Below are 229,651 nucleotides of genomic sequence, written 5' to 3' on the forward strand. Positions count from 1 at the left end.
AAGAATTCAGACCCTTTGCTATGGGACTCACAATTCAGCTCAAGTGCATCTTGTTTCCATTGATCATCCTTGAAATGTTTCTACAACTTGATTGAGTCCACCTGTGGTAAATTAAATTGATTGGACAGCTGTCTATATAAGGTCCCACAGTTGACAATGCATGTCAGAGCAAAAACAAAGCTATGAGGTCAAAGGAATTGTCAGTAGAGCTACAAGACAGGATTGTGTCGAGGCACAGATCTGGGGAAGGGTACAAAAAACATTTCTGAAGCATTAAAGGTCTCCAAGAACACAGTGGCCTGCATCATTCTTACATGGAAGAAGTTTGGAACCACCAAGACTTCCTAGAGGTGGCAGCCTGGCCAAACTGAACAGTCGGGGGAGAAGGGCCTTTGTCAGGGAGGTGACCAAGAACCCGATGGTCACTCTGACGGAGCTCCAGAGTTCCTCTGTGGAGATGGGAGAACCTTCCAGAAGGACAACCATCTCTGCAGCACTCCACCAATCAGGTCTTTATGGTAGAGTGGCCAGACGGAAGCCACTCCTCAATAAAAGGCACATGACAGTTCTCTTAGAGTTTGCCAAAAGGCACTTAAAGACTCTCAGAACATGAGAAACAAGATTCTCTGGTCTGATGAAACCGAGATTGAACTCTTTGGCATGAATGCCAAGCGTCATGTCTGGAGGAAACCTGGCACCATCCCTACAGTGAAGCATGGTGGTGGCAGCATCATGCTTTGGGGATGTTTTTCAGCAGCAGGGACTGGGAGACGAGTCAGGATCGAGGCAAAGATGAACGGAGCAAAGTACAGAACGATCCGTGATGAAAACCTGCTCCAGAGTGCTCAGGACCTCAGACTGGGGCAAAAGTTTACCTTCCAACAGGACAACAACCCTAAGCACACAGCCAAGACAACATAGGAATAGCTTGAACCCGATCGAACATCTCTGAAGATAACTTAAAACAGCTGTGCAGCAATGCTCCTCATCCAACCTGACAGAGCTTGAGAGAATCTGCAGAGAAGAATGGGAGAAATTCCCCAAATACAGGTGTGCCAAGCTTGTAGCGTCATACCCAAGAAGACTCGAGGCTGTTATCGCTGCCAAATGTGCTTCAACAAAATACTGAGTAAAAGGTCTGAATACTTAAGTAAATGTGATATTTCAGTTTTACATTTTTAATAAATTAGCAAAATATTCTACAAACCTGTTTTTGCTTTGGGGTATTGTGTATAGATTGATGATGAAGAAAAAAAAACAATTTTATCAATTTTAGCGTAAGGCTGTAACCTAACAAAATGTGGAAAAAGTCAAGGGGTCTGAAAACTTCCCGAAGCTGTTTCTGGAGGACAAGGAGGGACACAGAAGGGAGTACTTAGGAATATGCTTTCCCACCCCACCCCTGACAGAGAGGTACCCAGGATGCATGGCTGAGAGTGACATTGGAACCAGTGGAGAGACAGAGAGAGAGAGAGGGGGGAGAGAGATCATCACCGCCTCATGGCCTCACATCTAAAACAAAAAGAAATAAGAGAGTTCAGATCACATTGATCAAATGCCTAATGTTTGGTTGTGGTTCAGCCATGTTGAATGTGGTTGTGATGCATGGTCACGGTTGGTACTGTGTATGTGGTTGTGGTCAGACCTCTCCTATTGCTCTGGTTCTGACGGCGGTTTGCTGTCACTGGACACTGACCTGCAGAGGTGCTGGTTGAGTCTCCTCCCTTTCTGACTGCAGCTCTCTGTGGTCACGTTGCAGCGACACAGACAAGACTGTAAATCCAGCGTCCACTTCCTCCCAGGACAGGGGGTACATTGAGAGCCTGGCAAGGAAGACAGGGTGGTAGGGAGAGGAAATGGGGTAGTGGGGGGATTGGGGGGTCTGGGGTGGTAAAGAGAATAGTCTATTTATGAATAGAATAAATACAGAACCTTTAAACAGACACCGTTGGCTTTCAAATCTGAGTGATGGATGAGCCTGAGAGAGAGACACTGAGTGAACTCTGACCCCTATAACAGCAAATAACTGACAACAGCATGATGAGTGGAGAATTGATGAAAAGGGATGAAAAAGGAGAAGGACTGAATTCTCTCTTTCTGCTCTCTGGGTAGAGTGATTTTCTAGGAATTATGTTTGTGGGCAGAAACACACATACCCGCAGAGAAACAGACACTAGCTTAGACTTGTGATAAAGCTTTTAAATTATAGTGTTATAAATGGAGAAAGAAGCTACAACTTAGTGGTTATTATTTTGAGGCACCTGTATGAGTTGCATGTTTAGTTGAACTTACGTGGTTTTGATAGTTCCAATTTTCTTTCTTTTGGATTTTCCTCTGTCCCTTTCCCTGCCTTTCCTCAGAGGCTTTTCAGGTCTGTTACTCAAAGACATAAATCAGTGTCAAACAACAATTTATCACCATAGCAGATCAAAATCTAAATAGATATGTTATAGATTGTTTGAGTTATTGCCTCAAATTACATTTTTGGGGGATTCCCTTAGAGTCCAACAGCCTTATTAGAAAATAAAATGTCTGCCTCTGTCTCCGTTTCTAGCTTTCACTCTTTCCCTCTGTCCCTCTGTCCCCACCATTTCCCTAACTTCCCTCTCTGTGGGCGTTGACCTCTGTCCCCCTGTTCCCACCATTTCCCTAACTTTTCTCTCTGTGGACGTTGACCTCTGTCCCCACCATTTCCCTAACTTTCCTCTCTGTGGGTGTTGACCTCTGTCCCCCTGTTCCCACCCCATCCCTAACTTTCCTCTCTGTGAGCGTTGACCTCTGTCCCTCTGTTCTCACCCCATCCCTAACTTTCCTCTCTGTGGGCGTTGACCTCTGTCCCCCTGTTCCCACCATTTCCCTAACTTTTTTCCCTGTGGGCGTTGACCTCTGTCCCCCTGTTCCCACCATTTCCCTAACTTTTCTCTCTGTGGGCGTTGACCTCTGTCCCTCTGTTCTCACCCCATCCCTAACTTTCCTTTCTGTGAGCACCCCATCCCTAACTTTCCTCTCTGTGAGCGTTGACCTCTGTCCCCCTGTTCCCACCATTTCCCTAACTTTCCTCTCTGTGGGTGTTGACCTCTGTCCCCCTGTTCTCACCCTTTCCCTAACTTTCCTCTCTGTGGACGTTGACCTCTGTCCAGCTCTGTTGGTCTAAGGCCAGCTAGTCAGTCTGCCACTGGGTCAGGGGTGGGCTGTGACAGAGCAAAAGTAGCTCTCCCTCTGTATGGTCAAAAGCCTTGCCTTAGACTCACTTTAGTTTTGCACAAATCATAACTTTCTACAGCTCAGCACCCTTCAAAAACTGTATTTTGTATTTTTTACTTTAGTTAATTTAGTAAATATTTTCTTCACTCTATTTTCTTAAAACTGCTTTGTTGGTTAAGAACTTTTAAGTAAGCATTTCACGGTAAGGTGAAAAACCTGTTGTATTCGGCGCATACAATTTGATGTGATAAACAATTTAGGACACATAAAATTAACATTTACACGAGTATCTATAAATGTACACTGCCGTTCAAAAGTTTGGGGTCACTTAGAAATGTCCTTGTTTTTGAAAGAAAAGCACATTTTTTGTCCATTAAAATAACATCAAATTGATCAGAAATACAGTGTAGACATTGTTAATGTTGTAAATGACTACTGTAGCTGGAAACGGCAGATTTTTTATGGGAATATCTATATATACTATTTAATGAAGCTGCCAGTTGAGGACTTGTGAGACGTCTGTTTCTCAAACTAGACACTCTAATGTATTTGTCCTCTTGCTCAGTTGTGCACCGGGGCCTCTCACTCCTCTTTCTATTCTGGTTAGAGCCAGTTTTAGCTGTTCTGTGAAGGGAATAGTACACAGCGTTGCACGAGATCTTCAGTTTATTGGCAATTTCTCACAATGAATAGCCTTCATTTCTCAGAACAAGAATAGACTGACGAGTTTCAGAAGAAGGTTCTTTATTTCTGGCCATTTTGAGCCTCTAATCGAACCCACAAATGCTGATGCTCCAGATACTCAACTAGCCTAAAGAAGGCCAGTTGTATTGCTTCTTTAAAATCAGCACAACAGTTTTCAGCTGTGCTAACATAATTGCAAAAGGGTTTTCTAATGATCAATTAGCCTTTTAAAATTATATGGATTAGCTAACACAACGTGCCATTGGAACACAGGAGTGATGGTTGCTGATAATGGGCCTCTGTATGCCTATGGGGCGGCAGCGTAGCCTAGTGGTTAGAGCGTTGGACTAGTAACCGGAAGGTTGCGAGTTCAAACCCCCGAGCTGACAAGGTCTGTCGTTCTGCCCCTGAACAGGCAGTTAATCCACTGTTCCCAGGCCGTCATTGAAAATAAGAATTTGTTCTTAACTGACTTGCCTGGCTAAATAAAGGTTAAAAAAAAAAAAATGTAGATATTCCATAAAAAAATCTGCAGTTTCCAGCTACAACAGTCATTTACAACATTAACAATGTCTACACTGTATTTCTGATCAATTTGATGTTCTTTTAATGGACATAAAATGTGCTTTTATTTAAAAAACAAGGACATTTCTAGGTGACCCCAAACTTTTGAATGGTAGTATATACAGATAGCCACATATATACAGTACTGTACCTGGTTGGGGCTGACTGAAGATCCTGTTTTAGTCTAAAGAGAGAGAGGTTATGTGAGGACACACTGAGAATACATTTATGCATATACCGTGTGTGTGGTTTGTGTGTGTGTGTGGTGTGTGTGTGGTGTGTGTGTGTGTGTGCTCACCTGCACTCACACTGGCTGTGCTCAACGAAGTCCAGCTCGATGAGCTCATGCTTCATAAAGGAGGTCTTCATTAGCTGCAGAGTACAAAGACACAAACTATAGCTACAAATAATTATGTGTGTGTGTGTGTGTGTGTGTGTGTGTGTGTGTGTGTGTGTATGTGTGTGTGTGTACCTCCATGGTGATAGTTTGTGTGAGTGAGGGCACACACTCCAGTGCCTCGTCAGAGCAGCACCCGCCACAGCGGCGGACAGACACACAGGAGGGCACGAAGAGGTGATGCGTCTCCCCTGGCAACTCCTGCCACACCTCCACCAGGGTATCCCTGGGCTCACAAACACTACGAGAGTACACCTCCAACCACCGACGCACTGGATGGATGGATGGATGGATGGATGGATGGATGGATGGATGGATGGAGAGAGAGAGAGAGAGAGAGAGAGAGAGAGAGAGAGAGAGAGAGAGAGAGATTTACATTTCAGATGCATAAGTTTTACACATCACAAATATAGTATTAATTCTCACATCTGTTATTTATACACACATAGTTACTCATCATCAGCCTGTTCACATGTGCTGGTATTATCACATTGGGGAAGAGGAAGTACCTTCTCTGGATTTGGGGGTGGTGTCTGCAGGTCTCCAGTGGGCTAGCTGGAAGAGGAGAGTGGCAGAAGAAGAGGCGTGTCAGGCAGTGGTGTTGTGCAACTTTTTTAGGTGAGGGAGCGCACATCTTTTTTTAAATGATGTTATAATTTCTCAATCAAAGTTTGCACCGACGGAGGCAGCCTATTGAATATCATTATATAATTATATACATAAAATGCATCCTCCAATTGCTACGTCTGCCTAGGCCCACACATATTGTCTCAGTGAACTTCCGATTTTGAATACCCTCAAACACCAAGTTAGGCATACTTAGTTTCAAAATAGGCCATCATCACTGTTAATAGTAAATGATAATTCTTCACGTTTTACCGGTGAAATGTCCAAACTGCATCTCCATGCCAATCATTTGATCTCAATCAGTTTCATGGGAATATGCATTTAGGTCTTCTTTAATTCCTGTCTCGTGATAGAACTTGAGCAGATGGTGTGAACAAACAATTTGCCTTTCTTGTATTTTGTTTCAATCAAAGCAAACAGTTGAAGTCGGAAGTTTACATACAATTAGGTTGGAGTCATTAAAACTCGTTTTTCAACCACTCACAAATTTCTTGTTAACAAACTATAGTTTTGGCAAGTCGGTTAGGACATCTACTTCGTGCATGACACTTTTCCAACAATTGTTTACAGACAGATAATTTCACTTATTATTCACTGTATCACAATTCCAGTGGGTCAGAAGTTTACACTAAGTTGACAGCTTGATAAAATCCAGAAAATGATGTCATGGCTTTAGAAGCTTCTGATAGGCTAATTGACATCTTTTGAGTCAATTGGAGGTGTATCTGTGGATGTATTTGAAGGCCTACCTTCAAACTCAGTGCCTCTTTGCTTGACATCATGGGAGAATCAAAAGAAATCAGCCAAGACCTCAGAAAAAAAATTATAGACCTCCACAAGTCTGGTTCATCCTTGGGAGCAATTTCCAAACGCCTGAATGTACCATGTTCATCTGTACAAACAATAGTACACAAGTATAAACACCATGGGACCATGTAGCCGTCATACCGCTCAGGAAGGAGACTCGTTCTGTCTCCTAGAAATTAACGTACCTTGATAGGAAAAGTGCAAATCAATCCCAGAACAACAGCAAAGGACATTGTGAAGATGTTGGAGGAAACCGGTACAAAAGTATCTATATCCACAGTAAACAAGTTACATACCAACATAACCTGAAAGGCCGCTCAGCAAGGAAGAAGCCACTGCTCCAAAACCGCCATAAAAAAGCCAGACTACGGTTTGCAACTGCACATGGGGACAAAGATCGTACTTTTAGGAAAATGTCCTCTGGTCTGATGAAACAAAAATAGAACTGTTTGGCCATAATGACCATTGTTATGTTTGGAGGAAAAAGGGGGACGCTTGCAAGCCGAAGAACACCATCCCAACCGTGAAGCACGGGGGTGGCAGCATCATGTTGTGGGGGTGCTTTGCTGCAGGAGGGACTGGTGCACTTCACAAAATAGATGGCATCATGAGAAAGTAAAATGATGTGGATATATTGAAGCAACATCTCAAGACATCAGTCAGGAAGTTAAAACTTGGTCGCAAATAGGTCTTCCAAATGGACAATGACCCCAAGCATACTTCCAAAGTTGTGGCAAAATGGCTTAAGGACAACAAAGTCAAGGTATTGGAGTGGCCATCACAAAGCCCTGACCTCAATCCTATATAACATTTGGGGGCAGAACTGAAAAAGTGTGTGTGAGCAGGGTGGCCTACAAACCTGACTCAGTTACACCAGCTCTGTCAGGAGGAATGGGACAAAATTCACCCAACTTACTGTGGGAAGCTTGTGGAAGGCTACCCGAAAAGTTTGACCTAAGTTAAGCAATTTAAAGGCAATGCTACCAAATACTAATTGAGTGTATGTAAACTTCTGACCCACTGGGAATGTGATGAAAGAAATAAAAGCTGAAATAAATTATTCTCTCAACTATTATTCTGACATTTCACATTCTTAAAATTAAAGTGGTGATCCTAACTGACCTAAAAGAGGCCATTTTAACTAGGATTAAATGTCAGTAATTGAATTTAAATGTATTTGGCTAAGGTGTATGTAAACTTCCGACTTCACCTGTATATCCTGCCTAATGGTGCTCTGTTGAGTTTTGAACGCCTTCGGATAAGAAATGACTGAAGAGGTGTTTTTGGTGTAACCGTGATACAGTATATGCGATGATATTTGGTTCTGTTATGTAAAATACTAATGAATCATTGTGATCTTGCGAGACATTGATTCAGCTTTGATCTAGCTTTACTAAACAAGCACCATTGTGAGAAGTGATCCTCTAATAGTAAGTGATGAGTTGGACTATTAGGTGTCGGCAACAGCTCTTGGTTATGAGGGTTATTTTAAGTGGTTCGAGCACCCTTCGAATAGTAGTGCTGAAAGGACAGCATCCTAAACAAGTGGCCACATGTCGTTCTGGGTTCCACTGCACAAGATGGGCTCTGTGGAGTTTTATGAACATCAAGGCAGACACACAGTGAATTTGGATCCTAGATCTCATTGGTGTGATGAGAAGGTTCACGTGGGGATTCAGTTTGTCTGCATACGCAATAGAGGTGGTACGTTTCTGTAAGCTAGGCATCTGGACAGTAAGGCAAGTTGAAGTGCGTCGTACATGAGCCCAAATGCATAACAAACTGTTTTGACGACAGTCGTTTTAGCAATCCCTGAAGTTTTCTCTCTGTGGCAGTTCTTGTTACATCGGATTTGGCTTTATTCCACTCAAAGTGGTCCAGCTTCCAACCAAAGGCCCGCCACCTTCTGCACATGCTACAGTTATTCATCATTTGCACCACAGCTAAGACTGGGAAGAACATTTTCCTACCTATAGGCTGCTATAGCCTATATACAGTATTTATATAGTTTGTCTTTCTATTGTTTTCATGGAACTTCAGTGGTAATTTAATATAATTTATCCAAATTAATTTTCCAGAAATATTTCTACCAGCTCTGTGTATTTTCAAATTGAAAAACATGAGGGAACACCACTGAACCGCGCTACGACAGCACTACATCCCTGGTGTCAATGTGTTTATAACCCTATATACAGTGAGGACCCCTAGTACCTCACAGCCCCTACTACACTGTCACGCTCTACACTGACATCAAATACCTTAGCCAGGTGAATAACACACAAAATACATACTATGTAGTTTACACACACACTCTCACAAGCATGGAAGAACGCACACACACAATGTCGTTATTAGGTCTGAGTAGACCAAGGCCACTGCTGAGGGAATGTAGACTTTGCCCAATTGCCCCCATTTCAATCGCCACACCCCCATACCCCACCACCCACGTGCTTTCTCCACAGTTTCTGGTTTGGCACAGTTTGATTCTGAGTTTACCGATGTGTGTGTGGCCATTTTACTGTCGTAAGTGTCTGAGCAACAAGAAACATGTCAGATCACACTGGTGTTTCATTCATATCACAAATCAATCAGTACACAACATCTCCAGGAGTAGGGCAGGCTATAGCTCCACAGACTGGCCCCTAGAATGAGTAGGGTGGTCTATAGCTCCACAGACTGGCCCCTAGAATGAGTAGGGTGGTCTATAGCTCCACAGACTGGCCCCTAGAATGAGTAGGGTGGGTTATAGCTCCACAGACTGGCCCCTAGAAGGAGTAGAATGGGCTAAAACTTCACAGACTGACCCCTAGAATGAGTAGGGTTGGCTATAGCTCCACAGACTAGCCCCTGGAAGGAGTAGGGTGGGCTATAGCTCCACAGACTGGCCCCTAGAAGGAGTAGTGTGGGTTATAGCTCCACAGACTGGCCCCTAGAATGAGTAGGGTTGGCTATAGCTCCACAGACTAGCCCCTAGAAGGGGTAGGGTGGGCTATAGCTCCACAGACTGGCCCCTAGAAGGAGTAGGGTGGGCTATAGCTTCACAGACTGGCCCCTAGAAGGAGTATGGTGGGCTATAACTCCACAGATTGGCCCCTAGAAGGAGTAGGGTGGGTTATAGCTCCACAGACTGGCCCCTAGAAGGAGTAGAATGGGCTAAAACTTCACAGACTGACCCCTAGAATGAGTAGGGTAGGCTATAGCTCCACAGACTAGCCCCTGGAAGGAGTAGGGTGGGCTATAGCTCCACAGACTGGCCCCTAGAAGGAGTAGGGTGGGTTATAGCTCCACAGACTGGCCCCTAGAATGAGTAGGGTTGGCTATAGCTCCACAGACTAGCCCCTAGAAGGGGTAGGGTGGGCTATAGCTCCACAGACTGGCCCCTAGAAGGAGTAGGGTGGGCTATAACTCCACAGACTGGCCCCTAGAAGGAGTAGGGTGGGCTATAACTCCACAGACTGGCCCCTAGAAGGAGTAGGGTGGGCTATAGCTCCACAGACTGGCCCCTAGATGGAGTAGAACGGGCTATAACTCCACAGACTAGCCCCTAGAAGGAGTAGAACGGGCTATAACTCCACAGACTAGCCCCTAGAAGGAGTAGAATGGGCTATAACTCCACATACTGGCCCCTAGAAGGAGTAGAACAGGCTATAACTCCACAGACTGGCTCCTAGAAGGAGTAGAACAGGCTACAACTCCACATACTGGCCCCTAGAAGGAGTAGAATGGGCTATAACTCCACAGACTGGCCCCTAGAAGAAATTGATACTGTCACCCTAAGTGTGTGTTCCTTGTAATTGTTCCTTGTAATTCCCCTCCCAGTCTGGTTATATCTGATCCTGTCCGACACAGGCATTGGCACACTCTCACTCTGTCTCTCTCTCTGACACACACACTTGCGCTTTCTCAAAACACACACAAGTAATCTAAACAGTGCCAGCCAAGCTCTTGCAAAAGACCACACAATGCTAGCTGCAGCATCAGAGGCTTCTACCCTCTAACTGCCACCATTAACCCAGCCTTTCCCAGGGGGACGAGTAGAAAAAGCCTTTGTGACCACTAACACTGTGTGTGTGTGTGTGTGTGTGTGTGTGTGTGTGTGTGTGTGTGTGTGTGTGTGTGTGTGTGTGTGTGTGTGTGTGTGTGTGTGTGTGAGTGAGTGATATGGGGGCCCCAGTGCAACATGGTTTCCAGGATGATTCCCAGGACCTCCAACCTGATATATCCCACGTCCACACAGCTCAATCAGTGCGGGCAGCTTCAGGGCACTACATGTTCTTGATATGAAGACTCCAGACATAAATAAAACCAATCTGCCATGTGAAGAATTGTGTGTCTGAAAGTTTATGGAGACTACTGTGTTGGCAAATTAGTATCTGTCCCCATTTGTAACTCATGTACAGTAGCCTACATCTGCCTTGTGTTACAAAGTACAGCCCGTCAGTATGGCAGAGTTGAGCGAGTGGTGCTACACACAATTCTATCAACCTTTGTAAACTCAGACAGTCAATGACCATGGGGGTAATCTCCATACAAGACCATCAATGACCATGGGGGTAATCTCCATACAAGACCATCAATGACCATGGGGGTAATCTCCAAAAGTGGGAAATGTATACACAAGAATCAGTTCAAAATAGACTTTTATTAGATTTTTTTTTTACTGCTACTAAATTCATTGTATTCCTATCTCTACTTTCCCTTCAACTAAACCAAATGCTTTGTAGCATAACACAGTGCAGAGGAATACAACAATCTAAATTCTGTAGATTCCCATGCAGACAATAGTCTACCAGCGTGTAGTTAGTTATTTGACATACCTTGGCATGGGACGTGCGTATTCTTGAGAGCAAGAGGAACATTCCTAGAATAACTTGAAGCAAAACCCCCATTGTGCAGTACACCAAAAGTCACGCCAAATGTTGGTCAATTAATTGGTGTTTTGCTTTTCTCTCCACTCAATCAATATTCCATCTGTTGTCCTTAGGTTCCATCCTATAAAATGACAGCGCTGGTGGCATTCCCATACCGTTACGCATGAACGTGAAAAATCATGAGCAAATGAGTAGGCAAACACTCCAATGATTGACTTGAAACTGCAACTTGATTAATTAATGAACAATTACACAATGTAATTAGCTACAATGTAACAACGTATAATCTATTGCCATCGATAATCATTCTTGGCAATCAAGCGCACAGATAAGATGCCTCTTACAAATAACCTAATTTGATAAATCTCAGTCGATCACTTTCAATGCAATACAATTTGGTTGCCTCTATTTTACTAAGAGTTGTGTGAACTTTGAATGATGTCCCCCAATATTCTAAAGCCGGAGGTCTGGGCATGTAAGCCGGTTAGGTTCGCCCATTGTTGGTCGGGAACCCATGAAACGGTTTGTGGGTGAGCGTCAGGGGTGGCGTGACTGCAGGTCCATTTATAGTCTTGAGTAGAAAATGTTCAATATTGTATCCTTGTCTTAAGGAACGTTAAAATAGGACAAATATCCCTTATTTAAGTTCCAACACGACTGTCTTGAATCACATAAGGTACGGTGCCACAAGCACATTTCATGACACTGCGTAGCCTATACAGAGCGGTGTCTCTGAGAAAGAGCCTATAGATGACGTTTCGCTTAAGCAATATGTCCTCTTTTGAGAATAAGATATTGAAGTTCGTCGTGCCAAAGCAGTCCATAAAGAGAAAATGTCCTTGACAGCGTTTCTTGGTTTGTCATGATCGGTTCCTCATATCCTTTGCCCTTCAGATCACAATTAGAAGGCGCACTCCACTCGACGCACTCCGAATTCCGCGTAACCGTTGCACTGCCAACTTTTTCAAAATGACACTGACGCACCCGCGCAATGGATACAGATGAACGTCGCCCTTCAATTAATCATTCAGCCGGTCAATCATTTACCACTTCACTTTCTCAGCCACACGATACATTTTTTTCTAAGAACACAATTAAAGGGGTATTGTATTGCATTAAAATCCCTTTATCATTCATTCAAATCCTCCTCCAAGATCTCTCTGACTGACAGGACACACAAAACACCCCAAGCAATAACTGATCACCCCCAGTGAATTTATTTGAAAATAACAACACATTTGCCCCAACTACTTTAAGTCCCAGTTACAAAACCTCTGTCAGCAGCACAGACTACAGTGAACCCTGTCTTCCATCACTTTGTCTTTACATTGAAAGAAGAGTCTGTCAGTGTGGTGTGTTTGGGTTATGAGGGGGCACTCATACACCAGATGGGGGATGTGGGTATGCCAGGACCTGTTATCTCCTCTGTAGTTTCAGCTAAGGGCTTGCGAAACAACATGAGGCCAGAGAGTCATTAACACACTCTGCACCCCATGTTTTTCAGCACCCCTCACTCACTCTCAAACTTGACACGACACGCAATAGTGGAATCAGTGAAAAACAAACTCAAAAATAAACATTGGATGATTTGGGTTGAGACCAGAGGAACAGTGTTTATTTATCATTGAATGAATCTATAATGACACTGGGAAGAGTTAAATGCGGTCATAAAAAAATCACTCTGAAACACAATCTGTGACTAATAAGACACTGAAACAAGGCATTATGGTAAGTGTCAGTTGGCAGTCAACATAACAATAAATTAAATACAATATCCTCATCTCAGAGATTGAGGTTGCCCACACTGGCAATAAATCAAATATTTCCCTTTTATAATTAACATTCCTAAAATGTATTTGTCAACATCAGACAAGGGTACAATTGAATAACATTTTAGAAAGTCATAATATGACTTCATTTTCAAGTTTTTCTTGATTCCATGTCCTTTCAATAAAAAAATAGATTATACAGTGCATTCAGAAAGTATTCAGACCCCTTCCCCTTTTCAACATTTTGTTACATTACAGCCTTAATCTAAAATGTATTAAATAAAAAAAAAATCAATCTACAAATAACATGCCATAATGACAAAGTGAAAACAGGTGTTTAGAAATGTTTGCAAATGTATAAATTTAAAAAAGAAAGACCTTATTTACACAAGTATTCAGACCCTTTGCTATGAGACTCAAAATTGAACTCAGATGCATCCTGTTTCCATTGATCATCCTTGAGATGTTTTGACATGGATTCCACTTGTGGTAAATTCAATTGATTAGATATGATTTGGAAAGGCACACACACCTGCCTATATAAGGTCCCACAGTTGACAGTGCATGTCAGACAAAAACAAAGCCATGAGGTCGAAGGAATATTCCGTAGAGCTCAGAGACGGAATTATGTCGAGGCACAGATCATGTTGAAGGGTACCAAAACATTTCTGCAGCATTGAAGGTCCCAGAGAAGACTGCATCATTCTAAATTGGAAGAAGTTTGGGACCACCAAGACGGTTCCTAGACCTGGCCACCCGGCCAAACCGAGCAATCGGGGGAGAAGAGACTTGGTCAGGGAGGTGACCAACAACACAATGGTCAATCTGACAGAGCTCCAGAGTTCCTCTGTAGAGATGGGAGAAACTTCCAGAATGACAACTATCTCTGCAGCACTCCACCATTCAGGCCTTTATGGTAGAGTGACCAAAAGGTACTTAAAGGACTCTCAGACCATGAGAAACAAGATTCTCTGGTCTGATGAAACCAAGACTGAACTCTTTGGCCTGAATGCTAAGTGTCACGTCTGGAGAAATCCTGGCACCATCCCTACGGTGAAGCATGGTGGTGGCAGTATCATGCTGTGGGATGTTTTAAAGCGACTGGGAGACTGTTCGGGATTGAGGGAAAGATGAACAGAGCAAAGTACAGAGAGATCCTTGATGAAAACCTGCTCCAGAGAACTCAGGACCTCAGACTGGGGTGAAGGTTCACCTTCCAACAGGACAACGACCCTAAGCACACAGCCAAGACAACGCAGGAGTGGCTTCGGGACAAGTCTCTGAATGTCCTAGTGTGGCCCATACTTATATGTAAATGTGATATTTCAGTTTTTTGTTTTTTATAAATTTGCAAACATTTCTAAAAACTTGTTTATACTTTGTCATTATGGGGTATTGTGTGTAGATTGATGAGGGGGGAAAAATATTTAATCAATTTTAGAATAAGGCTGTAATGTAACAAAATGTGGAAAAAGTCAAGGGGTCTGAATACTTTCCGAATGCATTGTATCTGGGAAGTTTTCCCTCATCATATGACCAGGAAATGCTCTAGGCCCGAAATATTGCCTATAGGTATCATTGTCAGGAAAAACTCTTTATGACTGTATTTGGGTCCACCATGGGCCCAGTAGCGATGTCAAGAGTTCCATGATATCATTGACTCACAGAGGCACAATGACTGAATCCCATTGGTTCAAGGGAAGCTGTACACAGCACCCCCTATCCGTCATGAAGGGATTTTTACCTTTGATTTGTCTTCAGTACGCAACACTGTACTGGATCTCCAGTGTGCAAATTCCCACTGTCATATGAACCCCAATCAGACTTCCTCTGAACGGGCATGGGGGAAAACGGCATGTCACTGTGAACCAATTAGCAACTGGCTAACAGGAGTCTTGGTTCCATCCAACAGAGGAAGAGATGTGTTGCTAACGACCAGGTCCTACTGCTGTTAGTCTTCTGATTACGGACCAAACCTCCACAAACATTCTCCTTCTGAAGAAACCTAGAACGTCTGGGGTCGACTTTCTACTGTGACAAAGACATGTACCCCATATGTTGTTCCAGTTCCAGTTTCAACCAGGCATTACATACTGTTGTTAATACACATCTTCTTTTTTTTACTCCTCAGCTTAGTATCCGAGGTCCAAGCAAACATCAGCTGTGCACATCATCAACGTTTGCCCCAATGTTATTTTCTTTGAAAGCTAACTACTCCTAACACACTCAACCGTTCACTCCCCTCCATTCCTCTTCATTGGCCTTCCGCCAACTCAATCCACCTTGTTTTAAGGTGTACTCTTATTCTACGAAACTCCTACTTGTCCTCTCCACTGTTGCGAGTGATTTTGTATTTCTCCAGGAAGTCTGCATGTTTCTGTCTGAGAATCTCTGTCTGCTTCTTAAACCCGTTCACTCTGCAAATCAAAATGAAGAAATCAGGTCCAGTCTCAGGTATATCCTACAAACAAATCATATTAATACATACTCGATGCAAGGTTGATAATTACCACTACCGTAACTAGAACAGTGTAGTAACACATGTAATAAAGACTTATAACACGTTTGAATTCTCACACACCTTGCCCTTTCTTTGGACTCGTTGTAGATCTGTGTGATGACCCTGTCCTTTTCGTCCATGAAGTTGTTATGGACTGACTCCAACTTTCTGTGTGACCGGAAGACAGAGAGACCTGTCAGACAACAGACTTGCACACAGTGGAATATCGTTGCCAGTACAATTGGTATTTTGATTATTATTCATGTTTTATTATTCCGTACTAGTACAAATAGTCATACCAGGAAAAGTTGAATCTCTACAAACAATAAAAGTGCTTTCAAGTCATCGTGCCAAAACACAGATTACTAGATATATGACAGCACAACCTGGGCCTGAGCCAGGGGCACCTGTGCCTACAAAACAGACAGCTATCAGAGTCTACAGACCATTTAGTCTAGACTATGAATGAGTAAAAACATAGTAATAGCAGTAATAGTCAAATGACACATTTTGGCACATTACTCAGAAATGCATTTGAGTGACAGAAGTGTGATTCCTTTCCTTGAACATGACAGAAGTCCTTGCATTTCGTATTTAATTATGTGCTGAGTGTACATACAGTGGGGCAAAAAAGTATTTAGTCAGCCACCAATTGTGCAAGTTCTCCCACTTAAAAAGATGAGGCCTGTAATTTTCATCATAGGTACACTTCAACTATGACAGACAAAATGAGAGAAAAGAAATCCTGAAAATCACATTGTAGGATTTTTAATGAATTTATTTGCAAATTATGGTGGAAAATAAATATTTGGTCAATAACAAAAGTTTATCTCAATACTTTGTTATATACCATTTGTTGGCAATGACAGAGGTCAAACATTTTCTGTAAGTCTTCACAAGGTTTTCACACACTGTTGCTGGTATTTTGGCCCATTCCTCCATGCAGATCTCCTCTAGAGTAATGATGTTTTGGGGCTGTTGCTGGGCAATACGGACTTTCAGCTTCCTCCAAAGATTTTCTATGGGGTTGAGATCTGGAGACTGGCTAGGCCAGTCCAGGACCTTGAAATGCTTCTTACGAAGCCACTCCTTCGTTGCCCGGGCGGTGTGTTTGGGATCATTGTCATGCTGAAAGACCCAGCCATGTTTCATCTTCAATGCCCTTGCTGATGGAAGGAGGTTTTCACTCAAAATCTCACGATACATGGCCCCATTCATTCTTTCCTTTACACGGATCAGTCGTCCTGGTCCCTTTGCAGAAAAACAGCCCCAAAGCATGATGTTTCCACCCCCATGCTTCACAGTAGGTATGGTGTTCTTTGGATGCAACCAAGCATTCTTTGTCCTCCAAACACGACGAGTTGAGTTTTTACCAAAAAGTTATATTTTGGTTTCATCTGACCATATGACATTCTCCCAATCTTCTTCTGGATCATCCAAATGCTCTCTAGCAAACTTCAGACGGGCTTGGACATGTACTGGCTTAAGCAGGGGTACACGTCTGGCACTGCAGGATTTGAGTCTCTGGCGGCGTAGTGTGTTACTGATGGTAGGCTTTGTTACTTTGGTCCCAGCTAGCTGCAGGTCATTCACTAGTGTGGTTCTGGGATTTTTGCTCACCGTTCTTGTGATCATTTTGACTCCACGGGGTGAGATCTTGTGTGGAGCCCCAGATCGAGGGAGATTATCAGTGGTCTTGTATGTCTTCAATTTCCTAATAATTGCTCCCACAGTTGATTTCTTCAAACCAAGCTGCTTAACTATTGCAGATTCAGTCTTCCCAGCCTGGTGCAGGTCTACGATTTTGTTTCTGGTGTCCTTTAACAGCTCTTTGGTCTTGGCCATAGTGGAGTTTGGAGTGTGACTGTTTGAGGTTGTGGACAGGTGTCTTTTATACTGATAACAAGTTCAAACAGGTGCCATTAATACAGGTAACGAGTGTAGGACAGAGGAGCCTCTTAAAGAAGAAGTTACAGGTCTGTGAGAGCCAGAAATCTTGCTTGTTTGTAGGTGACCAAATACTTATTTTTCACCATAATTTGCAAATAAATTCATTAAAAATCCTACAATGTGATTTTCTGGATTTTTTTTCTCATTTTGTCTGTCATAGTTGAAGTGTACCTATGATGAAAATTACAGGCCTCGCTCATCTTTTTAAGTGGGAGAACTTGCACAATTGGTTGCTGACTAAATACTTTTTTGCCTCACTGTACATACATACAGTTTTAATGTCCAAGTATCAGTTTCACTCTGGTCTTTTCCCATATTACCTGAAGAGAACGTGAGCGCTGATGCTCAGTCCCATGATGTTACCTAAAGAGAACGTGAGCGCTGATGCTCAGGCCCATGATGTTACCTAAAGAGAACGTGAGCGCTGATGCTCAGTCCCATGATGTTACCTAAAGAGAACGTGAGAGCTGATGCTCAGTCCCATGATGAGAGAGAACGTGAGCGCTGATGCTCAGTCCCACGATGTTACCTAAAGAAGAGAACGTGAGCGCTGATGCTCAGTCCCATGATGTTACCTAAAGAAGAGAACGTGAGCGCTGATGCTCAGTCCCATGATGTTACCTAAAGAAGAGAACGTGAGCGCTGATGCTCAGTCCCATGATGTTACCTAAAGAAGAGAACGTGACCGCTGATGCTCAGTCCCATGATGTTACCTAAAGAGAACGTGAGCTCTGATGCTCAGTCCCATGATGTTACCTAAAGAAGAGAACGTGAGCGCTGATGCTCAGGCCCATGATGTTACCTAAAGAAGAGAACGTGAGCGCTGATGCTCAGTCCCATGATGTTACCTAAAGAAGAGAACGTGAGTGCTGATGCTCAGTCCCATGATGTTACCTAAAGAAGAGAACGTGAGCGCTGATGCTCAGGCCCATGATGAGCATGCAGTAGCTAACTATTCTAAAGTTCCTCTTCCTCTTCCTCTCCCACTCCTCAGCTGTGGTCTCCTGAGGCTGAGAGTGTTTGAACTGATCCCAGTAGCGCATACTCTCCTGAGCTTCCGCCCTGAGAGAGGTAGACAGAGAGAGAGAAAAGGGGAAAAACTCTTGAGATTTGTGTATGAACTCACACAGGGCTGTTTGTGCGTGTGCTATTGGTGTAGCGAAATGCATGTGTTCCTAGCTCCAACACTGCACTAATATCTAACAATACACACAAATCTAAAAAGTAAAAGAATGGAACTAAGAAATATTAGGTTGAGCAATTTCACAGTCCAGAGTATATATACAGTAAATCAAATCAAGTCAAAAGTTTGGACACACAATCTCATTCAACGTTTTTTCATTGTTTGTACTATTTTCTACATTGTAGAATAATAGTGAAGATGTAAAAACTATGAAATAACACATATGGAATCCTGTAGTAACCAGAAAAGTGTTAAACAAATCAAAATATATTTTATATATGAAATACTTCAAAGTAGCCACCCTTTGCCTTGATGACAGCTTTGCACACTCTTGGCATTCTCTCAACCATCTTCATGAGGTCTGAAATGCATTTCAATTAATAGGTGTACCTTGTTAAAAGTTAATTTCTGGAATTTCTTTCCTCCTTAATGCATTTGAGCCAATCAGTTGTGCTGTGACAAGGTAAGGGTGGTATACAGAAGATAGCATCTGTGAATGTATTGTAATGTTTTTAAAATTGTATAAACTGCCTTAATTTTGCTGGACCTCAGGAAGAGCAGCTGCTGCCTTGGCAGGACCTAATGGGGATCCATAATAAATACAAATACAGTATATACAGTGCCGTGAAAAGGTATTTGCACCCTTTCTAATTTTCTCTACTTTTGCATATTTTTGATACCGAATGTTATCAGATTTTCAACCAAAACCTAATTTAGATAAAGGGAACCTGAGTTTACAAATAAACAAAAGTGATACTTGTTTTATTTATTTACTTAACAAAGTTGTGCAACACCTGATTCCCCTGTGTGAAAAAGTAATTTCCCCCCCACCTTCAGCTGCAATGACTCCAACCAAATACTTCCCATAGTTGTTGATCAGTCTCTAACATCGCTGTGGAGGAATATTAGCCCACTCTTGCATGCAGAACTGCTTTAACTCAATGACATATGTGGGTTTTCAAGCATGAACTGCTCGTTTCAAGTCCTGCCACAAATTCTCAATTGGGATTAGGTCTGGACTTTGAATAGGCAATTCCAAAACTTCAAATGTGTTTATTTTTAGCAATTTTTATGTAGAATCATTGTATTGCTGCATGACCCAGCTGTCCTTCAGCTTCAGCTCACAGACAGATGGCCTGACATTCTGGCCTGACATTCTCCTGTAGAATTCTGATACAGAGCAGAATGTATGGTTCCTTCTATTAAGGCAAGTCGTCCAGGTCCTGAGGCAGGAAAGCATCTCCAAACCATCACACTACCACCAACACCATGCTTGACCATTTGTATGAGCTTCTTACTGTGGCATGCAGTGTTTGGTTTTCACCAGCCATAATGGGACACGTGTGTGTGTGTGTGTGTGTGTGTGTGTGTGTGTGTGTGTGTGTGTGTGTGTATATGCATGGGTTAGTTCCTGCTTGCTTGAGTGTGTGCACATTTGTTTATGTACCTGGGGTTGTATGTGGAGGTGGGTCTGAAGGCCTGTCCCCCGGTGTAAGGGTGCCGTTGCCGCAGGTCGTACTCTCTCCTGGACACCTCCTTACTCAGCACCCTGTAGGCCTCGTTCAGCTCCACAAACTGGCCATGCAGCCCCGGGTTAGACGGGTCACTGTCTGGGTGCATCTGGTAGAGAGACAGGGGGCAGTGAGGATTAGTGATGAAAAAGCAGTAGATACCATCACACTGTTGAATGGTCCCGCTGTTTCAATCGGTGCTAAATGGATTTGTGTACACTACATTTGAGCAGTCAGGATGAGGATTTGGACAAACCAGGGTTACTACTGTACATGCATACATACAGATAGATATAAACTTACTGTGTAGCTACAAACTGCAGAAAACTCATGTACTGACATAATACAACACACACACACAATACAAATATGTACTGGTAAATATACTGTACATCCTTGTTAACATAGAGATCCTCACAACACCAAAACAAACAGTACAACAGTGAGCTCCAAAAGTATTGGGACAGTGACACATTTGTTGTTTTGGCTCTGTACTCCAGCACTTTGGATTTGAAATGATACGTGAGTATGAGACCGTCAGCTGTAATTTGAGGGTATTTTCATCCATATCGGGTGAACCGTTTAGAAATTACAGCACTTTTTATACATAGTCCCTCCCCATATTAGGGGGCCAAAAGTATTGGGAAAAGTATATGTTTATTAAAGTAATCAAAAGTTTAGTATTTGGTCCCATATTCCTAGCGCGCAATGATTACATCTCGCTTGTGACTATCATTTTGTAAGAACAGAATGTCTCTTCTACATTAATGTGGATGTTACCATGATTACAGGCAGTCTTGAATGAATCGTGAATAATGATTAGTGAGAAAGTTAGACGCACAAATATCATAACACCCCCAAAAAATGCTAACATCCCCTGTTATTGTAATGGTGAGAGGTTAGCATGTCTTGGGGGTATGATATTTGTGTGTCTAACTTTCTCACTCATCATTATTCATGATTCATTCAGGATTATCCATAATCATGGTAGCAGCCACATTAAAATAGTGTTTAGAAACATATTCTATTCCTATTTACATAAAAGTGACTCCAAAATGACAATACATTATTTACCATTAATTTCGATTGGGCACAAAATGATCTGAAACACAACCAAAACAAACAGCAATAGCATCCAACAAGTTTGTAGAGTCACAAACTTGATGTAATCATGTGCTTGGAATATGGGACCAAATACTAAATTTGACAACTTTAAAAGACATAAGTGAATTTGTCCCAATATTTTTGGGCCCCTAAAATGGGGTTACTATGTACAATACATGCTGTAATTTCTAAAAGGTTCAACCAATATGGATGAAAATGCACATTAACCTCATAGTCACAATTCAAAGTGTTGGAGTACAGTGCCAAAACAAAACGTGTCACTGTCCCAATACTTTTGGAGCTCACTGTATATTTATTCATGAACACAGTGGGAATGTGATGTTGGAAGATAGAAAAATACTGTGGAAGAGTGCACTCGTGTGGTCGGAGAGAGAAGCTGCAATTCCTTTTAAACCATAATTGCATGCAACAATAAACCCTAAATATGTGCTGCTTAAACCATGTGCCTTTTATGAATTTATTAAGTATTTAAAGCTTTTAGTTGATAGGTTAGGAGATTGTCGTACCTTTTTTGATTTATCGAAAAATGCATTCTTGATTTGCTCCAGTGTGGCATCAGGTTTTACACCAAGAAGGTCGTAGTGGTTAAATGCCGCTCTGCAAGGAGACACAATGAATGCTAATTATACAGGATAACAACACACAGTACTGGGACCACATACAGTACAGTATTGGGACCTTGGACTCAACAATGCCTAACAGACCACAATCATCAGCCTACCAGTGTAAGTACAGTGTAACTAGACAAGTGTCAAATGCACACAAACACACTACCATGCACATTGTATAGCTGTGCACAAAGGTAAATACTGTAGAGGGAGAGAGCATACCTGTGCACAGAGCTCTGAAAGAGCAGGCGCAGTCCGCTCTTGCAGCACCATAGACAGCTCTGACAAAGACGCAGCTGGGCCTCCAACTGCATGGTGGGAAGTATTGTTGCCTATAGAGTTTACAAAACAAATGACCTACGGAGGAGAAAAGACGTAGGACAATATCAGTAGTGGCAAGTATAAAAACTATATCTAGGGATGAGTTATCAATCACATGCCTATTACATCAAAGACAGTTACAAATACTTTCCCCATATAATGTGATAATAGGGTGCCGTTGTCACATATACCGTTCAGTCAGTAGGATGTCATTGAAAAGATAGTGGTCAGCAACAGGACAAAGAGGAAAGTCCACTCAGTCACTGCAACACAACAAGAGCAAAGAGGGCGTCATATATTTTGCAGGCTTTGAGCATAGTCAACATAGCTAGTCTTTTTTTTACTTGATAAATATAGTCAACAGAGCTAGTCTTTTTTTTACTTGATAAATATAGTCAACATAGCTAGTCTTTTTTTAACTTGATAAATATAGTCAACATAGCTAGTCCCTTGAATCTTGGCCAATTTAAAATTAGAAGAGTTTGAAGACACTGTAGTCACAGCATGAATACAACAACAGTTCAGTCATTATCTACAGTAATTCACAGCAAGTTACACGTTGTCCTCCTGTCCCTTGCAAATCAACTAACTAGTTATTCAATTGATTATGTTTTGAACATTTGTTAGCTGTCCTGGCTAGTTAACGTTAGCTAGTGTGGAGAAGCATTAAACAAACTTGATAGTATCTGTAGTTATACACTTGTGGACATAACTGGCTACCCAGTTAACTTACTTTATGCATATATATTTAGTTATTATCGGTCGAAATTGTACAGTCAACACACAGTGTACTCTATTTAGCATTGCTAGCTAGCTAACTAGATATAATTTAGCCAGTAGTAGCTAACGTTAGCTAGCTAAATCAACTAAAGAGACTGTTGACCTATGATTTCATGTGGCAAAAACACACTAGTATTTTAACAAAAGACAGAATCAAGGGTAAAGAAGCACAGACGTACCAAAAAACGGCATTTTCTTCGTTTCATAACAAAAAAAATAATGGGAACGGGTTGTTACATAAGTGTCTTTTACAGAGTGCAGTGCTGCTGTCTGCAACATTGTTGTCTGGGTAGGGTAGTTTTCAATAAGGGACGCTGTAGCAAAAATGTTTTACAACGGAAAACACATGTGTTCCTATTTGACAAATTCAGGACGATAGTACCCAGTTTCATTCCCTTTCTAAACGTTTTTTCCATACTGAGCACGACCATACGCCACTAAACGTTTTTTATTTTGAAGGTTAACCCTTTCATGCCTTTCCATTCTCTTCAAGAGATGCATCAAGTGGATTGTTTTTCTTGCTAACAGCAATTATCTACATTAAATCAAAAGTCTTTTCAATAAGGTATTGGGGAAACGTGTTGTTCAGTACAAACTGTTCCGCAACGTAGTAAATGTTCAAGCGAACTGAACACAACTCTGCTGTGAGAGTGGGCGAGGCGGACCTGATTGTTATGACCCTCTATCCCCAAAACCACTTCCTGGATTTACTTTTGTTTAAACTTGAGACCACACACTTGTGTCTCTCACCGACTGTTTTTGAACATGTTTATGACTTTACCAAACGCTCAAGGCTTTAGTTCAGTCAGCGCCGACTCCAGAAATTGTAACGAAACATGTTCGTTATTCAGGCTTGACTTTACTTGTTTATGCTAGAGCGGTGGAGGGAACCGTATGTGGTAAGCATCTTTATAACTAGATCTATTTTTGTGTACGTTACCTTGTCAGGACAAGGTGTTGTTTATTTCAAACAGTTACACGAATATTGGCGAGAAACTGATTTAACATCTCCATAGAGGAACTCTGGAGCTCTGTCAGAGTGACCATCGGGTTCTTGGTCACTTCCCTGAACAAGACCCTTCTCCCCCGATCGATCAGTTTGGCTGAGAGGCCAGCTCTAGGAAGAGTCTTGGTGTTTCCAAAATTCTTACATTTAAGAATGATCGAGGCCACTTTGTTCTTCGGGACCTTCAAAGCTGCAGTTGTTTTTTTGGTACCCTTCCCCAGATCTTTGCCTCACACAATCCTGTCCCAGAGCTCCACGGACAATTCCTTCGACCTCATGGCTTGGTTTTTGATCTGACATGCACTGTCAACTGTGGGACCTTACAGTGTCTTGCGAAAGTATTCGGCCCCCTTGAACTTTGCGACCTTTTGCCACATTTCAGGCTTCAAACATAAAAGATATAAAACTGTATTTTTTTTGTGAAGAATCAACAACAAGTGGGACACAATCATGAAGTGGAACGACATTTGTTGGATATTTCAAACTTTTTTAACAAATCAAAAACTGAAAAATTGGGCGTGCAAAATTATCCAGCCCCTTTACTTTCAGTGCAGCAATCTCTCTCCAGAAGTTCAGTGAGGATCTCTGAATGATCCAATGTTGACCTAAATTACTAATGATGATAAATACAATCCACCTGTGTGTAATCAAGTCTCCGTATAAATGCACCTGCACTGTGATAGTCTCAGAGGTCCGTTAAAAGCGCAGAGAGCATCATGAAGAACAAGGAACACACCAGGCAGGTCCGAGATACTGTTGTGAAGAAGTTTAAAGCCGGATTTGGATACAAAAAGATTTCACAAGCTTTAAACATCCCAAGGAGCACTGTGCAAGCGATAATATTGAAATGGAAGGAGTATCAGACCACTGCAAATCTACCAAGACCTGGCCGTCCCTCTAAACTTTCAGCTCATACAAGGAGAAGACTGATCAGAGATGCAGCCAAGAGGCCCATGATCACTCTGGATGAACTGCAGAGATCTACAGCTGAGGTGGGAGACTCTGTCCATAGGACAACAATCAGTCGTATATTGCACAAATCTGGCCTTTATGGAAGAGTGGCAAGAAGAAAGCCATTTCTTAAAGATATCCATAAAAAGTGTCGTTTAAAGTTTTCCACAAGCCACCTGGGAGACACACCAAACATGTGGAAGAAGGTGCTCTGGTCAGATGAAACCAAAATTGAACTTTTTGGCAACAATGCAAAACGTTATGTTTGGCGTAAAAGCAACACAGCTCATCACCCTGAACACACCATCCCCACTGTCAAACATGGTGGTTTCAGCATCATGGTTTGGGCCTGCTTTTCTTCAGCAGGGACAGGGAAGATGGTTAAAATTGATGGGAAGATGGATGGAGCCAAATACAGGACCATTCTGGAAGAAAACCTGATGGAGTCTGCAAAAGACCTGAGACTGGGACGGAGATTTGTCTTCCAACAAGACAATGATCCAAAACATAAAGCAAAATCTACAATGGAATGGTTCAAAAATAAACATATTCAGGTGTTAGAATGGCCAAGTCAAAGTCCAGACCTGAATCCAATCAAGAAACTGTGGAAAGAACTGAAAACTGCTGTTCACAAATGCTCTCCATCCAACCTCACTGAGCTCGAGCTGTTTTGCAAGGAGGAATGGGAAAAAATGTCAGTCTCTCGATGTGCAAAACTGATAGAGACATACCCCAAGCGACTTACAGCTGTAATCGCAGCAAAAGGTGGCGCTACAAAGTATTAACTTAAGGGGGCTGAATAATTTTGCACGCCCAATTTTTCAGTTTTTGATTTGTTAAAAAAGTTTGAAATATCCAATAAATGTCGTTCCACTTCATGATTGTGTCCCACTTGTTGTTGATTCTACACAAAAAAATACAGTTTTATATCTTTATGTTTGAAGCCTGAAATGTGGCAAAAGGTCGCAAAGTTCAAGGGGGCCGAATACTTTCGCAAGGCACTGTATATAGACAGGTGTGTGCCTTTCCAAATGTCATGTCCAAGCAATTTAATTTACCACAGGTGGACTCCAATCAAGTTGTAGAAACATCTCAAGGATGATCAATGGAAACAGGATGTACCTGAGCTCAATTTCAAGTCTCATGGCAAAGGGTCTGAATACTCACATTGTAGATTGATGAAGAACATTTTTAATGTAATCCATTTTAGAATGAGCCTGTAACTTATCAACATGTGGAAAAAGTCAAGGGGTCTGAATACTTTCTGAATGCACTGTATGTGAAATCTAATGGAACTGAGAGTCATGACTGCCTGTGAAGGGCTACTACCAAGCCAGTTTACTAGCTATTCAGTTTAAAGCAGCTCCTTAGCCACAGTTTTCTCCCAATATTGGACTCTTGTAATTTCGGGAAAATTTTATAAACCGATTCAGCCCGAAAATTAATTAAAATACTTTTCCTGCATGGGACACACTGTTTCCACAACACTTTGAAAAGTGATTTTTGTAGCAGGTTGGGAGAGCATTTTCGCTAACCATTTTCCTAACATTAGCCTCCTAACCTGCTATGAAAAAGTCACTTCGGAATCGGAGTGCCATGAAAAGCATCACATTTCAGTCAGTCAACGTCGGTACTCCCGCAACTTTGGTTGAAGGATCTACAATCATGCCTGACGAGCCCGATGAAATCAGTGCCTCGCTGGAAGAACCAAACTCTCCCAGTCCAGAAGATGGCGTCCCACCCCTTCAGATGGTACTTCACCGGAATCCCGTTGTTTGCTACAACCAATAGTGTGCATGCGCAGTATCACCCTGGATCATGCAAACAGTAATGTCAGGGTACAGGCTACAATTTGTTGTGAGTCCCCCACACTTTTGCGGCTTCATCACATCTACAGTTCCCGAGGCCTCAGTGCTCGTTTTGAGGGAGGAAATATCCTCCTGTTTCCAGAAGCAAGCAAGTGGTTGCTATGTCAAAGATCCAGGACTGCTGGTACAGCTGATATTCCTGGTTACAAAAAGGGACGGGACTTTGCGTCCCATTCTAGGCCTACAAGCACCTCGGAGTCTACAATTTCAGAATGCTATTACAGCGATTGGCGGGTGGAGGGGGAGTCGAGGGGAAAGCAGTGTTGCACACAACCATGCTACTGTCCCGTATTTAGTCTCTAGGCTTCATAAGAAACCAGAAAAAAAGCTGCCTGACTCCATCTCAGCGCATTCCGTTTCTGAGTCTTTAGCTAGACTCACTCGCTTATCACACTTTTCTATCCCCACGGAGGGTGGGGTTTGCTGTACAATGGTAACTCGATTCAGGGGGTAGGGACACTGATGTCAATTACCCCGAGTATCTGGCACTCAGGCACTTCCCCCTGTTTTTGTCAGGCTGGCTTGTGCTGGTCAGAACCGAAAATATGTCAGTGGTGGCGTGCATCAACCTCCTTTTTTTGTACAATTTTATTTGAGTTTTCTTAAAAAACATACTTAAACAAAGACAATAGACAACTTAACATTTACGTAAATTAATTTCTACAAACATTGATGACATCACACTTGCTCAGATCAAATCAAATCAAATGTTGTGCTGAATACAACAGGTGTAGTAGACCTTACAGTGAAATGCTTACTTATGAGCCCCTAACCAAATGTGCAGTTTATTTTTAAAAATACGGATAAGAATAAGAGATAAAAGTAACAAGTAATCAAAGAGCAGCAGTAAAAAATAACAATATATACAGTATATACAGTACAGAGTCAATGTTACTGTTGTTTTATTTCTTTACTTAATAACACACACAGCTTTTTTTCCACACCATTGGTAAGTTGCTGTAAGTAAGCATTTCAGCATTTGTATTAGGCGCACATGACAAATTAACTTTGATTGGATTTGATTTGATTTGTTTAGAAGCCTCTTGGACCTAGACTTGGCGCTCCGGTACCGCTTGCCGTGCGGTAGCAGAGAGAACAGTCTATGACTAGGGTGGCTGGAGTCTTTGACAATTTTTAGGGCCTTCCTCTGACACAGCCTGGTATAGAGGTCCTGGATGGCAGGAAGCTTGGCCCCAGTCATGTACTGGACCGTTCGCACTACCCTCTGCAGTGCCTTGCCGTCGGAGGCCGAGCAGTTGCCATAACAGGCAGTGATGCAACCAGTCAGGATGCTCTCCATGGTGCAGCTGTAGAACCTTTTGAGGATCTGAGGACCCAAATCTTTTCAATCTCCTGAGGGAGAATAGGTTTTGTTGTGCCCACTTCACGACTGTCTTGGTGTGCTTGAACCATGTTAGTTTGTTGGTGATGTGGACACCAAGGAACTAGAAGCTCTCAACCTGCTCCACTGCAGCCCTGTCGATGAGAATGGGGATGCACTCGGTCCTCTTTTTCCTGTAGTTCACAATCATCTCCTTTGTCTTGATCACGTTGAGGGAGAGGTTGTTGTCTTGGCACCACACGGCCAGGTCTCTGACCTCTTCCCTATAGGCCGTCTCGTTGTTGTCGGTGATCAGGCTTACTGCTGTTGTATCATCGGCAAACTTAATGATGGTGTTGGAGTCGTGCCTGGCCGTGCAGTCATGAGTGAACAGGGAGTACAGGAGAGGGCTGAGCACGCACCACTGAAGGGCCCCTGTGTTGAGGATCAGTGTGGCGGATGTGTTGTTACCTACCCTCACCACCTGGGTCCAGGATCCAGTTGTAGATGGAGGTGTTTAGTCCCAGGGTCCTTAGCTTACTGATGAGTTTTAAGGGCACTATGGTGTTGAACGCTGAGCTGTAGTCAACGAATAGCATTCTCACATAGGTGTTCCTTTTCTCCAGGTGGGAAACGGCAGTGTGGAGTGCAATAGAGATTGCATCATCTGTGGATCTGTTGGGGCGGTATGCAAATTGGAGTAGGTCTAGGGTTTCTGAGATGATGGTGTTGATGTGAGCCATGACCAACCTTTCAAAGCACTTCATGGCTACAGTCATGAGTGCTACGGGTCGGTTGTCATTTAGGCAGGTTACCTTAGGGTTCTTGGGCACAGGTACTATGGTGGTCTGCTTAAAGCACATATGTCAGAGTCAAGGCCCGCGTGCCACATCCGGCCCGCAAGAAGGTTTTTTACGGCCCCTGGGATGATCTTGATTTATTATTAGAACCGGCCCGCAGCAAGCCGGCAGCCCGCAGATCTTTTACACGCACCAATACTACATTTCCCACAATGCAAAGGTGACGCACCGAGCAGTAGGCTGCTTCATTTCAATATTTATTGGCACAGCAGTCGTCAGCATCACAGTAAAATTAACTTTCAGATACCCATCAAAAATGGCAAAACGGAAGGTGGATACTGAGAACCGGGGGTTTCAAACAAGGTGGGAGTCGGAGTATATGTTCACGAAGGTAGCTGGAAAACCTGTGTGTCTTCTGTGTGGAGAAAGTGTGGCGGTACTGAAAGAGTATAATCTGAGACGACATTATGAAACGAAACACGCGGACAAAAACAAGAATATGGACATGGAACAAAGGCTACAAAAGGCAGAGGAATTAAAACGAGGCCTCAAATCTCGACAGGCTCTGTTCAAAAAAGCCAAATCACAAGGCCAGGCTGCTGTCAAGGCCAGTTTTATTTTGGCAGAAGAGATCGCTAAATCAGCCCGGCCATTTACGGAGGGGGATTTCATCAAAAACTGCATGATTAAAGTTTGTGACGAAGTTTGCCCAGAAAAAAGGCAACTCTTTTTAAATGTGAGTCTGAGCAGAAACACCATTGCCGAGAGAGTAGACCAGTTGTCCATCAATCTAAAAGAGCAGCTTGTGAAAAAGGGAAAAGATTTTATTGCATATTCCTTGGCTGTGGATGAGAGCACCGACATTTCTGACATTGCCCAGTTGTCAATTTTCATCCGCGGAGTGGACTCCAACCTAAGCGTGACAGAGGAGTTTTTGGCTTTACGTCCTATGCATGGCACAACTACGGGGCATGATTTGTATGAAGAGGTGTCAAGATGTGTAAATGAGATGGAGCTGCCTTGGGAAAAACTCGTGGGTTTGACAACCGACGGAGCACCTGCGATGTGTGGACACAGGAGCGGACTGGTGGCGAAGATACGGGAAAAGATGCAAGAGGAAAACGCGACAGGTGAGCTGACAGCTTATCATTGTATCATACACCAGGAAGCGTTGTGCGGTAAAGCCTTGAAAATGGAGCATGTAATGAGCATCATCACGCGCACAGTTAACTTTATCAGAGCCAAAGGTTTGAATCACCGCCAGTTCAAGGCATTTCTGACGGAGTTAGAAACGGAGCATGGTGATTTGCCTTATCACACAGAGGTGCGATGGCTAAGCCAGGGAAAGGTGCTTCAAAGATGTTTCGAGCTTCGTGAGGAGATTTGTCTGTTCTTGGACAGCAAAGGGAAAGACACAACACAACTCCGAGACGAAATGTTTCTGTGTGAAATGGCTTTTCTGTGTGACATTACGAGTCATCTGAATGCAATAAACTTGCAGCTGCAGGGTCGGGATCGTGTCATCTCTGATATGTACAGTACAGTGAAGGCATTTAAAACCAAACTGACTCTGTGGGAGACGCAGATGCGGAAAGAAAATTTGAGCCACTTTCCCAGCTGCCAGACCATGAAAGAGAAGCTCTCTACCAGTGCGTTCCCGAGCACACAGTTGGCTGATAAAATAGGTATGCTTGCCGCTGACTTTCGACGCCGATTTGCTGACTTTGAAGCACAAAAAAGCAGGTTGGAACTGCTCGGTAACCCATTTGCTGTTGACGTGGAAAGCTCACCACCAAACCTCCAAATGGAGTTGATTGACCTCCAATGCAATGATGCACTGAGGGCAAAATATGCGGCAGTGGGTGCTGCGGAGTTCGCCCGTTTCCTCCCCGGCACAATGCCCCAGCTGCGCATCCAGGCTGCTCAAACGTTGTCTATGTTTGGCAGCACATACCTGTGTGAACAACTGTTTTCTTTGATGAACCTGAACAAAACATCACACAGAAGTCGACTTACTGCTGAACACCTCCACTCAATTCTGAGGATTTCTTCAGCTCAGAGCCTTACCCCGAACATTGATGAACTTGTGGAAAAGATGGGACACCACCAAGTATCACCCTCAACCTCAAACAAGTGAACATTACTGTGCAATCACATATTTAGAGTTTTTACTCAGTTCAAGTTTAAAAGTTAAAATTTAATATTTGTTTTCACTGCATGTTACTTCTCCTTAAACAAAGTGTTGTTTTTGATTAATAGATTTTTGCACTTTATTTTTTTGTATTTCAATCCAATTATATTTTAAAAATATTTCAGTTGAGTGGATGATAGAAAATTGCTATTATTGTTTTTTCTTTGAAGTAAATTTAGCCCACTTTTGCTAAAATAGAAAATATAGTCTACTGATGGTGCCTTGAATACCGGTTTCTTTCATTTAATGTTCATGTTATGGGGATATTTATATAAAGGAAATTTGTCTTTTGTGTCTGTTGAAAATTAAAGATTACTGACAGAGCCATAAGAAAATATTGCTTTATTTATCTGATCATATTGTAATATATTTGTTAGGTTTTCAGTAGGTTCAATTAGGTTCACTAGACTATATGCGTCATTTAAAAATTTTTCAATGAACATTCGAACAGTCCGGCCCTCGTCTTGTAGCTGATTTTTTTATTTGGCCCTCCGTCCATTTGACTTTGACACCCCTGGCTTAAAGCATGTTGGTAGTACAGACTCGGACAGGGAGATGTTGAAAATGTCAGTGAAGACACTTGCTAGTTTGCCTGTTTGGTGGTTTGTCGGAGGGCATAGCGGGATTTCTTATAAGCTTCCTTGAAAGCAGCAGCCCTAGCCTTTAGCTCAGTGCGGATTCTGCCTGTAATCCATGGCTTCTGGTTAGGGTATGCACGGTCACTGTGAGGACGACGTCATCAATGAACTTATTGATGAAGCCAATGATAGATGTGGTGTACTCCTCAATGCCATTGGAGGAATCCCGGAACATATTCCAGGCTGTGCTAGCAAAACAATCCTGTAGCTTAGCATCTGCTTTATCTGACCATTTTTCTATTGATCTAGTCACTAGTGCTTCCTGCTTTAATTTTTGCTTGTAAGCAGGAATGGTCAGATTTGCCAAATGGAGTGCGAGGGAGAGCTTTGTATGCGTCTCTGTGTGTGGAGTTATTTTCCCTCTGGTTGCACATTTAACATGCTGATAGAAATTTGATAAAACTGATTTAAGTTTCCCTGCGCCGCCTCTGGATGAGCATTTTCTTGTTTGCTTATGGCGGAATACAGCTCTTTCAGTGCTATCTTAGTGCCAACCTCTGACTGAGGTGGTATGTAAACAGCTACGAAGAATACAGATGAGAACTCTCTCTGTAGGTAGTGTGGTCTACAGCTTATCATGATATACTTAACCTCAGGCGAGCAATAGCTCGAGACTTCCTTAGATATAGTGCACCTGCTGTTATTTACAAAAATACATAGTCCGCCACCCCTTGTCTTACCAGACGCCACTGTTCTGTCCTGCCGGTACATCGTATAACCAGCCACCTCTATGATGATATTGTCGTCCTTCAGCCACGACTCTGTGAAGCATAAGATGTTACAGTTTTTAATGTCCCGTTGGTAGTTTAATCTTCCCCGTAACTCGTCGATTTTATTGTCCAAAGACTGCATGTTTGCAAGCAGAATTGATGGTAGTGGGGGTTTATTCGATCGCCTCCGACTTCTCAGAAGGCAGCCTGCTCTCCGGGCATCTCTTTCTCCGCCTCCTCTTCACGCAGATCACGGGGGTCGGGGCCTGTTCCCGAGGGAGCCATATATCCTCTGCCTTGGGCTCGTCAGAGTCGTTAAAAAAAATAGATTCCGCTAGTCCGTGGTGAGTAAGAGACGGTAGCAGCAACATTATGTACAAAATTAGTAAAACATTTGTTACAAACAGCGCAGATAACCAAACAAAAAAACACAATCGGTTGTGGGCACGTAAAACGTCTGACTTCTGCTCCGCCGCCATACACATATTCCCATTGTATCCACAACCATCCTGCCCGTCTCAAAATAAATACAAATTATCCTTCCTCATCCTTTGAATATCTCCAGTGCTTGTAATATTTTATGCCATATGGCTTCAAATTGTACTATTTTGTTTCTCTCTGTAGCCCAATAATGCATTTGAGTCATCCACTGTCTTAAATGAAAGAGGGTCGTTTGATTTCCAGTTTTTACAATTTTTTTCAAAATAATGGACAAGGAAAGTACGGTCCAGCGACCCCATTGGGTATCTCACAGCACCCTCATATTCCATGTCTGAAATATGCAGGTATATGGATTAAAAGTACATTTATATTGTAACATTTCTGACAGACAACTTTCTAACTCTACCCATACCTTTTGGACTTTATAGCACTCCCAGAAGGCATGAATCATTACACTTAAGACATGACTCTGCCGCTATGCAGTAGAATTTGTGAATTTTGTCTCTTGTATAATACATTCTGTACATTACTTTATACTGGATTAAGAGTACATTTTTGTCAACTATAATTTTGTCAGTTATGTTCCAACACTCCCTCCATCTTGTGCCAATATCACTTATTTTTAGATCTTGGATCCAATCGTTTTTTCGAAGACATTGTCAGTATTTGAGTCAGCTTTCTGCAAGGTTATAAATATCTTACCTATCATATGAGTATCCTTTTCTGACTCAAATATAATTCTCAACTTTGTTCTGATGTACAAAAGATTTCAGAGAAAAAAAAGTCATGATATAAAACTTTTAAGTTGCTTGTATTTGAAAATGTTTACATCGGTCAGTCCAAAATGGCTTTTTATTTCAGTCATGGAATCATTTTATTTCCTATTAGCAAGTCATTTACGGTTTCTATTCCTTTAGTTTTCCATGTGGGACAATTTATCTGTGAATTCTGGAAAGCTATCCTTGGATTGTTTCATAGGGGAGTGTTTTTTGGGAGTGATATTGGTTCTTGTAGAATCTGTTTCACGTTTTTCCATATTGTTATAGTGTTCTTAACTATGAAATTGCTAATGTTCTCAGCTTTATCCTTTGAAAACAGACACATGAAAAGATTATGGGGATGAGAATGCACATCTTCACCCATTGTTCCTCTCTGGTGAATTTAACAATATTTCAAAAATAAAAGCCCTGAGTGGCAAGTTGATACAATTACAAGTCTGGAAGGTTAAAACCAACCTAAGACTTAGGGATATGTAGAGGTTTATTCTACCTGTAAGATTTATGGATAGATTGTCCCATTTAATTAGATCTGCTCTTATGTTGAGTAATGGGATGATGTTATCTTTATATATTTGTTGTTCGTTGTCAGTTGTTAAGCATCCTAAGTATTTCATATTTTTTGTGGTCCACTTAAAGGATTGCTGTAGATCATGAGTTATTATTTTTCCTATTACCAAATGCCATTATTTCATTTTTTTCCATGTTCATTTTATATCCTGAGATTTTAGAGTATTCCAACAATATTTTTGAACGAGGGGTCATTGAGTTTAATATTAGTAGGGTTTAATATCAGATATAATAATAATAATATCAGTCTGCAAATAAATGTTGTTTATATTCTTGTTTACCAATACTAATTTCCTCAACTTTGTTGACCTGTTATGTTTGGGTCCTGTTCATTCTTTCTGCAAGTGGTTCAATTGCCAGTGCAAACAGAATGGGGGAGAGAAGACATCCCTGTCTTGTGCCTCCTTTCTAAAGCAATTTCATCAGATAATGTATAATTAGTGTATATTTTTGTTTTAAGATATTTATATAAAATATTTCAGATGGAAAGTTGATTGCTTCCAAATTTTGAATAGAAAAGGCCATTCAAGAGGTTCGAAAGCCCTTTTGGCATCAACAGCCATTATTGATAAATCTACATCTTGTTTTTTAGCATATTGTATTATACTTTTCTCATATTTGTTTGTGTGTCACGTTCGTTGAATGGAGGAGACCAAGGCGCAGCGTGATGTGAATACATTCTTATATTTATTAACGAAGAAACACTAAACATACTGTACAAAACGAACGTGACGCTATATATAAACAATTGCAGACACAGGCAACCAGTGGCGTGCCATTGACCTGGGGCCTGGGCCTTCAGTGAGGTCATACACAGTCCCACCCGAATTAATCCACCTCTTATTACCATCATTATGATGCCATGGCTCTGGACACTATACATTTAGACAGAAACGCAGTATAACCAGGCGTTGCGTCGCACCCAAAGCAGTTTTACCGTGATGATAAAGACATAACTATTCACTGAAAATAAAAGAAAGAAAACAAATAATTTGCAACATAGGCTATATGCCATTTTATTTTGTTAATATATAGGCTATTTAATATTAATGAAATAAAATGCGAAAAATACAAACACATTTAATAAAAAATAAAATGCATTGTATGCCTACTCACCAAAGACTGATTATTTGAACACAAAATCCATCCTCCTTTCTTTCCTCAAGAAGACTTCAATGACTCTGTTGTACAGTCTATCTGTGCGTTTTAGTTCCACCAATAAGTCATTTTCTATCGACATGGAGGCTAATGCTGAAAGCCGAGTCTGTCCAGTAGCATTTCTGGAATATGTTTTGATCCGCTTTAAGGCCGAGAATGACCGCTCGACAGAAGCCGTGGACACAGGGATAGTCACTGTCACACATGCCAATGTGTAAAGTTGCCCCATGTCCTCATTCAGATTTTTCTGCTTAAGGAAATCAAGGAGATCAGAGGGACTTTTCCCTTCAAAATCAGTCATAGCATACATTACAGTCAGTTCTGTTTTTAGCTTGGATAGGTTGAACAGTGTTCCGTGACTCTCTGTTAAACTGGAGAAGGCTGTTTGTGGGAATTTTTTCCGGTAGGTCTGAAAGTGCTGGGGGTCCAGGAGGGAGAGAAACATTAATTTTTCGTGGTCTTGAAACCTGTTTCTTATCTGGCAAAGAATGTTGTCCAGAATATTGCTGTGGAGTTGTTGGTAGTATGTGCGAGGGTCTCCTTGTGCTGGGCCTCTGCGTGCGCTGGGTGAATTTGAGATGCGCGCTGTGTCATCGTAGATTTGACTGAACCTGCGCCTCTCGCTCAATTGTAATAATAAGCATTCCCAGCAGTACAGTTTGCAGTGCTTCTCGGAGCCTGTGAGCCATTGATAGCGCTCGTAGTTGGAACTTTGAAAGTGGCGAACGAACCCCTTTCCCGCCTGTGACAGGCTTTGTAGCGTTGGCGTCGGGCGACCTCTCCTTACAATGTCTAACTTTTCTAGAAAAGTTTGTCTTGAGAATGGCGTTATAATTATATCCTCGACCAAATCGATATCTTCTCCTCCTTCCGCCATTGTGGGTTGAAAAAACAGCTTAGTAGTACGCGAATTAATTCATTTATCAAATTCAGTTTCCTAGTTCTGAGGTTCTGCATAGACCTGCCTCTCAATATTGGTAATACAATTTAAAAGACGTGCACGCACTACGCCTGCTAGCTGGCTCCTGTGTAACACTGGAGCCAGCCAGCAGGCGTACAAAAGCCAACACTAAAGCTGATTGGTTGACACTAAATTTTCATTTCCATTCACTTTAAGCTACAAGCGCCCACACTGTTGATTCTGAAGGCCCGAGGGCAGATTTTAGACCCCTGGCAACACATGATGGCTTGGATAAAAGATCTAACATAAAGATCAGCCCTCCAAATCTCAACCTGGGGCTGGAAGCAGTGCAACCAAGAGGAACGCTATGAAATGAAGAGTATAACTCTTACTCTGGGGAATAATTTAATACATGTTTGTGGGAAAATATATTTTAAAATATATATAGAAGCACTGATTTGTGTGTGTTGTCATTTGAGTAAATAGGGGCACTACTTTGTCCCAGAATGTCAAATAAAATGATATGGAAAGCCGTCCATACCTGGTGCTTTTCTTCTTGCAAATGTTTTAACAGTATTTCATTTTGGGTGATTTATATTTTTATTGATTCATTTTTTTGTCTGCTGATATTTCCTTCAGGATTATTGAGTCTACGAAGGCTGTAGGATCAGTCCAACTGTTGTGAAATTATGATTTCTATAGATTTTCATAGAAGCTTTAAAAATAGTTATTAATAGCGTTGTTGTTTATAATGAAAGCATTTTAAAATGATAACTGTTTTGGCGTGTATTCGTTTTGTGAGGGCTGCGAGGCGTTTCCAAGGTTTATTTGCCATGAAATAGTATGCTTTATTTGAGTTTATCCTGTCATTGTTGGCTCTCTTCAAAAGTAAAATATCATGTTCCTGCTTAAGTTGAGACATTGTATTTTCATCTTTACCTTTTAAATACTTTTATGGCCTTTTTCTAAGATGTTGATTTATCTTTCTTTAATTTCAATTTCTAACTCAGATTTTACTTTTGCCTGAGTATGAGATATTCATTTTCTGAATGTACGCCTACATTTTGTTGGGGGTCATTTTTCTCCGTCCTCTATGTCAACATTTGTAATGGTAAAGGTCTTACATTTTTTCATTCATGTAATACATTTTGGGTCTGAAAATGCACTTTGTTCATTCTCCATATTATGTCTTAAAATGTATTTTCAGTTGGTGTTATTCAGCATGATACAGGAGAATGATCCGATATCACTATGTGATGGATTTTTTTAACCCAGTATATTGTTGAGTGTTTTTGGGGAAATTCAAATTCAGGCCTAGTCAATTCTTGAATAACTTTTCTTACATTGAGAAAAAAAGGAGTAGTCTTTTGTAGTTGGGAATAGTAATCTCCAGATGTCCTGCAAATTATTTGTAGAGATTACATTGTTCAGCCTCTTTGGAGGTTCCTTGAATTAGCCTTTTTTATTGCTATGTCTGTCCAACTTGCCGAATGTGTGATTTAGGTAGCCTGCTAAAATAATAGTTCCTGTCTGGGTTTTATCTATTTAGGCTTTTATTCTATCTAAAAAACACTGGATTTGCCCCTGGGGGATATACAATTAAATCATTGTGTATTTTTTACCATGTAAAGTACAATTCAAAATTGACAGAACCTATTCGTGGGCTGATCCCCTGGTGGTGTGGTTCCTGAATGGTGTACATCGTCTCAGACCGGTCTCTAAACCCATTGCGCCCACATGGGATTTGGCGCTGGTTTTGGAGGCACTGTGTGCGGCACCCTTTGAGCCTCTGGAGTCGGGGGTCAGAAGATCCTCTCCTACAAAACCTCCCTGCTCATAGCTTTGGCCTTAGCTAAATGTGTTGGGGACCTCCCAGGCGTTATCCGTACACCCTTCCTGTACTCAGTTCGGTGACTCTAAGATGATGTTGCATTCAAATACGGCCTTCGCCACAAAAGCCATGGCTATGTCCTACTGGTCCTTAGCTTTTGAGCTATTTCCCTTTTCACCTCCTCTTTTTGCTTCTGAAGAGCAAGAGGGTACTGTGTCGGCTGCGAGGTTTACGCACTTACATTGAACGGACCCGGGATATCCGGTTATGTGACCAACTTTTTGCCTGTTTTGCTAATCCAGCTCGCGGCAGGGCGCTCTCTAAGCAGCGTCTCTTCTCCTCTTGGTTACCTAGTGGTGTATGTGCCCACTCTACCAGGGATCTGGCAGCGTCTTGGGCGTTGCTTAATGGCTTGACTATAAGAGACATTTGTGTTGTGGCGAGTTTGAGCATCAACACACACTTGTGAGGTTTTATCTCTTGGATGTCACTGCTCCCAGTATAACACACAGTGTGCTTACAGCTGGGATGGGGTTAGTCACTAGGCAGCGCGGCGTGTGTCTGGGTGGTCTGCAATGGGCCGTTTCATTTAGTATCCATTGGGATCGGTTTGGGCCGTGATTATACACTGAACAAAAATATAAATGCAACAATTTCGAAGACTTTACTGAGTTACAGTTCATAAGGAAATCAGTCAATTGAAATCAATTCATTAGGACCTGATCTATGGATTTTAAATGACTGGGAATACAGATATGCATCTGTTGGTCACAGATACAGTACCTAAAAATAAAGGTCGGGGCGTGGATCAGAAAACCAGTCATTATCTGGTGTGACCTCATGCAGTGCGACACATTTTTGTGCATATGGAACATTTCTGGGATCTTTTTTTCTGCTCATGAAACATGGGACCAACACTTTACATGTTGTGTTTATATTTTTTTGTTTTGTAAATTTCCCCATAGTATGTTGTACCGAAGTTGACTGACTGAAAAGGAACATAAAGTTATGACTATAACTACTGTTCCCGGAAGGAGGGAAATTAGGTACATCACCTGTTTGGCCCTGCACTGCCCGTTTCTGGGCTCAGTGAAGAGCGGTATTAAATTGAATGTAGATTCTTCAACCCATGTCGCAAGAGTGTAACTCCCCATAGTACACTATATATACAAAAGTACAGTGGTGGATAAAGTACCCGATTGTCATACTTGAGTAAAAGTAAAGATACATTCATAGAAAATGACTCAAGTAAAAGTGAAAGTCACCCAGTAAAATCCTACTTGAGTAAAAGTCTAAAGCATTTGGTTTTAAGTATACTTAAGTATCAAAAGTAAATGTAATTGATAAAATATACTTAAGTATCAAAAGTAAAAGTATAAATCATTTCAAATTCCTTATATTAAGCAAACCAGACTGCACAAAAAAAGGGGGGGATTGGGTAGCCAGGGGCACGCTCCAACACAGACATAACTTTAAAACAAAGCATGTGTTTAGTGAGTCCGCCAGATCAGAGGCAGTAGGGATGACCAGGGATGTTCTCTTGATAAGTGTGCGAATTAGAACATTTTCCTCTCATGCTAGTACTTTTGGGTGTCAGGGAAAATGTATGGAGTGAAACATAATTTTCTTTAGGAATGTGGTGAAGTAAAAATATAAATAGGAAAGTAAAGTACAGATACTGCAAAAAAAATGTAATTAGTACAGTACTTTCAAGTATTTGTACTTAAGAACTTTACGCCACTACAAAAGTAAGTTGACAACCCTTCAAACTAGGATATTCGGATATTTCAGCCACACCCATTTCTGACAGGTGTATAAAATCGAGCAAACAGCCATGCAATCTCCATAGACAAACACTGGCAGTAGAACTGCCTTACCGAAGAGCTCAATGGCTTTCAACGTGGCACCGTCATAGGATGCCACCTTTCCAACAAATCATATTGTCAAATTTCTGCCCTGCTAGAGCTGCCCCGGTCAACTGTAAGTGCTGTTATTGTGAAGTGGAAATGTCTAGGAGCAACAAAGGCTCAGCTGTGAAGTGGTAGGCCACACAAGCTCACAGAACGGGACCGCTGAGTGCTGAAGCGTGTAGTGTGTAAAAATAGTCTGTCCCCGGTTGCAACACTCACTACTGAGTTCTAATCAGCCTCTGGAAGCAACATCAGCCCAATAACTGTTCGTCGGGAGCTTCATGAAATGGATTTCCATGGCCGAGCAGCCGCACACAAGTCTAAGATCACCATGCGCAATGCCAAGCGTCCTCTGGTGCAGTGGAAACGCGTTCTCTGGAGTCATTAATCACGCTTCACCATCTGGCAGTCTGACGGACACATCTGGGTTTGGTGGATGCCAGGAGAATGTTACCTGCCCCAATGCAAAGTCCCAACTGTAAAGTTTGGTAGAGGAGGAATAATGGTCTGTGGCTGTTTTTCATGGTTCGGGCTAGGCCCCTTAGTTCCAGTGAAGGGAAATCTTAATGCTACAGCATACAATAACATTCTAGATCATATACCACTGCAGAATGGTTTCCAATCGGCCCTGCTATCAGCAAGTGTCTACTCTATCATTCCAGTCTATTTCTGTCCTATCCAATAAACAGATCATTTAAACCAACAAAAAAAATCACAAATGTATGAATGAATCAGGAGGAATAGAAGGAAAATATGTAAAGGTGAAATATATTTATCAGAGGTTGACTGGATAGACGATGACTCACATATCTGGGCTGCTGTCATCTATCAGAGGTTGACTGGATAGACGATGACCCACATATCTGGGCTGCTGTCATCTATCAGAGGTTGACTGGATAGACGATGACTCACATCTGGGCTGCTGTCATCTATCAGAGGTTGACTGGATAGACGATGACCCACATATCTGGGCTGCTGTCGTCTATCAGAGGTTGACTGGATAGACGATGACCCACATATCTGGGCTGATGTCGTCTATCAGAGGTTGACTGGATAGACAATGACTCACATATCTGGGCTGCTGTCATCTATCAGAGGTTGACTGGATAGACGATGACTCACATCTGGGCTGCTGTCATCTATCAGAGGTTGACTGGATAGACAATGACTCACATATCTGGGCTACAGTGGTCCCCAGTACTGCTGATGACCATACAGTATGGCTGCTCCTGCTTGAACCAGGTGCAGTCCCAACCTACAGACAAACGAACCAAAATCAGTAACGCTATTGCTGTAACCATAGGAACCCCAAGGCCTGACATATTACCAGACCAAACATACTAAGGAATAATTACACAGTCATAGCGGCACTCAAGTCCCCCCCCCCAATATATATATATACATATTTTTCACCAATTAGAGTGCAGCTCACTGGAGAGGAAAGGAGAGGAGAGGACATCAACACAGCATCAAAAACAACCATACAGCTGCTACTCTATAGATATTTTTGAATTGTGTGAATGCTCACAAAATTATCCTATAAAAGGTAATTGCTTATTGGTTATCTTCTGTATTGCATTTCTCTGACCTTTGACCTTGTGGAAATCTGTTTCAGGGATCTCATCCCCCTCCTCCTCCTGTTGCTCCTGCAGACACCTCTTCCACTCCTCTGTGGAGTGGAACACCACTACCGCCCTGCGCCTGAAACCACGAAGCACAGCAGCCTCTGGCACTGAGCTGAGGGGTTGGACGTTGGGCTGGAGAACAAGAAGAAAGATACTTTGTCTTTACAGAGATCTCAAATTCATACTTTTTGCTTGAGGGGGGTAGGCAGGAGGATGAGAGGTGGAGAGGCAGAGGAAGGTTGTCTAAACTATTTTTTATTTTATATGGTCACTGAGACAGATCCCAGACTGAGGCTGGGTTCAGTGCTGCTCTCTCTCTGGTTCACCATGGAGAGACTGTCCTCCACAGCTGATCCTGCATGGTCTTTAGAGTGTCCAACAACCAAAGTACTTGTGTCTTGATACGAGATGTCCATCGGTGATATACACCACCGTTCAAAGGTTTGGGGTCACTTAGAAATGTCCTTGTTTTTGAAAGAAAAGCTCATTTTTTGTCCATTAGAATAACATCAAATTGATCAGAAGTACAGTGTCAACATTGTTAATGTTGTAAATGACTATTGTAGCTGGAAACGGCTGATTTTTTATGGAATATCTACATAGGCGTACAGAGGCCCATTATCAGCAACTCCTGTGTTCCAACGGCACGTTGTGTTAGCTAATCCAAGTTTATCATTTTAAAAGGCTAATTGATCATTAGAAAACCCTTTTTAAATTATGCTAGCACAGCTGAAAACTGTTGTGCTGATTAAAAAAGCTATAAAACTGGCCTTCTTTAGTTGAGTATCTGGAGCATTGTAACAAGTGCGCTGAGAGCTGGGAAGCAAGTTCAGGGACTGAGTATTTTAATAAATAAACGCAACTAAATACAAAACCAGAAACACAAACAACGCACAGACATGACACTGGAACAGAAACAATAACACCTGGGGAAGGAACCAAAGGGAGTGACATATATAGGGAAGGTAATCAGGGAGGTGATGGAGTCCAGGTGAGTCTGATGTGCATAACGATGGTGACAGGTGTGCACCATAAAGAGTAGCCTGGTGACCTAGAGGCCGGAGAGGGAGAACACGTGACAAGCATCAGCATTTGTGGATTCGATTACAGGCTCAAAATGGCCAGAAACAAAGAACTTTCTTCTAAAACTATTCTTGTTCTGAGAAATGAAGGCTATTCCATGCGAGAAATTTCCAAGAAACTGAAAATCTCGTACAACGCTGTGTACTATTCCCTTCACAGAACAGCACAAACTGTCTCTAACCAGAATAGAAAGAGGAGTGGGAGGCCCCGGTGCACAACTGAGCAAGAGGACAAGTACATTAAAGTGTCTACTTTGAAAAACAGATGTCTCACAAGTCCTCAACTGACAGCTTCATTAAATAGTACCCGCAAAACACCAGTCTCAACGTCAACAGTGAGGAGGTGACTCCAGGATGCTGTCCTTCTAGGCAGAGTTCCTCTGTCCAATGTCTGTGTTCTTTTGCCCATCTTAATCGTTTCTTTTTATTGGGCAGTCTGAGATATGGCTTTTTCTTTGCAACTCTGCCAAGAAGGCCAGCATCCCGGAGTCGCGCCTCTTCACTGTTGACGTTGAGACTGGTGTTTTGCGGGTATTATTTAATGAAGCTGCTAGTTGAGGAATTGTGAGGCATCTGTTTCTCAAATATCTGAAATCAGCACCACAGAGAAAACAGTAGTTCCATACCCAAAGAGATGTCAACTACTTATAAACATTCAGAAACTACTCGATACCCAAAATTATAAGCTATTTTTCCACCCAAAAAATTACTAAGAATCATTTTTATAGGGAGATGTTTATTAATTTTCACAATGATGATGATAAATAAAAATATGAATATAAAGAACCAGTATAAAACAAAAACAAATCAATATTGACAGTAATACTACAAAATGCAATAGATTATAGACATCCTTTCTCTCTTCCGTTTTTTTTGCTCCGCATTCTTTGCATCACCACAACTACTAAGGTCAGGGTACAGAGTTTGAAGGTCAAGACTTGTTTTTCCAACAAGTATTGGGCATTCCTCTATTCTCTTTATTTTTGCAAACCTTCTTGGCTCAGCCCAGTTCACACTAAAGACTACACTTGATGACACTATCATCAAAATTCTATATTTCTGAGAAATCTGGATGCTTCAAATGCCTTGAAAGCAGCTGCGTCTACACATATAGCATCATACAACAACCTTCACTTGAGGAAGAGAGTGATTCTGTGACACAATAGAACATTCATGTGTCTTGCTCACATAGTGAGCCTGACTGAATATAGTGGCTCTCTTTCACAAATACCACATGCTTCTTGCTTCTCAATGAAAGCGGCTCAGTACAAATGTGCATTAACACACTCAAAACAATTAATTACTTTTTCCTTGAGCACTAACATACAAATGGTACATTTGCCAATTTTGTAACTGTTGGATATAACAGACATACAGTACCAGTACAAAGTTTGGGCCCACCTACTCATTCAAGGGTTTTCTTAATTTTACATTGTTTTCTACATTGTCAAATAATAGTGAAGACATCAAAACTATGAAATAACACTTATGGAATCATGTATTAACCAAAAAAGTGTCAAATCAAACAGCTCAAATAAGCAAAGAGAAACGACAGTCCATCATTACTTTAAGACATGAAGGTCAGTCAATCCGGAAAATTGCAGCCCAAATAAATGCTTCACAGAGTTCAAGTAACAGACACATCTCAACATCAACTGTTGAGAGTAGACTGCGTGAATCAGGCCTTCGTGGTTGAATTGCTGCAAAGAGACCACGAATAAAGGACACCAATAAGAACATGAGATGCCAAGAGTGTGCAAAGCTGCCATGAAGGCTAAGGGTGGCTACTTTGAAGAATCTCAAATATAAAATATATCTGTTTAACACTTTTTTGGTTGCTACATGATTCCTTATGTGTTACTTCATAGTTTTGATGTCTTCACTATTATTCTATAATGTAGAAAATAGTAAAAATAAAGAAAAATCCTGGAATGAGTAGGTGTGTCCAAACTTTTGACTGGTACTGTACATATTGAACAAACACTTTTAGGTCATGTTTTGTTGAAACAGACAACACTGTAAAATAATAACTTAATATTTATATGTAACTAATTTGGCATGGTCCAGTCATTCAGTAAGCTACCTTGTTATGAAATGAGTTATCACATGAAACCATATATACAACTCTAGGATGAGATGGTAGTTGGTACTAGTTAAACATTTGATTTAAAAAATGCCATAACACTGCTTAATTTATTCTTCCTTGTTTGGTTACAGTCAGTTAATCCCTTTTGATTGAAAAAACAATTTTTCAAGTAGCATAATGTGAGGTTGGAGGTTGAACCTTGTTAAATAAGAGACAAATGTGTTACATATGTGGTGAATGGTGGTGGTGATTAAATCAAATCAAATTTATTTATATAGCCCTTCGTACATCAGCTGTGCTGTACAGAAAGTGCTGTACAGAAACCCAGCCTAAAACCCCAAACAGCAAGCAAGGTCTTGAAGCACGTTGGCTAGGAAAAACTCCCTAGAAAGGCCAAAACCTAGGAAGAAACCTAGAGAGGAACCAGGCTATGAGGGGTGGCCAGTCCTCTTCTGGCTGTGACGGGTGGAGATTATAACAGAACATGGTCAAGATGTTCAAATGTTCATAAATGACCAGCATGGTCAAATAACAGGTCTGGGACAGGTAGCACTTCCGGTGAACAGGTCAGGATTCCATAGCCGCAGGCAGAACAGTTGAAACTGGAGCAGCAGCAAGGCCAGGTGGACTGGGGACAGCAAGGAGTCATCATGCCAGGTAGTCCTGAGGCATGGTCCTGGGGCTCAGGTCCTCCGAGAGAGAGAAAGAAAGAGAGAATTAGAGAGAGCATACTTAAATTCACACAGGACACCGGATAAGACAGGAGAAGTACTCCAGATATAACACTCCTGGGCCAGACTACACTCAATCATATGACCCACTGAAGAGATGAGTCTTCAGTAAAGACTTAAAGGGTTGAGACCGAGTTTGCGTCTCTCACATGGGTAGGCAGACCATTCCATAAAAATGGAGCTCTATAGGAGAAAGCCCTGCCTCCAGCTGTTTGCTTAGAAATTCTAGGGACAATAATGAGGCCTGCGTCTTGTGACCATAGCGTACGTGTAGGTATGTACGGCAGGACCAAATCAGAGAGATAGGTAGGAGCAAGCCCATGTAATGCTTTGTAGGTTAGCAGTAAAACCTTGAAATCAGCCCTTGCCTTGACAGGAAGCCAGTGTAGGGAGGCTAGCACTGGAATAATATGATAACATTTTTGGGTTCTAGTCAGGATTCTAGCAGCCGTATTTAGCACTAACTGAAGTTTATTTAGTGCTTCATCCAGGTAGCCGGAAAGTAGAGCATTCTAGTAGACTAACCTAGAAGTAACAAAAGCATTGATACATTTTTCTGCATCATTTTTGGAGAGAAAGTTTCTGATTTTTGCAATGTTACGTAGATGGAAAAAAGCTGTCCTTGAAACAGTCTTGATATGTTCGTCAAAAGAGAGATCAGGGTCCAGAGTAACGCCGAGGTCCTTCACAGTTTTATTTGAGACGACTGTACAACCATTAAGATTAATTGTCAGATTCGACAGAAGATCTCTTTGTTTCTTGGGATGTAGAACAAGCATCTCTGTCTTGTCCGGGTTTAAAAGTAGAACGTTTGCAGCCATCCACTTCCTTATGTCTGAAACACAGGCTTCTAGCGAGGGCAATTTTGGGGCTTCACCATGTTTCATTGAAATGTACAGTTGTGTGTCATCCGCATAGCAGTGAAAGTTTACAAATGACATCCCCAAGAGGTAAAATATATAGTGAAAACAATAGTGGTCCTAAAACGGCACCTTGAGGAACACCGACATTTACAGTTGATTTGTCAGAGGACAAACCATTCACAGAGACAAACTGATATCTTTCCGACATATAAGATCTAAACCAGGCCAGAACTTGTCCGTGTAGACCAATTTGGGTTTCCAATCTCTCCAAAAGAATGTGGTGATCGATGGTATCAAAAGCAGCACTAAACTTGATGAGGTTTAGCAGAAGAAAGGTGATTAGGGTTAGGGTAAAATAAAACCACTGGGTGTTGGTGGGATAGCTGCATGGGGTTTCATTGGGGTTAAGGCCAGCGTTAGATAAAGATGCTAATAGCTCTGGTTGATGGTGGGTGTGGGGGTTAGGGGCTCCTTCTCCCTGGGCAGGCAGGGCCCATTGATGTGGTGGCTGTGGGAGTGGTAGAGATGTATGAAGAACAGGATGGAGTGAGTCAACCACAGTTCTGTCACATTCCACAGAGCGACCTGGAGAGAAAGATAAACATTATTATAACTATATATGATTAATATTATTAGAGAGAGAGAGAGAGAGAGAGAGAGAGAGAGAGAGAGAGAGAGAGAGAGAGAGAGAGAGAGAGAGAGAGAGAGAGAGAGAGAGAGAGAGAGAGAGGAAGGGGTAGGGGGAAATAGAGAGAGGAGAGAGAGTACAGAGGGAGAGAGAGAATACTTGACATTAAGGGAATTGAAACAACTTCTGTCAACGTGTACAGGTCTGGGACAGTAATGGTGCAGGGCATCCTCATGCAGTTCCAGCAGGACTTTTATGGGATCAAAGAGAGAGCAGAGCAGGAAAATCTGTCTCTCTATGTGACGACTCCCCCATTCTGAGTGAGTCTGTTCACACATCTTCAAATTGTCAGACGATAGTCCCCATCCCCCCCAGCACTGAACACACCCAGGTCCCACAACTGCACTGCTCCTCCATCTTTTATAGGGATAAATTCACAGAGCTGGAGAGAGACATGGTGGAGCTCAGAGAGCTAGTCCACACAGTCCAGACAGAACAGACCCACAAAACAGACCAGCACAACAACACCCAGCACAACAACACAACGACAAGACCAGGAGGGCTGAAGGTGGAGACATGGCACAGCTAACAGCACTGAAAGAGGAGGTGAGAAAGCTGAAGTGTGACAGAGAGCAGGACACTCCCCCAGAGAAGCCAGCAGAACAGCCCACCTCAGACCCGGACCACAACCTCAACACTAAACAGGGACAGACAACACAGGACGCACCAACCCAACAGACCCCACCCCCTCCTAACAGCCCCCCTGTCAGCTCCCCTGATAGCTCTCCTGACAAACCCCACACATCCACTGAGGACAAACAAAAGCCAGAAATTAGTGCTCCTCATTGACTCAAACGGCAAATATATTCAAGAGAATAAACTTTTTCCCAAACTCAAAGTGGCTAAACTCATGTGCCCAAACACTAGGCACGCCCTGGAGCTGTTGTCAGAGGACAGACTAGAGTCCCCCAGCCACATTATTATTCACACGGGCACAAACGACCTGAGGGCCCAGCAGGAAAGTGTGAAAAAAAACATTCTACATTCCCCAACACACAAGTCGTTTTATCCACCCTGCTACCACCCCCAGGTGGTAAGGGTAGGCAACAAATCGTCTGTCACACCTGATCCTCAACACTGGGGCCCCTCAGGGGTGTGTACTTAGTCCCCTCCTGTACTCCCTGTTAATGCACGACTGCGTAGTCAAACGTCACTACAACAACATCACTAAGTTTGCTGACAACACAACAGTGGTAGGCCTGATCACCGACAACGAGAACTGGCAGTGTGGTGCCAGGACAACAACCTCTCCCTCTATGTGAGCAAGACAAAGGAGCTGATCGTGGACTATAGGAAAAGGTGGGCCGAACATTAAGGCCCCCATTAACATCAACGGGGCTGTAGTGAAGTGGGTCGAGAGTTTCAAGTTCCTTGGTGTCCAAATCACCAACGATCTATCATGGTCCAAACACACCAAGACAGTCGTGAAGAAGGCACTACAAAACCTTTTCCCCCTCAGGAGACTGAACAGATTTGGCATGGGTCCCCAGATCCTCAAAAGGTTATACAGATGCACCATCGGGAGCATCCTGACTGGTTGCATCACCGCCTGGTATGACAACTGCTCGGCATCTGACGTAAGGCGCTACAGAGGGTAGTGCGTACGGCCCAGTACATCACTGGGGCCAGGCTTCCTGCCATCCAGGACCTATATAATAGGCGTGTCAGAGGAAAGCCCATAAAATTGTCAGAGACTCCAGTCCCCCAAGTCATAGACTGTTTCTCTGCTACCGCAGCGCCAGGTCTATAACCAAAAGGCTCCTTAACAGCTTCTACCGCCAAGCCATAAGACTGCTGAACAATTAATCAAATGGCCACCGGACTATTACATTGACCCCCCCTCCATTTGTTTTGTACACTGCTGCTACTCGCTGTTTATTATCTATGCATGGTCACTTCACCTACATGAACAAACTACCTCTAACCTGTACCCCCGCACACTGACTCGGTATCGGTACCCCCTGTATATAGCCTCGTTATTGTCATGTTATTAGGTTACTTTTTATTATTTTTTACTTTAGTTTATTTGGCAAATATTTTCTTAACTCTTCTTGAACTGCACTGTTGGTTAAGGGCTTGTAAGTAAGCATTTCACGGTAAGGTCTACACTTGTTGCGCAGGTGACAAATAAAGTTTGATTTGATTTGAAAATACATTCACCTTGCCACTATACAGCGGGTGAGTGCAAGCACTGTGCCTCAAAACTTAATGTCTACCTGGCCCACCACTCCACCCTGGAATTGAACAGCCTCCCAACTTTTGTCAGGACCCTAAAGGACGTCACCCTCAACCACAGCCCCAGCACCTCACACAGGAGCAACAGACACCCCGCCCAGACCAGCGAGACACCCTCCCAGACCTGCAAGACCCCCTCCCGAAGGACCTACACCGAGAGACACCTCACCAAGAAGACCTGCACCCAGACCATAGCTTCACCAACCACACCCCGACCAGCTGAGACCAACCCAAACAAACCCCGGTCACACCCTATATAGGCCCTCCCAGATCAGACCCATGCCCCTTCTGCCCCCCATGTCCCTCGTCCCTGCAGCAAGGACCTCAGCATGACAGCTACACATATGCCCAGGCTGTGAGCATAGCAACAGGCCCAATCCCCACTAATGCACCCCCCCAAGCTCCATCCTGTGACCTAAGAGTTATGTATCAGATGCTCAACATGCTCTGCTCACACCTACTGTGATGGTCCCGGCCTAAACCACACAAAAAAACACTAGACACTATGGAACACAAAGCTCTTACCATCTCATCCTGGAATATACAAGGTCTTAGGTCATCTGCCTTTGGCCTAAAGAGCAGGAACATAGACTTCATCAAAGAAATTGGAAATACAGACATTGTCATCCTACAAGAAACATGGTTTAAAGGAGACGGACCCACTGGTTGCCCTCTAGGTTACAGAGAGCTGGTAGTCCCATCCACCAAACTACCTGGTGTGAAACAGGGAAGAGACTCAGGGGGTGTGCTAATTTGGTATAGAGCAGACCTAGCCCACTCTATTAAATTTGTCAAAACAGGAACATTTTACATCTGGCTAGAAATTAATAAGGAAATGATCTCAACAGAGAAAAATGTCCTCATGTGTGCTACCTACAGTATATCCCCTCAATAGAATCCCCATACTTTAACAATGACAGCTTCTCCATCCTAGAGGGAGAGATCAACAATTTCCAGGCCAAGTTACATGTATTATTCTGTGGCGATCTAAATGTCAGAACTGGACAAGAACCTGACACCCTCAGCACACAGGGGAACAAACACCTACCTGGAGGTGACAACATTCCCTCCCCCATATGCTCCCCTAGACACAACTATGACAAAACAACCAACAAAAATGGGTTACAACTCCTGCCGCTCTGTCACACGCTGGGTCTGTACATAGTCAATGGCTTCAAGTTGACTCCTATGGTAGGTACACCCATAGTTCATCCATTGACAGTAGTACTGTAGATTACATTATCACCTCAACCCAGAGTCTCTCAGAGCGTTCACAGTCAGCCCACTAACACCCCTATCAGATCACAGCAAAATCACAGTCTTCCTGAACAGAGCAATACTCAATCATGAGACATCAATGCTAAAGGAACTACATAATATTAAGAAATGCTATAGATGCAAGGAAAGTAGTGTAGAAATCACCCGAAAAAGAATTAGGCAACAACAAATTCATCCTTTTTAGACAACTTTTTATATATTTTTTATTTTTAAGGCCTGAGGCCTTTTGAGTTTTGGTAGGCCGTCATTGTAAATAAGAATTTGTTCTTAACGGACTTTCCCAGTTAAATAAAGGTTAAATAAATACTTTGTTTATCCATTTCACTTGCTTTGGCAATGTAAACATGTGTTTCCCATGCCAATAAAGCCCCTTGAATTGAATTGAATTGAGAGAGGGAGGGAGGGAGGGAGGGGGTAGAGAGAAATAGAGAGAGAAGAGAGAGAGCACCGAGTGGGAGAGAGAGAGTGAAACTGAATCACAAGAACACTGTGACTCACTCATGTTTAGCAGTGGTGTAAAGTATTTCAGTAAAAATGATTTAAAGTACTATTTAAGTAGTTTTTTGGGGTATCTGTACTTAACTATTTATATTGTTGACTACTTTTATTTTTACTTCACTACATTCATAAAGAAAACAATGTACTTTTTACTCCATACATTTTCCCTGACACACAAAGTACTCGTTACATTTTCAATGCTTAGCAGGACAGGGAAATGGCCAAATTCACACATTTATCAAGAGAACATCCCTGATCATCCCTACTGCCTCTGATCTGGCGGACTCACTAAACACAAATGCTTTGTTTGTAAATGAGTGTGCCCCTGGCTATCAGTCAATTAAAAATACAAGAAAATGGTGATGTCTGGATTGCTTAATAAAGGAATTACTTTTACTTTCAATTACATTTACTTTTGATACTTTAGTATATTTAAAACCAAATAGTTTTAGACTTTTACTGACTTTCACATTCACTTTTACTTGAGTCATTTTCTATTAAGGTATCTTTACTTTTACTCAAATATGACAATTGGATAGTTTTTCCACCGCTGATGTTAAGGCAATGCAGAAGATTTATATTTTGAGTGGGGAAAGTCCACTGGCATGAGATGGGCCAGCTATGGCGGACTACATACCTCTGCCAGGGGGAGCTCAGTGTAAAAAGGACGACGTCTCTACATCCAGGTACATGGGGACGGACTGGGATTCTGCACAGCTGCACAAAAACAGAGAGACATGAAACTGTCAATACTAAACAACGCTACAGCCACACCCCTGCAGATTGACTCTCACACTCACTACAATGTATGCAACACACCGGTCAATACACAGTACTAGGGCCCAGAGTTTTCCCTGGTGGTCCATTCATGCTACTAGGGCCCAGATTTTTCCCTTGATGGTCCATGCACAGTACTAGGGCCCAGAGTTTTTCATTTATGGTCCTTGCACAGTAGTAGGGCCAGAGTTTTTCCTGATGACCGATGCACAGTAGTAGGGCCAGAGTTTTTCCTGATGACCGATGCACAGTACTAGGGACCAGAGTTTTTCCTGATGGTCCATGCACAGTACTAGGGACCAGAGTTTTTCCTGACCAAATGACATGGAATACCCTAAAGTATTTCCTGTTGATATGTAGGCCTCAGTGTATAAACATGACCTGTAGGTTCTAGTGTTGTCATCAGTGACAGTGTTGCACCAGGAGGCCAGCCTAAGGGAGAGGATGACCCCTCCAGATACAGGCTCAGGGTCAGGAAGGCAGAGAACAAGGTGCTGGAAACGGAATACAATAATAGCATAGGTGACAGTGAACAAGTGGAAACATTGTCATTTGACATAAACTGTTATAACTATGTAATAGTAGTTAGCCCATAACACATAGAATGCATTGCACCATTCTATATTTCATAATGGTCATGATTATTATTATCAGGTTGTTTATGTAATTTATGTTTAATTTGTATAATTGTTTTTTGAAATAATAATAAATATAATACGCCTACTTTATGTGCTATTGATTAACTATTTCAAAGCCCATGTAAAGTGCATTCACTTGTCATGCCGTCCCTGGAGATAGATGATGCTTCGCCAGCCCTGAACTGCGCCGTACATCACCGTGAAAACCCGACAAAAGTAGCGAACTGGCTAGCAGCCGGTGGGCCCCATTGTTGTACCACCAAGTGTGAAATCTCACCCGGTTCCCAAGTAACTTCGGTTCAATTCTCCGTCCTCCATGAACCCGTGGTGAAACGCGCACAAACGGAGCCGTTGAGCGCAAGCGGGACAATCACCATCAACCCGAACAGGACTGACAGGGTGTGTGGGTTGCGCAGTGAGCCACCAACAGTCGCGGATCAAGTTACATAGTCCAAAAGATCGATCAGAACTAACTAAATACAGGATATCTTCAGGCAGTGCCTACCCGTTTATTCGGTGTTATCTGGAATTATTAAACCACCATCTGTCAAACTTCCAAAAGAAATCAGCGGATATTTAAAGCACAGCCTGCATGATGGCTGGCAATCCGTTATACAATTCTCCCCTAACAAATGTGCCAGTGACGCACTAGCAATCAACACATACCGGAGCACTGGCCAACTGGCCTAGATATTGGTGCTTTCGAGACAACTGGGAACTTGAAAAAAACGAGGTCAAATCATCTTCAGGTCGGAAAGTCGGAGCTCTAGAAAGATGCCCGAGTTTCTAACTTGGTATTCCGAGTTGGATGATCGGTCCAAACGATTTTTTTTTAGTCGGAGATGCCCGAGTTCCCGATTCACAGTTCCCAGTTGTTTTGAAGGGGGCATAAAATATGCTGTGAAATGCTGTCAAAATTGTCATTGAGTGATACTTTTTATTCAGTCATTATCCAGGTAGCCTTGCTTGCTTGGGGGGCAGGTAACCTAGCGGTTGGGCCAGTCACTTGCTCCATGCATTGACCTTTTGAGAAATACGTTTTTTTTGTTTATTATGCAGTATAAGATGCATGGGATAGAATGTAGGGCAAGGTCGGATCCCCTAACAATGTAAAAGGCATTGCAAATTGCAAAAGGCTCATTTGCACTTTTTCCTTGGAACTATTGAAGGCTGTCCTATGAATAAGAAATACTGCAGCCTATGATATCCACAATGTATGAACTATTGCATTTGTTCCAAACACACCTCTACAACCTTCGAACGCTCTTCATCAATTCACCAAAGTGATAAACATAGACAACACTATTTTATTTTTCAGTATTGATTAATTTTGTTTCATTGATGAATGCGTCACAGAGTTATGTCCATGTTGCTAAGGCATGTAGCGCTAAACTAAAAATAAGTTCCGTTGCAGTGAAATGGGTTGGGTTCCTCTCACCACAGAAGAAGAGAAAGCAGGAAGTGCCTGCCTCTACCAATGCTGTGGTTGTTTGCATGTTAATTGTTTACTAGCTACAGTAAGTAGGTGGGCAAGTTCAAGTATTTGTATTTTGTGCAAAGATCAATAGACTGTAAGGTAAGCTGCCATTACACTTTTATTTATAACGGTTAACATATGGCCATGTCAATTGCAGTTACTTTGCATTTTGTTCACGCAAGAGCTAGCACCAGTAAAACCCATTTTCTTGCTTGCTTATACATGACCTAGTAGGACACCCAGGTAACAGTTAGTGAATGAGTTGAAATGACTAGCAAGTTTTTCTTTTAAAAGCAATCGTGATTTCGGGTTTAGAGCATCTTCATTTCTTTAATCATATCTAGTTTTGTCTTAACATTTAGTGTTGGTGTGGACCACCCATGTAATATAATGTGTTCAGTCATCTAATATCATGTCTTCTCATGTACTTATTATCCCATCACTACCGGCCATCAAGTTCCATGGCGAGTCCAGAGACACCAGGAGATGAGAGTAGGGAGCTGAGGTCTGGGGCTGCAGGGGTAAGCTGTTCAGGAACGCCTACCAAGCTTGGCCCCTCAGGTGCCAACGTAGACTCCCAGCTACAAGATGCCGTCCACTTAAAAACGGAGGGGAACAAATTCTACAAAGAGAAACACCTTCGGTCTGCAATTGGACGTTACCACCGTTCGTTGCTCATTCTGCGTAGTTTAGACTCTGATGTCACTGCGGCAGTGAAGGGATTTGGTCCTGAGGCTCCTGTACTCACCGCAGGACAGGAAGAACTACTTAGGAACACACAGATTGACTGCTACAACAATTTAGCAGGTATTATAGGCCTTGGCATGTTTCATGCAGTAGATTAGTTGTTTCAAATTATCCACTTAAAGGAGGATAATACGAAGCACAATGCACAATCTGCCTCTTTCTGGACTTACCTTTATCTTCTCTTTTCTGTCACTTGGTCTCCCCCTCTCAGCCTGTCTGCTGCAGAGGGAGTGTGTCGACTACACGCGTGTCCAGGAGTACAGCTTGCGGGTGTTGCAGTTGCGGCCAGATGACATCAAGGCCCTGTACAGAGCAGGACTGGCCACTCTGGAGCTTGGAGACGCACAGAGCGCCAAGCAATACCTCACTCAGGCCAGTAAAGGACAACCCAATGGTAGCTCAGCTTTTTGGTTACTATCTTCCTGTTTAGGGGCTGCTGTCCCTACCACAGCCTTTCAGTAAAACAAAACAGATTATTGATGATTTGTGAGGGCGTGTTATAAGCCTAGGCATGCGGTACAATTCCCCAACAGAATGAAGTAGAACACAATATATTGTATTATTGTCTCTATGCTATTCCCATTCCCCTAATGTTGATTGAAATTTAAATCACTGTATTTGTGACTGTCTCTCTTTGACAGACACTAATGTGAGGAGGCACCTGCAGCGAGCAGAGGAGAGGCTGAACACGGAGTACCAGAAGGAGAAGGCTCTGTACCGGGGCATGTTCTCCTCCAGTTAGAGAGCCGGGGAGGGGGCCAGCGGAGGAGTCACCCATAATGAAGTTCCCATCAGGAGGGATGTTCTGTTGTTCTGACCCTGAGGATTGAGAAGAAAAGAGGAACCAAGCCTGGACTGGACACCTGAGAAGAGTTACAGCATGTTTCAGGGAATCGGCCTGAGTAAGGTGCTGCGCAGGTTTGCTAATATGGATCACATAATGACTAGTTATTTACGAGGCAAGATTATTCATTTTTTATAGATCATTGATTCTGTGCAGAGCCTTGATCAGGCTGATCCTATTGAAGATCCTGTTATGCTATAGAGAATATTTGTGCCTGATGACCAACAAGGAGATGGAGCTAAATTGTTGGAGGTTCAGCATAAGGGTTGAAGGTCAAAGCGAGGGTGCTAAAGAGAGACTTTGTGCACTGTTCAAACTCAGTCCTGTTATGACTTCTGGAAGTGGTTGTTTCTGGTCACATAATCAGTCATGTTCCTTTTTGTGTACAAAATGTTTTGATTAAACTTAAAAAATATATTTTTTAATTACAGCCTTTACTACAGCAATATACCAAACATTAGGAACACCTTCCTAATATTGAGTTTTTCCCTCAGAACAGCCTCAATTCATTGCGGCATGGAGTCTACAAGGTGTCAAGCATTCCACAGGGTTGCTGGCCCATGTTGACTCCAATGCTTCCCACAGTTGTTAAGTTGGCTGGATGTCCTTTGTGTGGTGGACCATTCTTGATACACACGGGAAACTTGAGTGTGAAAAACCCAGCAGCGTTGCAGCTCTTGACACAAACCGGTGAGTTTGGCACCTATTACCATACCCTGTTCATAGGCACTTGTCTTGCCCATTCACCTTCTGAATGGAACTCAAACAATCCATGTCTCATTTGTCTCAAGGCTTAAAAATCCTTATTTAACATGTCTCCTCCCCTCCATCTACACTGATTTGAAGTGGATTTAACAAGTGACATCCATAAGGGATCATAGCTTTCACCTGGTCAGTCTGTCATGGAAATAGCAGCTGTTCATAATGTTTTATACCTCAGTGTAGAAGTGTTGGAGATGGATGTATTCACAGAGTCAAAAGTTTAATTAGAAGTTTCCTTTATTAATAATAATCCAAGATACACACATTTGTTTCAAATAACATTTTATTCTTAGTATTACTTTATTGAGATCCATTTCAAAATCCTGAGCACAATATCAATTTATAGCACAATTTGTTTGTTGATTTTGGTCTTTATGGCCAATATGATTGTACTTCAAAGGCAACATACAGTATATAAGGTTTGATTTGATATACACTCAGAGAGGAGAACAAGCTTACGATAGCCATGATAGCGCACAGAGATAAGTCACAGAGTTGCATGCAGAGGGGACCACTCACAGTCACACACTACTGAGAGTCAAGTTCAACAGATTCATAACATTGGCACCGCCTTATCAACCAAAATACAACCGACTGAAATATTGACTGTAACTTAGTGGTTTGGGGTTTTAGGCTGGGTTTCTGTACAGCACTTTGAGATATCAGCTGATGTAAGAAGGGCTATATAAATACATTTGATTTAGTGGCAAAAACACTTTCATTTATTGTGATCATCTCACTTTCTAGACGTCTTGTGTTTCAAACTCAGAGACCTCACTGAGCTAAACACCCTTCTACTCAGGTCCCTCAGTGAGCGCGAGCGTGTGAGGGTTGCCCGAGAAGGAGGGGGGGATGGCGAGAATGATGGGGAGGAGAGAGGAGGAGAGAGGGAGGGACAGCTTCCCTCCAGACTTTGAGAGCGAGAGAGGTGAAAGAGGCTGGCAGTAGAGGACAGGCGCTTGTCTTCTTCCCCTCTTCTTCCCAACGCCAACGGACGAACCCGCTCCATGCTGAGCTCCAGGGAGGAGGTCCACTGTGCCCCCCTCAGACGCTCCTCTTTCTGGGCTCGAGGCTCCAGCACGTCCCCCTGGGACTCACTGCGGAACAGAGCCCGTCTGGACAGCCTCAGGCTGGAGCTACGCTTGTCCCAGCCACCACCACCCTTCCCTTTGCGTTTTGAGGCACTGCTCTCTTTCTCTCGCCTCTCTGCCTTGGCATGCTTCTCCTTTTGGTCATCTTTCTCCTTTCTCCTGATCCCCTCTCTCTTCCACCTCTCCTTGTTCTCCTCTTCTTCAGCCTCTTTCCCCCATGAACGTCCTTCGAAGCCCCTCCAGAGTTTGGCTGCCCCCTTCTTTGGCGTCTGGGCCGTGTCGTGACTGCGTTCCTCTCCCCAGTTGCTGCTGTAGCACCTCTGTTTCCTGTGGAAGCTGCTCACTGTCGATGCCCTCACCAACTCCTTGGACGCATGCTTCCCCTGGTAGAGCCCCTCCCCATCCACCCTCTTCCATCCTTCTCCCTCCCCATCTACCCTCCATCTACCCCCTGCACCCCCTGCACCCTGCCGTAGTGACCCCCCTCTGGGCTGGATGCTGCCCCTTTGTGGTGAGCTGCTGTCCCTGACGCGAGGCAGGGAGCACTGGAATGGGTCATCCCGGCGGAACACAGAGAATGGAGTATTGGCAAGGGGGGAGGGCTGGAGAGGGCGGGGTGGGGAGCGTACCCTGGGGCGGTCACGGGACGAGGGGGAAGAGGCGGGGTCAGATGTGGAAGAGGTTTGTTGGCAGTGGAAGGTGTGTGTGTGGTGGTGGGTGACATGATGATGGGTAGGTGGGTGAGTTGAGGTGGACTGGTAAGGGTGATTGGGGCTACTGGAATGTGGACTGGAGGAGTTGGGAGGTGTGAGGCCGGAGTGGGACTGTGGGGAGTGAGTGACACTGAGGGACAGCTGGATCGGCCTCTGGGGGTCAAGGTCAGTCTTGTTACTGGCGTGGAGGTGATGGACGCTGGAATAATCATGATGATGAGACTGGTGGTCATTCTGGGCTGTCTGGTGGGAGGAAGGGGAGGAGCTTTGGGCTTTAAACTCTGACCCCTGACCTCTTCTCTCGGCGTCGCTCTGGAAGCAGTCGACATCCAGCTCTACGCCCTGCTCCATGAGGCCCACCACCACAGCCCGGGGCAGGCCAGAGAGACGGGAGATCTCCCCCACCATCGCCGAGTCCTCGCTGAGCTTACTAGGGCTGGCGTCCGGGGCATTGACGCTGGGTTGACTCCTTGTCACTTTCCCTGGTGAAGAATCCAGTCCACTCCAGTCCAGCGAGCGGGAGAACCCTAGCCCTAACCCAGCCCCTGACCCGGTGACCTCCAGAGAGCTCCGGTGATTGAGGTTGGAGGGACATGTTGAGATGCGTGGCCGAGACCTCAGGGCAGGGGTGGGAGTGGCGGCGGTGGAGATGGAGGTGGAAGGAGAGGGGGAGGCAGTGGGGATAGCATGGTCACTCCTTAATACACCACTAGTGCTAATACCTTCCTTGGAGTTTGAGTCTAAACCCAGGTTTTTGTTCAGATTGGGGCTGAGGTTGAGACTGAGGTTGAGGTGGAGGTTGATTTTGAGGTCCTCTCCTGTCACGGAGGGCAGGTGGCCCAGGTTGATGGAGTTCCTACTGGCCTTCTTACCGATATTGCTGAGGCTGACCCGCGCAGAGTTACCCAGAAAAGACTTGCAGGGTGTCACACTGCCCCCTGTCAGGTTGGAGGGGGTACTGCGGCTCTCGAAGGCCAACAGCGACTGAGTGGAGCCGTGGCCAGGGGTTCTGGGCCCCCTGTGGCAACCTGGCCCAGGGGTGGCAGTAGGGGGGGTGTCAGAGGGGGAAACCCGGCTGCGGTACTGACGAGCCAGCCTGGTGATGTACTGCTCCAGCTGGGTGAAGGTGGAGGGGTGAGGAGGCTGGGGGGGCCGGAAGAGGGGGGTGGACTGAGATTCCTCAGCCTGGGCAGAGGAGTCCAGACTCGGGGAGAGGCGAGAGGAGGGTGAGGGGTCCTGACTGGAGGTGAAGAGGGGGCTCTGGAGGGCCACGGCATGGAGGGGGCTGGGGTAATGGTACACCTCCTTGGTCCTCCGGGACACCAGATCGGAACAGAACCTGGGGTCGAGTTGGGGTCGGGGGTCAGCGAGTGGGAGGAGGGAGCCGGGATGGGGGTCACCCAGGCTGGAGCACAGGTCAGACAGGAAGAAGAGACTGTTCATTTCCAGGTCACCTGGGTTCAAAGGACGAGAGTGAAAGTTTATGAATGTCAGTCAGCTTATAAAGAAGCAAAAGCATTTATCTAGGATTATGGTCCCAGGACTCTCTGGAAAACTACTGGTTAAATACAGATGAACTGTACTGAAGTGTAAGTGTGTTTATGTGAGTGCATTTGAATGTCCATATGCGTGTTATATCTGACCCGTAGATACTGGTCTCCTATCACTGATCTCTGTGTTCTCCTCAATGCGCTGAGTTCTTGGCTGCTGCGCGGCCTCCGGCCACTGTATGTCACTGTGGTCTGCAGAGAGGGGCCGTTGTTCCCACAGCCTGAAGGCTCCCCCTGAGGGTGCTCCTGGTCCGGCCCGGACTTGCCCACCTGGTACTGGACCCCCCTGGGCCAGGACTGCCTCACTGGACACAGAGTAGCAGGAGTCTGATAGGGAGCTGCCACTGACCGAATAAAAGCCTACGAGGGTGGGAGAAATAAAGTGAGGGGAAGAGAGATGGGAGAGAGAAAGATAAATAGAAAGAAAGAAAGAAAGAAAGGAGGGAGTGTAGGTCCAGAGAAAGAGTGATTTGCAAGAAAGGAGTGAGTAAGTGGTGTTGAAAAGATAACATGAGAGGGTAAATAAAGGAACAGGGACAGAAAAGTTGAAGGTTAATATTTAATACGGCTTTGCAACACGGTATCTCACAAAGTAAACAAAACTTGAGGTGAGAAGTGTTGTTGGGCAAAGCCAGGGCCAGATTACCGAACGAGCACGCAGGGCCCCCCCAGATAGCCTATTACGAACATGGCGGTCGGGGCCCCCCCCAGATAGCATATGAACACGTCACAAGCCATGTTTATGTGGAGGGGGGGGGGGGGGGGCTGGAGGTAGGTATCCCAGGGCTCCAGATGTGATAGTCCAGCCCTGGCCAAAGCCGTATGAGTGTCACAGACCTCCCCCAAAAGACCCCCCATGGTAGGATCACACAGTCCAGTACCTGAGCTGGGCCTGGAGTCATAGTCCACCTGGACTGCACCATCAAGATCCGGGGGGGAGAGCAGGTCAGACGGGGCATCCCAAGAGAGGGTGGACCAGCGTGAGTCATCCCCACCAACCCCATCACCTCTGGAATGAACCAGCCCATCTCCACCAGAGTTCCCCACACGGTCCTTGTCCAACGTGCTGGTGTGGCATGGCAACACTGTTTCTGAAGGGGGAGAGGGATCCTGAAAAACAGAACAACGGGTGTTCGAGTCACAACATGTCTTTAAAGAGATGATAATTAGAGAGTGGTGTAGAATGGATCTCTAATGTTCTTATTTACCAAACACTGATGTCATCAGCCTTACTGGAAGTTCTGGAACACTCGTGTTTCAAGACTCAGACACAAAAACAGAATATGACGTATTCTTTCTCCTCAATAGCCAATTCATGACTTTCTTCTTACTTAGATGAATGTGATTACTCATGACCTCTGCGGTGATGCCCTAATATTAGCCTGATTGGGTGATAGGTGTGGGGGGGACAACAGGGGGCTTTGTTCACTGCCAGGCCTGATCAATCCTCCGTTACTACGGAGATAAACAGGAGACAATACAGGTGACTCATACTGCCTAACTGAGAAGGGAAGGTGTCCCAAATGGCACCCTATTCCCTATGTAGTGCACTATTTTTGACCAGAACCCACAGGGCGATGGAGGGTGATGGTCAAAAGTAGTGCACTACATAGGGAATAGGGTGCCATTTAGGACGCATTCTCACTCAGAGGGGGACTTAAAGGAAGAATAGGGGAAGACAGATGATGTAACAAAGAGCAGAAGGAGAGAGGGATAAGGGGGGGATGACAGGGGGGGTGGGTGCAGGGAAAAAAGTTAGACCTTGATCCTGCTTACCAGCCATGTTTAGTTTTCTCTATCTCTCGCTACTTTTTCCACATTTGATGAAGTTAGAAAAGGTATTTTCTAAGGGGAAGTGAGTGGGTGCTTGAGAGTGGGAGAGCTAATGGTGAGTGAAAAGTGGAGTGAAAGAGCAAGTATATGAAAGAGGTAGTGGGGGAGGGGGTTGCCTGTGAGAGGCAGAGAGTGGCATCTTAACCCCCCCAACCCCCAACCCCACTCCATAATAAGTTAAAGCCACCCCCTCCTCACCATAGCTACAGCTGCTCTCTGGTTCCTGCTCACTCCACCCACACAACAGACGTAGCAGAAGTATATCTAACTCATCCAGAGCCTGCCTGCCACACACTAAAACACAAATAGCAAATAATACTAAGACTAACACTAGCTTGTGCAAGCACACAAACACACTGATAACCGTCAGGGCCATGTTCACCCCCCACACTCTTCCATGGACATAATGTGAACCATGTTACCCCAGTGTAATGTTACAGTGAGATGGTTATGATCAAATCAGGAGGAGAGAGAGAGAGGTGGAGGCCCTCAGCGCTAAGAGCTCTGTAATATGATATCCCTCTATGTGAGACAGAGAGACACAGACATTTACCCTAAAGAAACAATATATCTACACAATGCACAGACAAATCACAGCAAATACTCCAATTAGAATGAAGGACTACATAATATGAATGTACATAACATACTTTTGTGACGTACTTTCATTAGGTATCTACAGTATGTAGGGCTTACGAACACTTTACGAATGCTCTATAAAGCCTTTAAGTTGTTATTTTCAGAATGGGGCGCATCATTGTGATAACGCTAAATACTTTGAGATGTCATGTTGGGAAAGGTAAGCTACATTATCAACAGCACCAGCAGGCAAACATTGGTTATTGATAAACATATGCTTATGCATTGCGCACTATTCATTATTGATTAATTCCGTTTACTTTAACTGAAGAAGCAGAGGAGACGTTTCAATCCAAGATAATGCCCTCTGACGTCATGTTTTTCTGTATGGGCTGGAGGTTGATATAGGGCCAGCAATACATGTCATGGTCCAAATGTACATAGAAGAATGCTGGTGAGGGTGATCACAGTGTGGGCTTTGGCAGCAAATCAAGTGTTGATGGGGTGCAACAGTACTGTACTACTGTTACCCCACTGTGATAGTTAAAATAGCCAGAGAGAGAGAGAGAGAGAGACTCACTGCAGTCTTATCTCCAGTCATCTTTCCCCTCTTCCCTCTCTACCATCTTCCATCTCACCGTTCCCCTCTTCCCTCTCTACCATCTTCCATCTCACCTTTTCCCTCTTCCCTCTCTACCATCTTCCATCTCACCTTTTCCCTCTTCCATCTCACCTTTTCCCTCTTCCCTCTTCCCTCTACCATCTTCCATCTCACCTTTTCCCTCTTCCCTCTCTACCATCTTCCATCTCACCTTTTCCCTCTTCCCTCTCTACCATCTTCCATCTCACCTTTTCCCTCTTCCCTCTACCATCTTCCATCTCACCTTTTCCCTCTTCTCTCTCTACCACCTTCCATATCACTTTTTCCCTCTCCCCTCTCTCCTCTCCCTCTCCCCTCTCCCCTCTCTCCTCTCCCCTCTCTCCTCTCCCCTCTCCCCTCTCTCCTCTTCCCAGTGGGCAGAATTGGGTCGGTGATAACGTTGGTCACGTTGGAAACAACAACAGCAGAAGCAACTTGTCTCTCAATCTGTTGTTTAATATGCTAATAGGGTCTGCGTTGGCGGATGGAAGGGCAAGTAGAGCTACTCTCTGGTGTTTGTGATGACTAATACCATTTAACATAGCATAGCTGCTGAACGTCACAGGGAATCTATAGAGAATAAATTGGTGCAGTGTTTCTGAGAAGGAAAAAGCAGTAAGTAGAATGTTGTGCTGGTTCCTTACCTCGGGATCATTTGACCATTCTCTAATTGATTAATAAAAAGGGAATGACTTGAGTTGTCCCTATTACTGGAGCTAAGTGACTGTTCACCAAACACTGTAACAACAAGCCAGTATGGTAACCTACCCAACATGAGGACAGTGTTCACAGACTCAGGTTAAGCTTCAGACTTCCAACTCCATTATGAGGCAATGTAGGGCTCTGTGGCCTTCTGAATTCTATTCTTAGTATTGTACCAACTAGGCCTAACAGTTGTCCAAATGGTAACAATGAAAGCTGAAGGCCGCATCCATGGTGAGAGTTAAAATGAATAGGGTCTTTATTCAATAGGTCTACTTCAATGTGTGTACCAAGTTGTCTTACTATGGGACTTTCCCAATCAAATGATCTTATCTCACACAAAAAGATCAATGTATTCACATACTACAGTAGCCTATTTACACAGAAGATTTTTGGCCGATACAGAATATAGAACTCTGTAGGCATCTGTCACCTACAGTATGACCTGACCTAGGTGTATGCTTGTATCTACAGGGTGTGTACCAAGTGTACATTCTTTACACAGATACATTCTATGTCACGTCCTTGGGGAAAACTGGACTGTGAAAAGATGTGGACGTTGACAATCTCATCATATGAGATCCATACAGGGGACAGAACCATAACACCCTTTGTATTCTACATAACCTTGACTGATACAAAACGTAATAAGAAGCTGTGGAGGCGGATGGATTACTGTCAATTCTATTAGACAGGTCAAACGCCATTGTGTAATCAGTAGCTATAGCTCCGTGCTTATGACTCCATCGCTCAATCAAGGCTATTGAAGCGCAGCAGTCTGTTTGATGCAACGGGATACAAATGCCCTACTGGCAGATCTGAATGCATTCATATTTAATAGCAACCAATCTTGTCAAGAGATCTGGGGCTACGCACTGACCTGTTGCCTGCGGGATGTCGCAGAGCCATCCGAGACTGCGCTCTCGAGGTTTTCCTCCTGTTGATCCGTGATGACAGTCACCGTGGTACCGGTGCTACTGGTGTCTTTGAGGTCCAGCGCCGCATCGATCATGTCCAGATGTTGGCCCCGGAGCAAATCCAGCTCAAGGATTCCAGCCAGGGTCGCTTTCAGCCGCTCGCCAATCCGAACCCGCTCCGTGCCAGACCAGAGCGAATTCACACAACTGCGGCGACCAGGCATTGTAGAGGCTGAATCCGGGGCGCTTTAGACTAGAAGCTCAGTCTCAATGACAATGGGCTACGGTCCAGCTAAAGTCAGTGCAACATATGTTCTCACGATTGACAATATAGCAACATTGTATCCTCCCGCTCAGTTAAACCAATGATTCGTTGGCAAAATAGCCTAGCCTACTTAATTAAATCTAAGCCATATTACATTGAAGCACGTTGACTAAAGAGTCAAATGTATGACACTAAAGAGATGATCAAACCATATTCCATCTTATTCCTCAATTTTGGTTTCGTATTATGATCACCCAATTGTGTCCGACCATTCAGTACTTCATGCAAATGATGTTCACGATAGACCCGACGTAACAATGCTGTAAATAACGTTACATTGGATCAAGAAAAATGTGTCCAGGGGGAGGAGCCGAGGAGGTAACGTACCAAAGCTTGAACGGGATTGGCCAGGGAAGTTTTCGAATAAACGCCTTGAAAATCCCTTGGCCGCCAAACTATTCCAAAACACACAGGAAAATGTTCAAATACACGATGAGTGATGGGCTATAATAACGGTGATAACGTTCACCACGTGCATACCTTAGTCTATAAAAGCATAATAACACAAAGACGCAAAGACTTTCAAAAAGTGTTACAAAGACTCCTCGAATGAAATATGTAGATTGACAAGTTTACTATTATTGTGAGTCTGTAAACGAAATGTTCAAGTCACAGTTGCATCAATCACCTATTTGGGTTGTATGGGACAAGTTCTGCCCCTTTGGATTCGGACAGGTGCACCTCCCCCATCTCCACCCCCTGCTCTGTTATGTCAACCTTCAACCAGCAGAGAGCAGCCTTGTGACAACACCAGGTTCATGCCAAGAACAGTTTGGGTTTTGGCCTAGAGTAGTTTATTTGATCTCTAGATCTATTCTATAATTCATATTTTCTCACTGTAAAACAAACCTGTATTTCAAAGGGGTATTGAGTATTTGAGTATTTCAAAGGGGATTGTTCAAACTCTAATTATGTAAGTGGGGCAACATTCTCCCACCTAGAGAGCAAGATACACAAATCCATAAAGCCCCGTTTTTCAAAGTGCATATAATGCAAAAGGAGAGGGATAAAGCATAGCATAAAGATAACTAGAGCCCGCCCGATGCATCGATTGACTGATACCTGCCTTTCACATAAATATTTGTATTGGTCTTTATTCCACAGATAAAGCGCCTATATTATATACATATAATAAACAAATACCTCTGCTCTTTTGCGATAATTTTTTGACATTTTCAATGGTTGCCTGAAGAACTTTGAACATCATCCAGCCCTAGGTCACAACGTGATTGGTTTGACAGGTGAGTAACTTGCCGTAGTGAGCGTATTTGAATAAGTAAATAATCAAAAGTCGACTTAACCAAGCAAGCAGCCCTGTCCTCATTACATTCTCACTTAGTTAACGTTAGCTGGCCAGCTAGCCAGCAAGATAGTTTAGCTATCTAGCCAGGAAGGTAGTTTTTACCTTAGCTCGCTAGCTAGCAGTCTGCGCTACTTATGTGCGAACACTGCCAAAGTGAACGCTCCTCGATACAAAAGTAACGCTGTTATTGTCTCGGCCTATTATGTTTGCTAGTGGGCTTATTTGTTTAGTTTTCCGAAATATGCAATCGGCAAAAAGCAAGACATTTGGAGCAGATGTATCATTTCAAGCCATGTGCTTGCATTCATGATGTGAGATAAGTAACGTTAGCAAGCTAAATTAGGTGTGCCTAAAACCAGTGCCAAGCATTTCCCTGCATAAAGTTTTCAGCCATCAGCACATGCCATTTGGAGTTAGTGTATAGCCAATACATTTAGTATTGATGGTTACTGTCAGAAAACATTGTTGTAATGAACAGCTAGCTTATGCCCTTCATAGGTTGCCATTAGTAATGGCATTAAGTGTTTTTTTACATGACCTTTTGTAAACACTAGTAAATCTACTCAAGACAAATGCTGATGAGGGCACCTAGTGGTGACATTACGAACGGCATTTGTGAACTTGTCAACGCTTATTTGTGAATTTGTGAACAGTGCAGTTTCAGATTGACTTTGAGACTAATTTCATATAATTCAACCAGCTACCCCTTGTGGTGGTTTAGCACAAACACCTTCCTTTGCATACTTCTTATCCACTGCCATAGATACGTACAATTTAAAGACGTGTCTAAGTAAGGGGTAAGAATTTGTTCTTAACTGACTTGCCTAGTTAAATAAAGGTACAATAAAAAATAATGGTCAACTAAACAAGTTTTGTATTTACTGTCGTATTTATAGAGGATATATAGATGCTTTTCGGTGAAAATCCTGTAAACAACAAATATATATATTTTAAAATAATGTTCATTTTAATATTTTGATAAGAAATCATCATTAAGAATATTTGTTAATTCTTGTAATTCTTGTGTAAAAAAAAATAGGTATGATTTTCATTCAACCTCTATAAAAACAACATATTGTCAGATATATCGCTAATCGGTGACTTTTGCCTCCCTAAAATCAGCATTGGACCCATCGGGCTCTAATGAAAATACACAAGATACTGCGCAGACAATCCATGCCGGAATGAAGCATGCAACCTGACAACCAGCATTATGGGAATATTCTATTCAGGCCTTTGTGCCCTAATGATCACGTGTGTGGTCACCTGGAGCTGGCTATCAGTCCAGCCAAGGGTCAAAGAAGTGTGTGTGTGTGTGTAAGAGAGATAAGGTGAAAGAGTGAGATCTAGAAGTTTTCACCACAACCCTTTGTAACAGAACTCTTGCAGACAACCCCTGGGGATTTGACAATATGGTGTAGGTATCCCATTCTCTAACTCTAATTATTCACACACACACACAGACATCCATCATTCCAGATTGAGGCCCCCATATATCTTAGTTTTCAAATGTAAAGTGACTAATACAAACATGAATATATCACATGTTGATTGTTTATGAGTAAGTAGATAGTATAACATTTAATTATTCCTTTCAAAACCACAAAATAATCAAATATCAAAACTATTAGCTACAGTTTGAGGTTTACATCCTCTTGAGTTGTTTGTTATTGTTCAATAGTGAGTGTGTGAGCCCTCGTGACACCAACGTCTGAGATATGCTGTAAGTGGTCTGAGATAACCAGTCTGTGTGAAGTGGATCTGAACCAATCATGAGGCCAGGACGAATACACAACATATCATTAGTACTAGGAGTGGGTCCAAGCTTTGTTCATGTAAGCATTCCCATAGCTTAGCCACGTATCGACCCCTCCCAGGGCAGCCCGCCTACCTATAAAAGCCAGCGGTGAACAGTGAAGTGTTGGGGTTTGTGCAAACTTCCACCTGAGGGGACTATTACCGTCAGCCTGGGTCAAGGACCACCGCCGGCACAAGTAGCCAGCACCACAGCAAGAAGCAACACCACCCCAAGAAGAAAAATGCCTCCCTTCGAGAAATCTATGGAGCTGATGTCTTTCAAGCAAAGAAAATGCCTTGGTTGGTGCTTCTATTCTAGTCGATTGTTTTATTCTGTAGTCATTCTTTATGATAGCTCTAGTCTTCTTGATCAATTATAATTATGGTGATTAAGAGGATCATAGCCTATCATTGAAGAGTGCATGATACATTTTGGTCGACTCACCTGGTGTTTTAGTTCATTCTACACCCTATATTATAACTTCTGGTGGTCTGTAATAAAGTGGTAATGTTCTTCTGTTATGCTTTTTCTAGCAACAAGAAAAGATGAAGTGTGCAGTATTCGTACCAAATTCCCAAACAAGTTACCCGTGAGTAATTTAGCATTTTGGTAAATTATTGCCTCCAATCAAATGCAAGGAATGCTAACAGTTGTCCATCTGTGTTCTCTAACTGTGAAGGTGATCGTAGAGCGTTACCTCCGTGAGAAAACCCTTCCCCTATTGGACAAGACCAAATTCCTAGTTCCATTCGAGCTGACCTTGGGTCAGTTCCTCTGTCTACTCAGGTGAGCACTGGTTGAGGGTGTGTGAAAAAAGATTTGTATTATGATCAAATCTAAGTAGATTTGCTGACAGTCTGTGTGTGTTTAGTGTGCGTGTGTTTGCATATGGTATTGACCATGTCTTCACGGGACCCATGTGATAACCCCTCTTCCTATCCTCTACCTCTCCTCAGGAGTAAGATTGACCTGGAGTCCACCCAGGCTCTGTACCTGTTGGTGTCAGAAAGGAGCATGTCCTGCATGTCGTCCAGTATGGGAGACGTCTACTCCCAGTACAGCGACCCGGATGGCTTTCTTTACATCACCTATGCCTCACAGGACATGTTTGGAGGGGACGTGGACGCTACCCCTCCCTGCTGAGCCCAAACAATGGGCTCCTTCTCAATTTTCTGAAAGATCTGTCTTCTCCTCACTTCCTCTCTTTCACTGCACTGATCTGGCAGAACTGGCCAAGTGAAAGCCAGTCCAAGTAATGATGACCTTCCACCATGTTGTTTTCTCCTGTCAAGTCTTTGACGATGAAGTGATAGTGAACGGGAGGAAACAGGGATTTTCAAGCACTTGAGATTGAGCTATTCTCCCGCCCTTCTACCTCACAAATGGACTCACAGTACTGCACCTTCGTCCTTCTCTTGGTTCGTTTCTGACCCCTTCCAGCTCTGCCAGAGCTGGACTGAGATGATTGAATACATTGATTAATGAAAGAGTCCAATGAGATTTAAGAGATAGAAAGAAACCTCTCTAATAACTCTTTAATAATTTAGTAAAATATCTGTAGAGATCATTGTCGTAACACCAGAGAGAAATAGGTTGGCGAAGGAAGCCCTACATTGTGGGTACTCACCCTGACAAGTGAAATTCCCTCCTGTTGGGATATTGTATCACCTCCAGGAACCACCCAGGTCTGTTGGGTGCTCTGGGGTCTCCCCCAAGGGCCTATATCTCCTCTGTTACCCCCTCCACCCCTCAAAATAAATATGTTGAAACGGAGGAAAATAAGGTCAATGGGAAGATCTCAATTGCATACTCCTCACGTTCTCTCTCCTCGTCTCCTTCTCAAAACCCATTGGAGGAGGCCAGAGGGGAGGGACCTCGAGCTTTCAAATCTAATGGGTTTTGAGATGGAGATGAGGAGAGAGAGGACGTGAGGAGTCTCCTGGTCTTACCTCTTAGCACTTTAAGCTCTCCTTTCCCTTTTCCTCATGAAACATCATTTCCACAAAATGTGAATTTGTGACCTTCAGGCACAGTGTTATTAAACACAATGTTACAAGTCAGACAAAGTGTTACGCGTGTTATTTGGACTGTTTACACTCAATGAAGACTTAGATATGTTCATGTTGTATGTCTAACAATGCCGTGCTCTGTAAAATCAAATGTAATCGAAATTCCCAAATAAACTCCCTGTCCTTTTAATGTATAATCTGGTTTGATTTTTGGCTATTCAAACATTCTTGTACTTTACTATTCCCCATAGCATCATATAATCATCATAACAGCATGTATTTTCTGTTCAAGGACAAAGTCATGAATGCATGACTTCACATGCATCACCTAAGTTCCAGTAACTTCAGAGCGTCATGAGTTATACTAGTCATGTATGATTATTGGAGCCAGACCTGTGCCCCATACAGACATACAGGAATGCCATGACACACACACACTGTACTTTCACACAAAGCTGCCATGCTACTTCCCACCTCTGTCTTAGATGTGACACCCTTCTACACATAGTTGTGTTACATAACCTCCTGGCTGCATTTAACAGTACGGGTCAGTGTGTCACGGGGGGGGGGGGGGGGGGAGTCCGAGCGTAGCGATAGAGGACTCTAGTGCCCCAAACAAATGGATTCAACATAAAAGTCCTGTAACTTTGACATGGAAGACCATATTTATGTGATCTATACCTTGGCTTTTTACCTGTTCAAACTAAAACACACTAGGTGGCAGTGTGTACCCCTTCAGTTTATTTGCCAACTCATGGAAGTAGTAGTTGAAAACTACTTCAAAATGGAGATGGCCTCAATGGCACTGCCCATGCTCTCACAAACACCATAATGGGACAGATACAATGATGTGATGTCTTAGTCTATGGGGCCAAGGTATTTTCAGAGAAGGACAGAATGACAGTGACCCAGAAATGGACTGATGGAGGTAAGAGAGAAAGAGATGGAGACAGCTTCTCAACAGGTTTAGAGACATGAAAACAAAACAGACAAGGGGAGAGAGAGTATAAGTGAGAGTATAAGGGTGGAGTTAAGAGGATACACATACCCACTCACTTCACACCATCGTGGCCATTCTAGCACCCTTTGCACATGTTCTAGAACCGGTACTGCTGTTGAAGAGGGGTGTAAACCGGACAACTGGGTGGGTCTCTCTCGGTGGAGTCAATGTTACGAGTGGCAAGGTGCTCTATTTAATCACATGTGAAGAACAGAGATGCTAAGGAAGACTTGTGAAATGGCTCATTAGTGTCATGTCATGCATAATGTGTTGTTGGTTTACCTTTAGGGTACTGATAACATGATGTTTTCCCATCTGCCCTATACTACTACTGATATTATGAACACGTTGAAGCATGTAAGCAAGATCATTTGAGCTGTAAACAGATTGTACAGTACACCAGAACAGATACTTTCAACACAGACATGGTCGTGGCCAAAAGTTTTGAGAATGACACAAATATGAATTTCCACAAAGTTTGCTGCTACAGTGTCTTTAGATATTTTTGTCAGATGTTACTATGGAATACTGAAGTATAATTACAGGCATTTCATAAGTGTCAAAGGCTTTTATTGACAATTACATGAAGTTGATGCAAAGAGTCAATATTTGCAGTGTTGACCCTTCTTTTTCAAGATCCGCCCTGGCATGCTGTCAATTAACTTCTGGGCCACATCCTGACTGATGGCAGCCCATTCTTGCATAATCAATGCTTGGAGTTTGTCAGAATTTGTGGGTTTTTGTTTGTGCTCTTGAGGATTGACCACACATTCTCAATGGGATTAAGGTCTGGGGAGTTTCCTGGCCATGGACCCAAAATATTGTTTTTTGTTCCCCAAGCCACTTAGTTATCACTGACCCTTATGGCAAGGTACTCCATCATGCTGGAAAAGGCACTGTTCGTCACCAAACTGTTCCTGGATGGTTGGGAGAAGTTGCTCTCGGAGGATGTGTTGGTACCATTCTTTATTCATGGCTGTGTTCTTAAGCAAAATTGAGAGTGAGCCCACTCCCTTGGCTGAGAAGCAACCCCACACATGAATGGTCTCAGGATGCTTTACTGTTGGCATGACACAGGACTGATGGTAGCGCTCACCTTGTCTTCTCCAGACACAATTTTTTCCGGATGCCCCAAACAATCGGAAAGGGGATTCATCAGAGAAAATGACTTTACCCCAGTCCTCAGCAGTCCAATCCCTGTACCTTTACAGAATATCAGTCTGTCCCTGATGTTTTTCCTGGAGAGAAGTGGTTTCTTTGCTGCCCTTCTTGACACCAGGCCATCCTCCAAAAGTCTTCGCCTCACTGTGCGTGCAGATGCACTCACACCTGCCTGCTGCCATTCCTGAGAAAGCTCGGTCCTGGTGTTTGCTGGACTTTCTTCGGTGCCCTGAAGCCTTCTTCACAACAATTTAACTGTTCTCCTTGAAGTTCTAGATGATCCGATAAATGGTTGTTTTAGGTGCAATTTAACTGGCAGCAATATCCTTGCATGTGAAGCCCTTTTTGTGCAAAGCAATGACGGCACGTGTTTCCTTGCAGGTTACCATGGTTGACAGAGGAAGAACAATGATTCCAAGCACTACCCTCCTTTTGAAGCTTCTAGTCTGTTATTCAAACTCAATCAGCATGACAGCGTGATCTCCAGCCTCGTCCTTGTCAACACTCACACCTGTGTTAACGAGAGAATCACTGACATGATGTCAGCTGGTCCTTTTGTGGCAGGGCTGAAATGTAGTGGAAATGTTTTTGGGGGACTCAGTTCATTTGCATGGCAAATAGGGACTTCGCAATTAATTGCAATTCAGCTGATCACTCTTCATAACATTCTGGAGTATTTGCCAATTGCCATCATACAAACTGAGGCAGCAGACTTTGTGAAAATTTATATTTGTGTCATTCTCAAAACTTTTGGACACGACTGTACAGTACCCTAGCACAAAGATGCCAAACAAGCACTGTATTGATGGAACAGTATCTCATCCATATCCATTACTCACAACAGGAACTATATCATTTCCAGGGCAGTGAATACTCTGTCAGTAGAACAGTAACAGATGTATTGTATATAGTAATAACTAAAGACACAAGAGATGGCTATGGTCCCAATCAAAATGAAAACGGGGTAAACTGGTCTTAAACCTAAACCAGTCACACAATGACATGTTGCGGGGATCATGTGGAACAGGGTCAGAACATGACAGAGTATGGGGATCATGTGGAACAGGGTCAGAGCATGACAGAGTATGGGGATCATGTGGAACAGGGTCAGAACATGACAGAGTATGGGGATCATGTGGAACAGGGTCAGAACATGACAGAGTATGGGGATCATGTGGAACAGGGTCAGAGCATGACAGAGTATGGGGATCATGTGGAACAGTGTCAGAGCGTGACAGAGTATCACACAGTCTGAGTTTCATGCTGGGCCCATAGGTGATAGTTTGACATGAGGCAAAACGTGTGTCTGTGTCACAGGAGGTTGGTTGCACATTAATTGGGGAGGATGGGCCCATGGTAATGGCTGGAGAGGAATGGATGGAATGGTTTCCATGTGTTTGATGCTAAAGGAGAGAAAGATGCAGAATGTTGTTTGCTGTCACAGAGACACAAAGGAAACATAAAGAATAAAACAGCTACAGTAGGTATAACCTTCATTGTATGTAGTGGGCATCAAGTTCAAATAGTAAAAGGTGCAACACAAAGCACAAAAACAAGCTTCAAGGTGTGAACAGACAACTGCTTCTACAGATGTAAAACAACCCACATGCTGCATTCAAACAGCAGCTGAGCCTGTTATACAGTGAGCATGCCAACACACAGAAGACCAGGGTGCCTCTGCATAACTCACATTCCTGTCCCTGGACCATTCTCTACGAGGTAGATGTCGTTTGAGTGAAAAATATATATGATTACCATAGAGACAAGGCATTGTGTGCAAAACAACTAGGCAGGGTTGGGTGGGGGGCATGTCATAGTGATGGTATGTGAGTTGTGGAAAAAGTCAACATTGTCAATTGCAATCAATCAAGTAAATCGGTTGAGTGTAAACATATGGTTACTCTTGTACTCTGTTTGAATCAAATATGGAAATAAGAGCATTTGAAATGGTGCAAAACAGGTTGTGGTGAAACCAGTCTAGTTGTTTAAAACTTGTTTTTGAAAGCTTCAATGGTTTCAACTAAAAATGTATGTCTCTGTCCGTTTATGATTTGTGTTAACGTTCTGGAACTTTTTCCAACTGTCCTTCCAGCATTGTAAATGATCTCCACATGTTCACTGTGAAAGTGCTCCAGAATCTCATAATCACTTCCTTCTCTCTCACACTGTCAGTATCTTCACTTGATCAATAGGCCGACAGCTGTATCTCTCCACCCTTGTTCAAAACATATTTTACAAGCAGATGCATAAGCCAAGTCCTGTCATCAGGTGTTTGCTTCCAGCCCAGCAGACTGTGACCAGTTCTCACCTACAGGGGGCACTTACGTATTCAATTCAATACAGTTTGACATTTCTAAATAACACAATGACCAAACCGGCTGCACATGTATAACCGTGCGTACGTTGAGTTGGTCTAATCCCCACCAGATGCGACCAGGACACGCCGGTTGAAATATCAAAACTCTGATAAAAAATTGTGTGTTCTCAACTCCGACAATTAATCCACAGATAAAAGGGGAAACCTAGTTAGTTTCTAGTAATCTCTCCTCCTTCAGTCTTCTGTGGCAACCAACTTTAAGGTGCATTACTGCAACCAACAGGACTGGAGTGTGGACTTCATCTTTCAATCACCCATGTGGGTATATGCTCCTAAAAACCAATGAGTAGATGGGAGAAGCGGGACTTTCAGCGTGTCAAGTGTCTAACATAGAACCATGCTACATTTTAGCGCCTGGCTACGCAGATGCTCGCGAGCAGTTTGGATGAAATGATTGAATGTGTAAATTGCAACACGGCCAGTATGTAAAAGTTTTCCAACATATTAAATACTAGACTACCTTCTTGGGATAAATATTTCCTTTTAATTCATCTGAGAAAATAATAAAATGGAAGCATTTGAATGCATCTCATAGTAAACAGACAGGAAATACAAAAATATAGATAAAATATTCTAATTTAGAATTGTTTTTTCTTCAAAAAGGATGTTAATTATGTCTCTTTGGATCAACATATGGACAGTATATTTTTTGGATCTGATATATTTGCAAAACATTTATTTAGCAAGTTTCCCCATCCAGCAATCAACCCATTTTGTTCCGTTAATGTCCATTCATAAGTACCAACTCTCCACCCGCCCAACCATCCCTCAGCTAATCTTCAGAAACATTTTCCCCCACGCCTCAAAACAACCCCTCCTTAACCCAGCCCTCCCCAGTCTGTCCCTGGCTCATTAGATTGTGGTTTTCCCCCTTCCTCCCAGTCCCATATCACTCTCCCATATCAATCTCCTGGTGGCGTTTAGAAGGTGGCACTAGGTGTTCCGGAAGCTTCCCCGGCAGCTCATGCCCCTCCAGCTTCACCTTGATCAGGTGATTGGCCAACGCAAACTCCTCGTCGTCCAGGTAACCATCCTTATCCACGTCGGCCAGCTTCCAGATCTTGCCCAGGACCGTGTTGGGCAGCTTGGACTTCACCATCTCCTTCTTGGCTGCCGCGCCCGACACTTTACCATTGATCGGCGACAGCGTGTAGAAAATCTCATCGTATGAGGGTTTGTCCTTGCCCACCACCCACTCCAGCTCGTCGATGCCTTCCCCGGCTCCCTCTCCGTAGCCGTGGCCGAAGGGGCCGGACATGGTGCCCTCGAAGGCGCCTCCGTGGACAGCCTGGCTGGGCATGGCGGCTTCCTCCTGGCGGACCAGGGTCATGAGGCGGGCGATGTCGTTGGCCAACATGTCCTCCACAGCCTCTAGCAGCTTGGGCTTCATGGTAGAGAACTTAGAGAAGTCGTGGCCAGCCAGGAGCTCCTACAGAGATGAAGGAGAGGGGAGATGTATACTATGTTATGTTAAAGGTCTGATGTCATTAATAAAGAATGTGTTCATCATTGGATGGTCTTCATTTCTTTAACAACATAATATGGAGGACAGGATAACACTTCAGTTTGTAGAGTCACATTCATTAACCTCTGGTGTGGATGTGTGTACGGAAACTATACCATCAACTTTTCTCTGAGGAAACAAAGGCTAAACTAGATATGGATTCAGAGGCTCCATCTCACCTGCATCTTCTTGAGTTTAGGGAAGTCTCCAGGGGAGATCTGATGTTCCCTCTCTATCTTCAGGTACGTCTCTCCCAGGTTGGCGATCAGCTCCTTCTTCTTGTTCTCCTTCCCAAACACACTGGGCATCTCCTTCTTCAGAGAGCTGATGATGTAGGCATGGACCTGGACAAGGGTTCAAAGGTCACACAACCTTTAGAAACAAGCTATCGACCCAGACTGATATTCTGCCATAATAAACCTAAAGATGTAGGCATGGACAAGGGTTCAAACATCCTTTAGAAACTACCGGTTGACCCACAACAAAATACTACTAACTTTAACTCTGCTAAAGTGCCCTCTTGGATATTCCATCACACCTTCCCTACACCCATCTGGGAACCCTCCCCCATCCCGTCTCACCTTAGCCAGCCGTGCCCTCTTGATGAGGTCATTGAGTTTCCGTATCGCTGCATTCCGGGGAAGCCCCTGGATGTCCTGGAACAAGTCCTGTTCCTCAGCCTCAAACAGCTTCCTGTTGTCAGGGATCAGGAGAGGCTGGGCCCAGAACGACCCGATGTACACCCTCACCACCTGAGGACCACAATACAAACGGCCTCTCACTGTCAACTGTGTTTCTTTTCAGCAAACTTGACATTACAAGATTCAACAACAGACATAAACTGAACAAGTTCCACAGACATGTGACTAACAGAAATTGAATAATGTGTCCCTGAACAAAAGGGGGGGGGACTAAATCAAAAGTAACAGTCATTATCTGGTGTGGCCACCAGCTGCATTAAGTACTGCAGTGCATCTCCTCCTCATGGACTGCACCATATTTGCCAGTTCCTGCTGCACCTGCAAGTTCCCGGACATTTCTGTGGGGGGAATGGGATCCGGGCTCTTCACTGGCCATGGCAGAACACTGACATTTCTATCTTGCAGGAAATCATGCACAGAATGAGCAGTATGGCTGGTGGCATTGTCATGCTGGAGGGTCATGTCAGGCTTAGCCTGCAGGAAGGGTACCACATGAGGGAGGAGAATGTCTTCCCTGTAACGCACAGCATTGAGATTGCCTGCAATGACAACAAGCTCAGTCTAATGATGCTGTGACACACCGCCCCAGACCATGACGGACCCTACACCTCCAAATCGATCCCGCTCCAGAGTACAAGCCTCGGTGTAACGCTCATTCCTTGGACGATAAACGTGAATCTGACTCATCCCTGTTGAGACAAAACCGTGACTCGTCAGTGAAGAGCACTTTTTGTCAGTCCTGTCTGGAACAGCGATGGTGGGTTTGTGCCCATAGGCGACGTTGTTGCCGGTGATGTCTGGTGAGGACCTGCCTTACAACAGGCCTACAAGCCCTCAGTCCAGCCTCTCTCAGCCTATTGCGGACAGTCAGAGCACTGATGGAGGGATTGTGCATTCCTGGTTCTGGTAGGTGTGATGTTCGGATGTACCGATCCTGTGCAGGTGTCGTTACACGTGGTCTGCCACTGCGAGGACGATCAGCTGTCCGTCCTGTCTCCCTGTAGGGCTGTCTTAGGCGTCTCACAGTACGGACATTGCAATTTATTGCCCTGGCCACATCAGCAGTCCTCATGCCTCCTTGCAGCATGCCTAAGGCACATTCACACAGATGAGCAGAGACCCTGGGCATCTTTCTTTTTGTGTTTTTCCAGAGTCAGTAGAAAGGCCTCTTTAGTGTCCTAAGTTCTCATAACTGTGACCTTAATTGTCTACCATCTGTAAGCTGTTAGTGTCTTAACGACCGTTCCACAGGTGCATGTTCATTAATTGTTTATGGTTCATTGAACAAGCATGGGAAACAGTGTTTAAAACCTTTACAATGAAGATCTGTGAAGTTATTTGGATTTTTATGAATTATCTTTGGAAGACAGGGTCCTGAAAAAGAGACGTTTCTTTTTTTGCTGAGTTTATGTACACACACACACACACACACACACACACACACACACACACACACACACACACACACACACACACACACACACACACACACACACAAAAGTTGGGATCACTTAGAAATGTCCTTGTTTTTGAAAGAAAAGCACATTTGTCCAGTAAAATAACATCAAATTGATCAGAAATACAGTGTAGACATTGTTGTAAATGACTATTGTAGCTGGAAATGGGTGATTTTTTATGGTATATCTACATAGGCGTACAGAGACCCATTATCAGCAACCATCACTCCTGTGTTCCAGTGGCACATTGTGTTAGTTAATCCAAGTTTATCATTTTAAAAATGGCTAATTGATATTTAGAAAACCCTTTTGCAATTATCTTAGCACAGCTGAAAACTGTTGTGCTAATTGAAGAAGCAATAAAACTGGCCTTCTTTAGACTAGTTGAGTATCTGGACGATCAGCATTTGTGGGTTCGATTACTGGCTGAAAATGGCCAGAAATAAAGACTTTCTTCTGAAACTCATCAGTCTATTCTTGTTCTGAGAAATTAAGGCTATTCCATGCAAGAAATTTTGAAGAAATTGAAGAGCTCATACAACGCTGTGTACTACTCCCTTCACAGAACGAACTGGCTCTAAACAGAATAGAAAGAGGAGTGGGAGGCCCCGGTGCACAACTGAGCAAGAGGACAAGTACATTAATATCTAGTTTAAGAAACAGACGCCTCACAAATCCTCAACTGCCAGCTTCCTTAAATAGTACCCGCAAAACACCAATCTCAACGTCAACAGTGAAGAGGCGACTCCGGGATGCTGGCCTTCTAGGCAGAGTTGCAAAGAAAAAGCCATTTCTCAGAATAAAAAGAAAATATTGTCCATTGTGGCCCCAAACTTTTGAACAGTAGTGTATATGCCATTTAGCACACCTTTGTCCAAAGCGACTTAGTAGTGTGGGTGACCCCAGAGAGAACACAATGGAACTAAGTTGTTAGACTTTACTGTTTCTTTTATCCTTAAATGTTGTTTTGTTTTGTTGTCATCCGACAGCTAAGGCAACTCTATATGTATTTAAAAATGTCTGCATCTGATATGGCACCCTACTCCCAATATAGAGTTCCTTTTGATTGTGGGAAAGTAGTGTATTATATAGGGAAAGTAGTGTATTATATAGGGAAAGTAGTGTATTATATAGGGAAAGTAGTGTACTATATAAGGAAAGTAGTGAACTATATAAGGAAAGTAGTGTACTATATAAGGAAAGTAGTGAACTATATAAGGAAAGTAGTGAACTATATAAGGAAAGTAGTGAACTATATAAGGAAAGTAGTGTACTATATAAGGAAAGTAGTGAACTATATAAGGAAAGTAGTGAACTATATAAGGAAAGTAGTGAACTATATAAGGAAAGTAGTGAACTATATAAGGAAAGTAGTGAACTATATAAGGAAAGTAGTGAACTATATAAGGAAAGTAGTGAACTATATAAGGAAAGTAGTGAACTATATAAGGAAAGTAGTGTACTATATAAGGAAAGTAGTGAACTATATAGGGAATAGGGTGCGATTTCAGGCACATCTTTGTCGAAATAAAACAAATAATAAGTCACCTCGGGGGTGTTGATGATCTTCCCCAGCGACCACATGAGGGCACCGTAAACCCTCATCAGCTGCTGCGTGTTGATCTGGTCAGCCTTGTTCAGCACCACGCGCATCTTGTCCTCGTGGTTCTTCAGGGCGCGGATCACCTCAGAGAACTCGTCTGAGATGTCCAGCTTGTGGGCGTCAAACAGGAGGATGATGCGGTCCACACGCTCCGCAAACCACTCCAGTACTGCTGCAAAGTCATAACCTGTGGAGCGGCAAGGCGGGTTACGCTGGATTCACACAGTCTGGACTGTCTATCAGCAAGACTTATGTTAAGGAGGAACCCCAAATGAGATTGTGGGGAGAAAGATGACAAAATGAATAGGAAAAGTGGATATTGGGTTTTGATGGTGTGGGTTGTGGTGTATTGTGGCTAACATGACCCTATAATGGACAACACTACTGATGGACATACTGAAAGTATAGAACCTATGCAGCATGTTTCAAAACGTCTCTGATTCTGTCCAAATATTCAAACGTGTTCAGTGCCATCCTCTTTAGCCTATTTAAAAAACAACAGGAAACAGAGGAGTCTGAAAAGCAATAGGAACAGAGAGGCTTTTTCCTTTTCTGAACAGAAGCCTGGGGAGTTCTGGCGCAGCGAGCCGAGGCTCTTTAAAAATACAAAGGAAGAGAAATAGAGGGGGGAATTATGGTTTTGATTAGTGCCGTCATCTGATCGGAGAAGAATGCAGGCAGTCAGTCTAAAAAGCTAATCTACGCAGCTGGCCACACAATCAGCACCAGATCTGCTGCACACGCATTCCAGGAGTAGGCTTTGTGCATGTGTGTGTCAGGGGGGTGGGAGGGGCAGTGGAAAGAGTGAGTGGGAGAGAACAAATGCGAGCAAGAGAAAGTGAGTGAAAGAGACAGAATCACAGACAGAGAGGAGAAAGGGAAATCATAACACTAGCATATCAAAACAGGAGAGAGAGAGAGAGATGGGGGAGACGGAGAGAGATGGGGGAATCTGGGAATCTGAAAGTCAGAGGCCTGTGGGATTTAGAGGACATTCTTTCCATCAAATGGAGTTTGAAACAACTGTCTCCACACAATGACTACTGCACCACTCTCTCCAGTCTACCAACAACTGTTGCTTCTAACACGCACAATACCAGCTCCCGGCCCTGTCATACACCCGATGAACAATAGTCAGCTCTGTGTGTGTGTGTGTGTAATGATAGTGGTCTGAGGTATGTATGTGGTATTGAAGTAAAGCATTTCACCCCCCAAGGCTAAATAGAGTCATCTTGACACACATAGATGTATGCATTTACACACTTTCCCTCTGCTCCTCCTCTCATTGCTCTTAGCTATGTTTATCTCTCATACGTTCCCTCTGCTCCTCCTCTCATAGCTCTTAGCTATGTTAATCTCTCTCATACTTTCCCTCTGCTCCTCATCTCATAGCTTTTAGCTATGTTTATCTCATAGCTCTTAGCTATGTTTCTCTCATACTTTCCCCTTATCTCATAGCTCTTAACCATGTTTATCTCTCATACTTTCCCCTCATCTCATAACTCTTAGCTGTGTCTCTCATACTTTCCCCTCCTCATCTCATAGCTCTTAGCTATGTTTAGCTCTCATACTTTCCCCTCATCTCATAGCTTAGCTATGTTTATCTCTCTCATACTTACCCTCATCTCATAGCTCTTAGCTATGTTTATCTCTCATACTTTCCCCTCATCTCTTAGCTATGTTTATCTCTCATACTTTCCCCTCATCTCTTAGCTATGTTTATCTCTCATACTTTCCCCTCATCTCATAGTTGTGTTTCTCTCATACTTTCCCCTCCTCATCTCATAGCTCTTAGCTATGTTTATCTCTCATACTTTCCCCTCATCTCATAGCTCTTAGCTATGTTTATCTCTCGTACTTTTCCCTCATCTCATAGCTCTTAGCTATGTTTATCTCTCATACTTTCCCCTCATCTCATAGCTCTTAGCTATGTTTATCTCTCATACTTTCCCCTCCTCTCATAGCTCTTAGCTATGTTTATCTCTCATACTTTCCCTTCATCTCATAGCTCTTAGCTATGTTTATCTCTCATACTTTCCCCTCATCTCATAGCTCTTAGCTATGTTTATCTCTCATACTTTCCCCTCATCATCTCATAGCTCTTAGCTATGTTTCTCTCTATCATACTTCTCCATGTTGTCCCTTCTTTCCTTGTCTCTACTCTTTTGGGATCTCTGCCCAGCTCTCTAGCAGTCTTGTTTAGCAGTCTTTTTGCTTGGGGGTAGATTCTGTTCATGTCTGGAACCAACAGAAACATGAACAGCTTCTACACCCAAGCCATAAGACTGCTAAATAGCTAATCGGAGTACCTTTACTTCTTTTTTTTAACCCACACATTCTTATGACACATAACACGGGCACACATGCATACTGACGCCACACAGACACCAAATACACTGCTGCTGTCTATCATCGATCCTGTTGCCTAATCACTTTAACACTACCCATATGTACATAGCTACCTGGTACTCCTTGTATATAGCCATGTTATTTTTGACTTGTTATTCACTGTGTATTTACTTCTGGTGTCACTATTTCAACAACAACAAAAAATCATTATATATATATATATATACTAAGCATTCAACTCTGCAACTCACTGTTAGGCTACACTTGTTGCTTATGAAGCATGATGTGACAAATACAATTTGATCTCTCAACCTTTCACTTGAAGTGGGGGAAAAAAAATGACCCAATAAGAAATTATATGACCAAATAGTATTAGCAGAATGAGCCAATAAGATATTGGCTGAACATTACCAGAAAATGTGCAACATAGGGATTGTGGGGAAACTCACAGTCATCTCAGTTCTAGTCAGCTTCCCTTCCTAGGGACCCCAAATGTCATAAGAGTCAGTTGCATTAGTTGTACTTCTCTTAACAGAAAAGAGAAGTCTAGCATACTATTCTCTCATCTTAGGTGAGGTTTAAATTGCCTGTGTTACCTCTGACCCACTTAGTGGTTGACACCTTTATAGAGAACTGTGGGAAAAAACATACAAGCAAGTATTTTTGCGTGGGTGTGAGGCTGACCTCTGCTTATCCTCTGTTTCTCTCCCGACAGGATTCCAGGGGTATCGATGATACTGATGCTCTCCAGGACCGGGTTGGACATCTGAGCACACGTAAATCTGTAAGGAGATGGAGTGGAGGGTGGAAGTGAAAGAGGTAGAAATAAAGAGAAAGGGATGTTGAAACAAAGACAGGCATTAATCTACGTCTAAACTGCTTACAGTCAACCTGTCACGGCTAGAAATGGGAATTGAATGGTTTGTCTAGAAGTAGAACAAAACAAAATACAAAAACAAGCGTGAGAGTTAAATGCTGCATCATTTATTAAACTGTCCATAGAATAACTAACTTATGAATAACCTTGACTCACTGGCAAGCCTAAACAATACATCATATTATAGTCATGCATTAGTCAGCCCAAACATAATGTCCCTCAGCCTAAAACTTCAAGTGGGTAAGTGTATAATTGGGAGCAAATCATGACACACACAGAGAAAACAACATGTTTTGTATCTGGAGAGAGAGGGCTAGGTCGGTCAAACAGACGACTGCAGTTTCCTCAGGCAGGAACAACGATTGTTACGTTTAACCACTTATTTTCCATCTCATCCCAGAACTCCGCTGCCCCACCGCTCCCTCAGAACTCCGCTGCCCCACCGCTCCCTCAGAACTCCGCTGCCCCACCGCTCCCTCAGAACTCCGCTGCCCCACCGCTCCCTCAGAACTCCGCTGCCCCACCGCTCCCCCAGAACTCCGCTGCCCCACCGCTCCCCCAGAACTCCGCTGCCCCACCGCTCCCCCAGAACTCCGCTGCCCCAGAACTCCGCTCCCCCAGAACTCCGCTGCCCCACCGCTCCCCCAGAACTCCGCTCCCCCAGAACTCCACTGCCCCACCGCTCCCCCAGAACTCCGCTCCCCCAGAACTCCGCTCCCCCAGATCTCCGCTGCCCCACAACTCCGCTCCCCCAGAACTCCGCTGCCCCACCGCTCCCCCAGAACTCCGCTGCCCCACCGCTCCCCCAGAACTCCGCTGCCCCACCGCTCCCCCAGAACTCCGCTGCCCCACCGCTCCCCCAGATCTCCGCTGCCCCAGAACTCCGCTGCCCCACCGCTCCCCCAGAACTCCGCTCCCCCAGAACTCCGCTCCCCCAGAACTCCGCTGCCCCACCGCTCCCTCAGAACTCCGCTACCCCACCGCTCCCCCAGATCTCCGCTGCCCCAGAACTCCGCTCCCCCAGAACTCCGCTGCCCCACCGCTCCCCCAGATCTCCGCTCCCCCAGAACTCCGCTCCCCCACCGCTCCCCCAGAACTCCGCTCCCCCAGATCTCCGCTCCCCCAGATCTCCGCTCCCTCAGAACTCCGCTCCCCCAGAACTCCCCCAGAACTCCGCTCCCCCAGAACTCCGCTGCCCCACCGCTCCCCCAGAACTCCGCTGCCCCACCGCTCCCCCAGATCTCCGCTGCCCCAGAACTCTGCTCCCCCAGAACTCCGCTCCCCCAGAACTCCGCTCCCCCAGAACTCCGCTGCCCCACCGCTCCCTCAGAACTCCGCTGCCCCACCGCTCCCCCAGAACTCCGCTGCCCCAGAACTCCGCTCCCCCAGAACTCCGCTGCCCCACCGCTCCCCCAGAACTCCGCTGCCCCAGAACTCCGCTCCCCCAGAACTCCGCTGCCCCACCGCTCCCCCAGAACTCCGCTCCCCCAGAACTCCGCTGCCCCACCGCTCCCCCAGAACTCCGCTCCCCAGAACTCCGCTCCCCCAGATCTCCGCTGCCCCACCGCTCCCCCAGAACTCCGCTCCCCCAGAACTCCGCTGCCCCACCGCTCCCCCAGAACTACGCTGCCCCACCGCTCCCCCAGAACTCCGCTGCCCCACCGCTCCCCCAGAACTCCGCTGCCCCACCGCTCCCCCAGAACTCCGCTGCCCCACCGCTCCCCCAGAACTCCGCTGCCCCAGAACTCCGCTCCCCCAGAACTCCGCTGCCCCACCGCTCCCCCAGAACTCCGCTCCCCCAGAACTCCGCTGCCCCACCGCTCCCCCAGAACTCCGCTGCCCCACCGCTCCCCCAGATCTCCGCTGCCCCACCGCTCCCCCAGATCTCCGCTGCCCCACCGCTCCCCCAGAACTCCGCTGCCCCAGAACTCCGCTCCCCCACCGCTCCCTCAGAACTCCGCTCCCCCAGAACTCCGCTGCCCCACCGCTCCCCCAGATCTCCGCTGCCCCACCGCTCCCCCAGATCTCCGCTGCCCCAGAACTCCGCTGCCCCACCGCTCCCCCAGAACTCCGCTCCCCCAGAACTCCGCTGCCCCACCGCTCCCCCAGATCTCCGCTGCCCCACCGCTCCCCCAGATCTCCGCTGCCCCACCGCTCCCCCAGAACTCCGCTCCCCCAGAACTCCGCTGCCCCACCGCTCCCTCAGATCTCCGCTGCCCCAGAACTTCGCTCCCCCAGAACTCCGCTCCCCCAGAACTCCGCTGCCCCACCGCTCCCTCAGATCTCCGCTCCCCCAGAACTCCGCTCCCCCAGAACTCCCCCAGAACTCCCCAAGAACTCCGCTCCCCCAGAACTCCCCCAGAACTCCGCTCCCTCAGAACTCCCCCAGAACTCCGCTGCCCCACCGCTCCCCCAGAACTCCCCCAGAACTCCGCTGCCCCACCGCTCCCCCAGAACTCCGCTGCCACAGAACTCCGCTCCCCCACCGCTCCCTCAGAACTCCGCTGCCCCACCGCTCCCCCACCGCTCCCCCAGATCTCCGCTGCCCCACCGCTCCCTCAGAACTCCGCTCCCCCAGAACTCCGCTGCCCCACCGCTCCCCCACCGCTCCCCCAGATCTCCGCTGCCCCACCGCTCCCCCAGAACTCCGCTGCCCCACCGCTCCCCCAGAACTCCGCTGCCCCACCGCTCCCCCAGAACTCCGCTGCCCCACCGCTCCCCCAGAACTCCGCTGCCCCACCGCTCCCCCAGAACTCTGCTCCCCCAGAACTCCGCTGCCCCACCGCTCCCGCAGAACTCCGCTCCCCCAGAACTCCGCTCCCCCAGAACTCCCCCAGATCTCCGCTGCCCCACCGCTCCCCCAGATCTCCGCTGCCCCACCGCTCCCCCAGAACTCCGCTCCCCCAGAACTCCGCTGCCCCAGAACTCCGCTGCCCCACCGCTCCCTCAGATCTCCGCTGCCCCAGAACTCCGCTCCCCCAGAACTCCGCTGCCCCACCGCTCCCCCAGATCTCCGCTGCCCCACCGCTCCCCCAGATCTCCGCTGCCCCACCGCTCCCCCAGAACTCCGCTCCCCCAGAACTCCGCTGCCCCACCGCTCCCTCAGATCTCCGCTCCCCCAGAACGCCGCTCCCCCAGAACTCCGCTCCCCCAGAACTCCGCTGCCCCACCGCTCCCTCAGATCTCCGCTGCCCCAGAACTCCGCTCCCCCAGAACTCCGCTCCCCCAGAACTCCCCCAGAACTCCGCTCCCCCAGAACTCCCCCAGAACTCCGCTGCCCCACCGCTCCCCCAGAACTCCCCCAGAACTCCGCTGCCCCACCGCTCCCCCAGAACTTATATTCTGGACATTATACTACAGGCATTGTCACAATACTAGTAGAACTAAGCTCTTAGCTTAAATTATCACACAAACACTCATAGGAGAGGAAATTTAAGGCCAAACAAGAAGTAAAATAAATAGGGGTGTGAAAAGTCCTGTGGTAGAGGAGTATCATATCACAAAAGGAATATTACATATCCCAACCAGCTAAAGGCTGGAGCTGCCGCTTTCAAGGTGCGGAACACTAATCCTGGCGCTTATAAGAAATCCTGCTACGACCTAAGACGAGGAATCAAACAGGCAAAGCGTCAATACAGGACTAAGATGGAATCCTACTACGCTGGCTCTGACGCTAGTCGGATGTGTCAGGTCTTGAAAACTATCACAGATTACAGAGGGAAAACCAGCCGCGGGAGGTCAGTGAACTGGCAGTGTGGTGCCAGGACAACAATCTGTCCCTCAATGTCAGCAAGACAAAGGAGCTGATCGTGGACTACAGGGTCCACATCACTAAGGAATTAACATGGTCCACACACACACCAACACAGTCATTGAGAAGGCACAACACCTCATCCCCCTCAGGAGCCTGAAAAGATTTGTCATGGGCCCTCAGATCCTCAAAAAGTTCTACATCAAGTCCAAGTCTGGAACCAGCATGACTCCCAACAGGACCCTGAACAGCCATAAGATTTCTAAATAGTTAACCAAATAGCCACCCGGACTATCTGCAATACCCCCCCACCCCTAACACACTAAATTGTTTAACTCATCACATACGCTGCTGCTACTGTTTATCTATCCTGTGGCCTAGTCACTTTACCCCCCATCTACATGTACATATCGTCACTCACTGTGTATTTGTTCCTTGTGTTATTATCTTTCTATTATTTTTCAATGTTTCTCTCTGCATTGTTGGGAAGGGCCTGCAAGTAAGCATTTCACCGTCAGTCTACACCCGTCAGTCTACACCCGTTGTTGAGTCTACACCCGTCAGTCTACACCCGTTGTTGAGTCTACACCCGTCAGTCTACACCAGTCAGTCTACACCCGTCAGTCTACACCAGTCAGTCTACACCAGTCAGTCTACACCAGTCAGTCTACACCAGTCAGTCTACACCAGTCAGTCTACACCAGTCAGTCTACACCCGTTGTTGACAAATGGGATTTGAAAGTCCAAGCCATCCAGTTGATCTAATATTTTTCACACAAAGCTCAGCACAACTGTGCTAACCTCAGAATCTCTCCCGCTCCACCAGACACTACTCAAACAGTAACCCCCATCCTCTCTGAACCCTTCATCAGGCAGCCCCACAACTCCCCAAAGTGAAGAAATACTATGAGGCTTGAGGACATTGTGTGCAAGTAGGACCAAGTACTTAACATTTCCCTTTGAGATGTTACTGGAAGACCCCATGCAGTAATGTGCAGAGTCAGTGTCCTGAAATAACAGGCTGAGTTCAGTAAAACGGAACCCCATCCCGCTGACTCTTACTACAACCATTGTGGACACACACACACACACACACAGAGAGGCCGATGGCTGGTTGTGGTAATTAAAGGCCAACACTCTTGTTATAGATCTATAATCATCTCACCATCTGTGTCTGTGCTGCTCCCTCGGTTACAATAGTCATCAGTCTTGTTGTGAAACAGCCCTGTCTAATGGGCCTTGTGACGCCTTGTTCATCTCGTCAATTAGCCTCTAAGCGAGGCTAATTATCAATTGACCCTCATTGACTTTCTCTGTTATGAGCCAACAGAAATCTATTGTACAGATGCATCCTGGGCAATGTAGTACCCCTGAACAGGAGTGAGCAGCAGTGTAGTCCAGTATCAGTGGTGACCCATGTGTCTTGAACCAGCATATGGCAGTGTGCGAAGCACCACAGCTAATCTGGGGTTGAGGAAATGACCTATTGCCAGGTTGAGCACATGACTTCCTCTAAAACCTGTCCAGTCAGTCTGTAGCACAGAGAGAGACAAGGCCAGGTTTATCTAACCATCTGTTTAGGTGCTGTGTCTTGTGGTGACAGCCAAGCTCTCACAGAGAGGAGATATCCATTGGAAAGAAGGACTACTTCAGTAAAGGACACTGAAATAAACCAACCTTGAGGGATTCTGTGTTTAAAGTAGTGATGGGGGAAGAAAATAAAAAGTTGCATATCGGGATAATATTTGACAATATTTCATATAGTATTGTTTTTGACAATATAATTTTGGCACTTGTTGGCTGTACTGTACCTCCACCAAAATGCCAGGATTTTTCCTTCATAGTTTGTTCTCCATCTTCTTTTTAAATAGGGAGCCAATTTGTTTTCAGCACTTTTATTTCCATTACTGATCAAAACCAGTTCTCTCATGGCTCTTGTCCCACTGCAGCAGACGCATGGTGAGCAATACGTTTGGAACATTAAATCGCAATAAAATCACAGCATCGAATCTTAATAATACATGTAGAAAATGGGGAGAATCAGAATAGCCTACACATCCTATTGCACCTCAGTATTGTGATAATTTGGTTTATTTAAAGATTGGATATGATTGGGATCCCCATTAGCCGATGCCTATTGTGAGGTCCCTGGCAATTCCCAGCCCTAGTTTGAAGTCTGAAAGAAAACAGAGAGCACACATAAAGCCCCAGGACAGACAAACTCCCATTGATTGTTGTCATAATGTCATATAGAACAGACTAGAACAACTGACTGTGGTGTCAGAATGTGCCATAGAGCAGTCTGGACCACTGAATCACTTTGATTTGTCATGGTAATGAGTCATTGAACACACAAGGAGACCAGATGAGTATTGACTAGTCGGCTGCGTTTAGACAGGGAGCCCAATTAAGTGTTAAAATATCAGAATTAGGCTGCCTGCAACCATTATAGCCTAGATTCTGACTTACTGTGCTGTCACACTACCATAAAGAACATACCAGCACTGCACTTTGACTTCATCTCATAGCAGGCAGAAGCCACAGTGGGAATTGGACAGCTGTTACTACTGGTGTGGCAGCTGTAACCTGCCCTGGGATGTCCATTCAACTAAGAGGAAGACATAACTCACTGTGTTGCCTGGCTACTGTAAACAGTCATTCATATTTTCTTAATTTACCTTACAGTGACATGAGCCCAAATCAATCTGCTGCAGTGTAGCCAGACTAGGATGTGACTCATCTAGTTTAGGCTAGGTGCTGTTACACACTGTTCAAATAGCCAAGGGGAAAAGGTTGTCTACTTGGCAAGGTGACTTTTCCAGGTGGGTTTAACAAACAGGTGTTTGTAGTGGATGCAACAGAGGCTACAATCTGTTGTGGTGATGAATTGAAGGTATAAACACCTTGGGCTAAATGACTGGAGGAATATGATGCAACAGTAGAGATTTTGTTTCAAAGAGTCCCTACATGGAGAGGCTTGTGCCGGAGGTATTATATGGAATGCTGGGAGTGGTGTCACTGTCAATGACATTATGACTGTCACCTGACACTTCATCAGATCAGGTGATCAACAATCAAGTAACAATGTTATGAAATGAGCTGCTGGCTATTAGTCCTACGTATGAGGTATAGCCTTTTTGTATACTGTACTTTACAAAAGGCATACCCTCCCCTACTAGTGCGTGGGAACTTGGAATGAGTATTACCTGTTGAGGAACGCGTTACCAAATGCGTTGAGTTTGCGGAAGGGTTTTTTGGGGTCGACAACCAAGGCGTTGCCAGGTATCATCCCGTCCTGGTCACCGTGCATCACAGCTATGAAAGAGTCTGTCGTCGGCTCGGGACCGATCCTCATACCGGGGAAGTCTTGCTCCATCAGGTGCCGAATAAAGGTAGTTTTCCCGGTCGAGTACTGACCGACCAAAAGAACCATGGGTTTGTTGTCGAAGTCCGCATCCTCGAGCGCCGGTGAATGGAAGTCGTGGAATTGGTAGCTGTCCTCCAGGGGAAAGAGTTTAGTCCGGTAAAGTTTCTTCAAACCTTGCGAAACATCCTGGAACGGTTCTGGCGTTTTTTTATCCCTAGTGCGGAACATGGTGGGCTGTTGAGCTGGTTTGACACAGCAGTGTCGCTTTGGATCTGAAAACAGCAGAGAGAGATGGCGATGTGGCTAAGTTGTTAGTGCAACTCTTATCATAGATCACAGTAGTAGAGTAACGTTGGCTAAAGTAGGCGAGTCTTAAAGTGTTGATTGTCCCTCCCTCCCGACTAGCCAAACACGCCCCAACTAGTTTGTCCTACTAGTCAATCACGCACCAAGCACAATCCCTCTCCAGTAACTTGAGAATGAATGTATCTAGCCAGCTATTGGCAATCTTTCATAGAAGTCGAGAGCGTAATTTCTCTTAAAAATTGTAATAATAAAAACCCACTATCCTTTAAAAGGAGGAAAACATAACTTTTACCTGTCCTTTAGAGTTATGTGACCGCGTTCACCTGCTGGCTGACACTTGTGTGTGTGACACGCAGAAAGCGGAAGTGGAATGTGAACTTCAAAATAAAAGTCCCACCGAATGAATGAAGTACGTAGGCCTATCGTCGCTCAAAATTATGAAAGTGAGGAATGAGGATGAAGAAACAGGCAATTGGCTCATCGTCATTTTACCCAGTCTAATGACAGCTGCAGCACATTGCTAGTTTGGCCTCACTATCCGGCAATTCCTTAAAAGTTGGACTCAGCTCTATAATACCCTGTCTGATAGCCAAATAAAAATGTGTGTGTGTGTGTTCATTGCTGGCCCAAATATGTGGTAGGCTGTGGTAAAGACCAGACACACTAAACAAGAGAGACAATTACAGTAAATGCCAGTATCTTTATTGTGAAAAGAAACACTGAAAAGAAACACAATATAAATACATTCGTATTAAAAGGCCTACTCAAGTACAGTACGTACAACGTTACATACAGTAGATTTAGGTCTACACAGTGCACCCAGGGTGATGACCAGCGGTGTCTCTCCGCCCATAACAGCAGCTCCACTGGAACCCTGAGCTATTCCATATGGAGATGCTGTTACAGCCAGCGGACACCAGACACTGGAGTTATAGCGCACTTTATCACACAGCTGTAAAGCCACATGATTCGATGGTAAACCATTTACGTACTCTTATCACAAGTCTCAAATTGTCTTGTCATATAGCGTGAGATTAGACTGCCCCCTGTTGATCAAAGAGAATTACAACACTGTGCCATAAATCTGAACATGTGATGACACTGCATAAAAAGCATGTGATAATGGAGCTAAGACACCATTAAGAATGACACCTACTTTATTTTATTATTACCTTTGATCTACCTTATTGCTAATTTACAATACAGATTGCGTATCACTCAACTGTAGCAATAAAATCATGGTGATTGTGCCCACCAGCGCAATGTTCTCAAAGGGTTGGTCCCGTTCAGCACATACAGGAGGATGTCTGGTTCTTCTGTAAAGGGGGGTCAGTTATTCAACTTCAATCAATGAAATACTTTTATATGGATTCATGAATTCAATTACATTTGTTGAATTCAGAGGATTTCAAACAGTATTGAACTTATAAAACAGTTATTATTTGTTAACCCTTTAGTTCCAGAATCCTAGGCCTTCTCTTTCTCGCTGTCCTTCCCAGAATCTCTATAGACTTTGACTCACTGATCTTTACCTTCCACCCTTCCAGCTTTGCAAAACAAATCAATAAAACAATTCAGGAGAGTGTGACTTTGGCCCCTTATTTCCTACTTCAACTTTGTTCACCATTCAGTCTTACATGTTGCTCTCTTTCTATGTTTTTAAATTCATTTGAGTTTCTTTCTCTGATCAGGGAATTCACACATCACAAAAGATAATCATTGAATCACTTATCAGCTGACTTTCTTTGTGCCTGCCAGTTACAAGAAGAGGAAACCGCAAGATGAAAGGCTACCAGCGTCCTAAATAAAACTGACTATGGATGGAATGATCTATTACAATTGATTAAATGTCTTCATCTCATCCAATGGGATCTCATAATCTAGACAGGTTGAGATTTAAACATAACAATTTAAAAACAAACTGAACCTACTCACCCTCAGGAACTGAAGTTCAGTAAAGTACTAGTTAAGGAAGTGAGCGAGGGCTGCTTAAGACCGTGAGAGGGAGAGAGAAATTAATCATTATACATACAGTAAATATGTAACAGACCCTGCCCATAAACTTTGCATCCTGTTTGAACATCTATAGCCATGCAGTAAGACATTCGCAAGCACACAAAGCCGACACACACGTACACCACAGCAGGTTGGTGGCACCTTCATTTGGGAGGACGGGATTGTGATAATGGCGGAAGTGGAATGGTATCAAAACACATCAAATACATGGTTTCCATGTATTTGATGCCATTTAATTTGCTCCGTTCCAGCCATTATTATGAGCCATCTTCCCCTCAGCAGACTCCGCTGACGTACACACAATACACACGTACACACATACCAGCACACACACACAAACACACAGTTTTGTACTGCTATCCTTGTGGGGACCAAAGAATTTGTTCCCATCCAAATCCCTATTTTTCCTCACCCCAACCCTAAATCAAACCCTAGCCCTAACCTTAACCCTTAACCCTTAACTTAACCATAACCCTAACCTTAACCCTAAGTCTAACCTTAACCCCAAACCCCTAACCCTGAAAGTATACCTAACCCTAACTCCTAACCCTAAACTTAACCCTAAACCTTACCATAATTATAATCCTAAACCTTATTGTAACCCTAACGCTAAACCTAACCCCTAAGCCTAAAATAGCATTTTTCCTCATGGGGACCGACAAGGATAGTTAAACAAAAATATACACACTCAGACACACACTAAACCCAAATTGTAAAAGTAAACAAATGCTTGGGAATCAGATAGACCTATAGATACAAAACAAACTGCAAACAGAAGTGGAGCTTACCCATAATAAAACAAGGCAACAGTAAACATGTTGTCCCCCACAAAGGATGCAGCGCCCCCATTGGGCCAATCAATGTCATTTTGTAAATTACCGATGGATCTCTATGGCAAGAACCTTCATTCACCCAAGTTTCGTCAAAATCGTCCCAGTGGTGTCTGAGATATTGAGTGGGTTAGCTAGACTCATCTCCCTGAGCATGTGTGCCAAATTTCATCAAGATCAAGATATATAAACATGTGCCCGTTATAGCGCCACCGTGAGGTCGATATGAATGTTTTTGCATGTGTTGAGTGTTGACAGTGTTTGCAAAATGTGTGCCAAATGTTGTTATAATATGAATATGCATTTATGTGACTCATATGCATTTATGTGCCAGACCACGCCGGCATGAACGTTTATTGGTCAATACCAGCCATGTTGTTTTAGGTTCTAGTCTGAAAAATATTGCTTTGAGAGACCTTTGACCATAGATATCACATATCAAGTTTGGTGCAGATCGGTCATTAGGTGCCAGAAGAGTAGCATCAAAGATATTTATAGGTTTCCACTTCTGTCTGTGGTAGCGTTTTAATCGTTTTTTCACAAAATTCAAAATGCCAGAAAATCCATAATGAAAGACGTGTCCCAGAGGCAAATTTGTTTCATGTGGGGGGAGGGACCGTTCTTTATATACCTGAGGGACCTACAGTATATACGAATTTCAGGACTTTAGGTCAAACGGACTGAGGGGCGTATCTTTTTATTGCGCCACCATCTGCCCAATTAGTAACAATTTTGTAAATGCATCATTCACTTAAGTTGAGTCCAAATCGGGCCAGTGCTGTCTGATATATCAAGTGTGAATAACGTAGGAAAGAACATCCTAACGGACGGAGACAGACCCACAGTCCCCTCACAGATTTTATCTTCGGGGACGAGCAATAATGTATACAAACCCTGGACTGCTGTTGCAATGTATTGGCCATTGAGAGTCTTTGAAGCCACCGGTTGGTCATATTGGAACTCCAGTTGGAGCAGTCCTCCATAGGAATGAATGGAATTCTACAGTACTTCAATTAAATGTTTCTAGAACAAAATTACATGTATTTAAGTATGTTTTGCTGTAGTGGGGAAAGTAACATTAGTACTAAAATAAAATACTTAAAGGAAAATGTTTTAATATATTTTTTATTTGTATGTTTGGCTCACATAATGTAATTTAAAAGTATGCATTAAGGTTTTCTGTAATATAATAAACATGTCAAAAACGAATCTAGACATGAATAAATGCATTTATGTAGCGGTGGCATCATTACAGCACCCCCTGTCAGTCATCCAGGGTTTATACACACGACTGGGGACAACTATAATGCAAACTGTTGTACGGATACTGCTAGTGTAAGGTCCACTAGATGGCAGCAATTTTCTGTGAATGAGAATGTTTGGAAAATGCGGTCATTTTGTATCCTATTGGGCCTCCATACATGCTCGCATGTGACAAGATTGGAAGCGGTGTTTGTTGACTGATTCCGAATGTGAGTTGCTAATGTTTCTCAAACAAAATAATGCTATTTAGTAAAATAACGTTTATGAAAATTGTTGATCTCTATCATTTTCGCAAGTATAATGCAATAGTCACCCTAGCTCTATTGTACAGAGCATCATCAATTTACTTTGCAAACAGTTTTTCTTGTTACAGCTAGCAGGAGAGGCTAACTGAAATGAGCCATCTCACTCGTCCATCAAGCTAACGTTAGTTAGCTGGCTAACAATAGCTAGCTATATGTAGATATAGATAATACGGCAAAGTTACTGGGCAATTCTTCTTTGGTTTATGAATGATATTCATGTGGTGGTCTGTGTAGATACTAAAATGTTTCCTGCGGGACGTTACCTAAGGGATACTGCTTTGTTATCTTCATAGCCAGTTAAATAACTACACAGCTAGCACATTATGGAACTATGTAATAACAACCCATGTAACTAGCTCACGAGTTATTCGGGTAACATGTAATTGGTTCAACCTGATTCTAAATGATTTACACTAGTATAGTTAATACCTGTTTAGGGCTACTTTACATGCTCACCTCCTTGCCTACAGTATCTGACTCCAAAGTGAAACTTGTCTTCTTAACTTCCATGTTCTCTCAGCAAGATGGCAGAACAAACGACGTTGGACAGCCTGCTGGAAATGGGCTTTGACAGAAACAGAGCGTAAGTAGCTAACTGAATTAATGTGGCTATTTTTCGACACACTAAATATCAACTCTGGTCCTGTCTGTCTACTGCTTTCAGGGAAAAGGCTGTGGCACACACAGGAAACCAGGGCATAGAGCGGGCCATGGACTGGTAAGTCAGCTGGCAGAGGCTTTGGTGAGCTGGCCTCAGAGGCTTCTAAATCCACAGCTGAATTTTACAGATGGTCAGTTGAGTAATTTACATGGAATAACTGATTTGTCATTTCTTTCTTCCATTATGGCTTCCTTCCACAGGCTAATGGAACATGAGGGTGACCCAGACATTGACGAGCCCTATGTACCTCCTGTGGGGAACGTGCTTGGTGGAAGTGGAACTGGAGGAAGTGACCCACAACAGCCCAGTCCAGCAGCCCAAACCGCAGCAGAAGGAACAGACCCTGGTAAGTGGTCAATGGTCATGGCAGCATATTGTATTGTTATAACCTCATAACTATGGCTTGTACTTCCCATTACTGGTTAACATGGTTGTTGGTTTACATTGTTTTCTTGTCCCCTACCTCTTCTATGTCAACTCTACCTTTTAGCTACAGACGGTAGTGACCAGATGATCCATGACGGGGATACCAAACGACCAATGACAGAGGAGGAGAAACGTGAGCAGATAAAGAGGTCAGATAATTCACCTCTACTGAGGTTCTGTTTACACACTTGTTTTATTCTGTCAGTGGGGAAATGTCAGGTTTGGTCAATAATGTTACTCAAAGAGATTTTCAAGTGTCAGCAAAAGCTTTCAGTAGAAAATGCAATGAGACAGCATACAATGAAGCCTGTGCCTGTGTTTGTGTCTGTTTATTTGTGTGTGTGTCTATTTCTTTGTCTACTTCCATGTGTGTGTTTCTGTGTGTACCAGGCTAGAGGAGCTGATGCGGGTGAAGCAGGAGGAGCGGAGAGAGAGGGAACGAGCAGAGGAAGTAGACAGAGAGAAGCAGAGGAGGAGGCAGGGCCAGGAGCTGCTGCAGGTCAAACAGAAACTGCAGGAAGATGAGATGAAAAAAATGGTCGACCTGCGCCAGAGAGAGAAGAACGATGACAAAATGGCCAAGTAAGCCATGAAGTCAATAGGCTTGTTTGACATTGCAGGCGACTGCCGATTAACTGATTTACAAAATACCTTACATATAAGTATTATTATTTGTAGATCAGCTAGGCAGTCACAATTTACCCACAATGCATCACGGATGGATTTGATACTCTCGAAATTGGCCAATGGCTGTTGTCTCAAAGAACATTGGAGGAGAGGATCCTTGAACAACCTCCTTCAATGAGCTTTGAGAGGAATTGAGGAAACAAGAATAGCTAGTAAGGTTTTCATACACAGCCAATAGTTAGTTCTTAGTGCAAATAAAGTCTATTCCCATTCTACAACTGTTCTCTTTGTCCAATGAATACCCTCTCTTTCTCAGGCAGCGGGTGCGAGACAAGATAGCACGGGACAGAGAGGAGAGAGCACTTAAGGTACTGACTACACCTACAGCATCTGACTCGTATGCTGAACTGTTGCTAAATAATGTCTCCATGTCTTTCATAGAGTTGAACTCACTAACCCCTTCTACTCCTCTCCAGTTTGGAGGCGGTTCTTCCAGTACAGCTCTAACCTCCCCTTCAGCAGAGGGCCCTCCCTCCTCTCCGCCCAGTCAGGGCCCGCCTCCCGCCAAGAAGGACTATAACGAGTGCAGAATCCAGGTTAGGGGCCATGGATGTCTACAGCCTAGTTCACATTCTGTTCATACTCACAACTGATGTACAACGCATTTTGACACAACAGATATTTTTGATGAGTTTGTCTCAACAGTCAATGTAGTTTATTTATTTATCCTCCTGTCCTCAGGTGCGTATGCTGGACGGCTCGGCGCTGACCTCCGTGTTCAAGGCACAGGAGCCGCTAGCTGCTGTGCGCGTCTACATCCAGATGAACGGCAACGCCCCCGAAGGCCAGGACTTCACGCTGCTGTCCCCGTACCCCCGCCGCGTCTACACAGAACTGGACATGGAGAAACCCCTGCAGGAGCTGGGTGAGCAGACAGGATGCCCCTCTTACTGGGCTTGAACAGGGAGAATCGCAATAGTCTAAAGGGGCTTCCTCTCCTTCATCTGCACTAATCTGAAAGGACGAGACGTCAAAACCAGCCAAAGACGTACTACTTTCATCTATCCTGTGTTGTCAGATCAGTTTTAGAGGAATCTAATCTGATATTTAGGTGTGTTGTAGTTTGTGTCGTACTGTCTTAACTGTTTTGTGTCATTGTTCAGGTTTGGTGCCTTCAGCTGTGCTGGTCGTTGCCAAGAAATAAGGACCCTGAAGTAAAAACATGCTTTATGAGCCAACCTCAATTCCACACATCATTTATCACAACAGGACAATGACCAGGATGTCAACTATGGATTGATTCTCCTTCAACAAACATTGAGCTTTAGTCTTAAATAGCAACACAAGATGGATGACTGATTCTCATGGGGCCTAAAGTGTAAGACATGGCTGGTGTTGAGACACTGCAACTTTCCACTGTATTGAAGTTGTAGTTTTTATAAGTTAAACAATTTGACAGTGGTGTTATTGCATAATCACTTGGAGTTACATGGTGGACTGAACATACTTTAAAACTTCACATAATGTACTTTTACGAGAAAGCTGCAAAACTTGATGACCTAAGTCAGCTTTGTATCTCACTGACTGGTGAGAGTTGCTTATATGTGCATGACAGTTAAGAAAGATACACTCTTAAGAAATCACGTGTCATATCAAGAGTCCCAAAAATGCACATTGTGCTTCACTCAAATGTTTTATTGAACAATGTAAAAGTGAAGATTAAAAGTTACATTGTCATACATTTGCAGTGTATTTGTGCATGCCTTTTTTGAGTACAATGGATTGGATGCACTAAAACACAACAGAAATGGAATGGTATTTCAAAAACTCAGTGATTAAAAAAGGCTAAAGTTGTGTGCTGGATTTTGCCAAACATTTAACAGTTTTCTACTCTGAAGTTTGACCAAACATGACTGATGCTGTTGGTTTTAGACATGTCCACTAGGTACAGCACAGCGTACCTATTCAGTTATTATTCTTTACTTAACCTGTGAGTCCAGAGGCACTGGTACACCTGCATACAACATGGCTTCCCTATCTTCTGTCTGGAGGACAACGACACTGGAGGACTCGAATGGGCAGAAACTTGAATGAAGGACACAATAGATTGATCTTAACCTGCTCGTTAATGAAAAGAGCTTTGACTTCACAACTATAAAACACCATTATGTACATTAGAAAAAAATACTAGCCTATACTTCTGGAATGACAATAATACAGGAGGTATGGAGAGATGGTTTTGCTTAAAATGAAAGGGGCTGCATGTAGAAGAGAATACAAAAATAGTTTATCATTAAAACAATGTACAAGAGCACATTTTCAAAGACCAAACGAGTAGTAGACGTCACAGGTCCCACCCCTGTTCCTGATAAAAGATATGAGTTTGCACCCTATTCCCTACAAAGTTCACTACTTTTGACCAGAGCTCTATGGGCCCTTGTCAAAGGTAGTGCATTATATAGGGCATAATGTGCCATTTGGGGTGCATCCATGGAGTTTAAACACGTGAACACTGGGTCGTCAATGCTGAATCATCTCTGGTAACCCCTGCTGTCAGTTGGTGTGTCACAGGAGTTCTCTTCCCCCTTAGCTGGGAGGGTAGTAACCCTGATTGTAGTTCCAGGCTTGCTGGTAGCCTCCGTATCCCCCATACTGTGGTTGCTGAAAGAGGAGAAGAACACTTTGAAAAAGGGCAAGTGAAGGAACACCCGCTCTCTAAACATTTTAGTGCAGGGGTATTCAGATCTTACCCTACGAGGTTCGGACTACTTCTGGTTTTCTGTTCTACCTGATAATTGCACCCACCTGGTGTCCCAGGTCTAAATCAGTCCCTGATTAGAGAGGAATAATAAAAAAAGCAGTGGAACTGGCTTTGAGAGCTTCAGTGTCTCTCCTCTATCTGGCTCAATTTCAAAAGAAGCACTGATCGTTTAAGACCGTATGTAGACGATATTTGGCTCGTACCAGTTTGTACAGCGTAACCATCCCTGTCATACCTGATGCCAGCTTCCATATCCTCCATAGCCTGCATGAACCGCACTCATGTCCCCACCCATCATGGGTGGAGGTGGTGTCGTCATGGGGACATGGGGCATTGTGGGAGGGGCCTGTGGTGGAGCGGGCACAGCAGAGCCATCTTCTCCTTTACTCATCTTCTCTGGGTCCTCACTGTCTCTGCAGATCAATCAATATAACAACTGCGTCAATAACCAATCCATGAACAGTTTACCCATTTGCTTCTCCATGAACAGCTTCAGATCAACAAAAAAATGTGTCACAACATCACCCAATTTTACAGGTATAAACCCTTGCATGATATTGATAGATACGTTATAATCTCACCCGTTCTCAGCCACTCTCTTCTTGTTGCCGAGCTCTTTCAGTAGCTTCTGATGCTCCTCATAGACTGTTAGCACACTGCAGGCCAGAGAACAGCAACAGTACAGTCATTTAAAACATGGTAAAGTGATGCTCCTCAGACTGTTGGAACACTGCAGGCCATAGGACAGCAACAGTACAGTCATTTCTCCTGGTTGGTTGATTTCATACCATTAAATCAAATATGGGCAGAATAAAATGCTTGTTTTATTTTCTCCGGGTTCCTGATTGTATCTAAAAACAACAAACAATCCTATGACCCCTGACCTTTGCACAGAGGTCCCATAGTCCTCAGCGTACTGCAGGCCCCTCTGGGAGAAGAGGATCTTGGTCTGTGGGGAGAGGGGTGCGGCCAGCGCCCGCGCCACGCACTGCTGCACCCCCTCGGCCGACCCTCTGGGGTCACCGGACACCTCCAGCTCCAGCAGGTTCAGGTGCAGCTTACCGTCATCCTGGAAAACAGAGGGGACATTAAAGAGGGAACAACAAACAATGATAAATGATGCTCTGACAGGTTACATTTTCTATGAGGTTTAGATCTGGACTATTTTCCATGTTCCATCCCTGATATTCAATCCCAAATGCATCTTAAATGTGATCCTTCCTCTTTAGTCGATGCTTAGAGCGCTGGGCCAGTAACCGGAAGGTTGCTGGATTGAATCCCAGAGCTGACATGTTAAAAATCTGCCGTTCTACCCCTGAGCAAGGATGTTAACCCACTGTTCCCCGGGCACCGAAGACGTGAATGTTGATTATGGCAGCCCCCAGCACCTCTCTGATTCAGAGGGGTTGGGTTAAAAAGAAGACACATTTCAGTTGAATACATTCAGTTGGACAACTGACTAGGTATCCCCCTTTCCCTAAATCTTTTCATTTTTGCCTCTCTTAGATCTATCTCCCCTCCTCTCACCGGGCTAATCTCCAGCGCCTCCTGCAGGACTCCCCGGGCCTTGCTGGGGTTCTTGCAGAGCTTCAGCAGCAGCCGGGCCAGTTTGATGGAGTAGAACGCATGGAGGTGAGGTGTCTCTTTGGCCTGGGCCACCGCGTCCCTGAGCAGAGCTTCAGATTCATCTAGCCGGCCCGCCCGTCTCTCTAGCCCCGCCCTGCGCAGCCGGACCATGGCCAACCCCGGCACTGAGGTTTCCAGAGCCTCCAACACTCGCCGTGCCTCTGTTAGGTCACCTGGGAGGAGATGGAGGGGAGGAGGGCGTGAGTGGGCTACAACACTGGGTAATGGTGTCCTGTGTATCACATTTGAGGTGAAAGTGAAAAGGTGAACAATGTGACGTGTTTCTTCCTCTCTCACCATGCCTCTCCTCGAAGGTGGCCCACTGCAGGTGCATGGTGTGTTTGTGGGCCAGGTGGATCTCACAGGCTCGCCGAAACACTCCCCGCGCCTCATCCAGACTCTGAGGTTCCAGGTACTGAACATACTGAAAAACATGCATACATTAGTCACACTGACATACAAACATGTTACTGACACACACACCCCTGCAGCCCCTCCTTACCTTGGTCCAGAACTCCTCGTAGAGAGCGCAGGCAATCAGACAGCGCTCAAACAGGATCCGTACCCTCCGGTCTCCCCCGGCAACGATCTCACTGCTCTTTGACCCTTTCTTTTCCTCCTCTTCCTGGCCCTCCATGGCTTCTGGTTCGGTCTCGGTCTTCACCTCCTTTTCACCGCCCCCCCCCAGCTCGGTGAGCTCCCAGTCCAGGTAGGAGTGCCAGGCCCTCAGCTGGGTCCGGTCCAGAGGCTTCACGTGGAAATATGGACGCTTGATCTGGAAAGAAGGGAGGAATGGGAACAGAAGAGAAGATAAGTAAATGTTTCCAACCAATGAAAGTACACTACTTGACCAAAAGAGTGTGGACACCTGTGTGGATTTCCCTTCAATGGAACTAAGGGGCCTAGCCCGAACCCTAAAAAACAGCCCCAGACCATTATTCCTCCTCCACCAAACTTTACAGTTGGCACAATGCATTGTGGCAGGTAGCGTTCTACTGGAATCCGCCAAACCCAGATTCTTCCGTCGGACTGCCAGATGGTGAAGCGTGATTCATCACTCCAGAGAACACGTTTCCACTTCTCCTGATTCCAATAGCGGCAAGCTTTACACCACTCTAGCCGATGCTTGGCATTGTGCATGGTGATCTTAGGCTTGTGTGCAGCTGCTCAGCCATGGAAGCCCATTTGACGAAGCTCCCGACAAACATTTATTGTGCAGGGGCAGCTTGGAACTTGGTAGTGAGTGTTGCAACCAAGGACAGACCATTGTCACGCGCTACGTGCTTCAGCACTCGTGGTCCCGTTCTGTGAGCTTGTGTGGTCTACCGCGCTGAGCCGTTGTTGATCCGAGACGTTTCCAATTCACAATAACAGCACATACAGTTGACCGGGGCAGCTCTAGCAGGGCAGACATTTTACAAACGGACTTGTTGGAAAGGTGGCATCCTATGACGGTACCATGTTGAAAGTTACTGAGCTCTTCAGTAAGGCCATTCTACTGCCAATGTTAGTCTATGAAGATTACATGGCTGTGTGCTCAATTTTATACACCTGTCAGCAACAGGTGTGACTGAAATAGCCGAATCCACTAATTTGAATGGGTGTCCACATACTTTTGTATATATAGCGTATCATGCTTCAATCATTGCTTCTGAGTTGCACATGGAAGGGATGTGTGTGTGTGCCAGGGGTAACTCACAGCTTCCTCAAAGTTCCACCTCTTCCTGACCTCTCCCTCCAGGTCTTGGTACACCTTCTCTCTGCGAGCCAATAGGAGCTCTCGCATTTTCGGAATCAGTTCTTCCTGATTGGGTGAAACATAACATAACAGTTATGATGGCAGACTTTTAAATCAGTGTAAAATCAAAGTTAAGATCCTATACCATAGCCTTACTCCATAGCTTGAAATGTCTCCACTTTATGCTATTTTGGCAGCATCTGACACTCATGTAAATGCCATGTTAAATCTTAATCCAACACTACTAGGGATTTGTCATTTGTAATCCACCTCTGTAGGTTCCTTCTCTTCCCCAGGTGGTAACTCCTCTTCCCCCTCAGCTAACTCAGACTTCTCAGTCTTGTGGCTCTGTTTAGATTCCTCAAGCAACCCCTCATACTCCACTGCTGAGAGGACGTCCTTGGGCGCATGGGCATTAAGATGAGTCTTGAATCTGTAAGAGAGAGATAGGAGGGACGGAGAAAGTGGATCAGTTTCACCAGGTCAGCAAATATGAGGTCCATAATGGGAAGTGAGTTTGATAATTATTAAAATCTATCATTTAATAAAAGGTTACGATTTTATACTTTAGATATATTTTTTACCCCCTTTTTCGATCTTGTCTCATCGCTGCAACTCCCCAATGGGCTCGGGAGGCGAAGGCTGAGTCATGCGTCCTTCCCGAAACATGACCCACCAAACCATGCTTCTTAACACCCGCCCGCTTAACCCGGAAGCCAGCCGCATCAATGTGTCGGAGGAAACACTGTTCACCTGACGACCGAGGTCAGCCTGCAGGTGCCAGGCCCGCCACAACGAGTTTCTAGAGCGAGATGAGCCAAGTAAAGCCCCCTCGGCCAACCCCTCCCGATGCTGGGCCAATTGTGCACCGCCCTATGATAATCCCGGTTACAGCCGGTTGTGATACAGTCCGGAAACGAACCAGGGTCCGTAGTGACACCTCTAGCACCTTTGACCGCTGCGCCACTTGGGAGGCCCTATAGTTTAGAGTTTTGACTGATTTGAAGCTCTACTGTTTTTCTTAGTACAGAGAGTGTACTGTTTGTGAATGTGTATAGTCTCACTTCTCATAGTGGCTGCTGTACAGCTGAGTGGGGACTCTGAGGACTCTGTCGTAGACTCCAGTGGCAGCCTTCATGTCTCCCTGCTCCTTCTCCCACTCGATGTACAGCTCCCACAGACGGTCAGAGTGGAAGTCCAGTCCTGCTGCCGTCACCGCCTCCTCAAATGCACTGGGGAGAAGTGACAAGAGACAGGGATCAGGCTATCTGACATCTATCTATCTGACATCTATCTATCTGACATCTATTTAAAAAAGAGTTAGGGCTCCATATCTTTATTTGAACATTCATTCTGTGAATGAGAATAAATATTGAATTAAAAGATTTGGAGTGTTCATGCTAATATTGAAAGTAAAGGCTGGCTAGTGTTGAATGTATATAAGTGTGGTACTGTGTGTTAAAGAGTATAGGAGTGTGTACCTGCGAATGCGCTGAGAGGACTCTGGCAGGTTCATGTTGAGCGTGCCCAGTAGCAGGTTAATGTAGTGGATCCACAGATCTACACTCAGGGGAATGGCCTTCAGACCCTGAACACACACCTGGAACAACAAAACAACATTACACATGAATGTTATGGAACTAAAGCCATTACATACTGTGAGAGAGAAGAATGTGCCTTTTTGTCAATAAAAAATGTCAGTCAGCAGACCACATAACAAGACACACATCCATGTGCCAAACACACTCCACCTCATCCTCATACCTCCTGAGCTTTGTTGGTGTAGCCAGCACGTCGCTCCAGGTCGGCAAACTTCTTCCAGTATCCGTAGCACAGTGGGTACCGTGCCAGAAAGGCTACCAGCGCCCGACGTGACGCTGTCATGTGACTCTGGGGACAATTAGAAATCTGGTTAGCTGCAAATTCGACTTCAACAGTGCACATCTGAACAGTGGTATAGTTAGCTATGCATTATTAATGCAGAAGAGCTTTAGGCGTATGACAAAATGGCAATAGGAGTCTTGTCTGTCTCCTCAGCTCTTTTCACCTCTTGCTCACAGTACTGCAGTAGGTCAGTCCAGCTAGAGAAGTCCTGTGGATTGTCATGGGCCAGCTTCCAGAGTCGGTCAAAGTCCGCAGGGAACTCTCCGTCTTCTTCCTCCTCATTCTCTGCCAGAGGCATGTTGTATGATGTCGCAGCTGCTGCTTCTGGAGCCTCAGAGGCTCCTCCTCCACCATTCTCCTCTGATGCCTCTTCATTCTCTGTTGGAAGTTGGACAGCCTCCATGGCTTCCAGAGCTATTAAATGAGAAATTTAGAAAGTTACACATGGAAGAATTTGTTTTATCTATAACACAAAGAAATGGCTGGCCTGCTCAATGACGCATAGTCCTAATCAAATGTAATTTACAGATTAAATGTAGATTACTGCCATTATAAGGGGAATTCCAATCACTGATGGTGTTTTTAGCCAATCATTCATTCGTATTTCTAGGTTCTACACACAAATCACTACACTCATAACAATGGCCGGGGACGGAGCAGCAGGGGGCATGATGCGACTAATGTCTGCATCTACAGTAGTTAGATCAGCTTACTATACCATAATAAAAGACCCGGCCTGGCAAGTACTAGCTAGTGCAGGGAGGGGTAACTGGCGACCTGACTGGAACTCAGTCGGGGTCTCAACCTACTGTTGAGAGTTAAAATCGTAGAATACACAAGGCAATTTCAAAATGTGGTTGTGCATCAGCAGTTTTTCTTGTTATGTCAGTCACTCAATTAGCCCATTTCAGCTAACATTTTTTAGATTGGTAAATTAGTCTAGTGGCAAGCTATCTAAATTTGTAGTAAACGTGCCTGAAGACAGTTGAATTGCATAGAATTCTATGTCGGGCAAAAATTTGCATTTGAATCAGAAAAGTTCTCTCTCACAACCTCTACAAGTCAGAATGCTGAATACAATGATACTTCCGGTTGTCCGTGTGGTTGGTCCTTTTGCAAGTAGGAATGTTAGACAAAATATCCACTGAGTAGTATTATCAACCCCACCTTGGGTGGTCTGTATATCATTTGTATTTCTGGTTCATATTTTCAATACTGATGCAATTCACATGTGACCAACACTTGCATAATATGGCCAAGACTAACCGAACAGCAAACACTTCAAGCTTATTGCGAGGAAACGTGCTTTTGTTTACATATTGTGCATCACATGCAATGCGTCAACAGATTGAAAATACAAGTAATAACCTACTGGCACCGCAAAGTTTTCCTGTGGACAGCCTATCTCCACCTCCTACCGCCAAAAGGATCAACAGCATATACAACCAGTAAAGTAAGTGGAAATATAATTTTATTCAACATTCTGTCTTGTAGAGACCATTGTGTCTTTTTTTACAGCGACTTATTTCAGACTGATATTCATGGGATAACCATGGTAACGGGCTGATGTTTAGGCAAGTAGTAATCATGGTCGAATTATCGACCCGGGGCCCCAATTGAATTTGGTTAGTCACTTGCACTCAGATATCATATTAAAAACTGCAAACATTTTCTCACCACCCCATGGCAAAATGTGTAGATTTGCAGCAAAGTTGCTTTAAAACTGCCACACTTTCTAAATGTATAGAATTTAGGGCTGACCCCAAATAGTCGACTGGTCGATAGGCTGTTGGTCGACCAAAATATTTTTAGTAGAGCAGTAGCAAATATACAGTATACATGTCCTACATTGTAGAATAATAATGAAGACATCAAAACTATGAAATAACACATATGGAATCATGTAGTAAACAAAAATGTGTTAAACAAATCAAAATATATTTTAGATTCTTCAAAGTAGCCACCCTTTGCGTTGCTGACAGCTTTATACACTCTTGGCATCCTCTCAACCAGCTTCATGGGGTAGTCACCTGGAATGCATTTCAATTAACAGGTGTGCCTTGTTAAAAGTTAATTTGTGGAATTTCTTTCCTTCTTAATGCATTTGAGCTAATCAGTTGTGTTGTGACAAGGTAGAGGTGGTATACAGAAGAGAGCCCTATTTGGTAAAAGACTGAGTCCATGTTATGGCAAGAACAGCTTGAATACGGAAAGAGAAATGACAGTCCATCATTACTTTATAACATGAAGGTCAGTCAATGCGGAACATTTCAATAACTTTGAAAGTTTCTTCAAGTGCAGTCTCAAAAACCATCAAGCGCTATGATGAAACTGTCTCTCATGAGGACCGCCACAGGAAAGGAAGACCCAGAGTTACCTCTGCTGCAGAGGATAAGTTCATTAGAGTTACCACCCTCAGAAATCGACAATTAACTGCACCTCAGATAACAGCCCAAAAAATGCTTCACAGAGTTCAAGTAACAGACACATCTCAACAGCAGCTGCTACGTCAATCAGGCATTCATGGTTGAATTGCTGCAAAGAAACTTCTACTAAAGGACACCAATAAGAAGAGACTTGCTTGGACCAAGAAACACGAGCAATGGGCATAAGACTGGGGGAAATCTGTCCTTTTGTCTGATGAGATATTAGACCGACGAAATTTGTAGATTTGGGGTTCCTACCCGCTGTGTCTTTGTGAGACTCATGGAGGAAGAGGTGTGATGGTGCTTTGCTGGTGACACTGTCTGTGATTTATTTAGAATTCAAGGCACACTTAACCAGCATGGCTACCACAGCATTCTGCAGCGATACGTTATCCCAACTGGTTTGCGCATAGTGGCACTATCATTTGTTTTTCAACAGGACACCTCCAGGCTGTGTAAGGGCTATTTGACCAAGAAGGAGAGTGATGGAGTGCTGCATCAGATGACCTGGCCTCCACAATCACCCAACCTCAACCCTTTTGAGATGGTTTGGGATTAGTTGGACCACAGAGTGAAGGTAAAGCAGCCAACAAGTGCTCAGCATAAGTGGGAACCCCTTCAAGACTGTGGAAAAGCATTCCAGTGACTACCTCATGAAGCCAGTTGAGAATGGACAGTGTGTGCAAAGCTGTCATCAAAGGCAAAGGGTGGCTACTTTAAAGAATATTAAATATATTTTGATTTAACAATTTTTTGGTTACTACATGATTCCATAAGTGTTATTGTATAGTTTTGATGTTCTACAATGTAGAAAATAGTCAAAATAAAGAAAAGCTCTTGAATGAGTAGGTTGAATGACTGCTACATATATACGTGTGTGTGTGTGGGGGCGGTACATCCTGTATAAACACAAACTCACTCCCTTGACAACAGAACTGCACTGCTCAGCGAAGCGCAAGAAGTATGAATACCCAGTCTTTTGCTGAGGCCGTATCACCGTAAATGCTGCATGGCCAATGCAGACGTCAGATTGACCATGCACCCAGATGCACAATGCACTTCTATCTCCAGAATGCGCTCTCTCCCACCAATTTGTGAACATTCATTGTTTCATAACTTCATTGTGTGAATTGTTTGCATTTGATTGTTAGTGTCTTTCAATTCCCCATCATATATCACCAGTAGTACATTTCTCGGTAATTCCTAATCTACAATGTTTCTTACTTTCGTTATGGTAATTTCTGTTAATGCATTCAATATTATTCCAGTCTTACAGTTCATTGTCAGAGTTGACACTGTAGAGCGCACAACCTATGCTACACATGTGAAGTGAACAACACAATTTAGTCATTGCCTTCTGTTTGGAGTGCTCATGTCAATGTTGAGTAAGGACACGCATGCATAGAAGTAGGCCTATAGGCTACCTGGCCTGCGCACAAATGTAGGCATATAAATGGGGTATAGTATTTTTGATTGGCTTCAAGCACCACCACTAATGAGCTGTGGAGCTTCTCAAAGTAATGTTTTCACATCAAATAGTAAGCAAACGAAGACTGTTTTTACATCCATTGAGCATTACACTACTTCCTCAATGTATTTGAAAAAATCTTTCCAGCCCTCTCCCTTTCGATAACCACTCAGCGTGTAAGGGGGAAAAAAAGGTCATGCTCTGATCCAGTGGAAACGTCATAAAATAGGTCTACCTGATTACTTATCAGTGCTTGTCATGGACTGAAATAGGTTCAGGTACTCATTTTGGGTGCTGGTATTGTTTATATGTAGTTGCAGGATCTCCACAATACTTTTGAGCTAATATTCTAGAAGAGGAACAGGAGCTCAAGCAGTTAAACAGTTGAGGTGCTGGTCGTCAGCTACGGTGAGCCTACAACTGTGTCCGTCTTGAGCTCACTGGTGGGAAACTGAGGTCCCAGAATATTTTATACAATGTTACAGGTTCGCTAGTGCAAGCTACATGGTTGCCGACTCCTTGTGTAGCCTATTACCGGAAACTTCAGGAGAGTAATGGCAGAATCGGCGAAAGCCAGCAGGAACAGAAAGAAAGAGTTGGGTCAGCTTAAGGTTACCTACATCTCTGGTTCCCTCAAGGCATTGGTGTCTTATTTAATCAAAAGCTTAAAGCATCAGACAAGCTCAACACATATAGTTATTTAAAACATATGGAAAAATATGTTCCAAAATTGACTAATCAATTGATCTTAAAAGATTGATGACTTTCACTGGACCAATATTTTTTTTTAGCAGGGGCCAGCCTGGTAGAATTGCAGGAAATGTATTTAAAAAGGTCATTTTCTCCCCCTCTATCCACTGTCTGGTGGAAAAAGTTTAAATATTTTGCTCACAAGATGGGGGTAACAAAATGTAGCTTAGGGCCCCCAAAAGGCTAGGACCGGCTCTGACTACATGTGTAGGTATGGATGTGTGTATGCAGACCCGCGAGCCACTGAGGCCCCCCATAATGAGTTCAGATTTATTGTGGACCCCCACCCCCCATCAAAGTTGCCCAACCCTGTGCTAGTGCATTAACTCTGGTACTTGCTAGGGGGAGGCAACTTTCGGTTTCTCCAGTTGGCGCAACGTAAACTCATATTAGCCATGTCAGCTAGTTAACGTTAGCTAGCCAGCCATCTTTTCACAGGCGTAGTTGCGACTGTTAGCTGACATTAAAGATACAAACGACTATACATATGAACCATTGAATAACTTCGTGAATATATTTAGATTATTTCATGTTTTTACAACCTGAAGGAGCCTCCATTAGCCCGTTGGTGTTCAGGTCTTCTGAATCCGAGCCTTCTGCCGCCATGACAAAAAAAAAATACGTCACTTCCATGCGACAAGTACTGTCTGCAAGATAACCGAATAAAAATTTTGCTGAGCGTTGATTCACGGTATTTTCGGCCAAATATGTATTCCACTGACAGTATTCATATGGAAATGGATACGCGGATCCTTGATCAATGACTTTCCTTTAAAATGACTGGCATTATTGTAGGCCAAATTCGTAATCTGTATACACACACATTGCAAAGGAAAGCATTGGGTTAACATATCTTTGGTACAATAAGAACAAAACAAGGACTCATTAGATTGGGAATATAGTTATTTTATTAACATCCCCATCTACGTAAACCACATTAATTCATAATTAAAAACAACAATGCCCTCTCACATTTGGTCAGGTTTATTTTCACTTGGTCCGTCATCTTATCACATACAACTGGCCTCCTTGGTTCCCAGTTCCAACACTCATCCTGAGAATGCTGCAGTAAGTTTTTGAATTCAACCACAAAATAATGAAGAAAAACTCTTCAAAATGCTTGATTACCAACGACAGTAGGGAATACAACCGCTTAACGATGCTTTGACCAACCAGGACCGGTCGCTTGTCTCCAGAGAGCTCACTGCATCTTAGTAAACATATCTTTCCTAAGTCGCATTTAGACTATTAAATCAACACTAGAAAGAGCATATGACACTCTGAAGACAGTGGACCATGACCCTGTACCCCAACTGACAATCTAATCTGAATGGCCCTAACTGCTATTAGGATGAGCATCCACCAAGTCAAGTGGTTTTAGAATAATTCCCAAATATGACCCAACTTATAAAGCCAAATCCTCGCCATTCATTAGTTCAGTCGACCATACTTTGTGTCTTTTCTCCAGCACATTTTTAAAAATGGCATAATAATGACTGAGGTAAGCGCGCACATTCTTGTCAGAAACTAAATTAGGGGCAAAATAAGAAGGAATGACTAACCTTAAATTAGGAATATCAGAGATAAGACTCAATACACCTTATGGCAATTAGAGAGATGCACATGACATTTACAGATCTTGATCAGTGCAGCATTCTTGATTGGTAATAAAAACCTGAATAGAATGTGGCACATAAGCTGAAAGCAAAGGGAGCGGTTTGGCTTTCCTGTCAATTTCTCTTCAGTAATTACAGGGGGAATATGTAATGGAATAAAAACATGAAAAATATAAGAATTTAAAGTCATAAGAGATGGCCAGATATGGAATTAAACAGATACTAACTAGTCTGAATGAGTGTCTTAATTTTGTTGTCAGCAAACTTATTCAATGATCTTTTACATCTACAGCATACTTGATGGAAAACCTAAAATAATCATCCATCAGACTTGAACGTCCGAGTACTCCCAAAACATTAACGACAATGATACCCTGATTTGAATTGAAGAATTTTGCCCTAAATGCCGCTAACAAAGAACAATCTACCTAGTAACCAGTTCAGATCTACAGAGCAAATCCCTGTCCACGTGTGTTTGTGTGTACAAAATTGTTATGACAGTGTGTGTGTGTGTGTGAGAGAATAGTCCTGTATCACCTGTCCAGTCTGAGTCCCACAGAGCAGTCGTTCCAATATCTTGCTTGGTGCGTTACGATTGCAGCCCGTGTCCACTCAGTTCCTCTATCTCTCTCATCATTTCCTGTTCAGTCAGGTTCAGCCCCCCCCCCCCCCCCCCCCCCCATTTCTCATCTCCATGGTTACTGAAGCACCACAGTCCAGTCCACCCCTGCGTTGACACCTGGCTTACGAAGGGTTAACACCGACATGGAGGCATCAAACTCAAACTCCAGCAGATTCTCCTTGCCATCTACAGAGAAAAAGACATCAGAACATAGCAATAACAGTCATTTGAGTATGACCTGCCATTATACACACAGTGAAAGATACACAAAAAATGACAACAAAAATATAAATAACAAGTGTTGGTCCCATGTTTCATGAGCTGAAATAAAAGATCCCATACATTTTCCATACGCTCAAATTTTTGTGCATTCATTTGTTTACATCCCTGTTAGTGAGCATTTCTTCTTGCCAAGATAATCCATCCACCTGCCAGGTGTGGCATATCAAGAAGCTTATTAAACAGCATGATCATTATACAGGTGCACCTTGTGCTGGGGACAAAAAGGCCACTCAAATGTGCAGTTGTCACATAACAATGCCACACATATCTTAAGTTGAGGGAGCGTGCGATTGGCATGCTGACAGCAGGAATGTCCACCAGAAATGCACATTAATTTACCATAAGCCACATTCGTCGTTTTAGAGAAATTTGCAGTATGTCATCCGGCCTCAAAACCACAGACTATGTGTAACCCTGACAGCCCAGGACCTCCACACCCGGTTTCTTCACCTGCAGGATCGTCAGACTAGCCACCCTGCCAGCTGATGAAACTGAGGAGTATTAGTCTGGAATAAAGCCCTTTAGTGGGGAAAAACTCATTCTGGATTGGCTGGGCCTGGCTCCCCAGTCATGTGAAATCCATAGATTAGGCCTTAATTTATTTAAATTGACTGACTTCGTTATATGATCTGTAACTCAGTAAAATTGTTGAAATTGCTGCATGTTGCGTTTATATTTTTGTTCAGTATAGTTTATTCCCAAACTGTTTCCGTCTCAAATGCCTACTTGGGTGTGAAAACCAGAAACTTTCAAACACAATGACTTACTGGCAAATTAATTCGGCACACTAATCCATAGTATGAATAAGACATTGGAAGAACTCACCAGGAGTCTTCAGAGTGGCCTTGCTGGGCTTACTGGCCCCCAATATGACTATCTTCTCAATCCAGGAGGGAGTGATAAACTGGGAACCAGGGGCCAGGTTTCTGCAGGGAGAGAAAGGGAAATCTGTGTTAAACAAAAAGCCAGGAGTAATAATGACTAAACAATTTGGAGAGAGAAAAATGATCTGACAGACCTGGAGGACAGGGCCTTATTGGCAAAGGAAAGTCTTCTGTGGATGAACTGTTTCTGTTTGTCAAAGTTGAAGGTGTGGCCGTCGTCTATGTAGAGCTCGCCCTGGGCAAATCTCTAATGGACGTAAAAAAGGTCAAATCCCGAATCCCACTTCTCCTGCTTCAGAAATCCATCTAAATGGGGAACATTTAGTGTATAAGTGATAATGTCTGTGTTTGTTTTACCTTGGGGCTAAGCGCAACGAATAAGGTGTAGGGGTCATGTTCCATGCAGGATGATGACCTTCGAACCCGGGCCTTCCTGGGAATAATTGAACCACCGCGCTGGAATACCGGAATCTGGTAACGAGAGAGCGAGTCAAACAGGGAGTGTCTTTCCAAGCTTACACAATTCTCTCAACAGCACATACAGGATGTAATCTTAACTGTATGTGACTGTTTAACTAAGCATGTAGCCCCCTGGTCATGACAGACTGGTTGTGAGTGTGTTGTAGAGTTTCTTACAGAGCTGATGGTGACAGGGATGTAGAGGTTCTGGGCTCCGTTGTGTTTCTGGAACGTGTGGACGTCAAACCAGACCTGAAGGACACAGAACAGAGCAGCTAAGAGAGGGTTTCAATTAGACGGCTGACATATAACCTACACAAGACATAAGTGACAATGTTATGACAGTTCCTGAGATGGACTCGCCTCTCCTTTTCCAGGCAGGTAGGCAGTAACACCCCTGCCCCCCTCCTCAGTCACAGGGTGCACCAGCAGATCTCTTCCTGAAACAGCAGGATAGATGGAATGTGACTCAGTCATGGCATCAGTCATAACGGATAAGCAAAGACAGGAATATCTATTGACACAGAGTTCTACTAGGGATTAACAGATAAATATAAACATGATCTCACTCACCAAGCAGGAACTGGTCATCCATGGAGAACGTGGCCGTATCCTGAGGATACTCCACCCACAGAGGTCTCATGACGGGCTGGCCAGAGTGGTGGGCGTGGTAGAACAGCTGGTACCAGTAGGGCAGGAGGGCGTAACGCTGGCGGACAGCCTCCCTGATCAGAGCAGTGTTTTCTGGGCCAAACAGCCAGGGCTCCCTGCGTGGGGTGTCCAGATGGGCATGGGCCCGGAAGAAGGGCTGGTAAGCCCCTGTCTGGTACCAACGCACCAGGAGCTCAGTACTGGGAGACTTGAAGAAACCACCCACATCAGCTAGGAGAGGGAGAAACAAGGACAGGAGTGGTACATAGATTTAACAGAGGGAGAATAACCAATAACAATGTGGTGGGGTTTAAAGAAACAGGCAACAAACCATAATAAATGTAATGTAAACAAGTCGATAACGGCAACATAAAATTGTGCAAAATATTTCCGATGTATTAATTGCTTAGTTGTGACTTTTAGTGGAGAGGAAAATAGAGGTTTTCACTAAGCCGGAGTCAGACTCACCTCCACAGAAAGAAACACCAACCAGGCCCAGACTGAGACACATGGGGATGGAGATCTTCAGATGTTCCCACTCAGCAGTGTTATCACCTGTCCACACAGCACCGTAGCGCTGGGAGCCAGCGAAGAAGGCTCTGGTCAGGACAAACGGCCTCTCCACTCCCCCTGAACGCTCAATCAGACCCTCTGCTGTGGCCATTTGCTGAGGGAGAGAAGAGAGGGTGGTTACTGCAAGTTCAAGCAACAAAACTCAAACATTCAAACAGTCCAACAGTCATTTCTTCAAGAAAAAGTCTACCATTGCAATTGTAAGTCCCAGTTCTACTAGTGAAGATGGGCACATACAACACACTCACCACATAGAGTCCGTAGAGGTTGTGGAGGTCACGGTTCTCCCAGTTCCCGTGCAGGGCGTCTTTATGCATGGTGACCTCTGGTCCGTTAAACACTGACGGCTCGTTCATGTCATTCCATGTATACATGTTCTCCATGGATCCCTGAGATCAGAGATGGGGGAAGAGATATTTCAGCAAAAGAACGACACAGGGAATGAGACGACATGGCAAAAGTCAAACCCGGGCAGAAGGGACTGTTACGGTGACCACCCCACACTTCATGTCGGGCTGTTACGGTGACCACCCCACATTTCATGTAGGGACGTTACGGTGACCACCCCACACTTCATGTAGGGCTGTTACGGTGACCGTATTACCGCCACACCGTGGCGAGTAATGAAGGGAGTCAAATGCCACAGGACCGCGTGAAAAAACAGTGATGGCCACTAATAAAAAGAGGTACCCAACAGCTTTCTATAGGCTAGGCATACTATATTTGTTTCTCAACTTTCCTCATATTAAGCACATTGCTTCTCTTTACAACAGGAGTATAGCCTACCTGGCTGGCATGAAAATGAACCTATTTAAGTGCAGAGATGTAGTAATTCCCCTGTGCCTGTTTCAAGAGGTGCATGATAATGGTCTATTCTAAATCAAAAATGAATTTCACACATGATTTAGTATATGTAAAGACAAAACTAAATTAACAAGTCTGATGGGTGACAATATTAGCTTATCACTTGTGAATGATGGCCAGTTTAAGGAAAGGAACAATGCCTTGTGACTTTTTCAAATCATCGTCCAACAGTCATTTCTTCAACAACTCATGTAGCCCAGCCCATAGACCTATGTTTTGTATCACAACTAAAGTGGCCAAATAACTTCAAATTAAGCACATTAATCCGCTTTTCAAAGGGTGTAAAGCCAAACTGGCACACATACTGTATGCATGGCCTGAGTTTCAAGTTTCAGGAAGATAATTTTCACCATAAAAATGCACCTTCATAAAAGCATTACATGCATAATCACATTTGCAGTTACTTTTGTTTATGGTGTTTTCCGCTAATGGAACATTCACGCTTATAGCCTACTATCATGTGTGCATTGCTGTGCTTATAATGTGAAGAAATAGCATTTTAAAAATGTTAAGCTAAATGTTCTGATCTGTTGTGTCAGCCTCATTGCATCATTCATTTTTTGATGATGCTAGTGGTTGTATTAATTTTGGATCTATCGCATCCCACCACTGTCCCAGACTGTTTGGAATATTTATTTCTCGCACAGAATAGGTCAACTTTTGTACTAGGGGGGATAGTAGATTGACATAGGTTAGTTATTTTGCTGTTAATTAGGCCTACTCATCTTGTTGGCTGATACAAAGTAAATGTGGACAGTTCTTCCAATATCTTCAATAAGCACCACAGAATTAGATAAGGACGCGTGCAATTGCGTCACAGATGTGTCTATCTTCACTTGCAGCCTATGAGAAAGACCTGATCACCTGATGGAGAGCTGTGTGAGTGAGATGAGGTGCATCGGAGCAGGCAGCACTCAGAGAGAAGGGCTGCAAAAGGCATGGATTATTTTAGGGTGCAATATGGCCACAAAGGGGATGTTGCCGGGAAATTCTAGGCATTATCAAGTGCTTCTCAAATTGTGAATGAGAGACTGACGAAGTGTGTAGAGGCTGTGTAAAAAACAAAGCAGAGCTCATGCCTTTCAAGCTACTTTTTTTCAAATCAGTCTCGCATCATATAGCTTTACAATGCATTTCAAATCAAAACATATGGCCCAACGTTTGGAGAACAACTAAAGTTACATTGATAACTCTAAATTTAGAATATAGGAGTACCTATTTCTTTGTTAACCGCATTCCCTCAAATAATAAACGTTCTATTTTATTCAGCTTTGTTCAATTGTATTCTTTATACTATAAAATAATGCCACGGAATTCTAAGCAAATCTTGCCTGCTAAATGTGTAGCCCACAGCCATATGGCTGAGTATGCTCTGTTCTTCTGAAATAGACCATATTTCCTTCATATCATGTTTTTTTTAGACCTGTCTAAAATAAATCATGGATTTATTGTGAAGGTGTAGGCTATATTACATGGATTTATTAGACTTTTAAAATGTAGATGTTCCAAAAGGTCTGCATCAGTGACTTGTAAGCTATGTGTGGAAGCCAGGAGATGCTAAATGTGTTTGCTAATTAACTGTCAATTACCGTGAGACTGACCGTTATTTGCTTGACTATCAACGGCTAACGAAATTTCGTAACCGCCACAGCCTAAAAGGAACTTACCTCATACTGATCGTAGGCAAACATACTGGCCCACCAAGCTCTCATCTCAGGATTGGTAAAGTCTGGGTAACCAGAATTACCTAGATTAGAAAAGGGAAAGCTTAGAGAGATGTTGAGTAACTGCAATGTGTTCTTTGATTGTGGGTCAGACTAATTTCCCAGTTTCTTACCAGGCCAGCACCAGCCCTCGTAGTCTCCACCATCTTTGTTTTTGACGTAGAAGCCTTTGGAGCGGATCTCATTGTGGATCTTGTAGCTGCTGTCCACCTTGATGTGGGGGTCCACAATGGTCACCATCTAATGGTAGAGGGGGGTAATGAGGGAGAAGGAAAACAGCAAAATTGAGATTAGATGACTTGTCAACCTTGTCTCAGAACCTTTGGCTTTTTTCATTCTTCAACCATTTAAACCAGTGGTCACCAACCTTTTCTGAGTCAAGATCACCGATCACAACATTTGAGGTGGACAAAATGATCCCACCGGTAATAAATCCATTGTTGTATTACTTGGGAGGCACAGCTGAGTGAGCATACATTTAAAGAATTAGCTTTTTATTTTACTGGGCTGATGGCGCCTGCATCTGATGGTCAGGCTCAGCGGAGGGAGAGAGCAGCAGACTGAGGGTCAGTCTCAGCGGAGGGAGAGAGCAGCAGACTGAGGGTCAGTCTCAGCGGAGGGAGAGAGCAGCAGACTGAGGTTCCGTCTCAGTGGAGGGAGAGAGCAACAGACTAAGGGTCAGTCTCAGCAGAGGGAGAGAGCAGCAGACTGAGGGTCAGTCTCAGCGGAGGGAGGGAGCAGCAGACTGAGGGTCAGTCTCATCAGAGGGAGAGAGCAGCAGACTGAGGGTCCGTCTCAGCGGAGGGAGAGAGCAGCAGACTGAGGGTCAGGCTCAGCGGAGGGAGAGAGCAGCAGACTGAGGGTCCATCTCTCAACATCCCTCCGCTCTCTCTTTCCTCCACTGACCAAAAAGGGACATCGTCTTACAGCTGATGGCGAAACTCGAGTCGCACCGCATTATTTCTGCCTCATGCATAAATTCATGTTGTTACTCCAATGAACAGAGAAAGGGAAATATTCCGATATTAAAAAAAGACCCAAGCCGCTAATATTAACAAGGCAAGCATATAAATACACTTTCCTACTCATTCATTACTGCTGCACTGCTTGATGTAGTGCTGAGGAGTGTTGAATACTACAAAGTGTTGACAGTGCTGAGTAAGAACTGAAACATTAACTCACTCAAAAACAGCAGCTCTTTGCTTTATTCGTTGACAGTCTCTTTCTAGTCAAGATTTAAAAAGTTTTGAAATCTCACAGTATCAAGTTAACCGTAGCTTTATTTTATGTCTGCTACTTTACTGCAGACTCAGTCATCTGAGCAATCTGATTGGCCAGGAAAGGCATAGTGCACTTGATTTCCTCTCCAGACCCACCGGGAAGGCAAAGTTTGTACCTACAGACACATGAAATGGCAACAGTTTGCCTACCCGGCGCGCAGGGCAGCTGAATTGGCTGGACCTACCACCAACAGAAATGTTTGGCGATCCACTAGAAATGCCTTGGAGATGGACAAGTCGATCACTATCAACCGGTTTTGTGACCACCGATTTAAACAGTTGAGTCCCAATAAGACAGAACCCAAAAATGTCTACTACAAGGGAGCCCTGGCCAGACAGCTGTAACACATTCATGTGCTCACCTTGCGTCTCTTGTCCATCAGGCCCTGCAGCATGTCTTTGGGCTGGGGGAACTTGTGAGGGTCCCAGGTGAAGTAGCGCTTGCCGTCCGTGTGCTCTATGTCCAGCCAGATAAAGTCATAGGGGATGTCGTGCTCATCGAAGCCCTGGTCCACAGCCGCCACATCCTCCTGGTCATTGTAGTTCCAGCGGCACTGGTGGTAGGCCAGTGCAGATAGGGGAGGGAAGGCCTGGGTACCTGGAGCAGTGTGTGAGGGTGATATGAGGGAAGAAGCACGATCTGCGACACTAACCTCCACAGGGACTTAGAAAATAGACTGGTGAACTGGCAAAGTGCACAGGGCATATGAACTGGGTTTCTGTAGTGAGAGTCTGACCTGTGAGTGATGCGTACTGGGAGAAGACATCAGTGGGAGTGGGTCCCAGCATGATGAAGACGTCAATGATGCCGCTCTCTGAGATCCAACGCACGTCTGTCTGTGGCGTCTCACTGGAGCCCTGAACATAGTCTAGCATCTGGCCAAACACAGTCTAAACAACCAGAGAGAACCAGAGTAGGGGTAAGAAGGTGTGTTTGGTTTCTCTCTGACTATACCCTTCAATGTCTATACACAGGGTGGTTGAGAGGTGTCTCACTAGGAACCATGGAGAAAAGGATTTACTGACTAACTGTGTGTGTGTCTTACCTTTCCAGCGGTGTTGGAGCTGATGTCCACCCAGGTCTCAGCAGCGTTGAGCCAGAAGATGCCCATGGTGCGTTGTGCACTGTGGGACAGCATGACAGGGATGGCACCGTACAGGGCCATGGGGTTGAACAGCTCATACTGGAACACGTCTAGGTTAAACAACCGGTATGGATCCCCTCCACTGGAAAACACATGCGCATATATTATTGTATAAGTCATATAGTCTAATTTCATCTTAATTAAAAAATCTTCAACCTACAACATTGAAAATAAAAGAAAATGCATAAACAAACAGAACTAATTAGGATGTCCTGCACCGTCAGAAAATACATACGGTGGAAAGCCATGTGAAAACATGTAGTCTTAATTAACTACAGTCTCAATTAACCAATATAAGGGACCAATGTCAGTATCACTCACTCAGTGGTTTTGAGTTTAAGACTGTCTGCGTGTTCCGGGATGCCATAGACATGCTCTACCCCTGGCAGAGAGAAGTCCAGACTAATGGAGGAAGGGCCTGTGGGAGAAAACAGCCAACCAGGACACACTACATTCAAAACCAATTCAGCACTGGTCACTGTGCCTAAAGCAAGTCATAAAACTCATCAATCAGAAAATAATATTTTCAGGAGATGAGGACCCAGGATCAGAATACCAAGTAAGCCTCCTCTTTCACCTCTCCATTGATCTGAAACAACAGGTCCACAGAGGTGTATCCGTACCATTGGGTTTGTTGTCTGTGTGCGACTTGAACGTCTCCTCCCACATTCCATCCTCCTTTGCCGTCTAGGAAGGAACAAAAGAACCAACGTGGAGACCGATGGAAAGAGCAGGAGAGAAGCATTGTGGTGGAGAGAAAGAAAATGGGAAAAGCAACGAAAAGGGGGTTAATGTGCGTTTCAGTCCGTTGGCAAGGGCAGTAAGCAGTGCTACAAAACATTTAACTGCATCTCTCGTTCAGTTTACTGATCCTAATCAAAAGACTGGGGGCAATCTTCGTTCTAGTGTTACTTCTCTCTTCATCCCTCCCCCACACACACACACACACACACACACACACACACACCTCTCCTTCTGCCGGTTCGTTGGCAGCATCAGTTTCTTCTTTCTTCTCAGCTCCTTCTGGGTCTACCTGACTGTGGGAGAGAGAAACATCCCCAAAAGAGACAACTTCCTGACAACTGAGTAATTAAACATCTAAATTAGGTACAAGAAGCACACAGGGATGAGGGAACACACACACCGGAGCACCAAGTCTGGTTCCAAAAGGCTCCTTAACAGCTTCTTCCCCCCCAAGCCATAAGTCACTTTACCTCTCCTACATGTACAAATTACCACAACCTGTACCCCCACACAAACTATTTAACACAAGTTAATGAGTTAAACTATTTCTTGAACAGAAGTCTTGGTTAAGGTCTTATAAGTAAGCATTTCACACCACGGTCCACACCAGTTGTATTTGGTTCATGTGACAAATACAATTTGATTTGAAATAAGGAAAATCATGATGACCCCCCACACACACAGCCTTCTCACTAGTATCAAACTACTTAACCCTCTAAGATTTCACTATAATGACAAAGGGGAGCAACTCCCTACCTTGTGGTTATTTTTTTAGCTGAACACCCCAAGGGACTAACCCCCAAGTGACAACCAGTACCCTGCCTTACACACAGACCTCCTCTGAGAACACACACTACCCCAGTGGAAGCACACACTGACTGGAACAAACAAGCCTTGAGGATATTGTTGTCTACTCAGTGCTATGGGATTAGACTAGGCAGCCACTAAATACAGTGCCTTTGGAAAGTATTCAGACCCCTTGATTTTTCCACATTTTGTTACAGCCTTATTCTAAAATTGATTGAATTGTTTTTTTTCTCCCCCCTCATCAAATCAGTACACAATACCCCATAATGACAAAGCAAAACGGGTTTTGAGATTTGGTTGCTATTTTATTTAAAAAATAAACTGAAATATAAACTCAGCAAAAAAGAAAATGTCCACTCACTGTCAACTGCATTTATTTATTTTCAGCAAACTTAACATGTTTGTATGAACATAAGATTCAACAACTGAGACAAACTGAACAAGTTCCACAGACATGTGACTAACAGAAATGGAATAATGTGTCCCTGAACAAAAGGGACGGGGATCAAAATCTAAAGTAACAGTCAGTATCTGGTGTGGCCAACAGCAGCATTAAGTACTTCAGTGCATCTCCTCCTTGTGGACTGCACCAGATTTGCCAGTTCTTGCTGTGAGATGTTACCCCACTCTTCAACCAAGGTACCTGCAAATTCAGACATTTCTGGGGGGAGGGGGTCCCAGATGTGCGCAATAGGATTGAGATCCAGGCTCTTCGCTAGCCATGGCAGAACACTGACATTCCTGTCTTGCAGGAAATCACACACAGAACGAGCAGTATGGCTTGTGGCATTGTCATGCTGGAGGGTCATGTCAAGATGAGCCTGCAGGAAGGGTACCACATGAGGGAGGAGGATGTCTTCCCTGTAACGTTCCCAGCGTTGAGATTGCCTGCAATGACAACAAGCTCAGTCCGATGATGCTGTGACACCGCCCCAGACCATGACGGACCCTCCACTTCCAAATCGTTCCCGCTCCAGAGTACAGGTCTCAGTGTAACGCTCATTCCTTCGATGATAAACGCGCATCCGACCATCACCCCTGTTGAAACAGAACCGCGACTTGTCAGTGAAGAGCACTTTTTGCCACTCCTGTTCAGTGACGTTGGGTTTGTGCCCATAGGCGAGGTAAGGCAGGTCATCACCGGCAACAACAACAGGCCTTACAAGCCCTCAGTCCAGCCTCTCTCAGCCTATTGCGGACAGTCTGAGCACTGATGGAGGGATTGTGCGTTCTTGGTGTAACACCGGCAGTTGTTTTGCCATCCTGTACCTGTCCGGTAGGTGTGATGTTCGGATGTACCGATCCTGTGCAGGTGTTGTTACACGTGGTCTGCCACTGCGAGGACGATCAGCTGTCTGTCCTGTCTCCCTGTAGTGCGGTCTTAGGTGTCTCTCAGTACGGACATTGCAATTTATTGCCCTGGCCACATCTGCAGTCCTCATGCCTCCTTGCAACATGCCTAAGGCATGTTCACGCAGATGAGCAGGGACCCTGGGCATCTTTCTTTTGGTGTTTTTCAGAGTCAGTAGAAAGGCCTCGTGTCCTACGTTTTCATAATCGTGACCCTTATTGCCTACCGTCTGTAAGCTGTTAGTGTCTTAACGACCATTCCACAGGTGCATGTTCATTAATTGTTTATGGTTCATTGAACAAGCATGTGAAACAGTGTTTAAACCCTTTACAATGATGATCTGTCAAGTTATTTGGATTTTTACCAATTATCTTTGAAAGACAGGGTCCTGAAAAAGGGCAGTTTCTTTTTTTGCTGAATTTACATTTACATAAGTATTCAGACCCTTTACACAGTACTTTGCAGAAGTACCGTTGGCACCAATTACAGCCTCGAGTCTTCTTGGGTATGACGCTACAAGCTTGGCATACCTGGATTTGGGGAGTCTCCCATTCTTCTCTGCAGATCCTCTCACTTTCTGCCATGTTGGTTGGGGAGCGTTGCTGCAGCTATTTTCAAGTCTGGGCACTGGCTGGGCCACACTAGGACATTCAGAGACTTGTCCCGAAGCTACTCCTGTGTTGTCTTGGCTGTGTGCTTAGGGTCATTGTCCTGTTGTAAGGTGAACTTTCACCCCAGTCTGTGGTCCTGAGCACTCTGTAGCAGGTTTTCATCAAGGATTGCTCTGTACTTTGCTCTGTTCATCTTTGCCTCGATCCTGACTAGTCTCCCAGTCCCTGCCGCTGAAAAACATCCCCACAGCATGATGCTGCCACCACCATGCTTCACTGTAGGGATGGTGCCAGGTTTCCTCCAGACGTGACGCTTGGCATTCAGGCCAAAGAGTTCAATCTTGGTTTCAGACCAGAGGATCTCGCTTCTCATGGTCAGAGTTTTTAGGTGCCTTTTGTCAAACTCCAAGCGGGCTGTCATGTGCCTTTTTACTGAGGTGTAGCTTCTGTCTGGCCACTCTACCATAAAGGCCTGATTGGTGGAGTGCTGCAGAGATGGTTGTCCTTCTGGAAGTATCTCCCATCTCCATAGAGGAACTCTGGAGCTCCGTCAGAGTGACCATCGGGTTGTTGGTCACCTCCCTGACCAAGGCCCTTCTCCCCCGATTGCTCAGTTCGGCCAGATGGCCAGCTTTAGGAAGTGTCTTGGTGGTTCCAAACATCTTCCATTTAAGAATGATGGACACCACTGTGTTCTTGGGGACCTTCAAAATGGCAAAAAAAAATTGGTACCCTTCCCCAGATGTGTGCCTCGACACAATCCTGTTGTTTCGGAGCTCTATGGACAATTCCTTCAACCTCATGGCTTGGTTTTTGCTCTGACATGCACTGTCAACTGTGGGATATTACATAGACAAGTGTGTGTCTTTCCAAATCATCTCAAATAAATTGAATTTACCACAGGTGGACTCAAATCAAGCTGTAGAAACATCTCAAGGATGATGAATGGGAACAGGAGGCACCGGAGCTCAATTTTGAGTCTCATAGCAAAGGGTCTGAATACTTACCTAAATGGGATATTTCAGTTTTTTTATACATTTGCAAACATTTCTAAAAACCTGTTCACGCTTTGGAATTAAGGGGTATTGTGTGTAGATTAAAATCCTCAATCTATTTAATCCATTTTAGAATAAGGCTGTAGCGTAACAAAACGTGGATGAAGTCAAGGGGTCTGAATACTTTCCAAAGGCACTGTATAACATGACTGTGTTGGGTCAACAGTGTGGTGAAATGACTATCATGAAGACGTTTGAAGTCAAAAGAGAAGTATGAGAGGAAAAAGGCTTGTGAACATCTGAAGACAGGTAGAGAGCTTAGAACTGGTTTTCATGCCTAGACAAGAAATGATTTAAGAAAAAGCTACCAAGCCAAGTCACCACATCCTTGAGCCATTTGGGCATGTCATTTTTGGATGTCTATCTAAACTTTTACACTCAACTCCATACTCCTACTCAGCACAGACAAATACAAACCTACAAAGCTGAAGGAATTTACCTAGAGAATACCCACTTGATATTTTCCCACGCGCTGTAAACTTTGTTTTTTATCTTATAGGAGATGCTGAGACATTGAACAGAACAGAATGGAGGGAAATTATTTAATGGATTAACAGAACACCAAGCAGTGAAAAAGCAAGAAAAACAAAGAAACATGTATACTGTGAGAACATGAATACAAACTTGCATTGTGGCGGGATATGTGGGTGCATTGCTGTCACTTACGTATCCTTGCGGATCCGGAGGTGCTCGAAGGCCAGCAGACCACGGGAGTTAAGTGACAGAAGAACCTCCCGCCCTTCCATGATGTCCAATCGGAACGGTTTAGCACTGACGATCAGCCACTGAGAGTCTGCCCCCAAAGACAGAACCACCCCATTCTCATCCTGCGACAGGAGAGAAAGACTGAGGAAGGAGAGACGAGTGTGAGAGAAAATGGGTGGAATCAATACACAAATTATTGAGAGATGACATTCTGTGCCATCTTGCCTCCGCTGTCTATTCATACAGATGCATTCTCTCTTGGTGCTGGTGGCTATAACATTATCAACAAATCTACACCACTTCCTGAAAGCCAGGTCATTCATCTTCTGCATGTCCTCAGGTAGTGTGTCACTGCATCCTCCACTAGCCTACACTAACTATATTTCATTTTAACTCCCTTGTTAGTCTCTGTCCTAACCAATTCATTCACTCTCCCCATTTAATTTAATTCTCCCCATTTCATTTAATTCCCCCCCATTTCATTTCATTCTCCCCATTTCTCCTCAAGGGTTTTTACATGACATGTTCTACTCTGCTTTAGCCACCATTTCCTGTATTCCTCACACAGAGTTCGCTCTAGAACATTTCTCCTCCATCCATATCCATTCTTCTGGCAGTTACACACGCCCCTTTTAAAAGTCAGAGTCAAAGATAACTCTGAAGAAAACCAAAGGTTAGATCTATCTGAGCTCATTCAGATGAGAAATCAGGCCTGGGCCAAAGCAAGGAAAACTGACTCTGTAGTGGACTGGCAATCTTTCAGACAATTGAGAAACCCATGTACTACCTTGACTAAGAATCTAAATCAAGCTACTTTTTAAGCTCCATCTGACTCTGCTGGGGATTCTTCCAATTTTGGAAAACAGGAAATGCACTAAAGCGTACAAATTCCTCCTCTTCCCTGCCTATGCACATTCTGTCTGACTCTGGCATAATAACTGCAAAGAATGGAAGTGCTTTTAATCATCATAATCATTTTGTGCTTTTAATCATCATTTTATCTCAGCAAGCTTTAAGCGGTGGTTTAATTGACCCTGGCCAGTCAATCGACTGCTCTTCCCTCTGCCAGGCTCTAGCGGACTCAAAGCTTAATCCGTCAACTTCTAGACAATCTGTTTTCATTTCAACAATTTACTATCTATGATGTGCTAGATGCCTTGCTTAGGATATGTAAAATCCACTGGGGCTGAGTTGCTTGATCCATTTTTACTTCAGCTCTCCGCCCCCCTGATTGCTGAATCATTAACCCATATTTTTAACTTGAATGATTGTATCTGGTACTATCCCCAAGGTTTGGAAGTCAGCCCATGTACTCCCCCTTCACAAAGGTGGATATAAATGTGGTTAACTATGGATAAAAGGAAACATTGTGCAGCCCTCTTTATTGACCTGTCAAAGGCTTTCAATACTGTTGATCACGCACTACTAATTCAGAGGCTTTCCTCAAATTGGCCTACACCAGGCTGCATGTAACTGGTCTAAAAGTTACTTGACATATAGAACTCAATGTGTATCTACTGATGATGTTAAAACAGGTTTCCTGGATATTACGAAAGGTGTCCCGCAAGGGTCGATTCTAGGTACCTTTACGGTTTACATTAAGAATATCGACTGGTCCGTAAAAAACTAACCTGCACTTGTATGCCGATGATACTGTTGTGTATGCTATTGCCCCCATGGTTGACCAGGCTGCCTTCATTGCATTACGATCATATTGATCGTGTCCCTGCTTACAAATATCTGGGGATTTGGGTAGATAAAGCTGTATTTTAAAAAGCATATTGATGTGTTAGTTCAGAAGCTGAGAATAAAAATTGGGCTTCTTCTATAGAAATAGGTCCTGCCTCTCGCTAAATAGTAGAAAGCAGATTATTCAGTCGATGTTCCTATCGGTCCTAGACTATGGCGACATCTATATGAACGCAGCTGCCACCTCATTAAAGCCATTAGATGCAGTTTATCATAGCGCACTGTGCTTGACTACGGGCGACAATTTAAGTGCTCATCACTGCACTCTCTACCAGAAAGTTGGTTGGCCCTCTGATGTCACATATGTTGATACATTGCTTTTTTCATTTATAAAAGCCCTTTTACAAAAAGTCCCACTGTACCTAACATCTTTACAAAATTTTAGACAAACAGGTTAACTCCTTTGGTCTCTACTGAGTTAACTAAAAGGTGATTTACCTTTTTTGCACCTTATTTGTGGAGCAATCTTCAAAATGTTCTTAAATGGGATGTTTTGGTGCCTCTAGGGCAATTCAGACGGCTGATTGAGGACCGTGTCATTGATGAATGTGTGGTTGTTTTATGACCATGTTGTTCTTTCCACTTGCATTTGTAGTGATGTGTGCATTTTCTGTAATTCAGGGCTCATCTGTAAAAGAGACCTTGGTCTCAGTACGACTCCCTGATAAAATAAAGGTTAAATAATTTAAAATAAAATCCACATGGCTCAGTGTCACCCATCACCCACCCACTACTGCAGATGGCTCTCAGACTTACGGCTCTGTAGGAGGGTCGTTGATGAGCACATCGGGGACCTCAAAGCGAGGCTTCAGCGGCTTCAACTCATTTATCTTCACCCGGGTCATGTTGCCCTGGAGACGATAGAGCTCGAGCAGCAGACGCACCTGCGGGGGAAGAGAGAGGGGTAAAAAAAATAATCTTGTTTTTTTTAAAACAAGAGACCAGATCCCATAGGGGTTTCAAGCACACCTGTTAATACATGTATGGACATATAATAACATCATATTACATCTGTCGATTGAAGTGCGAGTGTACCAGACCTTGTTGTTGTCATTGATGAGCTGCAGTGTGAGTTTAGTGTTGGTGAGCTCCAGGGTCTCCAGCAGGGCTCTGTACGGGGACTGGCCAGGCTTCAACGCTCGCTGACGCCTGAGTGCACAAACACAAACCCTGATAAACATGTTCTATTTGCACATAGAAGTACATATTGTGAACATTCTGGATCATAAGTGAGGAGAGACTTGTTGAAGGCTCACGCATTACCGTCAGTCACTTACTGAACTAAAATATTTTAAAAACGCAACATGCAACAATTTAGGATTTTATTGAGTTACAGTTCATAAGGAAATCAGTCAATTTAAATAAATTAGACCCTAATCTGTGGATGTCACATGACTGGGAATTCACATATGCATCTGCTGGTCACAGATACCATAAAAAAGGAAGGGGCCGAAATAAAAAACATTTTTTAACTCAGTATCTGATGTGACCACCATTTGCTCATGCAGCGTGACATCTCCTTCTCATAGAGTTGATCAGGCTGTTGATTGTGGCATGTGGAATGTTGTCCCACTCCTCTTCAATGGCTGTGCGGAGTTGCTGGATATTGGTGGGAACTGGAACACATGTACATGTCGTACACGTCGATCCAGAGCATCCCAAACATGCTTAAATGGGTGACATGTCTGGTGAGTGAATATGCAGGCCATGGAAGAACTGGGACATTTTCAGCTTCCAGGAATTGTGTACAGATCTTTGCGACATGGGGCCGTGTATTTGCATGCTGAAACATGTGGTGACGGCAGCCGATGAATAGCATGATAATGGGCCTCTGGATCTCGTCACGGTATCTCTGTGCATTAAAATTGCCATCGATACAATGCAATCGTGTTCATTGTCCGTAGCTTATTTCTGGCCATAACATAACCCCACAATCACGGTGCACTCTTCACAACGTTGACATCTGCAAATCGCTCGCTCACACAAAGTCATACACTATGTCGGCCATCAGCCCAGTAGAGTTGAAACTGGGATTAATCTGTGTAGAGCACACTATTCCAGCGTGCCAGTTGCCATCAAAGGTGAGCATTTTCCCACGGAGTCAGTTATGACGCAGCACTGCAGTCAGGTCAAGACCCTGCCTAGGACGACGAGCACGAATATGAGCTTCCCTGAGACGGTTTCTGACAATTTGTGTGGAAATTCTTCGGTTGTGCAAACCCACAGTTTCATCAGCTTTCCAGGTGGCTGGTCTCAGAAGATCCCATACGTGAAGAAGACAGATGTAGAGGTCCTGGGCAGGCGTGGCTACACGTGGTCCGCAGTTGTGAGGCCGGTTGGAAGTAGTGGAAAATTCTCTAAAATTACAGAGGCAGCTTATGGTAGAGAAATTAACATTCAATTCTCTGTCAACAGTTATTGTGGCCATTCCTACAGTCAGCATGCCAAGTGTACACACCCTCAACTTGAGACATTTGTGGCATTGTATTGTTTGACAAAAGTGAACATTTTAGTGGCCCTTTATTGTCCCCAGCACAAGGTGCACCTGTGTAACAACCATGCTGTTTAATCAGCTTCTTGATATGCCACACCTGTCAGGTGGATTGGTTATCTTGGCAAAGGAGAAATGCGCACAAATTTGTAGTAGAGAAATACGTTTGTGCATATGGAACCTGTTATTTCAGCTCATGAAACATGGGACCAACACTTTAGGTGTTTATTTTTGTTTAGTCTACTTTCATTAATTGTGTTTCATCTTCATCAAGGTGCTAAGTGGTGTAGCTGTGTATCATCCAGGACTTACTTGCAGAAGGCACTCTGGTCACAGGTTTTGAAGTTCCCACGGTCCACCGCCCAGGTCCCACTGAGGAAGACAGCCAGCCACAACACTAACAGAGGCCCCATCCTGAGAGGGCAGAAGAGAGAAACAGAAAATGGAAAGCAAAGGTTAAGAGGAGAATGAAATACTACATACATTAAGCCATTGTTTACCAACCCTGGTCCTCGAGTACCCCCAACAGTACACATTTTTGTTGCAGCCCTGAAAAACACACCTCATTCAGCTCATCAAAGGCTTGATGATTAGTTGACAAGTTGAATCAGGTGTGCTTGTCCATGGTTAAAATACAAATGTGTACTGTTGGGGCTACTCGAGGACCAGGGTTAAGAAACACTGCATTAAACTTGGTAAAGTTAGTGATAGATAATGATGCTGACAAGTCAAATGCCTAGACCGGTGTTAACCAATGTCGGTTCTCGAGTATACCCAACAGTACATATGTCGGTTGTGGCTCCAGACAATCATAACGGATTATATTTGTCAACTAATCATCAAGCCCTTGAATCATGCGTTTTTGTCCGGGGCTACAACAAAAGTGTGCTGTTGGTACGCAAGGACCGGAGTTGGGAAATACTGGCCTAGACGGTGAATGCATGTGAGAATTTACACTACAATGGACTTTAACCTAGTTATGCATCATCAAAAGTTGATACAATTGCCACTTGCTGATAGGCTGTTGCTGTTTCCAATTTCCAAATCCTGTTGATTAAGCTCATCTAAACGTGTATAATGACTCACTAACGCTATAACTTAACTAGCCAAAACCATACCCCAACTAGCTAAATCCTTGGACAGAGAGACAAGACAGACACGCACGTTATGACACTTCACCGATCAGAGTTAGTTAAACGTATGTAGAAAATTATATAATTAGAGATCATCTTGAAATGTTAACTTAGCTGCATAGAGGGCTCTCAAGCCGCTAACTTAATTCAATTCAAGGGGGCTCGAGCTTCTTCCTGTGACTGCTACTAGCTAGAGACAGTAAAAAGATAAGAGAGTGGACTGGTCGAGGTATGGCGAGCGAAAGTCCCTGGATCACCGTACATGCGAAATATTTCTCGAAATCAATAGCTAGCTAAATGCATATTTAACCGCCGAATTGGTTTGTCTTACCGTACTATGAAGGCGGCCATCTTGGTTTAGTTCCAACCTTGGCCCAGCCCCGTTTCACATTGAACTAACAAAGACCGCGGAGAAAAACAAGATACCCGAAAAAGCTGAGTGAGAGTTTTTGGAGTCTTTAAATATGTAGGACCTCATTCGATATTGGTGGATTCTGTTCAATATTTATAATTATCATAGGCAATTAGATTCGAAACTATTTAGTCTTCTGGAATGTGTCCACACGGCTTATCTCGCTCCTTGTATTTATTTATCCTCTCAGACACGGACACATCAGCTTGAATTGGTAGTCAGTTCTGGAGCAGTCCACTGATTTATTTGTACTACTCTGGTTGCAATGTGCTTGCTGAATTTCCCTTCAGGGACAAACACACTTACAGGCTCTACCAATATAAAATATATATATATATATATATATATATATATATATATATATATATAAACACTTTGTGAAACATCTACACAGAGCACGTATTGTGGTTCAAACAAATGGTCCTGTTTGTAATCTCATACAGCATATTTGAGTGATACCTCGTGATGTACCCGTGGGATGTGTTTGCTGGTGTGAAATTACAATATAATCAATGTACCTTTCCCCCAAAATATAAATATATTTCTTTGTCAGTTCAGAAAAATCAAGGACACAGACCTGCAGAAGGTAGAAACTTAGCCAAGTTCAAAGGTAAAATATTTGAATTAAAAATGTGCTCATCTCTTTTTCTGGTTATTTATTGTATACTACATGTTTTTATCCCTCTACAGTAACAGCTAGATACAAAATCCTACTCAGTCTATAAAATGATACAAAACAGTAGATGTAACATTCTCAGCATTTGGTGAACTAAGGTGCCTTCAGAAAGTATTCACACCCACCCACCTTTTCCACATTTTGTTGTGTTAGCATGAATTTAAAATGGATTCTATTTAGATGTTGGGTCCCTGGCCTACACACAATACTGCACAATGTTAAAGTTAAATATTTTTGGGGGACATTTTTACAAATGAATAATTTTAAAAAGCTGAAATCGTTTGAGTCAGTAAGTATTCAACCCCATTGTTATGACAAGCCTAAATAATTTCAGGACCAGAAATTTGCTAAACAACTCAAATAATAAATTGCATGGACTCACTCGATGTGCAATAATAGTGTTTGACATGGTTTTTTTTGTACTCTACACATACAATTATCTGTGAGGTCCCTCAGTCGAGCAGTGAATTTCAAACAGATTCAACCACAAAGAACTGGGACGTTTTCCAATGCCTTGAAAAGAAGGGCACCTATTGGTAGATGGGTAATACATTTTTTAAAAACAGATATTGAATATCCCTTTGAGCATGGTGAAGTTATTACAGTTTTTTCCAATTGCTAACACACTAAAATGACATGCACAGCACAGTTATTTAAACTGACACACAGAGAGAAAAACCTCTTCTCAAGTCTCCAAAAGTCTAAACACATTTTCTGCTTTACACACATTTTGCAATTCAAAATGGCACTTTTTAAATGCACTTCACATGGTTCTCTGCATAAGACACAACAATCTGACATAAAGTCACATGTTTGCCATTTCAAAACACAGCCATTCAAAATGACACTACATGAGCTAATTGGCCAATACATGTGCCACCTGGCCAAACACCTCTGGTTAAATGTTACCACTTCAATCAGGAAGTAAGCACTATAAAAAGACCACAGGTGAGCACCTTTTGTTTTACAACAACAATGGAAGCAATTACAGAGAGAGGAAGAGGGAGGTTGAGAATGAGAGAGGGGAGAGAGGGGGGTAGGGGTAGAGCTGGTAAAGGAGTTCATGGTTTTTCTAAAGGACTGAGAGAAGCAACCATGGTGGAGGAAGGGGCCAAATGTTCACCGGGGTACAGGAAGCTAACATTGTAAACTTGGTTTTGGAAAATGAAATCAGATTACGATAAATTCAAAGCCACATCATCCAAGACAACACCATATTCAACAACATTCACCGAGTCAGTCTGTCCACATTGGCTTGCATTCTCAAGCGAAACCAAATCAGAATGAAACAACTTTATAAGGTGTCATTTGAGAGAAACTCTCAAAGAAACAGAGGTCAGACGAGCATATGTGGATGTAAGTACAATATTGACTGCAGTACACTACACACAACATTGTTTCCCAGCGTACTGGATAACACCATATTGACTGCAGTACACTACACAACATTGTTTCCCAGTGTACTGGATAACACCATATTGACTGCAGTACACTACACAACATTGTTTCCCAGTGTACTGGATAACACCATATTGACTGCAGTACACTACACGCAACATTGTTTCCCAGTGTACTGGATAACACCATATTGACTGCAGTACACTACACGCAACATTGTTTCCCAGCGTACTGGATAACACCATATTGACTGCAGTACACTACACAACATTGTTTCCCAGTGTACTGGATAACACCATATTGACTGCAGTACACTACACGCAACATTGTTGCCCAGTGTACTGGATAACACCATATTGACTGCAGTACACTACACGCAACATTGTTTCCCAGCGTACTGGATAACACCATATTGACTGCAGTACACTACACAACATTGTTTCCCAGTGTACTGGATAACACCATATTGACTGCAGTACACTACACACAACATTGTTTCCCAGTGTACTGGATAACACCATATTGACTGCAGTACACTACACACAACATTGTTTCCCAGTGTACTGGATAACACCATATTGACTGCAGTACACTACACACAACATTGTTTCCCAGTGTACTGGATAACACCATATTGACTGCAGTACACTACACACAACATTGTTTCCCAGTGTACTGGATAACACCATATTGACTGCAACATTGTTTCCCAGTGTACTGGATAACACCATATTGACTGCAACATTGTTTCCCAGTGTACTGGATAACACCATATTGACTGCAGTACACTACACGCAACATTGTTTCCCAGTGTACTGGATAACACCATATTGACTGCAGTACACTACACGCAACATTGTTTCCCAGCGTACTGGATAACACCATATTGACTGCAGTACACTACACAACATTGTTTCCCAGTGTACTGGATAACACCATATTGACTGCAGTACACTACACACAACATTGTTTCCCAGTGTACTGGATAACACCATATTGACTGCAGTACACTACACACAACATTGTTTCCCAGTGTACTGGATAACACCATATTGACTGCAGTACACTACACACAACATTGTTTCCCAGTGTACTGGATAACACCATATTGACTGCAGTACACTACACACAACATTGTTTCCCAGTGTACTGGATAACACCATATTGACTGCGTTTGTTCTTTGTTTTCAGGGAGTACTGGAAGTGGATGCTCATGCAATCCTACATGAGTTCATCTTTATAGATGAGGCTGGGTTCAACCTAGCAAAGACCAGAAGAAGGGGGAGAAACGTCATTGGCCACAGAGCCATTATAGATGTTCCTGGCCGACGTGGTGGGAACATCACAATGTGCGCTGCCATCTCCAATATGCATGGTGTCCTCCACCGTCATGCCAACCTTGGACCATACAACACAGCCCATATTCTCACATTTCTGGACAGACTCCACAACATTCTCATACCACCAGAGCGTATGAATGATGCAGACCATCAAAGAACCCGGTACGTTGTAGTATGGGACAACGAGAGCTTTCATCGTGCAGCCCCAGTCCAAAACTGGTTTGTTGACCACCCACCATTTCTCGTGCAATACCTCCCACCATACTCACAATTTCTGAACCCCATAGAAGAGTTATTTTCGGCATGGCGGTGGAAGGTATACGACCGGCAGCCCCTTGTGCACATGCCTCTTGTGCAGGCTATGGAAGAGGCATGTGATGAGATTGATGTGGGTGCGATTCAGGGATGGATAAGGCACTCAAGGCGCTTCTTCCCTCGATGTCTGGCAAGGGAAGATATTGCCTGTGATGTGGCCGAGGCGTTGTGGCCAGAACCAGCTGTGATGTGGCCGAGGCGTTGTGGCCAGACCCAGCTGTGATGTGGCCGAGGCGTTGTGGCCAGACCCAGCTGTGATGTGGCCGAGGCGTTGTGGCCAGACCCAGCTGTGATGTGGCCGAGGCGTTGTGGCCAGACCCAGCTGTGATGTGGCCGAGGCGTTGTGGCCAGACCCAGCTGTGATGTGGCCGAGGCGTTGTGGCCAGACCCAGCTGTGATGTGGCCGAGGCGTTGTGGCCAGACCCAGCTGTGATGTGGCCGAGGCGTTGTGGCCAGACCCAGCTGTGATGTGGCCGAGGCGTTGTGGCCAGACCCAGCTGTGATGTGGCCGAGGCGTTGTGGCCAGACCCAGCTGTGCGGCAAGATGCTGCCTTGTTATTTTTCTTGCCTTTTCTTTTTCAGTTGACTGTTCTTTTTGTGATCATATTTTGGTTCAGTCCAATGTAAATATATCTGCTGTGCATATGTTGCACTGACTTGTTTGGTGAAAAAAATATATTTAAAAAATTGTTTCAACAGCATGTGTGTGTATCTACAAATATTTCTGTGCATCTGAAGAATTTTCTACAATTTGAACTATTTTACTATTATGGCAAAGCATACTAAAGATGAGTGCTTTTCATTATGCCCAACAGTGTGTAGTTGGTTAGACAAAAATCTGGTAATATGAATGAAGTGTGTGTAGTTGGTTAGACAAAAATCTGGTTATATGAATGAAGTGTGGGCCATTTCATGCAAACGTTTGATTTCGATAATTCTATATGTAGTTTTGGTTGCAGGGCTTCATTTTGCAGGATATATGAGGTTTTTTGCAGTTTGGATGTGTGGTTTTTTGAATTGTGTTAAGTATTTTGATAAAACCAGCCTAGTTAGCAAAATTGTGTTTTAGCAATTGGGAAAAACTGTAATTACACTTTGGATGGTGTATCAATACACCCTGTCACTACAAAGACAGGGGTCCTTCCTAACTCAGTTCCCGGAGAAGAAAGAAACCACTCAGGGATTTCACGAGGCCAATGGTGACTTTAAAACAGTTAGAGTTGAATGGCTGTGATAAGAGAACTGAGGATGTATCAACATTGTAGTTACTCCACAATGCTAACCTAATTGGCAGAGTGAAAAGAAGGAAGCCTGCACAGAATATGCATCCTGTTTGCAATAAGGCACTAAAGTAAAACTGCAAAAAAATGTTGCAGAAAAATGAATTTCATGTCCTGAATGCAAAGCGTTATGTTTGGGGCAAATCCAACACAACACATCACTGAATACCACTCTTTGTATTTTAAAGCATGGTGGTGGCTGCATCATGTTATGGATATGCTTTAAAATAATAATGTGCAAATATTGTACAATCCAGATGTGCAAAGCTCTTAGAGTCTTAACCAGAAAGACTCCACTGTAAAAACTGCCAAAGTTGAATCTAACACGTATTGATTCAGGGTGTTGAATACTTATCCAATCAAGATATATTAGTGTTTCATTCTTATAAATATAATAATTTTTCTTCCACTTTGCCATTACACAGTGGCATAAAATACTTAAGTAAAAAATACTTTAAAGTACTACTTAGGTAGTTTTTGGGGGTATCTGTACATTACTATTTATATGACTTTTACTTCACTACATTGGTAAAGAAAATAATGTACTTTTTACTCCATACATTTTCCCTGACAACCAAAAGTACTCATTATATTTTGACATGAAAATGGTCCAATTCACACACTTATCAAGAGAACGTCCCTAGTCATCCCTACTGCCTCTGACCTGGCGGACTCACTAAACACAAATGCTTCGTTTGTAAATTATGTCTAAGTGTTGGAGTGTGCCCCTGGCTATACGTCAATCATTTTTTTTAAATAATTGTGACGTCTGGTTTGCTTAATATAAGGAATTTTAAATGGTTTCAACTTTTAATTTTGATACTTAAGTACATTAACAATTCCATTTACTTCTGATACATAAGTATATTTAAAACCAAATACATTTAGACTTTTACTCAAGTAGTATTTTAGTGGGTGACTTTAACTTGAGTAATTTTCTAATAAGGTATCTTTTACTTTTACTCATGTATGACAATTGAGTACTTTTTCCACCACTAACATTAAAGAGTATTTTGTGTAGACCGTTGACAATTACATCCATTTTAATATCTCACATTGTAACACAACAAAATGTGGAAAAAGTCAAGGGGTATGAATACTTCCTGAAGGCACTGTATGCTTCAGAGTGCATACAGAACTAGATGACAGTGATAGAGCAAAAACCAAACTTAGAAAACGGCAAAGCAACATCTCCACAATGACCTATAACCACACCTTCCTCATCTTTCACAATCAATCCCAAGCGTCCCCTTCTTGCATCCTCTTCATCCATCCATCCCTCCTTCAGTTCTCTCCTTCCCTTGTTCAAAGCTGGAAACGCCAGCATAGATGCCCCAGCCGGTCAATGTTCTTATGCAGGACACTGTGGATGGGCGCTACGTATCTCGCCACGTCTCCGTCCCGTGCAAAATCCCGGCAGAACAGGCCCTTCTCGGCACTGAATACAAACTTCTGTGGCATGGGGCCATTGCCCCTCACATACTCCCACACAGCCAGGAGGAGAAGCCTCACCTCGAAGGGCGTCAGGTAGGGGAAGGCCTCGTGGACGTTGCCCAGCACCGGGGGCAGCAGCTGGCCCTCGCCCATACATGACACCAGCATGCAGGAGGCCTGGAGGTGCCAGGGAGAGTCTACTGCCAAAGGCTCCCTCGAAGCCTCCCAGTGGGCCAGCAGAGTGGCCAGCAGGCCCCGGAGCACCGCAGAACAGTAACAGAGAGCAGGATGCCCGGCAGCCACAACATGGAGTAAAGGGAAGAGGACAGGGTGGGCCTCGAAGCAGCGGCGGATGTGTATGTCACGTTCTACAGTGGTGCGGGCGTGTTCCTCTGGCGGCCATGACAGTTCCCCGTTGGCCACGTCGGGGCAGATATACTCCACCAGCGTCACCGCCATCATTTTGGCCGCCTCAGCGTTGATGGGCGGCGGCTCGTCGGGAACGACGGAGGATTGGTGTCGGGCGCCGCCACTGTTGCCACCATTCCCAGATGGCGCGCTGCAGCACTGGACAGTGACAGCCAGCAGAGTCTGGACGTTCTGTATGACACTGGCGGCGTCGGGGTGAGGCGTAGCGCTGCGCTGCTTCAGACCCTTCCCTATCACCCCAGCATGGAACACAGACCACACACTACCAGAGAAGTTGACCGTAGTGCCAAACCTGCAGTTGATGTCCAGCAGGAAGCCCCCCCGGTCAGGGGCCAAGGACGGGGAGATGGGGGTCTGCCCTCCGAACAGGTCAGCGTTTCCTTTATGTAGAGCTCCCTCCACCAGCTGCAGCAGGACACATTTGAGGGTTAGAGGGGAGTAACCTGCCAGACGGGACAGGAGGAGCACCGAACAGTTCACCGCCTCTCCTCCCTGCCCTCCGTCTCTCCCCTTCCCTGCCTGTACTCTCCTCCGCAGCGCCAGGAAGAAGTGTGTGACGGCGGCCCGACAGACGAGCAGCAGGTGGGAAGGCAGGGTGGCACGGGGGAGGAGGCTGCGGGACAGGAGCCGCACGGCAGCGTGGGATACCGCCGGGTCACTGTGGAGGAGCAGAGGGCAGAAATCATGGAGGTGTCCCGAGACCGCTGCTCCAACCTGCACTGCCATGGAGGACTGAGGACTAGCACCTCCTCCTCCCATGCCTCCAGGACCCCTCCTCTCCTCCTCCTGTACACTCTGCATGACAGAGGCCAGGTTGAGGAGGAGCTGGCAGAGCTGCTTGGGTCCCAGGGTGTGTGTGTGGATCTGGGCCACGCAGCGGGTCACTGCTGCAGGGATGAGGCCTGGCAGGCAGGTGGACAACGGGGTGTGGAGCTGCCAGGCCAGGGCCAGCTGGTCTGGGTTCCGTGCCAGGGTGAGCAGCTGACAGAGGGCCTCCGTGGCCACACTGGGGCCCCTGTACACAGACAGCAGACACAGCAGCTGGTGCAGCCAGAGATGGCGCTTCCTCTCCAGCCTCAATGTCTCGGCACACAGCTCTCCCACGTGTGACTGCATCTCCTCCAGGAAGGGGACTACCCGGGGGGCCTGGGAGGAGGGAGAGTGGGGGCGGCTGTAGTAGCCGTCGTCCCCCTCTGAGCAGGTGTAGACCAGCTTGTGGAGATGCAGCAGGAGCATCTGGAGGAGGCGGTCGCAGGCCTCCCGGACCCCCTCGTGAGGGGAAGGCGTTGGGCCGGAGATAATGACGGATGCGGGGGTGGCCGTGTCAGCGAGGAAACGGAGGATGCGTGCCCCTCCTGCAGGGCTCTGGGCGATGAGGTGAACAACCAGCCTCATCATGTTGTCCAGTTCGTCCCTGGGAAGCCCTTGTAGAACAGCCTGGAGCTGGAGCAAGACTGGAGGCCGTAGAGACTCCACCAGCTCAGCAGACACGGCGCCCAGCAGAGAGGGTGACAGCACCGCCAGCTGGAGGAGGAAGGGCACTGCGCCTCGGCGTAGCTGAGCTGAGGGCTCCCAGGAGGTGGACCCAGAGCTGGGGGGTATAGTCTGGGGACTGAGGCTCTCCTGGAACATCCTCAGCAGCTCCTGCCGGATGCTGTCAGAGTGCCGCGCCGCCAGATGGCCCAGGATCCCCACCACAGAGCCGATCTTAGGCACTCGGTTGCTCTTGTCTCCCTGACCCTTGTCAGCCGTTCCGTGGGAGCAGAAGTCTTTAAGGCCACAGGCCAGGACGCGGCTGATGATGGTGCCCGGGAAGGAGGATCCGATGTGGGCCACCACCCAGTCAAAGTGGGGGGAGTGCTGCACGGAGGTGTCCAGGAGAGCGTCCACACATTGATCAGGACACCAGGCTATCATGGCCGCCAGGCACTGGGTATAGGCCTCCATGAGGGAGCGGGTAGCTGCACAGGACATCCACAGCTGCAGCAGCTCGTTGAGGCTGGAGGATTGGGGAGCTGCCCTGCGACCAGCATGCTTGGAGCTCAGCTGCCCCAGCAGGTCTACAGCCCAGGTGGAGACGAGGGGAGCCCAGGCTCGGGGGTTGAGTCTGATGAACTCTGCCAGGACGCCATGGACCTCCATGATGACGTCCTCCAGGTTGGAGTCCCCGTCGCCCTCGCCGTCCGCCTCCAGATTGTGAAGAAAGGCTGATACATGCTCGTTGTAAACGCCCCTTAGGTGCTCAAGCACCGCCCCACGACAGGCAGGCACGGATCGTAGCAGACGCACTGCACAGCGGGCATGCTCACGGACGCTGAGTTTACGACCCTGGGTCTGGTCCACGCCACTGATGAAGGATTTGATCTCCTGGGACAGCTCCTGGGGGCTACACAAAACACACACACACTCACAATAAAAGTTCACAGTTGCAAAAAAATCTATAAACTAACAAATGTGATTCTAATTGGTTGAATTTTTCTATTCTCTGACTAGAATATTTCATAAATATAATTGAAAAATGCTAACCACATCTCTCCACAATACCCTTAGCATAATAACAGCCTTATAACTTTCTGGTACAGTAGGGAATCAGCCACATACTGTAGCTACTACTACTGGCTGGTTGGCTAGCTAGCTATGCTAAGCAACAAACCTAAGTGCATTCTGCGGTGAGTGAGCGAGAGAGGTCTGCATGGTGACTGTCAGGAGAGTTCCGTCAAAAAAGCCAGACATCGTTCAACTTCCCAAACTGAAAATAGAACATTAACTCTGCCCTAGTAACAAGCTACGAATAACCAACTCTACACCTGAAATATTATGATATTTTTAAAGTAAATTCGGTCTAAATATCAAAAGGGCGCTCCAAAACCGGAAGTCTTTATTTTATTATTCTATCATGTTTACCGAACGGCAATGCAGAAAATATATTTACTGCCATCTACTGGCCTGACACAGTACTTCGAAACCAACGTCAGCGCGCACGCTTCCAACAGAGACGCCGCCCTGATTTGTTTTCTTTTTTTTAGTCAGCTGATAGCTGACGCTTCTGACTTCTGTGTTCGAGGTGAAAGCAAGCAACATCTGCACGACACCGAATTTACTGTAAGTATAATAATTTTAATGTATTTCAATTATTATCTTTACAGAAATACTTGTGAGGAAGATTACAAATAACTAGGTAGCTAACTGGGATCGAACATCATACCATGACTCTTGACAGCACGCAAAGACTGTCTCTGTTTTGTGCTGTCTGTGGTCAGCTATCTATTCTGTTGCATAATGTTTTATTATAGACACCAAAACACAGTGAAATCAGTTTCTTATTTATTTGTCAATAGATTGCCTAATATTCTGTGAGCTCGTGTGTTTTGGTAACAGGCTCCCTAAATATAGCCCATTGGTTTCATTTTGACATAAAGGGTTGAGATCGAAGCTCAGTGAAGGGAAATCAAAGCTGTGTAAAGGAAATAAAAGTAACCATGGCTCCAACATTGGTAAGTAAAGTCCAGTCTTTTTGTTGTCCTCTGTCTCTATGTAGTCTTACCTGTTTGTTTAGAACATATTTACATTGTGTTTGTACAATGCATGAGTCATGACTGAATAACTTTTTATAGTTCCCTGATCTGAGAACTTTCCCTTTCAGAACTGCATACTTGGCACTTTAACAAGATGGTGTCTAGCAACATTGTGCCAATACACAGATTGCTAAATCATTCTTACTGGTTTCATCATTTTATTTTTCACAGTATGATAAGAAGCCGGAGCCAGGGGATCTGATAGAGATATTCAGAGGGAACTACCAGCACTGGGCTTTGTACGTTGGTGACGGCTTTGTTGTTCACCTGGCCCCACCCTGTGAGTAATATTCTCGATATAGTGTACTCAACAATTGATATACTGTAGATATAGAGTACATTCAACTCAACTTTGACACTGATGATGTCTTGTCTGTGCACCCCCTCCCTTGGACCTTTCCCTCACCCATGTCTCTTTGCTCCCCAGCCGAGGGACCTGGGGCCAGGGCCAACAGCATGATGTCTGTGCTCAGTGACAAGGCTAAGGTGAAGAAGGAAGAGATCTGGGACGTGGTAGGGCATGATCAGTGGTGCGTAAACAACCAGCTGGATGAGAAGTACCAGGTCAGTAGCAGTAAGTACAGTAAGGCTGTGTCCCAAATGGCACCCCATGGGCCTCTGGTCAAACGTAATGAACTATGTAGAGAATAAGGTGCCATGTGGGACACAGCCTGTGTGATCCTGTGTGGCTCAGTTGATAGAGCATGGTGCTTGCAATGCCAGGATAGGGTTTTCCATTCCCACTGGGGCCACCCTTATAAAAATGTATGCATGCAATTTCGCTTAGGATAAAAGGGTCTGCAAAACGGCTTAAGTTGTTTTGCTAAATGGAATGTATTATATTATCATTATAGGTCAGACCCATACATGAGATACTGAGGGAAGCCCAGGCCTATGTGGACCAGGAGATGCCCTACTGTGTCTTCAGGGGAAACTGTGAGCACTTTGTCACAGAGCTGAGATATGGGAAGGCTGAGTCTCGACAGGTAGGTACAGTGGACTGGTGCTCAACGCTAGTTGTACTGTGCTCAGCGTAGTATTTTTGTGAGTCGTAATAACATTCTCAACTTGGTCAAGACATACGTGAGTGTAGAGTAACTGGTGTACTTGTTGTTATACATTCAAAGCATCTATGCTGTGATACTGTTTCTGAATCAGTCAGTCATTCATTCATTCATTCAATTCTTTCAAATTAATGTTAGTCTTTTTCTGCCCAGGTTCGTCAGGCTGTGGGAATGGCCACACTGGTGGGCTTCGGAGTCCTTGCCTTTGTAGGAATTGCGGCCATCTTTGGAGGTGGAAGCAAGAAGAAGAATGAAGAAGAAGAAGAATATAAGTGACCAACTGTATAATAGCTTCCTGAGCAGCCAGTCACCAATAAGCCTAATAGATTATTTTTTTAACTACAGTACTGCCATCGTCACTTGAATAATTCTGGGGCTTTCAGAAGGAAGGGTTGAGTATTTCCATAATATTTTTATTTACAGTTAAACAGACATGAATTGAAAGCACAAAAGGAGGGAAAGTGTCTGGTTATAATTCCAAGGTATACAGCCTTGGAAGGGCCATAACCTTGTAGGCTGCCAGACTAAGCTAGCTGTTTAAAAAATGTTGACAGTTACTTATAAGCTATGAAGTTTCCCTACTAAAGTTTTAACATATTTATGTAGACTCTCTTTATAATGGGATAAAATGGTATTCCACTGAAGTTATAATGTTTCTATCATGAAGCAAATTGTCTAAAGGACCCAGGGCTTTCGAGTGGCACAGCATCTCAGTGCTAGAGACATCACTACAAACCCTGGTTCGATTCCAAGCTGTATCATAACCGGCGCACAATTGGCCCAGCGTCGTTAGGGTTTGGCTAAATAAGAATTTGTTCTTAACTGACTTGCCTAGTTAAATAAAAAAATTAAAGGACCCACAGAACTACTCCTGGTTAGGGTTGAAGTGGATACATCAAATGCTGCTTGTATCGCTTCTTAATGACCGACAGCATTATGAACAGGTGCATCAAAGCAGTGACCAAGAGACTGAAAAACAGATTCTATCTCAAGTCCATCAGACTGTTAAATAGCCATCAGTAGCACCTTAGAAGCTGCTGCCCTATAAATTGTTTAATTTGGAAGTTTACATACACCTTAGCCAAATACATTTCCACAATTCCTGACATTTAATCCAAGTAAAAATTCCCTGTCTTGGGTCAGTTAGGATCACCACTTTATTTTAAGAACATCAAATGTCAGAATAATAGTGGATAGATTTATTTCAGCTTTTATTTCTTTCATCATTCCCAGTGGGCCAGAAGTTTACATACACTCTTTCTGAGGTCTTGGCTGATTTCTTTTGATTTTCCCATAATGTCAAGCAAAGAGGCACTGAGTTTGAAGGAAGGCCTTGAAATACATCCACAGGTACACCTCCAATTGACTCAAAGGATGTCAATTAGCCTATCAGCAGCTTCTAAAGCCATGACATCATTTTCTGGAACTTTCCAAGCTGTTTAAAGGCACAGTCAACTTAGTGTATGCAAACTGTCCCACTGGAATTGTGATGCAGGCAATTATAAGTGAAATGATCTGTCTGTAAACAATTGTTGGAAAAATGACTGCATGCACAAAGTAGATGTCCTAACCGACTTGCCAAAACTATAGTTTGTTAACAAGAAATTTGTGGAGTGGTTGAAAAACTAGTTTTAATGATTCCAATCTAAGTGTAGGTAAACTTCCGACTTCAACTGTACATAGACTTGAAATCGCTGTCCACTTTAATAATGGAACACTGGTCACTTTAATAATGTTACATATTTTGCATTACTCATCTCATATGTGTGTACTGTATTCTATTACACTGTATCTTAGTCTATTCCTCCCCGACATTGCTCGTCAAATATTTATATATTCTTAATTCCATTCCTTTACTTTGGATTTGTGTCCATTGTGAGTATTGTTGTTAGATGTTACTGCACTGTTGCAGCTGGAAACACAAGCATTTTGCTACACCCGCAATAACATCTGCTAAACACGAGTATGTGACCAATAAAATTTGATTTGAACAAATTCTTACTTTATTTAAATGTTTGATTGAAAATATTTGAAATCATAACTGGTGTTTCATCTTTAAAAAAAGAGTTTGAAGAGTTTGTTTATTAAATATTGATTAACTGAATCTTATTAGCATTTTATCTTAGTAGATTTAGTCTTGACATCCTCTTTGATTTATATTTGTAAATGTCTACTTAACTTATACTTGTCTTAGTAAACAAAATAAACACCTCTGTTGGCCCACTGCAAGTCCCAGAAGGAACTTCAGTGGATTTGGATGTTGACTCTTGGCAGAAGTAGAAATTGTTCTGAATATCTTTGTAAAACAGTGCACAGCCTTTCACATAAAACACCCAATGTGTATTTTATTGTCATGGTTTTGTTTTGGAATTTTTCACATGGTAGACAAGATTCCACCTTTATAAAACAATGCATCTGAATTTACTGTCTTCTTCCATATGAACTTCCCTCCCTACCCATCCACAACATATTTAAAAATCACAGCACAGCTCATCTGACCACATAACACCAGTAAATAGTGCTGCCATCAAACAAAGGCACAAACAGAACCTTCCCTTGACCTACCCAACTCTAAAAAGATAGTTGATGGGCAGAATTATTTTGCACTTTATGATTTGATATTAAATAACTCAGTGACCCAATAAATATATAGGAGGAATCTACAATTTGACTTGAGCCCGTTTTAATCTGTTTATAATTGTATAATAATCCTAACAGTAGTAATTTTCGTGTTATGGGTCAGTTGGAATGATTGATGTGCATTGTGTTTGGGGACAGGTAAAGTACAAAGTCTGAGTACCAGAATGATTCCATGAGGGTTGAATAGGAGCCATGTGTCTGGGGTTAAGGGTGATGGATCCTAATAAATGTTCTAGAGCACTGTCTAATATCGTTACAGTTTTATATCATTATATACTCTTAATATGAATATATAAATATTTTATATTCTTAGAGAATGAAGGTAGTGTTAAGTTTCAGCTCTTTGTGTATGAGAAGTGTAATTATCTAGTGGACTGCAGTCGACTGTAGGAATGTGTACTCCCAATAACTAAGGCACGGAGGAGCAAGAAGGTTCCGGACTCAGGCTGGGACACGAGAACACCAAGAGGAGGAACAGACTCGGTTCCTGTCCAGAAACAGAGACTGATTATTTATCTTAGAAATACAAGGAGGTGACGCCACCTAGTCGGAAGGTATAAATATACAGTATGTCCTTGTGACCTCTAGGTGTGCTGTGCAGCTGCAACACCCACTGTGGTGAATAAATCTAGCTTGAGTTTTGCTCAGAGTATGTCTGGATTATTGTACCAGAAATTACAACCTAACAACATTGATATCATTTATTTATAAAAACATGTTCAGATTTCTTTTGTCACAGTCCTTTTCAGACAAATACACTTCTTTACAAATTAAATATGTGATGTAATGTTTAAACCCCAGAATAGTCTGGATGAGTCCTGTCTCTTATCCCTTTCTCAAACAATAAGCAGCTTGCACCGTCGTCCAGTTCACAGTTTCTCGTTCGTTTGATTATGGACTGTTGATCCTTCCATACAGTCCACCCTCTCTGTGGGAGTCAGGGAAAAGTTATCACAGCACACGGTCTGCTTTGCTTCCCGTCTTCGCCAGCCCTCCTTTTCTTTCCAGTCAGTCCAGTTTCCGAGCGCCCAGTTTGAGAGGACCCTTAGCTGCCTTGCGTTCTGCCCGTTTGGCCTCCAGTTCTTTCCTCCTCTCCTCACGCTTCTTCTTGGCCAGCTCTGCCTTGCTTAGGCCTGCTTAGGAAATAGAGAGTTGTTATCGTCTGTCTTGAGCCTTATAACATGAATAGCATCTTGTTAAATGACTCCCTGGTTTCAGATCATTGAGAAATAATGGAGTAGAGATGTTAGAGCAGGTTGAGATTCACCTGGACTTCCGCCCACAGACTGCCAGCTCTCCTCGGCTCCCCAGTCTCCAGCAGGCTCTGCACTCCAGCCATCACCAACCTGGCATGAACCAGAAAACACATGCATTAAAACATACACGTGCCATCCTTCCATTTCCACATCAGAACCATTCCCCACTTAGCATCAACACCAAACTTTTCCATTTTGACAAACCTGCTTGTCAGTTCTTCAAAACACAAAGCATACTCCTGTCAAAGTATTTTATTTATAAAGCCCCCCTCCTCTCCTCACCGTGGGGGTAGGCGTTTCTCTCTGAGACACATTGGCGAGGAAGTCAGTCTGCGTGTCTCCCTTAATGTCCCAGTCATACTCGCTGGCTAACCGAACCCCCTCCGGCAAAGCAGCACTCTTAGTGGCCGGCGCAGTCCTACCCTCCTCCTCCCAGTCATTGCCCCACCCATCCTCTCCCGGTGAACTCTGACCCTGGATGTCAGCCTCCTTCTCATTGGACCAGCTGTCGTCGGCATCCCAACCCGAGCTGCTCCAATCAGAGCTCTGCTTTTTTACTGCCTCAGAGGAGGCTAGAGACACCTAGATGGAGACGGAGACAGCAATGAATTTAGTTTCAGCACTATAACGGTTTTAGATCATGGACCACTGTTCAGTAGGTTGGAACTTTCAGCACTTTGCAGAGGAATATGTAAATGCATTCCTGTTATTTAGCAGGCACAGCCAGAGATAATACAGTTTGTGCAATCATCTTAAGATAGCTAGGTGAGACAACCACACATCACAGTAAGTACATTTTTCCTCAAAAAGTGTGAGTGGTAGTTACTTTACAGTGCCATTATCTTTGACTTTTTTTCAAACACTCTGCCTCCCTGAATAACCCTTAGGTCTAAATAAAACCAGATACGTACTCCTCTGACACTGGCCTTCTTTTTGACTGATGACATTCCTGACCAATCAGAGGAGTTCCAGTCATCTGGGTCAGCTGCCTGTACCTTCTCTGCGTCCTGGGAGGGGGGGGGGGGGAGGGGGGAGAGAAAGCGAGAGAGTGAGAGAAAGACAGAGTTTAATAACTTAATTGATCAAACAGAACACTATTTCCATGTTCAGTGACAGTTGACGTCCCTCGGTCCCAGCTGTCAAATCCCACCCCAAATCCCATTCATGTCAATTACAGTTGAAGTCGGAAGATTAAATAAACCTTAGCCAAATACATTTAAACTCAGTTTTTCACAATGCCTAACATTTAATTATAGTAAAAAGTCCCTGTCTTAGGTCAGTTAGGATCACCACTTTATTGTAAGAATGTGAAATGTCAGAATAATAGTAGAGAAAATTAATGATTTCTTTCAGATTTGATTTCTTTCGTCAAATTCCCAGCAGGTCAGAAGTATACATATACTCTCAATTAGTAGTTGGTAGTATTGCCTTTAAATTGTTTAACTTGGGTCAAACATTTCAGGTAGCCTTCCACAAGCTTCCCACAATAAGTTGGGTGAATTTTGGCCCATTCCTCCTGACAGAGCTGGTGTACCTGAGTCAGGTTTGTAGGCCTCTTTGCTCGCACACGTATTTTCAGTTCTGCCCACAAATTTTCCATGAGATTGAGGTCAGGGCTTTCTGATGGCCACTCCAATACATTGACTTTGTTGTCCTTAAGCCATTTTGCCACAACTTTGGAAGTATGCTTGGGGTCATTGTCCATTTGGAAGACCCGTTTGCAACCAAGCTTTAACTTCCTGACTGATGTCTTGAGATGTTGCTTCAATATATCTACATAATTTCCATCCTCATGGGCCATCTATTTTGTGAAGTGCACCAGACCCTCCTGCAGCAAAGCACCACCACAACATGATGCTGCCACCCCGGTGATTCACTAGTTGGGATGGTGTTCCTCAGCTTGCAAGCCTCCCCTTTTCCTCCAAACATAACGATGGTCATTATGGCCAAACAGTTCTATTTTTTTTGCCATCCTCCTCAGACCGGAGGACATTTCACCAAAAAGTATGATCTTTGTCCCCATGTGCAGTTGCAAACCGTAGTCTGGCTTTTTTAATGACGGTTTTGGAGCAGTGGCATCTTCCTTGCTGAGCGGCATTTCAGGTTATGTAGATATAGGACTCATTTTACTGTGGATATAGATACTTTTGTACCTGTTTCCTCCAGCATTTTCACAAGGTTCTTTGCTGTTGTTCTGTGATTGATTCTCACTTTTCGCACCAAAATACGTTAATCTCTAAGAGACAGAACGTGTCTCCTTCCTTTCCTGAGTGGTATGACGGCTGCATGGTTCCGTGGTGTTTATACTTGTGTACTATTGTTTGTACAGATGAATGTGGTACCTTCAGGCATTTGGAAATTGCTCCCAAGGATGAACCAGACTTGTGGAGGTCTACAATTTTTTTTCTGAATTCTTGGCTGATTTCTTTTGATTTTCCCATGATGTCAAGCAAAGAGGCACTACGTTTGAAGGTAGGCCTTGAAATATATCCACAGGTACACCTTCAATTGACTCAAATGATGTCAATTAGCCTATCAGAAGCTTCTAAAGCCATGACATTTTCTGGAATTTTCCAAGCTGTTTAAAGGCACAGTTAACAAACAAGTTTTAATGACTCCAACCCAAGTGTATGTAAACTTCCGACTTCAACTGTACCTCTAAACTTCCCCAGTCCTCGTCATCCCAACGGTCTCCAATTGGCTCCTCGTCCTTCTCTGTCACCTTAAGGGAGTCTGATTGGATAGCAAGGCCAGAAGCAAAGGGTAGAGTCATGGAGGCCGGTGGTGGTTTAACTTCAGAGCCTGGATGAAGGAGAGATGGAGGGATGAAAAGAACGGTGAGGTGAAAGGTGAATGTAAGTTTTGGATTGATGGGTACAGCTTTGCCAGTTCAGCCTATGTTTCTGTGGGGGATGCCACCCTAATCTACACAATGACCTAAACAGAAACATACAGTGCCTTGCGAAAGTATTCGGCCCCCTTGAACTTTGCGACCTTTTGCCACATTTCAGGCTTCAAACATAAATATATAAAACTGTATTTTTTTGTGAAGAATCAACAACAAGTGGGACACAATCATGAAGTGGAACGACATTTATTGGATATTTCAAACTTTTTTAACAAATCAAAAACTGAAAAATTGGGCGTGCAAAATTATTCAGCCCCTTTACTTTCAGTGCAGCAAACTCTCTCCAGAAGTTCAGTGAGGATCTCTGAATGATCCAATGTTGACCTAAATGACTAATGATGATAAATACAATCCACCTGTGTGTAATCAAGTCTCTGTATAAATGCACCTGCACTGTGATAGTCTCAGAGGTCCGTCAAAAGCGCAGAGAGCATCATGAAGAACAAGGAACACACCAGGCAGGTCCGAGATACTGTTGTGAAGAAGTTTAAAGCCGGATTTGGATACAAAAAGATTTCCCAAGCTTTAAACATCCCAAGGAGCACTGTGCAAGCGATAATATTGAAATGGAAGGAGTATCAGACCACTGCAAATCTACCAAGACCTGGCCGTCCCTCTAAACTTTCAGCTCATGCAAGGAGAAGACTGATCAGAGATGCAGCCAAGAGGCCCATGATCACTCTGGATGAACTGCAGAGATCTACAGCTGAGGTGGGAGACTCTGTCCATAGGACAACAATCAGTCGTATATTGCACAAATCTGGCCTTTATGGAAGAGTGGCAAGAAGAAAGCCATTTCTTAAAGATATCCATAAAAAGTGTTGTTTAAAGTTTGCCACAAGCCACCTGGGAGACACACCAAACATGTGGAAGAAGGTGCTCTGGTCAGATGAAACCAAAATTGAACTTTTTGGCAACAATGCAAAATGTTATGTTTGGCGTAAAAGCAACACAGCTGAACACACCATCCCCACTGTCAAACATGGTGGTGGCAGCATCATGGTTTGGGCCTGCTTTTCTTCAGCAGGGACAGGGAAGATGGTTAAAATTGATGGGAAGATGGATGGAGCCAAATACAGGACCATTCTGGAAGAAAACCTGATGGAGTCTGCAAAAGACCTGAGACTGGGACGGAGATTTGTCTTCCAACAAGACAATGATCCAAAACATAAAGCAAAATCTACAATGGAATGGTTCAAAAATAAACATATCCAGGTGTTAGAATGGCCAAAGGTCAAAGTCCAGACCTGAATCCAATCGAGAATCTGTGGAAAGAACTGAAAACTGCTGTTCACAAATGCTCTCCATCCAACCTCACTGAGCTCGAGCTGTTTTGCAAGGAGGAATGGGAAAAAATTTCAGTCTCTCGATGTGCAAAACTGATAGAGACATACCCCAAGCGACTTACAGCTGTAATCGCAGCAAAAGGTGGCGCTACAAAGTATTAACTTAAGGGGGCTGAATAATTTTGCACGCCCAATTTTTCAGTTTTTGATTTGTTAAAAAAGTTTGAAATATCCAATAAATGTCATTCCACTTCATGATTGTGTCCCACTTGTTGTTGATTCTTCACAAAAAAATACAGTTTTATATCTTTATGTTTGAAGCCTGAAATGTGGCAAACGGTCGCAAAGTTCAAGGGGGCCGAATACTTTCGCAAGGCACTGTATATAAGATCTGAGTGATTAAGAGGTATCATGTTCATAACTCAGTTCCTTACCCACGGGTACCCCATCTGTCACAGGGTTCCCTGTGCGAGGAGAGGCAGTACCAGCAGCAACAGGGGTGTTGTCGGCCGGGCCGCCCACCTCTGCCCCCGGGCCGGTTCGGATGAGCTTGGAGGTCAGAGAGGACACCCCCGTCACTGCCCAGCCTGCCCAACTGGCTGCTGCCCCCGCCGGCTGGGCTGATGACATCACATCCTTTTCTAGGGTGAATGGGAGATAAATAGACACTCAAAGGCTGTACTCAGATTCCTAACGAGCATAGCGCAATGACTGGAAGTCTTCAGGTACAGCTAGCGCTAGTTAGTTTTATGAGTGAATGCTATCTAACTTCCTTCATACTGACTATCCTACCATTCTGACTATCCTACCAATCCTTGACTTCGGCGATGTCATTTACAAAATAGCCTCCAACACTCTACTCAGCAAATTGGATGCAGCCCATCACAGTGCCATCCGTTTTGTCACCAAAGCCCCATATACCACCCACCACTGCGACCTGTATGCTCTCGTTGGCTGGCCCTAGCTTCATATTTGTCGCCAAACCCACTGGCTCCAGGTCATCTATAAGTCTTTGCTAGGTAAAGCCCTGCCTTGCCTTAGCTCACTGGTCACCGTAGCACACGCTCCAGCAGGTATATTTCACTAGTCACCCCCAAAGCCAATTCCTCCTTTGGCCGCCTTTCCTTCCAGTTCTCTGCTGCCAATGACTGGAACGACTGCAAAAATCACTGAAGCTGTAGACTCATATCTCCCTCACTAGCTTTAAAAACCAGCTGTCAGAGCAGCTCACAGATCACTGTACCTGTACATAGCCCATCTGTAAAAAGCCCATCCAACTACTGCATCCTCATACTGTTATTTATTTTGCTCCTTTGCACCCCAGTGTCTCTACTTGCACACTCATCTTCTGCACATCTATCACTCCAGTGTTTAATTGCTATATTGTAATTATTTCGCCACTATGGCCTATTTATTGCCTTACCTCCCTTATCCTACCTCATTTACACACACTGTATATAGACTTCTTCTATTGTATTATTGACTGTATGTTTGTTTATTTCATGTGTAACTCTGTGTTGTTGTTTGTGTCGAACTGCTTTGCTTTATCTTGGCTAGGTCACAGTTGTAAATGAGAACTTGTTCTCAACTGGTCTACTGGGGTAAATACAGATTAAATAAAAATAAAATACTGAACACAAAAAATGCAGATGCCGATATGCAGATAAAGGACTTCATTGCCAAAATCCCGCAGTATCCCTTTAATGTGAGAACAGTGCTTGTTTACAGACCTATTTCAGCCAGCTTGGTTGGATCTTCAGAAACAGTCTCCAGCTTTGTCAGGAAACTCTTGATAGCTTTAAACGCCTGAGGGAGGAAGGACAGAAAAAAAATGTTTCATCCAATTGGTGACAGATTTTCATGCAAATAGTCTAAAATATGCATAAATAAAATACACAGATTTTCCCACTAGAGATGTGTTTCCATCAAATTAACTTGTTGTGGATAAAAGTATGTGTGATGATGTAGTGCACATAAAAATGACCATGTACCGAATAAAAATACAAGTTAAATGGGTTTCCATCGCATTTTCAACTCTACTGATGGTTTTGTAACCAGAAATGTTGCGTTATATAGTGAATGTCCCCACTCTGGTATTGGCATGTGCGCTAACGAACAGCTGGCAGGTCCAGTGTGGGTATAGCCTACATGATGAGAGTCTTATCGACTACAGAACAAGATTATTTTTATTTGTCAAACAGCAGATAGATGATCATGTCACCAGAATACAACCCTCAATATTTATCAGAAAGAAGCATCAAGCTCATCACTGTGTACTTTCACCACCCTGTGAAGTTCATCAGAACTTATTTCATCTGCAGCCTAATAAACTTCATGCTTTCCCGAGTCGTAGTGGGAGGAGCATACAACATACAGCATGACTCCAAGTTTACTTCGATATGATGGTTATTATATCAATATTTGCACATAAAAGCACGTCCACTGACATTTGTAGCATAATTACATCTTACAGACAAAAACATCCCACCGTATCGAGTATATATTTTTGTGTCAACATTTGGAAAGTTCATTGCCAAATTTGCAGTTTCCATCAGGCCTGTCGTAACCTTTTCTTTTATACAACGTACTTTACTGGTGTAAAAAGGTTGGATGGAAACCTGATAACAGATGGAATGTTGCAATGAGAGTGTAGGGAAAAATAGATTGTCACACACAATTGCAGATGAAATGTTGCAAGGTGAAATCACAGAGTTTCTAAATCCAGAGGTGCAACATTGTGAGACTTCCGGGAACGCTTGTGATCAAGATCAGGCCCTGGTTTGGGGTTTGAGAAGTCAATTTTGTTCATTTTCTCGAAATCTAAAAAGGCACAACTCTAACTTTGTGAGTGACACGTTTTAATTTTCGTCAAAAACAACAATACCAAAGGAGTGCTTTTGATTTGACGACCTGTACAGGAGCAACTCTGTGCAAGACAACTGCTAGAGCTGATGATGCGTTTCTACGCATGAGCTTAGCTAGTCATCACTGCCATGACATCGCCTACAAGTGTGATCGGGATTTCTATTGGAGCTTTAGCCTGTGTTTTTGTGAAATATTTCTAAACAGAATGTTAAAGGTCCCAGTCCTGTGGTTCAATGTGTGAGGTGTTTGTAGTGCTTCTCACCTGATCTCGAACGTTCTTGTCAGGGTCAACAGTGAGGGTACAGAGCGTTGGCAGTACTCGTGCTGCGCTCTCCGTCACACTGTAGTAGTTGTGCGTTGCTGCGAAGCCCAGAACCCCGGCCGCCCGAGAAGCGGGAAACGGGTCCTTAGTGGCCCGAGAGAACGCAGAGATCAACACTCGCTGCCGCGTCTGTGGAGGAAAGGAGAAGGGCATGAATAAGAGGGTCAGGCAGAGGGAGGGAAGAAATGGGCAGGTAGAGGGAGGGAGAGAAGAAATGGTCAGGCAGAGGGAGAGAAAAGGGGAGATGGGTAAAGAGAGAAAGTGAGTTACCCCAGCGTTGAGGTAGGGGGCGATCTTTCCCAGGCACACGGTGGTGTTGCAGCGGATTGGTCCCTGCTCGTCTCTCGCCTGCAGTCGTGCAAAGTGCCTCATCAGCTCCTGATTCACATTACTCTCATTCAGCTTGGGGGCCAGCAGCAGCATGGACTGGGAGATGAAAAGAAAGACAGAGAACAGAGAGTTGGGAACACCATTAACTGTCAGTTCCACTTGAATGAAGAAGTGAGTGAAACCATCAGGTCGTGTGAGTATGTTAATCACAGTCTGACAGACTGGGTAAGTCAGTTATACCTTGACAGTCTGTTCTCTGATGGCTGGGTTTGTGTCTGTGAAACCGTGAACAACATGAGGGAAGATCTGCGAGTTCACCGCTGCATCATTTAGATACTGAATAAACTGCTCCATCTAAAAGGAAAGAGAGAAGAGGACGGGGTTGGAAAGAGGAATAAACAAGAGATCTGCAGCAAACACTCATTCTGGTGTAATGGCCGTCTTTGTACTCTGACGTGTGGTACTCTGTACCTGTTGAAGCAGTCGTATCCTCATGGCCCGGTCTGTAGAGGAGAACATCTTTACAATGACAGGAATGATCTTCTGCTGGTACTCCTCCGCAGACAGGAATTTACCTACCTGACAGACACAAAAGAACAGGGAGAGATGGAAGAAGGAACCTTCTGCTAAACACCAGTCTGAAAGTCAACAGTGAAGAGGCGATTCCGGGATGCAGGCCTTCTAGGCAGATTTCCTCTGTCCAGTGTTTGTGTTATTTTGCCCATCTTAATCTTTTATTTTTATTGGCCAGTCTGAGATATGACTCCAGGCCAGCATCCCGGAGTCGCCTCTTCAGAGATTGGTGTTTTGCGTGTACTATTTAATGAAGATGCCAGTTGAGGACCTGTGAGGCGTCTGTTTCTCAAACTAGACACTCTAATGTACTTGTCCTCTTGCTCAGTTGTGCACCGGGGCCTCCAACTCCTCTTTCTATTCTAGTTAGTGCCAGTTTGCGCTGTCCTATGAAGGGAGTAGTACACAGCCTTGTACGATATCGTCAGTTTCCCGCATGGAATAGCCTTAATTTCTCAGAACACGAATAGACTGACGAGTTTCAGAAGAAAGTTCTTTGTTTCTGGCCATTTTCAGCCAGTAATCGAACCCACAAATGCTGATTCTCCAGATACTCAACTAGTCTAAAGAAGGGCAGTTTTATTGGTTTTATTACAGTTTTCAGCTGTGCTAACATAATTGCAAAAGGGTTTTCTAATGATCAATTAGCCTTTTAAAATGCTAAACGTGGATTAGCTAACACAACATGCCATTGGAACACAGGAGTGATGGTTGCTGATAATGGGCCTCTGTACACATATGTAGGTAGATATTCCATTAAAAATCAATCGTTTCCAGCTACAATAGTCATTACAACATTAAAATGTCTACACTGTATTTCTGATCAATTTGATGTTATTTTAATTGTACAAAAAATGTGCTTTTCTTTCAAAAACAAGGAAATTTCGAAGTGACCTCAAACTTTTCAACATTAGTGTGTGTGTGTGTATACAGTTGAAGTCGGAAGTTTACATACACTTAGTTTGGAGTCTTTAAAACTCGTTTTTCAACCACTCCACAGATTTTTTGTTAACAAAGTATAGTTTTGGCAAGTCGGTTAGGAGATCTACTTTGTACATGACATAAGTAATTTTCCCAACAATTGTTTACAGACAGTTTATTTCCCTGTATCACAATTCCAGTGGGTCAGAAGTTTACATACACTAAGTTGACTGTGCCTTTAAACAGATTGGAACATTACAGAAAATGATGTCATGGCTTTAGAAGCTTCTGATAGGCTAATTGACATCAATTGAGTCAATTGGAGGTGTACCTGTGGATGTATTTCAAGGCCTACCTTCAAACGTACCTCCAAACACCTGAAGGTACCACGTTCATCTGTACAAACAATAGAATTCAAGTATAATCACCATTGGACCACTCAGCCGTCATACCGCTCAGGAAGGAGATGCGTTCGGTCTCCTAGAGATGATCGTACTTTGGTGCGAAAAGTGCAAAATCAATCCCAGAACAACAGCAGAGGACCAGGTGAAGATGCTGGAGGAAACAGGTACAAAAGTATCTATATCCACAGTAAAACGAGTCTTTAGACATAACCTGAAAGGCCGCTCAGCAAGGAAGAAGCCACTGCTCCAAAACCGCCATAAAAAAGCCAGACTACGGTTTGCAACTGCACATGGGGACAAAGAACGTACTTTTTGTAGCAATGTCCTCTGGTCTGATTAAATAAAAATAGAACTGTTTGGCCACCATTGTTATGTTTGGAGGAAAAAGGGGGAGGCTTACAAGCCGAAGAACACCATTCCAACCGTAAAGCACGGGGGTGGCAGCAGCATGCTGTGGGGGTGTTTTGCTGCAGGAGGGACTGGTGCACTTTACAAAATAGATGGCGTCATGACGATGGAAAATTATGTGGATATATTGAAGCAACATCTTAAGACATCAGTCAGGAAGTTAAAGCTTGGTCGCAAATGATTCTTCCAAATGGACAATGACCCCAAGCATACTTCCAAAGTTGTGGCAAAATGGCTTAAGGACAACAAAGTCAAGGTATTAGAGTGGCCATCAGAAAGCCCTGACCTCAATCCCATAGAAAAGTTTTGGGCAGAACTGAAAAGGCGTGTGCGAGCAAGGAGGCCTACAAACCCGACTCAGTAACACCAGCTCTGTCAGGAGGAATGGGCCAAAATTCACCCAACTTATTGTGGGAAATTGTTTGACCCAAGTTAAACAATTTAAAGGCAATGCTACCAAATACTAATTGAGTGCATGTAAACGTCGGGCCCACTGGGAATGTGATGAAAGAAATCAAATCTGAAATAAATCATTCTCTCTACTATTATTCTGACATTTCACATTCTTAAAATAAAGTGGTGATCCTAACTGACCTAAGACAGGGAATTTTTACTTGGATTAAATGTCAGGAATTGTGAAACTGTGTTTAAATGTATTTGGCTAAGGTGTATGTAAACTTCCGACTTCAACTGTGTGTGTACAAACACACACACACACACACACACACACATAATGTATTCTTCAGACATACTACATATTCTATCCATCATGTCTATACATTCCATCATGTGAACAAAAATATTAATGTAACATGTAAAGTGTTGGTCCCATGTTTCATGAGCTGAAATAAGAGACCCCAGAATCTTTCTATACGCACAAAAAGCTTATTTCTCTCAAATTTGGTGCACAAATTTGTTTACATCTCTGTTAGAGAACATTTATCCCAAGAAAATCCTTCTACCTAACAGGTGTGGCATTTCCACGAAGCTGATTAAACAGCATGAACATTACAAAGTTACACCTTGTGCTGGAGACAATAAAAGGCCACTCTAAAATGTGCAGTTTTGTCACACAAAACAATGCCACAGATGTCAAGTTTTGAGGGGGTGTGCAATTGGCATGCTGACTGCAGGTATGTCCACCAGAGCTGTTGCCAGAGATTGAATGTTAATTTCTCTTCCATAAGACAACTCCGTCGTTTTAGCGAATTTAACAGTATGTCCAACTGGCCTCACAACCACGTGTAACCACACCAGCCCAGGACCTCCACATTCCGTTTCTTCACCTGCGGGATCTTCGGAGACCAGCCACCTGGACAGCTGATGAAACTGAGGAGTATTTCTGTCTGTAATAAAGCCAATTCTGATTGGCTGGGCCTGGCTCCCCAATGGGTGGGCCTATGCCCTCTGAGGCCCAACCAGGGCTGCGCTCCTGCCGTCATGTGAAATCCATAGATTAGGGCCTAATGAATTCATTTCAATTGACTGACTTCCTTATTTGAACTGTAACTCAGTAAAATCGTGGAAATGGTTGCATGTTTCATTTATATTTTTGAAGCAGATCATGAGAATGCCAAGAGTGTGCAAAGCTGTCATCAAGGTAGAGGGTGGCTACTTTGAAGAATCTAAAATACACTGCTCAAAAAAATAAAGGGAACGCTAAAATAACACATCCTAGATCTGAATGAAATATTCTTATTAAATACTTTTTTCTTTACATAGTTGAATGTGCTGACAAAAAAAAAAAAATCACACAAAAATTAACAATGGAAATCAAATTTATCAACCCATGAAGGTCTAGATTTGGAGTCACACTCAAAATTAAAGTGGAAAACCACACTACAGGCTGATCCAACTTTGATGTAATGTCCTTAAAACAAATCAAAATGAGGCTCAGTAGTGTGTGTGGCCTCCACGTGCCTGTATGACCTACAACGCCTGGGCATAATCCTGATGAGGTGGCGGATGGTCTCCTGAGGGATCTCCTCCCAGACCTGGACTAATGCATCCGCCAACTCCTGGACAGTCTGTGGTGCAACGCCACGTAGGTGGATGGAGAGAGACATTATGTCCCAGATGTGCTCAATTGGATTCAGGTCTGGGGAACGGGCGGGCCAGTCCATAGCATCAATGCCTTCCTCTTGCAGGAACTGCTGACACACTCCAGCCACATGAGGTCTAGCATTGTCTTGCATTAGGAGGAACCCAGGGCCAACCGCACCAGCATATGGTCTCACAAGGGGTCTGAGGATCTCATCTCGGTACCTAATGGCAGTCAGGCTACCTCTGGCGGGCACATGGAGGGCTGTGCGGCCCCCCAAAGAAAGACCCTCATGGAGTCTGTTTCTGACCGTTTGAGCAGACACATGCACATTTGTGGCCTGCTGGAGGTCATTTTGCAGGGCTCTGGCAGTGCTCCTCCTGCTCCTCCTTGCACAAAGGCGGAAGTAGCGGTCCTGCTGCTGGGTTGTTGCCCTCCTACGGCCTCCTCCACGTCTCCTGATGTACTGGCCTGTCTCCTGGTAGCGCCTCCATGCTCTGGACACTACGCTGACAGACAGAGCAAACCTTCTTGCCACAGCTTGCATTGATGTGCCATCCTGGATGAGCTGCAGTACCTGAGCCACTTGTGTGGGTTGTAGACTCCGTATCATGCCACCACTAGAGAGAAAGCACCGCCAGCATTCAAAAGTGACCAAAACATCAGCCAGGAAGCATAGGAATTGAGAAGTTGTCTGTGGTCACCACCTGCAGAACCACTTCTTTATTGGGGGTGTCTTGCTAATTGCCTATAATTTCCACCTGTTGTCTATTCCATTTGCACAACAGCATGTGAAATTTATTGTCAATCAGTGTTGCTTCCTAAGTCAAATCAAATCTATTTATTTATTTATTTATTTATTTATATAGCCCTTCGTACATCAGCTAATATCTCAAAGTGCTGTACAGAAACCCAGCCTAAAACCCCAAACAGCAAGCAATGCAGGTGTAGAAGCACGGTGGCTAGGAAAAACTCCCTAAGTGGACAGTTTGATTTCACAGAAGTGTGATTGACTTGGAGTTACATTGTGTTGTTTAAGTGTTCCCTTTATTTTTTTGAGCAGTGTATATTTTGATTTGTTTAACACTTTTTTGGTTACTACATGATTCCATGTGTGTTATTTCATAGTTTTGATGTCTTCACTATTATTCTACAATGTAGAAAATAGTAAAAATAAAGAAAAATCCTTGAATTTGTAGGTGTGTCCAAACTTTTGACTGGTACTATATCTATCTATCTATCTATATACACACACAGACTCTGACATTGCTCATTCTAATATTTCTTAGTTCCATTCTTTTACTTTTTAGATGTGTGAATTGTTAGATATTACTGCACTGTTGGAGCTAGGAACACAAGCATTTCGCTACACCCACAATAACATCTACTAAATATGTGTATGCGATCAATAATATTTTATTTTATTTGTAAAAAGGGCTTAATAAAATATATTTGACTGATTGAGGAAGGGCGGGAAATCATTAGTTGCCAAAAGCTTTCCCCCTGAAGAAATGGCTTTAACTCAAACCACTTCCAATGATTATGCTTTACATAGATATTACATAGTTTTCCCACTTCTGCATAAAACAGAGGAGCAATTCAATGCCAGACCGGTGATTCCTTCTGAATCCCCCCTCGCTGCCTCCACAGCACACATACCTTAAACAGAGGTGTGAGGACGACAGCACCTGCATTGCCAAACTCAAAGGCGGTGAGTAGCTGTGGCAGCACCTTGTGCTTACAGAAGTCCTCTGGGAATGAGTCCAGGTTCTCACTCAGGTCCTGAAAAAACTGATGCTTCTCTGCTGGGTCTTTGATCTGGATCACATATGTTAGATAGACATAAGATACATAGATATTTCACACTTCACAGAATAAAACATTTTATCGAAAAGCCAACACATTTCAATGAAAGCTGTGTCATCTCTATCGTGTCAAGCTTTTTCTATAGCGGAGATGGAGGTTAGGAATTGTACCTGGATCTCCTCAAGGAAAAGGTTGCTCTCCACAAAGCTGTTGCTAAGGAATCCTCCAGGAGCTCTGCAGTTCTGGAGGAAGCGAGCTGGGTTTGGCCGGGCCCTAGCGTTGGCCCCTACCAACTCACAGTAGTGTGGCACCAATGCTTTAGGGATCTGAGGGACAACATACCATAATACATTTCAAATCACTTCCAATTCATTCATGACCTTTGATATTTTGACAGGATGATATTAGAATCACTTTAGGATTTCCTTAAAATGTGTGATGCTCTGGTAAAATGTTAGAAGGTAAAGGGTGGGGGAGGAGGGTACCTTTCCGAGGGAGCGTAGGGAGGAGGTTCGGGGCAGTGGACCATTGAACACTTCCCAGATCAGACAGCCCAGCCGCCACACATCCCCAGCCCTGGAACACAGAGATATTATTTTATTTAACTAGGCAAGTCAGTTAAGAACAAATTCTTATTTACAATGACGGCCTACCCAGGCCAAACCCAGACAACGCTGGGCCAATTGTGAGCCGCCCTATGGGACTCCCAATCATGTCCGGATGTGATTCAGCCTGGATTCGAACCAAGGACTGTAGTGTCGCCTCTTGCACTGAGATGCAGTACCTTAGACCGCTGTGCCACTCGGGAGCCCAAGAGATATACTTCATACTACAAATATTAAGTATCTTCAGAATACATCAAGCATTGAACTAAAATCTTTGTATGTGAGATACCAGCAATACAATTTGCAATGAAATCAGTATTTTACACCCTCTCATTCTTAACTGATTGTCTGTCAGTCTCACCATTTCTCTCCACCGTTTGGTGACTCAGGGGGGTCGTATTTGTCCATGTCAGAGTGAACAGCTTTAGCAGAGGGTAGTGATGTGGAGGCGTCCTCGTTCTCTGGGGTCATGTGGTCCAGACCGCCAAGCTTCCATTCTCCGGCTCGGTCCACAAACACAGACCAGATACCCAGGTTATTGTGAAGGAGGTGGCAGTCATTCACCAGGAAACTAAGGGCTTTCTACAGGGGGGAAATAGCGTGTGAGCAATTATTTTATTAATTACTTTCCTGTATTTGATTTACTGTTGATATGGATTGCTATGTATTAAACATGATTTTAGGTATGGGAAGACGTAGACAGAAGTATTCCCTTGGGGGAAGTTAGTCTACAATCATCTGTTGTCACTACCTTCGACCTGTTTAACTGCCAGTATCAACTGTCTGCCAGTGTTGAATGTTATGGTTACATTTTGGCTCCATTCTGGGCCTGGGACACACTGATAATGTATCTGTGAGACTGTGTTATTCTGTAGCAGCTGATGTTGTGACTTCCTATGAGCCTTTCGGGCTAGTGTTTAGAGAACATTCAGTACTGTATGATTAACATAGAAAAGGGCCTTCTCAGAGAAGATGGAGAGTCACCTTTCCATTGAAAAAGAGATTGATAGAGAGAGACAGAGGAAGGGAGAAGGATAATGGAGTAGAGGTGGAAGAGGCTTGATAAAGGACAAGCGGAACTCAACATACAGAAACACATGAGGAAATCAGAGCGCTCATCTCTCCTCCAGTCTACTGACCACAATCTGATGAAGGCCCCAGGACATCTCCAGATCCCCAGAGCCCCCCCGGTCTGACTGGGCCTTCAGGTGGGCTGCCAGCGGGGTGACCTGCTCTGTGACCAGGTACAGGCTCTTCTCTGTCTGCAAGGCACCAGAAAGAGACAACATTAATGCATTCATGACTTGGTTAAAATGTGCATTATAGTCTTAAGTATTTTTCTATTATATGGTGAGTACACCAACGACTAGCAGACTAGCTACTGTTTCTCTTGATTCAGTCGATACTCACCACAGTCTGCATGAAAAACAATGAAAACAAAAACAGATACAAAAGAATGCGACAATGGTGACAGAAAAAGAGTGTTGTTTGCCTTTTAAATATCAACTATATTGTGATGTTACACTATATGCATTTGGGGTGAAACACACCTCCAATCCATCTACGTAGGCCAGGATGTTGGGATGTCGAAGGGTCTTCATGCGTTTGAACGCTGCCTTTGCTAGCTGGGTCTGTTCCTCTGTCCCTGTTGACACCTCGTACACAAACACTGATACTGGCTCCCCACCTGTCTGAAGAGAAAGATGGCAAAATGTGATAATGTCATGTTTCATCATTGGTATGAGGAGAGATGTTATTGTGGTTTAAGAGAGATGAAGTTACAGTCTCCTTGGTGAGGCCAGAGGCCTCAACCACACTCACAGGAGAGGTGTTGTTTGGTTCTGTACCTTGCAATAAGTGTTGTTGTCATGTCAAGACACAATTTGTCTCAGTCTAGTAGCTATTTCAGGTGAAACACAGAACGACACCTAGGCAACTCTGCCATCAAAGGTTCTACCATTGCATTCCCATGGCTTTGAAAAATAAGTAAAGGAAACAAAGCAACCTTTGATGACAAACAAACTAGATAATGTTAGCATCTAGTTAGTTAGCTACCAGTCAAAACAAGACTGACACTGTGCAAACATCATTATTAGTCATGATATCAGTGGTGGAGAGTACCCTATTGTCATACTTGAGTAAAAGTAACGATAATTTAATAGAAAATTACTCAAGTAAAAGTGAAAAACACCCAGTAAAATATTACTTGAATACAAGTCTAAAAGTATTTGGTTTTAAAATATACTTAAGTATCAAAAGTAAATGTAATTGCTAAAATAGGGGGTACAGGGGTACACTAAGACATAATTTACAAACGAAGCGTGTTTAATGAATCCGCCAGATCAGTTGCAGTAGGGATGTTCTCTTGATATGTGCGTAAATGGACCATTTTCCTGTCCTGCTAAAGTATTCAAGATGTAACGAGTACTTTTGGGTGTCAGGGAAAATGTATGGAATAAAAAGTATATTATTTTCTTTAGGAATGTAGAAGTAAACGTTAAAGTTGTCAAAAATATAAAAACAAAAAACGACTTAAGTAACGCTAGTACTTGATATTATTTTTTACACCACTCCATGAAATTAGTTGGTCGAAATTTCGCATGTAACTAGCTGAGGTTGTTAGCTCGTTAGGTTACAACAGTGACTGGCTAGCCAACGTTAGTTAGCGGAGATTGACGTGGCCCTTCATAAACAAAACCTACTAGTTAGGTATCTATACTAGCCTAGCAGTAACGTTAGCTAACAGTGCTGTTTTAGCTTCTATAGGCGATAAATATCCTGACAATGTTATATATATATATATATGATAGATATATATATATGATAGATATATATGATAGTGATAATCTTGTATGGAAATTACATACAATTTCATCCCAAAAATAACTAGCTAGCGAGACCTTGCCTTGTATCAGCTAACCGCTACGTTGCCTAGCTAACAAGACATAATTATTCTGTTAAAATATATTTCTGCCCCCACAATTTGATTTACCTTTCGTTTGCCCCGATGTAGTGTCCATATTCCGGACGTTTCTTGAGTTTCCGGTAAAATGTCATAATTAAAGTCTTTGACTGGATCCCGAGCGAAAAAGGCCCACATCTCTGATATCTTTCAGCCTACATCAAGTAAACAACAACTATGGCGAACCGCAGCCTGCTAGCAAGCTGGCCACCCCAGAGAAATCAGATCCTTACGTTCCACACCTTGGGAAAAGCAGAGTGAGCGTTGACTTCTTTCTTCCAGAATTAATATTTTAATACCAACAAATAAAATATATTTGTCTCCGTGGTCATGGGACCACATTGACCCTGTCGTTTTACAGCAATGAGGAGGTCCAACTCGGTTGGAAATGTCTCCAACCAGTAGGTTGCGTTGTTTCGACTACCAGGCAACGGTTTTTGTATGGAGGTCAGTGTCGAATTTAGTCAACCTCAAAACATGAATGGCTTATTTGATAGAATATACATTTCGTAATGGTTAAGTTGTTACGAGTGTAATGATAGTTGTAGGACACGTGACATTCCGTCAACTATGAGAAAACACACTTTATATCAGTTGTCTCGGATGGATATTCATCAAATGGGCTAGTAGCATAGCATCGCTGCAACCGATTTAATACAGGCGCTTCACGTCAACACAGAATATTCTAAAAATAATTACAATATGTATGTGTAACCGATGTGAAATGGCTAGCTAGTTAGCGGTGGTGCGCGCTAGTGGCGTTTCAATCGGTGACGTCACTTGCTCTGGAACCTTGAAGTAGTGGTTCCCCTTATCTGCAAGGGCAACGATGCTTCGAGCGTCCCTGGTTCGCGCCCAGGTCGGGGCGAGGGGACGGACGTAAAAGTTTATACTGTTACATTGATGCTGTTGACCCGGATCACTGTTTGCTGCGGAAAAAGGGGGCTTAGTTTTTACTGGTTCTCCATGGAAATTGTACCCACAAACCTGACATTGCAAGCCCCATGCTCTACCAACTGAGCCAGACCGAACCGGTTTGTATATTTAGTAAAACATGATTCAGTAAATGAGACATGCTGAATGCAGTGCGATTGTACTTGACATGCATCATTGTCTCTGGTACTTGCTGATCAATCCTGTCAGAGCAGTTTACTGATCACTGTACACAGCCAATCTGTAAACCTCACACCCAACCACCTCATGTTACTTATCCTCTTGCACCCCAGTAGTGCTACTTGCACATCTAACACCAGTGTTAATGCTAAATTGTAATTGTTTAGCCTCCATGGCCTATTCATTGCCTTAGCTCCCTACATTTGCACATTATATATTATGTTGACAATACATTTGTTTGTAACTGTCACACTGCTTTGCTTCATCTCATCGAATTGCTACGCTTTATCATGCCCAGGTTGCAGTTGCAAATGAGAACGTGGTCAACTGACCTACCTGGTTAATTAATAAATACACCCCCATTCATTGGTTATGTAGACTTATTCTACTCCGTAATGAAAATACACTTCAGGCCACAAATTGGACTTGTCAAATATGAAAAGCACATTAAAACATGTAAATGTACATGTAATGTATAACCCAAATAAATCCAGGGAATTAAGTCAACATTGAAGACATTGTAGAGGTATGACAGCACAATTTTGTACAGTTCATAGACTTTATTCATAAAATACAGTAAATTACTCATTTTTTGAACTGCAAGTCATGATGTCTCAACCAATGACTAAACAAAATAAATTCCAGTAGAAACTAGTTGACATTTATGGGTTGGAAACAAGCCTAAGTAGAAACATTTTTGGAACAGTTCATATTTGGTTGCAATTGAGAATTTTATTGACGAGACAGTTTCCACTAGGGGCACATACTAAACAGCCTCAATAACTATAGCACCTGCCAATATTTTAAGAGGTAATACTTGAATGATTAAAAAAGAAGTTCACAATATGACCCTAGAACTTTAACTACCTAGGTTCCCGTTTTCACTGGCTTACCCAACTAAGCAGCAGGTTGAGAAAAGCAAAGACACCGCAGGGAATTGAACCCCATCCTGAGGACGATCAGGAGTGCCACCACCGGAGTCTTTTGCTTTTTTTTTTACACAAGGACAAAAAGCAAAACCTGGAGGAACAAAAACCAGAGGGTTTGTTCTCCCAGGAAAAGAAAAACCCTTGCACCTGCTGCTCTACACGAACCCGAGGACTTTAGCATCGTCGCAAGCCTGAAACTAGAGGAAAAGACAACTGGTTTCCCCAGCAAACCCATAGACACTTAATGCCATTAGAGCAATTCCACATTTTACCCATGATACCAGTAAGACAAAGTCACAACGTAAGTGTAGATCTTATCACTGACATTGGTCCAGATTCAGAGGTCAGTAAAACTCACAAGGATTGGGCTGTTAGATTTGAAGCTGTAAAGACAAAAGAGGAACAATTATACACCACCCCCCCCCCAAAACAGATCCCTGAAATTGAAAATATTTTAAGCTGTCATTTACTTTGACTGATAGAAACAGTACAAACCACAAACTGGTTTCTCTACACTGTTGCTCTCAACTTCCTAGACCTGGATCAAACCAAGACACTTCCCGTGATTCCCTGCAGCTGCAAGCACCCAGTAATGACAAGTTCACTCAAGAGGCATCTGAAAGGAAGGAAGAAAGTGTTGCACCCACCCACCCAACATCAACTGGAATGTGCCTATTTTACACATTAACTATATGAAAGTTATGTTGCGCATTTTGAAGTTCAAAATGTTATGCAGAGCTGATATGCATGCAGTCAAAAGGTTGTGTTAAAACATAGCCATGATGTGTTCAAAATCAAAAGGGAACCAAAACGACTTAACTTAGTAACCAAGAAACTGAAGTGATGCTCAATTTTCCGCAAGACAAGCTTGTGGCTCTTGATCTGAAAGTGACTGGGTTCTCAGTGTTCCATCACGCAGTTAGAGGCAGAACAGATGCCAATTAATTACTATTTTACATCGGATGAGAAATTGTCACCTGAGAAACCAAAAGGGAGAAAGGAAAGGAGCACAGACAGCACAGAGGGAGAGGAGTCTGAAGACCGTCGAGTGTGGGGGTGGGGTTTGACTAAGCTCAAGCGCGGAGGGGGTAGATGGTAGGTACGTCATTCAGGGGACACATTCATTTGCAGAGTTTCCTGCGACGGCGTTACATTCAGATGGAGGCGCAGTCAGCGGCCAGTGAGACAAGATAATGATCTGAAACAAAGAGGTTTCTACACAAACCACCATAGTACTCACATAACATACATGACGTTTCACTCAACTTACTTTAAAGATGCAAAGCAGTAGGGCTGAGCCTAAGGGCATTTGCCAGTGAAAGCATGGCTTGATGATGGTTATTAACGATAGGAGGTTAACAGAAAGCCAGTTCAAGATGTACATTGAACCAAACTAAAACATGGCAGGGGTCTGGAGTTCGATTTGAAATGAAGACTGAAAAGGTACACCAACACCTTACTACGTGCGCCAGGTCAGAAGACTTCGTTCGTGCTTCACCAAGACGCACTCAGATTTCTGTTGAGAAAAAGTGCAGAATTCCCCCCCCAACCCTCAACTACCAATCCAAAAGCAAAACAATTGCAATCCAAATTACAGCTGCACAGTTGCGCAGTGTTCCTCAGCTACCTTAATTTGGGAACGCTGTCACAGTTGCACGACAGCTGCAAAGGAAAACCAAATATGCAGTTGAAGAGGAATGGAAGGCTACTACGATACAAGACTGCGTGCTCCTTGCACAGTTGCACAAGTGTTGGTAGCTGAGGAGAGTCAAAAGCTAACTAGAAATAGTCTAATGTAATGAAGGTGTTCAAACGGTCCTGCCTGTGTAGAGTTCAAAGGAGGGGCGATTCCTGTGGTCATGTCACGGGTAGATGGCAGTCTTCGTTTGGGCTTTTGTAATTCTGAAAGATCAAAAACAAACAGCCCTATACCCACCCTCACAGCACTGACATTTGTTACCCGTAGACAAAATATGCGTTATAATTAGCATAAGTTTGAGTTGAGAAGTCTCCACCAGAAGAGATTTGCACTCAGTGAAAGCACAGCAGTGCAACTTCTACATACCACAAGTAGCGGCAGAGTCGTTGTATCGCTAAGTAGATTCTTCTCTATTGAAGACGAATCAACTACGGCAGCAATAGGGCCCCTTCAGACAACCAGGTGCCATGTCATAAATTCCCACATTTGGACATACAAGCTGGATTGAACTTATCTGAAACCGTCACTTTCCACCTTGTAAGAGCTGCCATCAAGCCCAGGTCACTTCCGTGATCTAAAAGCACCAAGCTAAGTCATACCTGAAAAGCACAAGAAAAGCCCCCACACAAGAGTCCCCCAGAATAACAAATGCATACCAAAACTGTCTTCAATCACAAAAAGCTATGCATTTATTACCAATTATAATTCCTTGACAATGTTCAGTTGCATCAATACAAAACATTTAACTAATTTGCAAAGGCGTGCAATTAAGGCAAGGTGCCAAATGTCATTAATGAAATATAAAATGTGAAAACATTTGTAAGGGACCTTACTTGAGACCTAATGAGGTGTTTTGAAGCAACAGTAAACCTTGACATACAATGAGTTAGGGGCGTTCCTGTTGATCTTCAGTACTGAAAGCGTAGGACACAGCACACTGGAAAACAAGCCTTCCACCATTCCCACCCATACAAACCCAGACAGTAACCAACCCACTATCAAAATTCTATTAACAGTTGCTAAAATACAATTAAAATACACAAATTCACGTACACAATAACTTTACACAAGAAACAGTTAAATACCACTGGCCTCAAGGCATCAGCTGTTCTCCTTAAGACGGGGGAGATGTAGACCTCCAATCTCTTTCATTGAGGGGTGGGTATAATCTGGAAGAGTCACAGTTAAGCCCTCCCCTGACCCCAGAAACCCCAAATGCAAATTTCAACTCCAGGATATAAAATGCATCAGCCTAAAAGTTAAGTTACCACACTCCCTGGGAGAACACTGCAAGTTCACATCCCAAAAGGTGGCCCGCCTCCTGCTACATCATTGTAGACACCAAGGAATATCCACACCCCAAGGCAAAAGGAACCCCGAAAGACGTGGACCACTGGGTTGACTCCTTGCTCCTCAAACATCAACGCTAATCATTTGGATCTTTAAAATGCTGCTTTACACGAAGCTGTGTGAAAAAAAAGTCTAGGAAAATATTTGATTAACACCCCCACAACCCTCCCAGAACCCAAGTGTGTATCCCTACAAAATATTGGAAGAAAAACAGTATATGCAAATTATTAACTCACTACAGAAAACCAGTACAAAATACCTTCCTACATGATTTTAACACCAGAGATTTCCCTTGATCCATCCTTAGAATTATCTGTTTCGGAACGTGCTCAACCGTTTTCATTAATGTGGTGAGCAGTACATCCCTTGGATGGTCAGGTTTGCTTTAAGGTGCGAGCCTGTGAAAAGAAGAACTTGGAAAGTCTCCCCCCCCACCATCCACAAATGCACCAGTTTGACCAATACTACAAATTAAATGCAGGGATAATCCTTTTCAGTTACCATTACAAAGAGGCAAATATACATTTTATATCAATATTTGAGGGAAATAGTTACTCCCCACATGATCGTAGCATGCATTTAAACTCACTGCTCACTTTAACCAGCAGATGTAGCTGCTCAGCACCAAAGCAGCACGAACGTACAGAAGAATTTCAACTCGCAACACTCCCATGTAGACCACTTCTCAGGGGAGTAGACCTATTGAACTCAATGAAGAAACTCCTCCGCCCAGGGGGGGGGGTACTACATCTGCGCTGCAGGAGGGTGAAATCCTTTAAGACAGTCCTCTCGCCAGGGCACTCTACCAAGTAGGCCAAGGGGGACTCATCACAGCAGACATCACACAGGAAGAGGCCACAACCAGGAAAATTAACACTTTACCTGAAAGAGGAAGAAAACTTCGCGAGAAAATGTGTTGACAGATTTAATATGGACTAATTTCAAAGATGTTGGCCCAGTTAAACATTACTCGATACCACTACCCATCATACAAACACTTGTCACTTGCGAAGCTAGTTGACCCTTTTACTCGTCTGCCTCATTTCTGCTGGGACCCACTGGCTGCATTGGGGCAACGCTCGACCTGGGACTGCTCCGCTCTCAGCTCGCTACCCTGCCATCTGGCGCGCTCCCTCTGATGAAAACTGCTGCGTTCCGCTCGCTCAACTGGGTCCCATCTGCTCCTCCCGCGATCCACCTGGATCCTGCCTGGCTCCCCGCTGGTCCTCCCAGTTTCCTTCTGCCTGGTTCTTGCCTGATCCTGAAGTAGTCCTTCCTCATCTGATCAAACTGCATACTAGCTAGCTAAGTGCCCCCCCACCCCGTAAAAGTCCATTCTTCAGTCCATTCTTCTACAGCAAAATCTTATTTTCTTCGCCAACTAGAGCCAATTGTGTTTAGATAAAGTTTATCAAATCTGAAGCGTGACAAAGCAACGTCACGAGCCTGCACCTCCTTGACCTACCGCTTAAGGCTCAAAATATTTTTACTTCTTGAAGCAGCTTAAATGACCGACAAACAGGCACTGTTGGCCTAAATTATCTTCCAATATTTCGTTTGCTATTGAAATAAAGTTTCACAAAATAAGCACATATTGTACTTCACGTAAAAAAAAATAATAATTATAACTCAAATGATCAAAAGGCCACTGCAGCACAACTTACAATATTCAGTTGGCTATTCAAGAGGCTTCACAACTTCTCATATGATTCAAGATCAGTAACTTGGTTATTTCACATGTCGCCTATACTGATTTGAGACAAACTACCAGTACTTATTCAGTTTAGATAAAACATTTTATTCTGGCTAGAATCAAAGCGTAAACTTTTGAAAGGATAGTCTTGTACCTTGGTTCCCTTTTCACTATAAAATGTTTTTTCCTGATGCGCAACCAACTAAAAGCAACACTTCTAACGCACTGAAGTATATCAACTGCCTCGGATATAAGGGACCTACGCTCAACTTGATCTTCAAATATTTAGCTGGCTATTCTCCATGTCTTCACAAGATGGCAGTCTTGTAAGTGGTATATTTTACTGCCCATTCCCAATGGCTCAAATTTCTCTTGTAAACTAGTCTTCATTTTAGGTTAAGAAAAGAGTATTCGCATTGAAGTAGCTATAAGTGGGACCTACGCTCAATTTCTATTCAAATATTTAGCTGGCTATTCGAACGGCTTCACTCCCTTCATAAGGTTCTGGTCTTGTAACTTGGTTATTTCAATTACACTTATACAACCTGATTCTTTCATGAGCTTTAAAACATTTTGACTTCAGATAGCTGCACCAGCACTGAGTCACCCGGGCAGCCATTTCTCCACTACATCGTCAAACGCCGCGATTTTGCTTGGTAAATAAGCCTTCTTGGCTAGTTAACAAATGTGACATGTTCGCTGTTACTTAGCGTAGAGATGCCAACTCAGCTGAAATAACCATTCTTCTGTGTTTAACTACGTAACTGACGAGGATAACAACAATACCCTGCCACCTAACGATAATCTTGTTGTGGCTTTCATCTTTCCGAACGGACACGTCAGCTTGATCGTTTCTTATAGCTATGTTAATCTTATTGCATACGAATCGTAAGTAATTCAGTACTCAAGTAAAAGCAACCATCGCAAAAAAGCTGAGGCAACAAATAATGTCGGCGTCGAAAAACAAGCTAGCAGGTAACGTTAGATAGTTACTTTATCTGATCACTTTAAACTACCATACTACAGTCACACGAGACCTGTTACATATTAGTCTTAACTATCATTCGTCACTTCTAAAATTAAAGTAAACTAATAAGATATTCAGGAAAAAATACATCTTGACGAAAACGAACCGTCAGTCGCCACAGAACAATAAAACGGCATCAATAAAGAGTTTTGAGTTGGAAGGGGGTTTGCGGGTGTTATTTATACACGAGTTGTGATGCGGCAAACGTCACAATGAGAATACCTCCGACCTAGTGATTCACGAAATAGGGCCACATTTGTCGCGATTTATAAAATGGCTGCGTACTTTTACTTACACCCTTTTTACTTCACCGTGAAACATAAGCGAACAAACCTACTAATTTTAATGTATGGTCATGAAAAAGGGTTTTGGTAAATGTGGGAGTCTATCAAAATGTACTTACTTGCATGGCTTTCATCTCAACCATGAACCAACCTATCTATGTACTGTACATTTTTCAACAACAGCGTCAAACTTGCCAATCATAATACAGTACTGTAAATATTACCATTATGTATTATGACGTGTTCTCATTTCGCGGGTTACAGCGGCTGCTGTTGTAAAAGGGAGTCAGTCAGTCATTCGACATACTTTTTGAATAACAACAGCTGACGTCAACGCATTTGGTGCTCGGATAAATACATAGCAAGATGTGAACAGTCCATACAACCCGGATTAAACTGGAATTCACTGGTTCATTCTACCGGGTCTACTTCCCATATACTGCATTGCTGAATTTGAATTTGCTTAATGCCGAACATTATGTAGCCTACCAACCAATAAATCACACCCGTTTTTTTAAACAATGTAACAACTAGACATTTGTAGAAGAGCTAGTTGATAACTGTGGGAGAGCAAACCAGTTTCCTTTTACTTTAACAAAAATAAGCGGAGGAGCTGTAAAATGACTCATCATTGGCATTCCAAATATAACATCATTAGAAAAAAACTCAAGATGGCTACAGTAGCCCATAACAAACCTGATATGCTGTAAAATAAAAGTGATGATAATTAATGTAGCCTACATCAGCAACCAAACCACTATCTATCTATTCATTAGCAGGTTTGTTTGTGTTTTGTAATGAGCTTTTCCATTAGATATCTTGGCACAACAAAATGTTTGAATTATCTAGGTCAATCTGTCTTTTTAGACACCCAATTATCAATATCAGCTCACCAAGGACATTTTTTGCCTCTCAAATCTAGAAGATTCTACAAAAGAATCTTGAGAATCTAACAAAAGTCTCAGTATGTGATTGTGAATCTGTGTGGAAAAGTACAGACTGGACTCTGGAGGGCATAGGAATGAGTTTGCCTTCACCACCAGATGGCACAAAGCTACTTCACAGAATTCCTGCATCACTAGCTAGTTAGATGTCGTGATGGCGATCAAACTAGGAATTAATCATCTCTCAAAGCAATGCAGGAGGGCCCCAAAGCCTATTATTGGATCTGAGTAGGCTGTCCCGAGTGGCGCAACGGTCTAAGGCACTGCATCGCAGTGCTTGAGGTGTCACTACAGACACCCTGGTTCGATTCCAGGCTGTATCACAGTAGTATCACAGGAGTACCATAGGGTGGCACACAATTGGCCCATAGTCGTCTGGGTTTGGCCTGTGTAGGTCGTCATTGTAAATAAGAATTTGTTCTTAACTGGCTTGCTTAGTTAAATAAAGGTTCAATTTATTTTTTTAAACATCACAATGAAATCATAAGGGACAAGCACAGACTAGTCTAGCAGGTTGATGAAGGAGAGTACAGTCTTAGAATAAAAGGTGCTATCTAGGTGCTATAGGAGAACCATTTTTGGTTACAGGTCGAACCTTTTTGAGTTCCATGTAGAACCCTGTCCACAAGATGTTTCTACAGTGCCTTCAGAAAGTATTCACACCCCTTGACTTTTTCCACATTTTGTTGTGTTACAGCGTGAATTTAAAATGGATTAAATAGAGATTTTGTGTTACTGGTCTATACACAATACCCCACAACGTCAAAATGGAATTGTTTTTTTATACAATTTTACAAATGAATAAAAAATGAAAAGCTGTAATGTCCTGAGTCAATAAGTATTCAAACCCTTTGTTATGGCAAGCCTAAATAAATTCAGGAGTAAAAATGTGCTTAACAAGTCACGTAATAAGTGGCATGGACTCACTCTGTGTATAATAATAGTGTTTAACATGATTTTCGAATGACCACCTCATCTCTGTTCCCCACACATACGATTATTTGTAGGGTCCCTCAGTCAAGCAGTGAATTTCAAACACAGATTCAACCACAAAGGTCTGGGAGATTTTCCAATGCCTCGCAAAGAAGGGCACATATTGGTAGATGAGTAAAAAAACAAAAAAAAAACAGACATTGAATATTCCTTTGAGCATGGTGAGGTTATTGGGGATCTGAATACTGACTGTTTTTCATCATGCTGTCCACTCAAGAGGAAGCATCTCACTGTAACCAGTGCCTGTAAACTGGTTCAGATTATTAATCAACCTACCAAGGTGTTTACAAACACTACAGGAACAAGATCATCCACATCTATTGATCACATTTTTACTAATACTATAGAAATTTGTTCTAAAGCTGTATCCATACCTACTGGATGCAGTGATCTCAATATAGTGGCTATTTCCAGAAAAGCCTAATTTCCGAAAACTGGGCCTAAAATAGTGTATAAGAGATCATACAAAATATTTTGCTGTGACTCTTATGTGGATTATGTTACAAACATTTGTTGGAACTGATGTGATTAATAAGGAGCATCCAGGTGCTGCACTTGATGAATTTATGAAATGGTTGATAAACATGCACCTGTTAAGAAACTGATTGTTAGAACTGTTAAGGCTCCATAGTTTGATGAGGAATTGAAAAACTGTATTGTTGAAAGAGATGGGGAAAAAGGAGTGGCAATAAGTTTGGCTGCGCATCTGACTGGCTGACCTACTGCAAATTGAGAAATGATGTGACTAAACTCAACAAAAATAAGAAGAAACTGTATTATGAAGCCAAGATCAATGATATAAAGAAAGATGGGAAAAAAATTGGAATACTTTAAATTAAAGTTATGGGCAGAAATGAAATTCAACTCCATCTTTCATCAAATCAGATGGCGTAGTCATCCCAAAATCATTTGATGTTGCCAATTAGTGGGCAAACTTACGCAGGAAATTCCAACAACAAACAGCAAGCCATTGTACTCATGCATAAAAAATAAAAGCATTGCAAGTTAAAATTTTGTAAAGTTTGTGTGGGAGAGGTGGAAAAATATTGTTATCAATCAATCATGACAAACCTCGTGGCATTTACAACTAAAATGGAAAGCTACTAAGGATGGTAGCTAACTCTATAACCAATCCCATCTGTCATATCTTTAATCTGATCCTAGAGACAAGTCTTTGTCCTCAGGCCTGGAGGGAAGCCAAAGTCATTTCCGCTACCCAAGAGTTGTAATGCAGCGTTTACTAGTTCTAACAGCAGACGGATCCGTTTGCTGCCAGCTCTTAGCAAACTGTTGGAAAAAATTGTTTGACCAAATACAATGTTATTTCTCTGTAAACAAATAACCAACATATTTTCAGCATGCTTATAGAGAAAGGCACTCAACATCTACTGCATTGACACGAATGTCTGATGATTGGTTGAAAGAAATTGATAATAAGAAGATTGTGGGAGCTGTACTATTACATTTCAGTGCAGCTGTTTGACATTATTGACCATGACTTGTTGTTGACAAAACGTACTGTATGTGTTATGGCTTTTCAACCTCTGCCAAATCATTGATTCAGAGCTATCTACCTAATAGAACGCAGAGGGTTTTCTTATGTCAAATGTAAAGCATGGTGTACCACAGGGCAGCTCTCTAGGTCCTTTACTCTTTTCTATTTTTACCAAGCATGTGTGTCCATGTATGCTGATGATTCAACCATATACGCAAAAGCAACCACAGCCAATGAAGTCACTGAAACCATTAACAAAGAGTTGCAGTCTGTTTTGGAATGGGTGGCCAGTTATAAACTGGTCCTGAACATCTCCAAAAAAATAAGAGGATTGTATTTGGTAACACTCATTCCCTAAGTTCTAGACCTCAGCTGAATCTGGTAATGAATGGTGTGGCTGTTGAACAAGTTGAGGAGACTAAATTACTTGGTGTTACCTTAGATTGTAAATTGTCATGGTCGAGAACATATAGATTCAATGGTTGTAAAGATGGGGAGAGGTCTCTCCGTACTAAAGAGATGCTCTGCTTTTTTGACCCAACAGATTCAAAAAGCAAGTCCTGCAGGTTCTAGTTTTGTCTGATCTTGATTATTGTCCAGTGGTGTGGTCGAGTGCTGCAAGGAAAGACCTAGTTAAGCTGCCCACACAACGCCATACACGTGGTCTGTGGTTGTGAGGCCGGTTGGATGTGCTGCCAAGTTCTCTAAAACAACGCTTATGGTAGAGAAATGAGCATTAAATGGTCTGGCAACAGTTCTGGTGGACATTCCTGCAGTTAGCATGCCAATTGCATGCTCCCTCAAAACTTGAGACATCTGTGGCATTGTGTTGTGTGGCAAAACTGAACTTTAGAGTGGCCATTAATTGTCTCTAGCACAAGGTGCACCCGTGTAATGATTATTCTGTTTAATCTGTGTAATCATTCTCTCAGGTAGATGGATTATCTTGGCAAATGAGAAATGCTAACTAACAGGGATGTAAACAAAGTTGTGCACAAAATTAGAGAGAAATATCCTTTTTGTGCATATTTTATATATTTGTGTTCAGTGTAAGTACACCGCTCAGGGATTTCACCATGAGGCCAGATACAGTTACAGAGTTTAATGGCTGTGATAGGAGAAAATTGAGGATGGATCAACAACATTGTGTTACTCTACAATACTAACCTAAATGACAGAGTGAAAAGAAGGAAGCATGTACAGAATAAAATATTCCCAAACATGCATCCTGTTTGCAATAAGGCACTAAAGTAAAACTGCAAAAAATTAGGCAAGAAATGTACTTTTTGTCCGGAATACAACGCATTATGTTTGGAGCAAATCCAACACAACACGTCACTGAGTACCACTCTTCATATTTTTAAGCATTGTGGTGGCTGCATCATGTTATGGGTATGCTTGTCATCGGCAAGGACTAGGGAGTTTTTTGGGAGATAATTAGAAACGGAATAGAACTCAACACAGGCAAAATCCTAGAGGAAAATCGTGTTAGTCTGTTTACCAACATACACTGGGAGACAAATTCACCTTTCAGCAGGACAATAACATAAAACACAAGGCCAAATATACACTGGAGTTGCTTACCAAGACAACATTGAATGTTCCTGAGTGGCCTAGTTACAGTTTTGACTTAAATCAGCTTTCTAGCTGTCTAGCACTGATCAACAACCAACAAATATTGTACAATCCAGATGTGCAAAGCTCTTGGAGATTTACCCAGAAAGACTCACAGCTGTGATCGCTGCCAAAGGTGATTCTAACATGTATTGACTCAGGGGTGTGAATAATTATGTAACTGTATTTCTGTATTTAATTTTCAATACATTTGAAAACATTTCTAAAAAAAGTGTTCACTTTATCATTATGGGGTATTGAAAAATCAATTTCATCCATTTTGAATTCAGGCTGTAACACAACAATATGTGGAGTAAGTCAAGGGGTATGAATACTTTCTGAAGGCACTGTACATGGAACCAAAAAGAGTTCCACCTGGAACCAAAAAGGCTTCTCTTCTCCTAAGAGGACAGCCAACGAATCCTTTTGGGAACCTTTTTTTCTAAGAGTGTAGCCTACATAGAAAAGAACAACAGCCTAGCCCATAATAGCACATGTCGAACAAGACATACATTACACAATCTAGTACACCCAAATACAAAAAGCATGCATGCACGCACGCACGCACGCACGCACGCACGCACGCACGCACACACACACACACACACACACACACACACACACACACACACACACACACACACACACACACACACACACAATACAACAGACTGGGTTGTGTCTGAACATGTACATTTTTAATGACACAATCTATCAGTCGCTCCAGGCGAAAAACACTATCTGCTCTCTTAGGCAACTAATCTATTGATCGGGGAGAGTAGGGAGTGTAGTTCTGTCCTCTGGATGTTGGTAGTTTAAGCATCTCATCATAAACTGAAAATATTCAATGTAACCCTGTCTTGTCTGGTGGGGGTTTAAACAGGATATATTTTAGACTTCTTAAAGCTTTTGTTTAGGCTTTGTTTAGTTAACAAATGTGGTAAATAAGCTGTTTCAGTTTCCACCTTATTTGCATATAGATAATGACTAGTCCCTGTTAGGCATGGGTGTGAGTCACACAAACAAACAATTCTTACCGCAAATTTGCATTGAATGGTCATTGATGATGCGTGAGTTTTAAATTGATAGGTCTGACATCAAGGGTGTCAAAGTCATTTGGGGGGCCATTTTGTAAACATAATGGTCTGTAGGGCCAAACATTGGCAAACAAAAAGTTGATTTACATCCCTCTATTTACAGTAGCCTATTGTCACGGTATAGTGTCGGCCTCAACAGAATTACATGTGAATTCACTTCTATTAGACAGCTGGAGTTGGGAGTACAAGTCTGGGCCCACATTCAACCAGATGGCAGGCTACAAAATGGACCCTAGGTTTGCATGTGTTTCATGTTTGACAAGCCCTACCGTACTCTCAGACTGACTGTAGTGAAACTGGGGGACAAGGCCTACATATAATCCATAATCATCAATGATAATAGGCCTGTAAGTGCGCCGCTAGAGGCCAATTGTAACCCCACATTTATATCAATAATCCAGAGCAATAGGCTAAATTAACTGCACTAATGTTCTTGTTCCAGCTGTGACGGTTCGATCCGGTTCTGCATTCACAAGGACAATTGTCTGTCTCGCGCTTTCAATTGGTTCGATGAAACACCACTACATCAGGATTCGATGTGGTTTGACTGATGTTGGGTCAGGGATGTGGCATATTTCTTCCACTGTCACGCAGCTATTCTAGAGTTGGAGGGTGAGGGAGACAGATGGATAGCACCAAGATGAGAGGCTGATAAACTGTCCAGAATAACTTAACAGCTGGATACTTCATTGAGATAATTACTTTCCCCTTTCAGCAGAAACAGCGTTGGGTTAGATATTTGGAAACATTTCAGATTTTCTTTTAAATTAGACCCATTTTGGAAATGTAGGCATTTGTGGTGCACATATCTTGAAGGATTTCGTATTAATTGCTCATTCATACAGAACATAAGTAATACCGGTAACCAGCTGACAGAGTGATGGTTGTTCATCTTCTGGAGCTATGATCTCTGAGGCTGACAGACAGGGAGCAGTTAGACCCAAGAGGTTACCATCAGACGGGCACAGGGACAGGGACCGCAGCCCCAGACAGAGAGCAGAAGCTGATCAACACTATGTTTTACAGGAGAGACATCAGGAGGGCATCGACGACCTCCCTGCAGGGAAGAGACAAATGATGGAGAAGTTTTTCACTCCTGTTCATAGTCCTTCTCCAGGTGGGATGAAACCAGGGAAGCACTGCCATCACAACCCCGATCATTACCACCAGCACCGGGATCAAGAAAGGGAGACACACAGGTAGGATCACTATTGAGTTTCTCTTTTATTAAAGTTTCCTTTTTTAAACAGTTATGAACAGAATGCACATTTGATGAAGACTATAATTGAGTGTGGTTATTGAATGAATACATCATTACTACTTAATCTCTCAATATCAGCTACAGCAGGTTACGGGACAATGATAGACACAGCAGTGAAAGCCACGGTCACCACCATACCCATGGTAACCATCTCCAAGATGACCAGGAGCAACCCCTTAGACGCCACCATCACCATCCTCAGCACCTTCATCACGATGACGAGATGTCGGACCACCACACCACCGTCACACTCTCCAGAGCATCTTCCTCCTCCCTCTCATCTTCCCCCTCCGACTCTTCCACCGAATGGTCCTCTGAGGCTGGCATTGACGACAAGTTCTCCATGAAGCACGTCAGCCGGCCGCAGCATACCATGTCCTGCTCCAACATTGCGGGAGGACGACAGTTCCGTGAGGACGACAGCGAGCTGCAGGTGTATGCCACTGTCAAACAGGGTCGAATTCACGGAGGAGGCAGTCCTGGGACCCATCCTCGGGCCCAGGAGAGGGGAGGACGAGAGCCCAGCTACTCCGAGCTAAATCGAGGCCACAGCCGCAGTGAAGAGGGGCTGCTGCAGAACACAGGAACTGACAAAGGGAAAGTACGGACACCCCCACACCTGAAGCACGGATCCCTCTACAAGACAGCCAGCCTGGGCCGGAGCCTGGCCTTCAGTGAAGAGGTCTTGGCTGGGCCGAAGAGGGCGGTGTCTTTTATCCAGCTCCCCAGTAAAGGCATCCTGAAAAACAAGGAGGCGCCACGGGACATCCGCAAGGCCAAGTCCATGGAGGTGCTGTCCCCCCGGGTGGCAGGCAAAGCGACAGGGCCCAAGGGGAAGCAGGATGTGGATGCTCTGAAGGATGCAGCCAGGCAGAGCATGGTAAAGGGGAAGATACAGTTCTCTGCCTTCCTGGATGAGATCACTAAACAGGTCATCAGCCCCGCCCGACTCAATACTCTGGGGGTCCCTGTCGAGACCGTAGGACCGGGTCCAGCCAAAGCCCCAGCCTCCCCCAAATCTCAACCGAAAAGTCAGCCCCAGCTTCCCTCGAAAAAGCAGGGAGATGGGCAGGGGGAAGAGAGGGAGCCGGCTACTAAACCGCAGGCTCTGCCTAGGAAACTGAGGAATGCCTCTGACGCACGGTCACGGAAAATATCTCTCCCTGCAAAGTTTGGGTATGAAAGCAAGAATCACACTCCTCGTCTAGGCAGCCCCCCAACCCTCCTCTCCAGCCAACCCTACCCGCCCCACCCACCAGCTGGCTATGAAGACGAACCAGCTTCCCTGCCTGACTTCCAGGGTCCTGTCGGTAATAGGCATGGGCGGTATGGCCCGCTTCTTACAGATGGCACTGTCAGCTCCAGCCCTGAGCCCAGCCATCACAAACACCGGAGCTACAAACACCTTGATCAGAGCCACAGGCCCAGCCATAGCCCACCTTCATCTCCACACACCCAGCAGCCCCAGCTACCCCATCACGCCCTGATCCACACACATTCCCCTCCTCCAGTACAAGGGCCAGAGTCGGAGTCTCCCTCCAGCAAGTCGGACTCGTCCCGGAACAGAGAACAAGACACGGCCAGCCCTAACTCCGAGCAGAACGACCGCCACAGCCAGTCAACCTACCGCTGGTGTCCTACTTCATATAGGGTGAAAAATAACGGATGTCAACTACAGATGTAGGATCTTCATTTGTGCAAGTTTACTACAGGAGGAAAATAATCCTGCAGTAAATGGAAATGTCTTATGTAGATTACAATTAATGGACATTTTTGTAGGGGTTGATACATTTTTCGTTAGGGCAAATCAAGTCTGACATTTCAAAGTGAAAATGTCTAACTTTAGAAGCCTTTTAAAAACTTAAATACACCACACGTTTGTATTTCCTGCTCTGCAGGAAAATTCTCAGCAACAAAAGAGTGATCAAATTAAGATCCTACATCTGTATGCCGATGGAGTCAGAGTCTAAATACATACTATAGATAGTAGGTCCTAACTGTGGAGTTAGGTAAATCATACTATAGATAGTAGGTCCTAACTGTGGAGTTAGGTAAATCATACTATAGATAGTAGGTCCTAACTGTAGAGTTAGGTAAATCATGCATTGATGTCGTTGTGATACCCAAGTAGGATTTGTCCCAATGTTCTTTAATTCTTTAATGGGGCGGCAGGGTAGCCTAGTGGTTAGAGCGCTGGGCTAGTAACCGGAAGGATTGCAAGTTCAAATCCCCGACCTGACAAGGTACAAATCTGTCTTTCTGCCCCTGAACAGGCGGTTAACCCACTGTTCCTAGGCTGTCATTGAAAATAAGAATTTGTTCTTAACTGACTTGCCTAGTTAAATAAAGGTAAAATAAATCAAATAAAACAAATTCTCAAAGTGATTCAAACCACACAGGGAGTGTCAGTTAGTGTCCTAAACCACAAAGTAGCAGTTATATAAGGAGAACTCAAGCGTCATCCTCTGTCTGTGACGCTTGTCCACATAAAGTAACCTTTATAGGCCTTGTGTTGCATTTGGAATAACACGCTACCCAATGCGAAAGGGCCAGCTAGCACAGAGAGGACCAGCTAGTACAGAGAGGACCAGCTAGTGCAGAAAGGGACAGCTAGCACAGAGAGGTTCATTTAGCACAGAGAGGGCCAGTTGGCACAGGGAGGGCCAGTTGGCACAGGGAGGGCCAACTAGCACAGAGAGGACCAGCTAACACAGAGAGGACCAGCTAGCACAGGGAGGGCCAACTAGCACAGAGAGGACCAGCTAGCACAGGGAGGGCCAACTAGCACAGAGAGGGCCAGAGTAACCCTGCTGTGGCTCTGGCTCTATTAACGTCACTGATCCATATCTGACACACAATCCATAGCTTTTCTTGGAGCGTATGAACTCAAGTTCAATAAACAATCCCTTTTGCCCTGTTATGTTCCTATTATTCTCTCTGTCATTTTCATCTCGGTCCAAAAAACATTCAATTCAGTTTATGAAACTTTATTAGCAAGTGAAGAAACTGCACTGTACATTGTCAAAGCTTATAGTAACAATATCCAAAGTGAATGATGTGTATAGTAATGAGTCAAATAATAGTCAAAGAAAAAAAAAGTTGATAATAACATTACTAATACAACTAATAGAACTGTATTAAAAGTTATTAAATTAGAAAATCAATGAGTTATCTTTAATCTTCTCTTTTGCTGTCTCTCTCCACAGGCCTTGACGGATGACATAGGCGAACTCCAGTGAGTGTGATTTTTTTCCTTCTTCTCCTCCTCTCCTCTCTGTTTATCGATGCACTCTAAAGAGCATGCTTTTGATTGTGAAATGTCACTGGATATGGATTGCACTAATGGCTTCCAGAGCTCTCTCATCACCTCCATCAGTAAAGATGGATGAAGAACATGTTCAGATAAACTGTTTGAAAAATGTGTGTAACAATGGTACAACGCACAGTGTTCAGTCTGGATTGCCTCGGCTATGTGAAATCTCTAGAAGCTGACATGAGCTGCATCTAATGTGCTAAAATGGCCTCCTCAGGAAATGTGACTGCATTTAAAAAATAAAACTACATCTCCCATGATCCTCCTGTGTGTAAATAGGACACTGCAGGAGGAGAATGCTGAGCTGCACCAGAACCTGATGCAAACAGTGGTCTGCATCGAGAGCCTGGAGGCGGAGCTAGCCAGGGCCAGGGAGGAGCTTAGCCACATGAAGGAGAAGTTCAAGAGGTCAGGGCTCATGATAATATGATGACGGCAGTGGAGGCTGGCATTGGAGGAGCTATAGGAGGACGGGCATACAAAATAGGCCCAGAATTCATAGCCAGACCCCTGCTTATGATGATGTCTCTCTCTGCTGCAGGCTCCAGGACACACACACAGGTACCCAGCACACCAACAGCCTTCTGGGGGAGAAACTGCACTCAGCGGTAAGAATCAGGTCAAACATGAAAGATGGAGAGTCAAAAGAGAGCGAGAGAGTGGCCTCCCGAGTGGTGCAAGACACTGCATCGCAGTGCTAGCTGTGCCACTAGAGATTCTGGTTTTGAGTCCAGGCTCTGTAGCAGACGGCTGCGACCGGGAGACCCGCACAAGGGGAGGGTTTGGCTGGATATCCTTGTCCCATCATGCACTAGCAACTCCTGTGGCTGGCTGGGGGCAGTGCGAGCTGACATGGCACTAGCAACTCCTGTGGCTGGCTGGGGGCAGTGCGCGCTGACATGGCACTAGCAACTCCTGTGGCTGGCTGGGGGCAGTGCGCGCTGACATGGCACTAGCAACTCCTGTGGCTGGCTGGGGGCAGTGCGCGCTGACATGTTTTCTACGACACATTGGTGCGGCTGGCTTCTGGGTTAAGTGGGCATTGTGGCTTGGCTGGGTTGTGTTTCAGAGGGCGCATGGCTTTTGACCTTTGCCTCTCCCAAGTCCATGAGAGAGAGAGACATAGAAACATACACTGTTCTGAATATCCTTCTCCCGCTCTGTCACCTCTACAACAAACAGTGTTGTGTTGACTGATGTCCTATGTTCAGTTGTTGAAGACTTAGAGCACAATTAGTACTACTGTTATACCATCTGTAGTGAACATGTACTCTGTTCTATCCCTGCAGACTGAGAGCCTTAGCTCTGAGAGGAAGTATATGGTGCAGCGTATAGCCCATCTCAGCACAGAGCTGGAGCAGGCCAACGCCACCATTGTCTCTCTGGAGAACATCAATGTGAGCACAGCACCATCTACTGTGCAAAACCCACACTTTCTTTGTAAAGTTGATAGTGGCCTCACATTAAAACACTGTATCCATAATCTCCTAAACTCGTGTTCAGCTCATTGCTACCTACATGATCATTTCTTGTAACTCCTCTACTGGTTTCTCTGTGTCTGTTGTAATTGTATAAACTGAGAGGATGTCTGTGCTGTCCTCCAGGTTCCCTGTCTGATCAAGGAGCTCCTAGAGAAGCACTTTGACTCTGGAGACGCTGTCAAGCAGTTCCTGAAGAACGCCTTGAAAACCGGCCAATCTACGGGAGACATCGAATCACAGGCTCCAAAACTGGAGCAGAAGCCGTCTGATTGGTCAAGCATAGGACTGAGGGAGTTTGAGGCGGGTCCACAAAGGGTCACTGCTTTTATGCCCTGGAAGCAGGAGGAGGGGTTTGGGGTGATAGGTCAGACAGGAAATGAGGATTCTGGCTCGATGAGTCCCCCTTTCTCAATCGCTGACATCAGTGTGGCTGTATATAAGAAGCTAGCTGCCAGCCAAGCAGCAAGACAGCCCCGGCCTTCCAACTACCAACCTCACACTGACACCCCTCCCAACCCCTACCCTCTGGTGGAGTTGGGTACAGGGGGGGAGGGTTACCGTGTGCCTGCTGTCAAGGAGTGTGTGGCAGAGGCAGGGAGAGCAGCTGAGAGTAAGCAGGGTGCTGTTGTTGATGTGTCCTATCTGACGGCCCAGAGGGTTTTAGATGACTTCCTGCACCAGCTGACTCACCCAGAGGATGGGAGTGGAGGTGGGGGGAGGGGGCACAAGGCCAACGGGGAGGAGGAGGAACTGACGAGAGGGGGGCGGAGTGAAAGGAACCTGTGAACTTCTGTAATTGTAATCTAATCTTGCATAGGCTAGGATTGTTCAAATTGTGACGGTTTCTTTGTGATGGTTTCAGGCCTGTAGTTCTGCATTTATTTGACTCACTAAATGTCACTATACATTTGAGTGATAGCATTGTAAGTATTACATTCTTCCTTCCCAAATGTCTTGTTGTGCAGTGGTAAAGAAAGTATTAGACTTAAACAATTCATTTGCATACTCACAGAATATAATTATTGATTAAAGTTTACAATGTGGTACAGTTCCTTCTTTCCCTTATGAAGTGATGCAGAATCGAAAGAGTTTTTGGTTCGTGTCTAGACAGTGAGTAGAATTTTCTATTTTATAACAATGACTGCTATTTTGTAAACTCCAGTAAGCCAATGAAGTAACCTTCATATCTGAAAAACATCAATCCAGCTGCTACCCACTGTGTTTTGGGCTATCATGTCACATGACCTAGATTTGAACCTTTATTTTAAGCCTTATCCAGAGATATTAATTACACCAACAATGAAAGTAATTGTCTGAGGATGCTGCTGGACCATCTGACACACAAAGAAAAGGGGACAGTTTGATGAAAAAGCTTTAAATAAAGGTTCAAATCCAGGTCATGTGACATGATTGTCCAAAACACAGGGCCCTACTTATGAATGCTATGCTGTACATCCTAATAAACTCTCTTAGCTAAAACTGAATAAAGTTGCTGTCATCCTCCCCAAATACATTTCATGTTGTAGATCAATAAAAGGACTGATTCTATGATGTCTGACAAGGTTTCTTGATTTGTCTTTACTGAACATTACCCACTTCCGGTGTTAAGCCATCACTCTCTCTCCTATTCTAACCTACAATGAACAAAAATATAAACGCAACATGCAACAATTTCAAAGAGTTTACTAAATTACAGGTCCTATAAGGAAATTAGTCAATTTAAAGAAATTCATTAGGCCCTAATCTATAGCATTCACATGACTGGGCAGAGGTGCAGCCACACCCACTGGGGAGCCAGGCCCAGCCAATCAGAATTAGTTTTTTCCTAGAAAAGGGCTTTATTATAGACATAAATACTCCTCAGCACAACATTTGAGAGAAATAAGCCTTTTGTGCATATGGAACATTTCAGGGATTTTTTTTCTTCAGCTCATGAAACACTTTACATGTTGTGTTTATAATTTTGTTCAGTGTATGTATATCGCTCTCCCCCAGTCCCTCGGCCTGTAAGCGTTTATCCATCTCTCTCTATCTACCTGTATAAAATATAGCCCTGCCCTGCCCCCCTCCCAATCCTCTGTCTCAACTCCCTGTGAGTCTAACCGTCAAATCCAACCTGTAGGCCCAGAACAGGTTTGCTGATCAGACACTGGCCTGCTTTCCTATTGGTGCTCCTCTCCTAATAGGATCCCAAGGACTATGATGGGGGATTACCATATCCATACTGTACAATCGACATTGGCCAGTTCGTGTCCTCCACCATGGCCCCAGCAGGAATTTAAGGATGCACCTTGACCACCCACAGACCACACCAGAGGGGTTCCATCCAAAACAAACTGGGGTTGTCATCGTCAGTTATTGTGTGAATCGAAGAGTCACTGTCGTGGTGCAACCATAACCTGATGATTTGAAGGATTATAGTTTTGCTGTCAAAAAAGGACGTGGATTATCAAATATCTATTAGATTCATTATTTTCTTGGCCTTCAGTTTTTGTCTCACAACTTCAATTGGATTACTATGGAGATTCCTAATATTTTCCTTTCTACGTGAAAGATTTGGATTATCGTCCCAACCTGAACCTGTCCTTCAACATCAGACAGGTCTCCCTTCTTATCTCAGCCCACAGGAACAACTTACAGGAGATCAACCTGATAATAACTCACCAACGCACCCTGGAAAGGCCAAGCCGTACCTGTCTGTCTAATACAACAACCTTTGCATAACCTACTCCTATGAATTGCAGTAGTCCACCTTATTTCTTTGCCCTGAACTTTCCTTCTTTGAACCTACCAATATTCTTTCCTCATCCTTCACTGCTATCTCTCTCTACTTGATTATCTCAACATCTCCTCCTTCTGTCCTTATCTCTATCCTCTTGCTCTCTCTCTCTCTGTGTGCTGTGTTGGTTGTTGTGAGCACCAGCCATGGTGCTGCTGAAGCTGCAGTTCCCCCTGCAGAGGCGTGTGCGTCTGGCCCAGGGTCTGTGGCTGCTGTCCTGGCTGGCCGTGCTGGCTGGGGCCTTCACCTTCTCCCTGGGAGTGTACCTCAAGACCGAGCTGCTCCGCAGGGCAGAGGTACTGGCTGGAACTATAACACACACACACACACAAACTATAACACACACACACCTGTTCACACATGGCAAATTACACACACAACTGTTGTATTTCACACGGCACACACACGTGTCATGCTCACACATAACACACACACACACGTTTCTGGCACTCGGCACACACACCACACACACAACTGTCTGTGTCACTACTGTTTCTGTGGTCTATCCTGGCTGGTTCCACTGTGTTATCTCTTAGTGTGGCGTCTGTCTCACACACCTTCACCTATCAAAGCTTCATTCACACTCGGCTGTCATTATGCAGTTGGCTTGAATTCGGACGAGCTTTGTGTGTATGTGTGGGGAAGGGGGGTGTATTGGTGTGTGGCTGTGGGGGGAAGGGGGGTGTATTGATGTGTGGCTGTGGCTGTGTGTGTGGGGAAGGGGGGTGTATTGGTGTGTGGCTGTGGCTGTGTGTGTGGGGAAGGGGGGTGTATTGGTGTGTGGCTGTGTGGGGAAGGGGGGTGTATTGGTGTGTGGCTGTGGCTGTGTGTGTGGGGAAGGGGGGTGTATTGGTGTGTGGCCGTGTGTGGGGGGGAAGGGGGGCGTATTGGTGTGTGGCTGTGTGTGTGGGGGGGGGGGGGGGGGGCGTATTGTTGTGTGGCTGTGTGTGGGGGGGAAGGGGGGCATATTGGTGGGTGGCTGTGTGTGTGTGTGTGGGGGGGGGGGTAAGGGGGGGCATATTGGTGTGTTCATGACTCATGCTGTGTATGGATTGTATGTATGAAGGGAGGGGGAGGGAGGGAGAGGGGTTGGTCGAAGCTTCACACTTGTGACATTTTGGAAGCCGTAACCTATCACTCAGATATGTAGGGTGCACCGGTACAGTGTATCTCCAATGAACCATTGACTACGGGTGGCTTCAATCTGGGGCTTTTCAAAAAGGAAACATTGTTTTTCGGTGCCTCCGCTGGTGACAAACGCCGAGCTTCAACGCTCATTAATTTTCTGGATCTGACAAGTTGTTACATGAATGTTACTGAAAAAGAACAACAACATTCCTGAACTCAATAACACCAATACAACAGAAAAAACAGACAAATGATGTAGTTGATTGCACTTTACCTACAGTGTCATAGTACTGAAGTGGATATAGTGGAGCACTAGAAGTAGTTATGTAGGGTGCTGACTCTGACTCATAATGCCTTAGATGAACGTACATAAATGGAAACATCATCATGGAATGGTACATGGCAGAACATATCTTCTGGTGCTTAGCTCTGTAATGTAACATAGAAAGATTGTTTAGATGTAGTTTATTACTGCGTTATAACTAGTATATTGCCTTTGTTATAACTGGTATAGTAAGGTGACCCTAGGTTTGACCTTTGACCCTCCAGGTGATGGACAACACAGAGATCCACGTGGTGCCTAACATCTTGATGCTGGTGGGCTTGGTAACCATTGGGATCAACCTGTTTGCTGGGCGGGTGTGTCAGGACTCCCTGGACTCTGCCCGATTCCCTCCCTGGAAGCCCTTCCTGCTGCCCTGGTATGGCCTGGCCTGGATGGTGTGTGTCTGGTTGCTGTCTGCTGTGGTGCTCAGCTATGCCCTGCAGGGACACCTTGAGGAGTCACTCAAGGTAAGGGCCTCTGGGATGGGATGAAGAAGGATGAGACAGTAAATGCCGAATAACATAATGACAACATTCGGGTCCTATCTCAGTTAGTCTTTCTGTGATTCCTCGCATCCTATCTCCTCGCCTGCACCACAACCGTATTGGAGGAAAAGGTCACGGTCCCCCCACCCCTCTCCAATTCGTTTTGAGAAGAAGGCAAGGACATAAGAACTGAGGAATCCAGGAAAGATTAATTGAGAACAAGCCTTGGCTCCCATGAGTACTTCCTGGTCTTTTTATGACATCATCTCTGTCCAATCCCAGGTGGGCCTGAGGAACGGTATCCGGTTCTACCGGGACACGGACGTCCCGGGCCGCTGTTTCCAGAAGGAGACCATCGACAGGCTGCAAATGGAACTGCGTTGCTGCGGCAACACCAACTACAGGGACTGGTTCGAGGTGCAGTGGATCAGCAACAGATACCTGGACTTCACCTCTAAAGAAGTCAAAGAGTGAGAGATGGAGGAGGGGGAGAGAGGGGGGTGGAATGGAGGGGGGAGAGAGTGGGATGGAAGGGGGAGAGAGGGGAATGGAGTTGGAGAGAGGGGGATGGAGGGGTGGGATGGAGGAGGATGGAAGGAGGAGAGAGGGGGATGAAGGGGGAGAGAGGGGAATGGAGGGGTGGGATGGAGGGAGAGAAAGGTGGATGGAGGGGGGAGAGGGATGGAAGGGGGAGGATAAGGAGTGAGGAGAGAGGGGGGGAGGAGAGGGAGTAAGGGGAGGTGGAGTAAGGGGAGGTGGAGGGGGGACAGAAGGGGTGGAGGAGAGGGAGTGAGAGAGAGGGGGGATGGGTGGAGGGGGGATGTGGGAGGAGGTGAGGGAGAGTGCGAGAGGGGGGGATGGAGGAGGGGACGTGGGAGGAGGAAAGGGAGTGCGAGAGGGGGAACAGAGGGATGGAAGGGGGAGAGAGGGGGGAGGAGGAGTGAGAGAGAGAGGGGGGGTGGAGAGGAGAGGTGAAGCCCACTAACCATAGTTGTCTGACTTATCTGAGGTGATGATGACTCACATGTGATTTCCATACACCATGTCTCCAAGTGCCATCTCATAGATGTGTCATCCATCATTAAAGGCAGTGTGATTTATGTAAGGTAAAAATGTACAAGGAAAACGCTCAATCAAATCTCCTCTCCAGTCGTGTGCGTAGCAACGTGGACGGTCGTTACCTGATGGATGGAGTCCCGTTCAGCTGCTGTAACCCCGGCTCCCCTCGGCCCTGTCTCCAGAACCACCTGACTGACAACACTGCCCACTACAACTATGAGCACCAGAGTGAGGAGCTGAACCTGTACAACCGCGGCTGCAGACAGGCGCTGGTCGACTACTACATGGGCCTCATGAACACCATCGGCCCCGGGATACTGTCGGTCATCTCCGTGCAGGTATACATATGCACAAACAGTAGTTTTCATTGGTTATTTTGTTACCATCAACCTCTACCCTTGTGATAAGGTGGCTTTAGATATACATTTTGTAACCTTTGCTTTGAGTTGAACCTTGACCCATGTAACATCATCTCCACAGATATCAGTGTTGGTGAGCCTGCGGTACCTGCACACGTCTCTGGAGGGCGTGGACCCGGAGAACCCCGAAGCTGACAGCGAGGGCTACATCCTGGCGAAGGGGGTAAAGGAGACCCTGATGGATGTCAAGACCACTGTGTTCAAACTGCTGCAGTTCGGACAGGTAGTGAACTACAGTACCCATAACGCTCTGTGAAACATGTCAGGGGTGTGCTCAGGGATGTGGAACGCTCTAAATGATGCAGATAGAAGGAGAATAAACAGAGATGAAAAAAATGCCCCTATTGGATCTGACTGACCAATCATACAGATTTAGGATCTAAATTTGAGCCAGTTTGCTACAGCAGGAGAATAATCCTGCAGCAAAAGGAAATGTGAATTATTATGTAGATTATAATTAATGGACATTTTTCGTTAGTGCAAATCAAGTCTGAAATTTCAAAGTGGAAATTACAAACTTTAGAAGCCTTTTTAAAACTCAAATACACCACAAGGTTGCATTTCCTGCCGTGCAGGAAAATTCTCAGCAACAAAAGAGTAATAAAATGAAGATCCTACATCTGTACCTGTCCTACACAAAACATTTATATCTTAACGTTCTGTAACAATACATCCTCCTGATCAGACCGTCAGAGTTGTATGATGTACTACAGTACCCGCAATGCATTTGGTAATGAATTTGGTTGTGTCTCACTAACGTGTCCCGTCTCTTTATCAATACAGGTGGAGGCAGGTGACGAGGCAGAAGCTGGGACGGACGACGAGAAGGCAGCCACGTCCAGCTAGATGAAAGATAATATGTAACAATATATGGGTTTGAGAAGGGGAGTGAGGCTGCTTTGTCATGTGACCTCATGATGGTCTTGCCTGTGACCAGGCTGATGTTTGGCTAGCTAGCGCTCTGTGTTGGCTTTGACACAGGCACTGATCTTTTTGGCTTGATTTATACTGCAACAATGGATGAGCACTAAAATACATAGGGAATCTTATCTTATCATTCATCTTATTTTATCATGCTCCGCACAGACTAGACCTGACAAGATCTAACAATCCATAGTTTTTTTTAACTTGACAGAATTTGGAAAGATAATCTTTGAGACAATGTTGTGTCCTGTTGCTCCATGATGGACAATACATCAACTATTGAGGGGGAGGGTGATGTTTCATGTGGTCAAGAACAAACAAAGTCAAACTACTGAAAAGCACCCAAGAACACACACATACATTTGGTAAATATTCAAAAACAATATTCACATACTGGTACATGAGTAAATGAAAAATCACACACACAGAAGTGAACTGATGTTCTGATCTTTGATTTGGATCAGACAAAATGTAAACCACACAGGTAATAACGTAACAAACATTCACCCAGTGTGAAGAAGGCCTACAGTCAATTGAATACTGGCCTGGCTATAGAGTTTGTTAACGCACTGCTAAGTAACATGTGAAGTTGGCATCTGGCATTGAATATATTAAAGTTAGTTGCTTTTAATGGATTTGCGGAGTTGAGTCTTTTTGTACTAGATAAGCATTCAACTGAATTGGGTTATTTCAGTTCACCCAGAGGTATAGGATGATGGTGTGTGTGATGACTGAAAGTGATGCCAGTGATACAGTAGGCCTAGGCTACTGTAGGTTTATGACAGTATGGAGAGGAGTGACTGTATAATGTAATCTGGGCTGCTAGGTATACTAGGACAGCTCTCATAACACCTTCATAATCCTATATAGCTAATCCATATGCTACTGCTACAACAGTTCTCTGCACAGCAACAGGAACACTCGGGATGTATGACTATCAAACATACCACAACAATGGACAGGGTTAAGAGAAAATTCACGTCAAAGTGTGGTCATGTAGAAAATTGTAATTACATTTTCCATTGTGTTTTGACAAAAACATTTGTAGTGGCTGTTTATTTTTTTTTCTTTGTCAAATGGTTAATTCACTCTGATCTGTGTTTTACGACAATGTTCATTCAACAGCTTTATTTTACAAGTAGGATGTTCATAGATAGTAGACTACCGACCTTCCACCATAATTCCACCAGGGTTCGCCATTGCATTACACCTGAAAGCGCAACGAACGCCCGTCCTACTGAATTGACCATTTCGAACTTGTTTATAGTATATCTTGATCAATCGGATGCATAGGCTACAAACAACTGAATAAGTGAATTGTAATATAAACATTGTTACAAACGTCTAGGCAAGGAACCCCAGTGCGCACAAAGTAGTCTAATATGTTCCATCCATCTCAAACCACCTACTCATTTGTCATTGAGCGACTTTCTTTTCTGGAAACAAACTCACTGGTAAAGGTGGTGATTGTTCCGGGTAGGCCTAAAGCACTAATGAAATGTGTTCGTTAAGAAATTCCGGTGTGGTTTTGCAATGTGCTTACCACCAGCACTAACTGAAAAAGTGAGATAGAGGAAGAGAGAGGGAGGGGAACTGAAATGACGAACACAATGGATTCAGTATTTAGTAAAATTGCTTTAATAATGTAGGATATATTTTATTTATATTTTTATAGAAGTTTGTAAATTATTTATGCGACACCATGGACTCTAACATAATGGACATTCTAGAAGAATTCATGGAAAGTGCGTTGGTGACTTGGGTATGTGTCAAAGCTTATTTAAATCACTTTCAGATGCTATAGTAGTAGACCTAGATATACGTGATGATGATAGTCTTTTATAACATATAAAAACACATAGCCTATTGCTGTTGTTTTGCTTTTATGGAGTATCAATACATACAAATCCTGTAAATAAACGACGTGTAAATTTAAAAACACTTATGAGATTATGCATTTTGTAAATAATGTATAACTCTTTATTTACAGAAGTTATAACAACACGGATGGGTTGAACTTGAATCAGATGTAAATGCTTGTCATAACTTTTGTCATAACAGCAAACAACACTTAGTTCTCAAACTTCTCCTTTTCACAGCTTTCTCTACAATGGCTCATAGAATGTATCTTGTTGTTTTACCTTTATATCTGTGACTTCCTATTCCCTTTCTTATTTATTTCTCAGTAAAATATGACCATCTCGGGTTTCATTGATCTATACCACAGATTCCAGATAGCAGTTCTCTGTTTGCAGTGATCCCCATGTGGTCTCCATATACATTATTTAGGTTGTACAGTGCCTTCGGAATGTGTTCAGTCCCCTTGACTTTTACCGCATTTTGTTACGTTACAGCCTGATTCTAAAATGGAATAAGTTGTTTCCCCCCCCCATCAATCTAATCACAATACCCCATAATGACAAAGCAAAAACAGATTTTTTGAAATTCTTACTAATTTATTCAAAATCCAGAACACATTTACGTAAGTATTCAGACCAAGTCTTCTTGGGAATGACACTACAAGCTTGGCACATCTGTATTTGGGGAGTTTCTCCCATTCTTCTCTGCAGACCTTCTCAGCTCTGTCAGGTTGGACGAGGAGCGTTGCTGCACAGCTATTTCCAGGTCTCTCCAGAGATGTTCGATCGGGTTTAAGTCATGGCTCTAGCTGGGCCACTCAAGGACATTCAGAGACTTGTCCCGAAGCCACTCGTGTGTTGTCTTGGCTGTGTGCTTAGGGTCGTTGTCCTGTTGGAAGGTGAACCTTTGCCCCAATCTGAGGTCCTGAGTGCTGCAGAGATGGTTGTCCTTCTGGAAAGTTCTTCCATCTCCACAGAGGAACTGGAGCTCTGTCAGAGTGACCATTAGGTTCTTAGTCACCTCCCTGACCAAGGCCCTTCTCCCCCGATTGCTCAGTTTGGCCGGGCAGCCAGCTTTAGGAAGAGTAAAACATCTTCCATTTAAGAATGATGGAGGCCACTGTGTTCTTGGGGACCTTCAGAAATGTTTTGGTACCCTTCCCCAGATCTGTGCCTCGACACATTCCTGTCTCTGAGCTCTATGGACAATTTTTTTGCCCTCATTGCTTGGTTTTTGCTCTGACATGCACTGTCAATTGTGGGACCTTATATAGACAGGTGTGTGCCTTTCCAAATCACGTCCAATCAATTGAATTTAGCACAGTTGGACTCCAATCAAATTGAATAAACATCTCAAGGGCGATCAATGGAAACAGGATGCACCTGAGCTCAATTTCGAGTCTCAAAGCAAAGGGTCTGAATACTTATTTAAATAAGGTATCTGTTTTTAGTTTTTAATATATTTGTAAACATTTCAAAAGACCTGTTTTCGTTTATCATTATGTTGTATTGTGTGTAGATTGATGAGGATTTTTATTTATTTAATCCACTTTAGAATAAGGCTGTAACGTAACAAAATGTGGAAAAAGTCAAGGGATCTGAATATTTTCCGAAAGGCACTGTTTATTATGTTTCTATAGAATTTAGGGCTCGATTCAATCCGTAGCGCAGAATATCTGTGTTGTGGCGCGGTTCACATTTAAAGGTCATTTCTGATTGAGCCAACATACACTACATGACCAAAAGTATGCTCGTCAAACATCTCATTCCAAAATCATGTTTATTAATATGGAGTTGGTCCCCCCTTTGCTGCTATAACAGCCTCAACTCTTCTGGGAAGGCTTTCCACTAGATGTTGGAACATTGCTGTGAGGTCGAGCACTGATGTTGGGCGATTAGGCCTGGCTCGCAGTCTAGTCTGCGTTCCAATTCATCCCCAAGGTGTTCGATGGGGTTGAGGTCAGGGCTCTGTGCAAGCCAGTCAAGTTCGTCCACACCGATCTTGACAAACTGTTGCCATAAAGTTGTAAGCACAGAATCGTCTGGAATGTCATTGTAGGCCGTAACATTAAGACTTCCCTTCACTGGAACTAAGGGGCCTAGACCGAAGCGTGAAAAACAGCCCCAGGCCATTATTCCTCCTCCACCAAACTTTACAGCATTGGGGCACAGAGTTTTCCTGGCATCCGACAAACCCAGATTCTTCCGTCGGACTGCCAGATGGGGAAGTCGTGATTCATCACTCCAGAGAACGTGTTCCCACTGCTCCAATGTTGTGGAGCTTTACACCCCTCCAGCTGACACTTGGCATTGCGCATGGTGATCTTAGGCTTGTGTGCAGTGCGGCTGCTCAGCCATGGAAACCCATTTCATGAAGCTCCCGATGATGTTGTGCTGACGTTGCTTCCAGAGACAGTTTAGAACTCTGTAGTGAGTGTTGCAACCGAGGACAGACCATTTCTACGTGCTTCAGCACTTGGCGGTTCCATTCTGTGAGCTTGTGTGGTGTACCACTTTGCGGCTGAGCCGTTGTTGCGCCTAGACGTTTCCACTTCACAATAACAGCACTTGCAGTTGACCGGGGCAGCTCTAGCAGGGCAGAAATTTTACAAACTGACTTTTTGGAAAGATAGCTTCTGATGACGGTGCAATGTTAAAAGTTACTAAGCTCTTCAGTAAGGCCATTCTACTGCCAATGTTTGTCTATGGAGATTACATGGCTGTGTGCTCGATTTTATACACCTGTCAGCAATGGGTGTGGCTAAAATAGCCAAAACCACTAATTTGAAGGGGTGTCCACATACTTTTGTTTATATAGTGTATACAGCGTTTACTGTGAATGCAGTCTCCGCGACATTAATTGTTGATTGCGCTATAAAACGGATCTTCACCTCTACGGATTGAATTAAAGGCCCTAATAGGATGCCCCCTCCCTCAGGTACAGCTCTTTGATGGTGTAGTGGACAGGGAGGAGAATGTCATGCTCTTCAACCAGTACATGGAGGTGAACTCCAAGTCCCAGAATTCCCATGACCGCTACCTGAGGCTGACCAATGGGATCTTTCTCAACGAGGTCATGAGGGTCATGTAAGTTCACACCTTTGCACAGGCCTCAAATGTCACAAGCAGGAAGTACACATTCCATAGCATGTAGTGTATACTGAAGGATTCAATGTAATACATTTATTGTACTTTATCTGATCAAAGGTATTATAGCTGGTGAAATACTGGGCTGGGATAGTTACCTCTGCCAAGAGGTGAGAGCTTTTATGGCACAAGTAGACGTGCACACTGGCTCAATCCCCACTCTGTCTGTCTGTCTGTCATTCCCAGAGACCCCAACCCCAAGCTGGAGCATTTGTACCGCAGTGGGAGAGATGACCAGATGCTCAGAGTCCAGAACTTCTCCATCCTCAACCGACACCTCAGGGCCTTCTACCAGGTATTGGTATTTGTGTCATGATTTTGTTTGATACACAATCACATCTCAGAGTAATTTACCACACAAGGTCCAGACTTGAGCCTAGGGAGACATCCAGGAAAATCTCTGCGAGAAATGAACTTTAGTCCAATACAATGTACAAAACACACAAAAACATGAGTCTTCACTGTTTGAGTTCCTGCTTTTGATAAGTCATTCAAACCCTCTGAACAGTGGAGCATCATGGGAGGGACACCAGCAAGTTTAAAATAATATTCTGGGATTTATTCAGAAATGTTTTGGATACAATTTATTGACAGGACTGTTTGTCATGACAACAATTCCGTCTTGTCTGATGTTGCTACGATGTCATTTTATTTTTTGTGGTTTCACTTCTTACTTCGTGTTTCCTGGTCACACTGGCAGGGCTGTGAAACCTTAAACCACCAGCAGCATGTGGTCACTGCAGCCTAATTTCTCTCTACCAGGGCTTGTGTCTGAGAACTAAATATAGTCATCGTACTACATAGAAACATACATGAACAAATTGGCCTACTTTCCCCTCTGATGTCATCTGTGTTTATATTCTAAACTGAACTAAACTGAACTAAACTGAACTAAACTGAACTAAACTGAACTAAACTGGACTAAACTGGAAGGTTTTGTCATTTCAATGTTGATTTGAATACAGTAACTGCAATGTGGTTAGGGAAATTTCAATAAATAAATCTTTGAATCCTTTCAAGCTCTCCCTCTGATTCTGTCTACAGGAAGACCTACGGCAGCTGATTCTGATGCCTCTTCCGAACATTGCCATTTTGGGGCAAGACCCTCTAACAGGTAAAAAGAGCCAGTTGAAAGTACAGAATCTCTGATTGGGCTCCTATGTTGTCTATGAGAGTATGATGGGAACAAGAGAGTCATAAGAGTGGTATCTGTGTCTTCAGAGGCAGCAGTGGAGGAGTTGAGGAGATTGCTCCTGCTTTTACTGGGATGTGCTGTACAGGTGATTTTTCTCACACACACAAATACACACGCACACACACACAAATACACACGCTCACACACAAATACACATGCTCACACACACAAATACACACGCTCACACACACAAATACACACGCACACGCTCACACACAAATACACACGCACACACACAAATACACAAATACACACGCTCACACACGCTCACACACACACACACACACACACACACACACACACACACACACACACACACTGAGCCAACTTTACTGACTACTCTTTGTTGATCAACAACAGTGTGAGAGGAAGGAAACATTCATACAGCAAATCCAGTCGCTGGACATCGAGACTCAAACTGCCATTGCCAACTGTATCCAGGAGGTCAGTTCAGTTCCCTACTCATTTATTCATATCCACTATTAACGTTCACCACGTCAGCCATTTTGTGCTGGAATGCTCAGTCACATACTGTTATTACCATAGAGAGGTAAGAAACTGTTGTTCCTGCAGGTGACCCAGGACCCCAGAGCGGTGCTGCCGCTGCAGTGGGAGGAGCTGGGAGGGCTGGAGGGGGTGGAGCTACAGGTGCTGTTTGGCTCCATGGCCAGACAGATCCAAGGCCTGCTGGCACAGAGGGACACACACCTGGAGGTACACAGACAAATACTCACAAATAGATCCAGAACAACAAAGAGGAATTGAATGATGAAACCAGGCCTTTCAGCCTCTATAGGAGAGTGTATTCCACATGAAAGCATCACTGTGTCAAACCTGATTTAAAAAGCTTTAAGGGTTCTTCCTCTCCGAGATTCACACAGAACCTGATCCTGATTTCATCACCTTCCTATCATCTCTCTCCATCTCTCTTTTTCCTTCTGTCTCTCCCTCCACCCTCTCTCTCAGAGGATAGCAGAGTTGTGTTGGAAGAGTGAGGTCCAGCAGGCTGAGTCTGTCATGGCAACCCGAGGTGGTCACGTTGACGAGCAGCCCCAGGGTCTGGCTGTCCAGTTAGCAGACAGCAGGGCCAAACTACGACGCCTCAAACAAGAACTGTAAGACGTGTGAGTGTGTGTGTGTATGCTTGTGTGTGTGAGACCGTCATGTCAGTGTGTGCATCAAAACGTTTTTAAGTTGGAGGAAGACTTTTCTTTGAGAGATGTCTGGTAACTGTTAGAACTACATACAGTATGTCGTCCATTTCTAGGGAATACAAAGACAAGTCTGTGTTTAAGGTTTTTCAATTGGAAGAGGACTATTCTGTAAGAGGTGTCTGTAGTTTAGTAGTACAATACTATTGCAATAATTACGTCTGTTTCTAAAGGGAAGACAAAGGGGATCAACTATTGGATCACAAGCAGGAAGTACAAACTATGGACGAGCAGCTGAAGAAACTTCAGAAAGAGGTAAGATTTTCTCTGGTATCACTACCAGTAACTGTACCAGAACTTTCTGCTACTTTTGTCCTCCTCTAACCTCACCTCTATCTTGTGTGTGTTGGGCAGAACCGCAGTCTTCAGGGTGAGGTGCGGGGAATGCGAGCGTTGCGTGACGAGCTGGACTGTCTTCGTGACCGTGCAGGCAGAGCTGAGCAGCTGCAGACAGAACTACAGAGCTGCACTCATAGACTACGCAGCCTGGAAGTCACTCGTACACAACTGAAGGTATCTCCGAAATACACTGCACACTGTTTTGTACACAGAGACACTATTGAGGGTTTCTACACCTATACACCACACACTGTTTAGTACACAGAGACTCTACTGAAGGTATCGCCACCAATACACCACACACTGTTGCCACACACAGGCACAATTGAAGGTACCACACCACCTCTACCGTCAACTGTAGCCACACTCAGCTGATGGTTGGCCCATTCCCAAAACAACCCTCAGCCCCTTCCCCCTAGCTACTTCCCTCTGTGTTTGCAGATGGGCTTACAGTAGGTGAGCTCCCTCAATAGTGATTATACTTTGCAGTTTCTTCAGATCTGTACATACCTGTAGTATTGGTGCTAGGTATTGTAGGTGCTATGCCTTGTTTTTCTACTGGGACATTGAATGCTGTTACCTGTCTCTGTCTCTGTCCCCTGTCTGTCTCTGTCCCTATCTCCTGTTTCTGTCCCCTGTCCCTATCTCATGTCTCCTTCTCTGTCCCCTGTCTGTCTCTATCCCCCGTCTCTATGTCTATGTGTCTATCCCCTGTCTCTCTCCCTCTCTCTGTCTCTATCCCCTGTCTCTGTGTCTATCCTGTCTCTGTCTCTATCCCCCGTCTCTATGTCTATCCCCTGTCTCTCTCCCCCTCTCTGTCTCTATCCCCTGTCTCTATGTCTATCCCGTCTCTGTCTCTATCCCCTGTCTCTGTCTCTATCCCCTGTCTCTGTCTCTATCCCCTGTCTCTGTCCCTATCCCCCGTCTCTGTCTCTATCCCCTGTCTCTATGTCTATCCCGTCTCTGTCTCTATCCCCTGTCTCTATGTCTATCCCGTCTCTATGTCTATCCCGTCTCTATGTCTATCCCGTCTCTGTCTCTATCCCCTGTCTCTATGTCTATCCCGTCTCTGTCTCTATCCCCTGTCTCTGTCTCTATCCCCTGTCTCTGTGGCTATCCCGTCTCTGTCTCTGTGGCTATCCCGTCTCTGTCTCTGTGGCTATCCCGTCTCTGTCTCTGTCTCTATCCCCTGTCTCTATGTCTATGTGTCTATCCCCTGTCTCTCTCCCTCTCTCTGTCTCTATCCCCTGTCTCTGTGTCTATCCCGTCTCTGTCTCTATCCCCCGTCTCTATGTCTATCCCCTGTCTCTGTGTCTATCCCGTCTCTGTCTCTATCCCCCGTCTCTGTCTCTATCCCCCGTCTCTATGTCTGTGTCTATCCCCTGTCTCTCTCCCTCTCTCTGTCTCTATCCCGTCTCTGTCTCTATCCCCCGTCTCTATGTCTATCCCCTGTCTCTCTCCCCCTCTCTGTCTCTATCCCCTGTCTCTGTGTCTATCCCGTCTCTGTCTCTATCCCCTGTCTCTGTGTCTATCCCGTCTCTGTCTCTATCCCCTGTCTATGTGTCTATCCCCTGTCTCTCTCCCTCTCTCTGTCTCTATCCCCTGTCTCTGTGTCTATCCCCTGTCTCTGTCTCTATCCCCTGTCTCTGTGTCTATCCCGTCTCTGTCTCTATCCCCTGTCTCTGTGTCTATCCCGTCTCTGTGTCTATCCCCTGTCTCTGTCTCTATCCCCTGTCTCTGTCTCTATCCCCTGTCTCTGTGTCTATCCCCTGTCTCTGTGTCTATCCCCTGTCTCTGTGTCTATCCCGTCTCTGTCTCTATCCCCTGTCTATGTGTCTATCCCCTGTCTCTCTCCCTCTCTCTGTCTCTATCCCCCGTCTCTGTCTCTATCCCCTGTCTCTGTCTCTATCCCCTGTCTCTATCCCCTGTCTCTGTCTCTATGTCTATCCCCTGTCTCTGTGTCTATCCCGTCTCTGTCTCTATCCCCTGTCTCTATCCCCTGTCTCTGTCTCTATCCCCTGTCTCTGTGTCTATCCCCTCTCTATCTTTGTCCCTCTCTTTGTCTCTATCCCCTGTCTCTGTCTCTATCCCCTGTCTCTGTCTCTATCCCCTGTCTCTCTCTCTGTTTCTATTCCCTGTCCCGGTCTCTGACTCTCTCTCTGTCTCTATCCCCGGTCCCTGTCTCTTTCTCTCTCTCTCTCTCTGTTTCTATTCCCTGTCCCTGTCTCTGACTCTTTCTCTGTCTCTATCCCCCGTCTCTGTCCCCTGTCTCTGACTCTCTCTCTCTCTCTGTCTCTATCCCCTGTCCCTCTCTGTCTCTATCCCCTGTCCCTGTCTCTCTCTGTTTCTATCCCCTGTCCCTGTCTCTCTCTGTCTCTATCCCCTGTCCCCGTCTCTCCCTGTCTCTGACTCTTTCTCTCTCTCTGTCTCTATCCCCTGTCCCTGTCTCTCTCTGTTTCTATCCCCTGTCCCTGTCTCTCTCGGTCTCTATCCCCTGTCTCTCTCTGTCTCTATCCCCTGTCCCCGTCTCTCCCTGTCTCTGACTCTTTCTCTCTCTCTGTCTCTATCCCCTGTCCCTGTCTCTCTCTGTTTCTATCCCCTGTCCCTGTCTCTCTCGGTCTCTATCCCCTGTCTCTCTCTGTCTCTATCCCCTGTCCCCGTCTCTCTGTCTCTATCCCCTGTCCCCGTCTCTCTGTCTCTATCCCCTGTCCCCGTCTCTCTGTCTCTATCCCCTGTCCCCGTCTCTCCCTGTCTCTGACTCTTTCTCTCTCTCTGTCTCTATCCCCCGTCCCCGTCTCTCTGTCTCTATCCCCTGTCCCTGTCTCTCTCGGTCTCTATCCCCTGTCCCCGTCTCTGACTCTTTCTCTCTCTCTGTCTCTATCCCCCGTCCCCGTCTCTCTGTCTCTATCCCCTGTCCCCGTCTCTCTGTCTCTATCCCCTGTCCCCGTCTCTCTGTCTCTATCCCCTGTCCCCGTCTCTCTGTCTCTATCCCCCGTCCCCGTCTCTCTGTCTCTATCCCCTGTCCCCGTCTCTCTGTCTCTATCCCCTGTCCCCATCTCTCTCTGCGTCTCTGTCCCGTCTCTGTATGGCACCCCCCTAGGAGCAGCAGCAGCTGTGTGTGGCACTGCAGGAGACCCGGGTCCTGCTGGAGGAGCAGCTGGCGGACACACGACAACGCTGCTCGAGCCTACGTGAGCTGGAGAGAGACAATCTACTGCTGCGACGAAGACTCATAGACCTGGAGGGGGTAGGTAATGATAGTAATGTGTGTGTGGTAATGTGTTTCTGAATCACAAGTAAGAAATTTGGTATCTGCTGGCCGGGTTCACGTAGATATTTCCCCTAATTTGTTGGTGTCTGTGTGTGTGTAGGAGCGGGATACTGAGAGGCAGAGGGTTGATGAGCTGTTAGAGATGAATATGGGCCTGGAGGCGGAGCTTAGACAAGAGCTTAGACATAACAACAACAATACAGGCACGATGACAGCGGCTCCACATTTCCACCAATTGGAGGTGGAGTCTGACGACGAGGCTGGGCTAAGAGTGGAGCTAAGAGAAGAGATTGGTCAGTCAGTCTGCCTGTCTGTTGTGTGTCTTTTCAGTTAAATTAATTTGATTATTGTCAACGACCCCTCCTCTCTAATTCAAATTCAAATAAGCTTTAATAGCATGAATGGTACCACTGTTGCCAAAGCAATGAAATATATATCCCTCCCTCCCTCTCCACTCCCTCTCTCTCTCATTCTCTCTCTCTCAGATCTGAAGCCTCTGAGTGTGGAGGTGGGCGAGGCATCGTCACTGAGGCTTCTGGGAGCTGAGAATGAGAACGCTGAGCTGAGGAGACGCCTGGAGGACCTGCAGTCCGAACAGGAGTTCAGGGGTCAGAGGGTAAGGGTCACGAGAGTCGATCTATCAAAATGGATTGAGTCTAGGTTAAACCTCCAGGGGGCAGGCAAAAGCAACAGTAGAAAGGAAAAGTAAAGAAGAATGAGACTCTACACAGGGAGCCTTGTGGCTTGCCAAGTACTTGTATTAGTGTCCAGGCTAAGGGCACTGCTATTGGAGGATCCAACTGTCTGCTATATTTTGCAGCAAGCTGATTTGCCGGAGGTGAGGGAGGAGCTGGCCTGTCTGGAGGCAGAACATCAGAATACGCTAAGAGAGGTGAGCTGATGTGACCGACTGTGTTAACCCTCTGAGCTAAAGCCTAGGCATTAGGAGGCTAACAAAAGTCTTTAGGTCTAAGAGAACGCTATTCATCATGTGGGTCACTAAACCGTTACCGTGCATTCAGAAAGTATTCAGACCCCTTCCCTTCCCTTTTCCCACATTCTGTTACAGCCTTATTCTAAAATGAATTCAATTTAAAAAAAAATCCTCATCAATCTACACACAATACCCCATAATGACAAAGCGAAAACAGGTTTTTAGAAATGTTTGCAATTTTTTTTTTAAATAAACAGAAATACCTTATTTACATAAGTATTCAGACACTTTGCTATGAGACTCGAAACTGAGCTCAGGTGCATCCTGTTTCCATTGATCACCCTTGAGAGGTTTATACATCTTGATTGGAGATGGGAGAGGCAGGACTTGCAGCGCGATCTTTGTCAGAAATAGAACTGACTTCTATTTTACCCCTTGGCAACGCAGACACTCGTTGGCGGGCGCGAGCAGTGTGGGTGCAATAATTGACTAACAGATTTCTAAATTTATTTTGCGACACGAGTGCAGGCGCAGGCGACGCGAGCGATGTAGTCAGCCTGTCAGACCATGAGAAACAAGAATCAAGTGTCACATCTGGAGGAAACCTGGCACCATCCGTACAGTGAAGCATGGTGGTGGTAGCATCATGTTGTGGGGATGTTTTTCAGCGGCAGGGACTGGGAGACTAGTCAGGATCGAGGGAAAGATGAACGGAGCAAAGTACAGAGAGATCCTTAATGAAACCTGCTCCAGAGCGCTCAGGACCTCAGACTGGGGCGAAGGTTCACCTTCCAACAGGACAACGACCCTAAGCACACAGCCAAGACAACGCAGGAGTGGATTCGGAGTGGATTCAGGACAAGTCCCTGAATGTCCTTGAGTGGCCCAGCCAAAGCCTGGACTTGAACCCGTTCGAACATTTCTGGCATCATACCCAAGGAGACTCAAGGCTGCAATCACTGCAATCACTACCAAAAGGGTCTTAATACTTCTATAAATGTGGTATTTCAGTTTTTTATTTTTAATACATTTGCAAAAATATCAAAACACCTGTTTTTTCTTTGTCATTATGGGGTATTGTGTGTAGATTTATGAGGGGAAAAAGTATTCAATCCATTTTAGAATAAGGCTGTAATGTAACAAAATGTGGAAAAAGTCAAGGGGTCTGAATACTTTCCGAAGGCACTGTATCTGTGTGACCTCACTGTGTCGTCCGACATGTATCTAGATGTGACCTCACTGTGTCATCCGACATGTATCTAGATGTGACCTCACTGTGTCGTCCGACATGTATCTAGATGTGACCTCACTGTGTCATCCGACATGTATCTAGATGTGACCTCACTGTGTCGTCCGACATGTATCTAGATGTGACCTCACTGTGTCATCTGACATGTATCTAGATGTGACCTCACTGTGTCGTCCGACATGTATCTATGTGACCTCACTGTGTCATCCGACATTTATCTAGATGTGACCTCACTGTGTCATCCGACATGTATCTAGATGTGACCTCACTGTGTCGTCCGACATGTATCTAGATGTGACCTCACTGTGTCATCTGACATGTATCTAGATGTGACCTCACTGTGTCGTCCGACATGTATCTATGTGACCTCACTGTGTCATCCGACATGTATCTAGATGTGACCTCACTGTGTCATCTGACATGTATCTAGATGTGACCTCACTGTGTCGCCCGACATGTATCTATGTGACCTCACTGTGTCGTCCGACATGTATCTAGATGTGACCTCACTGTGTCATCCGACATGTATCTAGATGTGACCTCACTGTGTCGTCCGACATGTATCTAGATGTGACCTCACTGTGTCATCTGACATGTATCTAGATGTGACCTCACTGTGTCGTCCGACATGTATCTAGATGTGACCCCACTGTGTCGCCCGACATGTATCTAGATGTGACCTCACTGTGTCATCTGACACATTAACTGTTCTTGTCATTGTCTACCTTCCTCTCCACTCTCAGTTTCAGAACGTCAAGAATGAAAATGCCACTTTGAAAAAGAGCCTGGAACTGCTGTTGACAAAGCGTCAAAGTATTGAGGAAGAAGGAGAGAAGGAGGAGAGGGGAGAGAAGGAGGACAGGGGAGAGAAGGAGGAGAGGGGAGTCCAAGGTTCTGAGTCCTCAAGAGGAGAAGGGGAGGGTACTGCCCGGAGAGGGTTGGACAGTGAAAGGGAAGCCAACATCATTAGAACCCAAAGAGAAGCTGGAGTTGGGGCAGAGCTGCTCCATCCTGAAGAGAGAGGGGTGGAAGCAGAGGATCAGGTGCTGAAACCCCAAAAGAGAGAAGAAGAAGCAGAATGTGAGAAGATAGAGAGAGAGATAAAACATGTTACAAATGAGAAGGAAGAAGATCTTGGGAAGGCAGATATTGACCGGAAAGAGATACAAGACCCCAGCCCAGCCACTGAAGAAGAGAAACTACCAAAAACAAAGGAGAGAGAAGACAAAGAAAAGTCAGTGGAACTCAGTGAAAAAGACGTGTGTGTGTTCCCTGGGCCTGAAGTGGAGCGCCTGGCCTCTGAGCTCCAGCAGGCCCTGGAGGAGGCTGACAAGCAGGTGTCTGTAGCCCAGGACCTGCGCTCCAAGCTGGGGGAGCAGAGCAGGAAAGCCTGGGAGGCTGAGCAGAGACTGGTGCTACTGGAAGCCGAGGGCCAGAGACTGAGGAAGGCTTCAGAGAGCCTGGCGGAGGCTAGGAGACAGATAGAGGTATGGAACCAATCACGAAAAAATCATTACTCTGCCAGTAGTTTAATGTACCAGACTCATAGGGCTTTCTTCCTTCACATTGCAGCTGTCATAGACAGTTACTTAATCCCTTGTCCATCCATAGTCTTCCATAGAGTACCATAGTCTTCCATAGAGTACCATAGTCTTCCATAGAGTACCATAGTCTTCCATAGAGTACCATAGTCTTCCATAGAGTACCATAGTCTTCCATAGAGTACCATAGTCTTCCATAGAGTACCATAGTCTTCCATAGAGTCCCATGGTCTTCCTAGAGTACCATAGTCTTCCATAGAGTACCATAGTCTTCCATAGAGTACCATCGTCTTCCATAGAGTACCATAGTCTTCCATAGAGTACCATAGTCTTCCTAGTCCTCCTTACTGTAGTCTGTCTGTCAGATGGTCCGTCCCTCTGTCCCTTCCACATCATTCCTCTCTGGTGTGTGTTAGGTGCTACAGGGGGAGCGCCTGGAGATGGAGGAGGAGCTATGTCGTCTGCGGAGCCAGGCTGAGCTGCAGCGGATGCAGGCCTCGGTCATCGCTACTCTGGAGGGGGAGCGAGCCACGCTGGAGAGAGAGAGAGAGACCCTCCGTAGCTCTGTGGACACCCTACGCACTGCCCAACGCAAGGTGCAACTGCTGCAGTACCCACACTATGCACTGCAAAACACACACATTACTACCAACAGAAAGATCAGGACTAGATTACACAATGTCACTGAATACTGTGATCCTGAACACTACCTTGTTTGACAGGGTGACCAATTGGAGCTGACGACCCAAGCTCTGAGGGCGGAGCTAGAGCGCCAGGGGAGGAGTCTGGAATCCTCACGGCGCAATGAGGAGGAGCTAGAGGCGGAGCTTCGCGAGGTAGCACTAGAGGTGGAGTCTCTGACCCGGGGGCGGGACCAGGCTCTGCTGGAGGCCTTGCGATTGGAGCATGAGAAGGAGGCGTGCCAGGGCGAGCTGGACAGCCAACGAAAGGAGCAGAGGCAGAGGGAGAGGGAGGTGGCCAGGCTGAGGCAGCAGCTACAGAGTACAGCATCAGCCCTGGAACACAGCAACCAGAGGGCCTGCAGTCTGGAGACAGAGCACAGGTGATACACAAACACCTGAAGCTGCGTGCGCTCACACACACACACACACACACACACACACACTCACAATTCATTTAAAATAGAGGTAGCAGAACAGTCCCCTCCATGTACATAGTGTGTTTCTGTACTATTACCATATTATGGGTCTGACCTAGTTGATCTCTCTGTCTCTGTAGGCATGTGTGTCAGGAGCTGTCTCAATCCAAGGAGCTCTGTGCTCAACTACAGGACCTGGAGCAGGAGCTCGGTACTCGGCTACAGGGTCTGGAAAAGGAGAGCCAGGAGCTTAAAGAGCTGAACACAGAAGCCCAGGATAAAATCAGATGTCTGACTCAGGTGTGTGTATGCGTGTGTGTGTGTGTGTGTGTGTGTATGTGTGCCTTGAGCCTAGAAACAAGTTTTCATCCTCTCCTTTTCCCACAGGAGCTAGCCAATGAGAAGGTGCAGTCTCAAAAACTGTCCAATGAGGATGCACGGCTGAAGCAGGATTTGGAGAGGGCCGAGGCGGAACTGAAGACAGTTACTGCTGACCTTCTTCTTTCAGAGAAGCGGGAGAGAGATGCCGTCCCTGCTAATATCCCACCAGAAAGCCCTGCTAACACACAGCAGGCTACATCCTCAGACACACTCACACTAGAGCACCCAGAGGCTAAAGATGCCCAATCAAAAGAGGGCCTCGACCTCCCTACGACCCCAAAAGCTGGAGTAGAGAAGACGGACTGGTCTCTGAGGGAACGACTGATAGACCTGGAGAGAGAGGTGTGTGTTCACCTGTCGTTATTATTTGATTTGTTTATATTTGCTGTGCCATATCATATGTCCTAGATAACAGAAGCTAGCTACAGTGGACCGTATACCCTGTCCCCCAGTGTACCTCTCTAGGAAGAATATTCTGCTTATACCCTCATCAAATATTTGTAATCAACTCATCTCCCTCTCAGAATGCAGCGTTGGGTTAGGAGAGGGAGGTGTGTGTCTGTGTGTGTTAACCTCTCAGAATGCAGCAGGGGGTTAGGAGAGGGAGGTGTGTGTCTGTGTGTGTTAACCTCTCAGAATGCAGCAGGGGGTTAGGAGAGGGAGGTGTGTGTCTGTGTGCGTTAACCTCTCAGAATGCAGCAGGGGGTTAGGAGAGGGAGGTGTGTGTCTGTGTGTGTTAACCTCTCAGAATGCAGCAGGGGGTTAGGAGAGGGAGGTGTGTGTCTGTGTGTGTTAACCTCTCAGAATGCAGCAGGGGGTTAGGAGAGGGAGGTGTGTGTCTGTGTGTGTTAACCTCTCAGAATGCAGCAGGGGGTTAGGAGAGGGAGGTGTGTGTCTGTGTGTGTTAACCTCTCAGAATGCAGCAGGGGGTTAGGAGAGGGAGGTGTGTGTCTGTGTGTGTTAACCTCTCAGAATGCAGCAGGGGGTTAGGAGAGGGAGGTGTGTGTCTGTGTGTGTTAACCTCTCAGAATGCAGCAGGGGGTTAGGAGAGGGAGGTGTGTGTCTGTGTGTGTTAACCTCTCAGAATGCAGCAGGGGGTTAGGAGAGGGAGGTGTGTGTCTGTGTGTGTTAACCTCTCAGAATGCAGCAGGGGGTTAGGAGAGGGAGGTGTGTGTCTGTGTGTGTTAACCTCTCAGAATGCAGCAGGGGGTTAGGAGAGGGAGGTGTGTGTCTGTGTGTGTTAACCTCTCAGAATGCAGCAGGGGGTTAGGAGAGGGAGGTGTGTGTCTGTGTGTGTTAACCTCTCAGAATGCAGCAGGGGTTTAGGAGAGGGAGGTGTGTGTCTGTGTGTGTTAACCTCTCAGAATGCAGCAGGGGGTTAGGAGAGGGAGGTGTGTGTCTGTGTGTGTTAACCTCTCAGAATGCAGCAGGGGGTTAGGAGAGGGAGGTGTGTGTCTGTGTGTGTTAACCTCTCAGAATGCAGCAGGGGGTTAGGAGAGGGAGGTGTGTGTCTGTGTGTGTTAACCTCTCAGAATGCAGCAGGGGGTTAGGAGAGGGAGGTGTGTGTCTGTGTGTGTTAACCTCTCAGAATGCAGCAGGGGGTTAGGAGAGGGAGGTGTGTGTCTGTGTGTGTTCACCTGACAGATTCTAATCTGCTGAGATATGCTGTGACAACTAGTCATGTGATTGTCAACATTCTCTAGTCAAATCATCTCTTTCTCACCTCCCCCTCAGAATGCAGCGGTGGGCGCAGAGCGGGAGGTGTTGCTATGCCAGCTGTCTCAGTCCCAGTCAGCCGGTAGCCACCTGAGGGAGCAGATAGACACCCTGCATCATCACTCCATCAGCCTGCAGGAGACCTGCACCAAGCTGCAGACACTCAACACTCAGCTACAGGTATCATACAGCTACTATTGTTTTATATAGTTATTATACTGAAACTGTTACCTCTCGCCACTTCAGACTGTAGTACTGTCAACTGTCTCAGAGTTACAGTGTTTGGTTTCCAACCCCCCCCCCCCCCCTCCACTCCCCTCTCCCAGGTTGACCAGGCGGCCCTGAGCTTCCAGCATGCAGCAGTGTTGGCGAGGTGCAGCGAGAGCGAAGCCAGGTGTGCTGCTCTGGAGGCGGAGTCTAAGGTGTGGGCCAGGGAACATGAGGAGTCATTGGCCAGGACGGAGGGGCTCAGGAGGGACCAGGAGCGAATGACAATGTTGCAGCAGAGGCAGGAGGTGGAGCTAGAGGAGCTGCTGGATAGACACTCTGACCTGAGGAGCAACAACCGTAACCTGGAGACACAGTACAGGGAGCTGGAGGGAAGGTAGGGAGCCGGAGGGAAGGTAGGGAGCCGGAGGGAAGGTAGGGAGCTAGAAGGAAGGTAGTGAACACAAAGTAACACTTTATGTAAAGAAGTATACATAAGGCATTCTTAACTTTATGAAACCAGTCTGATTGTAATTTCATATACCATTGAACACACTGTAAACTGACTTGTGAGAAAAACCCTGATAAAATAACGTTTATGAAATGAGTCATGACACCTTAATGAGTGTTTAAGTATAAGTCATAGCAATGTTCATAATTGCTTCATGTTCTCCAGGTATCAGGAGCTCCTGAGCCTCAAATCCCATCTGGAGGAGAAAGAAACAGAGATGAAGATGGAAAGAGAGAAGATGGAGGGAGAGGTGCAGAAGAAAGCGGAGAGAGAAAGAGAACTAGAGAGACTGAAAGAGGATTATGAGAGGTAAAAAAAAAACACCCTCTCAGTCAAACAACTAACTGCTCCGTCATCACTTATTCTCTTCAACTTGTTTCATGTAATATAACTTCTTGTTCTATTCAGTTCATCCCTGATCTATTCAGTTCATTCCTGATCTATTCAGTTCATTCCTGATCTATTCAGTTCATCCCTCATCTATTCAGTTCATCCCTCATCTATTCAGTTCATTCCTGATCTATTTAGTTCATCCCTCATCTATTCAGTTCATTCCTGATCTATTCAGTTAATTCCTGATCTATTTAGTTAGTCCCTGATCTATTCAGTTAATTCCTGATCTATTCAGTTAATTCCTGATCTATTTAGTTCGTCCCTGATCTATTCAGTTAATTCCTGATCTATTTAGTTCATCCCTGATCTATTCAGTTCATCCCTGATCTATTTAGTTCATCCCTGATCTATTCAGTTAATTCCTGATCTATTTAGTTAGTCCCTGATCTATTCAGTTAATTCCTGATCTATTCAGTTAATTCCTGATCTATTTAGTTCGTCCCTGATCTATTCAGTTAATTCCTGATCTATTCAGTTTGTTCTTGTTCTATTCAGTTCATCCCTGATCTATTCAGTTCATTCCTGATCTATTCAGTTCATCCCTTATCTATTCAGTTCATCCCTTATCTATTCAGTTCATCCCTTATCTATTCAGTTATTTCCTGATCTATTCAGTTTGTCCTTGTTCTATTCAGTTCATCCCTTATCTATTCAGTTCGTCCTTGTTCTATTCAGTTCATCCCATATCTATTCAGTCCATCCCATATCTATTCAGTTCATCCCATATCTATTCAGTTAATTCCTGATCTATTCAGTTAATTCCTGATCTATTTAGTTCATCCCTTATCTATTCAGTTCTTTCCTGATCTATTCAGTTTGTCCTTGTTCTATTCAGTTCATCCCATATCTATTCAGTCCATCCCATATATATTCAGTTCATCCCTGATCTATTCAGTTAATCCCTGATCTATTTAGTTCATCCCTTATCTATTCAGTTATTTCCTGATCTATTCAGTTTGTCCTAGTTCTATTCAGTTCATCCCATATATATTCAGTTCATTCCTGATCTATTCAGTTTGTCCTTGTTCTAGTCATTTAATTTCATTCCTGATCTATTCAGTTAATTCCTGATCTATTCAGTTAATTCCTGATCTATTTAGTTCATCCCTGATCTATTCAGTTAATTCCTGATCTATTTAGTTAGTCCCTGATCTATTCAGTAAATTCCTGATCTATTCAGTTAATTCCTGATCTATTCAGTTCATCCCTGATCTATTCAGTTCATCCCTGATCTATTCAGTCCATCCAATATCTATTCAGTTCATCCCTTATCTATTCAGTCCATCCCATATCTATTCAGTTAATTCCTGATCTATTCAGTTCATCCCTTATCTATTCAGTCCATCCCATATCTATTCGGTTCATTCCTGATCTATTCAGTCCATCCCTTATCTATTCAGTTTGTCCTTGTTCTATTAAATTCATCCCATATCTATTCAGTTCATCCCTTATCTATTCAGTTCATCCCTTATCTATTCAGTCCATCCCATATCTATTCGGTTCATTCCTGATCTATTCAGTCCATCCCTTATCTATTCAGTTTGTCCTTGTTCTATTAAATTCATCCCATATCTATTCAGTTCATCCCTTATCTATTCAGTTCATCCCTTATCTATTCAGTCCATCCCATATCTATTCGGTTCATTCCTGATCTATTCAGTTAATTCCTGATCTATTCAGTTCATCCCTGATCTATTCAGTTCATCCCTGATCTATTCAGTTCATCCCTGATCTATTCAGTTATTTCCTGATCTATTCAGTTTGTCCTTGTTCTATTCAGTTCATCCCTTATCTATTCAGTTCATCCCATATCTATTCAGTTCATCCCATATCTATTCAGTTCATCCCATATCTATTCAGTTCATCCCTGATCTATTCAGTTCATCCCTGATCTATTCAGTTCATCCCTGATCTATTCCGTTAATTCCTGATCTATTCAGTTTGTCCTTGTTCTATTCAGTTCATCCCTGATCTATTCAGTTATTTCCTGATCTATTCAGTTTGTTCTTGTTCTATTCAGTTCATCCCTGATCTATTCAGTTCATCCCTTATCTATTCAGTTCATCCCATATCTATTCAGTTCATCCCATATCTATTCAGTTCATCCCTGATCTATTCAGTTCATCCCATATCTATTCAGTTCATCCCTGATCTATTCAGTTCATCCCTGATCTATTCAGTTCATCCCTGATCTATTCCGTTAATTCCTGATCTATTCAGTTTGTCCTTGTTCTATTCAGTTCATCCCTGATCTATTCAGTTATTTCCTGATCTATTCAGTTTGTTCTTATTCTATTCAGTCCATCCCATATCTATTCAGTTCATCCCTGATCTATTCAGTTAATTCCTGATCTATTCAGTTCATCCCTGATCTATTCAGTTCATCCCTGATCTATTCAGTTCATCCCTGATCTATTCAGTTCATCCCTGATCTATTCAGTTATTTCCTGATCTATTCAGTTTGTCCTTGTTCTATTCAGTTCATCCCATATCTATTCAGTTCATCCCATATCTATTCAGTTCATCCCATATCTATTCAGTTCATTCCTGATCTATTCAGTTCATCCCATATCTATTCAGTTCATCCCTGATCTATTCAGTTCATCCCTGATCTATTCAGTTCATCCCTGATCTATTCCGTTAATTCCTGATCTATTCAGTTTGTCCTTGTTCTATTCAGTTCATCCCTGATCTATTCAGTTATTTCCTGATCTATTCAGTTTGTTCTTGTTCTATTCAGTTCATCCCTGATCTATTCAGTTCATCCCTGATCTATTCAGTTCATCCCATATCTATTCAGTTCATCCCATATCTATTCAGTTCATCCCTGATCTATTCAGTTCATCCCTGATCGATTCAGTTCATCCCTTATCTATTCAATTCATTCCTGATCTATTCAGTTCGTCCTTGTTCTATTAATTTCATCCCTGATCTATTCTATTTGTCCTTATTCTATTCAGTTTGTCCCTGTTCTATTCATGTCATACTTGATCTATTCAGTTAATTCCTGTTCTATTCAGTCCGACACCAAGCAGTTGGTTGTATGACTGACAAATAGCCTGAGTTGCTGTATCACTGTCTTATTTTGTCAAGTAATTCCTTGGTTTTCTGTCTCTGTCTGTCGGTCTGTCTGATCTGATCCTATCTGGTTGTGTTGTTCTGTTCTCCCAGGCTGCAGGGCGTGCAGAGGGAGTCAGCTCAGGTACAGAGTGAGCTGCTGGCTCAGGGCTCGATGCTGCGGGGTGAGCTGAGTGCTGCCCAGCTGGAGAGGACCAGGCTGGAGGGAGAGATCAACTCTCTGAGGGAGAACAACCAGAGACTGGAGCTCTGCACTGACCGCCTCACCAACCAGTACCAGGTCAGGAGGAAGGGAGGGTCTCACTCACACACACGTTAGTTTTACTATCCAAGTTGCGACCATTTTTTTTTTATTTCCCCTAAAACTAACCCTAACTGTACCCTAAACCCTGAGCACAAAATAGCATTGTTGCTTTTAGGGACCGGCGAAATGTCCACATTGTCAAATTGTCCTTGTTTTACTATCCTTGTGATGACTTTTGGAACACAAACGTATATTTAAGTTAGACCACACACACACCTTACCTTGTTTACTATAAATAATTCTGAAACCTGTGTGTAGCTGCTGACCCAGCTGAAGGGGAACATGGAGGAGGAGAACCGTCACCTGTTGGAGCAGAACCAGAGTCTGACCAATCACAACAGAGACCTGATGGAGCAGAGCCTGGAGCGCAAGGACCAGCACCACTCACAGCAGAGAGAATACCAGTCAGTACACACACACACACACACACACACACACACACACACACACACACACACACACACACACACACACACACACACACACACACACACACACACACACACACACACACACACACACACACACACACACACACACACACACACACACACACACACACACACACACACACACACACACACACAGCAGAGAGAATACCAGTCAGTACACACACACTCACAGCAGAGAGAGTACCAGCCAGTGCACACACACACACACACACACAGCAGAGAGAGTACCAGTCAGTACACACACACAAATGTAAATATGATTCTATTTTCGCCTAACTTCTCATCTCTCTTCTTTCTCCTCTCCTCCCTCTCTCCAGGGAGAAGATGGGTGAGCTGCGTAGAGAGAAACAGAAGCTGGTGGAGAAGATCATGGATCAGTACAGAGTCCTGGACCCCAGCATGCCTACACCCATCAAAGCCAAGTAAAGACACACACACACACACACACACACACACACACACACACACACACACACACAGGTTGTCCATTGAAGTCAATGATGTGCCGTTAAGATTGGGGCTGTGGAGGCTGATGCCCCGCTGTAAAGATGCTGTCATGGACAGGTGGACTTGTCGAGAGAGGTTCCAGTGTTTCTTCTGGACTCCTACAATTCGTTTGGGTGCAGACACAGATCAAGGCCAAATTCTTCTTTTTGTCGTCATCCCCTCCACCAACTCTCTCCATCTCCCTCACTTCTTATTGATCTTGATCTCCTTCACTATGTCTACTTCCTTCCTTTCCTCCTCCATCTCTGTAGGAAGTCCAACTGGATAGCAGACAGGATGAAGAAGCTGATTAAGCCTAAAGGAGGAGGAGGGAGAGAGGGACGTGCTCTGTTCTACGCTGCTGGCAGTATAGAGAACCTGGCTGACAGTGCAGACTACCCACCAGACACACAGACTGCTGCTGGTTCTGGTGAGACTATACAAGACAGACAGACAGAACAACAACTCGTGAGAGACCACAGACACTATTATACACAAATCACATTCAAATCCCTACATGAGTCATTTGTACTGATACTACTACTCATACGTCTCTCCCTCACTGTCCCTTGTATTCTATCTCCGTTACATCTTTCCCACCTGTTCTCTTCTCTCCTCCAGACCCCCGCAGTGCCCCCGTCTCCCCCTCCCCCCTGCGACATGCCACCTCTCTGGGTGACTCTGACCAGGCGGGGGGGCTGTGTGGGCTGCCGCTGCGTTCAGGTTTGAGGGGCCGTCGAAAACTGGGCTCCCATCGAAAGCTGGGCTCCCAGTCCTTCAGTCCCGGAGACCAGAAGACTTCACCCCTCCAGCGTCTCCAATCTGCAGACAGAGTGATCTGGGAAGGGCAGAGCAGCCCTACAGACACACCCATGACCTCAGCCAACAACAGCCAGGAGAATGTGATGGAGGAGGGAGGAAGATGTGAGGAGGATAAAGGTGAGATGGATGAAGAGGGAGGGAGTGGGGGGAAACGGGGGAGGGAGAGGTGAGGAGGGATAACAAGGGAGGGAGGTAGTGGAAGGAAGAGAGGTAAGGAGGGATCAGAGGAAGGAGTGGGGGGAGAGGCGAACATGCAGGTGTGGACTATAGGGGAGAGGTGGAGGGAGGACGGAGGGAGGGGTTAGACATGAGCTGACACTGATGTCCCTGACCAACCCTGACAAATTGAAGTGAAGTGACTGGTTTTGACAGGACCTCTGTGTGTGTTTGGTTTTAGCCGTGAGTGGGGACAACATTGAAGGACATCTCAACTCAGACCCCTGCTGTCAGTCCAGTAAGGATAAACCGGCAAACTAAAAGAGAATTACTACCTTTCTGCTTCAACTGGAGTTAACATGATCCTTTGCACACATCCGACCTCTGCATACAGATCTGATCAAAATCCAGATAGGGACTCAAATTAAAAGTGTCAAATTCAAATGTTTTGTCTGATTTTTGTAAAAGGTGCCAGAAAATACAGTATTTCCGATTCCATAGACTGTAAACAAAATATTTTTCTACCAGTTAGTACTGTATTTGTATATATCATTGAAGAGATGCCTCTGTTCTTCTGGGGTGATAAGCAGCAGTTTCTCCTCTGTGGCCAATAGGTGTCAGTGTAGAGCTAGTTAGACACCAATACAGATCAGATGCGGGAGAATCTTTGAAACGAGAAACATGGCCTGTAGATCCATCACGACTGTAGGGCCTCTCTGGTTCCCTGCATCCCACACCAAGGAAGCAACACCTCAGCATTTCAGCTGGGGAGGGTGGGGGGGATGGAGGGGAGAGAAGACTGACACTAAAGGATAAAAGCAGAGAGAGAGGCTCTCCACCGAAGCCCCGGTGAATTACGATTCAGAAAAAGACAAATGGAAGGCTAATACAATTCATGAATTATGTAGTTGTCATGGCAACATTAATCAAAATGAGGCCCCAGCCTCTGAACATTTTGTTTATGAAATTGAGATGCATCCAGCGTGAGTGAGTGTGAGTGTGGAGGATGATATTGGGCCTGCCACTCAGTCAGACATCTCCATCTGACACCTGCTGACAGACAGCAACCACAAGGTGAAAAAAGCAGTGACATAACAACCCAGAACAAAGACAATGAAACTCCTTCTCATTCCTTACATTCAATAAAACTAAATGCATTGTACATCTGTGCCAGTAGTCATTAACATGTACGTTTGAAGAGTAGGGGTGTAAAAAAAGCCAATAGACTAGAATAAAAGTCAAATGACATGTACGGTACACAGCCCAGTGTTCATCTGAACTTGTCAGTATGTGTCTGTAGTGGTGGTTCAACACAGTGCCTTCAGAAAGTATTCACACCCCTTGACTTTTTCCACATTTTGTTGTGTTACAGCGTGAATTTTAGATTTTGTGCCACTGGCCTATAAAAAATACCCCATAATATCAGTGGAAATACAGTGGGGCAAAAAAGTATTTAGTCAGCCACCAATTGTGCAAGTTCTCCCACTTAAAAATATGAGAGAGGCCTGTAATTTTCATCATAGGTACACTTCAACTATGACAGACAAAATTAGAAAAAACAAATCCAGAAAATCACATTGTAGGATTTTTAATGAATTTATTTGCAAATTATGGTGGAAAATAAGTATTTGGTCACCTACAAACAAGCCCTCACAGACCTGTAACTTCTTCTTTAAGAGGCTCCTCTGTCCTCCACTCGTTAACTGTATTAATGGCACCTGTTTAAACTTGTTATCAGTATAAAAGACACCTGTCCACAACCTCAAACAGTCACACTCCAAACTCCACTATGGCCAAGACCAAAGAGCTGTCAAAGGACACCAGAAACAAAATTGTAGACCTGCACCAGGCTGGGAAGGCTGAATCTGCAATAGGTAAGCAGCTTGGTTTGAAGAAATCAACTGTGGGAGCAATTATTAGGAAATGGAAGACATACAAGACCACTGATAATCTCCCTCGATCTGGGGCTCCACGCAAGATCTCACCCCGTGGGGTCAAAATGATCACAAGAACAGTGAGCAAAAATCCCAGAACCACACGGGGGGACCTAGTGAATGACCTGCAGAGAGCTGGGACCAAAGTAACAAAGCCTACCATCAGTAACACACTACGCCGCCAGGGACTCAAATCCTGCAGCGCCAGACGTGTCCCCCTGCTTAAACCAGTACATGTCCAGGCCCGTCTGAAGTTTGCAAGAGAGCATTTGGATGATCCAGAAGAAGTTTGGGAGAATGTCATATGGTCAGATAAAACCAAAATATAACTTTTTGGTAAAAACTCAACTCGTCGTGTTTGGAGGACAAAGAATGCTGAGTTGCATCCAAAGAACACCATACCTACTGTGAAGCATGGGGGTGGAAACATCATGCTTTGGAGCTGTTTTTCTGCAAAGGGACCAGGACGACTGATCCGTGTAAAGGAAAGAATGAATGGGGCCATGTATCGTGAGATTTTGAGTGAAAGCCTCCTTCCATCAGCAAGGGCATTGAAGATGAAACGTGGCTGGGTCTTTCAGCATGACAATGATCCCAAACACACCGCCCGGGCAATGAAGGAGTGGCTTCGTAAGAAGCATTTCAAGGTCCTGGAACGGCCTAGCCAGTCTCCAGATCTCAACCCCATCGGAAATCTTTGGAGGGAGTTGAAAGTCCGTGTTGCCCAGCAACAGCCCCAAAACATCACTGCTCTAGAGGAGATCTGCATGGAGGAATGGGCCTAAATACCAGCAAGTGTGTGAAAACCTTGTGAAGACTTACAGAAAACGTTTGACCTCTGTCATTGCCAACAAAGGGTATATAACAAAGTATTGAGATAAACTTTTGTTATTGACAAAATACTTATTTTCCACCATAATTTGCAAATAAATTCATAAAAAAATCCTACAATGTGATTTTCTGGATTTTTTCTTCTCATTTTGTCTGTCATAGTTGAAGTGTACCTATGATAAAAATTACAGGCCTGTCTCATCTTTTTAAGTGGTAGAACTTGCACAATTGGTGGCTGACTAAATACTTTTTTGCCCCACTGTATGTTTGTCATTTTTTAAACAAATTCATTAAAAATAAAAAGCTGAAATGTCTTGAGTCAATAAGTATTCAACCTCATTGTTATGGCAAGCCTAAATAAGTTCAGGAGTAAACATTTGCTGAACAAGTCACATAATAAGTTGCATCGACTCATTGTGTGCGATAATAGTGTTTAACATGATATTTTAAGTACCTAATTTCTCTACACGACACACAATTATCTGTAAGGTCCCTCAGTTGAGCACTGCATTTCATTACAGATTCAACCACAAAGATCAGGGAGGTTTTCCAATGTCTCAAAAAGAAGGACAAATATGGGTAGATGGGTAAAAATAAAAAATCTGACATTGAATATTTCTTTGAGCATAGTGAAGTTCTTAATTACACTTTGGATGGTGTATCAATACACCCAGTCACTACAAAAACACAGGCGTTCTTCCTAACTCAGTTGCTGTAGAGGAAGGAAACCGCTCAGGGATTTCACCATGAGGCCAATGGTGACTTTAAAACAGTTAGAGTTTAATGGCTGTGATAGGAAAAAACTGAGGATGGATCAACAACATTGTAGTTACTCAACAATACTAACCTAATCGACAGAGTGAAAAGAAGGAAGCCTGTACAGAATAAAAATATTCAACATGCATCCTGTTTGCAATAAGGCATTAAAGTAAAACTGCCAAACGTTTGGCTAAAATATGAACTTTAAGTCCTGAATACAAAGTGTTATGTTTGGGACAAATCCAACACAACACATCACTGAGTACTACTCTTCATATTTTCAAGCACGGTGGTGGCTGCATCATGTTATGGGTATGATTGTCATTGGCAAGGACTAGGGAGCTTTTCAGAATACAAATAAATGGAATAGAGCTAAGCACAGGCAAAATCCTAGAGGACAATCTGGTTCAGTCTGGTTTCCAACAGACACTGGGAGACAAATTCACCTTTCAGCAGGACAATAACCTAATAGACACTAGTTTGCTTACCAAGACAACACTGAATGTTCCTGAGTGGCCTAGTTACAGTTTGGACTTAAAATCGGCCTAAAAATATCTTTCTAGAAATGACCAACAACCAACTTGAAGATTTAAAAAAATAATAATGTAAAAGTATTGTACAATCCAGGTGTGCAAAGATCTTACCCAGAAAGACTCACAGGTGTAATCACTGCCAATGGTGAGTCTAACATGTATTGACTCAGTGGTGTGAATACTTATGTAAATGAGATATTTCTGAATTAAATGTTCAATAAATGTCCAAAAATGTCCAAAAACATGTTTTCACTTTCTCATTATGGGGTATTGTGTGTAGATGGGTGAGAGAAAAAAAACAATACATTTTGAATTCCGGCTGTAACAACAAAATATGGAATAAGCCAAGGGGTATGAATACTTTCTGAAGGCACTGTAATTGACAAGTGGAGTGGTGTAATGCCATCTGTGTTTTTCTGTCAGTGAAGAACTCTCTCTGTCTTGAGTATGTCTATTTAACTATTTCAGCCCTGGACATCAAATGTGAATGTGGGTGGCCTTCTCTAAAGAGCCACTAATGGCCAGCTTTTTCTTTACTGCCGGACTGAAATCACACTGACCTAGCAAAAACTGAGAGACAGTAACACTGACTTGGACCCAGCAAACACCAGGGTCCGGTTTCCAGGACACAGACTAGGCCTATTCCCCGACTAAAAAACACGATGAATTGAGACTTTGGAAATATTACATTCCTTGTTTTTGATGTATTATTTACTCATGGTACTGTAGTTACCGGCCCTTGGTGATATCAGAGATTCAAGGTATATCTTTATTTGGTTGCTGTATTATTTCCAAAGACGGCGGTGCTAGCTACCTGTAGGACTAGAGCAGGTACAATGAGGGACCTAGAAAGCTGAACTCTGATCAAGAGAGAGGAATAAGGTTTCGTCTAATTAATTAAAGTCCAGCCCCGGGCTGTGGAGACACTCAGATCGACGAGGATTTGCTGAGAGCAGAAAAGCATAAACACAACAACAGACAGCAGGAGAGAGAGAGAATAAGTGTTTGTCTTAACTCAGAGTCTGACCTTGCAACCTTGCGTCATCACAAAACTGTCAAAATCTCAGAGCTTTCAGGGCCTTTTAGTCAATGAGGCTACCCCTAAGGTAACTCTATCCACACACTTTCTTCTTTACCACTCCTCTCTCCATCGCTCTCCTTCCTTCAGTCTGTCCTTCTCTCTCTCCCTCCCTCCCTTTCCTATGTCTCTCTCTCCCCCTCCCTCCCGCCCTCTCTTTCCCCCTCTCTCCTAGTGTATTAAAGGGTTTGTCCCTCTCAGTAAAAGCTGATTTATTCTCTTGTGGTATCGATCGGTTGCTGCATTAAAGATTATAATTCATTACCTCGGCCCTTTTAATACATTAAACACTCAAAATAAAAATAAAATAATCCTAACCTCCCCAGGGTGCAAGTAAACGCTCTGGGAGAGAAGACGTCCGCCCCGTCCACCGTCCCCGGTCTTCAGCACGTCTGGAGTGTGTGTGTATGAATGAGAGACACACACTTTGATCACACACACACACACACACCCAGGCCACAGTCTATATTGAATAGTGTCTCAGTCAAACTTTCCACAGGTCAGCGCGCACACAGATCTCCCAGCAAACACACGCACACTTAAACACATGAATATCACACATTCTTAAGTAGACATTAATGTAGCGGTTTGTGGGAATGGTCGGGAACTAGAGGAACACAATTAAGTAGGTCTAAAAGAACCGTGTTGAGGACTCCAGGTTACCCAAGGACAACGTTCCTTATGGGGTTGTACATGTGGTGTTAACGTGTGAATTGTGCTGTTTTTTTTATTGTGAATGTGTGTGTGTTTTGGGATAGAGGGAAGTGGTTGAACACCGCTACATTACTCAGTTTATTACCTGTCTCCCTCTTGAACACCCCGCATTTCCCCCTCTCTCCCCTTCTGTCTCAGGATTCTTCTCCCACGGGCTCTGCTCAAACTTCTCCCCTTCTCTCTCACTCCCTCCCGCTCTCCTCTCCTCCACTCCCTCGCTCTGACAGGCTTTCAGGCGGTAAATCAGAAACATTTATCCAGCAGCAGCGCCCAAGTGTCCTGGATTCTGCTAAAGAGCCATTTTCATTTCACTAGCAGTTTACCACCCTGCTCCCCCATCCATAAACATCCCCCCACCCCTCCATCCCTCCTCCCATTAGACCCTCCTCCATACACATCACCCAACCTTCCTACCTGATCCTCTATCCCTGCATATACTCTCCATCCTCTCTCTCTTTGTCTCCCTCCCACTTGGTGATGGCCTGACTGAAAGAAAAAACAACTCTCCACCCAGAAGAGAAACAGCTTAAACCTTGAGAAACAGTATACTAATAAAACAGACTGTAAACAGACTGTAAACCGCACAGTGGTGAAGAGGGCACAGCAGCGCCTTGTCCCCCTCAGGAGACTGAAAAGATTTGGCATGAGCCCTCAGCTCCTCAAAATGTTTTACAGCAGCACTATCGAGAACATTTTGACTGGCTGCATCACAGCTTAGAAAGGCAAATGCACCACCCTCAACCACAAAGCGCTACAGGGGGTGGTGTGTACAACCCAGTACATCACTGGGGCCGAGCTCCCTACCATCCAGGACCTCTATAACAGGCGGTGTCAGAGGAAGGACCCAACAATTGGCAAAAGACTCCAGACACCCACGTCATAGAATGTTCACTCTGCTACCCTCCAGCAAACAGCACCGGAGCCTCAGCTCTTGGACCAACAGGCTCCGAGACAGCTTCTATCCCCAAGCCATAAGACTGCTAAATAGTTCATTCAATGGTTACCTGCACGATCTGCACTGACTCTATCTTTTTAACATTTCTTATTGAACCTTTATTTAATGAGGTAAGTCAGTTAAGAACAAATTCTTATTCACAATGACCGCCTACCCCGACCAAACCCGGACAATGCTGGGCCAATTGTGCGCCGCCCTATGGGACTCCCAATCACAGCCGGTTGTGTTGCAGCCTGGATACATCTTGCACTCTATCCAAACTCACAAGACTATATATACACACACACACTCACTGCACCGACACACGTTCACATACACACACATACAGACAACACAAACACACACGTCAGTTCAAATGTACATTTGGTTGAGTTGCCAAATAACGTGACTTCAACGTGAAAACAAAAAATGTCACAATGTTTTTGGATTTAGGTAAAACGTTTTGTGAAAAAAATGCTTAATTCTATTACGTTGCTAACTTTTTTCAAACCCAAACACACACAGGGCACAGTCTATATTGAATAGTGGCCCTGAGTCAATACTTTGTAGAAGCACCTTTGGCGGCGATTACAGCTTTGAGTCGTCTTGGGTATGTCTGTATCAGCTTTGAGTCATCTTGGGTATGTCTGTATCAGCTTTGAGTCGTCTTGGGTATGTCTGTATCAGCTTTGAGTCGTCTTGGGTATGTCTGTATCAGCTTTGAGTCGTCTTGGGTATGTCTGTATCAGCTTTGAGTCGTCTTGGGTATGTCTGTATCAGCTCTGAGTCGTCTTGGGTATGTCTGTATCAGCTTTGAGTCGTCTTGGGTATGTCTGTATCAGCTTTGAGTCGTCTTGGGTATGTCTGTATCAGCTTTGAGTCGTCTTGGGTATGTCTGTATCAGCTTTGAGTCGTCTTGGGTATGTCTGTATCAGCTTTGAGTCGTCTTGGGTATGTCTGTATCAGCTCTGAGTCGTCTTGGGTATGTCTGTATCAGCTTTGAGTCGTCTTGGGTATGTCTGTATCAGCGTTGAGTGGTCTTGGGTATGTCTGTATCAGCTTTGAGTCGTCTTGGGTATGTCTGTATCAGCTTTGAGTCGTCTTGGGTATGTCTGTATCAGCGTTGAGTCGTCTTGGGTATGTCTGTATCAGCTTTGAGTCATATTGGGTATGTCTGTATCAGCGTTGAGTCGTCTTGGGTATGTCTGTATCAGCTCTGAGTCGTCTTGGGTATGTCTGTATCAGCTTTGAGTCGTCTTGGGTATGTCTGTATCAGCTTTGAGTCGTCTTGGGTATGTCTGTATCAGCGTTGAGTCGTCTTGGGTATGTCTGTATCAGCGTTGAGTCGTCTTGGGTATGTCTGTATCAGCTTTGAGTCGTCTTGGGTATGTCTGTATCAGCTTTGAGTCGTCTTGGGTATGTCTGTATCAGCTCTGAGTCGTCTTGGGTATGTCTGTATCAGCTTTGAGTCGTCTTGGGTATGTCTGTATCAGCTTTGAGTCGTCTTGGGTATGTCTGTATCAGCTTTGAGTCGTCTTGGGTATGTCTGTATCAGCTTTGAGTCGTCTTGGGTATGTCTGTATCAGCGTTGCAAATCTGTATTTGGGGATTCTCTCAAAAGCTCTGTTAAGTAAAACAGGAAGCGGCGGTGAACATCAATCTTCAAGTCTTTCCACACATTTTCAAATGGCTTTGGCTGGGCCACTCAAGGACTTCCAGTCTTGTTCTGAAGCCCTTCCACCTTTGATTTGGCTGTATGCTTGGGGTCATTGTCCCGTTGGAACGTTTGCACTCTGAAGCAGACTCTCATCAAGGATTTGCCTGTATTTGGCTCCATTCACTGTTCCCTCATCCTTACCAGTCTCCCAGTCCCTACCGCTGAAAAGCATCCATATTTCCCAATGATGGAGACCACTGTGCTCTTGGAAACTTTCAACACTCTAGAAATGGTTTTATTCCCCAGATATATGCCTCATCACAATTCTATCTCAGAGTTCTATGGACAGTTCCTTGGACTTCATGCTATAGTTTCTGCTGACTTGCACTGTCAACTGTGGGACCTTATACAGTGCCTTTGCAAAGTATTCAGACACCTTGACTTTACAGTTACAAACTTATTCTGAAATGGATTAAACATGTTTTTGTCCTCATCAATCTACACACAATACCCTATAATGATAAAGCGAAAACTGCTTTTTAGAAATGTTTGCAAATGTAATAAAAATGTCAAACAGAAATACCTTATTGACATAAGTATTCAGACCCTTACCTATGAGAATCGAAATTGAGCTCAGATGCATCCTGTTTCCATTGATCATCCTTGATGTTTCCAGAGATGTTTGATTGGAGCACCTGTGGTAAATTAAGTTAATTGGACATGATTTGTAAAGGCCCACACCTGTCTATATAAGGTCCCACAGTTGACAGTACATGTCAGAGCAAAAACCAAGCCATGAGGTCGAAGGAATTGTCCTTAGAGCGCTGAAACAGGATTGTGTCGAGGCACAGATCTGGAGAAGGGTAATACAATACATTTCTGTAGCATTGAATGTTTTTCAGCAGCAGGGACTGGGAGACTAGTCTGGATCGAGGGAAAGATGAACAGAGCAAAGGACAGAGAGGTCCTTGATGAAAACCTGCTCCGAGTGCTCAGGACCTCAGACTGGGGCGAAGGTTCATCTTCCAACAGGACAAAGCCCACAGCCAAGACAACTCAGGAGTGGCTTCGGGACAAGGTTCTGAATGTCCTTGAGTGGCCCAGCCAGTGCCCAGACTTGAACCCTATCGAACATCTCTGGAGAGACCGGAAAATAGCTGTGCAGCGACGCTCCCCATCCAACCTGACAGAGCTTGAGAGGAAAGGCAGAGAAGAATGGGAAAAACTCCCCAAATACAGGTGTGACAAGCTTGTAGCGACATACCCAAAAATACTTGAGGTACTGAGTAAAGGGTCTGAATACTTATGTAAATGTTACAATTCCTTTTTCAATGTAAAAAAATAATAATTTGCAAACATTTCTAAAAAACTATGGGTTATTGTGTGTGTAGATGAGAAAAAATACAATTGAAGCAATTTTAGAATAAGGCTGTAATGTAACAAAACATGAAAAAGTAAAGGGATCTGAATACTTTCCGAATGCACTGTATAGACAGGTTTCTTTTGAAATCCTGTCAGAACAAATGATTTGGACACAGGTGGACTCCAATCAAGTTGCAGTGACATCAAGGATGAGCAAAGGAAATTGGATGCACCTGAGCTCAATTTGGAGTGTCCTAGTAAAGGGGTGTGAATATTTATGTAAATGAGAACTGTATTTAATTTTCAATAAACTAGCAAAAATGTCTAAACATGTTTTCACTTTGTCATTATGGGGTATTGTCTGTAGATGGGTGAGAGAAACTATTTAATGTATTTTCAGACTAACACAACAAAATGGGGAATAAGTTAAGGTGTATGAATACTTTCTGAAGGCACTGTACATATCTACCTTAAATACCTTGTACCTCTGCACGTTGAGCTGGTACTGGTCCTCACAATATATAGCTCCACATTGAGCTGGTACTTGTACCACCTGTATATAGCTCCACAGTGATCTGGCACTGGTCCTCAGAATATACAGTGGGGAGAACAAGTATTTGATACACTGCCGATTTTGCAGGTTTTCCTACTTACAAAGCATGTAGAGGTCTGTAATTTTTATCATAGGTACACTTCAACTGTGAGAGACGGAATCTAAAACAAAAATCCAGAAAATCACATTGTATGATTTTTAAGTCATTAATTTGCATTTTATTGCATGACATAAGTATTTGATCACCTACCAACCAGTAAGAATTCCGGCTCTCACAGACCTGTTAGTTTTTCTTTAAGAAGCCCTCCTGTTCTCCACTCATTACCTGTATTAACTGCACCTGTTTGAACTCGTTACCTGTATAAAAGACACCTGTCCACACACTCAATCAAACAGACTCCAACCTCTCCACAATGGCCAAGACCAGAGAGCTGTGTAAGGACATCAGGGATACAATTGTAGACCTGCACAAGGCTGGGATGGGCTACAGGACAATAGGCAAGCAGCTTGGTGAGAAGGTAACAACTGTTTGCGCAATTATTAGAAAATGGAAGAAGTTCAAGATGACTGTCAATCACCCTCGGTCTGGGGCTCCATGCAAGATCTCACCTCGTGGGGCATCAATGATCATGAGGAAGGTGAGGGATCAGCCCAGAACTACATGGCAGGACCTGGTCAATGACCTGAAGAGAGCTGGGACCACAGTGTCAAAGAAAACCATTAGTAACACACTACGCCGTCATGGATTAAAATCCTGCAGCGCACGCAAGGTCCAGCGCATGTCCAGGCCCGTCTGAAGTTTGCCAATGACCATCTGGATGATCCAGAGGAGGAATGTGAGAAGGTCATGTGGTCTGATGAGACAAAAATAGAGCTTTTTGGTCTAAACTCCACTCGCCGTGTTTGGAGGAAGAAGATGGATGAGTACAACCCCAAGAACACCATCCCAACCGTGAAGCATGGAGGTGGAAACATTCTTTGGGGATGCTTTTCTGCAAAGGGGACAGGTCAACTGCACCGTATTGAGGGGAGGATGGATGGGGCCATGTATCGTGAGATCTTGGCCAACAACCTCCTTCCCTCAGTAAGAGCATTGAAGATGGGTAGTGGCTGGGTCTTCCAGCATGACAATGACCCGGAACACACAGCCAGGGCAACTAAGGAGTGGCTCCGTAAGAAGCATCTCAAGGTCCTGGAGTGGCCTAGCCAGTCTCCAGACCTGAACCCAATAGAAAATCTTTGGAGGGAGCTGAAAGTCCGTATTGCCCAGCGACAGCCCCGAAATCTGAAGGATCTGGAGAAGGTCTATGGAGGAGTGGACCAAAATCTCTGCTGCAGTGTGTGCAAATATGGTCAAGAACTACAGGAAACTTGTGATCTCTGTAATTGCAAACAAAGGTTTCTGTACCAAATATTAAGTTCTGCTTTTCTGATGTATCAAATACTTACGTCATGCAATAAAATGCAAATTGATACCAAATTGATACCAATCATACCATGTGATTTTCTGGATTTTTGTTTTAGATTCTGTCTCTCACAGTTGAATCGGCAGTGTATCAAATACTTGTTCTCCCCACTGTAGCTCCACATTGATCTGGCACTTCCTGTATATAGCTCCACATTGATCTGGTACTTCCTGTATATAGCTCCACATTGATCTGGTACTTCCTGTATATAGCTCCACATTGATCTGGTACTGGTACTTCCTGTATATAGCTCCACATTGATCTGGTACTGGTACTCCCTGTATATAGCTCCACATTGATCTGGTACTGGTACTTCCTGTATATAGCTCCACATTGATCTGGTACTGGTACTTCCTGTATATAGCTCCACATTGATGTGGTACTGGTACTTCCTGTATATAGCTCCGCATTGATCTGGTACTTCCTGTATATAGCTCCACATTGATCTGGTACTGGTACTCCCTGTATATAGCTCCACATTGATCTGGTACTGGTACTTCCTGTATATAGCTCCACATTGATCTGGTACTGGTACTTCCTGTATATAGCTCCACATTGATGTGGTACTGGTACTTCCTGTATATAGCTCCGCATTGATCTGGTACTTCCTGTATATAGCTCCACATTGATCTGGTACTGGTACTTCCTGTATATAGCTCCACATTGATCTGGTACTGGTACTCCCTGTATATAGCTCCACATTGATCTGGTACTGGTACTTCCTGTATATAGCTCCACATTGATCTGGTACTGGTACTTCCTGTATATAGCTCCACATTGATGTGGTACTGGTACTTCCTGTATATAGCTCCGCATTGATCTGGTACTTCCTGTATATAGCTCCACATTGATCTGGTACTGGTACTTCCTGTATATAGCTCCACATTGATCTGGTACTGGTACTTCCTGTATATAGCTCCACATTGATGTGGTACTGGTACTTCCTGTATATAGCTCCGCATTGATCTGGTACTTCCTGTATATAGCTCCACATTGATCTGGTACTGGTACTCCCTGTATATAGCTCCACATTGATCTGGTACTGGTACTTCCTGTATATAGCTCCACATTGATCTGGTACTGGTACTTCCTGTATATAGCTCCACATTGATGTGGTACTGGTACTTCCTGTATATAGCTCCGCATTGATCTGGTACTTCCTGTATATAGCTCCACATTGATCTGGTACTGGTACTTCCTGTATATAGCTCCACATTGATCTGGTACTGGTACTCCCTGTATATAGCTCCACATTGATCTGGTACTGGTACTTCCTGTATATAGCTCCACATTGATCTGGTACTGGTACTTCCTGTATATAGCTCCACATTGATGTGGTACTGGTACTTCCTGTATATAGCTCCGCATTGATCTGGTACTTCCTGTATATAGCTCCACATTGATCTGGTACTGGTACTTCCTGTATATAGCTCCACATTGATCTGGTACTGGTACTTCCTGTATATAGCTCCACATTGATGTGGTACTGGTACTTCCTGTATATAGCTCCGCATTGATCTGGTACTTCCTGTATATAGCTCCATTGTGTATTTTATTCCTCATGTTACTATTTTTTTTAATCTGCATCGTTTGGGAAGGGCTCCTAAGCAAGCATTCGGTTGGGGATAATGAGTCTCACTCTCTTTTTATCCCTGTCTCTCTCAACCTCGTCCTCTCAGTCTATCTGCTTATAAAAAATGTATCTCTCTCTCTCTTCTCCCCTCCTTCCAGTTACCTCTTCTCCCCCTCACTCCCCAATTCTTGTCTTTTCCCTACCTCCCTCTACCTCTTCCTTAGCTAAAATAAATATTCAGACAGCTAGTGATATTAGGCGAGTTGTAATGATAGCTGGGGCTTCTTGTCAGCATTGCTTATTTATTTTTGTGCTGTTGTGAAAATTTGAAAATCAATAAAGAAAGTTGTCTAAACATGAAAGCGAGAGCACAGGGTGGGGTGACAGGAACAAACTGTCATTTCATTTCAAACAAACCACCACCTGGTCTGCCTGACAATGACAACACACACATTTTCAGGTAGGCAGTCACACTCAGTCAGACACACAAATGTAGACACACACACGCACACTAAAGACGAAACGACTCACAGGGAGCGGTCCCACCTGACAAACTGTGAATCCAATCCAATCCCCCAAAATGCCAACACGTAATCCTCTGATCTCTTTTAATTAGCTTCTTCTTCTCCACACACACTCTTGTACAGCTAACATTGTGGGGACACACAATTCAGTCTCATTCAAAAACCTGTTTTCCCAAAACCTAACCTTAACCCTAAAACTACCCCTAGCTCCTAACCCTAAAACTAACCCTAGCTCCTAACCCTAAAACTACCCCTATCTCCTAACCCTAAAACTAACCCTAGCTCCTAACCCTAAAACTACCCCTAGCTCCTAACCCTAAAACTACCCCTAGCTCCTAACCCTAAAACTACCCCTAGCTCCTAACCCTAAAACTACCCCTCGCTCCTAACCCTAAAACTACCCCTAGCTCCTAACCCTAAAACTACCCCTAGCTCCTAACCCTAAAACTACCCCTAGCTCCTAAACCTAAAACTACCCCTAGCTCCTAACCCTAAAACTACCCCTAGCTCCTAACCCTAAAACTACCCCTAGCTCCTAACCCTAAAACTACCCCTAGCTCCTAACCCTAAAACTACCCCTAGCTCCTAACCCTAAAACTACCCCTAGCTCCTTACCCTAAAACTACCCCTAGCTCCTAACCCTAAAACTATCCCTAGCTCCTTACCCTAAAACTACCCCTAGCTCCTTACCCTAAAACTACCCCTAGCTCCTAACCCTAAAACTACCCCTAGCTCCTAACCCTAAAACTACCCCTAGCTCCTTACCCTAAAACTACCCCTAGCTCCTAACCCTAAAACTATCCCTAGCTCCTAACCCTAAAACTATCCCTAGCTCCTAACCCTAAAACTAACCCTAGCTCCTAACCCTAAAACTACCCCTAGCTCCTAACCCTAAAACTACCCCTAGCTCCTAACCCTAAAACTACCCCTAGCTCCTAACCCTAAAACTACCCCTAGCTCCTAACCCTAAAACTAC

The 229,651-nt window shown here is 44.1% G+C and overlaps 15 protein-coding genes across 24 annotated transcripts; 7 read left to right on the forward strand and 8 right to left on the reverse strand.

Annotated features, from left to right (window-relative positions):
* Positions 1-1,353: 1,353 nt before the first annotated feature.
* Positions 1,354-12,128, reverse strand: LOC139366048 (vascular endothelial growth factor A-like). The gene is made up of 8 exons (XM_071103133.1): positions 11,101-12,128; positions 5,359-5,404; positions 4,925-5,121; positions 4,751-4,824; positions 4,604-4,636; positions 2,293-2,373; positions 1,697-1,882; positions 1,354-1,512 (listed from the first exon to the last, which is right to left on the reverse strand). The coding sequence occupies exons 1-8, from the start codon at positions 11,170-11,172 to the stop codon at positions 1,491-1,493; spliced, it is 711 nt and encodes a 236-aa protein (XP_070959234.1). The 5' UTR covers positions 11,173-12,128; the 3' UTR covers positions 1,354-1,490.
* A 222-nt stretch (positions 12,129-12,350) lies between these two features.
* On the reverse strand, positions 12,351-23,207 carry LOC139366454 (DnaJ (Hsp40) homolog, subfamily C, member 4). 2 transcript variants are annotated; one of them, XR_011626763.1, is made up of 9 exons: positions 23,081-23,192; positions 22,313-22,384; positions 22,023-22,157; positions 21,699-21,789; positions 20,004-20,176; positions 18,268-18,435; positions 15,505-15,591; positions 14,749-15,340; positions 12,354-13,149 (listed from the first exon to the last, which is right to left on the reverse strand). XR_011626763.1 is itself a non-coding variant. In XM_071103950.1 (8 exons), the coding sequence occupies exons 3-8, from the start codon at positions 22,112-22,114 to the stop codon at positions 15,241-15,243; spliced, it is 711 nt and encodes a 236-aa protein (XP_070960051.1). In that variant the 5' UTR covers positions 22,115-22,157; positions 22,313-22,384; positions 23,081-23,207; the 3' UTR covers positions 12,351-15,240. The 2 variants fall into 2 exon arrangements, 1 of the variants encoding a protein (XP_070960051.1); XM_071103950.1 differs by having other exon boundaries at positions 12,351-15,340; positions 23,081-23,207.
* A 30,698-nt stretch (positions 23,208-53,905) lies between these two features.
* On the forward strand, positions 53,906-57,017 carry LOC139366457 (tetratricopeptide repeat domain 9C). The gene is made up of 4 exons (XM_071103952.1): positions 53,906-54,050; positions 54,409-54,758; positions 54,910-55,092; positions 55,340-57,017. Exons 2-4 carry the CDS (start codon positions 54,413-54,415, stop codon positions 55,438-55,440), a joined length of 630 nt encoding a protein of 209 aa, XP_070960053.1. The 5' UTR covers positions 53,906-54,050; positions 54,409-54,412; the 3' UTR covers positions 55,441-57,017.
* LOC139366456 (uncharacterized) lies at positions 57,006-64,913 on the reverse strand. The gene is made up of 4 exons (XM_071103951.1): positions 64,293-64,913; positions 60,540-60,768; positions 59,752-60,018; positions 57,006-59,562 (listed from the first exon to the last, which is right to left on the reverse strand). Exons 1-4 carry the CDS (start codon positions 64,551-64,553, stop codon positions 57,041-57,043), a joined length of 3,279 nt encoding a protein of 1,092 aa, XP_070960052.1. The 5' UTR covers positions 64,554-64,913; the 3' UTR covers positions 57,006-57,040.
* Positions 64,914-67,746: 2,833 nt separating this feature from the next.
* Positions 67,747-69,958, forward strand: LOC139366458 (microtubule-associated protein 1 light chain 3 gamma, like). Its single transcript, XM_071103953.1, has 4 exons — positions 67,747-68,054; positions 68,289-68,344; positions 68,435-68,541; positions 68,712-69,958. The coding sequence occupies exons 1-4, from the start codon at positions 67,997-67,999 to the stop codon at positions 68,896-68,898; spliced, it is 408 nt and encodes a 135-aa protein (XP_070960054.1). The 5' UTR covers positions 67,747-67,996; the 3' UTR covers positions 68,899-69,958.
* A 4,805-nt stretch (positions 69,959-74,763) lies between these two features.
* Positions 74,764-90,578, reverse strand: LOC139366459 (EH domain-containing protein 1-like). The gene is made up of 7 exons (XM_071103955.1): positions 90,510-90,578; positions 89,751-90,183; positions 82,601-82,698; positions 79,513-79,754; positions 76,388-76,558; positions 75,986-76,150; positions 74,764-75,731 (listed from the first exon to the last, which is right to left on the reverse strand). The coding sequence occupies exons 2-7, from the start codon at positions 90,137-90,139 to the stop codon at positions 75,192-75,194; spliced, it is 1,605 nt and encodes a 534-aa protein (XP_070960056.1). The 5' UTR covers positions 90,140-90,183; positions 90,510-90,578; the 3' UTR covers positions 74,764-75,191.
* A 3,902-nt stretch (positions 90,579-94,480) lies between these two features.
* LOC139366464 (UBX domain-containing protein 1-like) lies at positions 94,481-147,773 on the forward strand. 3 transcript variants are annotated; one of them, XR_011626764.1, is made up of 11 exons: positions 94,485-94,535; positions 95,152-95,214; positions 95,296-95,349; positions 95,493-95,638; positions 95,783-95,867; positions 96,109-96,300; positions 96,662-96,713; positions 96,822-96,941; positions 97,087-97,270; positions 97,509-97,702; positions 147,763-147,773. XR_011626764.1 is itself a non-coding variant. In XM_071103965.1 (10 exons), the coding sequence occupies exons 2-10, from the start codon at positions 95,156-95,158 to the stop codon at positions 97,547-97,549; spliced, it is 933 nt and encodes a 310-aa protein (XP_070960066.1). In that variant the 5' UTR covers positions 94,481-94,535; positions 95,152-95,155; the 3' UTR covers positions 97,550-98,086. The 3 variants fall into 3 exon arrangements, 2 of the variants coding, with proteins under 2 accessions (XP_070960066.1, XP_070960067.1); XM_071103965.1 differs by lacking the exon at positions 147,763-147,773 and having other exon boundaries at positions 94,481-94,535; positions 97,509-98,086; XM_071103966.1 differs by lacking the exon at positions 147,763-147,773 and having other exon boundaries at positions 95,156-95,214; positions 97,509-98,086.
* On the reverse strand, positions 98,122-109,621 carry LOC139366463 (pre-mRNA-processing factor 39-like). Its single transcript, XM_071103964.1, has 14 exons — positions 109,541-109,621; positions 104,518-104,768; positions 104,235-104,360; positions 103,952-104,070; positions 103,535-103,702; positions 102,741-102,903; positions 102,432-102,536; positions 101,235-101,507; positions 101,030-101,156; positions 100,634-100,905; positions 99,991-100,175; positions 99,688-99,762; positions 99,342-99,519; positions 98,122-99,006 (listed from the first exon to the last, which is right to left on the reverse strand). Exons 1-14 carry the CDS (start codon positions 109,602-109,604, stop codon positions 98,932-98,934), a joined length of 2,181 nt encoding a protein of 726 aa, XP_070960065.1. The 5' UTR covers positions 109,605-109,621; the 3' UTR covers positions 98,122-98,931.
* LOC139366460 (neutral alpha-glucosidase AB-like) lies at positions 109,887-130,388 on the reverse strand. Of its 2 annotated transcripts, XM_071103956.1 has the most exons (23): positions 130,076-130,120; positions 128,924-129,025; positions 127,161-127,269; positions 126,877-127,004; positions 124,333-124,512; positions 124,106-124,171; positions 120,066-120,135; positions 119,722-119,785; positions 119,420-119,516; positions 119,000-119,180; positions 118,691-118,844; positions 118,316-118,551; positions 116,787-116,913; positions 116,617-116,696; positions 114,334-114,474; positions 113,981-114,179; positions 113,435-113,743; positions 113,225-113,301; positions 113,039-113,113; positions 112,760-112,873; positions 112,537-112,649; positions 112,344-112,444; positions 109,887-111,422 (listed from the first exon to the last, which is right to left on the reverse strand). In XM_071103956.1, exons 1-23 carry the CDS (start codon positions 130,093-130,095, stop codon positions 111,313-111,315), a joined length of 2,853 nt encoding a protein of 950 aa, XP_070960057.1. In that variant the 5' UTR covers positions 130,096-130,120; the 3' UTR covers positions 109,887-111,312. The 2 variants fall into 2 exon arrangements, with proteins under 2 accessions (XP_070960057.1, XP_070960058.1); XM_071103957.1 differs by lacking the exon at positions 124,106-124,171 and having other exon boundaries at positions 130,076-130,388.
* On the reverse strand, positions 135,957-139,904 carry LOC139366461 (integrator complex subunit 5-like). Its single transcript, XM_071103958.1, has 2 exons — positions 139,682-139,904; positions 135,957-139,414 (listed from the first exon to the last, which is right to left on the reverse strand). The coding sequence occupies exons 1-2, from the start codon at positions 139,759-139,761 to the stop codon at positions 136,471-136,473; spliced, it is 3,024 nt and encodes a 1,007-aa protein (XP_070960059.1). The 5' UTR covers positions 139,762-139,904; the 3' UTR covers positions 135,957-136,470.
* Positions 140,039-145,107, forward strand: LOC139366465 (phospholipase A and acyltransferase 3-like). 3 transcript variants are annotated; one of them, XR_011626765.1, is made up of 7 exons: positions 140,039-140,130; positions 140,448-140,522; positions 140,775-140,883; positions 141,031-141,167; positions 141,458-141,589; positions 141,821-142,333; positions 144,180-145,107. XR_011626765.1 is itself a non-coding variant. In XM_071103968.1 (6 exons), exons 2-6 carry the CDS (start codon positions 140,508-140,510, stop codon positions 141,941-141,943), a joined length of 516 nt encoding a protein of 171 aa, XP_070960069.1. In that variant the 5' UTR covers positions 140,039-140,130; positions 140,407-140,507; the 3' UTR covers positions 141,944-143,662. The 3 variants fall into 3 exon arrangements, 2 of the variants coding, with proteins under 2 accessions (XP_070960069.1, XP_070960068.1); XM_071103968.1 differs by lacking the exon at positions 144,180-145,107 and having other exon boundaries at positions 140,407-140,522; positions 141,821-143,662; XM_071103967.1 differs by lacking the exon at positions 144,180-145,107 and having other exon boundaries at positions 141,821-143,662.
* On the reverse strand, positions 144,994-163,403 carry LOC139366462 (SCY1-like, kinase-like 1). Of its 4 annotated transcripts, none has more exons than XM_071103959.1 (18): positions 163,025-163,396; positions 161,583-161,723; positions 161,172-161,294; positions 160,394-160,614; positions 159,913-160,003; positions 159,598-159,753; positions 159,281-159,439; positions 153,746-153,853; positions 153,515-153,628; positions 153,215-153,370; positions 152,885-153,073; positions 151,488-151,563; positions 150,192-150,398; positions 148,220-148,365; positions 146,475-146,570; positions 145,846-146,145; positions 145,575-145,653; positions 144,994-145,443 (listed from the first exon to the last, which is right to left on the reverse strand). In XM_071103959.1, exons 1-18 carry the CDS (start codon positions 163,130-163,132, stop codon positions 145,316-145,318), a joined length of 2,598 nt encoding a protein of 865 aa, XP_070960060.1. In that variant the 5' UTR covers positions 163,133-163,396; the 3' UTR covers positions 144,994-145,315. The 4 variants fall into 4 exon arrangements, with proteins under 4 accessions (XP_070960060.1, XP_070960061.1, XP_070960063.1 ...); XM_071103960.1 differs by having other exon boundaries at positions 144,994-145,440; positions 163,025-163,374; XM_071103962.1 differs by lacking the exons at positions 145,846-146,145; positions 146,475-146,570 and having other exon boundaries at positions 144,994-145,440; positions 163,025-163,403.
* Positions 163,404-178,052: 14,649 nt separating this feature from the next.
* Positions 178,053-184,833, forward strand: LOC139366466 (uncharacterized). The gene is made up of 7 exons (XM_071103969.1): positions 178,053-178,431; positions 178,572-180,144; positions 181,700-181,728; positions 182,086-182,214; positions 182,348-182,414; positions 183,096-183,203; positions 183,411-184,833. The coding sequence occupies exons 1-7, from the start codon at positions 178,136-178,138 to the stop codon at positions 184,071-184,073; spliced, it is 2,865 nt and encodes a 954-aa protein (XP_070960070.1). The 5' UTR covers positions 178,053-178,135; the 3' UTR covers positions 184,074-184,833.
* A 1,340-nt stretch (positions 184,834-186,173) lies between these two features.
* LOC139366049 (RDS/peripherin-like protein xRDS35) lies at positions 186,174-191,041 on the forward strand. Its single transcript, XM_071103134.1, has 6 exons — positions 186,174-186,362; positions 187,744-187,986; positions 188,287-188,474; positions 189,155-189,401; positions 189,544-189,705; positions 190,266-191,041. The coding sequence occupies exons 1-6, from the start codon at positions 186,213-186,215 to the stop codon at positions 190,326-190,328; spliced, it is 1,053 nt and encodes a 350-aa protein (XP_070959235.1). The 5' UTR covers positions 186,174-186,212; the 3' UTR covers positions 190,329-191,041.
* Positions 191,042-191,928: 887 nt separating this feature from the next.
* On the forward strand, positions 191,929-215,201 carry LOC139366467 (girdin-like). Its single transcript, XM_071103970.1, has 28 exons — positions 191,929-192,168; positions 195,204-195,352; positions 195,599-195,707; positions 196,457-196,526; positions 196,634-196,692; positions 196,968-197,051; positions 197,181-197,321; positions 197,574-197,722; positions 197,992-198,073; positions 198,173-198,331; positions 201,258-201,404; positions 201,529-201,721; positions 201,914-202,044; positions 202,249-202,320; positions 204,355-205,098; positions 205,569-205,748; positions 205,875-206,215; positions 206,392-206,551; positions 206,639-206,974; positions 208,367-208,528; positions 208,675-208,952; positions 209,232-209,375; positions 212,631-212,817; positions 213,100-213,245; positions 213,611-213,715; positions 214,052-214,209; positions 214,401-214,718; positions 214,999-215,201. The coding sequence occupies exons 1-28, from the start codon at positions 192,109-192,111 to the stop codon at positions 215,076-215,078; spliced, it is 4,944 nt and encodes a 1,647-aa protein (XP_070960071.1). The 5' UTR covers positions 191,929-192,108; the 3' UTR covers positions 215,079-215,201.
* Positions 215,202-229,651: the final 14,450 nt, after the last annotated feature.

The sequence above is a fragment of the Oncorhynchus clarkii genome, chromosome 14 (assembly GCF_045791955.1).
Source record: "Oncorhynchus clarkii lewisi isolate Uvic-CL-2024 chromosome 14, UVic_Ocla_1.0, whole genome shotgun sequence".
NCBI lineage: Eukaryota > Metazoa > Chordata > Actinopteri > Salmoniformes > Salmonidae > Oncorhynchus > Oncorhynchus clarkii.

Bases quoted from the DNA above. Each gene is read 5' to 3' on its own strand.
- LOC139366048 (XM_071103133.1), bottom strand. From the start codon at position 11,172: ATGGGGGTTTTGCTTCAAGTTATTCTAGGAATGTTCCTCTTGCTCTCA. The intron at 4,637-4,750 runs GTGAGCACACAC...CTCTCTCTTTAG, and splicing joins CACAGCCAGTGTGAGTGCAG to ACTAAAACAGGATCTTCAGT. The intron at 1,883-2,292 runs GTAAGTTCAACT...TTACCACCCCAG, and splicing joins ATTGGAACTATCAAAACCAC to ACCCCCCAATCCCCCCACTA.
- LOC139366454 (XM_071103950.1), bottom strand. From the start codon at position 22,114: ATGCAGTTGGAGGCCCAGCTGCGTCTTTGTCAGAGCTGTCTATGGTGC. The intron at 20,177-21,698 runs GTACGACAATCT...TCTCTCTACCAG, and splicing joins TTTTCGATAAATCAAAAAAG to ATGCACCCAGACAGTGACCC. The intron at 15,341-15,504 runs GTGTGTGAGAAT...TTTGATTTGCAG, and splicing joins GAGTCCAAAGAAAGGGCAAG to AGTGAACGGGTTTAAGAAGC.
- LOC139366457 (XM_071103952.1), top strand. From the start codon at position 54,413: ATGGCGAGTCCAGAGACACCAGGAGATGAGAGTAGGGAGCTGAGGTCT. The intron at 54,759-54,909 runs GTATTATAGGCC...TCCCCCTCTCAG, and splicing joins CTGCTACAACAATTTAGCAG to CCTGTCTGCTGCAGAGGGAG. The intron at 55,093-55,339 runs GTAGCTCAGCTT...TCTCTTTGACAG, and splicing joins CAGTAAAGGACAACCCAATG to ACACTAATGTGAGGAGGCAC.
- LOC139366456 (XM_071103951.1), bottom strand. From the start codon at position 64,553: ATGCCTGGTCGCCGCAGTTGTGTGAATTCGCTCTGGTCTGGCACGGAG. The intron at 60,019-60,539 runs GTACTGGACTGT...CCACCCTCGTAG, and splicing joins TGACTCCAGGCCCAGCTCAG to GCTTTTATTCGGTCAGTGGC. The intron at 59,563-59,751 runs GTCAGATATAAC...CTTTGAACCCAG, and splicing joins TAGGAGACCAGTATCTACGG to GTGACCTGGAAATGAACAGT.
- LOC139366458 (XM_071103953.1), top strand. From the start codon at position 67,997: ATGCCTCCCTTCGAGAAATCTATGGAGCTGATGTCTTTCAAGCAAAGA. The intron at 68,345-68,434 runs GTGAGTAATTTA...CTAACTGTGAAG, and splicing joins AATTCCCAAACAAGTTACCC to GTGATCGTAGAGCGTTACCT. The intron at 68,542-68,711 runs GTGAGCACTGGT...ACCTCTCCTCAG, and splicing joins CAGTTCCTCTGTCTACTCAG to GAGTAAGATTGACCTGGAGT.
- LOC139366459 (XM_071103955.1), bottom strand. From the start codon at position 90,139: ATGTTCCGCACTAGGGATAAAAAAACGCCAGAACCGTTCCAGGATGTT. The intron at 79,755-82,600 runs GTCAGCCTCACA...GCCGCTCCACAG, and splicing joins GAAACAGAGGATAAGCAGAG to GTTATGACTTTGCAGCAGTA. The intron at 76,151-76,387 runs GTGAGACGGGAT...ACCCTTGTCCAG, and splicing joins AGAGGGCACGGCTGGCTAAG to GTCCATGCCTACATCATCAG.
- LOC139366464 (XM_071103965.1), top strand. From the start codon at position 95,156: ATGGCAGAACAAACGACGTTGGACAGCCTGCTGGAAATGGGCTTTGAC. The intron at 95,350-95,492 runs GTAAGTCAGCTG...TTCCTTCCACAG, and splicing joins ATAGAGCGGGCCATGGACTG to GCTAATGGAACATGAGGGTG. The intron at 97,271-97,508 runs GTGAGCAGACAG...GTCATTGTTCAG, and splicing joins GAAACCCCTGCAGGAGCTGG to GTTTGGTGCCTTCAGCTGTG.
- LOC139366463 (XM_071103964.1), bottom strand. From the start codon at position 109,604: ATGGCGGCAGAAGGCTCGGATTCAGAAGACCTGAACACCAACGGGCTA. The intron at 104,071-104,234 runs GTATGAGGATGA...TTGTTGTTCCAG, and splicing joins ACACCAACAAAGCTCAGGAG to GTGTGTGTTCAGGGTCTGAA. The intron at 101,157-101,234 runs GTAAGGAGGGGC...CATGTTTTTCAG, and splicing joins ACGAGGAGTTCTGGACCAAG to TATGTTCAGTACCTGGAACC.
- LOC139366460 (XM_071103956.1), bottom strand. From the start codon at position 130,095: ATGGCCGCCTTCATAGTACG. The intron at 120,136-124,105 runs GTAAATTCCTTC...TCTCTCCCACAG, and splicing joins ATCAAGTGGGTATTCTCTAG to TCAGGTAGACCCAGAAGGAG. The intron at 114,475-116,616 runs GTAAGTTCCTTT...CTCTGATCTCAG, and splicing joins TTGCCTACGATCAGTATGAG to GGATCCATGGAGAACATGTA.
- LOC139366461 (XM_071103958.1), bottom strand. From the start codon at position 139,761: ATGTCTGGCTTTTTTGACGGAACTCTCCTGACAGTCACCATGCAGACC. The intron at 139,415-139,681 runs GTTTGTTGCTTA...TGTTTTGTGTAG, and splicing joins TCACCGCAGAATGCACTTAG to CCCCCAGGAGCTGTCCCAGG.
- LOC139366465 (XM_071103968.1), top strand. The intron at 141,168-141,457 runs GTCAGTAGCAGT...TTATCATTATAG, and splicing joins AGCTGGATGAGAAGTACCAG to GTCAGACCCATACATGAGAT. The intron at 141,590-141,820 runs GTAGGTACAGTG...TTTTCTGCCCAG, and splicing joins GGAAGGCTGAGTCTCGACAG to GTTCGTCAGGCTGTGGGAAT.
- LOC139366462 (XM_071103959.1), bottom strand. From the start codon at position 163,132: ATGTGGGCCTTTTTCGCTCGGGATCCAGTCAAAGACTTTAATTATGAC. The intron at 153,629-153,745 runs GTACAGAGTACC...CTTTCCTTTTAG, and splicing joins GGATACGACTGCTTCAACAG to ATGGAGCAGTTTATTCAGTA. The intron at 150,399-151,487 runs GTCTGTAAACAA...CATTCACCCTAG, and splicing joins AACCAAGCTGGCTGAAATAG to AAAAGGATGTGATGTCATCA.
- LOC139366466 (XM_071103969.1), top strand. From the start codon at position 178,136: ATGATCTCTGAGGCTGACAGACAGGGAGCAGTTAGACCCAAGAGGTTA. The intron at 180,145-181,699 runs GTGAAAAATAAC...CTCTCTCCACAG, and splicing joins GGTGTCCTACTTCATATAGG to GCCTTGACGGATGACATAGG. The intron at 182,215-182,347 runs GTCAGGGCTCAT...TCTCTGCTGCAG, and splicing joins ATGAAGGAGAAGTTCAAGAG to GCTCCAGGACACACACACAG.
- LOC139366049 (XM_071103134.1), top strand. From the start codon at position 186,213: ATGGTGCTGCTGAAGCTGCAGTTCCCCCTGCAGAGGCGTGTGCGTCTG. The intron at 186,363-187,743 runs GTACTGGCTGGA...TTGACCCTCCAG, and splicing joins AGCTGCTCCGCAGGGCAGAG to GTGATGGACAACACAGAGAT. The intron at 187,987-188,286 runs GTAAGGGCCTCT...GTCCAATCCCAG, and splicing joins ACCTTGAGGAGTCACTCAAG to GTGGGCCTGAGGAACGGTAT.
- LOC139366467 (XM_071103970.1), top strand. From the start codon at position 192,109: ATGGACTCTAACATAATGGACATTCTAGAAGAATTCATGGAAAGTGCG. The intron at 197,723-197,991 runs GTAAGACGTGTG...CTGTTTCTAAAG, and splicing joins CGACGCCTCAAACAAGAACT to GGAAGACAAAGGGGATCAAC. The intron at 213,716-214,051 runs GTAAAGACACAC...CCATCTCTGTAG, and splicing joins CCTACACCCATCAAAGCCAA to GAAGTCCAACTGGATAGCAG.